The 238,657-nt window shown below is 41.8% G+C and overlaps 2 protein-coding genes across 8 annotated transcripts; one reads left to right on the forward strand and one right to left on the reverse strand.

Annotated features, from left to right (window-relative positions):
* The first annotated feature begins 85,228 nt into the window (after window positions 1-85,228).
* On the forward strand, window positions 85,229-170,724 carry TUB (TUB bipartite transcription factor). 6 transcript variants are annotated; one of them, XM_075094740.1, is made up of 13 exons: window positions 85,229-85,696; window positions 117,327-117,378; window positions 118,771-118,933; window positions 130,898-131,032; window positions 142,297-142,464; window positions 146,102-146,173; window positions 147,047-147,168; window positions 148,052-148,243; window positions 148,804-148,916; window positions 150,004-150,118; window positions 155,310-155,408; window positions 155,814-155,985; window positions 168,240-170,724. In XM_075094740.1, the coding sequence occupies exons 1-13, from the start codon at window positions 85,659-85,661 to the stop codon at window positions 168,272-168,274; spliced, it is 1,476 nt and encodes a 491-aa protein (XP_074950841.1). In that variant the 5' UTR covers window positions 85,229-85,658; the 3' UTR covers window positions 168,275-170,724. The 6 variants fall into 6 exon arrangements, with proteins under 6 accessions (XP_074950841.1, XP_074950840.1, XP_074950839.1 ...); XM_075094738.1 differs by lacking the exon at window positions 168,240-170,724 and adding an exon at window positions 157,295-158,410 and having other exon boundaries at window positions 85,235-85,696; XM_075094742.1 differs by lacking the exons at window positions 85,229-85,696; window positions 168,240-170,724 and adding exons at window positions 86,036-86,594; window positions 157,295-158,410.
* A 5,209-nt stretch (window positions 170,725-175,933) lies between these two features.
* Window positions 175,934-199,291, reverse strand: RIC3 (RIC3 acetylcholine receptor chaperone). Of its 2 annotated transcripts, none has more exons than XM_075094745.1 (6): window positions 199,036-199,291; window positions 191,238-191,461; window positions 189,883-189,961; window positions 187,652-187,745; window positions 180,390-180,535; window positions 175,934-179,277 (listed from the first exon to the last, which is right to left on the reverse strand). In XM_075094745.1, the coding sequence occupies exons 1-6, from the start codon at window positions 199,181-199,183 to the stop codon at window positions 178,787-178,789; spliced, it is 1,182 nt and encodes a 393-aa protein (XP_074950846.1). In that variant the 5' UTR covers window positions 199,184-199,291; the 3' UTR covers window positions 175,934-178,786. The 2 variants fall into 2 exon arrangements, with proteins under 2 accessions (XP_074950846.1, XP_074950845.1); XM_075094744.1 differs by having other exon boundaries at window positions 180,390-180,538; window positions 199,036-199,290.
* Window positions 199,292-238,657: the final 39,366 nt, after the last annotated feature.

The raw sequence follows: 238,657 nt of genomic DNA on the forward strand, positions 1-238,657 counted from the left end.
ATCTGTCTGGTTATGGAAGGAGGATATGCATGCTTTGTTCAAGTCAGCCTGAGTGTCTCTGGAGCTGACACACGCTCTGGGTTGCAATGGTCTCCTGCTAGTATCTCATAAACGTCACCCTGGCGCTTTCCCCCGGCAGCGTGCTGGAGGCAGCCGGTGTCTCAGTGTGCTATGATGATTTTTCTGAGATGGAAAAAAGAAAAAAAAGCCCCTGTTCACAATGGTGCTTAGGAGGCCGGGTCTCTGCCTGTGGCTTAGAGTCCTTTGTCCTCATTCTCTCATCTCTTCATCGTCTCATCACCAGGAGATTGGCTGATCACGGGCAGCCCCTCAGGAGGGAGGAGGAGGAGAGGAGGAAATTTTTTGTCAAAAAAGCAGGGAAGGGGCAGTTAGTGCCCTCCTTCCCCCAGCGCAGCAGCCCCGAGTGCTTGCAGAAATCCTCGCTTGCATAAGCACTAATTAGCAGTGCTGTAGGACTCATAATCTCATTGAGGAACCTCTCATGGCTGTGGCTAGAAGACAACCTGAGCAGTGCTGACAGGTGCAGCTTTGAGCCCTGTCTGATACGAAGGGAGAAACTGGCAATTCATCCACTGAGCGTGCCCGTGCTTATGCTGGGTTTCTGGACCAGGAAAGCAAATGCCGTAGTCGGCTCTGGCCAGTGCCTTTCTGGTGTCCCTTTCCAGAGCTCACCCCTAGACTCGGGCTGGGCTGGAACAAAGGAGTGGCTTCTGCAGCTGGAGGCACCTGATGATGAGACAGACAGTTGATCATGAACGTGATGTTTCACTAGAAAATATTCTGGGGATGCACAAAATGGACACTTAAACCTCATGTTGTTTCAAGAATACCTGATCTGGAGATATTTTCTGTTGTTTTTTTTTGACTTCTTACTGTTAAAGATGTTAGGCACCACCCAGTGACTCAGCAGCTACTTTGTCACTTGTTTGCAGCGTGGTATGTGCCAGCATGGAAATGCAGGAACAGCCTGTTTGCTTCAACACTGCTGCCAGTTCAATTTCCGTGATATTTCAACAGCTCAAGCCGATATTCCAGATCATGCTTATTTGGGTGGTAAGGTCATTTGCCATATACTAAACACCTGAAAAAAGGAAGGTTTTGTGCTTTCTCGGTGCTCAGTTCCAACCTTTCCCCCAGCTGGCACCGGGATAGTTGCTGTGTGGTGGGGCTCTCCAACACTTGTAATGAAGAACTGAAGTTTTATTACTGCTCCAGCATTAACATGCTGTAATCCAGAAGCCTAGGCCCCCTGCTCCCCCTGGATTAAACGCGCCTGCTTTGAGATGCCCCTGTACCTGCAGGGTGCAGGGGGAATCTCTTGAAACAGGGAGCAGATGTGACTTATTTTGGATGTGTCTAGATGTGCCCATGCACAAACACGTGGTGACACACGCCTTGCGGCACTGGTAGCAGACCAGAGCAAATGGCAAGAAAAATATTTCTCTTTCTGACTGAATTCCAGTGTGGATCTATGTCTCTTCACCTTGCACCAGCTTATGAGTGTCCCAGCTTCCCCATCAAAGCTTTTTTTTAAAATTTCAAGTTCAAAGTAATTTTGTCAGCAACGCAAGTTGGAGACTTGCGGAAAAAAGCCACAGCCCAGTAGGAGCTGTAAATACTCACAATTAATCACAGGCAAAGGCTTCACTGTCAGTCGTTAGAGCTGGTTTTGAATTAGTGACACAGGAGTTGAGAAACTCCTGAGTGAAAGAGTTGGGAGGTTTCTGCGTTCAGGAAGCTTGCCATCCCATGCAGGAAGCAGGGAGACACTTGTGTCCTAGGAGGCTGAATCTGCCACCCAGAGTATTTTTCTCAGGCTCAAAGTACTGTTCACATGCAGCAGGGCAGCAGAGGTTGCCCTTGTTTCTACTCTCAAGCACCTCTTGTCCAAGAATATGTGTGGAGGGGTCTCCTGAAGCTGGAACAGGCAATTTCTCAAAGCACTGGTCTGCCAAAATGATACTCTGTTTGTATCTGGAGCTTGGATGTGGGTTTTGGTTTTTTGTCTGTTACCAATGTGGAGAGGCTGTATCTGCCATGAGGTTTGGCAGATACACAACCCACCTGCCTCAGTGTGCCAGGACAGCGTTCATTTCCAGCAGCAGTATAAGGAAACAAGGCTGCTGGGACAACTCTGAGTGTACAGCGGTGTTTCCCCACCTCAGCATGAGTCACCACAGCTGACATTCTGCTCAGTGCTCTGGTCCAGGATGTAAGAAGGAGCCCGAGGTGCCAGCAAGCTGTGCTTTGAGTGAGACACGTGGAGAGGACAGTCCATGCTCCAGCAGCTAACTTGTGTTCCTTGCTCTTATTGAAGCATTTGTTTCTGATGGAGGCTTCCCTGGGAGGCAGGGGTTCATCAGGGTGATTTTCAGCTGCTCCAGTGTGGAAAACATTGGCCTGAGTAGTCCAACAGCCAAGTAAATGGTCAGGTCTCAGTTTGCCTATTTGCAATTTTCTTAGCATGAGCACAGCAGTGAGCAAATTCAGGTATGGAGGAGATATACTATGACTAACTCTGCTTTCCAGACTGTTCTTTTCGTCCAGGTCACTCAACGCAGGTTATAAATAAGATAATTGGGAACGTGCTGTCTGTATGTAACATCAACAACAGCATTTGTAACAGTAGTCGGGATGATAAACTCATGGGATGTGCACAGTTCCAAGGAACAAGGCTGAGGCAACCGTGTAGGGTGAGTGCGGTGCCGTGGGGCCATGAGCAGGATGCAGTGTCCTGAGCACAGCTGGGCATGGTGAGATCTGGGCAGCTCTGAACCAGCTTCTGGACAGACAAATCTCTGCCTGTGTATGCCTGACCCTGCAGATGTCCTCCTCATCCTGGGAGCATCCATCGAGCATCGTCAGTAAGGCTTGCTTTTGAGATCTGCTACCCAAATCAAACTCTCTGGTAGGAGCTATGAAGGGTCTCCCATCCAGAGGGATCTGTTCCAGCTGTCTCTGTGTGCCTGTCATTGCACAGCCACGCATCTCAGCAACCAAACTTCATGGATGTCTGGCATGGGGAAGCTGATAGCAAGCAAGTATTTTAACAGGATATGCAAGAAGCCACTGCACAGTTTGAAGGCAGACCTGTAATAGAGAGGCTTGAAAATGCAGCGACGCTGTGCGAGTTCTGCTGAACTTTTTTTTTTTTCTGAAAGGAAAATCACAAGTGCGTTTGAAGGAAGACTTCTGTGTGTGTGTAAAGTGGTTCAGCTTGGACTGCTGTTGCACAGTCTTCTCGTATTGAGGTTATCAGAATAGTTCAGAAAATATTCGGTGGGCAAGCAAGGTCTGATTCCCACCAGTGGGCAGGCATGGGCACCTGGGAGCAGAGCAGACCCCATGCTGCCTGCAGCTGGCGGTGAGAAATGCCTCTGCAAGAGACCCACAGGTCCTCAGCACAGGCCCCAACACTGAATATTGCTGGTCCCCACCAGGGAAACGGTAGCGGGAGCCATGAAGCAGGGCTTGGCTCTCAGTCCTGTGCCCAAGACCTGTGCTCAGAGTCACACGGAGGCTGAACGGATGTCGTGCTGACACCCCAGCTCTGGGCAAACTGGGGTTGTGCGCTGTGCAAAACCAGCAACCGAATTTTTGCTGTACTCTGAGTGACCCCTGGAGAAATCTGTACGCCGACCTGTGCGATGCAGGGTCTGCAGTGGGCTGTGTCCCTGGTGCCGTGTCCCCAGCAGTGAGGTGATCCTGTGGAGCTGCCTGACTGCAGCCGGCTCCCAGCACTGCCCCTGCACTCAGGGGATGCGATCACCGTCTGCCTGGAAGATCACATTGGCGAGACCCAGGGACCTGCAGCGGGGTAGGAGATGGCTGATGTCAGAGCAATGGACTCGTATCTGTGGCAACCAGAATAAGGAAATAAATAAATAAAGCGTGTGTGCTGGAGCAGGAGGCATGCAAGCCACTGCTCCCGAGCACGGCTTCCCTGAATATCTCTTAAGCAGCTTAGCACCCTTGCTCCAGTTTATTACCTGAGCGCCTTTGTGTCTGTCGGGTGGCTAAGAGCATCCTGCCGCCGGTCCCTCAGCAGCGACCCTGGAAGCCTCCCCCTCTCTTCATCCCTCCCTCCCCAGCGCAGGCAGTGGTTTGCTCCGTACATCCAGAGCTCAATGCGAAGCTGCTGCTCAGCAGTGAATTTTGGCCCTGCCGTGCAAGGCCGTAGGCATCTGCCCACATCCCTGCGGTGGGCCTGTCTTCAGGCAGGTGTTTGATTTCCAAGCCCATCAGCCAGCGCCTGTGGGAGGCAAGTGATGCTGGAAGTGCCGTAGCCGAGCCAGAGATGGATGGTGTTGGCAGCAACAGGACCATGTCTTACAGTAGATGGAGTTACAACAGGTATCGTCTATCTTGTTTTGGTTTGTTGGTTTGGGTATTTTGTTGTGTTTTCTTTTTTTTTCGTCTTTTTTCCTTCCTGATATTGTAAAACTAGCAAGCTGTTTATATGAACTGAGACGGAGAGCCCTCTTCAGGAACACATAAACCTTTACTGATGCTGCTTTTACAGTCTGAAAGATGCTTGAGGCACCCCAATTTCTCAGCGGCTCGAGAAGTGGTGTTTGCTGCTGTTGAGCAGGCATTTATCTGGAAACCAGGGTGGTAGTTTCACCCTGCTGTGTCAGAACTGGGGGTTACTCCCAGCCCCAAGCAGGACAACACAAAGGTTTCCTGGGTGCTCTCCTCTGAGCAGAGCAACTGAGATGCAGTGATTTTCTGAGCCATCGCCTAGACTTCCGAAAGGTGATCTCTGGTAACTACTGTTCAAAGCTGGCACCTAGACATTTTCTACAAATGAAAACTAAAGCTTGGGAAAGGAAGGGTCCAGGGAACCAGGATGTGTCTAAAGAGTGATATTTTCAAGCAAAAGCTGTGAGGAATGCTGTGTACAGCCCAGGTACCACAGAGCTGAGGGGGCTGAATGAGGTATCTCACTAAAAGAGCTGAAATAGTCACATGATGTTTCATATCAAGATGCAAATATGTGTGTTTTTCCTCTTCTGGGGAATAGAAAATTATTGTTGCATTAGTTTTGCCTTTATGTGATTCATGGTTGTGACAGATGGGTTCTCTGAGCGTGGATAAAAAGAAAAGGTACAAACTTCCTACTTTTTCTTTTCTTTTACTTCTTGTCTGTGTAACTGTTACACCTGAAACGGAGCCAGATGCTAAGCAGTATTAGCATCTTACTGAATCACTACCACAAGCCACCACAATACTCTGAAGAAATAACCTTTGGAAGTGGTTTTTAGTGCTTAAACACATATTCAGTGTCGCCCATGCTCCCTGGGTGTGTGGGCTGATATGGTTATACGTGCATCTAGAGAGTTGCACTCATTTTCAGTACATTCATGCTGCCTCAGCAGAAAGTATATAGAGATGCATACAGTGGTGATAATGGGAACGGAGTCTTCTTTAAAAAACAAGTGTATATATTTATGTATATGCAAAGCTGAGTTATACAACAAGCCATGGTTTTATGCATATATTCTCCCACACAGAGGATGCTTTGCATCTGATGCCTTTTCCTCAGAAACAGCAGCACTGAGACACTATAGTGCTCAGGTTTGTCCCATACAGTCCAAATTTCAGCAGTTTTGATATCCTAATCCTACAGTAAACAATCCAGAAATTTCACAAAAACTCCTCTGAGGTGGTTTCTACCAGGGCTATTGTCTTTTGACTTAACCTTAGGTATTGCTTGTGATCTATTTCTCCAGTTTTCAGTCTCCCTTACCATGACAGAGAAGTCACTGGTTACTGTTTATTAGCCTTGCACCCAGTATATGTGATGCACTTGCGTGTCTACCCTGCTTGGTTTTCATACTGCCTTTTGGGGGAGAAATGCAGTATTTCAGTGCCCAGGCTGGTTTTTTGGTGGCCAGTTTCCAGATTTTGAGATTTTTCCTAATAAATGAAAGCTCCGTGAACTGATGCCTGCATACTTATATACTTCTCAGTGCTGGGAGGCTGAGGGGTGAATTGCTGCTTTTACTCAGTCTTCTCTTTCTGAAAAATGGTGCAGAGTTGTTCTCATACACTAAGCCTGTCCTCCCACACCTCTCTTGTGCCCAGGCCCATGACAGGAGTAGGAGCTAACTCTTTTGTATCCAAAACCCTGGTGCCTGTCATTTGCATTTGGAGCATGTTCACTGCCCCATCTTTGGTCTCGCTGAGCAGCGACAGAAAAAAGGTTTGGGGGAACTTTCTGCCAGGGAGAGAAGGAAATGAGAGGTCCTTCTTTTGAGCATCTTTGAGCATCTGTGGTGCATGCCAAAGCCTGGGGACATGGGGTCTCTGCTCCAGTGGGGTGCAGGATGCCTTTCTGACCTGCAGGCTCACGCGAAGCCCCCGTAGGCTGAGATCATCCCATGACTACTTACGTAACTGACAGGAGCGTGAAGTCACTGCGAGATTTCACGACAGTTGCACTCTAGCATAGTGGGTTTTAGGATCTTTGCTAGTGAAGTTAAATAATGTAATTTGCTCCTTCCTCAAGGGACACTTGTAACCTTGGGCAAGAAATGCTGCTGCTTGTAAAGCAGGGTTACTGACGCTTGCTTTATTTACAACAGTCCTGTGAAACCAAGTGATAATGCTTGGGTTATTCCTCCTCACCGGTGGCCACAAAATGTCACAGCCGCTCTCTCGGTAGCCGCTCTGTGGCAGTGTGTTTCAGGCGGGGGCTCCTCCAATGTCATCTGGCAGTAAAAAGAGCATAACTGATAATGTTTTGATGAGTAAGAACATATTATTTACAATTCCTGGCTCTGTTACTTGTTATTGTGTGACCTGCAGAAGTCACTGTGCTATTTTGCTTGTCCCTCTGCATCTATTTCCCTGGACCAGGAAGGGTTTAGGCACATGCCTGTCTGCACGGACGTGTGGGGCAGCACCATGAACAGCCAAGTGCTGACAACTGCTCCTCTGGACACACGCCCAGGTTTCTCCTCTTGGTGTTGGCCTCTATGAATCAGCATTGCAGTTACAGAGGGACAGGGCCAGAGGAGCAGGTGCTTCCCATAAATACAATAGCATCTATCTTTTTAAAAAATGTGCATTACCAGTTAAATCAGATGAAGGGAGTTAAACAGGTTTTGACTTCTGGACTCCATAAGGTGCATGATCATAGAAACCCGTGGAAAAGAAGGGAGTTGCTACATGCCTTTCTGCTAAGTGGTCAAGCATGTGCCTTGCAGATGAAAGCACCTGTGTGCAGCACACATATGTTTTTCTAGTGGGGTTTATCCAGCATTTGTTGTGTGTTTCAGCATTTGCCTCTGTGACTGCAGTCTTTCCTTAGACTTGCTGTGCAGGATTTCCCTACAGGAAAACCACTGCTCCTTCCTGCAGGTAGTTTGTGCAGTGAAGAGCAAGTGCAAACACTGCGAAACTCAAGGTGAGGGAACCTTTCTTTCCCTTCTGAGCAACATGCTACCTGATCACCATGCCTATGGCCCCTGGTTGTGCAGAAATGCCTGTCTTCTAGAGCTGAGCCAAACCTGCTTTTTTCACATTCTCGGTTTTCAGTGCCACTGCAGGTTTTGGCAGCTGGGCCATTGCCCATCAACACCCTTGCTGCCTTCCCCCAGCTTTGTCTGGGAGCCCTGCAGCGCCTCACTCTAGGGGATGCTCCACAGGAACTAGCAAAGCATTTCTCCATCAAGCTCTTCAGGAACTGTTCACCCATCCCAGCTCACTGATTTCAGATGATGTCCATGTGGGTGTAAGAGCCACCATGGAGTACTCTTATTGGGTTTGATGCACTCCTGTAGTTGTTCACGGACTGTATGCAGGGAATCGTACTTTTAAGGGGCTCTGCTCTGTGCCATGGCAGTTGGTGGTGGTACCCAGGACTTGAACGCTGTGTGAAGTTGACTTCCTCTAGGCAACTTGCAGCTGAGCAGTTACTTCAAACATCCAGCGTCAGGAGTGAAATGAGCAGCAGAAGATGGGGTATTCAGAAGCCTCCTCATGCTGGTGCTCCCTGGAAATGGAGCTGGTAAGTGGAGGTTTTACATAAGTGCTTCCCATCATACCCTGGTGGAAATGGAAGCTTAAAGAGAAAAGTCATTAATATGATAAGAAGGTGAAATGGAGAATAGGTTTTGGCTGGTATAAGACTGAAGAGCCATTCTTGTGAGCTGGGCCACCCAAGTCCTTTGTAGCACTTGCAGCAGCTGGAGACCAGATGGACAGAAAATCAGCTCTCAACAATGCCACCCAGACTTGACCAGGGTGCTCATGGAGGCTTGAGGGAGCTCTGATACCATGTATGTAACTGAATCCAGGCTCTGGGAAGGCACAGTTCAGTGAAGTGTGCAGAATTCAGTCAGCCCATGGCCACAGGAGACCAGTTTGAAATCAAATATAAGGGCAAATACTGCAGACTGGGAATCTGTGGTATGCATTTGGAAAAACTGTGCAAGGCAGCAGTGGACTGCATGGTTTTGCAATGTTTTTTAGGTATCAGTGGACTCTGCGTATTTCTTATGAGGAAGGTCACAACTGAGTGGCTGGTCTGGAAGGATTTTCTGCAGAAGCAGTAGAAAGTTTTGCAGCAGAAAGAATGGGTAACTGGGAGATTATACCTATGCATGAACAAAGGTGTTACTGTTGCTTTTTTTTAAAAAAAAAACCAAAACAATACACAACAAACCACAGCAAAATACCAGCTGTGGAGGCAGTAAAAGCCTCCATAGTTGCTCCCTCCGCTCCTCACATTTCTTCCTCAGACCAATACATTCACAGTTTTCCTCCCCTATCCTTTTTGTTTCATTTCTGTATTTATTTTCTTTTTTTTTTTTTTCCTGAAGGGCCTTAGTGCAGCTATGCCAGGCTCACGGATTACCACATTATGATAAATGTAGGTTTAACCCACTAGCATTTGGAAGTATATTTGGGGGAACTTACTCCCAGCATGTCTCAATTGTTGGAGACAGCTGAAAACTTTTCTTCTATTGATCTCTTTGGTCTATTCTGGATATCAGTGTTGGTCGTGGCTGCCTTTTGAAGCTGCTATTTCTGTTTTGCCTTTTTTATCCTATGTTGAAAAGCTGTGATTGTGTATTTGGGTCATGGTGTTGGAGGGTTTCGATCTCAGAGCTCATTTTTGAAGGGTTTTAAACTCCTCTACCTTGATCTTTTCTGGGACATGCTGTCATCAATGAGTAAATAGGGTTATCCTCCAAACTTCCTTCAAAAGGGCTTTCTTAGGGAAACTGTAATTTCTTTTTCCGTCTCTTCTTTGAAGGAGCAGCTGTGAAATCCTGAAGCATGTACACTCCTTACTTTCCTAGGCACACTGCAACGAGTACACTTTGACTACACCGAAGAGCAGCTCCTCTCTCCATTTGCAGCAGAGCCGTCTCAAGCCTTGTGTGTTGATCTGCTGTCAGGAGGTGGATGGCACTTGATGCCCTGAACCTCTGTTGATAGTAATTACTAAGTCTGCTTTTAAGGGGAGGTAGCACACTGAGGAAGCAGTTTGAGGAGGGAGTCCCTTAGCCACTACCACCCTTCTCTCCTCTGTGTCCTTAGTTTTTTTTTCCTGGATTAGATACCTATGTAGCTGTAGTCATTGGACCAAGCACCTGGGGGGACAAGAAGTGGAAATTGTTCTATGGGACAAACGGAGGAGTAGAATCAGACAACCCTCAAGTGAAGCCAGAATATAACATTCACGTAATGGATAAACTTATGAAGATTTATGTATCAATGTTGCACACTTAGTTTGCTGGGAAACTGTTCTTTATTTTTCTTTCATAATAAATTATCATAATATCAATTACGCAGGAGAACCTAGAGTTTGGGAACGATGTTTCATTCCTCGAATCAGGACACTAGAAATGATCTGCAGGTGTGTTCACGTGCATCCTCCCATGCTCAGGATGAACAATTCATTGGTTGGTGGCACATCCTCAGTGTGTGTGAATTCTCCAGAGACTGCGTGGTGGCTGGTGACAGCCTGGCAGAGAGGTGTGGGAGAAGAGGCTTGAGCTCCCACTTCGCTGAAGAAGAAATTTTAATGCTCTTAAACAGAAGAGCCCTAGAAAATATTTTAAACCTACTTGGCTCATGTACAGCATTGCAATCCTAACAAACATAAGAACTGTGTTTGGAGCAATAAATATCATGGCCAGCAGCTCAGCAATGAGAGGAAAGGGTAAGTTTTTAAAGGGAAACCAATATTACAGCTCATCTTCAGTTTAGCCATAGTGTGTAACATGTTAAGAATTTACAGTAAGAAAGAGACAATCACTTAGGAGACTTAACTCAGCTTGGAAGATGCCACTCGTGTGCTGTCAGTCGGTGCATTCTGTACTTTTTATGTAAAGGTGCACAAGCTGGGCCATAGCAACCAATGGACATTACTGGCATGTAAAACTTGACTGCCCAGCTGAAGTTTTTCAGTGGGCCTGCTCACAGGGATGGTAGCGCAAGATTTCGTGCCGTCTATTGAGAATTGGGCTGTGATCCCTGAAATCCACATCAACAAACCTTGAAAAGACAATTCCCCTGTTTAGTGGCTGCCTCCTCATCAACCTTAGATTTCCTTCACATCTCACTGCAATTTAGCTCTGCGTATTTCTGGTTTTGGCTCAGTACCAATGACATTACTTCTCTCAAACACCAGTGAAAGGAAGTAGAGAACTTCAGTGGTTAAAGGTATTATCACACAATATAGACCTGTGTCTGTGCATCGCATCTGCTCTGGGGTGAGTGGCTATTGAAGTGAAATGTGGACTAAATGCTGTTGCTGACTACTGTTACCCGCTACAAGTTTAGCTATAATTCTAGTATCAAGACAGAAATGTATTTTTGTGGGTTTTTTTGGGGGGAGGCAGCCTAGCAGGAATCCTTAAGTTTAAACTAGTTTTAAAAGGCATGCTATTAAAACTGTAAAATTTTCTTTGTGGAGATGAGGGGTGAGCAGTATAGTCTCTAAATATGAAGAGTGAAGGGCAGTATAGCAAATTACCTCAGCATTGTGTTGATAGTCATCTTTCTTCATGATTGGAGAGCTCATTAACAATTTCCCATTAAATTTTGTGACAAGACTTCTTTCAGGATAAGATGGAGAGAAAAATAAAAACAAAATATACGTATCTCTTGTCAGTACATATGTAGACCTCTATAAAAGTTCCAAGGCCTCTGTAAAGCTTTATGCTTAAAACCTGTGTTCCGAGATTCTCTTGAACCATAAAGACAACTCAAGTATTTCTTCGGGGTCGAAGAGGCAATAGGAAATGAGCATAAGTGGCCATAAAGAGAATGGCATGTGATATGCCATACGAAATGCTGCTCTGGTATCTTATTAGCACTTTTCTCTTTCCTTGTTCTTTGATCTCATCTCATGGTCTTTGTGAATGCCTTTTGTTGCCATGTCTAAAAGACACCCTAAGTGCCTCATCTTCAGTGCTGGGGCACAAAATTGACAGTCTCTTCTGTGCCTGAGCATGTACACCATACAAGGAAGATCAAACACTGCAGCTCTGAGCTATCACTCTTTGTGCTTTTGCTGCAGCTTTCAGAATTGGATTGTATCTTAAAGAAAAATTAACCACATATCTCACGATCTGCATTATCATAAAAAGGAAAAATTTTTCTCTCTCCAATACATAATTTGTGTAAATGTCACTACTAATGGAAGTCTGAGAAATAACATTTATGGCTTAAAACCAACACAGATGGTTTTGCCCCTTCAGAAACGAATCGAGACAGAGGAACAATCCTGGCTGTCGACGTGGTGGCACACAGTGGGTGCTGCATGTGCAGCTGCCTGGCAAGTAGCAGCACGCAGGGCTGTGGCAGGTTGATGGGGTCTGGGGAAGCTTGTTCATCATTGATTTTAGAGGGTGTTTCTGTAAGAAGAGGAAAAAATTAATATTCAGTTCAATCTGTTCTTTGCAAAGGCCAAAGCTGATCTTTTGGTTTTTGTTGTTTGGTTGTGTCGTGTGGGTTTTTTTGGTTTTTTTTGCCCTGTACCAAAGTAGTAGGGTCCATCTGTCCACTTCAGTTGTCATACCACTGGGCTAAAGCCATAGCCTCACGTGGTCATGTTCATCAAGTCAACAAGCACCTCTTTGTTTCAGTATATCCATAACTGTCACTTCCTAGAGAGGGTTGAAACAGGGGTGGCAGCTGGTTTATCTCTGCAGCATCCTAAAGCCTGTTGCCTTTGGCTTTGTGCTCATGGCTAGTGGCAAGCGCAATCCGGCCAGCAGGCGTGGGGCACTGCCCGTCTCAGAGACATCCCAGTGAGTGAAGCCTGCAGTCCCTGGGGAGGAGGGCTTGCAGTTCATATGGGAAAGCATCCCTGGTGCCCTGGGTAACCCCAAAGGTCTCAGGTCAGAAAATAATGCTGATTTATACCTGTTGAGTTTTGTTTGTTCTTTGTGCCTGTGAAAAATGAGTATATCATGGGGCTTTGAGAAGACCAGACTGAGTCCTGCCATCAGTCACCTGTCTGTGTAAAAGAGAGGGATGTTAGCCAACCCTTGGATAGATCTGAAATGCTTGAACACCGAGGTCTAGAATAGGAGAAAACTTCAACAGTTGGTATGAAAACAAAGACGCTCTCAAAAGAGTGCAGGTCTTTGAAGTGTAAAATTACAGCAAATTGGCTCAAAATCAATTTCAAAAGTATTTTTTAAATTGCAATTTGTCTCTAGGAGTCTACTACACAGACGATCAGCCAGGTAAGTTACCTTGCTTGGAGAAAAAAACATCTATTTCCCTGTTTTTATAAGCTTGCTGTGATGCGTGGTTGATTCCTTTTATCCTACTGGTGCTATGTCATGTTATGGTCCTTTTACCAACAAACTGCCACGCTGTGTCAAACATTCAATTACTTGCTGTTCAGGTAAATGTGTCAGTTCAAATTCCTACGCCAATTTGTGGGTCCTTAGAGAGACAAGATGTGTGGCAATGGACTTCCAGTTGTGCTTAGATTGGATGGTTGGACTTGATGATCCTAGAAGTCTTTTCCAACCTTAATGAATCTATGATTCTAGATGCTCTTGTTCTGGAGGTAGTGGTCTTCTGTTTTGGGAAGTCTAGTTAATTTGAAATCTCATGTTTTCATGCACCACCAACAGCATCCTCCCTCATGCTGTGCATTTTTACTGTCTGTGAACAGGTACAGCTATGTTTTGCAGTATGGAATAGTTTCTTATAGCCCCCGTGGACGCTGATGACATCGATATTAATGTTAAACTATTGATTTGTTCTTGGTTAATTGTTCAAGCTTACCTAGATTCACTTCTGTCTTCGCAATATTTCCTGGCAATCATTTAAAATCTATTGCTTGAAGTTAAACTTTTCTAATTTTAAAATCCTCCTTGAAAATCCTGTTCAGGCACCTTCTGCTGGGACTCCTGAAGTACCAAAACCTATTCCTTAACACTTAATGTGATTTTTCTATGTATGTTCTTGCAGGTTATTTTGCAGAGCTGTAACCTAAAATCCTAACAAAACACAGGGAAATTGCCTGGCTGGTTAAAGGTGCTCTGAGAGAGCTGGGGGAGCTCTGCTTCCCTGCGAGTCTGGGGAAGCTGTCCAGAGGGACTCAGAAAGGGATGTCATTTCAGGAGAGGCTGGCTCAACACAGACTGTTTTGCCTGTCTGAAGGATGCTCCATTTCCTAATAATAAAACTGCATTTGTACTTCATTCCTCTTTTGAATTTTTTTTCCACATAGTACTGTTAAGGTGCAGCTGTATGGACTTTCCCAAGCTGAAGTTGCTGGTTAAAGTTAATTTCTCACTCCGTCATAGTTTTTAACATCTTTGGTGGAACAAATTAAGTATTCTATTTTGTAACATATCTTGGCTAGCTTTAGGAAGAATTAATGAAACTTGGGCTTCTAATCTAATAGTTTCTAATAGGATCTAATAGTTTTGAACTAGTTTTCAGACTGACATTATCATCTGTATCATGCAACAGTGTATTCAGACCTGAACAGACTTTTTGGTGGGAAGGTGCAGATAAATTTGAAGGATGAAATAGAGGGGGACTGGTAGGGAAACTGGTAGCTGTTCCTTATTAAACAGCTGCTGTGTCTCACCATAGAGCAGGTTAAGTTAATTTTCATGAACATGTGAATCACTGTTGGCTACCAAGAATAACGCATCAGTGGATTTAATTGGTTTTAATTAGATGGGTCTAAATGACTCTCAGAAGAACTAACTTGCAGCTTTCTGAAAATGAGGCCTTCTAAATAATGAATAGTTTATAGGCTTTTCTTACTAGTGGTGAGTGAGTAATAGGTAAATACTGAGAGGGATCTAGGAAGCAATGGGACTGGAGCTGGGCTCCAACATACTCTGTGAACAGAAGCTTTTAAGGTATTCACAGTAACTCTCCTTGCATGACATGCTGTGCTTCAAACAGGACTAAAATCCAGACGCTGATAGATAAGCGTCACCTTCTCTTAGAAGCTGTGATTTTGCCTGGGATGCTGAAGGCAGCAGTGGTTTGCTTACCAGGTGTGTTCTTTGGTGTGCACAGACACACTGCCACGTTTTCCAGTAAGTGCATCACCCATACCACCACCATCCAAAATTTCACTTCTTTTATCCTGAGCACACACAGTAAAAACTTCTTTTTCTCTCTGGCATGCTTTATTTTTCTTATTTCCTTCCTAGCAATCCCTTAAATGTATTTAATTAGTGGGGTATTTTGAAATTCAGTTTGGACCACTCACGCAAGAAGCGTAGGAGCCATTCTGGGCTATGAACCCAAGCTGAAGCCAAAGCCCATTTAAGTCCCTCCTTACAACCCTTCTGTTCTGCTAATCACAGTAAGAGGATTAGCTTGAGGAGCACAGAACGTTGAATACTACAGCCAAAGATGTTCATATCAGACTCTGGGCTATTTTCATGCACCCTTTTGCAAATGCAAAATTATTCTGGAAGCAATGGGTGAACTGAGATCCAAGGCAATTTACTCGTGCTTGGAATATATGTGTATACCTAGCAAGAAAAGGACTTACTGCAAAATAAGAACTGGCCTTAAATCAGAGCTGAGATTTAATGTTGCAGGCTTGTCAAAAGGCAGAGCTTTTGCTGTCACTGTCCACTTGTATTTGGAAGGAGTTGTATCACACAGATGTTATTTGCTTTCTCTTATGAAAAATAATGGACAACCATATAATATTACATTGCTTTTGTGGGTGTCTGAGTTGAACCATCTGTGAAGGTGCGCTCCTCCCATTAGCTCCTGGCACAGGTGGGCTGCTTTTTGCAAGGGAGCCGAGGCTAAGCCACAGCTATTTCTGTTCATGATTTTTGGAGCCCTGAGAGTCGAGCTTTAGTCTGACTACAGGGATTATTAAATATATCATCTTAAATATGGTATCATTAAATGCAAATACACTGCCTTTTGCTTGGGAGGCTGGGAGGGGAGGCAGTGATATTTTCCTGATACTATCTCCTCTGGGCATCAGTTCTTGGCCACCACTAAGACAAAGGGAAACACTGGCCTTGCTGCATGCAGCCATTCTCATGCTCCTGGGCAAGTGAAACCCAAATCTGTCCAACAGGTATCCTCCTAGGCAGGCTGGGACTGCAGGCATCCCGAACGAACGTGTCTGTGCCTGGGCGGGCAACTGAAGCTCAAACGTGGTGACCAAACTCTGATTTGTTCACTGTAGCATCTTTACCATATGTTATGTATATTTGATTAATTCACTGGAAAATCTTTATGGACTAATAGGTTGTTTTAAAATGTAATTAGGGCAAAAAGTCTGCAGAAGCTTTTTTTCCCTCTTATTTATTACAGCAAGGCTTTTCTGTTGTCTTGACTGTGCTTTAGATTTGCTGAGGTAATCCAACGAGATGGTGAATTAAGAGTCAAAGGTAAGGACGCTGTGTGTGGGGGAGACAAGTTGTGTCTGTTCCCATCTCAGTACACAAAAATGCAGTTGCGTAGGTAAGCTCTCATTGTTGGTTAACGAGCATGGGTGCTCTGCTGTGTTTTGTCTGCTGGTGCTGTGTGAAGCGTTCCCACTGAGCCCTGGGGAGCTGTGCTGTGGGTGCAGGGTGATGCTGAGGGCTGTTCCTGCTGTGACAAACGTGCTTGTTAGAGGAAGCTATGCATTTATCTTTGACTCAGCCTGATTTTTTGGCGTTGACAATTCTCTTTGCTTTCACTTTGCCCCCATTAAACTGTGGGCTTGTTTGCATGATTTGAAATACGTGCCTAAATCCCTTTTTTGTGGATCTTATGAATCTTGTTGAAAGCAACGTTGCAAAGAATATTAGTTTGCATCTTATCAGTTACCTTCCTGGCCGGCTGTCTGGTCCAGACTCTGTCACAAAGAGCAGCTGCTAGTATTTCTATGCATTTATTATTTTTATGTACTGAGCAGTACAAAAGGGCTTGTGCTCCAGGAGTGGCATTAGGCTCTGAATGCTTTTGCAGGTCTCTGGCTTCTCTACCTCATGATTGCTCTTTTTCTACAGCTGCCACATCTGCGTTTACTTTTTTGATGGCGTCTCAGTCATGCTGCAGCTGAACACAAATTCTGAATTCTGTGTATGGTAAATGAAATAATGTATGTCAGGGTTGAAAATAGAGAGAATCAATTTTTTTACAAGGTTTCTCTTCACCACTCTTGTGTAGGTAGTTGGAAAATCAGGGTAGGTGACTTCGATAAGAATAGGCAAGGAGAGGGAGTGATAAAACAGATTGTTTAGCAGAGAACAATACTAGAGCCCTTTAATGAGCCTTTTCTGAAGCATCTAAGATTCAGGCTTTTAATATAGTACAGAAATTATGCAAAAAGTTTTCTAATGTTACTTGGATTCTGTCCACAAGTACCATCAAATTTCTCTATGCATAAGTTACAGGAGGTCTACAAATTATAACTTATGCACTATTATATCTTACACACTGTCAAATTTTTCCATGCATAAGTTACAGCAGGTCTATAAGTTATAACTTATTTTTTCGTTCGAGACAATGGAAAAAACCCATCCCTATGCAATGAACTTTTCAAATATGTTCTCAGATACCACTGACTGCGATACAGTCAGGCCGTTCTTAAATGCTTGTTAGAATAACTTAAAATTCACCTGAATGTTATGCACAAGGGTGGCCTCGCTGCCTGGCTCTGCCAGAAGCGAGAAGAGCAAAGGTACCAGGGGGAACATCTCTCAGTAGAGGTACCAATTTGTTTAAATTTGAGTTCAGCTTTGATTTAGTTACAGCCTTGTGGGCTGTGACATTTAACTGCAACTTCGTGCTCTCCATCCTGGCCCCAGATGGGCTTATAAGTGCTCTGATCTATGGTTTAAAAAAGAAAAATAAAAATCTCATAATATAAGACACAGAACATTGCTGAGGAAGCAAGATGTATTATCCAGTATGTTTTAGGGAATTTGGTTGCTGAAGTCAGCCAGCCGCTCTGCATCTTTTGCTAGCTCAGGTGTAGGAGAGATGTTCCTTATCAGACGTCAGAAGACAAGAAGTCTCTCAAATTAGATGTTGGCAGTGAAGTTCACACTTTGGTGCTCCCTGAGAGCTGCCAGTGTGCTCTGTGCTCTCTCTGCCATCTTGCCTGTCCTGTAACTGTGACCTTTACCCTTCCTTTGATGCTTTTCAGACATCCTCTGGGTATCGCAGGAGACTTTCAGGGCCACTAGATGTGCCTTTTTTTTTTTTTAGCCAAAATCATATTGTTATCTCTCATTCTGGAAAGGTGTTGGTGCAGGAAATACCCCTTTAAAAATGCAGGAGTATTAGGAAGATGGTTTGTTTTCTCCCTTCTCTTTCAAGTCCTCTCCTTTGCATTCCCTTTTCTGCTGCTTTACTGTCTTGTCTTTTCTTTACTGCAGTAACATCTCTGGTGGTGGACCATCATAAAAAACATCAGATATTATTTTTGTTGCATCTTAGCAGTGGATGAGGCTACAGAACGTGAGAGTAGATCGTCACAGTTGTTCACTTGGTTTAGCTCTTGCCTGAGCTGTTGCATGCAGGATTCAATTGCCTTCTGAATTAAATGTGCGCTGTCTTACTAGCGTATTATCTGACAGTTGGCCAGAGCAATATGAGCGGTTGTTTTGAGATATTAATCATGTTCTGAAACAGTATTACCTTACAGTGGTTGTGCAGTGAACGCAGCTTTGCAGTGCTGCAAGCCTTGCATGCACAATGGTAGGGGTGCAGCCGGGCATCTCTGTAGTACAGGAGGTTTACATCATGACTGACCTTTTTTTGGTTTGGGTTTTGGTTTGGTTTTTTTTTTAAATTAGAAATGCTTCTTGATTAGTTAGTTACAAAAGGGAATATTTTTATTCTTTTAATTAAAAATATTTTAAAATATCAAGTAAGATTCTTTTCTTTAAAAGGGCAAATAAAATTAATTTCATTTTAGAACTAAGCCCTAGTTCATAAGGATAGAGATGTCATGGTGTTGCAGTTTGTAGAGCGCCACGCTCCCTGACTTGCCTTGGCTTGGGTGAGGAGGAGGAGGAAGAGGAGGAGTGTTCCTTGAGCCAGCAGCCCAGCTCCACAGGCAGCAGTAACTGGAGATGCTCACTGAGGCCCAGGGTGCTCGGGGAGTGCCGGAGCTGCTCCAGGTGAGCACCACGAAGCACCTACCCAGCATAAGACACTGTATGGCAGAGTGCACGGGAGGGAGGATGCCTTGATGTTTCTCCAAGATACCTGGGACTGAGCACTGACAGAAATGGCAGTCTGGCATGCCTTATTTTTTAAATTTAATCTGAAAGAATACGATTTCATAGCGGTGAGTAACAGACAGCATGCTGCTGATGGGGCATGTGATGGTGCTGATGGGTTGCACAGGCTCTTCCAGGAAGGTCTGCTCCTGGTGGAAATGCCTCTTAGGTCTCAGCACCATGCTGGCCCCCCTTTTTGCTCCCTTCTTACGTTGCATGGACTGTCATCCCAGAAGAAGCTTGGTTTTTAAAATGAACTGTTTTGCAGAAAAGGGAGGGAACTATGCATACTGGGACTCTGCAATACCATTCTTTGAACTGTTCCTCTGTTCCCAGGGCACACAGTCTCTGTCAATATAGAAGAAAATGTATCAGCTGTAAGGTGTGCAGAAAATGAGCATTTCTCTTTTCTTTTTTTCTTTTTACTTTTTCCTTTTTTCTTTCCTTTTTCCTTTTTTCCTTTTTCCATCATCTTTTTCCTTTTCCCACCTTTTTTATTTTTCTTTTTTGTTTTGTTTTGTTTCTTTTTGTTTTTGTTTTTTTTTTAACCATGCCGTCTAAAATAGAGCACAAGCAGGAAGAGGCACCATCAAATACTGACTGCCAGGTGTAGCAGTGTAGATGCTGCCAGCAAAGTCATCTCCTGAGGACCAGGCTCCAGAAGCTGGAACAAGCTCAGCTCGTTCCAAATTTTTTCCTGTGCTTATGTGCAGAGCTGCAAACTGCTCTCTGTTCTCAAGCGCTGTCCTTTGCTGTGAAATCTGTCTGCATGGGAGTGCTCACTGCATCCTGAGTGCTTCTTTCAAAGAAAATACAAAGGAAAGACGTTTAGGAAATTGGGTGGGGAGAGGTGCCAATGGCATTCACCCCCTTTTCCTCTCCCCCACTCTCAAAATACCTGTTACCAAAGGGAATGGGGGACCCTCCTCCCAAATGTGCAAACAAATCCTACTTGTGTATTCAGCTGCCGTGAGCTTAGGTGGCTCCCCTGCCTCAAACCCTGCGTGTGCATTCTTTTCTTCCCCTCTATGTGCCAATATATATCATATTCAGCTGCCTTGCTAGTTGCTGCAAGGCATAATTCCTTCACGTTTTTTTATTAAATCAATTTCAAAGTTCTGTTTAACTGAATAGATACACCTAATTCCTCCTTCCTGACTTAAATTACTCATCAGAAAACATTACTCTCATGTGGAAATTAGATCTCGTCCCCTGGAGTTTGCATCATGAAAAATAGGGTCTGTGTCTTCCGCAGCCCCATGGACTAGACGACAGGCAGCCCAGCTCCTCAGCGCACATCACGGCCGTCACTGAAACTGCTCAGCACTCTTTGTAGCAAAGCCTGGAAAGTTAGGAACTACATCTACAGAGAATGGACTATCCTTCACTCTCTGGCTATTGTGAAGCTATGGACAAGCCAGTCCTGGGCAGTTTTCCTGCACATTTCCCCCTGTTTTGGGCCTGTTTTATGAGCAAGCCCCCGAGCGGCTGTTTGGTTGCCAAGAATAAGTGTTACCAAGAAGTGTTACTCCAGAGTGCTCAGTCACACAGCACTGAGCGCCTGTGGTAAAAAATAGCTTTATGTAGATTGCATGAGTTACTGAGAGGAAGTGGAATTCCCTGAGGCTCTTGTAGGAGGGGGGAAAAAAAAAGCTTTTTTGTTCAACTGTGTCATCCTCATGCAGTCATGCCAAAGCACAATAGTGTGCTGCTCCTACTTTTCAGAGGCCTCTGGATTAATTGCTTTTCTTCTGAGAACGAGATATTGAAAGATATAGTAATTGATCACATAGCAGGCTTCCCCCCTCTCTGCAGGTCAAGCCTTCATGAGCAAGAACGAAGCAGCTGCTAGCATGGGGCTGGGATTTCTTCCTGAGACCTGCCAGATACAGAAACCCTTTTTTTTTTTTTTTTTTTTTCCACTCTGTGCATTTTTTTCCCTTAATAGAAACTGTCATCTGTAATTGAGACTATCATATTGAAATGTGAGGATTGTGCAGAAGTATACGTAATTTAACCAATTCTGAGCCTGCTCATACCCCTTGCTAAATTAGATAACATTTTTAGCAGCCCTATCCAATGCTTTCTAGCCAGCAACATTTTGCTATAAAAACAAGGCAAAACTCCATCACTTCGTGTGTTTGCATATCCCTTGGCTGGTGCTAAAGGACATCAGAAACACTTTGTCAAAACTAGAGCCTGATTGTGCTAGATCCTGTGCAAGCACCTTGGCTGGGTTAGTCTAACCAGAGAAAATAAAGAGAAGTAGAGACTAACTTTTATGAGTACTGGGTGAAAGTAAATGTAGGTGGGGAACATGAATAAATTACATGAGACTGCATGTGCCTAGGAGTTGAAACTGCCTCCCAATTTCTGAATACCCAGAGTGAGGTTTCCAGCTGGGTGAATTAAACCACAAGGCAGAGGAAGGATAGTGGAACCTGGGCTTCTTCAGCCTGGGCTATGTCTGTTGTCCTCACGTGGCACACAATAACATCAACACACAATAACAACACAATCACAAACTTTGTGATTTTTAAAATGTTATTGCATAGGGTGGGGTTTGCATCCTGCGAATTGCACATGTGGGATTTGTGTAAGCTCTTCAATAGACCCATTGCTGTAGGTAACTGAATCTGATTTGGCTGACACTGATGTTGGTAAAACACCAGGCATTTCCTACACTATGTACAAAAGACCAGGAAAAAGTAGCTGAACCAACAACTTTTTGTGGACTTACTGCCACTCTGGTATTTATGACCCAGCTGGTTTTTCTTTATAAGGACCCCATAGGGTGCAAATTTTACAAAGTCCTGTTCCCTACGTCAAGGTTTCAGTATAGTTTAAATTTCAGAGAAGTGGTCTTTTAACTCTAGTTCTCCACTGGCTGCATAACTGGGGCTGGGGAAGGATAAGTGAATAGGAAATCTGGCATTTTAGAAGTGTAGGGGATTAGTAACATTTTGGCTGAATTCTGAAAAATGCCCAGTGTGTTTAGACAAGTGATTAAATTCCTTGGCCTCCTTAAAATACTGCACGTGGTGTTTCATACCTGTGTCATTCCAGATCCTCTAATCAAGAAAGTGTAAGCCTGATATTTGCACACACAGGCTAGAAAGGAGAAATATAAAAATAGCCGCAAGTCCTCAGGGAGAATTGAAGGCATAACAGTTCCTCTGACCTGTGGCATGCAGGTGGAGTGATGTGGCTGATGCTGTGCTTGGCTGCCTGTGGCTCCTGAGGCTTGTTGGTAGGACGTCATGCTATACATGAGTCTTGTACTCCACTGGGCAGCACAACACTGACTAGAAAATGATCGTATTAAAAGAAAACCACCACAGTTCCTTGTAAATAGGCATATGTTTTTTTCTGAGACACTCAAGTTACTCGATATTGGGCAGAAATCTTGCTTTTGAGCAAGAATCACTTCTTCCAAAGCAGATCGCCACAATCCCCCAGGGCATCCCCAGGTGCCAGGAGTGCCTGAGGCACACAGGAAGGAGGACAGCCCCACTGCCAGAAGAAAAGCTGCAGCCAAACCAAGCTGGCCTGAGGCTCAGAGGTGTAAAGGGGCTTGGAGAGGTACATTTTTATTATGAAATATTTATTTGTATTACGCAGTCCTTTTGCAATATTGGAAAAGGCTGGCAGAGAAAGGGAAGTCCTGAGTGTCCAGCAGAGTGTGACTCTGCAGCAAAATGTTTCACAAAACAGCCTCTCCTTCATATTAAAAATACAGAGACTTTAATACCAGAAGTTTCAATGAATTTGTGCGGTCCCTGATCAAACGAGAACATTTCAATCCAAATCCTCCATTATAGCAGAATAGGATCTATATGAAAGAACAAAATATCTGTCTTTAAACTTTTCTTTAGGTCACTTGGAAGCAGGGGCATGGGGGAATTTAGCAGAGAGCAGGATTTGTCAGAAGTTTGGGAGATCAAAATAAAACAAAAGCCTTAGCCCCAACCCCCACCCGAACACCACATACTTAAAATAGCAAAAATACACTTTAATATGTCGACCCCTGCTTTCAATTCTATGCAGTTAAGTTAGGAGGTGTCTTCTCTTTTAGTCTTTCCAGTGATCTTGGTGCTGGGGGTTAGATAGCCAAGTGCATCTAGCAGATGGGACACTTTTAGGAAAAGGAGTATAGAGTTGAATGGAATGGATATAGAAATAAGGGAGCCTGGCATAACCTGGGCAGGCGCAGCAGTATAATTCTGAAACAAGTCTGAGTATGACTCTGAAACCAAGACTGCAGGTGCTGACTGGGAGGGGTTTTGGATTGTGGAGCTGGAAAAGTTTTTCTGATCTACATTAATTTGTGGAGGAAAAAATCAAACTCTCAGCTACAATTTTCTTTTTCCTTAATCAACTTATTAGGGAGAGGAGATATGAGAACTTGCAGCATGCAGAGTGCAGGTGAGGGACCCCAAGATATGTACTCCAGCGCTCTGCCAGTATTCTAATTTGTGCTGTGGGGTTTCTTTATTGGTTGAGAGACTTGGTCAAATAGAATAAGTGGGTATTTTATTAAATTATGATTGTACTGTTTGAAATACATTGGGAAAATGAATAATTGATATCTCATAAGACTGGCTAAATTTGGAGGAAAAAAGTTTCAAATATTTTCAAGAACTTATAAAGTAGTTTAAATAATAGATGACTGCATGTTACTGTGATTCCCTCTCCTGCCCCTGGCCCCTGCCAATAATTTTAGGGTATGTATTAATTTTCCTAAAGTGCAAATATTCTAAAAGAAAATACAGTGGAAGAAGTACTTAAAATTGGGAATCAGCATGAGTGTCTTGCTGTAGGCCAACAAGAAATGGAGAGGAAATTCTCCATGAAACAACACAGTGAACTTCTTCCCACATTATTTCAGTGATATCCCCCAAAAAGATGGTGATAGTGTGAACAAACGATGCTGCGTACAAACCATCGAAGGACTGTACATAGTCATGTTATGTGAACACGTAGTTTGCTGGGATAGGATTATTTTCTTTACCATAATATTTTTCTTCCTTCATGTGGAGTAGCTGTACTCAGCTTTTTGATGTGAACAAGTGCAAAGTATCTGTTTTTGGCTTAACAAGCAGACAATCCAGTGGAAGCTTTTACCTTTTTAACTTGCAATGTTTTTGGGGTGGCCTTCCATGTCTGCCAGCTGTTTCTGCTGCACAACAGTGCTGTTCAGCACATCCCAGGTATGGTCAGAGACGGTTGCCCTGACAATTCACTGCTGATGAATCAGGCTTGTTGTCTAGGCAACTGTCTTCAGCTCTAACTGGAAAACAATGAGTTAAGACCATAGTCTTAACTGCAAGGCCTCCAAGGGTCGTCTCATCACGCTTAAGGGTCTTCTAAATATTAATCTTTACAGGCATGTGCTGTAAAGGACATAAGGGGGAATATGGCATCAATGAGAAATGGCAGATGATTTGCTGCAGTGGAGAGCTGCTGCCTCCTCTACAGTGCAGGGATGGGGGTGGGGTGGGTCTGGTGCCTGGGCATGGACTCCGAATCCCCATGAGAGGATGCAGAAGGTGGAGTGGGAATACAGAGTGTCCTCTCATGCCCTGCAGATGTCTGGCATTTCGCTAAACAATGTAAAATGCTGAACTCTTCCCTACTCTCAAAATTTCTGTGCTGGGCAGAGCAACCTCTTATAAGGTCCAGTACAGAGACTACTTGATAACTTAATGGAGGGGAGACTGTTTAGGAACAGCTGTGCCTGACTGATGGTGGTGCAGCCACCTACTCTTGAGGATTGCCAGCATGTTTCTTAAAAAGAAAACAAAAAAAAGGCTGTTTCTGGCTTTTTGATATAGACCCATACAGCACCTTACAGTGCTTTATAGCAGATCCCAGTCTCAGTCTTGGAGCCATCCTGGTATAAGGGAAGATGACAGAGACCACAAACAAATTTCCTTGTTCTTCTTGGATACACACATCTTCAAAAAGGTATCAAATAGACTAGATGCTTCTAACACAGTCGTGGCAAAGTTTCCTCATTCAGAATTACATGAAATCAGCTCTGATATGAGAACCTCACCAAACACACATTTGAGTGTGTAGCTGGGCAGCGCCTAAATAGCATGAACCAGGAGTACTGAACCTGGAAAATGTATAGGGAGTGTGTACATACATTGATTTTCGGTAATTCTGGTTGGCTTTAAGCTATATACTAATGTGCTCAATTGACAAAGTAATAATCTTAGGAATTTGTGTAAATGATGAAAAATATTACTTCCCTCTCCTGAATCTATGGCTGTGGTCAGGGTCATTTTTTGAGAGGCTGAGCTGGCTATTGAGTGGAATTTACAAGCTTTCATTATGCTTTGTCCCAGTAAGTATGAAGTATCTGTCGGTATTTATGAGAGCAGCCAAATGTCTGTCTTCTACATCTGTGTTGAAAATCTGTGCGGTCAGACAGACACTGTAGTATGAGCCTGAAAAAAGAGTAATAAAAAGTTAGAAAAAGGTAGTATTTGGGAATACAAAATAGTGAGATGGTTTTGGTTTTGTTTTGTAGTAGAGCAAAGACCATTGCTTCTGTCTAGTTTTCCTTGGAAGTCTGTATATATGAAGGTTGCAGTTGTTAAGATTACTACAAAAATTATCTGAAGCTTCTTCCCTTACAACGTTAGATTTTATATGTTGATGTATATATGATGTAAAATCTACCCACTGCTAACCACAGTAACAACTTACATGCCACAATACCGACAGATAAAGTACATTTTTTATAAACCGATAAAAACGGTCACCTGAGACCTTTGAGAGAGAACAGCTTTTTGTCGCAGTGCTTCTATGGAGCCATCAACAGTCTTGACAGTTCTAGTTTCCTGCTGAAACGGAAACATTTTGTGGGACTAGATTAATTACCACTAATAATCTTGACAGAATGCTGTCAAAACATCTTGTTTTGATTTATGTGGAATATAGAACGCAAGTCAAAATGAATCACTGGTGCCTGAAACAACTTTGAGTCTTAAATTTAATGTTCTCAATTCTCAATTAAAATGAGTTCTTAGCAAAAAATCTGGAGTTTCAAACATGGAAAAATGTTCCCAATCAATTCCAGGTCATAGTTCTATTTCCTCTTTATCTTATATTTTAATCAAATATATCTAAGACATATAAAATAAAACTTATTCTTAAAATGGTGATTATTGATGTTTTAAAAATCTCTATATGAATGTACTATTTGCTCTAGATCTTTAAATCTAGGCTTTAACCTCAAAATATATTGGGTATTTTAACTGATGCTGAGAATCGATATGTTTATCATGTTTGGGGAAAAATATGTCATCCTTTTCTTGATCACATCTACTGAAACTCTTGAAGGCCCTGCCTAGGAATGTGCTGTGCTTGACATGCTGAGAGAGACTTTCATTCTGCTTACCAGACACATCACATTCTAACCCTATCATTTTTTCTCTAGGAAAAGATGCTATGACAGAACTTCTTAAATGTGTTGCAAACTACTTTATCAGGAAAATATAACCAGTTGTGGCACAGGATCCCAGCACAGCTGTAGCTCCCTGCTCTATTGCAAAAGGAATCATGGGATCTGAAAGCAAAACAAATGCCGTCTCTTTTTTTTTTACAATGCCATGTTTATTTCATACTAAAATAGGTACAGAGAGGAGTGGTGTGACTAATATTGGAAGAGGAGGGGAAGAATGGTAAAATCTAATAATGGATGGGAATGTGTGCATGTGCTATAAAATAGCTCAAGACCTACATCCACAGTCACACTGTGTCTCGGTCTTTTCAGGCAAATACTGACTACTGCCAGATGCACAGGTGTGTCTGGGCAGCACTGGCTCGCAAACCCACCTTTTAGAAGTTTGGCTGAAGTGAAATGCTGATGAATGCTGGTTCAGGCTTACTTTGCTGTTTTAGAATTTTCCTCTCCTGTTGGACTTGTGTAATAAATATTCCCTGGCTTGAGTAGCCCTGCTCAGTGTGAAATTTCAGCACCTGGAAGTGTAATACAGGGGGCTGTTGGAATCACTTATGTTTAACATGAAAGGCTGTTTCACATTTTGCAATAGTGTATGTGCTATACAGACACGAACAAATACTGGATTTTTAGAAAGAGAAAGTGAGAAAGCAAATGCTTTGGCTCATTGAATTGAGTCAAAGTCTGTGGAAGAACATTGCTTATACCCCTGGGCTGAGGATGAGGCATTTGGTGATGACTTGCCTTAGGCTTCTGAACAAAAACTGCAGAACCACCTGGCTGTCACTTCTTTTTAACATCCATGAAAAATAAGAATTATTTATGACAGCATTTAATTGTAACTATAAACAAGATTTATTCAGCAGCTTTGCAGCCATTTGCCTTTTTTAGACTTGCTTTATGATACCTTTGTGTCTGTAAATATCCCAATCTCTTTCTGGTAGCATAGGGCTTGCATAGTGCTTCAAGACTTCCCATAAAGGCAGCTAAAGAAGCGAAGTTAGTAGCTATGCAAATATATTTAAAATCACTGTGGCTCATACAGGAGATCTGCAAGCGTGACAGAGCAGGTATTTTATCAACATGTTGCCTGATATTTCCCATGTAGGCAAATGCATCCAAACTTGCTTTCCTGCTGGCATTAAACAGATGAGGGAGCTATTCTGAACCACTTTTAGAAATGCTCTGAAATGCTACATGCTGTACTAAGGATTACTACAGCTAGTTGTCATAATCATAGAAGCCATTATTATCTACATTCAGTAATTAATTTTCCCAGTTTTGCTTAACTGCTTTACAGCTTTATTTACTTTCTACTTTTCTGTGTTGTTTTCTATAGATGTAATGAGTATTGTGGTATTCTTGGTTAGTGTCGGTTTAAATTGCTCTAGCAGAAAATGTCATATGTAAAGAAAAACATAATTTGTTGGATGTAGTAGTCTATCAACTAAGTCAAGTTACAGGGTGTGATGGAAGCAATTTTTACTGTATATAAAGTGGAAGGAGGAAACATTCTAAAATCCAGTCTACACTTCAAGACAACTATTATTTGTGTTTTCTGCACATATGAAATGCAAGACAGTGTTTCGGTGACTCTTCAGTAACAGGGACTGTAATCTGCGGTCCCTGCAAAATTAAGATGTTAACACTTCTATTAATAGGGCAGAAAATGTGGTGACAATTTTCTGTTTGAGGACTAGGGGTGACATATTGAAATATATCGAATCATTAATATCAATATTTTGAACCTCCTGATGTCTCCAAGTCTTTCCCGTAGTACTCCAGCTGAAAGCAGAAAAACTCATTTCTCTTTGGCATTGAAATAAACAGCACTTCCCAGTAAAGATAGAATGCGCTGCCAGAAAGTTTTTAGCTGGAGCATTTGCCACCCTTTCTAGCAAACTTTGGTTTCACGATGCAGTCAAGAGGTAGCTGAAGGAGCCAGTAAGTAAACAATCAGGCAGCTTAGTGCTTCCAAGTTTATGGCAGACCCATCTGTAAATCCCATTGAACTGAAGCCACACTTCTGGTGGGGAGTGAGACAGAGGGAAAGGAAGGAAGGAAAAGCTTCTGTGGGGTCAAGAAGTGGCACTCTTCTTGTCAGCTGCAGTGAATCCATATTCTGACACTTGGAAGAGTGTAAAGGGTTACTCTTTTTTGGGGGGCGATTTTATTTGGGATTCTGGGCCACTGTTCTGAATATTAAAAAAACCCTCTCTGTGTCCGAGGCAGTTAAAAGCAATATTTTGCCCAAATGTCAGCTCATGTAATTGAAGGGGGGATTTTCCCCCTTATTCTTTTCCCTTGGTATTTTAGGAAAGCCTAATATTTGGATTTAAATACTTGCTCTCAAAAGATTTGGGGGGTTTGCCAAGGTCTCTTTTCCTCTCTTAGCTGGTAAAAAAACCACAAACCCTACATATGATGAGCTTTTCTCTTTCCTTCCATTTTTAGTGTGTCCTTAAGCCTCAAACTATTTTCTAGTATGAGAACTAGGAGTCAGCAAATGAAGCTAGTGGGAGACACGATCAAAACGAGGAAAAGGAAATAGTTTTCTGCACAGCAGGCGACAGAGGTGTAGCTGCTTGCCAAAGAAAGCTGTGGATGCAAAAATGTTGTATATGGATTCAAGGAGATTTGACTCAGGAAATGCCCTGAACTTAAAATAGTTGAAGGCTGGAAGAGGACGTATCCTTTTTTTTTTTAAGGCATGTACTTGCCTTATTCATTCTCTTCTCTGGGGGTCCACATATGGCTTCTGCTGCAGACAGGGTACTGAGCTAGGCAGCACCTTGGTGTGAGCCTGCACAACTCTTCTGCTGTTCTCACTGTATTTCACACTTCACACTGTTAGTGTTTCCATGGATTTTATGGAAACAAAATAACACCCTAGAGGTAGCTGCATGTCAGCATTTGCTGATGTAATCCCTTTGAAATGAAAGGAGCTCTGTAAGTAAATATAAAGTCATGTTCTAACCTAGCACTTTTGATGAGACAGTGAAATGATTTAGAGACCAATAAATGTGAAAAACTCTCAGCAGTTTTCTTGCAGCTGTCCACACAAACAAGTGTTTTTCTCTATAGCTCATAAAATTCCCATTGAAATAATAATTGAAACTGATAAGACTTTTACCTGGAAATTTCTGTGTAGAAAACAAAAGGTGCCCGTTCTCCAGACACAAACAAAGAGCCATTGAACCTGTCAGAGCTGGGGAAGAAACACAAAAAGCATGGGCAGAGGGGGATTCTGCAGTGCTGGGTAATGTGCCTCCTTTCCAGCTCCTTGGGGATTTTTTTAAGCCCCTCCATGAGGTCCTTCACTCCCAGCTGATCCACCCATTGTCAGCAAGTAACGGTCATGAGGCGGAGGCAGAACTTGCTGTCCCAGAAGAGGAAAGCTGCCTTTCCTTCTCTGTCCCTTTGACTTGGAGCCTGGTTTCAGACCAGGAAGGCGCTCACTTTGGTTTTCAGAGTAATTCCAGAGGAATTCAATAGCCCTATATTTGGAAGGAAAGGAATTACAGCACTACTCATAACCCAGCAGGACCAAGTCTGCAAGACCATGTTCCCAGCCGTGGTTACCTCCCACTCACCCTAACAGGTGTCAAAGAAGTATTTTTGTCTTAAATCTTTTTGATTAACTGCATGTGACATATACTGATAAAATTACTTAAGGCCAGGCTACCTGTATTATTGCTTTCCTGTTTCTTGCATACAGCTAGGGATGAATGCAAGCGGACAAAAAATAGGGGTTGTTCCATCATCTTGAGGGTATATTGTGGTCAAAAAGTACCTGGGCTCCCCTTTGACCTCCAGCTGCTCTTGACCTGCGTTCTTAGTGAGATTTGATCAACTCGTGTGTTTGCCTGTCAAAGAACTGTGTAACCCACTTTTCCATTAAGCAGCATATGTGTTATGTTGCTCATTGTTGCTTCCCTGAGGGGAGGGTGGGTTGGTTGGTTGTTTTGGGGTTTTGTTTTTGTGTTTTGTTTTTTTTTTCCCCCCAGATTTATCGCTTAAAGCACTGGTCATCGAGGAGGACCAAATCCTGGTCTCTTCAAAGGAGCAGGTGGCATTTGTCACCTGTCACTATTGCTTCCTTGGCCTGGAAAAATGCACCCTCGGGAGATATTGGGCTTTCCAACATTAAGCATTAACTAAAAGGCTGAATACTGTGTATTAAAATAGAAAGCAGAATAGAGATATGTTTAAAATGGTGAACAGAAAGAGTATGAGTGCTAGGACAGAAGAAGCTTGAAAAGGAAATAATACTCGGCAGCTCTTCTGGAGACTGATGCACGGGGAACATCTCACTTAATCCATCACGGGAGAGATCTAACAACAGGGGGAAGGGTGGGAACCAAGCCCCAAAACAGCAAAAAGGTGAATTGTCTTGCTCTGTGTTTAGAAGCCAAGAGGAAATTAGTATAATGTTTCCCCAACTGTTCTGCTGGGATTGAAGTTCTTAAAAATGCTTCTTTTGCTTAGTTGGCAGGAAAATGCCAGGAAGCATCTAGTAATAACAGGTCTGCTACGGCAAACTGTTCCTAGCCTAGACTTAGATGCACTAGGTTTAACAGTGCTCTTACCTATGCTTTTGTTATTTAACTTTAATTCTTGTAGGGGCAAGAGATCTCAGCTGTGGGATTGGATTTTGTTGCCCTCCACACTGTAAGAACAGCCACACAAAAAGAGTTCTGTAACAAATCCATGCTCTAGAGAGGGGGACAGAAAAGAAGAAGTGCAAAGTTATATGAGAACAGACTGCGTACCAGCATGTTCTGATGGCTTTGTGGGAATACAAGAAAAAAATCTGCATTTACTTCCTTTGTCAGGGTCATGGCACAGCCCTTTTATCAGAGACAAGCAAATTAATGAACTGCTGAATCTTGCCTCATTTCTCCTTCGTCTCTTGTCTCTGATACAAGCAGGCAGAGAGCTAGCGCAAGGACTGTGGCTGAGGCTTGATCCAGCAATGTGAATATACTCTTCAGTGCTTGCTACAGCTACTGCAGGAGAGGTTACTTCCTACAGGTGGGCAGTGGTGTGCGTGTTGTTGCAGCATCTCTGCCAGCAATTAGCCCATATGCCTCTCAGAAATAGCAAGAAACAAAGAGCTGTGGGGCCGGTAGGATTGTGGGTCAAGAAATCCTTCCTTTAGCACACGAGGGCATTTTCCTACTTGCTGCTATGCTGACAAAATGCAAAAGGCTGATTTCTGGAAGGCCACACAGTCATGTAAAGTTGCCTGATTTTGCTTTTATGTTTCAGCACTAATTTTTCGTTGGTAAGGGTTCATTTGCTGTTTTCAAACAGTGCCTATACTTCAACTACAACAGTGTTTTGAGTAACTTGCTTGAAAAATACCATAACATTTATCAAATTAATGATATATCAGTGTTTCAATTTGGTGCATTCATTTATGGCTGGGAAGAAATTTAATACCTCCTGCGTTATTAGTTGTAATAGCCTAGTCCCTTGCCATTAAAAACAAATATCTAATTTTCAAACCGTCCTTACATGTTTCACCAGCCAGTCCTCCTTTAATGCTGTTATTGCTTTTGTTCCTAGAGACTTGATTGTTTTTTTCCTTAAGCTTGGAGGAGGGGGATTTGTTATCCAAATCTGCTTTTGAAATTCAAATGTTGGACAGACCTCATTACATCAGCAGAGAGAGCTGAGAGTTATTTTAAAGGCTACACCAAAAGTTATGCTTTTTATATTTAGTACTATAGATATGATGCATGTTCTCACAGAAGCAATATTGCACTGCCTTGATGCCATCTGATGAATCTTGATGTAAAATCTACGCTCAGTTCTCAGCCACTTCAGGGCAAATCTCTGATTCTCTTGTGTTTTAAATCCTGCCTAGGCCTGGCGGCTGAGAGCACTGCACTCAGCAGGCAGGGGAGTCTGGAAAAGCTCTTCCATCTGATGGGGAACCAGTGAAGTACGTGAATCCTCACAATCAGATGTAATAAAATGTAATGTTTCTCTAATGGCAAAGTGGGGAGATACTCAGGACTAGTGTGTCCCAAGAATACCTGCGGGCATGGACACAGTTGTGAGCAAAGAGGACTGGTTCCTGAACAGCCATCGCTGCTTCTTGTCTGAGGGTGGCATGCCTTCGTGTCTTGCAGTGTTTAGTTCAAGTTAACTACCCATATAAGCATGAGGAGTCGTATGCTTACATTCTCCTGTCAGCTCTGCAAGCTTAAATAAACGCTTAAACATGTTCAGGGTTAGAGCAATACTCTGCTGCGTTCTGTTAGTGACAAAGCAGTGTTTTTGTTACCAGTGGATTGTTGGGTACTGTCTATCACTGGTGAAATTTAACTGATTTTCTCCATACAGCAACTGGTGTGTGCTACTTCATTTGCATTAAGCATTGCAGACAGCCATAGAAATGACCCTTTTTAATTGACAAGGAGCCATTTGTTAGTCAAGTTCAATAAACCTAAGCTGGCAAAACATCTGCTCTGATTTGATAGTAATGAGAATTTTACAAGTTCAACAGTAAAGTTCTTCCAGTGCTTTTTTTCCTTGGTTATAAAACACATGCATTTAGGCATTTGCTAGTAGAGAGAAGTATGACAAGCTGAAGGGTAGCTGTTCATGCTCAAACTAGGGCATTACAACAGAGACGACAATTTCTGAAATAAATACAGCTGGTGTCACCAGGCAGGTGATTGAAATATGCTTCAGTGTAGCAAGTAAAGATGTAGGCCTGGCTCACCACAGCAATTAAGTGTGTTTCTGACCTGGTAGACCTTGAAGCATGTGATTTAGGGTGTTCCTAAATTAGGATCAAAAGACATAAAATTCCCAAATATTATTGATCTTGATTAAGCAAACAACAATTAGATTTCCAGTATGTTGCAGCTCTGATTTCAATGTTTTCTAGACAATTGGCAACATATAGCAGCTGAGTATCTGTCTCCATACCATTCTGCAGTAACACCGATGTTTATTGCAGGGTTATTCTGCAATCAAATGTTTTTAGAATTGACCATGCTTTATCGTGCTCCTTAAATTAATCACAGCTGAACTGGTCAAGGCCCATACCATTTCTTGGGAAGTAGCTGACTGATTCAGTCTTTCTTTAGATGAAAAGGAGGAAGAAAATACATGTCTACTCTGTAAGTAAACATTTATTTGAGCTTGAACTTCTCTGGGATATAACGGGACTCGTCTGTCTGAGTCATGGCATGAACACAGTCACTTTGTATCACTGATTATATAGGCCTGGTACTTAACAAGTAAAAGAGTGTTTCGAGCTAATATTGGAGATTTGATCATTTCTGCTGCATACGTTCCAGTACTTTCTATGCGTTGAAGCTACACAAAGTATAGAAAAATACTCTAGCTGTTGATTGTTGCAATGTTGGTGCTTATGAATCAGCAGTACGTTTTTGTGCTGTGTGCTCACGGGGCAAAAGGAGCACCTGTAACAAGCTCTGCAAGAGCTGAATTTGTACTTAATGGCTCTTGAAACTTGATTGGGAATGTGGATGAAATTACAAAAGGGTGGTAATGCTGCATGCAGATGCTTCAGTCTGGAGATCTGGTGTTAGAAGCCAGCATAACAAACAGCATTTTGTTTTCCAATATTGGCTGGAAGCACTGGAAAAGCAGCCCTTACCAGGAGGGTGGAAGGACGTGAATATGTCTATAGGATGTGTTAAGGAGCATGGTGCTTTGCATTCCTGAGGCAGGAGAGATTTTTCAGAAAAAGCTGGCATGTCTTGATTTTTTTGAAAAATGTACTTTTTTGATTCTTTTGTGACTTGGAAAACTCCAATTCTGAATATATGCAACACTTCAATGTGGTTTTATAATTGCTCATCAGAGAAACATCTGTCTTTTAAGATGTTTTTCTAGCTCGTGTCATTTTCTAGCTGTGGACATTATTAAGTGGCACCTTACAGAGTCTGGTGACTCTGGAAGCTTGCTTGGAGGCCCTCACAGTTAGGACTCCTGCAGGTTTCAGCCTTCTGCTACCTGCCCAACAGTGTGACTGTGGAATGATCAAGAAGAGTTTGTCCCCACTGCACCTGGTGGTGCAGAAAGAAAAACTGGAGGTTGCTGCTGCCTTGTGCAGGTTGCTAGTTGCATTGAGAGGATAGATGCAGGACAAGAGATGAAGGAGAATGTATAGCCAACTGATGAGAAAATGACGATGGGTATTTTGTATCTGTTTGAGTTTTTCTGGCGTTAGAATGACAGTGGACTACACAGAAGGACGGGGCAGGAAGGGGAATAAAGAAAACGGGGAGAAGAGGGTGCTGAAGGCAGGCAAGAAGGCTGACCTGATGGAGACTGAAACAGGTTTGGAGAGGCTAGAGTAAACAAGGACAGGTCCAGCCAAAGCTACTTTCTTACAGGTATTCTCTGATATCTTCCTGGTTATGGTTTTTTTTGTTGGTGGGGTTTTTGGTTGGTGTTTTTTTTTTTTTTTTTTTTTCCCCTGTAGAAGCTGAGTTGTCTTTGACCCTTGTCTGGTTTATGGTGTCTCATGCTCTCATGTATTCCCAGGTGCAGACCCTGTCCTGCCTCTACCCAGGTAACAGCACTTGTTCAAATTCCTATTGTAGCAACATCACTGGTTATACTTTCTGGCTGCAAAATTGTAACTGGGAATTAGGGTGCCATTTTTTTTTTTAAAAAAAAAGGTATATTGCAGTCTGTCATTTGAATACATTTAAATGTTACCTAAAATTCTCATAACAAAGTAATCCATTGCAGGATATATTCAAAACAGCCTTCAGCTCTGTATATCTTCTGTAGGTTGATTTATTATTTTCTCCTTTAATAGTCAGTCTACAGTGAAAACCTGCCCAATCCAGATAGTCATTCTTTGGCTATCTTCTTAGAAACAGACCCTTATAAACATACAATTTTTGCTGAAGTTTTCTAATGTCTTCTTTTTAAAATCCAAATACATTAATGATTTCTTCACCTATCAGAGCCAAATTTCAGCATTAGAGGTTGACTCTGTTGGAGCTTAACCCAATATTACTAGCTCAAGAAAGAAGTTTTTATTTACCTTTGCCATTTCATTTGGGCTATAAATGTAAAATAGGTTGTCATTTTTTTCAGGTTGTAAAATCTTTGCCTCTGATGAATCAAAAATACACTTTTATAATATTGTACTTGTGTCAAAGGACCTGAAATTATACACTGAGGTCAGATTTCAGTACTTAGCAAAACTTCCATTTTATATTCTGTAAACATCAGTGGTGTTTCTCTTTGAATAGAGCTGCAACTTAAATGTACTTGCAATCATTTTCTTTCTAGCCCTTTTATGGCAAATAGGGTTACTGAAATTCTTCCTTCCTTCCTCCTTTAGTCTGAAAATATTTTAATTAAAACAGATGTCTGCTCTGTTGAGATTTTTGTTATCACAAACATGTTCAGAGGTACTGATTTGATCAGGCTAAGCATTGCCAATTCCAAGTTTAATCTTACAGTCTAGTGTCCTTAATAAATATATGTAGTATTTGTGTTGCTGTTTAGGAGACTTCATTTCCGCACTGCAAGAGGAGAAAAATTTTTCAAATTCAGGCGTAGCTGGAGTGAGAATGTGAGCTTGGAGTTGTGTGGGGCACTACAAGCAGTTTTGTTACATAGCACCCTTGTTCCTGACCTATTCCCTTTTATTTTTGGTCTAGTTGCCTTACACTTTGTGTAACTAAATGCCATTTAGTTTCTGACCTGTTTCTAACGGTCTTCACCATGGTCTAAGTCACTGCAGAAGGTAAGAAGTCATACAAATAACATCTTAAGGTTCACACTCATTTTCTGCCTAAAGTATCTGTGTGAACTACTCAGTCAACAGGAAGGGGAATGCCCTACCAAACACACAGAGGGAAGCTAAATTCAGGTGCACACGCACAAAGGAAGCTAAGCATATATGTGGGAGGAAAACAAACTTCATCCCTGGTGGCAACAACAGATGAAATGTTTTTGTAGGCAAACGGGACTTAGGATGGCCGTGTACATTTTAACTACCTCTGAAGGACCTTGGGAGCTTTAATGTCTGGAAAGAAACTGAAAGGTATAATACATAAAATGTTAATGATAAAAGGGAGCAGGTGTTTTTATCTCTTGGTAATTTGTAATTAATGTTTTCAGCACTGGAGACGGTAGGGCTGTTTGTTTGTTTCTCTCTTTATAAGTTGGGGAATTTTAGAGCATGGTAAACAATGAGTTTTCCATTCCAGCAAACAAGCTGTTCTGGGTTCTCAGGCTGTAGCTTTTAGCCCATTAGATTGAATCCTGCTGGAGTGATGGATGCTGCAGTCAACATTCAGTGTTGGCAGTCTGGTGTGTCTCCATGCTTAATTAATCAGTGAAATCAGCTTGAAAGGCAGCAGTTGCCTTGACAGAAGCACTGAGAGAGGTTAGTTGTTGTGTTGGCTTTTTTATGCAATATATGTTTGGTTCCCAGGGGATGACAGTTGGCTGGAGCCTGAAGCAAAGGAGGTGGAAGAGAGTGAGCACTTAGTCAGGAGGTGTGGGAAATGCCTCACAGTAAAGAGCAAACAGGGTTTGGTTCTGTTGGCACAAGCCTACTAACCATAGGGCAATATTTCAACAGCATATAGGAGCTGGGCAAATTGAACTCTGGCCCTGCTTCTGAGCAGCTGAGCGCCTTGCCTGACTTTCCTCAGCATACAAAGTAGCTAAGAGATAGCATTGCAATTGTAAGATGACTGTTTAGAATATTCTTGGTACAGCTCCTGGGCCAGACACCAACCGGTGCTGGTGGTGAGGCTACACAGGGAATGCATTCAAATCATGCATCATTTAGAGCAGGCCACATCCCATGCCCACCTACTCCTTGGCTGTTTTTCAGGAAAGACTGGTCTGTCCCAGTCTCTGTGAGCTGAGTATCAGCTCTTACAACAAGAAGCTATGGTAACAGTTTGCTTTCACAGCAGAGCAAACATGAAACTGTGTTCTGTGCTGCATTAGAAGGAATGTACCCAAGCAGACCAGGGGAGGCATTTATCCCCACCTAATTGGCACTGGTGTGCCAGCACCCAGAATGCTGGATCCAGTAGTAAAGGAGGTGATTTCTCATCTAGCTGCCTCTGGCTGTGACTGCAGGCTCTCCATTTTTACACATTTTGCAGTGGGGATTGTTGCTTGCACTGGGCTGGAGAAGCATGAGATTGTTTTGCAGGTTATTTAAAGGGCTCTGTTTCCTGGCTAGCTGTGGTTTTGGTGTTCATTCCTCACCTGTCTCCATTTCAGGGGTTCCATAGAAACTTTCAGCTAGAACCACAGGGCTCAAGCTCAGCTGGTGCAAACTGTTGCACCTTTGTTTTGTTTAAGAAAAACAAACAAAAAACACCAGAAGAACAAACAAGCAAAAACAAAAAACCAAAACAACCCAAAACAGAACAAAAACTCCCTGAGTCCAGTCCCTGTGTGGAGTCCTTGCTGTTAGATACCACATAGCAGAAGGCACATCTGCAGTATAAACATGGCAACAGATATAACAAACACGTTAATTAAGGCCACTGTTCTAGTGACGTCTCTCCAAACGGCACTCTTGGGTAACTGACTCGTTGTTGTGGTTGTTATACTTTCTCCATAGCATCTTTTCAAATAGAGGACTTCCCTCTGCTGACATTTTTCAAGAATGGCTCTTTTGTGGATTGGCAGACATTAAATTAGAAATAGTTTTTGTCTGTGTTCTAATAGAAAGTCACCTATTACTAATAAAATCAGCTAAGGTGCCTGGAGTTTATAAGCCCACCAGGCAGGGAGAAACATCTGGGAAGCAGCAAATGGGAGGGAAGGCAGTTACAGTTCCCTAAATGAAAGGACTTCAGAGCTGTCCACATGGAGAGTGGGAGAAGCACTGGGTGACACAAATAGATGAGCGTTACTAGTCAGACACCCTCTATCCAGGAGAAATGCCTGCTACCTGTGTCTGAACATTGTTCCTTTTCTGTCACTCCTCATTGTCCTAGATGTGCGTTCTGTTCTGTTGAATATGAGACCACCATATCCAGTGTTTTGTTTGCTGCTGTGTTTTGGTTCTTGTTGTCTTGGTTTGTTTTTTTTAGCTTAATGACATCTCAAGACATTTAAACTGGGTTTCTCTTCATATGAATCTGAACTGATAGCAGTAAGAATCAAGGAGTATAAAGCTAAGGAACCAGGAAACTCAGGACTTATTCTTATTTTGGTAAAGTTCAGGTCCAAGTGAGTGACTCAGGTGATCTAATTACCTCTAGTACCATGACCAGTTTCATAGTGGCACATCTGAGAAATAGTACTGAGTGCCCATAGACTAAATGACTGCTCAGCATTGGGATGTTCTCCTCACATAGACTTTTGTCTCTTACTTTCAGTGAGCTTATGCTGGTGAGGTAAGGAGCATCCTCAGTCTTCAATGACCTCACCAGGAGTCTAGGATGCTTAGCAGCTAGCTGTTGGACTGGTCTCCAGCTATGATACAGTAACTGCATACATCAGACCATTACTACTTTGTACAGTATTCTTGGAGCAGTCAGTAAGTGACACTGCAGTTAGGCTTGAGAAGCTTTGGAGACTAAGAAATACATACATTCAAGCCCAGATCTGCCCTCATCCAAGTGAGAAAAGCAGTTGCCTTCAGCTTCATGTGTAGTTATGAGAGATGACTCAAAGGCCAATTCAGTCCACCTAAGAACTATCCCCTAATTCAGATCCCTTGAACCACTTCAAACATAGGTGGGACAAATCCAGGTTGTAGCTAATAATCCTAAACCAGCCCTTGATCCTTACCTTGCTTAATTTTCTGAATCAACCTGTTGTGTTTATTGACCCACCTTTTGTATCTTCCTGTTGCTATTACAAAAATATCAACCAAGGGCATTACTGCTCTCCCTCTGTTTTGCTCGTAGCCTGATACAATGGCAACATCACCTGAGCAAAGCTTGCCCGTGTGTTGTTGTGCACGGCTCTGAAGAGACAAGTGGGTTATGAATGAACCAACGAAGCATCTGTCTTTTGTGTTCTTTGTCTTGATCCTGCCAAGTATTTTATCAGGTCCTTAAACAAGCTAAGTATTCCTGACATGGTGCTAGTCCCAAGTGCCTTTTTCCAAAGGGTTTTTGCTACATTGCAAGCAAGCTTCAGCTGCTTGCTTTCTTTAAACAGTTCACAGTCATGTTATTAAGAGCAAGGTGCTGAAACCTTAAGCAAAAACCTATTTAGATAAGGCAAGCTCCTAAATCTCTTCAGGACTTGAAGGCAATTTCACAGATTGGTACTAGAAACACTCAAGTGAAGGCAGAGAACCAAACACCTTATATCAGAAAGCATCTGACAACACCAGGTACATGAAAGCACCTGAAAGCCTGTATAGTATAGCACACTTCTAAAACACGAAAGATGGCTTGTGGCAATGCTAGGCTTGAGCGAAGAAAAGCTGTGAAACTGTTGCAGACAACAAAAGATGATCAATAAACTTCCTTGAACGCATGCCTCGTAAGGGCAACTCAGAATGACAGCTATAAAGCCATACTGTTCTGTGTCAGGCTTGAGTAAATTTTGTTTGCTTCTAATACAAAAGGTGGCCTTCTCACACTTATAAAGGGTAACACAGGCAGTTCACAATGAATCCTCAAGACAAATGCTAACAGAAAAATGGCAAAAATATCCAGAGGAGCGGGGGACAATGACAATACCTTTAGAGGGTATTTGATAGGGTGAGACCTTGTACAGGGAACAGGGACAACCTGAAGACAGGTACCAGGTTTACAAACAGACCTTGGAGATTCCAAAATTGTAAGTTTCCAGCACTTGAGTTCTAGCTGAATCATCTCCTGGAGAAAACTAGTCTGTATCTCATATGCCCGAAACTAGCTATGTGATGCTCATTGCTCACAGTAGGTGCTGCCTGAAAGTAAGGCTTTGAACTAAAACTAGCTCCTTCATATCTCTGTTGCACAAATTTGACTTATAATCTTATGGTTCGTACGTGGATGTTACAGACTGCAACCTGTCAGTGTTGTCACCCTTTGTCAGTGCAAAGCTTTTAAGCACAAATGAAAATCTTCAATGTAAAGAAAGAACTTTTCTTCCCTGCAAAACTCTTCAGTTTATGAAAAGAAAACAAACACTTCAGAAAGCTCTCAGTAATTGGAAATAATATTACTTTCTAGTTGAAGTTCACTTTTAATGTAAGGTGCAAGACTTGATAATGGCGGTTAAGAACGTTTAACGGGGGTGAGGGGTGGTGCAGAAATTTCTGGGGGGCAGCTACACCTTAATGTACTCAAAGAAATTCCGCTTTGATGACTACAGAATAAAGGACGATGCTTCAGTAATACCAGCTGTCAGCACAGCCTCTAAAAAGGGAGAAATATCGCCATCTTGAGGTTACTTTTCTGTATGGTGACTAAGAGAAGGTAATGCGAAAAGTATTCAGCTGCAATTCATGAAGAATAAAATACCTAAGTTCTGCTTGAAAGGCTCTGACGGAACACAAAAATAGTTACTGAAATACAGAAAACTTGATTTTTTCTTTAGCTGTACCCTTTTCTTCTAAAGAAAAAAACATTGATGAATAGCATTTGTCAGGCTGTCAGAATACTATTAAAATAGTAAGTGTTCTTTTTGTTAAATGAAAGGAAAAAAGTCCAAGTGATATTTTAAACATATTTCTGAGTTTTAAGACAGCCTAACTACCACTTGTGCCTCCATACAAAAATTGTGCATTTGTTTTTACCGGTATAACTCCACAATAGAGTCAAGTCCTTAGTAATTGTTAACATGCCATTTTGTGTTTTGACTGTACAAGTTGACGCTCTTTTGAGAATTGTAACTGTGCGTAAATTCTACTATGCCAAGAGCCACATAAAAAACCCAACCAAAACAAAAAAAAATCCCCCCAAAACCCCAACAAAACCCTCCACCTTGATACAATTCTACTTTCTATCACCCGATGCTGGTCTATTATATACATATGGATTGCTTTCTGAAGGTCTGAGCAGAAGGGACATAGGAATGGGATCTGAAATGTATGCCTATTCCTAATTTTCACGGTAATTGAATTAAATGATCCAAGATCTAGGTAGACAAATTGGGGGAAAAAAATTGAATTTTAGCCCTTAAAATACTTTTAATTTCAGCGCAGTCTATGCAGGGTTGAAGTCCAACAGAATTTCACAATACTTCAAGGGCAAGCTTTGAGTGCTTGCTTCCAGACAAAACTAAGAGATCAGCTGGGACCAATTTTATAACTCTTTCATACATTCTTGACCTGAGCACTGGCTTTCTGATTAACCTTGACCCTGTCGCTGAGTGCCTGTGTTCTACCTTCTTTGCCCATAAAAGAGATGATTTGCTACCCGAAATGCACAGATGAGATGAGATCCACTGTTGATGCCAAATACTCTCAGAAAATGGCTTCACTGTGTTGATACTAATAACGGTAACTGGCAGGCTGTTCAGAACAGTTGGGGAAGGCAGGGTGTATTAGCATTGCTCTGTGCAGGTCTCTGGCTGTGCGATAAGTGCTGCCTGCACACCTTTGAAAACCACCTCTGCTGTGCTAGTGAGTGCTGCTTATGTCAGTTACGTCATGGTATCATCGTACTTCTGGAGGAATTCTGTATTTTTGCAGTTAGGGTTGTGTGCATACTTTGTACTATGTTTACAGTTTTCTTTTTTATGGGCTAAACTACAAAAATAATATCTTGGCTTCGAGACAGAGTCTGTGGGAAAGAATTTGTGGAAATACAGAAACTGTAGTGGATTTTACAATGGAACAGCTCTTCTTCCCTCTGTTCTGCATCCCTCAGACTTGAACATGTTAACTACAGCAACTTTATTTTTTAAAGGGGAATAGATTTTTCAATATCCCAGTTAGTGCTTCCATTTCTATCTTTTTAAAAAATATAGGGCAAAGATAGTGCTCAAAATAGAATCTTCAGGAGTCCTGACTTCTAAAGGTTTGGGGTTGTTTCTGATCAGAGTAGAGGTCTGACTAGTCCACTAACTTTTCTGGCAGCAGCCAGTAGAAGGTGCAAAGGGAACAGTGTGAGAAGCAGCCAAGAATATTTCACCACTCATTTTTCCACTCAGATTATCAAGTCTAATATTAAAAGAGCAATGCAGACATACTCATGTATTTATCTATATTCACATACACAAGACTGTTGCTGGGTTAAAAAAATAACTCAGCCATGCCAAGAATCAACCTCCTGGCATTTAATTCAAAGAAAAAGTTCATACTGGATGGAGACATTAGCACAAAAAGCTACTATCAGACATGCTGGTGAAGGGAAGAAAATACGCCTCCTCATTAGCGGAACAGTTAAAAGCCAAGGAGAGGAGGTAATAACCCTTTAAAATGGGATCAAGCCTAAGATGAAAAAAAGACAAACCGTCTATCTGATACCTTTCGTCTGCCGTTGTTGGTCATGTGCTAGCCCTGGCCCCTGTAATTTACTGAATGACAGGGGATCGTAAATGTGAATATCCAGATTCCAAAAGAACAGTGCTGGGCTGTGGCACTGAGTGGTTCTGGGGTGCACTGGAAATTGCCCATCATCCATGGTGGAGCTCTTGGTATTTCAAAATATATGGTGTGAGTACCTGGAAGCAGAATGGAGCTACTTCTGAGCGAGACCTATGTATTTGAGCTTGTTGCCCCAGATATGGCGAAGACTCTGTGACTTTGTCTTAGGCGATACATAGCTAAGATTAGAGCCATGCCTGTGCAGATGGGACTCAGTTTTCCCTTCTTGTTCACCCTTTTGCTCCTAGAAATCAGAGTGAAGCAGAACTGGCTCATGGGAATGAACTAACAGAAATCTCTTGTCATTTGTAAGAAAATAAACTAAATGGATCTAGCTCTTTGGTTACTCCCATGTTCTTGCTTTCTTTCCTGTCAGGGGAAATTGTGAGCCTGTAACTGTTCTTGGACTATGCCCTCTAGATGGCAAACATTGTGATAAACCGCCACTTTGGCAGGTCTGAGAATTTACACATCAGCAGTAAGGATTTTTCAAAAAACTGAGTTTAAAAATTAGTTTACTTTATCTTGTTCCAAGTCTTTTGAACGTTTCAGAGGTCACAGTTTTCAAGCTTTCCTCCATAAACCCGGCAGCAGAACGACTTTATAGGAAAGTGGATCTTCTTAACCAGAAGCCCTTCTACAAGTAAAAACATTAAGTATCCTGACAATCTGGATAAATATGTGGTTCCCCATGCTTGTGACTTTCATGAGCTTCCTCTTTAAAGGAAATGATGCACACTCCTTATGTATCAGGCCAACTCTCCTCTAGTTAAAGCTGACTCTGCTCTTAGATGTGTTTCCATGTTCTCAGTTCCCCTGGTCAGCAAGAAGACTGTGGGATCTTAGAGGACTGCACTGAGGGTCAGAGGTTTTCAGACTTCCATGCTGCCTTGGTCAAGTCCTTTAAACACGCTGGATTCAGTGGTGGAAAACGATGATGACATAATTGTGCCCTGAGCTCAACCTCCTTAATGGGTAATGAGGTTTTTCTACGCTATGGTAACAGAAGGCATTTTGGTACCTCAGCTGCTTGTGTCTTGGTCTGAGATTCCTGTCTCTTACTTCTGTTAAACCAGGTAGTTCTAAGCTCTGCCTTTGTATTTGAAAAGCCTTCTAGTGTGGAGGTGTTTTCTTCCTGATGGAAGACAGATGAAAATACAGCTTTCTTACAAAAGTGAGAAACTGGCCTCATGAAAGCATTGGCTGTGCAGACAGGAGGGGACGAAGAGAGCTGAGTGTGCCGTGCTATTGGTACTCTTTCCAAGCTACTGGTTTTGCTTTTTTTCTTTTTCTTGACAAATTATAGATCAAAGGACAGGCCTGAATGTGCGTGTTAGGAAAAAGCACTCAGATAACTTCTACTTAATTATGTTACAGCCCGTTATTGCATTAAGACATAATTGTCGATTTCATTAGAGTTAATTGTTGCAATTTTAATGACAGTATCAAAGTGAAGTATCCTAGCTGTACAGAGCAGAACATCACCTTCTATTATGTAACAGCCCATGCGTTACTACATGCCCGAGATCAAGACTTGCCTGTCTTTCTGAAAGACAGATTTGATTTTAACAACAAATGATTGGGTTTGGTGCAGCAATTATAGGGTGATACTCCAAGTCTCTTTAGGCAGGAGGTCAGAATGGCTCTCCAGGGCAAATGAGTCTGACTGTGGTAAACCTTTAGACACCTGTGGTTCTTTTTTTTTTACTGCATTTTCAAGGGAAGCCGCTTTGCTGCACTAATGTGGTATTAAGCAGTTAGGCAAGCAGCTCCCAACTCTTTTCATGCATATTGAATTGCCTTGGTTTTGTGTTCCCAGAGGATGCATAGGGACCACTTTGTTTTTGGATAGCACCTCATGTGAGCAGGAGGTAGGGTCTCTGAAGTAAGTGTCTTACACCAAAAACTGTCTCTGGCTCGTCGTGTGGAATATGCAGTGATTTGCTTCTTTGGATCAGCATGGGTTTTTGAATGGTTAAAAAACCCCCAACATAGTAGAGATGAATGCATGTGTAATCTAAGGAGGTCAGCTTATTTTCTTATATAATCTTACAATTATTTTTAGCATTGTTGACTCTCCACAAAAAACAGAATAACATAGATGCTATCTTTGTTAGAGTCTAATGTACTACTACTTAAGCTTCTTTACTGGGAGGGGGAAAAGCTGCTAAATATGATTTAGAAGGTACTTAAAACTGTATAGCAGAGCTGTTCTTAGGGAGAGTATTCAGCAGGAAAGCAACATGGTGATAAGACAGTCACTTAAGGCTAAAATTAACTCTTTTATCTCAATAAAGGCCAGGATTTGCTCTTCGAATGGCTTTTAGTGTCCCTTTCCATCTCAGCTAGGCAGAGGGGCAATAGAGAGCAACTGGAAAATCCTTTTTTGAATTGAAAGAATTAGATGTTACTGGGAAGAGGTAACTCATTTTGTGGCTGGTTGTTTGTTTGTTTTATTTCTTTTCCTTGTTGACTGCTTTGGGCACTTATTGCTAAGGTGTTTGCACTTCAGTGAGGTCCCCATAAGACTGCCAGTGGGCAAAGCTTGTGTGAGAGGGAGGGGAGAGCACTGCATGCTTGCATCCCGTAATAGAGGAGCTCATAGGCTTTAACGGGCACCAAGCCAATGAGTTCTCCTGCAACGTCATTTGTTTCTTTGGGAATTTATTCTTTTACTTCCAGGCTTTAATAGAGTACCTCTTCAAAAGGCCTGTGGGTGGCACTGAACCGGTGGGTGCTGCTATGGAGAACACCTGCACTGACACCTCCGTGAGGCAGTGGCTGCTGCTAAGGGTGGGCTCCAGGCTGTCCCAGTTGGAGTCCATAGGAGACCCTGGCTCATAGTCTGTAGCCCTGGCAGGATTCTGATGGGTAGCTGCCTCCTCAGGCAGCTGGCAGCACCCCCTCGCCGCCCAGCAGCTGTTAGCTTGTAACGAAAAGCAGCTGATCGAATATTAAGTGAACTCTGGCTTCTTTTTCTCCACTCAGCTTAGCCAAGAGGAAGAAGAAAGAACAAGCATGGTGTAGCTCATTGGCTTTGAAGGAGGGTGGGCACTAGCTGTGTAATGGTATCACACCCACACCCTAACACTTTAGGTGTGCTGTGGGCATGAGGGGTTCACATTCAAAGAAAGCAGCAACACAGTGAGTCACGCTGAGCCACCGCTGCTGCTGAGGCTGGTTCAAACAACGCAGTGAACAGATCTTGGAGAACCAAGGCTTGGATCATAAGATGCTCCCAGTTCAAAGTGTTTCCAGGCATAATTCAATCAAAGGTTAAACGACTGCCTTTGTTCAGTGCCAGCTCTGCTTGCTCTTTGAGAGTGGCATTTATGCCCATGCGGAGATGCAGTTTCCTACAGCCTTGGCTAACAGGTCTGTGTTGTAAAAGCCACACAGTTCCCAACAGCAGATGCTTAGGGAAGGGTATGAGAGCAAGGCAGCATCACTTAACCTGGGCAGCGAGGGCTTGTGTTTTGCAGTCCAGAAGTCTTAGGTTACCTGGGCTGTTAATGACTGTTCTGTTTTATTATTGCTTACAGGAGTGGATAACTGGGAGTAAAACCTTGTCACACTAGGCACAGTCTTTCCTTGAAATAACTAGTCTAAAGAGAAGAGTTGAATGTAGGGAAAGAAATAAAATATTGCGAACAAAATGCAGCTCCTGTGGGTCAGGATACCACCCGCTAACCAGTGAACCTTGCAGATCCTTCCTGCAGGGCTGGGTGCTTGCTGCATTGCTTGCTTCAAACAAAACCAAGTGCCAGAAGGAGGTTTTGTTATGTCATTCCTTTGTCAAAAGGCTGAATTAAGACAGCACAGTTTGGCAGAGGCAGGGAGGTGGCCTTTCAGATGGAGTTCTGGCTTGCAGCCAGCCAAACTCCTCATGTCTGTGTACAGCCCCAAGCTTCAGCATGGCAGAGCAGAGACGTTATGCCTTAAGCCCTGGCAGGTTATCTTAGAGGGTCAGCACTACTTACAGGGAGGCAAAATTGCCTCCTCTTGGGAAGCTAGGAAGTCTGTAAGGGCCTTCCAGATCAGGAAGCAGCAGTGGAGTAAAAAAATCACCTCTGTAATTGGCAGCAATTGTCATCATCCCAATCAGCCCCGACCTAACCAGGCATACATTTTGCAGCACCTATTTGCATTCTGCAGTTTCCTTCAGCTGAGGTGTCATTTATTGCCGAGACTGCCAGTTCTGCCAGCAGCGTGGCACCCAGGGATGCCAGAGTAAGAAAGAAAATGACATTTTGAGAAGGATGTAATTTCTTTTTCAACACTACAAAACATCCACCCATCTGTCACAAAAGCATGTCTTCTTTCCCGGCACTCCAGCATCTCTGTATCAGTCACACATGGAGAACAGCCCAGCACAAGGGAATTTCTCAAGTTAATGTTGTCAATCATACGCCAGTTTGCATTACTTACAACTGCCAGAACCACCTTCTTTTCACCCCTTACCACCAGGTTTGGGTTTTTATTTTAAGCCTATCCTAGAAAAAAAATGCTGGAGAAAACACAAGTAAGGAGATAGTACTGAAGTGTCTCTGGAAGACCAAGCTGGCTTGCAGAGAAACTTGAATGTCTGTATCTGAAAGGAAATCTGTTTTCTGAGAGCAGAATCAGAGGTGGAACACTTAAAGCCACATATAGCCCATTGTTCCCCAGATCCTCCTGCTGCTCCTTTTTGTTTGAAATTCAACCCAATACCTTTGGTCTGTATTGGAAGATGCTGATCCTTTACAGGAGAAGAGGCCGTGTGACTTGCCTGATGAGCTGTCACGCTAATAGCAAACCAAATAATCTTCATGGTGTTGATTTAAGAAATCATGTTCAGCCTAGTAATACACTAGTTGCAATTAACATCCTGGGGTCTGATCCATGTTTTTTAGTGTTGCTCTGTGCCATTTAGAAATGGAACTTTGAAAAGCATTCAGTTAACTGTTGGTGAAATACGCTCTGCAACTGTAATGAAGTGTCAGTTGTGTGGTAATTAATAGCGTGCTGCAAAGTTCTTGCTGTGTGAAAATACAGTATCAGGTGTGCCTATATTACCTGAAATACTTTCAGTTCAGATTGGCTTGAAATTTTGTTTCATTAACTGTCAGCAACTCTCAACAAATATAATAAGGAGAAAACATTGATTAGTAGCCTCAGAAACTGCAGGCATGTTTACAAGAAACTCTGATTTGGCTCTATGAAGAGCAGCTGGCTGTAAATTTTAGGCTGTTTTTTTTTTTTAATGTTTGTTTACTCATGACTGCCATATTGATCTTTTATAAACCTCAAAAGAAACCGAAGTCACAATATTACATCAAACCATGTTATAAAATTAATATTAGAGCATCATTGAATACATGGGAGTCTGAAACAGAAAAATCCAGAGAAAAGCCAATCTAATTTAATGTATAATTTACACAGTTTGTACATAAATTGGTATCTGTAAAGTTACCTGGAGGAGTTCCATTGTTATGCTATTTAAGAATAACTTTATTTAAAAAGGTATCAAGAATATATGGTGCACACACTCTTACTGTAAAGAAGACCAGGCAACTTGCTGTTTTGTCTGTGAATTATTTAATTTGCTCAGATGTTTCTACCCATGTCTTTCCTCCAACCCCTTATTGCCACCTTCAGAAATATCTCATTCTTTAAGACAAGAATTTTATTTCCTTTATCAGGCATTTATAAATGTGTCTTGGGTACCTGTGTGTCACCAATGAGTTAGAAATCAGCCGTAACAATACTGGGGAAAATTAATTCTCCCTGTGTCTCACTCAGTCACCTTGAATACCAACTTCCAGAAGTGAGATAGCGTTTGTCATTCTGAGTGCACTGCTATTTTGTTGATGAGATAAGATGAAAACTGGGATTAGTAAAGCATGCATGTGGCTTATCAGGCAGTTTGGTGGATGCATTTTAAGTTGGGAGGACTATGAAAGATGGGACAAAATCAGGAACTTTTATGCTTAAGCCTTTGCAAGCTTGAAGGTTTTTTGAAGCATCTGTATTTATCTGTAAAAAAGGCACCTGGACTTTATCTGACCACTCCTTGAAGAGACAAATCTGAAACACCACCCCTCAATGGAAAACTGATTGGCACACAGAGCACTTTTCCAGTCACTGGTGGCAAAAACGCTTTAAATTTAATAATTTTAAATGAAGCAATTTATTTCTTTGACTACAGAAGATGGAGGCCTCTGCTGTAGGCTGCTGGCCAGAAGATGTGTTCCTGGGAAGGAGTGCAGAACAGGAAAGGTAAAGTAGCAAATACTGAACAGAGAAGTCAACCTGCATGTGTTGTTCCATGTACCAGTGATTGTCTGTTGAGGGCGATGTGTTCTTACTAAGCAGGCCTATAAGGTGGCTCCAATGGCCCTACGAAATTACCTTCCCACAAGTACAATAAATTCTGCTGGCTGAAAAAATCATTGCTTTTATCTCTAAAAACCTCTTCCAGCCAGACCAGCAGGGGACACGGAGACTGGCCAGAAAATTTAGACTGGATTGCCTAGAGGTTTATTACTGGGATGATGGTCCAGCTGGACTGAAGAGATGGGCAGGCTGGGTTGGGGCTACCCAATATGCAGGGTCAGTGGGAGCGCTCTGTGGTTCATGCAGTGTTACCTCCAACTGTGTGGTCAGCTCGCAGTGTGATGAGTGTTGAACTATTTCAGCCTATAAGCCTGGTCTCTTCTTAGTTGTAACTGCAGATTTAAAACTAAGGGTGAATTGTCAGACCGAGCTGTAGCCAGATAACAATTATCAGCTGTCTGTTTCAAAGCCTGTCTCTGCCTTAAATTGTCTTCTTTGAGAAAAGAAACAAAACCAACCAAACAAAAAACACCCACCCCAAAACCCCTGATCATTTTATCTTCAGTATTGTAATCAGCACAGTAGAGCTGTGGCCAGAATGAGAAAACGGCGTACTCAGAATTTGCTACTTCTTTTGCAGTAATAGGTCTGTTAGCAAACTCAGTCACAGAATGACAGAATGGCAGGGGGTGGAAGGGACCTCTGGAGATCATCTTGCCCAACCCCGCTCCTTGAGCAGGCACACCCAGAGCAGGGGGCACAGGAACGCGTCCAGGCGGGGTTTGAATGTCTCCAGGGAAGGAGACTCCACAACCTCCCTGGAAAGACATGGAAACCTCACAGGAAAGACATTTTTTCCTCATATTGAGGTGGAACTTCCTGTGTTCCAACTTGAGCCCATTGCCCCTTGTCCTGTTGTTGGGCACTATTGCAAAGAGCCTAGTCCCATCGTCCTGACACCCACCCCTTAGATATTTATAGGTATTTATGAAATCCCCCCGTAGTCTTCTCTTGTCCAGGCTGAACAAACCCAGATCTTTCAGCCTTTCCTCATAAGGGAGATGCTCCAGTCCCCTGATCATCTTGGTAGCTCTCCGCTGGGCTTGCTCAAGCAGTTCCCTGTCCTTCTTAAACTGGGGGCCCAAAAGTGGACACAGTGAACAAACAAATCAGTACTATTTGTTTCAAGGAAAAGTGTGATGACAGCTTTTCTGCAATGGAAACTCCATTACCCATCACCTGAATATGCTACCTAAACAATACAACATCCTCCAAATGTCCTGAATCCTTTTATATGTCTTGTCTGCTTTTAGCGTCTTTGAAAATGTTTTACTTTTGACGAAATCATTAAAAAAAATTCTAGTCATCTCTGCTAGCAAAACATACTTTGTTTTAACTTGGAGAATAGGATGGGGCACTCATACTATCTTTAAAGATACAGCAAATGCTTCATGCCAGGTTACTGAGTGCACCTTTTAATGAACTGTCTGAGTGAAAAACAGAAAGAGTGATTGTTGGGGCTGATACGAGGTAAGTACCTACCTGTTGGGTGGAAAGCTGATGGCTTGGGGGCAGTGGTTAATTGTCTAGAACTGTTACAGGGGTCTAGAGTAGAAAATGCTGGCTGTTATTAAAAATAAGGAGGGAGGAAGCTGGCGCAGGGAAAGGACATGGTGAAAGGATGTAATGTTGGGTGAGTCCCATGCCCTTGTCTCTAAGCCTGCACCCCAAGGAGGAGCAGAGCCGTAGGCAGGGCAGCTGAGACACTGGACCATCTGGCCTGTTTTTGCCATTAACCCACTTTATTTTTGGTACTGGACTGGTGGTAGTGGCTCTCCTATCCAATCTTAGGCTGGATGGAGATGGACTATCGTGGCTGCTGCACTGGCAAGGTTCAGGAATTTGGTTTGGAACTTTTTTATAGCATCCTCAGAAAGGTGCTGTGCTGCATGCTGAAAGAGGGCATGTGCTAGCAGCAGGATCCCTGCAACTGGGTGCGCAAGGGCCATCCTGAAATGTTACACTAGCAAACTTTTAGACCTCAAGCCAGGACCAAAGGACAGTCCACAGAAGAATATACTGGGTTATACAGTGGTGTGTCTTGACTTCTTGGGAAGGCAAGTGGAAAAGTCAGTCTCTCATCTCATTGTCCTGCAGTGTCCAAATGGATCAAGTCATTTTGGTATTCTGAAATAGTGATGTAGGAGGAAATGGCCCTCTATTTGTGACCCAGACATGATTAATGCCTAACTATGGATAAATAGTTGTTGCAAATAAACCTGAATTATGATGTCTGGTCCCATTTATAAATCCAGCTTGCAGTTCTAGGATTTAAATAACCCTGAAGGCTGGTCACATAGACTCCATCTGAGTTCCCCTTCCAGTTGGTCTGGAAGTAAAATGCAAATCAGCTTTCGAACAAGCTGTGTGTTTTAGTTCCCTCATGTTTATCCAAAAGCACTTAAAGAATGTTTTTGAATAGAAATAAGTTTTTAGTTTGGATTTTGGAGGAAGGACGGACTTTGAGAACTTTAATTTACTCCTGCTTGAGCAGCTTGCTGGCTACGCCAAATGCTAAATTCAGAACTTAATTCAAGAATGACATCTCTCAGATAAGTACTGAAGGAATGTTTTAAAAGTCCTAATCTACCTTTCTTATTTAACAGTGAATAATCTATGATAAACAGTTAAAAGAAATTCATCTGAAGCCAGTGAGGGTACATGAGACAGAAAAGCTGTCACAGACAGAGGGTCCTTATCAGTAAAAGAGGAGCGTGTGAGAAGAGATTCAGACAGGCTAGAAAAGGGTAAGGTGTATCATGGGGATAAAGGGCTTTATGTGTTGATTTGGAAAGCAGTTTGTGAGAAGGAAGGCAGAAGCTCTCTACAGACTGTCTGGAACTGGAACAACTGTACCAGAGAGGTAAGCAAGTCACAAGGATCTAGTTGAGTATGGTTATTAAGAAATATCAGTAAAGAAGTTGATTTGGCTAATGTCAGTTCAAATGTGGTGATTAAAGTTAATGGGAAGGAAAATATGACCAGGAAAGAGAAAGGAGAATGAGGTGAAATTTATAGAGCCCTATTTCCGTTCAGGTTCAAACTGTGTTAATGAATCTGTTACCCATTTTGCATAAACTGAAAACAGTGGAATTTAATTATTCTCTCAGTTATTTAGTTCTGTTACCAGTGGCTTGAAAAGACTTTAAAAGTCAGAAAATAGATAAAACTATTTTACTCAATCTTGCCTGGATACAAAACATCTACTCCCATTCAGTTTCTGTGCATCTCTCCCAAGTTGTCTCTATTTTTTTCAAGCATATTAAAAATTGTTTTCTATAAATACTTTTCATTGATGACAGCTCTTAGGATTTTCTCAAACATGACCTCAACTAGGTAATCTCAAAGCAATCTTAAATATAAATACACCAGGTGGGAATGTTTTTATTCAAAGAAATAAGGTAAATATATTAGCTTCCTATGAAATACCATACTGCAGGTTCTTCTTTTAAATCTTCCTTTGGAAATCTCTCATTTAAATTTCTGCTCCTGCTGCCTGTATTTTGGTTTAACCTAATTATTTGATATTTAGCGTAGCAAGCAGTTGTGCTGGCACCAAGAGAATGATGCCAAGAAGGCAGAATTGAGTGGCCGAGAGGTGTGAATGTGTGACTGCTTGTGTTGAACCTCGGCGTCCAGCCTCCACCTCTGCTCCACTCCTGCCGCGTGCTGTGGGAAGCGCTGCCGCTGCACTCCCCCAGCCAGCCCAGCTCTCAGCACAGTCTAGGGCAGCTGGCATGCGTAGTGCTAAGGGAGCCTCTGAGGTCTAGCCATGTCCTGGCTGTTTTGGGCCACATCCTTTGCCCTTGCCCATCAGTCTCAGTGGCCAGAGGTGGTAAAGAAAGCAAAGCTGTCCTCTGATGGGGTCGGGCTGTCTCCACAGCATCTGAGGTTTCAGATGGCACCAAGGCCACCTGAACTTTTAGTGTACAGCTAAGGTATTTTCTCTCTTCTTACTGTATATCTAATGTACAACTTGCAGTTCTGTCAATGCCAGTTAACTAATTGCAAATTAACTTGTTTTACATAGGACAGTGGCAAATTCTGTGTCTGGACGCTCCACAGAGTTTTGCTCCAAGACAAGTTATTACATATGTGAGTAGAGACCAGCTGTAAATGCTAGGCTAGGCATACGTGCTACAGTGATGGATAACGCGATGGATAGATGATGAAAATCTAAACATGTTTAAACACCATAACTTAGGTTTAAACACTGTAGCCAATTTGAATAGGGCAATGTTAAGAGTTCCTTTAGTCCATTCTAACAATGAAGAAAATTCTGAGATTTGATTGGGCTGATTTAGAAATGTAATGTAGTTCAAAGCAGTTAGTGAAATAGGTGAATTTTTGTATGCTAGGTCGCAAACTGCCTAGGCTACCAGCACGGAAATACTGGGAGGGAAAATCCTTATCTGGCACATTCTAATCCCGTGTACTTGAAAAAATCAAGCTGTGTAGTTTCTGTAATTTTCTTCATCTAAGAATATAACAAAATGGTGCTGCATTGCAGATCAGAAAAAATGTAATTTTTGTAGTTCATTTATCCAACTTCAAGCAACATCTGACAATGTAGCCTCTAGATGTTTGGATGGTAGGACAGCAATAGGAATTTAGAGTGGAAGTTATTCTTTCTGATTTGATGGGGTTTTTTCCTATAGATTACAGAAAAAGAAATGTGAGATATGTACTAATTGGCTATTCTTAGCTTTTCTTTTTGAGTTTCATTCTGGCATGTAATGGTTTGAACAGACAAGCTATAATCCTTCTGCAGAAAATTGTAACTGTGCAGAGAATTATAGCACTTAGTTTGTCTCAAAGAATATTGAAAATTACAGATTAGTATCAAATGAATTATAACCAAAGGATGTAGACACTTATTTCCACTGTTGTAAACTGGGAAAATTATAATCCTGAAAAAAATTTAATTACTTAATCTATGGAGAAATTTTTAAAAGAAAATACATGAGGAAAACCCCAGAAGGTTTCTGATGAGACACAAATCAGAAATAGTCATGGTTATAAACCAGTAATAGCCAGTAGCACTATGTAGAAATGAAAGTAAAAATCATTTATGAAAGCCTATGTCTGGTTTTTCAAGATGCCTTATGTTGTTTTTTTTCTTTTAGTATGCTATTTCCAAAAAGATTAGAGCAGTTAAAAGCCATACTTTGGTTGAAATCCAGGTTTTTCAAAATATTGTGTGTTTATGAAAACTTTCATTACCTGTGGCCAGGGGCACTTAACTGTAAGATTGTCTAGATGAGGCTTTTGCCACTTTACCAAAAGCACATAAGAACAGTTTGGCAAAGTGATTCCTGATTTATGTATGCATGTCAGCGTTTCACAAGTACTAAAATATAGCATTTGCTTATTTGCATGATGATGCCTGAGCTGAAAGATATTAATTTAACTACCACTGGTTTATTGGCTCTTGGATCATACTTTTGAATATATTTGATAAATGTAAAATAGTTTTATCAGTCTGGTGCTTTTTTTTATTCACAGACACCAATATATGGAAATTGATATGATTGTTTCCTTTAGTATAGTATATTATTGTGTGCATGAACATTGCCTGAAATACCATGCATCTGAATTTTGCATTTGTCCTTGGCAAATGAAGAACAACATGGCTCATCTTTGTGTCCAGATCTGTGCCCTTAACTAGCAGCCCTGCTGTTCACAGTCATGACTGCAAAGGCCACTAGGGCCAGCTGTATAGATAACCTTGTCACAGACGACTCAGAAATGTAGGGTGAGGTTCTGTTGCTTGTTTGCTTGTTACAGAACCTCTGAATATTCCTGATAAGGATGTGCTTTTGCTAAAGAAAGCAGAGCCCTCTGCAGCAGTTGTGTAGTATGGAGGTCAGGCACGTAATGCAAGGGAGTTCCTGTTTGCTGCTTTTCCATTAGAAGCCTCAAGATTTGAAGTACTGTATTGATTTCATGCAGGCATCAAAAATGCTTTTGCCTATTCGACATTCAGACTGTTTTTTTTCTGCTGTGCCACCTGATGGTACTTCATCAGGCAAATGGCTGAGCTGAAAAGATGTGAAGTATGTGCAATTAAAACATGCCACAGAAGTATTTATTCATTGGGCTTAAAACCAAGATGGAGATTTAAAAAGAAGCATCACCCAAGAGCTGGAGTGTTGCAAGAGCTGGTACGCCCTTCCATCTGAGGGAAAGGACAATATCATGGTCGCCAGAATAGTCTGAATTTCAAACTCCAGAGTTCAGTTGTTCAAAGGCTTTAAAAAATGTATGATAGAACAAACTCTTCTGGGTGTTCCTTATTTAGATCTAATTAGGCTACCTTGACCTGCAAGAAAATTAGACTAAGTGTTGCTGGGAACAGAGAAAGTATTTTTATTTCAGTTTTTGTCTGGAGGGACAGTTTTTGCATGGCACCCTTCTGTAACATTGATCTGGTTGCATATATTATTTTTATCATGCATGTATCATTTTGATTTACTAATTAGATTACTGTAGCTCTAGAAGGTAACAGGGCCGCTTGGTTATTCACTTTTTATAGCTGTGGTAGAGTTTGGGAGGAGGAAACAAAACCCGTAAGCAATCCTTAAATCTGTGCAATACACTTTTTCTTTTGCTCCCCTTCCTCTTTGCAGTCTGGCAGTGATAAGTGGGGAGCACAGAAATAAATAAAACTGGTAATTTTTGAAAGCTTTTTAGCCCCTAAACCACCCATCTGGATTGCTTAATGTGGCAAAAATAGAAAACACTGAGCTTAAACTAAACTGGTTTTAAAACTGGAATCTTTGTACAGGCCAATGAAAAACATTAAAGTGCACCTAAAGGAGAAATGTTTCCTAACACATCTGTAAAAAATGATTCAAACATTAATACACTATCAACAATACTGAAGACTTTGTAAACATACATTTGTAGTGATTCGTTCCCATAATTAGTTGACCCATTTAAAAAATATGAAATCAGTAACTTTTTTTTGCGCTTGGGGTAACAAGTGAAAACATCTGGGGGTTTGTTCTGGGTGGGGTTTGGGTTTTTTCCTGTTTGTTTTTTACAAATGACAGTGAGGTAGGAGAAATGCTCCACTTTGATTCACTGTGTCTTATTCTGAGAAGGTAAGGGCATGAATTTGTCCTTAAATATATTTATTTTTCACAGCTGTCTTTCATTATTTTCAAGGGCAAGTGAAGTCTTCATTATAAATATTAAAGTCTTAAACAGATTTTCAGAGACAGAGATCAGAAACAAATGCTAGCGATTTTAAACTCGAACATTTTTCTTTGGTTGTGAGGGGGAAAACATAAATTGGTGTGGCTCTTGGGAGGGTAGATAAGCGCCTTGGAATGATGGGCCAAAACAATTGCTTCTTACAGCAGAATGAACGTGCTGGTTGCTGAGTGCGTACCTCCCTACTGCTCTTGGGACATGTCCCAGCGGGGAGATTGTCTGTGCATGGGAATGAAATACTGGCTTTGCAAAGCCGGTAAGAGTTTGACTCACGGTCAACAAATTGCTTTGAGGTCCTTTAGGAATTTTGAACTACATTTCTTCACTTGAGTTACTAGTGAGAAATGGTCACAAGGAGGTTGTGCTGGTCTGCCTGGGGATGCACCGAGTCTCCTGCTCTGTCGCCAGCAGTGCCCACAGCCCGTGAGTAGGAACGCATGCCTGCAGAGGGTGCACGCTGTACTGCTCATGTACACTGATCATGTATGCTGTACTGCTCTTCCAGCCTCAAGTGATTTGCCCCTTAGGCACTTTTCAACCACATGCAGCAGCTTTGTGACAAACAGTGGATTTTCCTGCCATTTCTCTTAACCAGTTTTTGAACGTGTGTAAGCTTTTAGCAGCCAGAGTATTGCAAGGCAAGCAATGCCACCAGTTAGCTGCTTCTAATACCAGGGAGAGAAAAAGCATCCTTCCCCACTCATCTTCTCCACAGCAATCACAGTTAGTAAACCTTCGTCCTATTCCAGCCTCAGCTCGCCTTTTTCCATGCTATGGAAGCTAGGCTGTCTGGAATTTTTCCTTATGAAACATTCTATACTTTCATAGAATTGTAGAATGGTTTGGGCTGGAAAGGACCTTTGAAGGTCATCTAGTCCAACCCCCTTCAGTGAGCAGGGATATCTTCAGCTAGAGCAGGTTGTTCAATGCCCCGTCCAACCTGACTTTGAGTATTTCCAGGATGGGGCATCTACCACCTCTGGGCAACCTGGTCCAGTGTTTCACCACACTCACTGTAAAACACTTCTTTCTTACACCTAGACTAAATCTACCCTCTTTCAGTTTAAAACCATTACCCTGATGCTATTGCTACAGGCCCTACTTAAAACGTCTCTCCCCGTCTTCCTTATAAGCACCTTTTAAGTACTGAAAGGCTGCAATAAGGTCTGCCCAGAGCCTTCTCTTCTCCAGGCTGAACAAGCTCAACTTTCTCAGCCTGTCCTCAAAGGAGACAGGCCTCTGATCATTCTTGTGGCCCTCCTCTGGACCTGCTCCAACAGGTCCATGTCTCTTCTGTGCTGAGGGCTCCAGATCTGGATGCAGCACTGCAGGTGGGGTCTCACCAGAGCAGAGGGGCAGAATCACCTCCCTCAACCTGCTGGCCATGCTTCTTTTGATGCAGCCCAGCACACAGTTGGCTTTCTGGGCTGTGAGTGAACATTGACAGCTCATGTCCACCTTTTCATCCATCAGTACCCCCAGGTCCTTCACAGCAAGGCGGCTCCCAATCCCTTCATCCCCCAGACAGTCTTGATACCAGGGGTTGCCCTGACTTAAGTGCAGGACCTTGCACTTGGCCTTGTTGATCTCAGAAGGTTCACCTGGGACCAATCCTTGAGCTTGTCCAGGTCCCTCTGAATGGCATCCTGTCCCTCAGGGGTGTCAGCGTCACCACTCAGCTTGGGGTCATCTGCAAATTTGCTGAGGGTGCACTCAGTTGCATTCTGTGATTGCTGAAGATATTAAACAGTACTGGTCCCAGTACAGACCCCTGAGGGACACCACTCATCACTGATCTCCAACCAGACACTGAACTGTTTACCACTACTCTCTGGATTCGACCATCCAGATAATTCCTCCTCCACTAAACAATCCACCCATCAAATCCATCTCTCTCCAATTTAGAGAGAGGGATGTTGTGGGTGACCATGCCAAAGGCCTTACAGAAGGCCAGACAGATGACATCAGTAGCTCTTCCCTTGTCCCCTGATGCAGTCACTCCTCCACAGAAGGCCACTAGGTTGGTCAGGCAAGACTTGCCCTTGGTGAACCCATGCTGGCTGTCTCGATTCACCTTCCTGCCCTCCATGTGCCACAGCTTGTAGCAGGATTTGCTCCATGGTCTTCCTGGGCACAGAGGTGAGGCTGACAGGTATCTTTCACTAGACCAGGTTGCTCAAAGCCCCAGCCAGCCTGACCTTGAACACTTCCAGGGATGGTGCATGCGCAGCTTTGCTGGGAAACCTGCTCCAGCGTCTCACCACCTCATGGCCAGAGGCAGTTCCCTCAGCCTGCCCTTGTGGGCCAGGTGCCCCAGCCCCTCACCATCTCAAAGGCCCTGGGCTGGGCCCACACCCCACGCATCAGTGTCTTTCCTGGGGTGGGGAGTCCGGGAGGGGACAGAGGAGTCCAGATGCAGTTGCCAACGAACCAAGCAATAGAGGAGGCAAGCATTTTCACTGATTCTTTGTTTTTTGGTGGTGTTTTTCTTTTAAATAGAGGGAGGGAATGGAGGATGGGAAAGAAGGCTCACACCACCCGTGGCAACCGACACAATAGTTCCTGATGCCAGGAGATGGAGCGGGTGAGCCCACAGGGCGGCTGGGTGCGGAGGCTGGGCCTCCCGGCTAACAGCAGGTACGGTGGCTGGGCCGGGCACTTCTGTGACACTGCTGCCATGGTGTCATGGAGGGAGGCCCTGGCATGGCATAGGGGTGCCAGGGCAGCCGTGCTGGAGGTGGATCCGCTGCCATCCGTTCTTCTTCACCTGTGGGTGGATCCATCTCCGTGGGCTCCGAACCATCTGAAGCCACCTCCTCTTCCTCTGTGGTTCCTGCAGCCACACATCTTCTCCCCTGCCATGCAAAGATGGGCATCCACATACTTTGCCCTTGGTTCTTTTGTTTCCAGTCGTCCCTGGAACCTGAGGGCCTCAAAGCTCAGCGAATTGTGGGTGAACTGCTGGGGTCCCTGTGTTTACAGGGCCTGCAAAAAATGGCAGTGAGGTGTCTTGTGACACCTGGAGGCCACTGTGAGGGGGACGCATGTGGCCAGCTATGGCTTTTCTGGGAGTTGGGGGGCCTGTGACCTGAGAGATGGCCTCATGTGAGAGAAGGATGAGAGCTGCAGGGACCGAGGGCCACTCTCCTGGGGATCGCTCCCCTGTGCCCTCCTCCTGCCCCTTGGGTACAGGGACTGCCTTCCCCCTCCCCTTGGGTGCCTGGGCTCCAGCCTCCTCCTCATCGCGTGCTTGGGTTCCTCTAGACCAGATGGCAGCAACAGTGTTCCAGGAGGGTCCAGGGTCCTCAGTGACCCCCTCACTGACCCGGCTCTCTGCAAGTGGTGCCGCATCTCCTGCCCAACAGCAGCTGAGAGGGGGCGAAGCATCCAGACATCCCACCAGCGGGACAGGGAGGTGCAGCCCTCCTGTGCAAGGTCTCCCAGCAATCCATAAAAGAATTACTGTTTGGTTTTATTTCCCTTTCAATAACTTTTCTAGTTTGTTATGTCCTTTTGGAAACGGAGGACTAAGACTGTGCACCATGTTCGAAATATGGGTGCCACGTGTATTGAATCGTGAAGGTTAAGGTGTTTGTATTTTGTGTTGCTCTTCTTTTAATTTCAAACCATCTATTGGCTCCCTCCTCCACAAAGTTTCCTTGAAACTTCGCTAACTTATAAAAGTCTAATTAGTGTAAGTTATGGAGTATTTATCAAAAATAAATTTCCACTAGGGCTGACTCTGTTCTGACGCTGAAGAGGCTGCTACATCTTAGAATCATAGAATTGTTTAGGTTGGAAAAGACCTCTAAGATCATCAACTCCAACCATTAACCCAGCAATGCCACCACTGAACTATGTCCCTAAGTACCACATCTACACATCTTATTTTGTGTTCAATGAGATTTTTATTCTATGTCAAATTGATCTAGAAGCATGGCTATGGACTTATTTATTCCTGAAAATGTTATTTAGTCCATAAAATTTGTGTTTCTATACTTGATTTACATGAAGTGACTGTTTTTAAGCCAAAACAATCAAGTATTTTTCTAATGCTAATGCAAGCAGCAGAAACTCGTAATGAGTTTTTCACAGGAAATTAAGAGACTAGGAATGAAGTTCTTGGCTCTGAGAAATACCCAGTAATATTTCCACGGATTTCAGGGAGGTACTGCCTGTGAGCTGCTGAGTAATTTCAAAATACTGAAGAGGTTTCAGAACATTGTGTGCAACTTTTGGACAAAGAAAACGGTTAATAGTTTGACTAAATACTCGGGTTTATTTTTCTTCTCCATAGGCCTCTAGTGAGCATACTGACAAAACCAAGCAATGGGTGAGTACAACAGATAACTGTTTGTCTAAGCGCAATCAAGAACTTGTCACACTGCTACCTTCCTCTCTGTAAGCTCAGTACCCGGAAGCCTAATAGCTCAGCATCATCAGACTGAGTCAAATTAACTGCAAGTAACGGGGTGATATTTATTTAGGGCAACTCTTGGCATACTGTTAATTCACATGTTCTGCTTCTTAAGGATTTGCTTGTCAGTGGAAAGCAGACTCATTAGAACACTTAGGAAAGATTTTGTATTCTTTCTTGAAACATGTTGAGAGTTTTGAATAAAAGAGTAATTATAGTTGTTATAGTTAGCAGAACAATGTGAAGTAGTTTTACTTAGAAAGATATGCAAGCACTTGTCAGCTTGCCATTCACAGGAACCTTTTAAAATGCCACAGTAGTTACCTTCTAAATGCGTAAATATTAAGTCACTGGAACACAATTAAAACAGTGATATTCAGGGAAAGACATTCTTGCTTTGGGATTTTGACCATGCAATCCATGGCAGAAAATCTACGTGTTTGTAGAAAAGTACTAAAATAATATTCTATGCAAGTAAGATTTCTTGCTTAAATTAAATTAATATTAAAAAAAAAATCCCACACCAATCACCCCCTCCAGTCTTGGCATAACATTGTCCTGTCCATAGTATTTAACAGTAACCTGTTTAAAAATGCCAGTAAAGGAGAAAATTCTAATGGTAATGTATCAATTACAGCTATTACCACAATATGTAAGAAAAGCTGTATTTTGCTCCAGTGATTTGGGGCTTCTCTATTCGCAGGAGCTTACTACCTTGCAAAGGATCTCTGAATACTGAGTCAGCACTGGGAAGCACCAGCATACTGACCCATTTTGAATGCAATGTGCTAAGTAGTTACCTTGGTTCTAAAATACTTAAATACTGGAATCACACACCTGACTTTGCTGAACGTCATTTTAACAAGTCAGATATTTGTATATGACACTATCCATCCAGTTGTTGCTGAAAACATACACTATGGGAGGCCAAATTTTTAATCCCTGTTATCTCTGTGTAAATCTGGCAAAAGTTTATTGATTTCAGTAGGCTTCCTGGTGAGATTTTTTCTTGTATAACAGGGCACAATTTGGGTTATGTTCTCATTTCCAAGACCAGTGCTCCTGCGGACTTTTGTACTGCTCCATGCTGGCTGCAATAAAGGCACCACACAGTTCAGATAACTGCATCCCGAAAGCAGAAGTGCCTCTCGACATTTGAGCTCCAGCTCATGGTTTTTTTGCTGCCTTTCTCATCTCCAACTTCTGCAGCCTGACTATAAACATTCATTAGGCTGCTGTATTATAAAAATAGACTAGTTACTAAGACATCAATAAGTCACTTAATTTAGAAACAACACATAGATTTTTTTTCACTGGTGATTTTGGGGGAGTGGATAAATTGCATACTGAAGACCCTGGTGCTGATTTGGTAGACTATCAGCTGGTGTTTTGGCTCAGTCCCTTGTGAAATTGGGTAAGTAAAAAAAGCTGCTATGCTCCTTTTTCTGTGAAACATGCTCAAGGTCTTTGACTCTTAGAGGAACTTTGCCAAAACCCACTACCTTCAGATGTACCCTTGCCAAAACCACCCTGTTTTCAGCTACGTGACATCTTACATAGTCTTCACCCCACTGAAAAAGGAAAATGTGTAGTTCAGGCACCCAGACACTTTTGAGCAGGCTGTCAAGGCATTGCTGCCAGCAAAGGTTAAATCAGCTCCATATCCAGAAGGAATACACCCCGAAAATAGCTTGCAGCTGAACTTCCTTCAGTGGATAGCACTATTATTGTAGGTAGTACAATGTTGTTTTTATCTTGAATGGTGGTGCAAACTTATCAGTACAAACTTTGTGTACAGATGTGAGAGTACTTTCTGAGGGACAGTATAGTCCATGGATCATTGCGGCTAGCTTGGGTAGGATTGCCTGCAAGCATTAGAAGTTATTTCTTAAATCCTATGAACACCAATAAATGTTGACTGCAGGAATAAGGAGGTTCTTTGTGAAAACATGTTGGAAAACTGAAGACTGTCTTCACATTAGAGAGCCTACAGCAAATTACCTGACACTCAGGCTGTTACTTAAGAGTCTGAAGCAAGGCACTATGTTTAAAAATACTAGTAATGATATTAGGGACCTAATGTTTTACACTGAAATCCAGCTTTAATGATTTAAAGTTAAACTAAAGCTTAGTTTTAGTTTGTGTCTTTTTGGTTTCTGCAGAAATGGTGGGACTGACAGGAAAAGATATGAGAGCTCATTGACCAAAAGAAATGGAAAAGTTGGCTGTGCAAGCAAGAAAAGAATATATTAAAGAACAAAGCAAGGTCAGCTTATTGCAAGGTCAGAAATGTTCTCTTTGAGGGACTTGTTTGACAATGACGTAAAGAGAAATACTTGTAAGTTATACTGAAAACTAAGTTCAGACGGTATGTACAACACAGCAATTTATTACATCAGGACTGAAACCTGTGGTGTTTTTATCTTCGGTGAGGGTTTCCTGGTTCATTGAACTTTTTTCTTTGGTTCATCAGGACAGTATCTTTCCACGTGGCAAAATTTGATTGTGTTACACAACACAGCAGGTGTGGTAGGGCATTGGGAGTAATCAACTGTACAAAAGCAAGGAAGATCTACACTTTTAAACTGCATTTTATAGTATAAGAGACAGCTATACGGGGGCAACAGTACAGCAAATGTTTCTGGCTCTGAAAAGTATGTGAGACTCCACCATTTTAATGTTTTTAAATGGAGAATGAAAGGGACAGTCCCACAGCTATGGCCTATGACTGCATTTAGGGACAAGAAGTGTATCCCCCCACTTACTATTCACTCAGTCCACCCACTGTTCACTTAGTGGTAGATTTATGCAATGACATACTCCTGATCGTAGCAATTTCTTTGGAAAATATATAATTTTTCAATTATAATAATATAATAAAATATAATAAAACTCAAGATTTAAAAAGAATATGCCTTAGTATTTAGCCCACAGGCAACCCCTTGAGGTATACCTTCAGCAGAAGCTTTCAGTAGCTGGAACCTCAGTCAGGGCAGGAATGAACCCAGAACTGAACATAAGTAAATGGGGACTGTCTGAAATATTGAGGGTGGAGTTGGGAAAACAGTATCAATGCTGAAGTCTGTAGCACTGGCATCCCTCTTCCCCCCTCCCTTTTTTTTTTTTTTTAAAAAAAAGAATTTAAAACTCAACCAAGTGTATTAATGCTTCATTTGAATTATTGCTTTAAACAAAATGTTGCACTTGATTTCTTTGTGCTAATATTATGCATGGTAATTCTTTCTTTTCTAGCCTGTGGAAAGTTGTGCTACTCCTACGGACCTGTCTGAAAGCGATGTTAGTTCTTTAGGATTGTGACAAGTAAATCTGTAAGGCCCTGAATAAGGAGGAAGAAGCCTGGTTTTGAACATGACCTTCCATGCTGTATCTTTGCCACCAAGCTCCTCTTCCACTTGGTCTGAAGTGATAATATTGTAATTTGGCCAGAATACAGCTGGTGAATTGATTACCTGTCCTAGCTGTCGATATGAGGCACAGCATCACGGGGGGCTCTCAAGCAGCTGAACTGCAGCAGCAGCAGCTTACGAAAGAGGCACAGATTCTTCCCCCTGAGCTTCTATGGGCATTCCTCTCTGTAATGCGTCTAGTATTGTTGCTGCTGTGTATTTACAAATTGCCTGAATGGGTTACATAAAGGCTGTGTTACATAAAGCACTAGGCACCACATTAATAGTGGCAGAGACCAACCTGGTCCTGAATGAACAAAATGGACAAAATAAGGATTAAAAACTTGCTCAAGGTCAGTGTCAGCCAGTGGCTGAGACAAGAGAAGAATACAGGTATCTTGATGCATGGTATGGTGCCTTTCCACTAGGTTGGGCCATCTTGTTTAGACTCTGCTCTTCCTAGAAAGGTTGGACTAGATGATCCCTGAGGTCCCTTCCAACCTGTGATTCTGTGATTCTGTGATCGCTGTTGTGTAGATAATGCAGTAAGAAAAACGAAAGGAAAAAAAGGATGACATGTCATCTGGACTGTGAGCCACCTCCTTCTCAGCATTAAATGAATAGCAAAATCCTATAACCATGCAGTGAGACAGTTGCCCATGATGTAGGTGTTTCTGTTATGGCTGGTGTTTTTCAAATGCACCATAGAAAAGGCCATGCAGAATCATCTTGAAGCTTATGTTAATTTTTAATGTCAAGTACATTTTTTGATCTGTTACAATTCAGTGTGTATTTATTGATCTTGTCATACTTTCTCAAAGATGTAAGACTTAACAGAATACTTGCTGTTGTTGTACACACAATTTTGCAATGAGGTCATGCTGCCACAACATTTCTGGATGATATTCTAGAATCTGAATATGAACATAGTCTTTCTTCCATCTCTTTAAAGAAAACAAAATTAAACAGAAGAGAATTTATAGCAGTGGTGACCATTAACCTTCACTTTCTAGGGCTATATTCCCACCAGCCTGGCACTCATCAATTTGAGCAGAAATAGGACTTCTGCTTTGCTTTTCATTGGGAGGATTTGTTTGGGATTAAGCAAGCCAGACAAAGGTGTCTAAAAATGATACTGTGGCATCTGAGTCATCTGGGGATGTCTCTCTCTTTGATCATGTGTTTTACAAAAGAGACATGTGAGGGCACATTGTAGGTGTCCCTTATAGTTCTGAGGCTCAAAAACCTGTGTCCTGAAATAGTCTATGGCTCACCTGTATCTGCAGTGCTTGCCCTTGTGACCACAGGATTTTATTATTTTAATGTCCTTCTAACACAGCTGACATCAAATCTTCTTCAGAGCTTCTCATTTGTCAAAATGCAGCTGTCTGCTTCCTCGCTGAAGTCAGCAACTGTGCCTGTTTTCCTCTTACGCTGACAGATTGCCTTTAAGTTTCCCTCTGTTTTTTGCAGACCTTCATGGATATGCTACTTGTCTTTGTTTTTCTGTGAGCCTTGTACTTTGAGATTTACATTCCAGCAATGCCAGAACAGTAAAGATCCTAAAGCTGTATTTTAGCACGGAAAAACTGTATTTTGTCTTCTGTTGCTTTTAGAAAGTTAATTTCCCTTCAACAGTGATCTTGGTGTATTCTCTCTACTCTCTGCCTTACACTGTCTTTTCCATCTTTTGACATTGAGGATTGCTGCATGATGTCCTGCTGAATGCACATAAAGTTTAAATGTAAAACTTGTGTTTGTTCACAACCTAAGCATTTGAAAGAGAGGAGTTTTAAAAATACAGTAATAACATTCCATTACGGCAGTGTAAGATGGAATAATCCTTCAGGACAAGAGCAAGGGGTAACCAGTACTGTTGGTTTAGAAGATGGAGTCATGAGAGTCAGCTTTGACTTGAGTTTCCAAGAGGCGAAGTCCAAATGTGATAACAGATGCAGATGTTAGCCTGGGAACTTGGTGAATTCTGGAAGTGTTTTGTTCTGAGAAAGATTTGAGGTAATTTTATAACATGTAGCTCTTCAGGAGAAACAAAGTACTTCTGTAATATTTTGGTTGATTGATTGATCTGGAAACAAGTCTGAGACCCTGGTTTAAAGAGGAATTTTAGATAGGGCAGGAAAGAATTCAGATCCAATTAATATTATCCTTGAATGTTCAGTAACGAACAGATGACAGGCACAGTCATTGTAGCCTTTTAGTTTTCACACCATGTAAAGTGAATATCAGAAGTGCCCACTGTCTTTCATGCTTCCTTTGTTTCCTGCATTCAGTTCAGTTCCTGCAGGCTTTTACTGAAGCTTGGAAGTGCCTCAGGCTCCTTAATACCTAGACTGTGTTAGCATGAAAAGCATATGAATGCAGTAAAGCATTTGAATAGGCTTGGATTCCAAGTTTAAAACAGGAATGCTGAATGCCAAATTTGGCAACCTTTGGGAATTTGGAGGTAAAGCCCTGAAATGAATTGCCTTTGGGGAGGTTGGCATCATCATATGGGTTTGACTAAAACCCATCAGTCTAGTGGCTGCTGGATGCCCATGTCCCGCAGAGCAGGAGCCTTGTTCACTCCTAATTAAAATTCTGGCTTTAATCTGAGTGAAGATGGGCCAGAACAGTTTACTTAGTTCCTCTCTGCCCTTTCTTAGTGACTGTGCTGTGGTCCTGTTTCATTTACTCTCACAGGGTCTGTTCAGAAGCAGAGCCACGTGGGTGACAGTCTTGGGAGCCCAGGCATGTATTTTGTTTGAAATGTTTCCAAGTGAGCAGAATTGTTTCTGGCTTCATAGTTTTACTGCAGGAGTCCCTCATCCAGTTTTCTTTTTAGGAAGAGGAGGAACAAACTGCTTGACGAACAACTGAAAGACACTTGCTTTGGTGGTGAAACTGTGCTCATCAAGAAGACCAGAGTAGGTTGAGAGACTGACCATACTTTGAACATGTTATCTTAGAGCCATGAGTAATCTCCCAAGAGGCGACATATTTACAAAAGTAGCTCTTCATCTTTTTGCCACAAGCACAGACTTGCTGAAAATAGAATCCTCAGAGAGGAACAGTGAGAGGCAATGACTGCAACTGCTCAGAGCCACCTCATGCCGTACATGAAAAGTATAAAACCAAAGCGTATGCTCAGCTGCTGGTACCAGCTGTTACATTCATTATAGTAATTGCTACCATTAGTGTGCTATTAATATTTCTCTTACAAATTTGTAGGAGAAATCAAATGAAAATGCAAAGTCTGCTCCATCTGCAACCATTTAGGTTCTTTGTGGGTCAAGTCACACAAGCAACAATTTCTAGCAATGCTGTTGTCCTCTAAGGAAACGGTTCTTAGGAAAAGCTTTGTTTCTCTAAGTTACTGGTGAAATTTCCATTTTGTGCTGGAGGAGAAAGACAGCATGTAAATTTGGGAGGGCATAGGTACAGTTGCTACTATAGGATCTGCTTGCCTCTTGCAGCAGAAGTCTAACACCTTGCAAGAAGCAGCAGGAATCTTTGTGGGCCTGTTCAGCCTTTGGCGTAGCTTTGTACAACTTGGAGACCCTGGAGCTGACAGCAAATGCAGCTTTTCACCAAATGGGCCACACATGACCAGGTCTGAATCGGGAGCTTAGCCTCCAGATTGGAGGCAGCATACTAAACCACCCTCAGATGCTGGCATTGGTGTGAACCTGAGGTAATGTCGTTCTGCTAATTGTGAGGTCTTCCTGTATCAGCTCTTCATCACCAACATTTTCGTAGAACAGCTTTATTGTGGGCCAGGATTTGGCCCTATGATGTGGGTTTTTTTCTTCCCTGTCCCCTATTTTTCTCCATTTCTTTGGGGAAGTTCTCACCTATGAAAGTGCTGTTGAGTCAGCATCTTTCAGCTCAACAGTGTTCACAACAGAGCACTGTTCACAACAAGTAGCGTGAAAAAATGTTTTATTTCAATCTTCTTTTTTACATAAAGAATTAGAATGGAGAAGGTTGCAGATCTAAATGATACTTACTCATCTGAATGATGAATACTGTAGCTGAGAAAAGACTAGTTAATTTATCTAGTTCATCTCACAGTAAAATGAAAAGTACTGGAAAAAGTTGCTATATGGATGGTTTGCAGTCTGATCCACTTTCAACTGTTATAGAAAAAATGATTAATCAAAAGTATTATTGGTGGTAAAAGTTAATTATCCAGTGATCAGTAAATGACTCAAGACCATATAGTACTGTTGTCTGCAACAGAATTAATATGGTAATGCTGCATGTACATGGCTATAACGAGTACTATTTCACGGTGCCCTGTTGTCCTGGTTTCAGCTGGGATAGAGTTAATTTTCTGCTTTCTCCCCCATCCCACCAGGGATGGAGTGAGCGAGGGGTTGTGTGGTGTTTGGTTGCTGACTGGGGCTAAATCACGACACCTGTGCACACAGTCACTGCTATATACTGAATGCTTTCACTGAAATCAGCTGGACTTCTTATATGTCTGCTCAACATTACTGCTTGCTTTTGCAGCATTTTGAGACTCTTGTGAGATGCAGCCTAAGGTCTCAGCACCTGTGATTTCTTAAGCCTGTACATTTACAGGGAAATACTTCCACCACTCCCTGTTGTAGAGAAAATGTGAAAACAAGAATCCTAAAGCTAAAATCCGAGAGGCAGCTCAAAACAGTCTCAATTTATTTGGGAACAGTATGACTTTTTTAAAAGCCAGTTCTGCAACACTGGAGAAGTGTGGCATGGTTTCTGGATGCATGGGATCCTCAGTGCATGTGCCATTTTCACAAGGCCTCCCAAGCTACTCTGAAAAAGCTAACCACTTCTGCATGATAGTCCATCCAGCCATCTGTGGGCCCAAAGTCTTGAAAAGGCTGTGGCTAAGCACAGCAGTGAGATGGGATGTGCCTCTGCCTCAAGAAGCTGGAGGGCAGGCTAAATATTCCCTTGCTTCCCGCACATGCCTTCATATAAATGCATGGAAAGGTGCAGGTCTAGCCCAAAGGACAGTTTCACCACATGCCCTCCATGTCTGACTTCACGGAGAGCGGTGGGAGGAGAGAAATTTGCTGTGTCTGAGGGGATATGCTGCAGTTCTACTTCAAAGCATTAAGAAGTAGTCATCGTATTTTTTTTTTACTTTCTAAAATGGTTGGTGCCTACTTAAACTGCAGCTCCTTGCAAAAGCAGGTGCTGCATGTCTTCTTGCACTGATAGGTGTCCATCCTTTATTTAGCAGTACTGCAGGCAGAGCTACTGTCTTGCTGAAGCGTGTGAAAGCACCATTCTTGCACCCTCTGCACACCCTTCTCCTAGCTGCCTGGAGGGCAAAGGATAGGAAAGCTGGTTCTGGGAGTTACCTTCTTCATTATTCTGGATTTTCCCTTCAACCTCATCTAGTTTCAGCTTGTTCATGCTCCAGGCTCAGTGAGAGGGAACTTGTTTGCCCATCAGATTACCTGACTCTCACACAAATTTCATGCATCTCAAGAAGTGGAGGAAGGCTGTACTCTCAAAGTGAACTCTAGCCCAGGACTAGCGAAGAACTGACTATAAAGTTTGTCCCAGCCAAAAAGCCATCACTTCAAGGAGAGGCAAAATATAAACTTTGATGGATTTGGAATGAAAGAGCAGTGTATTCCAGAAGTGTCATGTATAGCACTGATTGAAGCAGCAAGGTTTGAGGGAGACCCTGGTTAAGTTTTAGCAGCTCATCATTAATACTGCATCTGTCATGTTTTATGATGATTTATGTAGTATTACAGAAATAAAGGACCAAGCTCTCAGCTTACATAAATCTTCATTGCTCAATCCAACTCAGTGAAGTTCTGCTTGTTCCTTTGGAAATCTGGAGTTTGATTTGCGGTTTTTATCGTTATATACAGTATTTTCTCTGCTTGCACGGGGTTTGCAGTATATATTTCAAGTAACATAAATCCATCTGAATGCAGAGTTTTCTCTGCAGATTAATCACATGAAGCTGATCTCTCAAAAGGACATGTACCTGACCTTGCGTTGCTAATGCAATTAAAAACACCAAAGGTCTTGCTATCGTATTAGCGCTTAGCATTGCAGCTCTCCCAGCAAAAATGTAATTTGCTGTTTATGCTGCCACAGCAAATTCAATTCTATTAATTCCCAAGTTGCATCCCTTGCATGTGAGAATACCCATCAATTTGTCTTTACGAGTTCTGTTTCCTACAAATATCTATGCGCAGTGCCTTATGGTCTGAAAGACATTGAACCAATCTGCTCATTTGCAAAATGATATTTGATGTGATCTCTGTTTCACATCAGTCATTATCTTTTCATCCAACTTCTTCCTCCAGTTCATTGAGCTAGAATTTGATTTTCAGGGCTCTGCTTCTGAAACATGAGGGGACAGAGACACACCCAGAGAGCCTCCACCTGGTCTCCCTGTGGGGCAGGAGCCTGCCTTGGCAGAGGGCCAGGGCAGCAACCTACCTTCCTGGATGTGTCTGGAGAAAAAAAGGGCTATGGGCTGCTATGCTGGCCAGGCTATGAAAACTGAAATTTAGGATATCGTTTTGACTGGGAGTAAAAGGGGGAAAAATTCAGTAACGCTCACAAATTTGGCCTGAAGGAGAGACCTGGACATGTACTGGTGTGACCTGCCAGCCATTCTTTCAAATAGACCACGCAGGCCTTAAATCCAAAGCCCGTGTGGTGGCAATCTTAGACAAAGCAATTTAAAAGCTTTGGGCTTGAAATCTGATTTAAATTTAAATCATAATTGATTTTTTTCTCATTTTGATTTTTATGACCAGATGGACTATAGCTAGCAGTTGCCCTTGAGGAGTCTTTAAATATGTAGTTCTGTGAACTGTTTCCCTGAAGATTGATACAGCTGCTATTTCTTCAGCTATCTCTGAATCATCCTCAATTACTATATGTCTTTATAAAATAATTATAGGTTTTATCCAGGAACTGAGCCTGGCTCTGTATTTTTCATAAAACACTTAAGCAGGGTTGGTTAGCAAAAGAGATGATTTTACCCAACCAAGTTTTCAATTATTTAGCTTTGAACTTCTACTCTCTTATTGAATGTTTTGCTACCATGCAGCAGCGATATTCCCTTGGAACTAAAATGGAAAAGATTTTGGCTGGTCTATCCATCTCTTTACACTTACTAATTTGTCTGCCAGAGTGAATCACACACAGAACGAACTTATGAGAGTTATTAGTTCAGATGAAGATAGTCAGACTTAAAGCAATAAATAAATTATGATCTTGCCCTGAAACACCTCTGCTTATGCAGAAGTCTTTCCCTGCACATGTATAATGGGGAAATACTTTGTAGAGAAAAAACAGTTCTAAATGCAAGATGAGAATGGACTGAAGGAAAATATGTGGCATTAGCTCCGGATGACAGGCTGATGGAGGTTGGATGGTATTGCCATGCGATGATGCAAATACAATTTACAAGAGTTCATTTAGTCCTTGCTCCTCTGTACCCCCAGATACATCTTTAACGATGTCTTGGCCAACGACATATGTTGCAACAAGAAGGGCAGTAGGTGAAACCACTGAGCCAGCTAACTGTCCAGGCAAGACAGCTCCTCACACATTAAGGCTGGCAGGTCTCTTCCTTCAGGCATCACTTGGGGTAGGAAAAATTTTGTAAAGGAAGGCTTTTGTTCCCCCTGCACTGTCCATTTTTGCTACTGTTAGGGACACCTTTTACACTTGGCAGAGATCAGGCTAAAGTACCAATCTTTCTTCTGGAGAAATGTGAGGAATTGGGGAGCCATATAGCTTCAATGTGCCTTTATATAATGGCATAGAAAGGGATTGTTCTTCTTTTAAGATGAGTTAGCAAAGGTATAGCCTATCAGAAGTGTTGTCAGTGAAACAGATTTTCAGCTCTGTAGAAGTTATATCTCCATCTTAGTTTTCTGTATTATTTTGATGCACGAAACCTGTAGTTTTTATGCACTGCTATGGAGGATTGCATGCATCAATCTTTTACCTGGAGAAATTTCAGCATGTATGTCCATGAAATGAAGTATGGAAGGAGTCTAAACCTTAGCTTGTCTTCAGTCCAGCGTGCTCAGTGGTTGCTGCTGGAATTTTGCAAGGCTTCTTAATAGAAGTTGCTACTTCCAACTGGATGTGTTCCGGAATAACCTCTGAACTCTGGTGTTTCCAGTGCTGGTAAACTACACAACAGTCAGTAGTCTGGCTGTTCTCTGGGGATATGATTAAAACCACTGCATTCCCTTTGATTTAATGAAGTAAGTTTCATTCGTCCACCTCAGAGTGCAGAGTCTGTTGTAAGCTTATGTAACTGACTCTGATTTAGGGCATAAAACTTTGGATTAGACCTCTGTGCTCAGTTTTCTTAAACTTTTCTGCTGAAGATGCTTATTATGAGGCAGTGAGAGAAATTCCTCATGCCCACGAGGATTGGCTGGTTAAGTGAGAAATGTTCCTGTAGTGGGGAACAGTATGTTTAGTACCTCAAGACTGAGTGCTCAGTAGGCACTTCAATGACTTGACCTTCATAAAAATCCTACAGATTTTAACTTACTTAAATGATGACGGCTTACAAATTCAGCTTAGTGTAAAACCAATTTAGACTTTTTTTTCCATGTTTGCTTTTTGTTTTTTTGGCAGAGCTCCTCTTCCAGATAATGGCACTGCTAGGGCAGACAAATACATCTGGGGGCTGTCCTGCATCACACTTTGACTGTCTTGTGTGTTTACACTGTAAACATCGCATAAGGAAAGAAAGACCTAAGGGTGAAGTGACTTGCTCAAAATCAGGTAATCAGGCCCTGGACTGAGAATCTCATTCAGCTGAAATTCAATCTTATGTGCTCTTGCTAAACTGCAGTTTCCTAGTTTGCTGCCTCTTTTGATGCTTTGCTTTGATGCCTGGAGTTCTCTCATTCTTCAGCGCTACAGGTGTTCATAACACTACCTTTGTTCATGAATATTTTCTTTTAAATAAAAGGATGATAGATTGCTTCAGGGATGCAGCTGATCACAAGATAGGAAACATAACCTGAGCATCTCTGGAAATAAATTTGTGATGCTTAAGAACTGACATTTTTCAAGATAAATATGTTTAATCAATTCTGCTCTTGAGATTGCAATTGGGACAGAGGCGCATCTCCCTTTGTACCTGCTTAGAATTCATTTCATGTCAGTGGGGCATGAAAATAATTTATATGCAGTGACATAAATTTGATTTAAGTCTCCATTTTATGTTTGGTCAATGTGTGCCTGTGCCATGTAAGTGGGCAGGACTACTCATACTACTTGATTTTTTTTACAACTGCTATACTGAAGGAGGAAAGTAGACTTATCTCAGGGTAGGGTCAATATGCACAGAGGCACCCTCTGTTTTACTGCCACCCTAAAGTCTCTCCGGTGGACAGCAAAGTTTTGTTAAGCAGGATGTCAATATGAAAACCTAAAAATTTTCCCTTTTTTTTTTCATTTACAGTTAAGTCAAAGGTTTCATTTTAAAGGAAATTATATTCACTGATTCTTCCAAATATTTGAATTAATGAACAATTTTCTCTAAATATCCAGAGTTAGACTTAATTGCAAATTATGAAATATTGTATCAAGGGAAGTTGGCACTTATTGACATTAGGAGACCATGGTACAATACATCTTGAGGCTGGCTAGTATAATTGTGTTTTCCTCCTCTCAGAATCCCTACCTTGATCATATTCCACCAATAGACTTATGGAAATGTCTATTTATTGCCAATGATTTCCTTCCAGAACATAATTTGCATCTGAGCCACAGACTGCCCCACAATATCTCATCTCAATGTAATAATACATTTAGATCTCTTGAAATGTCTGCACACAAAGTGCGTAGTAAAGGGAAAACCAAGAACTCTTCAACCAGTATTTGACAGGGTAAAGCAGCGGGGAAACACATAACCTCCAAGAACAGTGCCCTGTGAGGTTGGGTACTTTCAGAAGAAGTTAGCATCACAATGTATTTTTCTACAGACCGATTTGTTTTTAAAAGACGATGTGAAGTCAAATCTGCCATTCAGAAGAATAGGCAGTATGTTTCAAGTGTTGCTCACTTACTGTATGGCTGGCATGTTTTGTGCAACAGAATTCATTGCCGTCAAGCGGTAAGAAGTTGGCAAATAGAAAAAAAAGTATTGATACCTATCATCTGCTTCTGTACCACTTCAGGTGCTGCATACCTTTGCATATTTCATCTGTGACTCATTTCTAATTGAGAGACTTACTCCAATATCCTATTACAATATGTGGTAATTTTGGAGCCTTTTCACTGTTTTAGGGTGGTTTGGTTTTTTTTTCTTCCCCAGCTTGCTGATATGTGGACCTTTTGTGTGCAGTTTCTCTGACTGTTTTTAGTCTATTAACTCCAATTCTGTCTTCTAGACCTGAGTCTCCTGTTCTCTGGGTTTATTTTTCATATATTTTTCTCCCTCTTGTTCTCTTTTTTTCCACATCAATTTGCCTATTACCCTTTAGTGAACTTTTTCAATGTCTTCTGGACTGGCTGTGTTTTTTCTGTTTCTCCTTGACTTAATTTCCTTCACTGAGTCTTGGTTTTGCTTTGACATTTCTGTATAAAGGAAGGGTCTTATTGTTAACTGGGTCTGCTTGACAGTTAACTTGGAAAACATGCCGAGAGGCACAGAAGGGAATTTCTCTAGGTCTTTGAGTCAGTGTGTCTCAACCCGTCTCTCTCATACTACAGCACAATACAGCACTGGCTGTAAGCGTGCTGCTACGTTACCATCTTCCTAATGTAAGGGAAGGCAGGGTAGACAAGGATCAATACATAGCAAATGTCATAATGAGGAAACTGCTCAGCAGTTCCTGAGGAAAAGTCAGTGCTTTTTGCAGAGTGGATTCTCAAGGGTGTTGCTACGGTTAGGACTTCATGAGAGGGAGCAGAGTCACAGAGCAGATACACCAGCAAAAAGTCTGTGCCAAATATCCAGCATGCACAATTGCTTCATTATGCTGCCAGAGGTACAACATGTAGGTATATTATACTTGTATAGAACATATCTAAACATACTAGTATTCTCTGGGAAAAGGGCCATTGGTGGTTTTGGAACAGACTTTTAGTAAATGTAGAAAATCTGGGTGTTTTTTTTAATCTCCACTCCCATTTTGTAATACCCTCTTTCCCCCAGCCCTTTTTTTCCCTGTCTCAGGTTTCCTTCTTGCTTATCTTCCAGTCAAAGTGTGCTGAGCCTCAGAGATTAACTGTGCTGTCCAGGGGCAGGTGGGGCAATACTGCAGAGACAGTGAAAATCCTTTCCTGAAGACCTGAACCTTGATCTTTCCTGAAGTATCTTAATAGATTCTTTAAATTCAAGAAAAGGAGACAGAGCTGTGAAAGGAAGAAATGTAAACTGAGACACTGCCACATTGTAGGAATGGGAATGATGGATGGGTGGTACCAGCAGCAAGGCAGTAACAGACTCTGACGTCCTGAGTTGTCTCATGCCCGTTACTTTTTTCCCCTCCCCAGACCTCTCACTAAATCCAGGCCTGTGACTAAGCTTCCACAAAAATACTTAGGTTTTGCGTGTTGTGGGTTTTTTGTTGTTGTTGTTGTTGTTTTTTTTTAAGTGAATGCATCATATTGTTTACCAATTCAGATCATCTGCCTGGTTTCACATTCTCCATAGCATGTACTGTATCTGCACATTCACTGAAGGAATGTTGTGTTTATCTCACAGTCTCCTTTTGATTTAGTCTTAAATAATGCATTTTGTGTGAATCTGCAGTTATCCCTGCTCTCAGTTTGTCTTTATAACTTGCTACTCCTGAAGGGGGCAGGTTGAAGTATATGGTTACAATCATGATATTACCAATGTTATGATCCAGACCTGAATAACTGTGTTTGGCACATGAGTGAACCAGGCATGTGAACCCAGCTGACCATGCAACTGGAGGAGAGCGGGGAAAATGTTATATCAATGCAAGTAGGGTGCAGTAAGATCTGGCTTAGGAGCATGGAACTGTCATTGATAAGGAGGTGTGAAGAAATCCCAAGGAGTCAAAGTAGCAATTCCTGAGTTGGATATTAGAGAGAACATCATCCAGATGCATCTATCCACAATAATTTAGGAGAAAGTAGATATTTTCTGAAAAGGGTCTCAGAGGCCAAAAAAAGAAGATTGGTTTATGCAAAAGAAAAGAAAGAAAAAGAAGATAGATTTCATAGAGTCATCTCCCTGTATGAAAATCTGCATAGGCTCAGAGAATTTTGTATCCACGTAATTTTTATACAGTGTTTACTACAGAGATGTAAACTATTTGATTTATTTCCCAATGCTCTTAATTCTTATCCTAAAATTGCATAAGAAATGTTGCTTTACCTTATCTTCTGCCATGCAAGAAAAGTCTCTTTGAAGAATTTAATTTTTTTAAAGTGGTAGTTTTATTTTAATACATCCTTCGTGTTTTCTTTACAGTGCTCTTTGAAGGTATATGTTTTGCTTAGTAATTAACTGGTGCTTAAATACTTATCATTTTACATCTAGAAGGGAAATTTTAAAAGCTTATGTTCCTATCTGGCTACCAGAAAATATGTTTTGCAAACAATAGTTCCTCCAACTTTTTTTACAGAAAAATAACAAAACTGCTTTGATTTGTACTTGCTGAGGGGACTCTGCTCAAACCACTGATGAAGTTAATGAGGAAAATGTGCTCATGGTCGGCCAGATGAAGCTGATTCAGTTCTTACAGAAGAACTGTTAATAATTCAGCACTGGGGTCTCCCCCCATGAATGAAAACTGCTGTGCTGAGGGCTGCAGCGTACCAGGGTCTGGCCTTTTGCAGGTGCCCTCCCCTCTGAAGTGGTGAGACCTTGCCTGCTTTGTGACTGACCCTTCAGGTGTTGCCTTTCAGAGGGGCTGGCAAACAAGCAGTCAGATAGGACCATCTGGAGTGCCTGGGGGGTCCTCTGCAAGTGGGTGCAGGAGGGGCCTGCCAAGGGTGGGTGTGAAGTGCTGATGGGAAGGTGTGCTGGAGCTGGAGCTGGGCTGCACAGGGACCACATGATGAGCCCATGGAGGTCCCCAGGCTGTAGGAAGGGAATGCCGAGGTGCCCACATTGGGAGCTACCTTTTCACCCATCAAAAAGAAACTGCCCTGGCATTCCTCAGTGAAAGAGTGGGAGCTGCCCAGCAAGCATCCCTTAAACACTGACAGCCAAATCACTGAGAACCTGGGAAACAGTGAACTAAAACATTTTATAAGAATAGGCTAAAACAACAAAAAAGTCCCTTTAAGCTGGACCAGGTTATTGAACAGAATGTCTCACATTTAGCTTCTGTTGAATTATTTGGCCACAGCTTCAGCCGTCTATTGAGGTAAAATAAAAAATGGTGTGGTGAAATCGATAACATTAATACCTCTTGCAAACAGAAATTTGCAGCCAGCTGTTTAAGTTAATTTAGTGTATCTGTATATTAGAAATTATTATCAGTCTCATTAGACTGTAATTCAGGGAAACACTGAGCAAGGAATGCACTCTCATCCTGTCCTTGTACTGGCAAATATGGAGGACTCAAAGCACCTGGCACATAATACCCAGAACATAGTTTGTACACACTGTAGATGGATGTTTCAGTGAAGATCAACTGATCATTTCCTAGCTTATCCAGAGACTTTCTGTATAGCTGTAGGCAAACTACACAATCTAGCTCTTGCCTCAGTTTATCACCTCTAATATGAATGCGGCATTTTATTGCATTATAAAGATGATGTAAAGCAGTCATATTATGAATAGTGTTGTATATTGGCCAGAAGTGCAGATGATTGCAGTAAGTCAAGCTAATAAGTTGCATAAATTCTGAAGGAATATTAGGTGTTTCCATTGCAAACTCAAATATATTTAACCCACTGTATTGGAAAGAGAGCAGCAAAACAATAATTTAAATAGTTATTCCTGCTCCTTTTGCAAAGTTTTACTAGCTAGAACATTTTAAAGCAAGCAAATGAAAATAATAACTTGATACTATTTAATCTTAAATATCATCTGAAGACTTTGAAGACGGTAGAGTGTTTTCTAGTTATAAAAATGCTCAGCTCTTCTAAAGGTTGTTTCCTATTTTTCTAGCTGCCTTGACTCCAAACAAAACCATTCAAATCTTTTTTCCTTTTACAGTGAACAAAACCTCATCTTAATTTGATTGCAACTCTCTGCTGAAGTGTAATGCAACATTAATTCCTTCCGAACCTGTGGCTCATTTTTTTTTCTAAATAAACTGACTTCTTTAAGTAATCATGTTTGATGGAAGAAGAAATCTAGAGGGTATAAAATGAAAAGGTTATCATGATGTTCCAAATAAAGACCTATGGCAAAGCATTTCTGGTTCTACTTACAAGTTCTGCTGGGAGTATTTCAATTTTCTGGCTCATTGTCAGGTGAAGTTAATGGCTTTTAAGGGCAAGTAAGTCACGTCTGAGTTTGAAACATCCGTGGGTTGGAAACGTCCCTGATATTAGACAGGACTTTATTTGTTTTTCTGTTTAGCTCCCAACAGCTAAGCATAAACATTTAAAACTATATCCTCAACTGGGGTAGACAGTTTTAGATCTATAATTTCAATGGAACTTTTTTGATTTACATTAACTGGAGGTAATGCCTGTGCATGCTTTACCATGCTGCAAAGGAATGACTATTTAATATGAAGGAACAGTTTGGGGTTTATCCTTTTAGCAGGCTAAGACATGCTACTGTTTGCTAGGGCTTAGGAGAATTTCAGCATGGCTCTCCAAGTTTGAGTTGGAAGAGCCTGGTTTTGTCCTGAAAGGACACCTCAGGGTCCTCTGGACTCGCCATGAGGACAAAGGGAGATGCAATATGTTCTCCTCTTGCTCACCGAGTGCAAAATGATGCATCTCAGCTCAGAGGAACAAAATGAATAACAGGCGCAAACTGAAATACAGGAAATTCAACTTAGACATAAGACAACACCTTTTGACTATAAGGCTAGTCAAACAGCAGCACAGCTGCTCAGAGAAGTTGCAGAGTCTCCATTCTTGGAGATAATCAAAACTTGTCTGAACACAGTTCTGAGGAACCTGCTGTAGTTGTCGTGGGTCTAGGCAGTGGGGTTGGACAAGATGATCTCCAGAGATGCCTTCCATTGCCATCCATCCTGTGATTCTATGAAGAAAAAAAAAGTCAAAACTTGAAACTACCCTTGATTTTTAGAAGGGAAAAACAAACAAAAAATGGCTTATAATTTTCATAGGCAGTAAACCAGCATTTGGTTTGCTATGAATTTAGACCTGTCTTATAGGAGAGACACATGTACTTTGGGCAGGGGAGTCTTTTTGAAAATATGTCTTTTTGATTTGCTATTCTAACTGTCTTGAGTGACATGTAAATAGTGTGAATGGTTCAGAAAAGTTCAAAAAGCATCAGTACAAGAGATGAGAGCAAAATTACTGTGTAAAATTTGGTTTAATAATAATCTTCAAAGGGAAAAGAAACCTTCAAAAGCAAAACCTATGTGAAATAGTATGCTGAAATGGAATAGGATTATCCAATTTTGTATTTAAGCACTATCATAGGAAAATTCATCCCTCATGAACAATCATTTTGGATATCAGGATGTATGAATAATGTTAAAGGGCAGTAAAAAAGGGAGTCTGGAAGGAATATATAGCAGAATCCACTCCTGGCAGTCCCACTGGATTTAGATGAGTGTTCAATGCAACAGCAATTCCAAAGATGACAGGAGCTCTAATTATGATTATACTAGTTTCTTGCTCAAGTTTCAGTGACTTTATATACAGCAGTCATGTAGGTTAGCCTGTCTCTGTGCAAGAGACTGCTTTCACCTTAGTAACAGGGTTTCTTACCTACAGTGGAGAATCAGAGCGCTGGATATATCCAGTGCAAGATTTTGAGAGATGCAGTTACAGGATCTGATATCAGACTGAACTAAAAACTTATTTAGCAGGTGTTGAAAGCAGGCCACCAGTGGCAAACACCAGTGGTGTGCAAGGTTTGATTTCTAGTGCTGGCAAAATGACATTAACAACTTTTTCTCCTCAAAAGTTAACATTTTCTCATACTTACTTATTTTACAGGAATACGTAGATGTAGGTGTCAGCTTGATATTAACTGTAAAAAGCCTGGTATTAGACAGGATATTAGTGGGGCTAGGCAAGTTCAAACTGAAGTGACTAAAGTGAAAAATCACTCTGGGTGGCAAGGGAACTCTATTCTGTTATTGCAGAATAGATTTTATTTCAGTGTGTTACCAATCAGTATTTATGCTTCACAGCCTCACAATAAAGAAAGAGAAATGTACTTACTGGAATGAGAATAGATGAAATACAGTAAGGAAAAGTGAGCTTTCATAGATAGATGGAGAGGATCAGCCATGCAAAGGCTGCAATAAATCTTTCATATACCAATTTGTCTCCTTCACAGTTTCATCTCCAAATTGTTCACCTTTACCACAAAATTTTCTTGTTGTAGTTGAAATTGGGTTATCAAAAATAATGCCTCTTTTTCTTACTAGGGAAACAAGATTTAACCTAGGCTTCTTTCTGTTTAAGGCACAAGGACAGGGAACATGGCATGAGCCTCATCCAAAGCCCACAAAAATGAGCAGAATTATCCCTATCATGTCTTTGGTATTACTGACGTGTTTATGGCTAAAATTACCATCCAGGGCTTTGATTTTATTCACTTTTTGTGAGCATTTTCTTCTTTTTGATTTGTGAAAGTTTTAACACCCTTACTATCATCCCTGGAGTTTATTCTGAATTTGTTTCAACACATTCCAGAACTCACTGCTTGGGAAGAAATCCACTGAACTTGCTGAATTTCAGCTCATTATACAAAACCTCAGCTTTTACATCTGGTACTGGTTAGTTGCACAGTTTGATTTTCAAACAAACAAACAAACAAACAAAATATCCTAGATACACTCACAACTGATCTGAGCTTTATACATAAAAGTTCATGAACTTTGTCAGGAACTCTAGGTTTGTAATGAATAATGAATGCAGATAAGTTTTATTTGGCATGGCTTTACTTCAAATATGAGAGGTTGATTCTACATATATTGGAATGGAAAAATTTAAACATGACCACTGCTGTTAGTTATGCCAGCATAAACACATCCCTATTCCTTGTCATTTGGAGCTTAAACTTAGAAATGTCCAAGCCAATAAAGGAAAGCCCAGTATCCTTGCATGTTTGTGCCAAATCTGTCCTGTTTGTGCTATTATAAGATTTAAAATGCTGGATAGAAGTGTTTTCTGCACTATGCTTGAGCTGATCCAGAGACAAGAAACTGTCATCTTTTGCCCTTTTAAAAGACCTAAAAAGTAAAGATCAAATTAATCTTTTGGATGTCTTATGAATGGGTTAGGAACTGTGAGTTAGGACATGTGTTACACCACAGTGTAATACCAGGATGGGTCCTCAAATAAGAAAATCTGTAGTGTTCATCACTATACTTTTCCTTTTTCTAAAACCAACATTCTTTCACATCAACCAGAAAGGCAAATGAGACAGGAATTTAATTCAATACATATCCTGAGTCTACTACAGCACCTATGAGGTGTAGGAAACCACCTAAGCCACACAACGTACAGACCTTTCTATCTGTGGCACACAAACTCTGAACAGTGCCATGCTCACTAGCGCAGGAGCAACAGTAGCTCTAGAAAGAGGAACAATAGGAATACAGATAGATAAAAATCTCTATAAAAGATACTTTCTGCACTTTTTCAAATCAGTGTATACATTTACTACTTGATACTTTTTTAATGGGCTAAATGTTAAAAACTTAATTCCCCCCATCATGGCAAAAATAAGACTTTTTAAAGTTATTAACCTGTACATTTAGGAAAGATCTTATATCCGTTTCTTATTTTACTGCTTGCTTAGGTTCTCCCAACTCCCTTTCAACAGACGACTCCTGCTTTGATGTCTTGGTTCCTACCCAGATCGCCAGAAGGCTTCCAATTGCAAATGCAGGTGTTTTCAACTGTTAGATATAGTTGTATTGTATTATTCATCCTCTCAATCAAAAAATGTATTAGGAGGACACTTACTTTACATAGAGGACAAAGTAGGAATAATTGGAAAGGTAGCACACTGTACACAGAGGAAGACAGCACTCAGTGAGACACGTTTGGCAGCGGAGGAGCTAGCTTTGCTTCTATGTTGCTGCTTTCCATCTCTTTCAGGTATCAGCCCCTGAACCTTTAAAGCACTGTTTTTCTAACATACTACCTTACCCATCAGGTAGATATCTGAAACTAATTAAGCATGCCTTTTGAGAAGTGCAATTCCCTTTACAGATAGCACCTAGAAATCATCACTGCATGTAAGGGTTATTTGTTACATGCTGGTATTTTTTTCCTAGTTTTTGTTGTAGTAGTACTTGGGGAAACTGGCATCTGCAAAAGCCAGGTCTTCTCTGAGCTGCTGAAAATTATTAGAAATGTCAGTGAACAGATCTGCACCTCAAGGGCAATCTTGAGTCTTGTTACACAGCAAAATGAACACCTTGGTCATCCTCCTGGCAAGAATTTCTCTTTAACTCTTGCCCTGTCATTCAGAATTAGCTCTGTGTGCCATGTAGACAAAGCAGAGTGACAGCCATAGGAGACTGGTGAGTTGGGACCTTGCTCAGAGTTAGACATGTGCAGTAACCCTGCCCTTAACGCTGCCAGCTGTGGAGGGCTGGTATTCACCTTTCTGCTCATCTCACCTGTTTCAGAAATGGGGGCAGAGCATTGCTAGGGAGAAAGAACTGAAGCCAGAAAGTGAGGCATTATACAAGCAAGTGACCTAAGACAGTAAAGGGATGAGGGAGAACACCGGTGCGGGAGGATGAGGACTAGGTTGGGGCATTAGTAAACCCTACAAAAGCAGATAAAACATCAAGGAAATGTTTTTCCCCTCGCCCTATACCATTTTCCTGATCTTTCTTCTCCTCTGTGTCAGCCCTCCCTAGATGGACATTATGCTCTACACACCCCCATCTTCCAGGACACCCTGAGAGTCTCCCATTTTGAACACCTAGTAACCCCCAATGCTTTGTATTTGTTAATGCAAACATCATCTTGGGCTGTTTAAATGTCAGTAAAGCACTTCCATATTTCATACCACTAAAGGTTCAGAGGCATCTTTTTGATGTGTGTGCATTAGCTCACCTATCAGACTTTACACTTACAGCTTTTTGAAAATAGATATTCTGATCATCAGTCTTGAGAGCTTTTGACTCTGAAGACATGAAACTCTTCTAGTTTTCATCTTTCCTTTCTTCTTTTCTATAGAAGCCTCAGTAAATAGGCATGCTTAAAAAGCATGCAGCTTAGTACTGGGAGATGGGATCTCCCTCCTGCAGCTGCCTCCTCACACTAATGACACTGCCAGGTGGTGGTGAAGCCAATTGGTTTACAGTTCCAGTTTGTGCCCAACTGGAATGGAGGTCCGTCAAGTTCAGTGCCTGATGCTGGTCAAGGAAGCAGCAAATTATCTTATCCACATGAATGTGAGATAATTCTTCCTTAAAGATAGATCTCATTTCGACTTCTTGAAAATCTTTTAAGTTCCAGTTTCTGGCTTTAAAGCAAAATAGCGTCTCAAGTGTTCATGACAGTAAACAATATGGTAACATTTCTCTTATCTGTTAAGCTTGCCATCTTCTGTTGACTCTTGCTTTCTTCCTGGCCCCAGCCATATTCTTTGGTAGTGAACTCTGATTTGCCATATTATAATACTGTTTCCTTGTCCTCCATGCTATAAAACCAGGAGAATGAAAGGTCTTTTTCTGCTGTTCTGCCCTACTATATCTAGACACTTACTTTTAAACCCTGTCCATTTTTTCAGGTGAAATTTTTTCACTCTCTGCTCAGGTACACACCTTTCCACAGTCTTAATCATCCACCCTTCCTTCCATTTCTGCAATACTTTGCAATGGGATAATCTGTACCGTACCCTTCTTCCATGAGTTCACACCATCAAGACCACCAACACTGCAACTTGGAGATGGCTTAGCAGCTCAGAGCTTTATGTCTTTGTCACTTAGGTGTCCCTCTCTGTCTCAGCCTTTCCATGGTACAGTGGGTGCCACACTTAACTCTTTGATGGTTTATTCCACAACGCCTGTTCTGTGCAAAAAGGTGACTTCAGCTAACTCCTAAGAGTCTTTTCTTTAAACCTTTATTCCATACCCTGTACAGTTGTTACCTACATCAAAACTTCTGAAATACTGAAGGCCAGATTGCCAGTATTCAAAGCAAATTTTTCATCAACCCCATCTTTCACCGATTCCTTCTTTCAGATCATGTTTTCTCCACTAAGTCAGGAACTGTTTCTGTAAGCATATAGTCTCACACAGACTAAGGGAAGGAGGAGGGATTTACATGGTCAACTGTGTAAACGGGTGTAACTTCTGCTGCGGCTGTACAGCTGGAGCAGAACTGAAACAGAGCTGGTTTTTCTGGGATGAGTGGATGGTGGCATTCTGCTACACTGGTGAAGCTGGGCTCTTCAGGGAGCCGTGACTTTGCTCTGCTCCAAGCCAGCTTTAGCCTTCCGCCATGGTTTCCCTGGGAGAGCTGCTGGTGCTCGCAGCCGCTCCAGGCCTGGCAGAGGGGGCTGCAGCCACCGTGTCCCAGCTGCTCCGTGTCACCACAAGGCGCCAGATCGGTGTCGGTGAATAGAAAACATGAATTTTCCCTTAAAGGCCGCATTAAGGTTTTACCGACAGCCTCTAGGCCGTGGCTCCTCGGCCATTTTGGGTCGAGTTGCTGAAATTTATGTATTTTGCCCGCAGGGCTGGAATGAGACAAGCCTAAGTGCAGGCTGAGCTCTCCTCGCGCCTCTCCCCCGCCTCAGCCGGCTGCCAGGGCTGCCCGGCCGTTACCCACCTCGGGGCCCGATCGCCACCCGCCGTGAGGGCGGCCGTTACGCACCTCAGGGCCCGGCCGTTGCCCTCCGCGGGGGCGGCGCGAGGCACGCCGAACCGTGCCCGGCCCCCGCCGGCCGCGGCGCCGCGCACATGCCCAGTGGCGGCGCGACTGACGGGGCAGGGGCGGGCCCGCCACGGAGGGCGGCTCGGCCCGGCACGCCTCGCCCGGGCGATGCCTCAGCGCGGCAGCAGCGGCGGCAGCGGGGGGGCGGGCGGGTAGCGGCAGCGGGGACGCGGTGCTGCTGCCCTGCCTTTCCCTGCCCGCCGCTGGCCCTTCCTCCGCCCCCTCCCGCGCCCCCCTCCCCCGCGCCGGTGCCCGATTCAGCCGCCGCTCCGGGTAGGGAGGAAGGGCTGGGAGCCGCCTCCCGCTGCCCCCGGCCGCCCCCCTCCCCATGCAGCCCGGCCCGCCACTGGGAGCCCTCCCCGGGGGGATGTTTCTGCGGCCGCTGCCGGGATAACCGGCGCGACGTCCGCCCCCGCCCCGGACGGAGGATGCTGCCCGCGCTGTGGCGGGTTCCGACTCGGGCAGAAGCGGCCGCGTCCCCCTCCTCGGCTCTGGGCAGCGTCGCCGGGGAGAGATGACTTCAAGGCACCAGGCGGACTGGATCCCTTATAGGTAGGGGCGGGGGTGCCCGGCGGCGGTGCGGGCGCGGAGGGCGGCCGGAGGGACGGGGGCTGCACCTGGGCTGGAGCCGCTGTCCCGCGGCGGGCTCGGGGAGTCGCCGCCGCCGGAACCCCTGTCTCGGCGGCGGGGCCGCGGCGGCCGGAGCCTGCCCGGGGCGCGGCAGGGAGGCGGCAGGTCCCGTGCCTGCGGGCTGGTGGGCGCTCTCGGAGCGGGGCCCCGGTCCCGCCTCCCAACTTCGGTCCAGTCCCGCTCCGCGAAGTTCAGGGGCTGGACCCTGGCGACAGCTGTCAGGCCCGCAGCGGGCGGGGAGGGGGCGCGGCTGGGAGAGCCGCGCTCACTCCGGAGCGGGGGAGCTTTCCGCCCTGCCTCCGCCACAGCCCCGCGGCGGGCCGGGCGGCAGCGGGCAGAGCGCTGCGCCGTCGGTGGCGGCCGTCGTCCCTCGGTCGTGGGGACCGCGGCCCCGCCGGGCGCTGGCGGGGCGCTTACTGCCCCTGCCGCGGGGCGGCGGGCGGGCACGGAGCGGAGCGGCCGGTGGTGCCGCCATGGCGAGGAGCGGGATCGCCATGGCAGCGCCCGGCGGGCGGCTGCCATTGGCTCCGCCGTTGCCATAAGCTACGGGAGCCGCCGCGCGGCCGCTGCTGCCCGAGAGCCCCCTGCGCCAGTGGGCGGCGGGACCCGGCCCCGGCCCCGGGAGGCGCGGAGACCCGCGGGGCCCCGCTCAGCCCCGCGGAGCCCGCCCCCCCCCCGGACGGCGCCGCTCCGCCCTCCTCCGCCTTGCTGTGCTGGGGTCGGCGCGGCGGAGCCCTTCCCGTGCCTGCCGCGAGCGCCCGGTTTTGGAGCGGGAGCGTTTGCTGCTGGAATAAGAGAATAGTTTGTTCCTGACTTGCCGGTACGAGGGGAGCGCGAGCCAGAGGGGGCTTAGCTCCGGCGGGATGGGCTGTGCTCGCCACGGCAGGAAAGCCATTGCTGAATCTGCTGTAGGGAGTGACGTTAACGTTACGGGTTATTTTCAGTTTTCATCGAAGTCTCCTGTTCAGTCTGAATTACTGCAGAAGGAAATCACGGGTGTTTTAAAAAGGTGTTCTGGACAAGACAGCAAAGCATGTTTGTTTCATTCATTTGGTTGTAAATAAATCAAGGTAGACAGAGTAATGTAAACTCTTTTTTTAGAGAATAATGAAATTAAAAATGTTTACAGAGTGCATTTTAAAACAAAGACAGCTGTTTAATCAGGTCACTTGTAGTTTGTCCCATTCTAAATAACAATATTTGTAGCAACTGTATGCCACAATGAGTGCAACAAAAATAAGTATTATTCTGTAATACAGATTAAAAACAAAACGATGGTTGCACAAGTGGAAGTCTGCTGGTTTAATCCATGTGTGTAATAGTTCTAATCAATAGAAGAATCAGAAGGAGAGAAAACTGGTTGTGATGAATCTGACAATATCGCTATACTCTCTCCAATAGCTCTTTCAGACCATGTGTTTTTAAAAGACATAGGGAATAAGTCAATAAGTCTTCAAAAATGACTAGCTGATGCATTCTGATGCAATGTGATGCCATATAGAGAAGGCACAAATACTAGAAGAAGAGCTGTTCATGGCTCTTCCCAGCAGCAGAGTAGCTGGTTGTCCGTTCTCTCACTGTCTGCCTCTGCAGAGGCCAGTGCCAGAAGTTTGGTAAGGGGTTTTGTAGTGGTGGCCTTGAAGAAGGAAGTTAAACGTCTCTTTCTGCTCAGTGCAGTTCAGAGAAGCAAAGGGGGACAAAGTGGTAGATCCTCAGAGAAACACAGATCTGATGACACTCATGTCTTTTCTAGTATAACGTTATTCTCCAATGTTAACTATACGTTTATCGTCAGAAACTGTGAGGACTGCCCCAAATGAAAAGGCAAGCAAACCATGCTTATGCTCTGACGTGTCTTTGTTTAGGCTTCTAACATAGAGTTCTCAAGAAGTTGACTTATTTTTCAGCCTGCAGAGCTAACTCCTGAGTTGCAAATCTCATTGAACTTACTCGTTTAATCCATCCTCCAGGATCCCCTAAGCGTACTTACCCCAGAAACAATAGTTTCTGAATACATATGTGACTGAGATTACATATGAAAACACTTTATTAGTAAATTAGGTCAAAGTACCATTTTGTAGGAGTGAAATACACGGAAGAGGAAGAGGCCTGATGTGCACCCTGTGGTAGGGTCATTCATCTTCTCTCTGGGAGCAAAATGCCCCACACTTATCTGCTCTGTTGCTTCAGATTCCTGTTTACTGTAGTGAGTTCAACGGTTGCTGACTCTCAAAGCCTGGAGGCCTGTTCCCCACCTTCTTCATGGCCTGGGTGGCATGTGACAGTCAACAATGCCACCGCTGTGAGTGTGGGGGTCGGAGCACAGGTTGTTGAGCATGCTGAGGTCTGTAAAGATGTATGGGACATAGCCTGAGCAGCACCCATGTACAGTGTGCTCAAAAATGCTGCAAGCCCTTCTCTGAGCTTGGCGAAGCTGTTTCAACTTTGGCACGGACTTCAAAATGGTAGCATGTCTCCTAAACCTGCATTGTTCTCCTAGCAATCAAACGTATTTGCAGCTAGGTACCTGAATTAATTCAAGCAGAAAAGTGGTTTTTTTCTTTAGTAAAATGTCATACTTTCCTTTACAAGTGAAATGAGCCAGAGGGAATCTGTTCTGCGTGTGTCGTGTACAACACATTAAGCAATCCACCTGCATGTCCAAAACTCACAAAACAGATTATGCTTCCACTTTTAAGATGCTGAGAACACTTTAGGTGAGTTAACAAAAAATAGTAGGCAATACTTTCAGTGTCAGTGCTAGCTTGTTCATGCTGAGCTGGATAAAAGATGCGTACTATTTGTGAGTATGCCATTTCGGCATCTTGCCCTTAATGTCTTGTCGTCTTCTCTTGTGTATTATGCCTTTGAAACACTAATAGTCATAGGATTAAGAGATCTGAGTTTGCTAATGTTATAAAATACAATGGAGAGATTATTTTCTAAAGTAAATATTTTCATGAAACTATTTTGTAGATAGAAATTCAAGTATACTGTTAAGCACTTACTCATATGAAGCTACATACCAGGTACAACAAGATAGGAATTATTTTTTAAACTGAATGCATTTTTAACAATGCTTCTGTCCTTTATTATAAAGGATCAAAATAGTTTAGACTCAAGGAATAAAAAATGAGTTGCAGTTCATGTAGCTGCTCCCAGCCCCAAAGGTGGCTCCTGATGGCAGTTAAGAGTAAGATGTAGCTTCTTTAGGAATTATGGTCTCAAGCACAGTAGTGTTTTCCTTTGGTATCCTTTAGCAGTTTCCAGTAGAAAATACAAAGCAGAAGTATCTGGGAATCATTACAGATTCATAGGAGTTCAGGGTTTTTTTGTTCAAAAATATGTTTCAGTTTCATATCTCTTTCCTGAACTCATTTCTTATTTATAGAATTTCTGAAATTAATGTATTCCTTTTTTTTTGTATTGGTGTGTCTTGAATAAGTAAGCACATTCCTTGTACTACGTAACTATAGTTAAATGAAACTGTTGCTAGCTAAGATAAAAGTATCAATGTACTTGTCACAGTAAGGTCTCAGTCCATATTATTATAGTTTGTTCTTAGATTTTTCACTTTTTTAACAATAAATCTTAATACTATAACTTAAGAAGCAGCATTTACAAAGCCATCTAACCTATTTAACGAGAAATATATAAAGATTGTCAGCTGAAGAGTGCAGTCCACATAGGAATAAATTTGCCCCAAGTCCCTAGAGTTCTCTGCAAAGGGTCTGTGCAATTCTACTGAGGCTTGGTGTGTGCGGATAAACCTGCCGCAGCCCAAGGGGAGCCCATGAACTCTGCCACGGGGGTCTGGCGCTCTGTGCGGAGGGCGCTGTCTAAAGCAGAATACACAGTGTGCATTTAGAGTGGCATAATACGTCTTGATATGTACATGATGATGGCAATAATATACATTACTTTATTTGTTGCACTTTTTATTATGCTCAATTTTTTGTAGTTTTTATGAATTTGCTCTGAAGTTTTAAGGTTGTGCTTAGATATTGCAGCTATAAGGAGTCACTAGTTATTTATTTGCAAAGTGAAGGATTACAGTTGGATGAAAATTGTGGAGCACAGCTGTGTTGTAAATTCATGAATCATGGCAATTAGAGCAGCTAAGAAGATTTCTGAAAGTGTGATGTGTAAACAAGTCCTGGAACAAGAAGAGGCTTGAAGACCAAGGGTGTCCCACACATTTGTCTATGCATTTATTTGAGGTATTGGGATAATATATACCTTTAAGCCTCAACATTCTAAAGGCAGCAGCGCAGGTAGAGTACTTGCCGTGCTGCAAGGTGCAGTTTGTGACTGAGAGCATCGCAATGCAGGCAAGCTCGCTCTCAGCTGCCTGCTGTGGGGAATGGCATTGATAATTTATGAGCGCGCCGCTTTTTCTAAAGAAAAGGGTACAAAGAGCATATATCTCCTTTGCTCTAAATTAGGCTGTCTTGTATCAGGTTATTGCAATGTATAAAATTGGTCTAGTCATGTGCTTTTAAAACGTTTAAGTTAGAGGTCTCCCTTAGTTGGGGTCTGTGCTCCTATACAGGATGTTACTGCTGTAGTGCATAGAGACTCCAGCAGAGATCAAAGTCCTGTTCTTCCCAGCATCAGTGTTAGGGAGCTGTACAAGCACATCATCAGAGGCAATTACTACCCTGAAGCTGATAGCCTAAATCAACCAGGCAGAAAAGAGAGGCAAGGAAAATAAAGCATCACTTCAGTTTTACCAGCGAGGGAAATAGAGACCTGTGGAAGTTGCGGGGGAATGGCTTAAATGGAAATGGGACAAGGCTCAAGGGAGATCAGCAGCAGAGCTGAGAGTGAAACCTAGTTGTCCTGTGCTTTGCAGTGTGCCAAAGGTGGATTTAAGTAAGGGACTGAAGGCGCTTTGCCTCTTCTTGCAGTGGAGCGCTTTTGGCCGTATGACAGATAAGCAGCTGCACCACCGCATAGTATTGTGACGCCGACCACCTTTGCAGTATCAACATCCAGACTGACACTAAAACTCATTTCTTGATAGGCCAGTGGTTTTCTGCTAGCGACGATCATTTGCAGGTTTCTGGCAGTGACAGCCATTTACAAGCTAGCTGTGCCAGATTTGGATAACAGCCGGGAAGTGGATATGAAATGTTATGTCTTCTCTTGCAGTTCCCTGAGTCAGATGGTTTTGACTTTTAGACCTGAGGGTTTTTGGACTTAAAGCAGCATCCATTTAGACAGGCAAGCAGCAGTTTTTCTGGAAGGTGGTACTTTTTATTAGTAATTAAAAATTGCCATTCTAGAGAGCTAGATTATTTTCACACTTCCTCCTTGTTCCTCTTCCCCTCATACTAATGACTTATTTTCTAATTCATGCTTTTCTGTTCTTTATGAACAGATTTCTTTTTGCCATTTGTCCCTACTTCTTACTCTTGTTGCCTCTTTTTGCTTTTGTCTCTCTTCCCCACTTTGAGATTATTCATGAAAATAGGATTCTGTCTTGCCAGCTATTAGGTACCCTTCTCTGTAAATATTTGCTCTTTAGTTTGTATTTTATTGTTTGTAACTTTTGAATAAATCCATCCCAACTTCTCATTGTATTACTTAAGTAGTTCGTACCGTTTGCAGTTTTTTTTAAACTGATTTTTTTTTCAGATTATCGAGAACTAATTTCAGAATTTGCACTAGATTATTCAAATATTATTGCTTTAAGCTTGGGTGTTAAAATCAGTTTTTATTTTATATCTCACTTACTGCTGAAGCTTTTGTTACTGCAGTGTATGAAGGCTAGTAACTGGGATTAGGAGGTGCCCTTCTCGGTGGTAGTCTGTGTCATGCAAAGGGGTGCTGGTGGTGAACTGAAGAACTGTTCTTTTGCAGTTTTGCAATCTCTTTTATCATGATTTAGTGGCAGGATGATACCAGCAAGTTCTGAGGACTCTCAGCTGAGAATATAGCACCTCTCTGGGCTCTGTTTTTGTTTGTATAATGTCAATACTATGCAGGTATACAACAAGACAGTCATCAGTCTGAAGAATTGTCAGTTTAGGAGATAGGTACAAAAGGGCACAAAATATAAGCAAAAAGATCAGGGTGATTGGTGTCATACTTCTTGTTACTTTCATTTTTGTTACAGACGTATATGATCATCAGCTTCTTTTGGCTATCTTGTTCTTAAGAAAATAGGAAGGAAGGGGATAGTGACTTAAGTAGATAAGGCAGTGTGCTCCCAGAGAAGGCTGTGTAGAGCATGCGAAGGTAACTATGGGAGAAGGTGGAAAGATTGGAGTAACTATTTTGGAACAGAATGAATACATGTGATAAAAGATGAAACCTTTTTTTTTTTTTTCTGACATGGCTGTCTTATACCAGCTTGTTTTATTTATTACTTGATAGCAACGTAGCTTTTTTTTTGCTTTGGATGTGTTCAGTAACCGTGGATGTATTGCAGATTGGCTACTGTGTAGCTTTGTGACATTTAGGAAGGTCCTCAAATGTTCTGTTTGCTCTGTAATTAAATTATTTACTAGATGTATTTGCATTTGTTTCTTTTACATTAATAAGAAGCTAAAATATAGTTTTACTTTCCCTTTCAGTGATTACAGCAGAAGTAGCTTTCATATTTTTGGGTTGCTAATACATTGGGAGATTACAGATTTATCTATTATTTATCCTTAAAGGGAAAAAGTGACCCAGTTTAAAGTACTTCCTTTGGGGAAATGCAGTAGGGCCTTATACAGCAGAGGATAGTAACTGCTTCTGCCAGTACAAGAGCTTTGCAGATTTTGGATGCCGATTGTGTGCAGTCAGACTACTGTCCTTATACCAGGAGGCAGGGATGCTGCAGTCTTAACACCACCCCCTGCCTTACATGTAGTTGTGTGGTTGCTCGCAGGAAGCGGTCGCAAAGAGGTACCACAAGAACCTTTATACTGACTTAAAAAGGAACTGGATTTCTTGCATGACCTTCTCTGAGCTCAGGTTCTAGCTGAGCAAATAATGGCAAGCGGTCTATAATACATTAATATGAATGTGTGAGCAACATACTTATCTTGCTCTCTGACAATACAAGTAACCAAGTCATTCTTTCATGAAGTTGAGTTTTAGCTTGAGTTCTCAGATGTTTACCAAAATTAAGTCTTGAATTACAGATTTCAGTGGTTCCTGTTGAGATGCATGTTAACACAAGTCTGTGAAAATCATAGTTTGTAATTAATAGAACTCATTTGACACAGGTAATGAAACCACAGCATGACGTTTTTAATGGTAATTTTAATTGTAATCACAGTTCTAACTAGCTGCAGGTGAGAAATTACAAGATGAAGAAATTCCTTGATTAACTTCAAATTATGACTAAGTTGGAAATTGTATCTGCAAGTGAAATACAGATATGTCAGTATTTGATCCATGTTTAGGTAAGGGATCAAAACAGGTCTGTCTTTTGAATTTGGTATCAGTTTGAAAACAAAATGGGTAAAGGCTAGGTATTTCCATTAATGGTACCTGTGCCACAGCAAGAAGCCTAAGGAAAATTGGTTTCTGTTTTTTCCAGAGCAGGTTGTTGCTAACCGATACTTCTACAGCAGTATTTTCCCTTGTCTGCAGTAACAAAACAAAACAACAACAAAAAACCATACAAAAAAAAACCAAACCCAAAACCACCCCACAACCCAAACATTGCATCATGTTGCAATTCTCTCTTCTGAAAATTTCAGGAAATAACTGGGTGTATTGTAGAAATTAAAGAATAGTTAACTTGTCTGGACAGTGACTTAGACTGTTTAGGTCAGGTTGAGTGGCAACTGAAAGACTAAGATAGTTACTGTACCTTGGAAAGCATCCCACTATTTTTGGCAGATATAAATCCCAAAACTCAAGCCAGAAGTGTGAATTTCCATTAAATAATCTTCTGCAGACCTAGGGATTGCACGAAGTCTTATATGCCTACCTAAAACTTTATGTTAGTTATATGGGTAAATAATTCATCTTTTGGGACGCTGCATCTTTAGAGCAATGTTAAATAACATTAAAGGTGTCTCTACACACCAGTTAGTCAGACCTTGATAACTGATTTTTCTAGGTTCCTGAATTTTAAATCAATTCACTGGCTGTTGCTGCAGATTTAAAAAGTAAGTAGAAGGTTTTAGAGGAAGTTTTTGTGCTTGCCCTAGAATAACACTAGCTTTGGTTTACTGCCTGTCCTTAAGGCAGAACTCAGGTACCTCTGCATATTTTTAAATCTATGCAATGATGGAAACACAGAGAACCCTGTAGCTCTGCTTGCTGTTGAATTGGTTAAATTCTTTCCTTCTTTATTTGATCTCTGTGGTACGTCCATGCTGCATACTGCAGTGCAGTAGAGAGACACTTGGGTGAGCTGTATATGAGCTAACATAGATATTGAAAGCTGTACAACATCTAAAATGCAGAAGTGATTTACTCTTTTGAGGAGCAGTGCATTTCAGTCTGTGAGGAGCTAGGGACTACCATAGTTAAATTGTTTCCAGTATATGTGTCAGCTTGTTTACAGATAGCTGGGTATATATCGCAGCATGGTACACAAGGTAGGTGTAACTTTTAATTTAAAATTCATTATCTGATCTAAACTAAGAATGTTAATTTTTGGCTGTTAAGAGCATTAGCCACCTGTAAGCAACTAAATCTAGGCTCTGGCTTTTCAGAATACTAGGATAATTCTTCTTGGATATGCCAGATATATTAATTATAGAATACTATATTGATACCCAGAGAAACTGGGCCATCATACCACTGCAAAAAGATCGTGACATGATCGTGAAAGTTTGAGGCATCCTGGAAGATGCCTTTTAAATGTTAGCTATTTCAAATAGTCAAATAGTGTAGTATTCTGACAGTATTGACACTGCTTGAAAAACTGTTAATAACTTCCTTAGGGCTTGAATATCACTCACAGATTTTAAAGATCAAGAAAAAACAGCACGGGAGAAATTTAAATGAATTGCGAGGTTCCTTCCCTCCTTCCCTCCTTCCCTCCTTCCCTCCTTCCCTCCTTCCCTCCTTCCCTCCTTCCCTCCTTCCCTCCTTCCCTCCTTCCCTCCTTCCCTCCTTCCCTCCTTCCCTCCTTCCCTCCTGATACTCAGGCACTTTCTGTTACTTTTTTATTTAACGCTATATGCTTGAGGCTTTTTGCAAGATAGAGGTTGTTCTGAGTAGTATTAGAAGGAAAAAAAGTCTTCCAATCTTGTGCACCCTGTGTCAGAATGATTTCCAGATTATGCTATTGGAAAAAAAAGTGAAATTATGTTTGCATAGCCTGGAAGGAGGGATATCCATGTTCAAGTATTCCAGCGCTGTTCTGTGTGTTTCATTCCTTAGGAAGGTATTTCTAATACCTCATGCAAATGCCTGGATTTTCAGGTTATTTGATGGTGTGGGCTGGGCCTGTCCCCCTCACCCCCCAAAATTTTCTCCTGAAACTCTGGAGGTCATTGAGTTTACAAGAGTTGGATTTGATAAATTGGCATTTTCTTACAAGGGCTTCTGGCAAAAGAATCCAGTGAGCTCTAGACTTGGAAGGAAAGATTTTAGGGCTTGGAAAATTAATTTTACTTATAAAATCAATTTTACTTACAATAAATTATAATTTCTGAAAGCCATCATTTCATTGAAGTGGTACCAAAGAGTATAAGCCATAACAAAGAATGAAGAAGATAGTAAGGCAACTAGGAGTTCATTAGAAATGACTATCCAGTGGCTGGACTGCCCGTTCATTGATTGTTGCATTCCATTAAAATATAAAGATTTTGAAACAGAAGATTTAAGAATACATGCAGAATATCTGTATTTTAGTACTAGGTTGGTATAGGCCTTTCAAAGGATGGAATGTAATACTACACAGGGAGCCTTGAAGAGTCTATGGCTGGATTTTCAAGAGTGCTCAGGGTCTCTCTGATCCTCTGCTCACGTTATTTCCTAACCGTAAGTCTCTTTGAAAATATGAAGTTTCAATTGAAAGTACTTAAATGTGGTGGAGAGAGAATGGAAGAGAATGGCTATTGTGCTGCCTAGTCAAAATGACAAACAGCATATAACATGTTGCAGTTTTCATGTGTTCTTTGTCAAGAACACCTCATTCCATCTGAAAAAGCTTATTCTGAAGAAAAATGCAAGATACGTCAGAGGCATAGAAGTTTTCACTGCATTGCACAATGAATTGTAAATATACCCAACTGACAGTGTGAGGAGTCCTCAGAGTAAGTCTGTGTGCACTGGGATGAAAATTCAGCCCAAAGGGTTTTAGTTTACAGCCAATTCTGCAATATTGCATTTACTATGGACTTGGATTAACAATGCGAAATACAACTGAATATTGCAATAAATAGTAAATAGAAAGATGGTGTTCTGTATGGTTTTGCTTTTCACTTTGCACTTGATGACTTGCTGCTAAATTTTCATCAAAATGGCTACGATATTGTTTCTATTTTTTATTTTCACTCCATTTGAATAGGTCTATGACTAACAATTATTAAGTCACTATTAATAATTCCCCAAGTTATTTACTCTGTGAAATGAAAGATATTTGTTTTCTTTTTACATCACAAAATGCCTACCTCTGTATTCTAATGATACTCAGTACTCAAGGAAACTCATTCAGCTTGTCTCTCTGGTTCTTTCCCTTTATCGTGTGAGTCCTCTGTATCTGGAAATTTGATCTGAGTGCTCTGTCCAGTGTGCTGTCAAATGGCTGCTATTGGTTTTGGGGAGAATAGCGCGTGTGCTGCTAGGAGAGTGCCTGGACATAACATGGGTTGAGTTAAATTTGTCAGGAAGTCAATGGCAGTATTTGCTTATTTTCTTCCACCTCTTCTTAAATTAAATCTTTTAATAATCATGAAGCAGATAAATATTTGAGCAGGATATCAGGTCCGTACTCCCATCCAGGAACTGCCATAAAAAGTCTTTCTAAAGTAGATTTCGGATTCAAGCAGAGGTCCTTCTGTCAGCAAGTGGGAGCAAGGGAGGGTAGATGTGCTCCCTGGGGAGCAGCATGGTTTGCAAGCACATGTAGTGTCACCGCTCTGCTCACTGCTGTGGTCACCATTGTGAGGCTGGCAGCCCAGAGAAGCATGCTGTGTGCTCCCAGTTCGCTGCATGTAAAGATAAGAGCAGTGCAACACTACCCCAGAACGATCAACAGTTCTGAAGGGTCACATAGAGGAAGCTGTTGATGTCTTGTGTTTCTAGCTTGCTTGTGCCAGCCAGCTTTCTCTCCATAATTCTTGGGTTGAAATCCTCCTCATCCGGTTCCAGTTTTGGCTAGGTCCTGAAAGAGCAAGAAAATGGAGCCCTCTGAATCTGGCAGAGTGAAACTGAATGACATGCAGTGGATGATCCTGCAGGCTGAAATGACTCACCTTGTGATCTTGTATCCTACAATAAACATGAACTCACAGGCTGTGCGTTGCACATTTTTCATAGCTCTAATATTGCAAATAAGTGGTCACATGCTACATCAATTAGACATTTTGTGCGGTGGGCAGTAAGAGTTCCATAAAGAAACCAGAAGATACAGTCCTATGTATTTATCTGAGAGGAGTACAAAAACATCTGCTGGTGTATGAATGTTGATTAGACCCAAAGGGGGATCTTATTTTCACTCTCTTTTTTAATGGTCCAATAGCTAAAATGATACTTTCTGCCAAATGCATTTGGAGATAGCTTCCTGTAGTGCCAGAAGTGGTTTAATTACATCTGATATGGTTAAAAGTGGTCTCCAGCTTTGTCTGATACAGATTACTCTCTCTCAGAGAACACGTGCTTACTTATTATTCCTACTGTTGTCTGCTTTTCCTGGCACGCACCCGGTGATTTTTGGTGTGGCTGTGGCTCGAGAGCCTTAGTGTGGCAGGTCCCTCAGTGGTCTGGATGCACCTTGGTGTGGTGCTGTAGTGCGCTGCTTGTCTAGTGTCACATCCTCACGTGCTGTGCTTTGCGTGGAGCTCTGGGAGCTGCTGTGAAGGCAGAGGCATATTACCCCTGTGTACAGAGTGGGACACTGCACATACAGCAGTGTGGCTTTTCAGAATAAAAACTCAGTAGAGAGATCAGGGAAGGAATTATATTTGCTTTACCTTCCACTCTTCTTGCCTCTAAAACAGATTATCTTTTTCATTTCTTTTGTATTTCTGTTTGGCTCTTTATAAGAAGTCTGAATTAAGATAGTAAGAACTATGCATATGCAGACAAGAAATATGTACCCAGTAAAGTTTCTTCACAGTGTGTTGGGGATGGAAGGGATCTTCTGCATATACCTGTAAGAAGCGGTCCTAGCATCAATTTAGCTTTTGAAGCCAGAATTCCTACAGCTGTCATTCATAATGTTTCCCTATGTGGATTTTCATTACTCAATATTCTCAATATTATTACTCGCAGTATCAATTACTCTCAATATTATTAGCTGAGCCTGAAACCTTCCTTTCCACAGAGAGGTTGTTTAAGCTCTTTACATCTTCCCTGCCACCACCTTCGTCATGAAATCTGTTGGACTTGAAAAGATTTACCCCTCTTTAATTTTAATTGAAATTAATCAACTGAAGAAAAAAAAAAAGACATTATGAATGCATAAATCATTTTTCCTTAAGAAACCAGGCAAAACCCCTTCATTATACACATACTGAATTTCAGTGAAGGAATTTGAAGTTTGAGTGCTCTGGTCAAATTTCATTACAGAATACCTGAGGAAATGAGAACTTGTCCTGAGACTTCCAGAGATACACTTGTTCACTGCTTTCTATCTTGTACTTTTAAGCAAAATGTAGCATTAACATACATGTTTCACGTGAGACAGAGAACTTAAATACTTCTCTGACAGAGCGCTAAATGTTTTGAATTTAATTTTATTTGCATGGTATGAATTGCTTCCTGTTCTAGAAAATCAGCAACCAGTCTGATAATCACATATTTCTATTCATATTTTACTCACATTTTAATTGAAAATATTTCCTAGGAGGGAACTAGCAGGCTTGGAAGCGTGTCCACTGACAAGGGTGTATGTGGCGCTTCAGTCTCCAGTGGAGATTGCTTTTGCTGTAACTGTGGCTAACAGGCATTCTAGCAGGTGAAATGGAATAATTAAAACGGCAACTTCAGCCACATATTAAAAAAATATGAAAAGGATGGTGAAAAGCCCTTTCCTGTAATAGTTTGCGGTTGATGCCACAGCACCTGAACAGCTTTTTGTTCAATAAAAACCCTTTACATCTTATCTTCCAGGCTTTGCTTTACAAGTTAAACACAAGCTTAAGACAGCCTCCTGGCAAATAGGTTTGTATGTTTTATCAGCATTTTTTGTGGGTACAAAAAGCACAGTAAACTTTTCTGTACTGTTTGTCAACATAGTCTTTCTTTAGCAGTTAATATGATCTACTTCAGCTGTCATCTGTTTAGTTACACAAAACCAAAGATGGTTTATCTCTAGACTTTTTAAATGACACACTGGAGCAAGTTAGATTATGCTTATTTTCTTTGCTGAAAAATGGAAAGCCCAAAATCCAAGACCTGTAGTATCTTGAATTACCTCAGGACCTGTTTATGTCATGCTTAAACAAATCTGCTACAAAGAGTGTGGCTCTCATCAGTGATCTCTCTCTAAAGCTGTGCTGGTTTTGAAATTACAAATGGAGGTGGTTTTATACAGACTTTTAAATTTTATTTTATTATTAGAACATTTGTGATGGAGAAATAATTTGCACTTTTTCTGAATACACAGAAAGTGACATTTACAAAAACCTAGGTTCTGGTTATTCTATCTTGAAGCTGTTTTTGTCATGTTGTAAACACATTGGAAGCCGTGCTTCTCACAATATAATTGAGTATTGAAGATTCATTTAAGCTCCACAGGTTGAATCCACAAGTTGAGATTCAGTGTAAGACTATCATCTCTCCTTTAAAAAACAAAGAAGGGAATAAAAATCCCCCCAAAACCCAAACCCAGTCATACCCGATCTTATGTATGTCTGAATTATGTAAGCAGATTTTTCCTGTGTCATTTCCGGCCAAAAAACTTCTCTGTCTTTCTATGGGTTAATAATACGCCTGAATCTTAGAGAAAAGAGAAGAAAAAGACAAGGGAAACAATTTTTGTCTTCATTGGTAGATGAACTGCAGTGTTCTCAGTATCTGTATTTAGCATGAAAATGGCCATTAGAATTGCAGATTTAGAATCCGATTATAATTATACAGGATTGCAAGAGAACTGTAATTTCTACCAATATCTTGAAATATATCATTTGACCGTAAATTTTCAGGACATTCTTTGCAGGGATTAATGGCATAACCTTAACGAGAATTACACTGCTTAATTCCTTGGATATCATGCTGGTATTGTATCCTTTATCTATCTTGAGAGGCCAAATTATACTGAAAATCTGTAGTAGTACATGACTGGCAAAGAATGATTGTGGTTTTTTATGATAGCTCTTCTTTGTTTTATAAAACATGGTACCCTATTTGCTTAGCAATTGTCATGTGGTGAAAGAGAAAAATAATGCTTAACTCAGGTAAGAACAGTTTAAAAAACAGTAGATTGGATAAATGCTGAAATCTTTTTGATCTAGTGCCTTTGGATATGTTGTTACAGTTACAGATGACAGCTGCTTACCAATTTAAGAAAAAAAAAAAACCTAAAGTTGTCACACTTTTAAAAATCTAATTCTCTTATGCATGCTTTATTTTAAAGAAAAGGTTACTCTTGCGTGTAAAATGTTTGTGCAAATCCTAGGCGTTTTCAAAACAATCAGAAAAAGCATCTTGTTCTTTTTGTCTTTTTTTCCCCTCTTTTTCTTGGTTACTGTTTGATAGAACTGGTGAATATTTGACAAGCAGTTTAGGAAACAAAGGTAAAAATTAATGATTTGTTATCAGACTTTTCTTTTGGTGGGCACCATTTCACATGCTATAAGCTTTTATTTTGCAAATACTTAGCCATTTGAGTGGGCTCAGATGGCCATATTTATGTCCAGCAATAACAAGTTTTATTAGCCTGTTCAGGATCAGAACCCTAAAAATCAGGTGCTATGCATGTATCAGACCCTATTTTCAATCTTACTCAAATACAGTGAAAACGGTGTTCTGGAGACTGAAATGCCTTGTGTGTTGGACCAATGGAGGCTCTCAAACAGCACCACACAGGCTGTTCATGTGAAGATGTTTTCAAGCCTAGAACAGTAATTTGGAAAAGATAGTTGCAGTTAGAAATATGAATTAGTTGGGTCATTATATTTAGCTCTTAATTTTCCAGTAGTTTGATAACTGTGTCAACTATAAGCTTTATACAGCAGAGGAGATTTTCAGCTGGAAATCCAAAGCTTTTTAGAGACACAATTCCCAGTTCTCTGAAAGTCCGAGTCTGCATGCTGCCTGACTCCTCTGCCACAGCCTTTCCCTCAACTCTCATTGCTTGCTGGCAGCGCACGTTCTTGCATGTGTCATACGTGTTGTAGAGCAAAATTTTATGTCTTGAGTGGAAGGATTGCTGTATCAATTAACAGCCCAATGCTGAAAGAATCCAATATTTGAGTTATACCAGTAAATTATGACAGTTTTCCAAACTGTATTGAAAAAACCCACAAACTAGTAGTTTTCCAGACCTCCTCTCCCAGTATTTTTTTTATATATACATATATCTATATATATATAGTTAAATATGAGGAAATAATATCTTGTCCGGTGATCTGTTGAGAGGTCAAGCTGGTTAAAGCCGATAATGTATTACTTTTATCAAGTCATCCCACTTCTTAGTAATTAAATGCCTTTTTTTTTGTATTTTTCCATTTATATATCACTGCAGCAAGGCATTTCACATAGGTCTTTGTAGCTCCACACAATATATTATAAAGTGTTGAGAGAGCAATCCAGAGTAATTTTTAGACTAAATGGTAACCTTTTGAGGGAACCAGCTGAAGGCAACCTGATAATCAGTTAGAGGTCACATTGCAGGGGCATTTTGGGTTTCTTATTTGCTGAAATATTAATGGCATATACTATATCTGAAACAACACTGGGGAAAATCCTGAGGTGTATCCCTCTGTATTTCATATGTTCTACCTTGTGTAGTTTCCCATAATTTTCTATCTGTGATGTACATGTGCTTTCTGGTACTGCCCTTGTGAACTAAGTGTTTTTTGAGTGTGCTGCATTTGCCATGAGATTTTGGTTGAAGATTTCATTAAAGACTTCCTGGCTTAACATGTTAGCTTGAGAGTTGATATGAACGTAAAACTACATACCAGGTGGATTCCTGTGTGCTTACAATTCATATCAAGACAGATAATTCTAGCTGCTGGAGTCTTTCTTGCATCAAAACAGACACTGGAACCCTGGAAACTAAAGCCTTGTGTGAGGAAGCATCAGGAATGCAGTCAAAAGATCATAGGGTAGATTTCCATTAACTGTTGAAGTGTTCTGAGTAGACAGGGATTGTTTTGGATTGTATTTTTGTGACAGAATTTTGATGATAGAGGTAGCAGACTTAAATAGCTGAAATCTTCCTGTTGTGTGGCATAAGAAGAGCCATCTTTTTTGTACTTCCCAATATCATTTCCTCTAGTACACTTACTTAGGTGAAAGGTACCTCATGGTTGTCAGATGTAAAAAAAAATGATCACAGAGTAGTCAAGAAGTATAGGTGGGACTCTGATCCTTAATGAAGATGGAAATAAAAATATTCTAATAACAAATATTTGACCTGTTTTAAATTTGACTAGCTTATTTGAAATATATAGAGCTGATATGCTAAACTAGGTATATAAATTCAAATTGGTGAGCATAGTTAATACTTACGAAAATCAAAGATGATTAAAATTTATGCAATGTACATATCTTGGTATGCAACAAAGAGGTATGTTGCATAACAATGTTGAGACTGTTACTTGAAGTAAGACTTTCACGTAATTGTAAATGTAGGGTAAATGTAAAAGGACTTCATTTTTCTCAGTTTGAACCACAAAAATGCATACCAGCATGTTTGCGGTTAAATTAAGTATGGTCAGAATACAGAAATATGGGTTTAATGGGACAAGCTAGTTTCTTTCCTAAATTGTGCCAAAAAGTAATACTTGTTCCTTTTCCTAATGTGTTCTGTGATATGAGATTCTCCAGAGTATTATTCCTTGTTATGCATTTCCCGCCTCCTGTTCATTTTCTATCTACAATAATTTTTACTCTAGGAGGTTGGAAACTGACACAGGCTGAAATTTGCATGTGGTGGTTCAGCTTCCTTGGCTGGGATTACACGCAGCTGTAGAGAAAAATCACTTAATGTACAAAAAGAAAAAAAAGCTGCAGTGCCTTATAATAATGCATACTTTTCTCCTCCGCACACAGAGAAAATTTATAATGGAGAAAATTTTACCATCTGTGTGCTAGAGGCGTTGCACTTTGCCTCGCAGTAGTCTGACTTCTGTTGCCTCCTTTCCAATGCTGCCTTCTTCCAACACAGCACCTGGACGTAATAGTATCTTTGAAAGGGAGTAACTTGCCAGGGAGAAAAGTGAAAGGTGTATCATAGAATCATAGAACAGTATGGGTTGGAAGGGACCTTTAGAGGTCACCTAGTCCAACCCCTCCACAGTGAGCAGGGACATCTTCAACTAGAACAGGTCGCCCAGAGCCCCGTCCAACCTGGCCTTGAATGTTTCCAGGGATGGGGCACCTACCACCTCTCTGGGCAACCTGGTCCAGTGTTTCACCACCCCCCTTGTCAAACATTTCTTCCTTACGTCTAGTCTGAATCCACGCTCTTTCAGTTTAAAAGCATTACCCTCTGTCCTATCGCTACAGGCCCTATTACAAAGTCTGCCCCCTTTTTTCCTCTAGTCCCCCTTTAAGTACTGAAAAGCCGCAATAAGGTGTCCCTGGAGCCTTCTCTTCTCCAGGCCGAACAAGCCCAACTCTCTCAGCCTGTCCTCATAGGAAAGGTGTTCCATCCCTCTGATCATTTTTGTGGCCCTCCTCTGGACCCGATCCAACAGGTCCCATGTCTCTTCTGTGCTGAGGGCTCCAGATCTGGATGCAGCACTGCAGGTGGGGTCTCACCAGAGCAGAGCAGAGGGGCAGAATCACCTCCCTCAACCTGCTGGCCATGCTTCTTTTGATGCAGCCCAGCACACGATTGGCTTTCTGGGCTGCGAGTGGACATTGACAGCTCATGTCCAGCTTTTCTCAGTCCCTTCATCCCCAAGACTGTGTTGATACCAGGAGTTGCCCTGACTTAAGTGCAAGACCTTGCACTTGGCCTTGTTGATCTCAGAAGGTTCACCCGGGACCAATCCTTGAGCTTGTCCAGGTCCCTCTGAATGGCATCCTGTCCCTCAGGGGTGTCAGCGTCACCACTCAGCTTGGGGTCACCTGCAAATTTGCTGAGGGTGCACTCGATCCCACTGTCTATGTCGTTGATGAAGATATTAAACAGTACTGGTCCCAGTACAGACCCCTGAGGGACACCACTCATCACTGGTCTCCATCTGGATGCTGAGACGTTGAGCACTACTCTCTGGATGCGACCATCCAGATAATTCCTCCTCCACTAAACAATCCACCCATCAAATCCATATCCCTCCAATTTAGAGAGAGGGATGTTGTGGGTGACCATGCCAAAGGCCTTACAGAAGGCCAGACAGATGACATCAGTAGCTCTTCCCTTGTCCCCTGATGCAGTCACTCCACCACAGAAGGCCACTAGGTTGGTCAGGCAAGACTTGCCCTTGGTGAACCCATGCTGGCTGTCTCGAATCACCTTCCTGCCCTCCATGTGCCACAGCTTGTAGGAGGATTTGCTCCATGGTCTTCCTGGGCACAGAGGTGAGGCTGACAGGTATCTTTCACTAGACCAGGTTGCTCAAAGCCCCAGCCAGCCTGACCTTGAACACTTCCAGGGATGGTGCATGCGCAGCTTTGCTGGGAAACCTGCTCCAGCGTCTCACCACCTCATGGCCAGAGGCAGTTCCCTCAGCCTGCCCTTGTGGGCCAGGTGCCCCAGCCCCTCACCATCTCAAAGGCCCTGGGCTGGGCCCACACCCCACGCATCAGTGTCTTTCCTGGGGTGGGGAGTCCGGGAGGGGACAGAGGAGTCCAGATGCAGTTGCCAACGAACCAAGCAATAGAGGAGGCAAGCATTTTCACTGATTCTTTGTTTTTTGGTGGTGTTTTTCTTTTAAATAGAGGGAGGGAATGGAGGATGGGAAAGAAGGCTCACACCACCCGTGGCAACCGACACAATAGTTCCTGACGCCAGGAGATGGAGCGGGTGAGCCCACAGGGCGGCTGGGTGCGGAGGCTGGGCCTCCCGGCTAACAGCAGGTACGGTGGCTGGGCCGGGCACTTCTGTGACACTGCTGCCATGGTGTCATGGAGGGAGGCCCTGGCATGGCATAGGGGTGCCAGGGCAGCCGTGCTGGAGGTGGATCCACTGCCATCGGTTCTTCTTCGCCTGTGGGTGGATCCATCTCCGTGTGCTCCACACCATCACCCGCGTGGTACTTGTGGCTGGCAGTGCCCCCATCTGAAGCCACGTCCTCTTCTGTGCTTTCTGCAGCCATGCGTCTTCTCCCCCGCCACACAAAGATGTGCAACCACGTGCTTTGCCCTTGGTTCTTTTGTTTCCAGGCATCCTTGGAACCTGAGGTCCTCAAAGCTCAGCGAATTGTGGGTGAACTGCTGGGGTCCCTGTGTTTACAGGGCCTGCAACAAATGGCAGTGAGGTGTCTTGTGACACCAGGAGGCCACTGTGATGGGGATGCATGTGGCCAGCTATGGCTGTTCTGGGAATTTGGGGAAATTCCATGTGGGCTGGGGAAAGTCTCATCCTGGAAAAGTTTTATTGAGCAAATTTCCTTTGGGAGTTTCTTTGTTCCTTGGCCACCTACCTCCTACCCTGAGCAGGTTCTGCAATATATGACCTTTCTCTTGTGCTTCTCACGCAGTACTCTAGCTATTGGGGCCTTCTATGTATCTTATTTTGGCAATCAGGCAGGTGGACAGGCTTAGGATTAGAGATCCCGGGGCTGCCAGGGGGTCAATTCTGTAGGTGTTTTAGCTGTTCGGTAGAAAATTTGAATCCTTTTGTTTTTTTCTGATTTAGATCAGATGTGAATTTCAGGATGTCAGATTTCAAAATCTGGAGCTGACCAATGTAATTGGATGATTTTTCTCTGACCAGCCCTGCTCTGCCCTCTGCAGGAGCCTGTTGTGGTGGTCCACCGCAGCTTTGTGGGGTAGAGCCCTCTCCAGTTCTCCAAGGAGCAGAATTCTTGAGTGGAGGCCGAGAACATAGGATTGGCTCACAGATTTCATTGCTGAGATGACACGGCTTTTGTGTATGAATATCAGTCCTTAAGTGGTTTCCTACATACTGAATAATGTACCCTAAAGGAATCATTCGCCGTTCAGTGCCATCCAGGTAGCCACCATGTTTGCCTTCACTGTAAACTCCCAGAAGAATGACTGACGTAGGCTATTAGTGGGACCAGCTTTCATAGGACAGCCATTAATAATCTCGTTATGAGTAAAGCTCCCATGTTGGTTATCTGTGACTGCTTCTCAGTAGCTGTTTGCTTGACAGCTGCAGAAAACTCTCTGACCATGTTGTAAAGTTTTCCTGCTGCTTCCTAAGTCCTGAGAGTGGTTTCCACTTCCCCACCTTTGGTGGCACACAGAAGCGAAGGAAAGATATTGGCTTAGTTCTGAAATGGAGAATAATGCTCTTCAGGTTGTTTACTTACAAGATCATCTTTTCAGAGGGAACTGATAAGTTAGAAAAGATGAAATATGTAAGTTCTTTTGAAATTACCTTTGAATGCCGTAGGCATTAGCATGTTTAAGAAAGGAATGAATACCTCTGTCTCATTTAAAAAAAGGGGTGGGGGTGGGGGGAATCACTATCCCAACCTTATTACTATGCTTTTCTAAGATTAGATTGGATTAATACATGGAAGATGCCATCAGAAAAAGTGTCTCTTTTGTGCAGGCACTGTATATGCACATGTGAAAACAATTCTCTGTCTCTAGGAGTTTATAATTAAAAATCCCAACCTGAAAAGGTTTGTACACATTCATCTTTTTATGCCATGTGATATTAGTGGGACCATTTTCATGAGACTGAATTAACATTGTTTGGGGTCGGGGTCCAAGTATGCCGATCAGACTGTATAGAATACATCTGCATAAAGTGCTGTTGAAATAATGACTTAGTTTTCATTATTGGGTACAAAATCTAGGCCAAATGTTGTTTATTGCTTTTGCCAGCCATCAACATCTCACCAGTCTTAAATCCATATCAGGTACTCAGGCACCAGGATCTGACAAACTCATTTTTCCACTGAAAAAGTTGTCCAGGATTGTCAGAATTTGCTACTTCTACAGAATGAAATTACAGAGATTGAACTCAAATCAAAATGAAAAATCTGCTTTCTTCAGTTCCAGCAAAAGAGTACTAGATTGGATTATAAAGATAGTATGTGTGTCTGGGAAAAAGTGACAAAATATTTTGTCTCAGGGTTAGTATTTATCATGAAATGACATGTCTTCTCTTAGAAACTGTATTCCACAGAAACTGTAAAACAACCTGTAAGAAGGAAAGACGAGCGTGGCTGTTTCATTTCACTAACAGCTATCAGAGTTGTAATTCTTGCTGTATTTTTCTTCAGTTTTGATTGTTAAAGCAGCTAAGGAAGACTAGGTAGTCTTGCATTTGCATTTTCAATGAACTGATAGCTTAATTTTACTATTCCTTTAAAATCCAATAAATACAAATGTATCTTTTTCCTGTCCTAAACACATAGGTAGGCAGTGGGGGCTGTTAATAAGTTGCTACTTTAGTGAATTACCTCGGATATCATCTCTTTCAGCAGCAGCGTATTTGATCTACATATTTGTGCCTGTGTTTACACGCCTACTGCAGGGAGAAGCCTCACTGAACACCTGCAGCATTGACCCTATCAGTGGGATTAGTGTTTTTTCTGTCAAATGCTTCATAATTACACTATGATTTTAGAGGCCAGCATTGTTTTTAGGTTAGTTACTGTACCTGTACTGCTTAATTTTTGTGTCACAAAGGTGTTTCCAAGAGGAGTTAAGTCCTGTTTGTTAATCTCATTTTACAGGTGTCTTGGACAGTTATAGTGTTTGATTTAAAACAGGTCCAGTATGCTGCCAACTGGGCAAAACCGTGTTTCATAGAACAGGTATAAGAGAGGGAGGGAAGGGAACCAGCAGTCATCTTATGCAGGTTTTCTCATGATCGCAGTGGTTCACAGTCTTTTCCATATCACAACTGCAGAGACCTGTTATAGGTGACATCTTTTACCAGTGCAGCAGTAGTAGAATGGGACCATTGTCATGGTCCCCTGAGGTCCAGGCAGAGAACTCTTGTTCTGCAGCGTATGTGTAAGTGCAGTCTCCTTATCCAGACAAAACTTTTCCCTAGTTTCTGCTCATATAATTTATTGTTTGTTGTGGTCGGACGCTTTGTACATTAATGGGTTGGTTTTGTTTGTGTGTATATTTTACTGTTTTAATGATTAATGTTTTAATGTTTTAATTAATATTTTACTGTTTTAATGATTTTAATGATTTTAATGATTAAAATGGAATTTTGGTACTGAAAGAGAAATCAGGCCGACTGATAGGGCTGGATCTTTTCTGTGGCTGGCAGTGATGCATTTCCAATAAACGCACTTCCTTAAAGGATCCAGATGACAAATGGCGTGACATCTGCATTGCAGGTAGTGTATCTCCAGGTCAGGGTTTTTTTCCTTCCCAATTTGCTCCTATTCAGGCACTTCTCATAATCTACTTCAAATACAATTTTAGCGTAGCTCACATAATACCCAACGGCTACCGTGTGTTTGTGCTCCATCATTCATGTTTATTAAATTCACCTTTGTCTTTTGGGACATAGATTTTCTTTCTAACGTTGTGTTCAGAGTTTGTGGGTATTGAGGAAGGGCAAGAAAGAGCCCAGCCATCCACTCTTCCCTTAGGTGTTGTTTTCATTATCTGCAATTTACTGCTGTGTGCTATCTTATTCACCTCTGTGTAATTGCAGAGAATGAATCTGTACAAATATTAGTTCAACTGATCTTTCCAGGGCAATAGTGGCAGCCTTGTACTTTGGGTTATTTAAAACATGCAATGTGCTTTAGGGAATAGTTTTGCTTTTCCGCTCATTAGATCTTTTCCTGACTTCTTACCATCCTCATTGAAAGCTGTCAGCCTTAGACATTTCAGATTCTAAACTGTAGTTTCTTTTTCCCAGTGACTTCAGTTTTGTTCTTGGAAGGTGAATAGCAGTTTTCTGATTGAACTTAGAGCTGGATCTCATTAATACAAAGCATAACTACAGTATCTGTAGAGCTCCTGTTGTTCCCTTCGGCACTGAGAGTCTGTTGGGCCATTTGTTTTTGGTCAGTGCTTGGTTGTATATATCCTGTAAAGCACACATCTTCCAAAATATTATTATCTGACTCTGATCTTTTTTTAAAACTTATTCTGAATGAAACATTTAGAAGACTTAACTTCTACAGTTTATGTTAGTTTCATATACCCCTGAGGTCGTAACAATGGAGATCTATTTTGATGAACTGTGCTAATTAAAACAGAGCAAAAATACAATTGTGTGGTCATGCTGAGGATTTGGCTGGAGTTTAGCTTAACACTTATCTATGTGGAATTAAGAAAAAATAAATGAATGTGTGTTCCTGTTGTTACGCTTTCTTTCAGTTAATCTGCTTGTATAATCTGCCATGTAGCTCAGTTGGGACATTGATGTTTTAGTTCTGTGTGACATCCAAAAGGAGGACACTCTTCACAAAATCTGGAAGGGCCTTGTGGAGGCTGGAAGGGACTTCTGTAGTTCTCCAGTCCAATGTCCTGCTCACTGCATGGTCAGCTGTGAGGTCAGACCAGGTTGCTGAGGGCCTTATTCATTTGGGTCTTGAAAATGCCAAAGATGGAGACTACACAACCTTTCTGGACTGCCTGGTATTAGGTCTTTCCAAAGCCGTCCCTTTTCCAGGCTGAACAAGACCACCCACCTCAACCTCTCCTCACAGGGGAAGTGCTCCTGCCCCCAGACCTCCTTGGTTACCCTCCTTTGGGCTTGCTCCAGTTGATCAACATCTTTCTTGTATGAGGGGGGCTCAAAACTGGATGCGGTTTATCTATACAGGGTCTCCCAAGTGCAGAGAAAAGGAAGGATGTTAATCACTTCCCTTGGTCTACCAAGCTCCTGTCAGTACAGCCCAGGGTGCTGTTGGCTGCCTTTGCTGCCAGGGCACATTTCTGGCTCATGTCCAGCTCACTGTCCATCAAGAACCCAGGTCCTGTTTGGCCAAACAGTCCCTGCCTGTGTTGTTGCAGGGGAGTCTTCCTTCCCAGGTACAGGGCTTTGCATTTGTTCTTGTTAAATTCCGTAAGCCTCCTGTTGACCCATTCCTCCAGCCTGTCAGGGTCCCTGAGGAAGGCAGCCCTGCGCTGAGTATATTGACCGGTATCCCAACTTGTCATCCTTGCAAATGTGATAAGGGTGCACTCAGTTGTCTCGTCCAGGTCGCTGATAAAGATCTTATCTCTTGTCCAGGTGCAAATACTTATCATCTAACTGAAGAGGGATGGAAGAGAAAAACATTAACAAATGATGTTTTGCATTGACTTACTGGAAAAATACAGAGTGCTAAAAAGATTTTTGTTGTTCTTTTGAAATCCCCTAAACAGAGCTGTTAGACAGACATAATGAGTGTCATAGAACTTAATGTACAATGGACATTTAGATAAACCTTTCTGAAGAAAATAGGACCAACAGTTCAGGAAGGTCTTGTTCATTTACTTATTTTAAGCTAGTTTCCCAGCCAGGATTTGAAAAGAAAAGCATTTGGTTCTGTAATTGTTTGTGCAACTACAAATTCAGTCTCTGCGTTCAGCCACCTGCACTGCAGGCATTATTTTTAGTGCCATTTGGATCATTAGCACAGTGTATGATCCTCTGTATCTTCTTGTGTTTTGTGGCTGACTTGGTGCTGATAATTCTGATACAAATATCTGTGTTCATATTCCTGCCTTTTTTTCCCCAATCATTTTGCTTTATCTCTTTTAGGCTTTCTGAGGGTCTTTAGAAGAGCTGCACAGGCAGGGGAAGCAATGCTGTATTCTTGGACAGCTTTTATTTACTGTGTGAGATTCACACTGAACAATTTTATTCCTCTGAAGCTTCACATGAAGAAATGCAGTCTTCATTTCTGCAGCAGCTTTGGTGTCTGTATTTTACTGGTCAGTTCAGTGGTAACTGATAAATGTACCAGTAATGGTAGGCTGTTGCCCTCTCTGCTGTATGAGTATGACATGGGAGAAATCCAAGAGCTTCTGCTGTCGCTGCTGTTGGCAGTGGAAGGGCAAACTTAAGATTGAATGTCCTTGGGCTGCTCCTCAATGAAGATCATGGCCAGACTTTTGCTTGGTTAGGTGGCCCAGGAAAGGAGTCGCTCATTTTACTGTAAAGATAGTAGCTGCAGGTTTTACTCTAGATCAGATGACTGAGCAGCTGCTTTGGGGTCAGAAAGCCTTGATGATTCCTAGCTTGAGGGGAGCCCTCACAGTCTTTCACACTGATTTGTTTCATTTAAAAGTCTTTGATTAGTATGTGTGTCTGATACAGTACAATTCTCCCAAGAGGCTTCTGGTGAACTCAGCATATGGCATACATGGGGGAGCTGACCTTATTTTATGTGGGGACTTGCAGGTGTTAGGACTTCATAGAGATTGCTGGCTTCACTGGTTAGGAATTTACTGAATTTCATGTCTTTGAAGAACCTAACCGTGTTCCATTCCCTCTGGAGCATGACTTCAGCCTGCAGGTCCCTGACCCTGTTAATGGGCTTTTACAGTAGCATTTCATCAGTGCTGCTGGAAAGCTTGCTCTTAAAGGCTTATCAGTAACATTGTCCAAAGCAGTTGGGTTTTATGGAGCTACATAGACTTTATGGAAGTATAGAGATTATAAAGAAAGTGTAATTGGGTGAATATGGCAGATGGTATCCAATAAGCCCAGTGCTATCTCTTTGCAGGAATTTTATTTCATATGTTTTTAGAGACTTTGTAATGGTCAAATGGCACATTGTACCCATTCTTGTCCTTTTGAGTCAGCCTTGTTCTAAAAGATCCTGTAACCTGCTTCTCTTAACACAGCAACATACCAGCTTTCTTCACAGCAAGAGTGCATGGAAAAGATCTTGGTGATCTTGAAGATTAGTCTGGTATCGTGCATATTTTTTTCTTTCTGTCTGGTTTGATCATCAATTGTTTTTTGAATTCCAGTTGACAATGTGACAGAAGAAACTCAAGGTGAAAGTGTCTCTGCTAAGTTTCCCTTGCTGCTGGTTTACTGTTGTAAATGGGAGTAATATTTTCTTATCCAATTCCTCATCTTTTTATGATGAGAATTGTTTGTTTCAGGAATTTTCCCTATGTATGTTCATTTTGCTTGTGCAAATGTCCCTGATTTCACGTAGAGTTTTTGGGTGCTGCTGTTAGTAGTATATTAGCACGAGGCAACAGAAAGAGAAAACACAAGGGTGATGCTTTTAAACAGTGTATGATAGTTTAGTGGTGGTATATGTCTTTGCCTGTTTGACCAGGACTTCTCATTGCAGTTAGTGCTGGACTGCAGAGGTGTGATAGATGTGATTTTGGACCTTTGTCCTGGTAAAAAAGGTATTGTCATGGAAAATGTTCCTTTATGAAGCAGTGTCAGGAAGGAAGGAAGAAAAACATTGGCTCATTTGTTAGGCAGAAACAATAAAGCTGCTTTACTGTGTCAGACTTTTTCTTTTAAAAAAATAAATAAAATCAGTGACTACATGCATCTTGCACATTCTAACTGAAAACACTTCTTAGTTATTTTTTCTTGCAAAGGCTTACTGAAATGTGAGCAGTTTGCATGTTCAAAGAGTAAAGATGAAGTATTTGCTGTGAAATGTGCTGTTATTTGAATTAAGGCTTTTCCAGTTTTTCTTAAATTGAAATCAGTCCATGTGGAATTATGGTAAAACATAGCAAGATGTTGATTTACAGAAGCTCCTGCCTTCATCTCAGAAGTAAATTGTGGAGCTTCATGTAATCATGAAGCTTCCTCCTTAAAACCTGATTGGTCTTGGGTTTCTCTTTAAATGAATTTTTAAGGAATACAGATTATGAAGACCTTAGAATACTAAAATTCTTGTATTTTTGTCTTCATAATGACAGGAATATATAGCAGTGTAGAAAGCTGTGTAAATTGAATTTAATGTTGAAACTGCTTCTGTAAATAGATTTTGTGTCTAAAAAGGTGGTATGAAAAGTAATACTTTGACAAAAAGGTTCATTTAATGTAGTTCCCTTTAGAAAATAGAGGTGGGGATATTTGAATCAAATGCCATGTTTAAAATATGAAAATATGCTATCTAAATTTAATACTTAAGTCTCTGTGAGCCTTGGTCCAGGCTGCTAATATGAATCTTTAAGATAGATAGCTATAGGCTTGACTTCTTAAGCACAACACTAGTAAGCTCTAATGGGTGGGTTGCTTGAGTTATGTATAGATGCATGGGTCTTCCCTGGAGGAAATATATACAAGCTCTGATTTGTTAACTGAATTTGGACTAGGCTATTACTGCAAACCTGAAGTGCTGTTTATAATATTATATATAGTGTAAAATTGGTTTTTGTTTTAAATGGGGTCAAAGCCATAGCCAAGATGCCGGGTGGACACGTGATACTTGATCAAACAGGAGTAAAAATGAATCTTGCTGGATCTTCAGCATGGTTCAGCATGCTCAGCAGATTGCTAATATGTATGCATTCTATTCAATAATTCAATTTTCATGAATTATAAAGTTATATTTCTGTAATAAGACTGAAGAGTTTCATGCTGCTGCTGGGATTTTCTACCATCACATCAAACGTGTAGGCAAAGTTGTTCTAACAGCCTTGCTCTCTATGAGGTTATTTTCTGTAGTGGTCCTGCCATGTTACATCCATAGTTCTTCCACTCTACTGGGCCTTTAGTCTCTGACCATCCCAGTTTTTGGACCACTGAGCAACAAAACCATGGCCACTTCTGAAACTGGGCAGGATAGGCTGGGTCCTCACCATGTGCCTAACTCTGCCAGGAAAGAGCAATTGATTTTTATTCTTTTCAAAGACCAGGAAGGCAGAAGGCTGTGCTTCTGCTCCTAGACTTTTGTGTTTTCCAAAGAAAGAATACAGTAGGTTCTCTGGATTTCAGCTCTCAGACCCTGGAGCACCTGTCAAAGTGCATGGACTGCCAGATACTGTGGCAAGATCATCTGCTAAATCTTTCTGCAAGGCTTCACTGAAGTGTGAGACAGGGTCAGTGGTGGTTACACGCTTGCATCTTGGAGTCCGCTGCAGGTATTTTTAAAGGCAGCAAGAGTGAGGGCCTGAAGGAATTGCTATGGAAGCAAAGCTTATTATTTGTATGTATTTGTTTATTAATGTATGAATTTGTTTGTTTATTAAAAACCTGATGTCCCTTAATGGCAGATCTCGGGAGTAACCCAGTCTCAGGAGAATTCTTCCACTGAAAATCAGGGAATGTGAAAAATTTTCCTGCTAATCAGCAAGTCCAAGGTCCACTAGTCCTGTAGAAAATATTAACAAAGCAGTCTTGAACTAGAGTGCTCTGCTATTCTAGCAGAAGAACATATATGCTAAAGTGGATACTGTTTTTATTTGTACTTGTGTAACAATTATTTAGGCATCAAGGACAGAACTGTAGCTTTTCAGTGATACTGGCATTGAGTAACTGTTAAAATAGACAGAGTTGGTGGTAATGAGATTACTTTTAAAGCCTTTTTTACACTGTGGAGGATTCAAGAGTGGTGTGTCTGTCTGGTGGGAGTAAGCCATTCTAGTCCAAGTCCAGTAATCTGGAGGGGATGAGAATTGTTGAAATAACTGTATTCTACTGAACCTTGGTATCATTGAAGAAAGCTGGAGTTCAATTTTGGTTGTTAAATGTTATGGCTTAAATAATGCAAGGCTTGTAGTTAATGTATATTTACAAAAGGATTGTGGAAAACAACCCAGAACTTTATAAAATATGAAGTGAGAGAATGAAGGACCTGGAAGTTCCAGATGAGCTTGTCAGCTGTTTTTCAAGGCATGCTGCTTTTGGTGTCAGCTTTGATTGCCTATATTCAGAGGCTTTAAAAACATCTTGCAGTAGAAAGGGCAATATGGAGAGGTATTTTAGTGTTACAGCATTGACAGTTTTTGGATCAAGGTTAACTTTTTTTTTTTTGGCAGTCCTTTGGTGTGTCTGGTAGTTGCTTTGCATTTGTAGAATGCTGAACCAATGAAAATCACAACCTTCCTCTGACTGGTGTTTGCTACAGTGTTACTTAAACTGCTGTGTTTAAGGTTGGGCATAAAGCAACCCGAGGGAGCTGTGGTTTTTCCACCTGAACCTGAATTTAGCTTCTTGTGGCTTCCCAGGGAGTCACAGGTAAGGTTTAGAACCCAACTGAGGGCATTTCCCTGCTCTCTTGTTCTGTGCAGTGTGTTACGCCAGGATACAGTGTGATGGGAAAGCAGAGGGAGCTAGAGTCATCCAGAACGCTTAGATACCTTGTCTGTGATACGGAATTTAGAATTATAGCCAATCCAGCCTAATCCTGAAAACCATTATATTCACAAAAAGATAATTACTGAACTGGTGGCTTATGAGGATGTCTGAGATGTGTATATATAGCTCATTTAACATATCTGAGGTAGTCAGCCTAGTCTGATTTATAAAGCAGAAGATGAGAAGAGATCACATTTTTCTCCTTAGCTCTGCAAATATCTGGTGGAGTGGAGCAATATCGGCTCTTAACCTCTCTGGGTATTACAGCTGTATAAGCGTTGGTGCCTCTGCAATTCTTATGGTCTGTATTAGCATCATTACACACTTTTGGCTTTTTTCAAGCAATGTCTTAAATGAGGAGGATTTGTTCAGGCCATTAAGCCTGAAACTATACTTGGGCATCTTTTACTCAATTGTTTGGCCAAAGATATCCATTTGGGTGGCTTGACTTTCTAGCAGTGCTGCTAATATGTATTGCAGCACCCTTGGAAAGCACTCTTGGAAAAAAACCCTGATACTGTATACCATGGAGGAATGTGTATCTTCTTTTTATAACTTGTTTCTGTAATTTATCAAACGAAGAATACTTGGTGTAAAGCAGAACGTATTTTGTGACTGTGAAGGGTTTTTTCTTTATTTTTTTTTGTGGACTATGAGTAATGCATTACCTCTAGAAGAGACTCTGTAATTTCATACCTGAGGTACTTGTACAGCATAGTTTCATCCTGTGGAACATCAGCCTTTTGTAATATATAACCTGAGTATAAATTGTAAAAGGCTGATACTACCAATAATGCCTAATTATAGGTCTTTAATAATGCTAGTGTTGGAAAGGTGGCATTCTGCATGCCTTTATTAGCTGTCCTATCTAATTCTACTATGTTACTGTCTCCTAAAGAACATATACTAATACATGGGAAGTCACATTTTTAATGAAATTTCCATTGCTATACAATTTGGTTGTATGTAGGTCAGAATCCAGATTCGTTTGTCCTGGATTTTTTTTTACTTTTTGATTGTTAAGAGTGATTATAAAAAGGGCTAATCTTTTATAAAAATGTGTTGTAAGAGAAAATTAATTCCACTTGTAAGGGGCTATTTTTTTTGTTCCATAGAACTGTTTTCCTTGTAGATTATATATTACAGTTTAAAAGATTTAATTATCTATGTTCAATGTTTAACCATAATGCTCTTAAAATAGAGTCCTTTGTTCTCCAGAAAAATAAAGTGTAGTCAGTAGTTTGATAAAATACTTCACAAAAGTAATTTAGTGATTTCAGTGCCATTAGTTTTTAACATCTAATTAATGAAAATGATTGAATGTACAGGAGCCAATCTCCCAACTAGCAACAATTAGCAGAGGGAAATATGGCAGTGCACAATACCGTTTGTCTTGCCAGTCTCTAGAAGTTGAAGAGCATGGCAATCAATGTGACTTTTCAGATATTCATGAATAAATTCTGGTTTTCAGTGTGCAAAAGATTAGACAGTTAATTTTCCTAACATAATTTTAAATACCGCTGAGTTGCTAAGCACCTCTCTTACACTCCTCACTTTTTGTATGCTTTATATGCAAATTTTCCACCAAACCGCATTGCTGTATACATTGACATTTTGCATTAGAAGGCAGTGGAGAAGAAAAGAAGCTATGGACTGTAGATTTCTTGTTTCTTTGTGAACTGGCTGAATATATGTTCTTATTGAAGTTGATGTTAACAAGAAGTTTTCAGTTTTTCATGGACTGCATTTAAATTCTCCTGAGCCAACTTTTGCAGGTTAGGGCAGGCAAACTTCCATGGAACATAGTGGGAGTTTTACATGGATAACTCCTGCAAGAGTTTGCTCCAGTGATTGCTGTTAGGTGTTGTTTTGAGTGATAAATTTGTTCCAATTACGTACTCTTTGTCTTTGCAGTGTTCTGGATGATGAGGGGAGCAGCCTGCGTCAGCAGAAGCTCGACAGGCAGGTAAGATTTTGCAGGGGGACCTACTTGCTCTCTGAAGTCTAGGTCTAGGAGTAAAAAAATCACTGACACATGTATCTGGTAATTGATGAAAAATTGCATCCTCTAATTAGGAAATGCAAAAGAGAGGTCTGTGGATGTTACAGCATTCTTAGAAGTCTAACCTCCATTAAAATTTTTCTTATGGCTTGACAGCCTTGGACGTATTTTAAGCTGACTTACAGTGTATTTGTTATCCCTTTGATGGACCAGAAAGGACAAGGTTCTGGCAGACAAGCCAGCCAATAGAGATTTACCACAAAGTTTTTACATATTTTCCTTTCACTCCCTGGATTTAGCCCTTGTGGCTGTAAACTAGTGGCACTATGTGCTGTGTTGCCTAATTTGCTACTGTATTCCTACGTGACTGGTGCAAGGAAGTGATTCAGAATCTCTCTCATGAAATCTCAGGGAATTTTGCCATCAAGTTTTAATAGGGTTTGAGGTTTCCACTCTTCATTTGATTTTTCTGTGGTCCACTTTTCATGAAACTTTGTCATGTTTATAGTTAAGCCTTGTGGTTTACTTTTATGTTTTTCTATACATTTCTTTTCCCATTGTTTTATCGGCTTGCATATCTACCAGCATCTCATTTTCAAATTCAAATACTTTATGCCATACTCCTGTACTAGATTCTGATCGTTCTGAAGTCATGTTGAGGTGCTCCACACAACTTATGGAGCTGAAGGAGTCTCCATTCTTGTTCTTCAGTTTTAGTCCATCTGCTTTCTAAAAGCAAAAAAATCACTGTACAGGAGCAGGGAAATGGTAAGGTAATGGATAAGTAAAATTTACAGTTGAGTTCTCTGAGGTTGTGGAAGAGGGCTCAAAGAGAGAGGTGCCTATGGTGCCATTGGATGCTGAAGGTTTTCGTTTTCAGCAGGTCTAGCTGAGAAATTCAAGTGTTTAATTAAAGTTCATCTTGTATAGTTGTTAAATTAGGCTCATGTCCAGCATTATCACTTGATTCTAGTTTGCAGATTACCTGCTTTTAATTTATAGAAACTTAAACTGGCATCTCTGCCTCATGCCCTTGCATACCCTCCCATTGCTTCACAGCCAGTACTCTCACACTGTTGTTTTCCCAAGGGTTATTTCCAAGCAAGCTCTGACAGCTGGTAGACTGCTCAGAAAGATCTATTTTAATTATTTGCTGTTTCCAGCAGAAGGTGTTTTAGCAGTTGGTTGGTTGTGGTTTTTTGGAAAGATTTCCTATAACCCGATATCCCAATATCCCACTTGCCAACTGCTGCCACTGGAAAACTGGAGAAAGTGTAAAGATATCCATTGTTTTTCATCATAGATTGTGACTGTTTGGAGTCCAGTAACAGATACTTTTCTTTGTATTTTCCTCAGCGAGCATTGCTAGAACAGAAGCAGAAAAAAAAGCGCCAGGAGCCATTAATGGTTCAGTCCAATGTGGACAGTCGCACAAGAACACGCAGAATGAAACATTCGGAAGAACAAGCACCATTGGTTGAATCATATCTTAACAGCAACAGCAGCACCATATATCATGGTATATTAATATGATCTATTGCATGTATACTTACTGCAAGTCATATTATGATGCTCTCCATGTTAAATTTATGCTAATAAGAACAGATGACATTGTTTTGGATTTTTTAGTAAATATATCCTTCATTTTACTTTTTAGTAAAAATATCCTTCACTTGTGTTTGGGGATAAAAACATCAGACCTTGCAATGCTAGCCTAACAGGAGGGAGCAAGGTAACTAGCTGCCATTTCAGTGCTGTGGGGAAGAGAGAGAGGCTTGTCCTTTCTGCCAGGAATATTTAAGTGTCATCAGCCTTGGTTCCTACTGATGTAAAGCTTATGCTCTTCCATTCTATGTATTTCTCTGTACATGATTTTGCTTAAGCCTGACAGTATTAATGATAAATTTGAAACCTGTTAACTGATTTCAGCTAAGTTTGGATATAATAATTTCAAAGATACTGTGTTTCTGCCAGGTTCATTAAAATAGGTGAGTAGGTAGAGAAGAACGTTTCAAGCTTGTACGATGTGGTCTATGCTTTCTTATTAAAGGTTACAGAATTCAGAAGGGACAGGGACTCTTCAGGAATCACAGTCATAGGGAAAAAATTATAATGCCATTTCTGTATTGTTAGACTTCAAAGAATTTAATAATCAGAAATAAATCCTAAGGAAACCAGTTGTTGCTTAGTTCTGTGCTCATATGACCCACGCTTGTTTGCCCCCTAATGAGGGTGGGTGCCTACTTTTCCTCAGGAATTCGAAGAGAGAAGCTTGGGTAACCCTTGTTCAATATTGTCTCTCTCGTAGATCTCATTCCAGGATGCTAACACCTCCAAGATTTATCAAGAACAGTAATTTTGAAATGTTCTTGTTGTGCAGATCACTTAAGTAAAATTTGATTCGTAAGGGATTCATAAGCCTCAATAGCAAAAGGCTTCCTTCCCTCAGTATTGATGGGTATGTGGTACACAGAATTAGTACAAGGATAAAAAGAGAGTAGAGGACATGGGCTGAAATCTACTGGTACTGGGAATGCAGTTGGCTTTTTTCAGGTTGGGAATGCTACTAGGTGGCAGAGTACTTAAGGTTTAATGTCTAAAATTCACTAAGATGTCTTTGTGACTCTAACTCTGGGGAAAAAAACCCAAACCAACCAGTATCCTAGTCTTAAACAAACAAACAAAAACGTAATTCATCACTCAACTTAGACCTCTATCAAGTATACTGCATGTGCTATAGTTTTTGTCTGCTGTATCATTTTGTTTTCAGTTGGTGGCCACATCTTTCAATAAGGTGGTGGCAGGTACTTACTGGACTAACTAATCATGCTGTGAGAAGTGCAGGTTTCAGAGTCTCTATACCTGGTTTGCAATTGGTGGATTTTTTTGGTGTGGTTACAGCTACAGAATTTATTGTTAGAAACTGAATATTGCCTTGATTAAATGTTAAGGCTTCATTAATAATGGACCTTTTTTATCTTGCTTCTGTAAGCAGATAGGCTACCATAAGCGATTTTAGATGGAAAACTATTTTTTTCTCATAGTATCATTTTAATTATGTTTTTCTAATAAATATTAAAAGCATTAGTAATATTTCTCTTTCTTGACTGTCTTTTTTCAGGGTCTGGGAAGGAAATTTTTAAGAGGAAACTAAATTTCTTTCCAGTCTGACCTAAGAATTTGATTTAACATGGCATTTGAATTTGGGCTCTTTTTTGTTTTTTGATCAGAGAAAACAGATTTTTTTCTTCCTTTCCTTTTTCACTCAATAGCTTATCAAAGGTACAGAACTGTTCTAAGAAAGAATATCTTATGGTACAGAGGTGCTGTTGTATACTAAACATATATTGTCAGTTGAACAAGGTTTTAATTTTCACAGATCAGAGAAGCAGAAATTATTGTCCCTTAAATGGTAGCAAATGTCACATCTACACTAAATGAGCTACATTTTGCAACAGTTTGTACTAGAGTGGACTTTCTGACTTCAGTGAGATTAACTGTGCTCTTAAGGTAAAAGTGACCCTTCCTGTAATGTTATATCACACCATGTACTGGAATACTTACTCATTTATTCTCCTTAAATCAGTTTGTTCTAAATTTGTCTCTCGAACTCTTCAAGATTTCACAAGGTTTCAGAGAAGCTAAAAAATACAGTGATGTTTCTCATATTCAGCCCAGAGTTTGTTAATCCCTGGGGACAGCTGTCCTTGTAATAAACTGTGCAGTTAACAAAAGCCAACTTCGGAGAATTCAATTACCTAGTAAAGTGTTTTATTGCCTTGTAAAATCCTTTGTTAGGAACGCTGCTTTTGAAAATATTGTAAGAACTGCAGAAGTGTCCTTTTTTGGTGTGGTCTTCTCTGGGAATGTGCGTAGTGTCTTAGGTTACGCTGTTTGCATGGTAGGTAGTTAGGTTTTGATGGCCATTTTTAACTATGGTATTCAGCTTCAGGGTTGGCACTTTTTTCCCCTTCAGTGAAAACATTTGTATGTGGGAGTGTCGGATGCATGAGACAGCTGGGCTGTTTCTAAAGAACTATTCTGCTCTTTTCCGTTCATTTGTTTCTGTTACGGGCATGTGGATTTTAAGTTAAGAATGACTCTTTGATGGGAGTTGACGGTCTACTGAATGAACTACATTGCTTGGATAAGCATGTTTGTGAAATCAATTCCTGTACTGCAAATGCTACAAAAAGACCACTTTTTTTTCCACCTATCGTCCTCCTCTACTCTCTTTTTTTTTTTTTTTTTTTCCTTGTACTAATTCTGTGTAGCACAAAAGTACTTGTTGATTTCAACGGATAATTGGATGCCTGTGTGGAGATATTTCTATGGTACTTTCCTCAAAGTAGGTCAGATATAACATCTCAGCAATTCTGAGATGGTAGGCTTTCTGCACTGGGAAATTTTCTTTGCTACACTGCCATAGCTTATTCTGATGCAGTTATCTGGGCTGCAATGGTTCCCTGATGAGCAACTCTACTCTGGAATAAAAATTCATTTCATTCCAGAATAATTGTCATAGTGTGGAGTAAAAACTCAAACTCACTTCTGTTCTGGAATAGAACATCAGCGTGGTGAGGTACTTGTAGGTAGATATAGTGGAAAAGCATGTTTCAGTCGTTAAGGTGATCATAAATTTTTCCACATAAAAGAGCCCTTGGCTGCTTTTGAACCTCTGCAGGGAGTTGCAGGGTGATTGCTGCTAGTCTTCTGGCTGCACGTGATTTTTGCTTCATCTAGCTTGGAGCCAAAGGGAAGTTCAAAGAAATCTAAGATGCAATAGGATGGAGGGATATTAATTAAGGGCTGTGATTGAGCTCAGCTGAGGCAGCTCACAAAGGGGATTGTACAGATGTGGCTTTCCTACACTTGTGTTGTTCAGGATTGAAGATGCTGGGACCAGTTTAATTCAGCATGAAACTGAGCAGGTACAAGGCTCTTCTGAGTTTCTTTTTTGTTAGTTTAATAAATAACAAAATGACTCTGCAGAAAGCCTGTCTCTACAGAGTAAGGAGGAATATTGCTGGGTTCCCCATGCTTTTTCCTAGGTACCTTCAAAGCAGCAAGGTGACATGTTGGTAGGATGAAAATGGTATCTCTGTTCCCTGCCAAGCATTACTAGCAATTCCTCTGTGTGCCATGAGACTTCTAGGAGATGGACTTTTAGACTTCCACTGAGGACTTTTAGACTTCCACTGAGGAAATGGCTCCACAGAATTCACCATGCACAAGTCTCCAGACAGATCATTTCTTAGTTCCTGCCCATGTTTTACCTACAAGTAAAAGTTTTCAGATCCTGTACCTTGTAAATGATTTGCATGTAGTATACCTTTTAAAAACCTTTTGGTTGTTGGCATAATGCCTAATTAACTAATAACAAAAGTATTTGAGTAATCTGTGGGAACTGAAGTGAATTAGGTTGAATAGACCAACCAGAGACGAAATTAATCCTTGACACTCTGGTCTATGAGTGGTTAGTTTGAGCTCAAGTATTAGCCAGTGGTAATGCAGTGCTTGCCTGTCAGCCTCTGTAGATCAGGTAGGACACCCCACACACACACCCCACCCCACCCCAAAATGGAGGTATTAATATAGTTTTGGGACCACGCTTGTTGGTTAGACCCTAAATTATCTGCCTGCCATTTTAAGCAATAGGTATCCTTCCATTAACTTCCATGATGTTTGGCTCCAGTTGTTACTGTTACAAATAATGCCTCTCTCTCTTGCAGTACCAACTACAACTTCATGGCTATATCATCATTATAAATAGCAAAATAAGAACTAATAACAACGGTTTGTATTGCTATTAAGTTTACTTTGTATGTAAAAGACAAAATAATTTATTCACTGGAAAAAAATTAATCCTGTGTAGGAGAGATCACTTAAAAATTGCTTTGTCTTCTCTTGTGTTCTTGCTTATTTTTGTTTCGGTGTCCTTCATAAGGACATATTTCTACCAGTTTGTTTAAAGTTTTCATTAAATTTTGCTTGCCATTCTGTAATGCCTCACAGTCACATCTGCTGGTTTGTTTTCATGTATCTCTACACCACTTATTTTGTGAATTTTGTTGAAAGCCCGAACAAACATTTTGGCCTGATATGACGTTGCAAAATTCTGCTGAGTACAGTTCTTTTCAAGCTGTATTGCAAATACACACTGAGTGTTCCTGGAGCCAAGTAGCATGCAGAGATACACTAGTTACTGCAACAATTTAATTACATCATTTAATTACATTGAATGCAAATTATGAAAGCCCATTTTTACTGAGAAGAGTAATTCTACTTCTGTAAAAATGGTGAATTTCCATTGGGGAGTGATTTTTCTTTTCACAGCACTGAGGAAGGCAGTGATTTGAATGAGTGCCAGACATGCTTTCATTAATATTACCATACTTCGTTGCAGCTGTGGCTTTTTTTTTTTAAAGACTTGAAATTAAAAATGTTTTCGATTAGATACTCTCAGAGTAATTTTCATGGCAACTTCCAATTTAGAGATTTAGATTAACCATGTGCAAAAAGGCAAAATTACTTTCTTACTTTCCTTCTTTGACATTTGGCAGCGCATCTAGATGTAATGGTTGTGTGGACTGTTGAAAAGACTTCTGATGACAAGTCATAGCTCTGGATTGTTAAATCTGATGTGTCATTCTGCTCCTCTACCATGAATGATGAGAGAGAGTTTTCTGATGACTATCAAGCTGTCAGCTTTATAAGATGACATCAGTTAGCCATTCATTTAAAAAACCGTATATTTGCGTGTTCATCAAAACACTGTCTCGCCATCCCTCTTTTCCACTGACCTTGAAACAGGAAGGTATTAGTTTACTTTTTGAAGACAGCAAGAAATGTTCTGTGCACAAGGCTATTAATACTGAGAGATCAGGCAGCACTCCAAGTATCATGCGGGCAAAATACTTAACTTCCAATAAGCATATATTCTGAACTCTCCCTTTCAGCCACAGTCTCTTCACCTTCATCCTTTAAAGCATCTTTTTGGTTTATCAGCAGACCTTACTGTGCTAGTACATTTCCAAAATAAACAAACTAAACTGGCAGCAATGATTGGAGGGCAGCAGGTAGCAAGTGGTTTAAAGGTCTCTTTGAGGTTCTTGGTGCTGAAAGATTTGAGAAGGAAGTTTACAGGTAATTGCTCACAATTGCTTGAAAAACTCCCTTCTCTTTACTTTAAAGTTCCACTTAAGGTATATTTACTTTCAGTTACCACTTCACAGCTAGCCATTATTTTCTGTCCTCTGACAATTTCGGTGTTGGGGAGCAGCAGGGGTCAGGAGGTGAGGGTGACTCCAGCACAGGCAATGCCCTTGCAGATGGGGCACCATCCCACAGGCTCCAAACATGGTGGGCAGAGCTGGCCACTGCTAACAGGATCCTCAGCAGTCCCAGACATGGCAAGGGATGAACCAGGGCCAGGGCCTTCCAGGGTGCCAGTCAGGGTGAAAGGGAGATCAGGCCAGGAGACAAGGCTGCAGCATGCATGGGGTCTGTCGAGCAGATAAGCTACCTACAGCATAGTGCCAGGGTCCTCCCGGGAGACGCAGCTGGGAAGCAGCACACCTCCAACATAGCTCCTGGCTGAACTGAAAGAGAGCCCATGGGCAGGGTGTGGGTAGAAGCCCCCAGTGAGGCTTGTCAGGGCAATTAAAGCCTACTTGTGCCCTCAGGGCCCTGATACACAAAACAATTATGTAATTTCTTACTGTCCTTAATCTTCCTGGCAGAGGTTTTTCATGGATATTTTTAGCTTATCAGTTATCTGCTTTCCCAAAGAGTCTAATTCACTGCTATTAACTCTCCATTTCACATGCTCCCTTTTCTTCCCCCTCCCTGGGGGCAGACAGCAGATATCTGGCGGTTAAGAAGAATCTTTTCTTTAATTCCTGCCTTTGTTCTTTCTGATGAAATCTTACAGCAACGAACTTCTGATAACGTCTGTAAGCAGCACCAGGTTCTCATGTACACTTGTTCCTTGTTCCATGTACACATGTACACTTTTTTTCTGAGCCCATTCACATTCATTTTCACTTACGAGTATTTTCACCTCTGTAAAATCAGCCTGATGAACACACCAGTGTCAGACACGTAAACTGCAAGCAGCCATAGAGAATTTATAGGCAATTTAATTTGGGGGGAATCTGGACTCTAACTATAACTTACTGGTTGCAGGGGTTATGCATTTGGTTATAAGCATCTTGAAGCAGAAGTCAAATCTTTGTATGTGACTAAATAGTACCTAACAGGCCAGAGTCCTTGCCCTAATTCAGGCCCTTGTGTTTAACTAATTTTATCTATATAAAACTAATAAAAATATTTAATTGCATTGGAAAATAGACTGGTTTGCCAATCTTCAGAATGTTTGTGATAGAATCCAGTGTCTTCTAGATGATTGTAGACCAGTTCAGATCTAAATTGATCAAATAAAGTAATAATGAACGGCAGCCCAAATAAGCAGCAAGGTTTGCTAAGGCTAGAACTTTACAAAGTAAAATGGCAAGCCGTTCTTATTGTGAAACACAAGAGCAACTCAGACAACAGTAAGAAAACGGCAACCAATTTGTATTGTTTTGTTAAGATACACCCTGACTGAATGTAGTTTGTTTATCTTCGCATTATACTCTTTCTGGATTTCACTTTTACTGTTGAGAGGGCATGGGTAAATAGAATAAATATTTGCCTTATACAGTTGAGCTAATCATTTGCGTTACATACCTCATTGTCTCGTCAGCCTCTTTCTTCATAAGGTGTTTTCCAGACAGACTGCATGAATTTTTAATGTATCAATTTAAAAAATCTTTTTGTGATTTTTTACTCACTTCATTCTTCACACAATGTACTGATCCAAACCACTTTTTTTTTTTTTAGCATATGGCATTTTTATGTGATAGGGATTGCTAAATTATGATTCATAGATTCTTTTTTTTGTTTCTTCGTCTAAGATCACAAGAGTGTGCAAGCACTCATATAAGGAAAAATGGTTGTACAAATCGAAAAAAAATTCTGCATTTTCGTTACATGCTACTTTGAAACTAATTTCCTGTGTGAATGTCTCATCATGAAGGCCAGATGGAAAAGCATGCTTTTAATTTTCGTTCACTGAAACATAGGTGGATAACTGTCTTTTAATATTCTTTTTCAGTTCTGTGTTTTCTGCATCACAGATTATTCACTTACAAATTGCATCCTTTTGTTTGATTGTGCGTTGTAGCTTTAACCCTGTAACATGCAGTGTGGCCAACACAGAACTGGTTCATGGGAGAGGCTTCTTTTTTCCACTTTCAGCAGTTAGACCACTGGTGATGCAAGGCAAAGCCAGGACTGCCCTTCTCTGCTTTGATGCAAGTCCTTCTACACTCATATTGTCCTATGTTAATAGACTATTTGTTGTTCCTCTTTTCAGCTCAGATCCTGAATTAACATCACAATCTGTGCTCTTTTCTGTGTCCCCAGAAGTATTTTTTTATAATTCTGTATTGAGGTTAGTAGTCAGTACTTGATTTAATTAACATGGATGAATAACACTAAAATTAAAATCATGTCATTGTTTTATTTGAAATCTTGTTTTTTATCTCGAAACTATTTCTTACGATTTATGAATCCAAATGAGGATGAAACACCAGATCTGAGAGTCCAGCATTATTTGCTGTTTGCAAGTCTGTCTCACCACAACATATGGTCCTCCATTTTTGTCTTGTCTAAATGCAAATTCCAGTACAAACAAATAATTTTTATAGAAAAGGAAAATCTGTGGGTGGTTATGGGGTTTTTTTGTGTTGTTTTTTTTTTTTTTTTTTTAAAGTGAAGACTTTAATAATTTGGGGGGGCCCACATGGAGTATCAGGCTAGATTTTCAAATGTAGTCTCCTATTGGCTAAGATAACTATCCAGAGGGATTTTTAAAGTTGCTTAAATTTCTTTTTGAATTGAAATTAATGCATTTTTGAGTGACAGTCTTTGAAACTCCATCCCTGTATAGCTGCATTTAAGGTTAAAATAAATTAATTAATTTTCCTGTGGTACTGTTAACTTCTTAACATCCAACTAAGGACATAGTCATATTGTCATATCAGTGAATATTATCTAGGCAGGCCAGTTAACATAATTTTCCTTATTCAGGCTTTCTTGCGGGGAACCATAAATTGTTTTATTGGGCTACCTAGAGTCTGCAGAGAAAGCAGGTTAGAGATTGTCTCAAGGTTCCCATCCTGCTGAGAAGGGAAATTCTTGTCAGACTGTTACTTAGTGATCCAAAGATATAGTAGAGTGCAGAGGGAAGGACATTTAATCCCCTGACAACATGTTTGAGGATAACCATTGCCTCTATGAATTGCTCAATTATCCCTTCATCTCCACAAAGACAGACTAGAAGGAGTGCTGGTTCAATAAGTTCAAAGCTCCACACTCTAATGACCAGCTGCAGAGCGAGGACAGAGGGTATTAGAAATGTTGTTCTTAAAACTCTCCAGGGGAGGAGAAAGCACTTTTTTATTTTCCTTTTTTTTTAAAAAAAAAAAAACCACCTTTGCTCCACATCTAAATCTGTTGGACCCACTGAGCAAGGGAGGTCCACAGATCTTTCTCTGTAGGTCAGCAGGCTTCAGAAGATAGCCTGTTGTCCACTCCTCTGCAAGGATCGAAGTCTTGACTGGCCCTGTTGACAGGAACTGCTGTGCTTGCATAAACTTCACTTCCTGCTACACTTCAGTGGGCAGCACTTACGCATGAGGTATTAGGGGGAGGTTAGTGGATATGGGCAGGGGAAGACTCGTGCATACCCTGTGCTTAACTGCAAGTATGTAGCCAAGTGCCCTGGAGCTCAGTGCTGTCCTGAACTGAATTTGTACAATCCGTAGCAAAACTACATAATTTCTTTGATATCTGCAGTCACAAGAGAAAACATTAGTGAGCAGATGAGCCTTAGCTGAGGACTGCTATTTGCTGAATAGTTAATAGCTAAGATTCAGATGGTGGGGTTTTGTGGTGGAGATTGGATTTGATTTGGATTTATTTTAGAGCTAATGCTTTAAATATAATGTTAAGGCTCAGAAAAGTATCCTTTAGAAACAGAAAATTCTGTGCCAGTTCCTTTAGCGAACCTAGCTGCAGTATCTGCACACTGATGGTTTAAATCTTGCTTTGCAGCCTCCACCACCTATGTCTGAAAGTCCTGTTTACCATAGACAGCAGTGACTGTATATGCTCAAAATGGCGACTGGACTGAAACCTTGTTCTCTGCCTTACAGAGCAAAGCAATGGCAGTATTTCCTTCCCTGTCTCTAGGAGCTCCATCACTGTACTTATAAGCAGAGATCTCTTGCTGAAAGTTACGAGACAAAACTAATTCAAAAAGCTTCAAGTTTTTACTTGTTAGATCAAAGGATGCCTGACACAGTAGTGAGGATAAGTCTTCAACTTTTCCATTAACAATATCAGATTGTTTTATCCTTGCTGATTAATCATTGCTTTGGACCAAGTAAATGGTGCTTAATCTGAGTGAATGAATATGGCTATATTTAAAAGGATTTAGAGAACTGTCTGGTCTTAATACAGGTAATTTGTAAAGTACTGAATTTAATTATAGTGTGGATTATCATATTTAAAACAATGCAAAGAGCACACCCTCGTCCTTAAAGAGAGACTGAGCTACAAATATATGACAGATTGCTGGCTTGGCAAATCGCATGTATTTAAAGACTGTGGAGCAGGGACTCTTCAGCTCCCTTCCTGGTCCAAGGCTGCCCTGCGCATGGAAATAGGATCCTGTGTACTGCTTTTTATGTGCCATGTGTCCTGTGCACTCCTTTGATATGTCTTATTCCTCTCCAGTGCTCCTTTATAGTCAGCAAAGGGACTGCGATCTTGTGATTTGTGTATGAGAAAGACAAGGAATGAGGAACTGGGCAGTGACAAGCTGTTTCTTTGGGCTTTTAGTCACACATCTACTATTTTAATGTATATTCTCTATAAAACTTGAACTCCTCCTCTGTGTAATGAGGAAAGGAGCATGTGTTTACTGAGTGCCTCAGATGCTCGTTGTATTGTGAATGTAATGCTATTCATAACAGATTGCTGTGCTGGGGAGGGTAGCTGTGGGTTTGTAAGCTACAGTCTACACAGACATGGCTAAATCTGTTTCATCTTACTCGTCTGAGAACTTGTGTTTCTATTGCTATTCATGCGCATGAAGGATTTGGCGAACGGGAAAGTTGCCTCACAGACCAGAAGCCTAGGGAGAATTTCCCCATTCAAAGAGAGATTACTGGAAGTCCACACGTCTTTGAGCATCATTTGGTCTTTTGGGGGTTTATGAATCTTGTTGGAATATTTTTAAAGTAATGTTATGGGCAACCAGTTCTTTCCAGTAAGCTTCCTTAGTGGACTTTTTTTTGTCCTCTTAAAGACAGCACTTAAGTTTCGGGAAAAAGAAAGGGAAGGTGGGAGGCCGCAAATGCCAGGGCGATACTCCTCCGAGATAAACCACTGTCACCACATGAAGCCAGTGGGGCTCAGCAATTAACAGTGACCAGCAGCTGGCACCAAAATCTCTTAGTGCCCACCTACAGGTTGTTTTGTTTAGGGTGTGAAGTTTGATGATCCTTTATGTATTTCACAAAGGTAATTGCTTTTATGCCATTGTAAATTCAATACTATTTCATTTCAAAGCTTGGCCTGGCCAGAAGAAAAAGTTATTGTGTGTGTTGCTTTCACAGATTCAAATATTGACCTCAAAGTGTATCGTGCTTTTAGAAAATAATAAAGCCTCTTTTTACTTTGAAAACAACTAGCATTGCATGAATTATGCTGACATTAACATAATATGCATAGCATAAACTGTGAGACTTCTAAAGAATTAATTAATTTTTGTATGTTACAAGGTAGGAGTAGTTTTTAATTTCAGCTTGGGTATAATTTCACCATAAAATGCATGGCCCTTCTACTCATGATACTGTGATACAAACAGTTGTGCCAGATGTGTTTTGAAAATAACCTTCTGATGATTCCTCGTTTATGTGGTTAGGATATAGCTTTAAGCATAGGCACTACAAAGTCTAAATAAAAGTTTTCTGTCTTCATGTTGCCACTGTGGATGATCAGTCTGGCAGAGCTTTACTACGAGGAAAAGTGCTTCCTACACTAGCTCAGCAACACATTAATATCCTGATGTCACTTTTGGCCTGAAAGTTAGGAGCTGATATATTTGTGGAAAGAGGAAAAAAGTTAGGAAATACATCCCAGCTAACCTAACCTTCCAGGTTTTTACTGTAGCTTTGCAAATTCTGGTTTATTTGGCTCTCCTCTCTGCATGAATTGTCTGAAATACCAAACAAACTCTGCTATGTCTGCTTACTCTTTTATGCCTTCACAGAGTTCTCAATTCAGTCTCTCTTGTCTCTCTCTCTCTTTGTTTCTCTCTTCTCTCTCTCTGTTTTTCTTTTTGCTGGGGTACCCTGAATCTCTCAAGCAGTGCAGGAGGCCGAACAGGAAGATCTAAAGGTGGTAGTGGATCCCCAGGCTCCGAAACCAACTAAAAAAACCAAGGCAGCAGCTGCAAGCTGTCAGACTGGCAGCACCAGAAAGGAGAAAAAAGGGAAACACAAAGGTTAGCTGCATGCGGCTAAATGTCAGATGTTGAACTGACTGCAAAACACTTATTTTAATTTTTTTTTTAAATTTCTTTGAATTCCTGAAAATTGCTTAAAAGTGATTTCTTGATATTTTTATGAGATTGGTAAATGTGAGTGACTTGGTCTTGTCTCAACATGTACAACCTAGGAATAAAAGAGGGTTAAGATTTGTAAATTGAGTCTTTTCCAAAGGAGTGTTTTCTCAAATTGCAGAGGAGGAAAAAAACACTGATGGAAAGATGCTGGTTTTCCTGCAGTGTTAAAGAATTGAGAACCATCTTACACCAGTGTGGTTTTTTTAGACTGTCTGCATGTAATGCAATTTGGATAAACAGCCTTAAATTGCAGTCATTTCTGTCTAGACTCTTACTGAGGTTTAAACTATACAACTTAGTGGTTAAGTGGGCATTTTGAAAATCAATTCAACAAAACTGAGCTAACATTCATAACAATGAACGTTCTTCAAGTTGTTACTTCAGTGTTACTCTATCCCACCTGGTCAATGTATGAAAGGTGTTTGTATGAAAATTTTTCTGCAATGACTTTGCATTAACATGAGGTAGACAAAAAAAATACACTATTCATAATGACAGAAGGGTAGGTAGAAATAGCATCGCCATTATTAGATTTACTATTTGAGCTACATAGACTTGATGGAAGAAGTAACATGACTACTTTAGAGATACTCAAATTTTATATATCTATATCTATATATGCAAACTCACAAAAAAAGAGAGGTTTTTATACCACATACAGTTTCTTTTTATTTGATGGTGAATGACTAAGGAAATTAATAAATACCTTTCCAATAATTTGCAGTTCTTGGGTAAGGCCACTGTAACACTATCCTGCCTGGACTGTACTGTGTTCCTGTCTTGTGTATGTCCAACAGTCCCTCCATTACTGCTTAAGTAAGAAAATAGTGTATACCCTTGCCAAGTATATTTAAAGATAGCAATGACTAAGAAGGGAAATTATTGAGGTCAGAGTATTGGAGCATATCTATAGGGATTTTGCAGGACTTGAGCCTACCTTATCAAAATCCTTTACTGCATCCTTTACATATTGCAGCTTAATTCTTGAGATCTGAATCTACAGCATCTCTATATCTGTAGTCCCTCTGGCTGCCAAGGAAGCCCTAGGTTAGGCAAGCCTGGCCCTGAGGTAAAGTCTTTATTAATATATTTGAAATAATGATGGTGTGTGTCAATACCTAGGCTTGAAACAATAAGTAAAAGTCAAAGGTAAGATTAACTGAATGTAAAAACTTGGCAAAATAAGTGAACAGAAAGCTAATGTTTCTCAATGCAATGTAAAAAGTAATGCTGCTGCACCATAGTAATACAGATGCCAAATTTTATTTCAAAGTACATCTTGCTGAAGAGTAAAAATTCTTCTACTAGTTTAAAAGAAAACATGACTTAAGCTGTAACTGAGCATTGTGTGGGATAATACTGAAATTATGGTTATTGCATAACCTCGAGGCTGTTTCATCTCATATAATGCCTGTTTTGTCTTTTATGGGGTGTCTATGTCTGTGTTATTTTCAGAACTTAAGATATTGTGATGGTCAGTTACAGTAGGTTTGATTTAACAGGTCTGCATTGTATGACACCATTGTGTGTATACATTCACACCTTTTCTAGGCAGTTTTCTGATGAGCTCTTGGCTAAAATATTCCATGAACAAATCCCTAGACACAGGCCTAGTGAGGCACATAGCAAGAATCATCTGAGTGTGTGATTTCCAGAGCTGTTCTGCAGCCACTGGTCACCTGCACACTGGGGCTGCATTTGCTGGGTAGCTCTCTCTGAAGTCATCTGCTATATGTGGGCAAGTTACCCCATGAGCAGTGTGTGCTTGCTGTGGAGGAGTTGCACGGCTCTTTATTATCTCACAGCAGGTAACACCTAGTGTTTTTCTCACATGCCAATAAAATTCTTATTCATTTTCTGAAAAATTCCCCAGATTGGAATATTTTAATAGAAGCAAGTTGTGTCAGCAAGAGCAACATCGCTTTATGTAGACTGAGAACTTTTGCATGCTGATACTGCTCTATGTGTTGGAAACCAATATTGTTAGCTATAGAAACCTCAGCTTCTGCTGCAATTCTTATTGCTCATCCTGCTTTGCTGTGTGTGGTCTTCCCTGGCCTTCAGTGTTTGCCCATCAATTGCATCTCATGTATGCTTCCATAGAGTTGGAGGTGTTACTTACCAGTTATACTAAAGAAAATTTTGAGCACCACCTCTCCCGAAGTTTATGTCGATGATTAATAACAAATATTCCTGTCAGTTAAAGTATGTTCAGAGTGTACACGTAGCACTGTCTCATCCAGCTCATCTACTTTTTCCGCACACTGGTATTTAACTGTTCATTCATGTATAATTTCAACCCTGGAATCATATCTAGTTTACCTTTGATAGTGTTGTAAACTTGGAGTGTTTGCAGGGGATTGTAACTGGATTTCCAGTCTTGCAAAGCTGCAGAATATTTTGTGTCTGGATGAAAAAGTAAAACTGAATGCAACTTGACAGTTCTGGAGGGATGGATTTTACTGATCACTCCAGTACAGACAGAGCTAATTTGTGTTACTTAGGAATGAGGAAAATGCAAGTGGTAGCAGAATCCTGTAGTGGAACTTGTATCATTTTTTCAGTTACTTTTAAGAGTAAGTGGGAGTCCTAAGAAAAGATTTAATAATGATATTGAATGGATTTGCTAATAACTTCAGATCTAGCTACTGAAAATGGATGAAGGTTAAATGGTTTTATACCATTTTGTGGCACAAGAGATTTTGTTAGTAGTAGTTCGTCAGTGATTAGACCAAATCTTGGAAACTTTAGGTTCTGATTTTAGCTTTACAATTGCTTCAGGTCTTGTCTCCAGTCTGACTGTACCCTTTGTACAGCCTGTAAATGAGCAGGATGAATGCTGAGGGGTGAATGCACTTTACATGCTAAAATAGCATTTTAAAGGTTTCTGTTAGTATTTAGCTATAGTGAGCATTACCTTTCTAAGCATAGCCAAGCTCTTTGTGCTTTAAGGGAAAAAAAATCCTTTAGACCAGATCCTATGAATAATAAGCTAATTCAGAGTAAAAGTCATTGAATTATACATGAATAGCTCTTGAAGCTGTAGTGTAATGACTGTACTCTGGTCTTAGATGTGTAATGCTTTTTTAAGTGCCTCGAAGAATGATGAAACTATGATCAGAACAATGTGCTAAAGACAAACACGAGGGAAATAATAGGTTTAATGAGGTTATACCGACATAAGGCAAGAAAAGGAATTTGGCTAATTGCTCATGTAGAGCTGATTGTGCCTCTGAAGTTAGGGGTCAGTGGATTTTGTAATTCTGTGATGAGTAGTATGGTATTTGGCAGTTTTTTCTATGATTTTTTTTCCTAAATCTGTGATTATTACTTAATGGCAGTATCCAGTATATACAGTATACACTGTGCCTGTTTTTAAAAAGAAACATTTTGTGGGATGGAGCCTGCAAATGCAGTAAATTGATGACATTCTGTAGTAGCTTAAGTCATTAAATTGCTATTTCTGAAAGCTTTGGTCTCCCAGATTATTGTTTGACATAATATTAAATATTAGGAAAAAAACCCCAAAATGTAATATTTTTATATATATATATATATTTTTATATATATATATGTATATATAAAATGTTTGTCTTTCTAGTGGAGATAGTGGATAAAATTCTGGTTTGATTTGTGACGCTAGTTAGGGGCTGATTAAGGATATTAGTGAACATGATGTACAGTATCGCGAAATGGTTCAATAGAAAAACAATGCAAACAAGTTAAAATAGGTGCAGCAGGAACCTATGAAAAGTATGCACCCTGCACAGTATTTCAAATACAAAACCAGAGCATCTTTAGATATCAAATACTTTGATGCTTCTTTAAAATTGATGTTTCTGAAAGTATTACAGGTACATTATAGTGATTTTTCTTTTTCTGTTTGGTTGGGTTTTTTCCCCGGTATAGGTCTGTGAAGAAATTAATAAATATGCCAGATAAAGTGCTTTTTTGGCTATGTGCAATGAATGGGACAAAAAAAATCAGGAAGATAAAATGGACCCTTTAAAAAAAAAAACAAACAGCCAAACACAGAAAACCATGCAGCACCAGGAGTTAATTCAAAGTGAAATCTGATATGAAAATTCAGGAATCATTCTGTGAAAAGTCGTTGTTATTTCGTTGGTTGGTTGGTTTTGGTTTTTTTTTCAGGCACTCTTGCACTTTTAGCACGTAAGTGCATTCTAGGAAAACCCTGCTCCGCATTGCACTGGTTCACTCACTCCCATGGGCAATATGAATGAAGATTTTTGTCACTGAAATCAGGAATCTGGATGTGTTTAAAATGTTCAAATAAGCAACACCTTCCCAGCAATTTTTGTCTTACATTGTCCATGAAATGTATATAGTACGTCGGGTATTCCCTGCTGTCTTTATGAGAGTCAGAAAGCAGATGAGCTGCTCTGACACACAGCACGTTTTCTGCCAGGATGGCTATTTCATGTTTTGATTTGGTTTGCTGCTTCTGTGTTTCTTTTTTCCCTTTCACACCTGTCTGGCTGTTTTGATTTGGACATCCTGTCCCATTTTTATATGTAACAAGCAACTACATTAACGCAGGCTGACTAAGAAAGCATCACCATTTGTTGGATAAGAAGCATAATTTCTCACTATAACACTTCCTTTCTGACAGGGGGAGGGAAGTTCATGCAGAGTAGATTTATCTTAGCTTCCCTATGCATTAAAGGGAAAGGGTAGGAGGAACAATAAGTGAGTTTCCACCAAGAAAAGTCCTGTTATTTCTAGATCTGACAATCCTTTCAGGCTGTGCTTTGGCAACTCATAAACTTGATTGTGAAGAAATCATTTTGGCCTCCTCAGAATAGAGATTTATGAAAGTCCAGTTCCTGCTACAGTTTGCTGGATTTCATCAAAGTGAATGTAGAGCTTGGTGCTCAAGCACTTGCTTTTAGTGACCTGATCTGGTGTTAGCAACAGTCTTTCTTTTGATGGAAGTTTGGACTAAATCAGCTCCAGAGGTCCTTTCTTAAAACAATTTATATTTGCCCTTTTCCCTATAAACAAATCCCTTTGTGATTTTTGCATTTGCTTGAACCCATATCAGTGAATATGCAGCCCCTATGAGAACAGGCATATACTGGGAAATGGCTTAGAAAATATATTGGCACCTATAATATACTTAACATTGTTCAGTCCTAAAAAATGTAGACTAAAAAATGTTTTTCCCCCTTCAGACATTCTGCTTTCTTGGGGGTGTGTGTGTGATTTTTTTTTTTTTCTTTAAGCAATATTGTTCTAAATTTCTAGAAGATACAATTTCATGATATTTTATTCTAGCTATTTTATCAGACCTTCCTAAGCAATCATTCTGAGAAAGAACCTTTTTCATTCATTGATTTGTGTAATACTACTTTCTTGTACCACTGTTCTGGAAGTAAACATTATTATACTCGGTGGTCATGCTTCTTGATAAATGCAGATTTAAAAAAAATATGTTGTTTTGTCCTTTTAATTTAAAATGTAGATCACTTGAGGCAATAAAGGCAAAAGCAGGGTTTGTTTTAAGCCAAGTTCTTTAATGGATGGAAACTCTATTTCTTCTACTGTCAGCCTAATAAGAACAGATTTATCTGAGGACAGACTCCCTGTCTTTGACCTCAGAGTAGGCCAGCTGGCCTTTGAAGGGTTTTGCTGCCGTCCCTAAGTTGAAGGAGGAGCTGCTCTGCAGGGTTCTCAAAGAGCAGTTGCAAATGCAGCTGTTGCTGCTGGCCACAGCCTTGAGTGTTATCTGCGTGGATGTGACTTCTGTGTCAGGCCAGTGGTTTATCTAACCTGGTATCTTGCCTTTGAAGGCATATTTAAAATAAAAAAAATAAAAAAAAAGGAGAAAATTTTCTAGTATGCCTGCATTTGCTGTCAGCCTGTTTGTAGAGGAAGGACATGTTGTAGAACCCTTGTTGTATGTAACTGAGGTCAGAAAATGTGACTTGAGATTTTCTCTTCCAGAGACCTCCTGCCTGACCTCCGTCAACTATTCAGGTCTGATATGCAAAAGGCTTAAGCATATTCTTAAAACTTAGTCTGTGACCAATATGCCTGCCTTCATATGTTGAATTTGTGTCCTAAATGCTTTATAAAATGAGAAAAAGAATTTTTGTGTCCTGCAGTTCCTCATTTGCAAAGCAGGGACAGAAATATTTGTCTTCTATGCTATGTTCCTTTCCTGATATGTAATCTTGTTTGCTATTCAGTCACTGAGCTCGATTAGTTCTGTTTGATGTACAGTACTTTTCTGTTTCTTTCTTAGTTTGCAAATGTCCTATGAAAAAATTCTTAATTTATTATAAAACTTATTTACAAATAATTTAGAAATCTGTCTTTGTGGTGTCCTAGGTGCAGTAAAGACTCTCTCTAAATAATCCGTTAATCATTCTTTCCTGTACTTACAAGTCCATGTAAAAGAACCAAGAGGAAATAACATCTGCTGAAAATCTTTTCACGGCAAAATGTTTGCATGTATAAATACATGCAGAGAGGAACATGATGTGTATAAATACAATTAGGTTCTTTTCCTGAAAGATCCAATTACTGGGGATTCATGTAGCATACAGTCAAATACTTAAATAATGTTTTGGAGACCTGACTCACTATGCTTATGCCTCTAATTTGCTGCTGGGTAGTTTGTCACATATTTAATCTGTAACTAATTTTTTTCAAGGCTACCATTGTGCATCGTGCACTATTGTCAGATAGCAAAATCTTCCCTTACATTTGGTCTCATGCCCATCTATAAGTGGTGGCCACATATATCAGCTGCCTCTGAACTTTCCATGGTCATACATAGCTTGGTAGTATGTAGTCTTTTCCTCCCATTTGACCTGTTCCCCCTACCCACCCACCCCCTAAAGATTTTCAGTACTCTTGATTATCTCTTGAGCAATGAAATAATCGAAGTTGCCATTCTGGCATCTCCTGTTTAATTTTATTATTCTGCTGTAATATTATAGCGTCATTAGACTGTGATGACTGAGAAGCCTTCTGCTGGGGTGTCTAGAAATGCTTAATTTCTGACCAGTCTTGAGAGGAAGTTCCACTCAGACCTATTCTGTTACAGATTCTGGGTTTAGACAGGACTATTCAACAGACTGATCTGAGCCTTGTGTTTAGCATGATTATACCCTTAGTTTCCCACTTGCAAATAGGGTTAGGAAGTGTATTTGTTTTCTGCAAAATCATTTTGAAGATTGTGAAGCTGAAATAAAAATGCATGAGGCTTAAATGGGTGCCCAGAACTGCACTTGTAATGCTCTACTAGTGCTATTGTTGGGGGGGGAAAAAACCGCCCCAAAACAACCTCTAGATCCATAGGGCCAAGGAGGAGGGATACCCTTCAGGATCTATAGCCTCAGTCCCATGTAGTCTGTACTTGCTTAATTTGTCAGAAAGAAATTTGTTAGATACCTCTAGTAGAACTGAGATGGCTCATCTATGTTCATTTTAGCATCTATGTATAGGACATACCAAAATGGTTGGAAACTGTTCAGCAGAAAGTTGCTAGGGATGTAGGATAGAGAAATGTATGGCTGGTGACCCTCCCATGAAGACATTTCCTTTAATGGCTGGGCTGGAACAATAAAACAAGGTCTCGACTTCATATCCTTGAAATGTATTGTCATTACTAAATCCAGTGAGACTGGATGGGCTTTGGGTTGTTGGTCGATCAAAATGCACAAAAGCTTATATTTGTTTCTCATAAGTCATAAACACTAAGCAAGATTTTGCCACTTCATTACTTTCTCAAGGCTTTTGGTAGCAGTTCTCTTTATTTTTCCCATACCTTTTTCTCTCTTCCCTCATTCCAGACCTGGATCTTGTGGGGTTTTGTTGGTTGGTTGGTTGGTTTTTTTCTTCTTTTTAGATAGTTAACACTTTGTGTGTTTAAAGCAAAACAAAAAAAATGCTATCTGAAAATCTCTGAGATCAAAGTTAAGTGCTTGTCCACCTAATATATTTTTAATTTCTTAGAATTCACATGAATTCAGGTTACAAAAGCATTCTACGTGGTAGTTTAGATTACCAGCTTTTAAAAGCATGGTACTCTCTGTTTATAAATATTGTCCAAAAGATTTTAGGTTCTAACAGAATACAGGCATTGATAAATAGTAGCTTATAGGATAGAAATGCCAGTGAATGCCAATTTTCGGTTGCATTTTTTTCATTATCTCTCTGTTTTCATCTCTGATACCTCTGGGTTTCATCTGAAACATGACCCTGTCAAAATTTACCAGAAGGCCTGTACTTGAAGGAACTAGTATTCTGCCGGTTGTTTCACTCTTCCTCTTTTCTCCCTACCCTCCTTCACAGTTGCCTCTCAAAAATTCCTTTTCTTGTTAGCAGCTCCGTCAGGTTTTTTTTTCTACCTGATTTTTGGGAAAAGATGTAGAAAACACTGACGGTAGCAATAAAGACTTTCTTTTTGGCACAGCCCACTCAGCTTCTTTGCCTCTTTTCACCCTGTCCTTAAGCAGGTAAACTTATAACTATAGACAGGAATAGTTTGTTTTATTGCACAGTGAACTGTCCTTCGAGTAAGTGGGTGAAAAGGAATCAGCGAGGCAAAGAAAGTGAGAACATAGGGAGAGATCCACCTTGAGTACCATGATTATGCAAGCTTGGAATTGTTTTCAGACATTAGCTAGGTGATGGTAAAGCTGCCTTTTGAACTATGACTTACAAAGATACACTTCTATCTCATGATACAGAAAAAAATGTGTTGTATACTTGCATTTAATACCATTTTACATGCATATATAGCTACAAAGATGTGTGCACACTCACAAATATTAAATAGTTAATGTTGCATTTGCCACGAACGATCTACAGTATTCTAATGCAGCAGAGGTTCTCTTTTTAACCTGTCTGGCTATATCTTCCATTCCCTTAAATGGGGTCACCAGTGGAACCATTCATAATGCTTAATAACTCTCTACCAGTGATGCACACTTCAGAATACTGAAATCGATTTTTCTTCTTTAAAAGTGTGACCTGCCAGTGTAGCCTTGGTCCTCACACCTAATAATACGTGATGTTCCTGACAGCACGGGATGTGAGCGCAGATGTTCTGCAGGCATCAGAAAAAAGCAACCACAGTGCAATGTCTAATGCTGTCAAAGGCATTTCATTTGCTGCAGATCAATGTCTGCTTTGAAGAAGAATAATTAAGGTGTTTTGTTCTTTTTGAAATTGGTTCTCAAAATTAGGTTTGTATCATCCAAAGCTTAAGAAGGGACTAGATGGATACGCATGAGGTATGAGCAGCTTGTTATAATTCATGGTGCTTAACACTTTTGAAATTCAGAGTATTACGCTAAGAACCTAACTTTAGGCAGCCGCTTCAATGATAATGGTAATGGTTAATATGGCTAAAGCCATGGATCTGAGCGGCTACCTCTCTGTTCTAGAGCACCTTTGCTGTAGTGCTTATCCTGAGATAACTTTTAAGAAAAATGCTATTCTGTTCGCTGCCATATTACACCTGCAGCATAGGAAATTATACTGTTCATTCTGCATCACACAGAGCTTCTGTCTGAATTTGTCATCCTACCAAGATGAGAGAATCGTTTCCATAGACCTTATTTAGTCCATCAAGGTTGAATGGACAGATTGTTTATTTGTTGTTAGTTTTACTGTAAGCAAATCAGAATTTTCAGGGTTGGTGCAGAAATTGCCAGATAAGGGTCTGTGTGATGCAGATGAGTCAATAATTCCTTGTGCTCTTGAACTCTGTGAATTTAATACTTTTGCAGTGCTGGACTGCATCTTGTTAGGCAGTCGCACAGCCAGTGCTGTTCCTGTTCCTGAGGGTGTGGACCACTCTCTTTTGCACTTGTGCTTTGTGCCGCAGTGGCAGTGACAGCAAGTATGGCACAGTACAGTTAAGCATGCTACATGTATAATCCAGTTGTCTTTTAATGCAAGTTGACAGCTGCTGGCAAAGCGGATTGAAACGGTATTCTTGGAGACTTCTGCTATAGATCACAGTCTGAAAAAATCCCAGTCCCTACAGCTCCTTCTTACAGGATTTATTCAGCTCTGTTTGGTGGGAGAAGCACCATATTCTTCTGCTGAACTATCTCTTTGTAATGGTTGCTAATTCTCCACCATGTTGCTTGCTTATTAACAGAAATTTTGGAACCGCAACAGTATACAGGCTTTTGTTATTTACTGTATCTGTACATGATACTACCATTTAACTGGTGCAAAAGTGAATTTTGACATAGCTAATTTAGTAATATATACCAGCACTGAGTCTTAACTAAGAGCTGAAGTACATTTGCAATCTGATGTTTTAACTTGCTTTCCCAAAGAAAAAAATGAAGGTAGATTGTGATATGAACATACCCCACCCACCCCATATTTTCATTTTTCTGTCTTCAGAGGCAATTTACAGCTGTAAGGAGGTAAATAGTTTCTTTCTGGCTGTTGTCAGGAGTCACAGAATCGGGATGGCTGAAGCTGGAAGGTGCCTCTGGGGACTGACTAGTCAGTCAGAGCGGGTTGCCCAGGACCATGCCTAGTTGGGATTTGGACATCTCAGAGGATGGAGGTTCCAGGGAATGTGTGTTTGCTTTATAGTTTTACTCTGATGTTTTAACTGTACAGCAATTTACTAACTCAGGCATATTTAGGCTTGTTAACGTGCTGCTCTTCCTCTTGTATACACAGCTAGATCTACTTGTGAATTTTCCAGGTTTCTGAAACTTTGAAGCATCATTTCATAATAGCACTTGTTTATTAGGGGATAATCTGGGACCCAGGCTTATCTGTTTCTGGACCAGTTGTGTGTCCTTATGAAAGGTGCATCTGTTTTCTTTCAGTCTCTCCAGTGAATTTCTTTTCAGTTTTGTTTTCACTGTTTCTGGTACAAGGATGGTTGTGCTTTGAGGGTGAGGAGGACAGCAGTGAAATCCTGATCACCTCTTGGAGGTTCTCTAGTGCAGTATGTGGGAAGTAAGATGTTTGCCTTGGAGGCTAGTTTAGTCTTGTTTAAGTCTAGAAATGTTATTGAATGTGAACCTCTGATCTGTGATTCTTAGAAAAGATGCTTTTTGTGAGTAACCAATTCTCTTCTCAAGTAACTTCTTGACACAAAGACAACTAAAGCTTTTGCTGTTGTCTGACAGGGATTGATGGTCCAGCTGCTTTTCAAGATGATGTTCAGAAGATAGGAAGTCAAGTGCAGATTCTCACTGTTGGGCAGTCTAGCCATGATGAAGATGATGGAGAGAAAATGGCTAGTGGCCAACAACAGCAAAGCAAACAAGATCTTAGAGCAGCAATGCAGAAAAAAGGTAAGTAGCCAAAACTGCCTTCACATTCTCATTGCTTGCTTTTTATGTACATTGACTCCTTTTACTATTCTCACTCTAAGCCCTAGCCTAAGCAGAGATTGTTACTCTGTGTTTCTTCTCCTCAGAGCCTGTTCGGCTCTATTTTATTATCTAAAAAAAAAAAAAAAAAGGTAGTTCTTTTTTGTCCCAAGGAACAAGAACTCCCCAGGTTCTCAGGGTTGTGGCTTTCCCATCTGCAGTGCAGTGCTGCTATTAAGGTACCAGGCAGATGCTAACGCTCATATCCACCTGTTCACATTTTTATATTGTACAACTCTGGAAATCACTTACTTGAGGGTTAAAAAAAAGAGTATGGAATAGCAACATTCAAACTAGAATATTAATTTTAGTTGTGTTGTCAGTTAAATATTTCTCATGTTTCTATAATGTGTGTTCACGCCTGCAGAGGTGAAACTTACAGCACTGTGTATTCTGCAGCATTTCCCATGCATGGTTCTCAAATGTTCTGGAATATATTTTTTTCTAGAGGCATGCATGATTTGGGAGATAGATTGTGTACGTACACATTCATGCATTCGTCTCTTCCTTCCTGCAGCGTTGTTATCTCTCATTAGACATTAACTGTAGGAAGGAAGAAACCTAAAATCCTCACAAAGCTTGTTCTGAAGCCATTTGCTTCGGAATTGTTCTTCTTCAGTGTACAGCTTTTGAAGCAAAGATGGCTCAAGCCAAGAGTGCTCTGATGCTTTAAGAATAAACTCTTTGTGTGTAAAGAGCAAAATGTAAGTGCAAACTTGACTCATCTAGAATAGACTATTCATATCTAAATGCTCGCCTCTTGTCTGCAGAGCAGTTCTCGCCAAGATTCATTTTTTCCCTGGGATGTTACTCTGCAGATGTGAGCAACTTCAACTGAAATGGGCAGATTTTCTCCAAGTGTGGTATTTCCTGGGCATTTGAGTCAGAGGGATGTTGGCATGACTAATAAGTTCTGATCTGTGTGGTGATTGTGTTGCCTTAGACCATGGCTCAGAATATTTAATCATCAGGCACATTACTTACTAAAGCTGGATTGACTTAAAAACTATCCACAGACTTTTCAAATTAGGTCAGAGCACTCAGATTTTCACTCTGGGGAACATTTCTATTTTTTATGGTTTTTTTCTGGGTTAAGATATGTTTTTATTCTCCCCAGTTTTTTTGTTTTAAATTTTAAAATATTCTTTTAATTTTAAAAGACCCACCTCATTGGGTTGTTTTATTTTTTTAGTTTTGATTTGGTTTGGTTTGGTTTTACTTTGTTGCTTCCTATTCTTAAATAAATTATATGACCTTTTTTACCAGCTCTGAGTATAGTCCAGATCGGAACAGACACTGCTAAGAGTGGACCACTAGCATGCTTCAAGTTGCGGTGGGGGGCAGGGAGGCGCTTTTAAAAAATGGGAATGCTGAGTTTTACTCATTTTTATTAACAACAGAGCTATGTTCTGTGAGACACAAAGAAAACAGCATCTCCATAAAATATTTTTACTGTCTGTATATGGTTTGCCACTTGATACCAGCAGAGGAGGCTTGTTAGAAAGTTTTGAGTATCCCAGTATTCATGAGAAGCTTTATGTAGAGCTAGGGCTCTTCATGTGAATTCCCACTGCCACTTCACACTTGTGGCATGTCCCCATTGGTCTGAAAAGCATTTTGAATTGCTGTCTTCCATTAGACCTTCTCTTGCATGGAATAGGAGCAAAAGAAGACAGAGAGATAGATGCTAACTGGCCTAATGGGGAAGGCTGGGTCCTATCAGATTTGTGTAGCCCTGATTTATGCTCATTCTGCTCTTTGACACTAACTTTGTGGAGAGAAGCCTCTCTCAGCATGTGTCTCTGCTTCCCCAGTAAGTCAAGTTCTGTTATGAGACAAGGTTATAGGCTACCTGGGTATGAAAAGAATATGCCACTTGCAAGAAAATGCCAAATGTTTGGTTTTTTTTTTATTTGGTTCCTCTATCTGTTGGAAATTACCATACTAGAATCATTTTCTCCTGCAGGGAGTATTGGTCCTTTTGATTTCAGAAGTCTTACTGTATAGACTTCTCTCTGGCAAATGAGTCACTAGGACAGAACCAGACTTCCATAAGTTTTAACACTGAATAACTAACATTTAGTCTTCACATTTATCAGTTTCTTACGTGTCTCTGTAAAGACTTGGAATGAACAATTTGGCCTTAGTTCTTCTTTGGCACCTGAAGTTACAACTGTTTTGAGATTTAGGGAAGGAATAGATTTGATTTCTGGGTTGAAAAACAAAACAGGAGCTCTCTGAAGCATTTTTCCCCACAGGTCATAAGTGCATACTTTTCTAAGGCTGGCATGGAATTTTCACCACTAAAATATTGGTGGTGAAATAGTGAGCACAGATGTAGAAAAAAACCTGATTACGTCTGTGCATATGAAGTATGGCTTTATTGCACAGCTGCCAGCTGAAAAGATGGACTATCTCTATTCTCCATGCATAGTTGACTAGAACGTAGTTGCCATTATTAAGAAATAATACTTGTGATTAATGAGGGTGTGATTAATAATGAGTGAGTTCTACAGGCTTTGAAAATATCTGTTGACCTGTGAACTCAGGGCTCTCTTGCATAACCAGATCCTGTTGAAACTTTTTGCTGTCACACTGTGTGGTGTGTGCCCAGACTGGGGGAACTGAAGAAGTGGATAACGAGACCATTCATGGTGCAGCTGAATGGAATACAAGCATTGCACATGCTTCTGTTTTATCCACTTGCTCTTACTACTCTGGTGGTGTTTCATTATCCAGTGTGCATCTGCTGTCAAAAGCTATTTTAAAGGGATATGCATCGAGGTTATTGGAAGCAGCAATAACATAACAAGTATTTAAATGCCCCTTTTGGTGTCTTTCTTTTTTTTCTCACTCTGTTCCAAAATTTGAACTGAAGAAAGCTATTACTGATACTATCTCCAATGGTTATATTTCTGTACATTAATTTAGTTCAGTCTCTGCTTGTTGCAGACCAAGCTTATATTCCGAAAGACTAAGCTACATGAAAGTCTCTATGTGTATCCCCGGAAGTCCTGGAAGAACAGTTTAGAGAGCCTGAGAGAGATGATGAGGATGCACAGGGATTTAGGTAGAATTTAGGCCATCTGAATATGAGTCTGAATACTTTTTTCAATTTTACTGAATGAATATTTGTGTAGAATCTGTGTATATCACTTGTGTTGATCTGTTGTGTTGTTTTTTTTTTTCTTTGTGTGTGTGTGTGTTAGAATTTAAAAGTAGGCCAAAAACCTGCCATGCAGGGCACCTCGTGCACAGAAGGGTTTGTGGCACAACTGTTCTCGTGGATGATGATTTCTGAAGCTTCAGCTCTGTGATTCAGGGCTTTTTTACTTTATTCAAAGTACTCAGAAAACAAGGTGACAGCAGGTATAAGCAGGTAGAAGGTGAATTTGATTGTGCAGAAAGGTAAAATGTCCATAACTGAGGATTCAGGCAGCAGCATTATGGCCCCATCCAGTAAGCCTTTAGCCCTGTACGGAGTCCTGTTGGCAAGTTAGGCTTGTTCACTCAATTAAGGGTTTGCAGAATCAAGCCCATGGATTTTTTCCTTTCCCAGATCCCCATGCAAATACATCCTGGTCCTCTTCCACCTCCCAATCCAGTCTTGTCGCCCTGGATCATGTTCCTGGTAAGTACAGAAGGAAAAAGTTGATTATGCCCATGCTGCTTGACTCTGGAAATCTTTGCATTTCATTTATCCTTCTGCATCGGCCATACCAGTAGTGCAAATTCTGGACCAAATGTTTTCTTTTTTTTTTTTGAACTTAAGAGTTTGAACCTGAATATAGGGTGGCTTCGTTTGCATGATACTCCTTGAAAAACTAGCCTGGAAAATGACACTTTCTGCTGCTAAGTCCTATTTGGTGTTCCAAGTTGTGTTCTCCTGCAAAATGTCTGCGTTTTGAATTCTCATACAGTCAAATTTTTAAGTGCTGTAGGGCATTTCCTTTGGCCTGGGCTGATACCATTTTTTACATAAAAGAAATATGCATGAGAACATTTTCTTGATGTGAATGTTCCTTCTCAGTCTAAGATCTGCTTTTCATCAGATCACATAGGAACAATTAAAAGTGTGCTGTAGAAGGGCTCGTATTTTAATGGTTAAGGTTTCCAAATGGCTGTGATAGGTTGTTCGCTCAGCTCCAAATTCAGGTTTAAGATTTTGTGTTGTGTTTGAAGTATTTGACTGGATGAAGAAGCTCTGAATTTAATTTCTAATTGGATTATTGCTCCTCCTTTATCATTGGATAACTCAATGCTCTCTATGGAATGGAAACAATGATACTTCCTTTCTCATTTGCTGAAATGTTTTGGCTTCTGAGGGCAGGTACTGTCTCACCCACATATTCGTACACTGCCTCGCACAGTATGAACCTCCCTCATGCACACCATCTCACTTGTGAGCCTAAGGGCGCAACAGTATACTAAGTGGTGTTTTACAGCAAGTATGGAGAGCTTTAATGTATTAGTATTTCATATAAGTGCGCTGCTTTCTCCTCAGGCATTTCAAGCAGCATGAATTTTGATGAGGAAGAAGATGAGGAAGATGAAGACAGCTCCAGTTCTTCACAGTTAAACAGTAACACCCGGCCTGGTTCTGCCACGAGCAAGAAATCCAATAAGGTAAGGGGTGATGATGAAGGAGGAGCATGCAGGCTTTATGTACTGCGTGATTTCAGAGTGCAGTCAGGATAGGCCTGGATTTCTTGTTTTGTTTTTAATAGGCACTAGAGTATCTCCTAGTTGATTTACTGTGATAGCTCTCAGGGTTCACAGGACCAAGCAATGAAAATAATGACTTGGAGAAAAGAACAGCAAATATTGTCTGAACTTGAATGAAGAGAAAGGTAAACAGTAAATACTTACCTTTCTACTTCTTGCAGGTGCTCAGAAGGATCTTTTGTTTCTATTGCATTTTTCTGAGCATTTTCCCACCCTGTTCTTGCTGCTACCATCCAAACATAAAATAAGACTTTGGCATGTTCAAATATTCTAAATCACAAGCTCTTGCTTGATGGTGCCCCACCCTTTTATATACTACACTGACTTCTCATCTCTGTTATGTCTCTGTCTAGCTTAATCTGTCTCTCCCTATCTCATTTCTTCCTTTCATCAAAGGCCATCACTGTCCTTGGGTATGGCCTTTCTGAAAAAAGAAGCATGGTGAGGTGAGGAGGTGTGAGCCAGAGTTTGCTTTGTAACATTAAACCACTCTGGCTGTGCAGCCACCCTGTTCTGCTTTGCCAGATGTGTCTATACACTGAGCATCAGCAGCACAGAGAACTGTTCCCTGAGCCCTTGGTAGCTAAGAGCTTGACTGATTGGATGGGGAGGGATCCTTAGCTTGATAACCTGCCTTCAAGGCTGATGAAGAATCAGAATGGGGGAGACAATACATCCATTGGTTTTATTTTTTTAAACTTCAGCCTCTATCAAATGTCATTCTTTTTACTTATAACCTTGTAAATCAAAGTTGAGGAAACCTGAGTTTTGTTTACTGTTTTAGGAAGCAGCCTCAGCCCCCAGTCCTTCCACAAATGAGCCTCTCATAGATGTTGATGACCTGGAGGAATTTGCTGTAAGACCTGCTCCACAGGGTGTCACTGTCAAATGCAGAATCACAAGAGACAAGAAAGGAATGGACCGAGGGATGTACCCTACTTATTACCTCCACTTGGAAAGGGAGCATGGTAAAAAGGTCATAAAATAACTTAAATGGCATACCAGTTGCATCTGACTATAAAAAAAATTATTAAAAGTCTGAAGAAGTCTTACAAAGAGAACATGTTATATTTTAAATATATTTTCACTTTCACTGAGATCTGCCCTACAGTCTTCCAAAAGCAAAACAATAGTATCACTTTGTTCTACTGCGTTTCTTCATATGACTAATCTTTGGTCTTAAATAATCCATGCATGGCACCTTTATGTCAGCAGTTGGGGCTCTCTGCATTCTGTGACCTGAAAAGCATCTATTTTCAATTCAGCTGGAAAAGCCAGAGCAACTTAGAATGAAACATTTCACAAAATAGACCAAATTTCATTATTTAAACCATAAATAATGGACTGAGTGGTTGAGAAGTTGCTTTCCTTTTACAAATTTTTATCTGGTTTTGCTAAGTCCCAGGAGACCTTCTGTTACTTCACTAATGATGCTGGAAGACAGAAAAATTGCCTATGGTTTCCTTACATCAAAGCAAGAAGTGGTGTGTGCTAACCCCTTTGGCATTCTAGAATATGTTTTTTTGCACTGCTTAGGTGTTTCTGTTAGCTGGAAGGAAACGAAAGAAGAGTAAAACCTCTAATTACCTCATCTCCATAGACCCAACTGACCTGTCTCGGGGTGGAGAGAGTTTTATTGGAAAACTGAGGTAAACACTGATACATCTAAGAATTTTCTTTATATAATATAAAGTTCATTTGAAATTAAGAAGCCTGTAAGCCACGATGACTTCTTAATTAAAGGCTTGACTACATCATGTGGTAGTGGTCTTAAAGTTACCAGTATCTAAGGCATGTTTTCAAAACATCTCAAGTACTTAAGAGATCACATTTTATTAAAAGTCAGCAGGACTAAAGCTCTTAATTGCTCAAAGGCCAGGTTCTCAAGGATCTATGAGCACAACTTACCTTAATGGGGTTTTCAGAAGTGCATGAGTAGATTGTGTCTAGTCCCTATTGATAGAAATACCTTGGAATGGAAGTGCGGTTTGTTAGACAATCTGAAAATCTCTTTGGTTTTGCCCATTTTTTAAGATCCTAATTAGAGTCCACAAGTAGTGGGATTCTTTCAGAACCACATGTTTCTTTTCTGTCACCCCAGCATACATCAGTCTGTTATTGATACTTATGTGGAGCCTCTCAATATATGTTTAGATTATCTGTGCCTGAGGAAAGGGACTGTACTGCTAATTGCCACTTGCCCATGTGGATCTCAGAACTTCAGGCACTATTTATTGCAGTGCAAACACAGAATGGGGATAATGTGGTTTTAGTATACTATTTTAAGTAATATTTTGCACTTCTTGGTGTGATTTCCATTTAAATAGGAAAGACTGATCTTATAAATTTATGAAAATCGCTCTCTGTATTCTAATAGAGTTAGTAGTCAGGTGAGAAAGCAGATAGGTTTGTAGAGAGTAAGCATATTTTTAAAACCAAGCAAACAAATAACCCTGCCTGTGTGTTTTCTTATCGCTTTCTTGAATTTACTATTTTGCAAGATGTCATGAGAAATCTCCAGTGTAATGATAAGGGTCCTTTCGTGTACTCTGCTGTACTGTACCTTTATGTTTTTCTTATGACTGTTAATCCAGGAGTTGCCATTTAGTTGGGATTAGAATTAACAACTATTTGTACTCAATATTCTTTCTTTCCTTTGGGGCTACAATGCAGTAAAGGATGTCTCAGGCAGCATTACTGGCAAAAGGTGATTGCATTTTCCTTTCTTTTTGATAGATCGAATCTTATGGGAACTAAGTTTACAGTTTATGACAATGGAGTAAATCCAATGAAAACAACATCCAGCCTGGAGGCGAGTATCCTGCGTCAGGAGCTAGCTGCTATTTGTTATGTAAGTACTGCTCACAGGCAATATATGCAAGAAAGGGTAGGTCAGTTTCTGAAATAACACACTGAACTTCCTTCTCACTTATGATTATGTAAATCAGCATTTGTACTTTGATATAATCAAACGGCTGATGTTCACTGCAGAAACCAGGAAATTCAGTGGAAAGCAGAGGTGAAAAGTGTGCCCAGAACCAGGTTGCCCACTTCTCACTTTTGGTCAGAAGGTGTTGGAGCTTTTAAATAACCCTCTGGAAGAGGTAGGATGCTTCACAGACTGCAGGCATCATCCAAGGGAGCCTCCTGAACTGTAGAGTGTTGTGCTCATGGAATTACTGCACTGAAGTATGATCATTTGTAATGGCGTTGTGGAGGAAGTCTCTCTGATCCAAAACACAGGTAGCTGGACAGCAAGGTCTGCAACAGTGGCTGAGAGAGAAAAAATCTGGGGTAAAAACTCTGAAACTCCTTTTAACCAGGAAAAAAACCCAAACAAACCTCAAACAAAACACAAAATTCAGTTGAATGAGAGAAACCAGCCTCTTATTGGACAGTAGATACCATTTGTCAGGGTCAATGCAGACAACCACGACTTGAAGCACGGTTGCTGTTGTTTCATGATTATGAGATGACTAACTCTTTTGGTGAGACTATTCTTTCTGTCCAGAAATCTCTGGGCCCAAGAAAAATTAGGACATACACTGCTACAGAAAGTTTTCTGTTTTCACAAATCAACAACTTGTGACAAAAATACCCAAGAACTGCTTTTCTGAAAAGTTCCTGCCCAGATTAATCAATTGCCTGGCGCTCTGTCGGACTGAGGTCCAGCCATCCCAGCATATACCCTGCGTATGCACAGAATGTGTCCCTGGAAAGGTCAGCTTTAGATTGCAGGGTGCAATGTGTCTGGAAGCTTTTTGGCACATGAGAAGGAAAACAGAGAGCCATCCTCTCCATGCAAAGTGCTGAGAGCACTGAGGGGTGGCAGTACTAGCTGCTAATGTGTTCTTTTCCTGCTGCTTAGGATCCAGCTTTTCTGTGAATATAGTATAAATACTGGTTTTGTTCGCCTGTTCACATGTGCCATTATTCAGGCACATGGCCTATGGTTGCAGGCAAGGCAGACAGACAGACACATATATCCCACCATTCCTGTTGGATTTGAAACTCTATGAGAATTTCAGAAAATCCAGGTAACAGGATTTAACAAGAGAGTCCAGGATTTTATGTCAGTTTACAGTTTGACTGAAGCGTCAGTAGGAACTTAGAACTACTTACATGTTTAATAGAGGTAATTTTATTGGTTTATATAGGAGGGCATTCTCTGGAGCCTGGCAACTAGTCTTCTGATGCAAGCTCGAAATACAATGAGGAAACAAAAAACAGTTTTAAAAAAGTTATATATTAAAAAATGTAGGCATTGCTTGTATAAGCCAACAGCAATAACATTTGAACCATTAATGTTAGCAACTAAAAAACTCAGCTGAGGTTAGCAGACGTAATTAGAAGTGTGAGTGTTGGAAAGAACAGAACCAGGGCCACTGTTTGGAGAATGTGGCTAAGATAAGCTGCCTTTTTGTATCTGTTTTGAGATCAGCAGTTTAAAACTTGTAAGTTTGTATAAGAAAATTACTCATTCCATTGACATTTTGATACTCATGGAGAAAGGCAGCAGGCTCGCAGGTGCATTATGGCCAGAGGACAAAAGGAAATCAGAATGTTATTTTATTACTAGCCAGGTTTGCTCAAGTGAGGTTATTGTTTCCGGCTGCAGCAGAACCACAGCAAAGGTGGCCCGAAAGAGCGCTCCTGAAACACCCTGGTCCTAAGGTAACCTTTTAATTCCTGCCTTGAGATTTTTCCTGCAGCAAAAACTATAATAAACAATGCTTTGAAAGCATCACTATGCCTCTCACTGTCTCTTAGCTCATCCGATTAAGTACCCCTCTGGAGAGGAAGCTGTACCTGCTCCCACCAACTTATACTGAGCCTGACCTGCTGAATCGTCTCAGCAGGTCTAGTTTATACAGGCAGAAGCTGGTGATGCATCTGTTGTTAACTGTGGGATAAACATTTTGAGAACCCTTATCGTGGAGCTTACCTTAGGGCGCGTTTCAAGCAACAGGAATAAAGTTAGTGCAAGGACCAAGTTTTACCAGGTGCTGTTAACCAATTTTACTCTCCCCATTGATGGCAGACTAGCATATTAATAAACCTGCAGCAGCACCTAATGGCTGATTTCAGAATCACTTGGCAAAATTTATCGAGAAGCAGGGAGGTGTAACTGTACCATTTGTACCAGGATTTTTCTGTGCTGGATTCCTTTACATCCATAGTAGCTCACAATTCAGTTTGTGTCCGGTTCTGCAGGTAGGCAGCTCAGCTGATATTCTAGAGGGGTGACTCAGGTTTCAGTAAAGCAGTAAAACCATGTGTTTCTACTCAGGCCTCAAGCACTTGCATTGTGCTCCAATGTAGTGGGTTCTGTGGTTTGCATTTTCTATGGAATGATAGTTTCTACAGGGTATATTAAGGACAGGGCACAGCTGTGTAAATCGAGTCCAGAAAGGGAAGTGGCTGAAGGAAAATTAGGGCAATTAAATAGTGAATCTCCTGGTTGCTGTTGGGATATACACCTTGCAGCTTTTATCATGGTAGCTATTGCCACCATAGTGAAATACTTACACAAAATTATGGAAGTGTGTAAGATTTTAAAAGCAACCCTGGGGAGAAGCTCTGTGTTCTTTCAGTCCGGTTTATTGTGACATATGCTTGTAGAACAGCTTAATGGTTGGGCTAAGGCAGAGAGTGCAGCTTCTAAGCAGTGCTGGGCCAAATCCTCAGCTGATTTAAAGCACTGCTGTGCTGGTTGAGTCAACAGGGCACTTGCCAGCAAACAACCCTTATTTTGAGTTCATATGTAAACCAAGACTGTCAGTGGTATTAAAATGGTGTGAAATCAGAATTTGGCTAATGTTCCCCTAATAATGCCATTTGTAGTCTTGAATTTACACATACAAAATAGTGGAGGAGAGAAATAAAAGAGAAACATGGAATGAGACAGGAGATGAGGGGAATTAATTTTATTTGGATGCATGTAGATTGGAAAGGTCTGCTTTTAATTAAAGCTCCTCTTTTGTACCAGCTGTTTTCCTCATATATTCCATGTTTGAAGAACTTCAGTTCTGTACCTTGATTTTAGTAAAAGGGTAGCATTTGCCAATAAAACTTTTGATATAATTGGTGACTGAGGTAACGTGCAACTAGAAACCATTCCTTATCATTAGCCAGAAGTATTGATTTTAGTATTTCTGAGTAAATCCAAAGAATATAATCCTGTTTTTTCAGAGTGATAATACTGCTTGTTGGGAGGGAAGTGATTCAGCGCTATTATTTAATTTTACCTTGAACAATGTCTTCAACCAGTCAGCATCTAAGTTAATTGTATGTAGCAGAACTGCAGCTTGATCAGAAGAAGACCTTCTAAGGCATTGCAGAGAAGACCAAAATTGTCAGTAGTTAGTGGAAAATAAGGATAAGCATGAATCTTTTCTTAGAAATTGTCCTCTGCTGTGCTGAGTCTCTCCTGCTACTAAAATTAGTCATTTTAGTTTGAGTCTCACAGTGATACAAAACCAAGTCTACACTTCCAACTGCACTAATAACATTGGTTTACTCTGCCAAAGGCCATGACATAAGTCATTCAGAAAAGAGGTAGAATCTTCCCATTAATGTACATAGTTATGAAGAGATATGAATACACTTGTATTGCTTTAAGAGTATTCAGTAAAATAACTCAGTGGAATTTTTCTTGCATGCATGAAAATCTTTAATCAGTTGTGTAAAATCTCCAGATGGTTTGCTGAAACAACCAAAGTTATTTCAAAGGTCTGATGGATGACAAAACTTCTGGACGAGTAAATTTTAGGTGGATATTTTCAGATGTTTCCAGTGAGTTGAGATGTGTGGATTTTTGCTGGTAGAAGTAGAGATGTTTTAAAAAGTTTAGTTTTCCTTAAAATCAGGGCATTTTAATTAAATAAATAAAACCAGAGACATATAAATAAATAAAACCGGAGACATCTAAATATGTTACTTCTGAATGTCCCAGTGGTAGAGCCATACCTGCTGGAGCCTGGGGGTGGCCAGGTCTCGACATCTTGTGGGAACAGTGCCAAGGGGAATTTCCTTCCTTAGATTAATTAGTGTGTGCCCACAGCCCTTCACCTGGGAAAGGTGGAGGGGAGGGGAAAAAAAAAAAAGTAGCACAAAGCATGAGTAGGTGGACTTTTGGAGTGCCACTGTTCCATTTACCAGAGTTCATGCTAGAACAGGCAATTGGGTTTCACTGAGTGTGCTGGAAAATATCGCCCTTTACCTTTTCTTTTTCAAAAGTACATGATGACTTCCTGAAATGTTTTGCCCCAGTTTCTTCTATGGAAAAAATAAAGCCTCAGATGAAAATAAGACTTTAGGCCTATTTAGATTTTAGTGGTTATGTTTTGAGAGGATGGTGCAATACTTGGAACACTTTTGTGAAAAGCGGGGCAGAAAGGCATCAAATCATGTTTAATGGAAGAACTTTATTTTCAGTGGATTTGGTTTTGTTACCCATGTTATTTCTTTACTTTCCCTGATTTCATAGTTCAAAAATTTGCTTTCATGCTAATGTGTTTGTGTTTTACCATGCTCATCTCTAAGCATAACATAGCTGAAGACTTTGAAAACCACGGCACTGCTAACAGATGCTCTTACTGGCAGCTTCTTCTTGTTTGCTTTTGTGTTGGCTCTAGAATAAATGGAGTAGGTCCCATATATTTAATTTTGTCTCTCATCAAAATGTGTGACTGCATTATATGATTTTTATATTACAACTACTTTATTCTGGATCTAGCAGCAGCCAAGCAATCTGGGTAGGTTTTTTAACAAAGGGATTTTTTTTTTTTTTTAATTTTATTAAGGTTGCTGGCAGCTGATGGTAGGAGTGTTTTTGGAAACCTCTCTATTTGCATTTTTCTTGTTGATGGAGTTTCTAAGACAAAGCTGAATATTTGGCAGTGCCAATGAAGGTTGGAATTTCAAGACATTTTTTGCGTTGACTAACAAATAAGTTCCCTGGGCTGCCACTGTGTCTCTCTGTTGAAGAAATTAACTTTAAGAATACAGAACATGATGAACTCTTTTCTAAACATTTTTAGGAAACAAATGTCCTGGGGTTTAAAGGACCTCGTAAAATGAGTGTGATCATACCAGGAATGAATATGGACCATGAAAGAGTTTCCATCAGACCACGAAATGTAAGTCATACCATCAGTCAATGATAAAAATTAATTGAATTCTTTTTCAGTTAGAGTTGTTGGGTTTTTTTTTTCATTTCTGAAGGTGTAGAGTTTAAGAAACCCAGTATTTGAAAAATTGCAGAACAATGGGATGTGTGACTAGTTCTGTGACTCACAAAAGCACTACAAATAATGTATTTAGATACCAAAAGGTACAACTAACCTTTTCCAAGCTGTGGAAAAGACATGAATGCACATTTGCATTAAGATACTCAGAAATCTCTGTTTCATTTGACAATACTGTTTTGAGGGTTAAGGGTGACAGTTTAGTCTTTGGGCTAGGATTTATGAATGGGTTTTTTGAGTGAATTTCATTTTTGTCTGTGAGTGTGAAACTGAAGTGTGTATCTGTGTTGTGTGCAGGAACATGAGACACTTCTTGCAAGATGGCAGAACAAAAATACAGAGAGTGTCATTGAGCTGCATAACAAAACACCAGTCTGGAATGATGACACCCAGTCCTATGTTTTAAATTTCCATGGTCGAGTCACACAGGCCTCAGTGAAAAACTTCCAAATTATTCATGATAATGATCGTAAGTATAGCTCTCTCTCTGTAATGTGTATAACCAGTACTGCTTACACAGCCTGACAGTGATTCTGCCCTTGCTGTTGTTACCCGAGTGAGTTTAGTTTAGTTCAGTTATGTGTGTCCAGCTTAATGCCGCTCCACCTTGTGGCCACGACATTGCTGCAAGCTGGGTGTTTAAAAGCTCATGCTTGAGACAGGTGATTCTGCTCTGTGTTATCTTAGTTTTCTCCCTTGGCGGCTTATGAACTGAGCCACAGTTTAGAGTTGTTTCTGCTCTCAGAGCTGCGGTACTTCCAGTCAGCAGGACCGTGAGGCACTATCGCTCTGCTCAAGCACTTGTATCACAAAATCCTTCCTTAGTTTTTTTGTTCACTGTGGTCCCCATACACTGCCCAGCTGGAGCTGATGGCAGTCAGACCGGTCCCACTGCACATCCACTTTGACGTTACTACTCTTTGTAGTATTAGCCCTACAGAACACCCTGAAAATGTCAGGACTACCTTTCACACCATCACTAGGACCTTACTGGTGTGCTGCTTTCTGCCAGCAATGTACAGCCCCCTTTTTTCTTGGGCTTAGGTACAGTTGTTGGAGCAGGGATAAAGACAAGTGCTTGAGTGGAGTGATACTGCCCCACTTCACACTCACTCTAGGGAGGCATAGTCACTAGGTACTGGAGAACACTGGGCTTACACCACTGCCACGCTTAGACTGCAGGGGAATACTGGAAACTGGTGAAAGTGTCTCTGAGAGCAGCACTGGATTTCAAACATTGGTGTATGCATTTGCTGCGGTTTATAAGGTGAAACAATTACACCTGCTTCTACAATGGAACATTCAAACTGACAGAGTATAAAAGGGAAAAAAGGTTGAGGAAGAATTTCTGAATATGATATAATGGAGACGCATGATTAGGTCTAGCTCACAATCATGCCTTCTCTTTCCTTGTCCACTTGCTTGAAGTTAAATAGGAAGAGAATTAATTGGTTCTTGGTACATGTGAAACTCGGCACTAGGTCTACATAAAAGGCTTGAGCATTTTATACACAAGCAATTTTCTCTGTGTTTGAAAAAAACACTTATCATCTGTGTAATTTTTTTTTAAGACAGTAACAAGTCTTGCAATCCTTTATCGCTCCACTGTTCCTCACTCAAGCTGTCCTGGCTTCTCTCAGTGATATCAGCACAGTTTGATGAGTGAGCATGTTTTGTTTGGATTTTGTTGAGCTGGGCGAGAGGATGATGTTGAATGCATACTTATTTAGCTGCAAACAAAAATAGTGCTTTGTCACTTTTTATGACCTCTCTTGCAGCTGACTACATAGTGATGCAGTTTGGCCGCGTGGCTGAGGATGTGTTCACCATGGACTACAACTACCCAATGTGTGCGCTACAAGCCTTTGCTATTGCTCTTTCAAGTTTTGACAGCAAGCTGGCTTGTGAGTAAAGGGGCATGGCTGAGCAGCCTCTCAAAGGAAGCAGTTTGCCATATGATTCCCAGTTCCTGCTGGTGTCACTGACGGTCCATACTAAAAAGGTCAGGGAAAATGCAGTTGTGGAGGACCACTCTATTGCTGAAGAGAAAGTAAAAGGAATCTTCTAAAAATTCAGGACATTCAGGAAATTATATTTTCCTTTTTTTCCCTGTCATATTTTTCTGGAAGTGGCATCAAGTTTGTGTAAAAAGAAGTTCTATTTCATGTCCTTGATTACGTTACGGATATGTGCCATGATGTACTGTACCGTGGCTCGAGTAGCACCATTATAACGGTGTCTTTTTTAAATCCAGAAAGGGCGTGCACGCTCAAAAAGTTTCTTTTTACATTTAAGAATTATTCTGAGGCTGCAATCATACCTCAAGGTTGCATTCCTACATCGACTAATCAGAGCTTCACATCATCCAATGTAAAAGAAAGATCACAAAAAAGATGCACTTCTTTGAATTTGCAAGGATCTCGTGTAGTACAAAGCCAAGGCTGAGGGTTGAATACCTGTACTGGACTGAACTTGATGCATTGCTATTGTATATGTAGAAGGGCATGATGAATTTTAATTGCAGTAGGAGGAAATGGAGAAGTAGAAAGCACAAAATAACATTGCACAAGTCACTTGAATTCTAAGCTGTCATTATGTTTTAACATCTACATGCTTTTTAATTTGTTTCAAATGGAAATGTATTTGGAGTACAGAAAAAGAAAATGTCTAGATGCCAAGAAAGCATAACTTATGTTGAATTTGGCATGTCACATGTTGGGAATTTATATCCTTGTATTGCTGTGGTAATTCAAACACATATTTTGTATGAAGTGATATAAACAGTTGGATAAAGGCTCTCTACTGAGAATCATATTTTGAATGGGCTGTGTAAAGTTGAGGAAGGTAAATGGAAATATTTTATTAAATTTGTCTGGCCTTTTGCGATTTTACAATTTGTTGATTGCCTTTTTTGAACTTTCAGCAACAACCACTTTTCATATCTATTTCCCATTGTAAGAACGCTTGAAATCGATTGAAACTGTATGTTGTTCTCTAATGTAAATGTGCCAGCTACTGAGCTAAATCCTTTTAGGCAAATCTAGTGTATGCTGCATACAAATGAGACACTGGCAGGACACAGAATAGCTTAAAATAGTGTGGATTTTTTGTTTGGTTGGGTTTTTTTTCTGATTTATCTGGAATACATAAACAAATACATTTCAAAACACAAGCAGAGAAAAAGCCAAGAGCTGCAACTGAAAGCACACTGTAAAACACCTTTAAAAAGAACATCTTTCTGCCATTGTTCTGTACAGTGTCATCCTAAATGGCACACAATTAATAGAATTTGTATGTAGTTCACCAGATGGGTATTGAAGTGTAAGTGAAGTAGTTACGTTTTATACTGTGTGTATTCAGATCCTCCTTTTTACTCGTTACAGACTCTTGCATTGCACAACCAAAGATTATGTAATGAGAAAATGAGATCAAACCTGCTTGTCTCATAGCTGTCAGTCCCTTTTTGACTACAGGGGACAGGCCGTAAGGAAAGGTTGTGCCATTTGGACTGTATAGTTTCACCTAATGAAAGAAATACGCTCTCTTCCTCACATTTGCCTTCAGGTCTCCTTCCCAGCCTACAGACAAGGAAATTTCAGATGAGAGATGAAAATAAGTAATTGCCAACATTTTTTCTAATCTTTTTTTTAAATCTCTGGAAAAAAGTCTGCTGGCTTTGAACAATGTTTTGTGGAAGGTCTCAGGCTGTCAAATGCCATCTTTAAATAACAGGAGGCTCTGTAATTTTTTCATGTCTTTTTGGGAGAAGCCTTTCCACACAATGGTATAAAATTGAAAAACACCTTTTATTTGAGGGAAATGAGCAGTCAGTTCCCTCAATGAATGATCAAAATGATAAGTCATGAGCTGCAGTGTGATTAGGCTTCGCACATGGATGCTTTGTATTCCCCTATAGTCGTTGGTTTCCCACCACTTCACACCCCCACCTGTGATCTCACTTTGAATTTTAACAGAGGGCCCTTAGGCCTGTGGTTACCTCATGCCAGTCAAAGTAGCTCAAATGATAACCAGGATTCTTTGTTTGGACTACTGCAAAAACAGACAGGAATTCCTACTGCTGTTATGTAGGCGTGATGTGGATTTTAAGGACTCTGCAGCATGGGAATGGTTGAATCTGCATGGCTTTAATTCTGTGGCTCACCAGTCATACATCTTCTTTAAAGCCTGAGGAAGTGGAACCTGACAGTTTTCTGCTCCTCTCTGTGCACAACACTGTGCCAAAGGAACTAAGTGTCTTATGGTGCAAATATACGATCTGTTGGCTTTAGTACTGGAGCTGGTTTAGGAAGGGTTATTTTTAACATGGATCATAACAATGGTCTGACTTGCATCGTGGCCCCACAGGGAATTGGCACAAAAAGGAAGCTCATGTGCCGTGACCTCCTACACAAGGGTGAGAATGAGGGGCTGGGTAAAGGCAGAGAGTTCAGCTTCTCGGGACAGTTTTGCTGCCAGCACATTGTGTAACTTGACTCTTGCTGCATGTTCTTCCCAGGACAGGTATTTTTTTTAACCTGTAAGCATGCCAGGAGGAAAGTGGTGACTCAGATTCCCATCATCTTAACAGAATCATATAGGGACATCAGCCAAAAAGCTGCTGAGGAAAAAATTCCCCACCATAAACTGAAGTCACTAGAGGGGGATGTTGACCTGGGACTTAGAGGAGTGGGGAGCTCTCATTAAATCTGGTTCAGTTACAACAGGATTTGCGCCTAGTGGCTTTTGCCAAAACCCTAATTCCTCACTGTTGTTGAGCAAGGTACTGCGTTCTTTTGATTCACTTGACCATCGCCATCTGCTTCAAGAGCAGTTTCTTTTAATTTAGCATCTATATAATTTCTGATGTATACTTTCCGGTGAAGGGCACTACTGCATATCAGTGCAAGGCGATATCACAAATTTTCTGGCACGTCTCCAAATTTTGGTTTCCTAACTTGCTAAAGTCGCAGCAGGTTCTGTCTTAACATACAGTCATACCTGAGATTACACAGTCCTCACAAAGTTTGATTTTCCTCCATGCCAGCAATAAAATCTTGCCACCAATATATATTTTCAGAGATATATGCATGCTAAAAACATTGAGGAGCAGTTAATGGCGCACTCATATTAGTAGTAGCTTCTGCAGGGCCTGCATGTCCATGTGCAACAGGGCATAACCTTGTTTCCTTAATGTGACAAAGAATATAATGGCACCGAGCAGTGCATTTCCTTCACATAGTCCTACTGAGTGCTTGGATACAGTAGATTTAATATTATTTAAAATCCCAGTATCGATGATATTTTGCATCTGCTGTTGATTTTGGCAGAGTTGTAAACAAATTCCTTGCCTGAATTGCTTATAGGCAAATATTGCATGCTTTAATGAGAGTTCTTAATTTAACTTGTCACTCTGTTTACATCAAACAGTTTCTTCCTGGCCCTTTATCTAATTTTCATCATCTCTGACGTTCTGTTCCTTCTCATTCTCTTCACAATCCCTTTATCTTTTCTTCAAGGATATACAACTCAAAAGTGTTTATTTTGACAATATTACTCAGTGATCTCTCCACAGATGAATAATGCCTCCAGTGCACATCCAGTGATGCTCCTACAATAGAAGCCTTATCAGAGGGGTGAATTTGGCCCTTTGGCTTTTCAGTAGAGTAGATTAACATATTAAAAGGAAGCAGATAAAAAAGCTTGCCTAAAATATAATCACAATTTTTCTCAGTAAACATTCGGTAACCAGAGTTTCTAAACCATTGGTTGCAAATCAATGAGCAGAACTGTCTGCAAGCCTGCAGGCAGACTGTTAGACAGATCCCCTTTGTAGTGCTGCCTTATTTTTCCTTTTCCAAAAGGTTGAAAGTGATTTTGTGAGCTGAAGTGTGTTGGTGCCCTAAAATAGAGTTTACTTTTTAGAAGCTAGACACCACTCCACTCCTTTTGTAGGATAATATATGGCACATAAAATAGTAACGTCATAGGCCATTGTTACAAATTCTGATGCTAAGAAGTCTGTTTGCATTATTTTGTAATAATTACTGGGCAAATCTCTTGCTGTTCAAGTTACTGTAGTGCTGGAGTTCCCAGCTGGCTGTCGTTATGAGGTACTAGAACTGAAGGAGCTTTAGTGAAAAGGGTTGTGTAATAGTATCTGGTAGCTGCACAGTTGAAAAACATTATTGTGGAGTCAAATAACACCACTGAGTTTTACTGTTCATGGTGAACCAATGCCATCAATTCCAACTTTCTGGTTTTTTTGCTCCCTTTTAATGAACAAAAGGAGGGGCTTTCAACATCTGTGAGGTCTCTAGAAGTACTAAGCAATAGACCTACTTTTCTACTTATTAAAATCTTACCACTGCCTGAGTGCTGCCCATTAAAAAAGAAATCACAGAATGGTGGGGGTTGGAAGGGACCTCTGGAGATCATCTTGTCCAACCCCCCTCCTTGAGCAGGCACACCTAGAACAAGGGGCACAGGAACGCGTCCAGGCAGGGTTTGAATGTCTCCAGGGAAGGAGACTCCACAACCTCCCTGGGCAGCCTGTGCCACTGCTCTGGCACCCTCATGGTAAAGAAGTTTTTTCTCATATTGAGGTGGAACTTCCTGTGTTCCAGCTTGAGCCCATTGCCCCTTGTCCTGTCGTTGGGCACTATTGTAAAGAGCCTAGTCCCACCATCCTGACACCCACCCTTCAGATATTTATAGGTATTGATGAAATCCCCCCTCAGCCTTCTCTTCTCCAGGCTGAACAAACCCAGCCTTTCCTCATAAGGGAGATGCTCCAGTCCCCTGATCATCTTGGTAGCTCTCCACTGGGCTTGCTCAAGCAGTTCCCTGTCCTTCTTAAACTGGGGGGGCCCAAAACTGGACACAGTACTGTAGATGTGGCCTCACTAGGGCAGAGTAGAGGGGGATGATAACCTCCCTCGACCACGCACAGATCTCTAGTTCCTCCTATTCCCCATGCTGCATGCATTGGTGTACTGGCATTTTAGAGAGTAATTGAGCATGCCGGTTTCCCTGGAGGGGGGTGCATGAGGATCCACTACAGCTATACACAGGCGGCTGGTCTTCTGACTGTCATCTCGTGAGGCAGCTAAGTCACCTTCGTCACTGCTCTGGATGGCCTGGCTTATTCCCCCATTGGATGTGATGGCATTAGCATTGCCACTTTGGACCCCATCCCCTGAGTCCTTTAGTCCTGTCCTTAGTATGGAATCAATCCAGTCCTTAGTATAGAAAATCACTCCCAGTCCTTGTATCTTAGCTTTTTTACACATTTTATTATACATTTATTAGTGATTTCAGATAAGGACACAACAAGGACTGGATGTCACACAGCAAACCAGAGTTCTTGCCCTGAAGAGATGATGACTTTAGACCAGTATGAGAATATTTTGTCTTTGATTATTTTAGTAGGATAGGACAGGGGTTTTGCCTGGTGTTTTTGGCAGAGAGATTTTTCTTCTGGTGTGTGGCAGATGTCAGAGGGAAGATTTTAGATTCCATCCTGTGGCATGCTAACTAGTCCCCCCATACTGTCTCATTGCTCTCCTACAGCATCATTTGCAGGATTTTTCCTGATTTTAGAGTAGCATGTACTCACCAGTAAAATCTATTTGCTTGGCAAATAAGGACAGCACGTGATGAAACAGCAGTCACCTTTGTTAGAAATATGGGCTGGTGGTTCTCAGATTTCTTAAAAGGCCACATTTTGATTACTGGAAGAAGGTAACTTGATACATCTAAATCTTGCACTAGAATTAATCTAACTCTAGATGCCGGCTTCTCTTGTATGTGCTACTTTATGAAAATGGTTTCTGTTGTTTTTCATGTGTGAAATGTACCTTCCAGGGTTCTGCTCTGTAGGTGTTTGAAATTATTTATGTAAATATTTTTCAGTTCTTTCTGTTGCTCACCAAGGAACTAAGAAAAGGATTTGCCCAACTATCTCAATGTTTTAGTATTTTGCTGTGAACTATAGCTCAGTAGCTGATACTCACAAATGCCTGTATATTGGATGAAAATGCATTAAAGCTTACTTTATATGTTGTATTTTATTTAGCTGCCTAGAAATTTTAGATTCTTCTTTTTCAGTAAGGGTATGTTTATCCATACCTTCACTGAGAAGGCTTGAATTAACTGGCTCTCTTGCAACCGTTTAATGGAACCTGTACACTGATTTGCTAAATTGCTTTAGGAGGGCACAGTTCAGAAAAATTATGCTTATGCTTTTGAGAAAAAAAACCCTTCCTATTCACTTTATAATTGGATTATGCAATAACACTGAAAGCTTATCATGGTTTTATTTAAGTCTACAATGGCAGTTTGAAAGTTACTCTGACAAAAGCTTGCTAGCATGTGAACCGGAACGGAGCCCTACTTGAGAGTCAGAATCTAGCAAGTACTGGTGAAAGTCATGCATCTATTCTGTGCTTTGGTACTGCTTGCATGCAAAAAAAGGGCTGAAGAGCCACAGATTTGTGTTAAAATCAGCCTCATCTTTTAGGCTGTCCAACAGCTGTTAGAACACAGGCCTGGGGATCAGGTCGCCTGGGTTTTAATCCCAACTGACTGTATGACTTTGTGCAAATCTTGTAACCTCTTTGTGCCTCAGTTCCAACAAGTTGAATGGAAATAATAGTTTTTGGACTTGCCTACGTTCCTGTTCTGCTGAGAGGCTTCTCGGGAGTGTGTGAGGCTGGTGGATGGCAGGTGTTTTTGGCGTGCTAAGTACCCTGTTTAAGTCGCACTGAAGGAACTGCAGTAAAATATGAACAGTTTTCTGCCGCCTATGTAGAAACTGAGTAGCTAACCAATCTTGTAGGATAAAATCTTGATGCTGTTGAATTCTGTGGAAATCTTGTCAACAATTTCAGTGACGCTTGAATTTTTCACCTTGTGTCATTTTTGGTCACTAAATGTGCAGAAAAAACAGCAAGGACAAACCGTCTGACACACTTTTCCTTCTCACAGTGATGTGTTGTTGGTTGTGTTTTAATTTGCACCATCAGTTGTTTTAAAACTATTATTCCTGAACACGTTGCAGTGGTTCAGTTAATGCAACCTGCCTATTTATGCTTTTACGTAGCACACTGAGACACTTGGCAATTGTGCTGTAAATTGCCTTTTTGTACTTTTGCGTTGTTTTTTTTTTTTTCTTGGATGTGACTCAGCTGCTCAAAACTGTTGTTACTGCAGACTTTGACTCTGTCACGCACATCTGATTTAAAAACAATGAGTCTCATGATTTATGACTACCTTTATACTCACATGGGATGTTTACAACGCAATCTGTTTCTCACATTTGACCCTGTATCCGTGGCTTCTTACTGAGGTTATCCCAGTTGGCACAGTGCCATTAGAAGTATCAGTAATTTGTAAAGTGAACTCTCTCAAAGTAACAGAATCTTAATTTATAAACATTTTTATAGATCTTAACATTAAAATCCATCTGATTTTAATGCTCACAGATTGGGTGAAATTACAAGGAAATTATTTGTTCAAAATGTTCTTCCCTTAAGCTTCTCTTGAATTTTGAGCTCTCATTTAAGCAGTAAGCTCCTGATCCTGCAACTCCATCTGTGCAAGAAGAATACGGTTTGGCCTATGCAAACTGCCAGACTTGGACTGCAGGAATCTGTCAGTGTGATCAGGACACAGGAAGTGATGGGATTTCTAAAGTCCTGAAAAAAGTGCATTTCTTAATTCTCTTAGGCACTCCTGAACATCATGTGAGAAATCATGTACCTTTCCTATGTTGACTTACCAAATAACAGCATGAATATTTTCACTCCCTTTGAATTAAAAAAAAAAGAAAAAAAGAAAATATATATGCTTACTGTCTAGGCAAGTGTAATTTTATCAGACTTTTAGTCTTGATGTCTTGAAAAATTATGTCATGAGATCACTTATTTCGCCAGTGCAGAAAATCTCACGAGTACACAAAACCGAAGTATGTTTTCTGACAGTGGGCTTTGGGCAATGCTCACGCTATGAAGTTCAGTGTTCAAACAAGTTTGTGAGCTCTGGCACCTCGTAACAGGAGGTTTTGTTCCAGACCGGGGACATCAGAAGATAACCCAATTATTGCCACCCTGTTCTCTTCCCCAGGGAGAATCTCTCGTCCTCACTGGCTAGATGTGGAACAATATTGAGCCTGAGATGTCTTTAAATACGGCTGTTTTTTTAGCTATTTTAAAAATGTTTTCAAAGATGTAGTTTGACCTCAAAGAAAGTAGTCTTTGAAGTAGCTATAGGTGTACCAAGTTGATCTGGTTGAGAGCCAGCTGCCTTTTCCAGCAATTTCGTCAGTTGATGTATGAGCAGTACTCAACAGTCCTGCTGGAAAAACATGACGGAGCTGTTGTTATTCCTTGGGTTTTGCCTTATGATACTGCTTTTTTGTGCACCACTACATTTATTTCTGAAGGTCAGTACTTCCAGTGCTAAACTCAAGTAGAGCAGTGTTTTCTACTAAAGTCTCTGCCTCATTTTCTGCTGTCTTACATGTGGAGATTTGGTATTTGATACTAAGAGCAGAAACTTTTCACCTAAGAAAAAAACCAGGCTTTCTAGGCAAAATTGTTAACTTCTAGTGCTATGTGCCTGGATTGACAGAGGGCTTTTTTTTCCAGCCAGGAATCTTACTACTGGAAGAGTAGTGTGTGCCATGAAACATCCTACGATACCCTATTGCATACTGCATCTGGGACACAGTGCTAGTACCTGGTCCAAAGATACGGCCCTCTCTCACCAAAATGGCACCACTTTCCTGTTTGAAGGTCTTTCTGTTGATACTTTTATGCTTACTGCAGTATCTTCCATTTTGGGTTCAATCTGTGATTAGGTTAGTAAATATCAGCCTTAACAAACATCCACAAACTAAAAACACCACTTCCCAAAGACACTACACATCAGCTAGGGAAGCCTTACAGCAGTCCAGGAGCAACAGGTAAGTGCTATTATGCTTTTAATGGCAGTGAAGCTGTGATTTGCAGTTTATAAACCCAAATAGACAAACAAAGGGTTATTTTTAGAACTGGCACTAGAACTAAGTTCTTAGTCCCTAACCCCATTTTCTAGCTATTGCCATGGGTGACCAGCTGGTAGGCAGAGGGTCTGTTCTGAACTTCATTGTGAAGACTGAAGTGTTTCACTTCAGTTTGGAATTCTGGAAAACCAAACCACATCACTACAGAGAGTTCTCATCGGGCAATTGAAATTACACTGAAATCAAGTTTCATGCGTATTAATTTATGAGGATGGCTCAGAACAAACATGAAGGTGCTGTGCAAGTGTCAGGAACTGAAAAGTTGCTTAACAAATCACTTAAATCAGGCCCACTGAGTTTTCCTAAGTAAAACAACAATGGGGCTATATTTAATTTAATTGTATGTATTTGGAGAGTCAGTGTTTTATAATGTAGGCTGAAAGTATAAAAATGCTGTGTACTGTTATAACTAACTTATAAAGTAGGGCTACAGCAGTGATGCATACTCTTACAAGATTTGTAACAATGTCATCTTAAAAAGCTGATTGTGGAATGTGGCTCTTAAACTGATGAATTCTCAAGTGTTACTGAATTCAATGACACTACGACAAGTTTTTTGTTGTTGTTTTGGGGTTTTTTGGGGGTGGGGTGCGTGTGGTTTTTTTTAACCTGTTCTCAGAAGCAGTGGTTATTCTGTCTTTCGGACTACATAGCACAAGTCCATGAGGATGAATTCCTATTTGGTATCACTTCAAATACATTCTTGCAGGTGGTGAACGCTTTTCAGCTTCTTAGTAATCTGTGTTACTACAATTTCCTTGCTTTGTTTTGAGCTCCCTGATTTTTCTTTTCCTATCTATAACTTTCCCTTGTTTCAAACATGTACAGGTTTTTCCATATGGGGACGCTTCACAAAGCTAAGTCAGTGAAAGTTAATGTCTGAATTAAAGTGTGTTAAATCCCGGTGTATATGTTCTCATTTCAAAGTAGGGTGGCCATCAATTTGCATAATCCTCAGCAGGGGTATTCATCACAGTGCGCAGTTCAAGGTAGTTGGTGAATTTTAAAGTGCAGAATAGGTCTCTGAACAAGATACTGGAGAACATATGTAAAGGAATTCATCCTTTGGTATTCTCAGGGTGGCTGTTACGACTCAGAGTACAGCATTTCTGACAGTTGTGTTGAATTGTAGTTGCAAAGCTCAGCACCTACACACATAGGCCACATTTCTTAAGTCCTCTTTTTCTACTGCAGTGTTTTTCAGCCCTCTCTCAATTATTGCCACCTGTATGATGAATTTAAGCTTCCTGACAGCAGTGTGCTTTCTTCTTTGGATTTTGTGGATGCCAGGGATCTGGGGACTGTATGCTGAAAGCAACTGCTTTACTAGCAGATTGATGCTAGGAGCATGGTGTAAATGATGCCAGTATAACTAGGTTTGGTTTTTCAGTACCCATCAGTCACGTGCTTGTTTCTCAGAAAATAATATTCCGTTCTCTTTTCCTTCTTCGTTTATATCTGCCTGGATGTGGAGGATGAGAGCCCCTCTTAGCATTCATGCAAGCAGCCACCATACAAGAAAACCACACACAACAAGTCTATTACAGACAGGTTTATCACTAAGCAATGCAACTGTTACACACTTACTGCCATCCTGCTATGTAACAGTGCATGTTTTCCCCCGTGTGCTGTTTCCCACTTGTGTGCTTGTCACCTGTCAGAGGACACTGCCGTGAAGACGTGCATGGAAGCTTAGCAAAGAGACTGCAGAACTGAAGCCATTAAGATTCAGCACCACTTAATACTGAAGAAAGAGCTCCTCCTGAAGGCAAAAACTGGGACCTGTGGGTCTTTAACTTATTTGAACTTTCCATGTGTTTGCACTGCAAACAAGAAGATAACGCTTTTTTACTATGCTTGCACTATATTGAGCCCTAAGCCCAGAAAAAGGAATATGCAATCCAAGGAGTGCAGTTACAGCGAAGCAAACAAAAGTGCAAACAGGCTCCATTGACAGGTGGGGAGGAACTCCAGCATGCAGGCGAGGCAGTAGCGTGTGCTGGGGAATGACAGTAGGGTGATTTCTTGCCAGAGAACTGGCGCGCTGCTTGGCACCGCTTAGGGTGAGTAATGGATTTCAGTAGTCATTGACAGACTATGATGGTCACTGCTTATGTTGCATTATATTGGCAAGAGCTCTGTCCGTACTATTTGTTTCTCTCCTAAACAGCTTGATTTATGTGCAGATTTCTTCACGATGGCATTTTTGCCCATTTATTTCTATTTCGGGCCTTATCCAAACCCTGCTGGTGTAACTGAAAGCTCCTTTCCAACTTCTGCTGTCTCCATGATGCCATACTTGCTTGCCTCTGCAAGAGTCCTAACGTCATCTTGTCTGTCTTTGTTTAAAAGTGGGTTTATCTGGATCTCAAAACCTGGGCAGTATTGGCATGAATACTTCGGAAAGTGGATTTAGAAAGGAGGAAAAATTTTCCTCTTATGTACATCCCATGAAGCCTTGGTGAAACTCCAAGGGAGATCTAAACTGTCTACCTGTGAAGAGATTGACTTTTTCTATTAAACGTGCTGTCAGATTCTATGATGTCATTGCTGCAACTTAACAGGGCATATAGAAGAACAAAACATTGCTAGTAGTTGCCCAAGTTTTAAGGGATAATAGTGGATAACTGACCCTGCACAAGAATTAGCAAATCACACAGAGAGTTTACCTTAGAAACAAGGTCTGTAAGAAACAAATCTCTTACAGTGGGTTCCTGTAAAACATGTATGAAAAAAGGCAAATACTGGAGCTTTGTTAATTTTGTTAATATCTTGAAAGTGTAAAATTTTTTTCTTGTGATTGAAACTAACAGTTTATTTCAAATAAAAAAAGTGCTGTACTTGGTGACAGGAAAATAAGGCCATCTGGCGGTTATATAAAAGTGTATAGGGGGCACACATACATGCCCAGTATGGCAGGATTTGCAGTATTAGGAGTGGGTTTAATGATAACTTTCCCAACATTTTCCAATGTTAGATGTGCAAACATATGTGCTGTGCACGCACGCATATACATATGTATATAGTCTTAAAAAATTTCCTTTGGTGATATCTGGAGATTACTCAGTCTTCTTTCCCACTGTTCATTGACAGCATAAACCATGATATTGATTTGTCTTGGTGTTAATTATTACAAGACTGTTGTTTGAAATGCCTTTTAAAATAATTTTGAACAAGTCAAGTCTTTCTTTGGAAAATATTTAAAGAAAAAAAATCTCTGAAATGCTCTCCACGTAAGTGTCTGTATCTATGACAGATAACAGCCATCTGCTTTTCCTTTTTCCTTGGAGCTGACTTTTCAGTGGGATCAACCCATGCAGTGAGTCAACCTGTGCCTCACCATTACAAGACTCGGGCTTTTGTTCCTCCTTTTTGAACAATTTCTTCTACTCAAGGGTAGGGGAACAAGGGAAAAAATATCTGTGGAGGATTTCTGTAATTCGATATACCTTTAGATGTATTTCAGAAAGTAAATACTTTTGAGGTGGTTAATTTTTGAGAGTTCCTAGTAGACACTGAACTGTGTTTGTATTTCCCAACACTATCGTCACCCAACTAATGACAGCCTGAAAGATCCAGTGTTTGGGAGCAGCTGCAGAGATACCCATTTTAGAATGTGCTGGGAATATATCTGCCTGTGAAGAAAAACACACCTTTGTTTCTGACTTGTTTACTTAAACTTTGAGAAGTAGAAAATGTAGGTGCTACATGAACATTTCTGTCCCCATAAAATGAAAAAGCAGTTCAGTTAGGGTTTTGGGTTTGTTTTGTTTTGTTTTTTTTTATTCACACAGTAAACATCATCTAATTAATCTCTTTGCCTTTCTTAAATAAACCAATGATATACAGTAGAATTTGAGTATGTTGCAGTCTCAATTTCCTTTTCATCTTATCGGGTTGAAAGAGTGGAAAACATCAAAATTCACAAAAAATGTCTTAATCTTGAGAACTAATATTTAACCAGTCATGGTTTTTCATAATGCCTGTAATATGTTACACTTGTTTACACACAAGACTGTCTTGAGCTGTTTCAAGTATCTTATTTTTTGTTCAGAGTTTTAGATAAACCTGCAAGAATGTGCTTTTACAAAGTAAAATTTTTAAAGAAACTCTTTGATATTCTGGAGTAAAGGTATTTATTTACCAGGTTGTGCAATGACTGATTTTTGTATTTTCACCTAATTTACCTTGCATATGCCATAGAGGTTCCTGTGTTTGTCAATACAGAACAGTGTGCAGAAATATTAAACTTGATTTGTTTGAAACAACTATGTCTTTCCTTACCCAAGGTCAGAAATACCTTGATAAATTACTTACAGAGTATAGAGGTTATTTAACGTAAGGAGTTTTCAGTGCTGTTTAAACTGTATTTTTACCTTTATCACTGATATGAACTCAAAACAAAACGCATGGCCATAGAAAGTTATACTGCCAGTCCTGACTTTACCACATCTGTAGTCATTTTCAGCCTGTAAGTTTTCTCGAACTGTGAGCTCAAAGACTTGAGATTGGTGCACACTGTAGAAATACTCTTACCCATTTTCATAAAGAGGACAGCTGTTTGCTGCCTGAGCTCCCTACCGCCTGAGTCTTTAAGCCTTAAAGCTATTTAATTTGCTAGGTGGGAAACACTTTAAGTAAAGGAGCACGTGCTTTTAATAAGCCTGACTGCTTCCACTGGGAGTGCACCTGAACATCTACAATTTTTTTCCAAAGTCCCAGGTCTGCTGATGTTTTGACCGACGATTTACTTATTCAACAGAAGTTAAGTCCTTTGAGAATCATGATTTTATTCAGATATGTTCTTCAAATTATGAATGCTCTCTGCTAAAAGTGAATAATAATTAAGAACGCCGGACACACCTGTGAGACAATCTTTTTCTAAATGCTTATCTAAATAGATATTTGTGTTTCAGCGACGGGGAAGCTGAAGCAAAGGGAGAACAGGAAGGGTCAGATAAACAGGAGGAATATGAGTTTGAAGGCTGCTGGTAAGCTGCTGTATGGGGGGCATCACTGGCTACATTCAGAGAGCACTTACTGGTACCGAGGGTGGGGCTGCCAAGGTGGTCTAGATCTCAGGACTGAGGTGTCAAGACCCTTTTGACACCAGACAGTCAACCTGTACTAGTATCATTTTCTCCTGTTTGTGCTGCAAAGAAATACAATTAGCTCTGCCACAGGTATTAAAGGGAGTCCTCACAACCAGTCTCTGTGTTAGCAGGGGAAAGCTCATCAGTTTTTCATTCTGTTTTGGTTTTTCGCTAGTGCTGTGACACAATTATTTCTCTTCTTACACTCCAGTGCAATGGGTGCTTGACGTGTCTGTGGGGAGTGTCTTAGCCCACCAGACTAACTCCCAGGGCACAAGTGAATTCAAGGCCTGAAAAGAAATTCTGGACTTTTAGTTGTCTGCCAACAATGACCTTTCAGTAAGGACTGTGGGAGGTGGGAAGACAGCCAGGTCAAAAGCCAAACCGCATTTAGGAGTTAAACTTTTGTTATTTATTGGGAAGCTCAGTATGTCACATGCAAATAAATTGCTTGATATTTCTCTCATTGATACAAGGAGAATGTAACTCCCAGTGCCAACTGAAACAGTTCCAAAGGGCATGCTGATGGACACCAGTTGATAGCCTGCTGGTTAGGCCACCCTCAGGGGGCAACTGAGGTTGGCAGTCCTTGCTCCACATCACAGTGTGAGGATTTACAAATGCCTCCCACTACTCTAGTGAGGGTCCTCATAAATACAGCAGGCTGCCTTTATTGAACAATAAGAATTGTGGGTGTCTTCATATTCGATGCTGTATCAAGGTCTGGTCAAGTTGCTCGTGCAGTACAGAATGACTGACCATCAAAAGGCCGACAGAAACGTTCACCTGTATCCCATGTTTGTGGCTGTAAGAGTACAGTGTGCACAAAAGCAACTCGATGGGTATCGTCATGAGTTGAGCTGTCCTCAGCAGCAAGATTATTTGGATGCAGTCTGTAGTAGCCTTAAGATGATCACACGCTGGAGCGTGGATTTTGTTATTCACAACCATATACTACATTTTAGCTTCTTCATGTATGAAAACAGCTCTTTAAAGACTCTACCTTGTAGGTCACAAATAACACCATTTTTTCATGCACTTAAAATGTCGTGCACAGAATTAAATGCACAAATTTGCCCAGATGCAAATGAAAAAGGTAAACTTTTTAAATCTCACATACCTTTATAAGCAGCAGGAATCTGACGTACATCATAAGCACATATTTGTATAGACAGGTAAAAGCCCACATTTCTGTTGGTTGCAGCAGACTTGAGATGGCATCCTTGTTTCTCATGGCAATGCGCTGGACTACTGCTTTATCCACAGCAGCAGTGGCATATGGATTTCACACACCACTAGCAAGTAACAAGTAAGGGCCGTATGCTTGGCAAGTCATGCAGCTGTATCAATTCATCCAGCCTGACTTCTTCTGCAGAAGAACCAGAACTGTCCATCGTCCCATCCTTTGTACTCAGTCTTTCCACTCATGTGGCTTTTAGGAGTGTTTAGACAGTGAGAGCGTTGTTCCGGGGACAGAGGGATAGGCAGATGATGCTACTTGCAGTGGGATGAAGGCAGTCCTTTAACAGCTGTCTTTGGTATTAACGTATTCTCTAAATAAAATATGGTACGCAGAAATGCTGCGTATCAGGTCCCAGGTGTTGTAGAGGCGCAGCATGGATTCCGAGTGAAGAAAACACTAGCCCTGCTCATAGAGAGAGATCAGACTACTGACATGGTTAAAAAAGAAAGACTGTGTTGAGAGAGTCCACAATGTGTTGAAACAAAACCAAAATAAATGTTGGCTTAGAAAATGATTCAAAAATAAATACACTCCTAAGAAAAAAGAGTAAGAATTCAGTATGTTTTCTCTATTTTCTCTCTTCCTATACTATGAATTAATTTTTGCAGTATGAATTCTTCGTAAATAACATAAGCATTGTAAACATCAGGCTACAGCTATAGTCTGGAAAAACAATGAGCCAAGACAAAAAGCAGAGAGATCTCTCAACGGCAGACACCTTTTGAGCAACAAACCTGATCTGGGTGTGTAGGGCAAGATGCTCTTTTAGTTTTCAGAAACACTCAAGATACACCCTGGTGATTTAGGAAGACAGCTGGTCCATAGTGGTTATGCATAGATGTTGTCAAACAGAAGATATGCAGGGATTCAAATGAGCAGTTCAATACATTTCTAGTACTTCCCAAGTCTGAGGGCAAATCATAGAATGATAGAATGGTTTGATCTGTTTTAAAATTTGACTAATTTATTTGAAATATATAAAGCTGATATATACCTAGTTTAGCATAAATTCAAATTGGTGAGCATAGTTAATACTTACGAAAATCAAAGATGATTAAAATTTATGCAATGTACATATCTTGGTATGCAACAAAGAGGTATGTTGCATAACAATGTTGAGACTGTTACTTGAAGTAAGACTTTCAAGTACTTGTAAATGTAGGGTAAATGTAAAACGACTTCATTTTTCTCAATTTGAACCACAAAAATGCATACCAGCATGTTTGCAGTTAAATTAAGTATGGTCAGAATACAGAAATATGGGTTTAATGGGACAAGCTAGTTTCTTTCCTAAATTGTGCCAAAAAGTAATACTTGTTCCTTTTCCTAATGTGTTCTGTGATATGAGATTCTCCAGAGTATTATTCCTTGTTATGCATTTCCCGCCTCCTGTTCATTTTCTATCTACAATAATTTTTACTCTAGGGGGTTGGAAACTGACACAGGCTGAAATTTGCATGTGGTGGTTCAGCTTCCTTGGCTGGGATTACACGCAGCTGTAGAGAAAATCACTTAATGTACAAAAAGAAAAAAAAGCTGCAGTGCCTTATAATAATGCATACTTTTCTCCTCCACACACAGAGAAAATTTATAATGGAGAAAATTTTACCATCTGTGTGCTAGAGGCGTTGCACTTTGCCTCGCAGTAGTCTGACTTCTGTTGCCTCCTTTCCAATGCTGCCTTCTTCCAACACAGCACCTGGACGTAATAGTATCTTTGAAAGGGAGTGACTTGCCAGGGAGAAAGGTGAAAGGTGTATCATAGAATCATAGAACAGTATGGGTTGGAAGGGACCTTTAGAGGTCACCTAGTCCAACCCCTCCACAGTGAGCAGGGACATCTTCAACTAGAACAGGTCGCCCAGAGCCCCGTCCAACCTGGCCTTGAATGTTTCCAGGGATGGGGCACCTACCACCTCTCTGGGCAACCTGGTCCAGTGTTTCACCACCCCCCTTGTCAAACATTTCTTCCTTACGTCTAGTCTGAATCCACGCTCTTTCAGTTTAAAAGCATTACCCTCTGTCCTATCGCTACAGGCCCTATTACAAAGTCTGCCCCCTTTTTTCCTCTAGTCCCCCTTTAAGTACTGAAAAGCCGCAATAAGGTGTCCCTGGAGCCTTCTCTTCTTCAGGCCGAACAAGCCCAACTCTCTCAGCCTGTCCTCATAGGAAAGGTGTTCCATCCCTCTGATCATTTTTGTGGCCCTCCTCTGGACCCGATCCAACAGGTCCATGTCTCTTCTGTGCTGAGGGCTCCAGATCTGGATGCAGCACTGCAGGTGGGGTCTCACCAGAGCAGAGCAGAGGGGCAGAATCACCTCCCTCAACCTGCTGGCCATGCTTCTTTTGATGCAGCCCAGCACACGATTGGCTTTCTGGGCTGCGAGTGGACATTGACAGCTCGTGTCCAGCTTTTCTCAGTCCCTTCGTCCCCAAGACTGTGTTGATACCAGGAGTTGCCCTGACTTAAGTGCAAGACCTTGCACTTGGCCTTGTTGATCTCAGAAGGTTCACCCGGGACCAATCCTTGAGCTTGTCCAGGTCCCTCTGAATGGCATCCTGTCCCTCAGGGGTGTCAGCGTCACCACTCAGCTTGGGGTCATCTGCAAATTTGCTGAGGGTGCACTCGATCCCACTGTCTACGTTGTTGATGAAGATATTAAACAGTACTGGTCCCAGTACAGACCCCTGAGGGACACCACTCATCACTGGTCTCCATCTGGATGCTGAGACGTTGAGCACTACTCTCTGGATGCGACCATCCAGATAATTCCTCCTCCACTAAACAATCCACCCATCAAATCCATATCCCTCCAATTTAGAGAGAGGGATGTTGTGGGTGACCATGCCAAAGGCCTTACAGAAGGCCAGACAGATGACATCAGTAGCTCTTCCCTTGTCCCCTGATGCAGTCACTCCACCACAGAAGGCCACTAGGTTGGTCAGGCAAGACTTGCCCTTGGTGAACCCATGCTGGCTGTCTCGATTCACCTTCCTGCCCTCCATGTGCCACAGCTTGTAGGAGGATTTGCTCCATGGTCTTCCTGGGCACAGAGGTGAGGCTGACAGGTATCTTTCACTAGACCAGGTTGCTCAAAGCCCCAGCCAGCCTGACCTTGAACACTTCCAGGGATGGTGCATGCACAGCTTTGCTGGGAAACCTGCTCCAGCGTCTCACCACCTCATGGCCAGAGGCAGTTCCCTCAGCCTGCCCTTGTGGGCCAGGTGCCCCAGCCCCTCACCATCTCAAAGGCCCTGGGCTGGGCCCACACCCCACGCATCAGTGTCTTTCCTGGGGTTGGGAGTCCGGGAGGGGACAGAGGAGTCCAGATGCAGTTGCCGAAGTACCAAACAAGAGAGGCGGACAGAATTTTTACTGTTATTTTCTTGGTTTACTGTTTTGGGTTTGTTTTTTTTTAAGTTTTTATTGCCCAACCTTGAAAAGAACTCCTAATGAAGCAGCTAGAAGGGACCTTAATGCTGAAGACCAGCACTTCTTCCTGGCAGAACTGCATTCTTCTGCTTCTCCAAAGGAACAGCTGTCTAACTTCTTTGCTTGATCTGTTGCTATTCTTTGTGCACTGCCGTGGAGGGACTGGCTTCATCTTCAACCACTCATTGGGCAACCTTCTCATCCTCAGACCGAGGAAACCCCACCTCCAGGGCCCAGGGACCTCGGTGGCCCTCTGAGGGACAACTCCTGTCTCCCCAGCACAGCACCCTGGCAGAAGCCAGGTCGTCTCATTGCCTTTTACTGGGGCACAGAGCAGAGGTGGCACCCCTTCATGAGGGGTAAGGGCTGGGATGGGAAAGAAGGCTCACACCACCCGTGGCAACCGACACAATAGTTCCTGACGCCAGGAGATGGAGCGGGTGAGCCCACAGGGCGGCTGGGTGCGGAGGCTGGGCCTCCCAGCTAACAGCAGGTGCGGAGGCTGGGCCGGGTGCTCTTGCAGTGCCGGGCACTTCTGCGACACTGCTGCCATGGTGTCAGGAAGGAGGCCCTGGCATGGCATAGGGGTGCCAGGGCAGCCGTGCTGGAGGTGGATCCACTGCCATCGGTTCTTCTTCACCTGTGGGTGGATCCATCTCCGTGGGCTCCGAACCATCTGAAGCCACCTCCTCTTCCTCTGTGGTTCCTGCAGCCACACATCTTCACCCCCGCCACGCAAAGATGGACATCCACATGCTTTGCTCTTGGTCCTCTTGTTTCCAGGCATCCTTGGAACCTGAGGGCCTCAAAGCTCAGCGAATTGTGGGTGAACTGCTGGGGTCCCTGTGTTTACAGGGCCTGCAAAAAATGGCAGTGAGGTGTCTTGTGACACCAGGAGGCCACTGTGAGGGGGATGCATGTGGCCAGCTATGGCTGTTCTGGGAGTTGGGGGGCCTGTGGCCTGAGACATGGCCTTACGTGAGAGAAGGATGAGGGTTGGGGGGGCTGAAGGGCCCTTTCCTGGGGATCGCTCCCCTGTGCCCTCCTCCTGCCCCTTGGGTACAGGGACTGCCCTCCCTACCCACTTGGGTGCCTGGGCTCCAGCCTCCTCCTCATCCTGTGCTTGGGTTCCTCTAGACCAGATGGCAGCAACAGTGTTCCAGGAGGGTCCAGGGTCCTCAGTGACCCCCTCACTGACCCGGCTCTCTGCAAGTGGTGCAGCATCCCCTGCCCAACAGCAGCTGAGAGGGGGCGAAGCATCCAGACATCCTACCAGCAGGAGAGGGAGGTGCAGCCAACCTGTGCAAGGTCTCCCAGCAATCCATAAAAAAATTACTGATTGCCAAGTGTTGCACGGGCCCTTCTTCTCTGTCCTTCAGTCCTGCCCCTGGAGCACTGGGAAGTGCCATTTCCTCTGCATGGAGTCCTGAGGCAGAGGGGAGGAGAGAGCCTGGCATCCTTTGGGACACTGTACCATTGCCATGCAAGGAGTCTGTCGGAGGCCACCAAGAGAGGTTCCTGGGGCCTGGAGGTGGTGGGGTTTCTTTTCAGTCTGAGGTTCACCCTCACTCTATTTTCTAGTTTTAAGGACAAACCTCCTCACTGCTTTTTTTTTTTTTTCATAATCACTGAAGATATTGTTAGTGTTCCTCTCTAACACAAAGTATGGTCCGATTCCTGCACTCATCTGGGAGTTTCACCGAGACATTTCACCATGGCTATGGCAAAGACAAAGAACAACTCCTAACGCTTCAGTCCTGCTCATGCTGTTCCTGAAACACAACATAGATTAGGCTACTGGTCCTGCAGCATGGAATAAGCTGGGAAATGGGCTATGGGTTGGGGTAGCATATCAGTTTTGTGGATTGTAGTGACAACAGTTTCTCAGGCTTACAGCAGCAATGACACAGTTGAGAAAGAGTCACGTCTGTGGCTATGGTCTGTTCTGCTGATGAGTTACCATTCAGGTAAGAGAAAGAAGGCATATGTTTTCCTCCAGCTTCCTGGTAGTCTCATAAATATATATGGATTTGATTGGTTTTCATAACTGGTAGCACACAAACAGACGTTTTTGAGATAGTCAGAAGAGACATTTGGGAAACACTGGGATGACAAAGGGCAAAAACGAGGATTCTTTGTTTAGAATCAGAAAGGAATGAATCACAAATACCTGAAACAAATAATCTGCTCCAAGATACCAGTCTCCAAAAAGCAAGAAAAAAGTGCTGTTGCCAATGTCATGGTAAGCCATGACAAGACTTCATGAAAGAGGGCATTGGCTTCTAGTTCAGGCAGATGACGTGATTGATTGTTACCATGCGAATGAAACTGGTACAAGGAGATGAACACAGAGAAGTCTTCACTGGGAACAAAACCCATACGAATGACAGTTTATGACCTTTTCCTTCACCACCTAGATAACATCCACCATCGTCCCTGTTACTCAAGTCCTTTTGTGTTGCGCTTTCTCAGTTTGCCTGTTTCATCTGAATCACTGGCTTTTGGCTTTTTCGGTGCTGCGTTTTCATTTTCTGACTCCACACACAGGTCCTCTTGGGTCGACTCTTCTGCTTCGCTGCAGCTCTCACAATGGAATCCAGCATTCTCTGCTATGACAGCGGGATCATCCTCCTCGTAACAACAGCAGCACTCCTCAATGCTTTGGCTGTGATGAAAGTCCCTCGCCTCTTCACTGATGCCAGTTACCTCACCCTTCTTCTGCATTAAATCATGACCACCCCTTCCCATGGTGAGATCAGTTAGCAGGGTTTCATTGCACAGACGCTCCTCATCTTCCATGCCCTCCATCCTTTCTGCCAGCTCTTCTGCAGAGGGCTGGCTCAGGTCAGGGTAATCTACAAGGATTGTGTCCCGTTTGCGCTTGAAGCAATCGGAGTTATCATAAACAGGATAGGTCTCTTCTGGATAACCTTAGGAATAAAGGGATATGTAGCGGGAAGTGTTACCAGCATTTAAAAGTAGTACTTACTTCAGTGATGGATGCACAAGTTTGTTATAACAGTAGTTTTTAGCACTGCCACTATAAGTGTCATCTATTTAATGCCACATGTATGTCCAGTATTAAATCCATGGAAAGAATGTGCCAAACTTCCCGGGAGATGATGAGAAAAAACCACTTATTTTCAGGGAGCCAGGATATCAACCCTGACATTCAGGAGTGAATATCTGAGCTTTGCTGAAAGCTGTGGGAGCCAACAGGGGAAAATTGTGTGTCTTAGATCTTTAAGTAGATCCTCTATTTTTTGTTTGTTTGTGTCTACAGATTGACTGATTCATGTTTTGAAGACCTCCATAAACAGCATTATTTATAAAGTAGAAAAACCAGATATGCCAATGACTTTGTGCATTTTATTTTAGAAAAATGCATAATGAAATTAAGAAAACAGAGCTCAAGGCCACTGTTTATGCTTTATGTTTTGGATCACTTCTGAAAGCTTCTTAAAGAGCAAGGAATTAAGTCTACATTTAAAATTATGATAGTGAGCAGCTCAACTAGGATATCTTGAAACCACATTTATATAACAAGTAAACACCAAGGAACAGAAATGACATAATGTAAAGAGTTTTTAAACTACAGACTTCCTGGAGTTGACTTTTACAACATTGGAACAAACAAAGAATGACTAATCAAAAGTAAAAACTGCAAATTATCCAAAACATATTGATTCTGATTTCCAAGGGGCTTATGATTTTGCATGAAATCTAGCACAGCAAAGAAAGGTAAAGATATAAACCCACAGCAGCCAAGATCCGGCAGCAGATGGAGCATATGTGAATATTCATATGCCACTTTTGGCAGCCGATAGCGTAGTGTTTACACTAAAGGAAATGCCGGATGCCTCAAAATCTATTTTCTTTCTGTTATAGTTGAGAAAACAAACTACCTCGTGCAAAGTTTTGAACACTGACTTCTGAAAAGGAAGGATAAAGTCAACAAAAAATTTTGAAAGGTTCTGTGAGTGTAAGTAATCCTTATTCAAATTTTCTCATCAGGATAATGGGAAGAAAGGCTCTTGCTTACCTTCCCAGTCCTCCATGTAAGGAGCTTCTTCAGCTTCCTTCTCAGGAGAGATGCCATCTATGAATTTTCCTTCCTTCATAACTCTAGTAATTTCTCGGAGTTGGTGAAGTAACCTTTTCTCCTGGTCTGTTGTAACATTCTGAGTCCTGCTAGAAAATATTAGACACCAGAATTCAGTCCACTACTACTACAAACTATTAACAGAGTTTGAACCCAACTGTTTGGCACATCCCAGCAGCACAGTCTGAAGAAACCTGGCTGCAGTATGATCACTATTCAACATCTGCACGTGGTTTGCTCTTCAGCTCAGTATAAAGGTTTGGCCATTTATCCAAAAAGCCTGCAACTTAAACAGGTAAAGGAAGGCAGGTACAGCCAATGTGAGAGCAAGATGAAAGTGCCGCACGAGCAAGAGTTATGGTTCAAAAGAAACTACAGAAATTTCTGGCCTTTTAAAGAGTGTTAGATGAGAATTAGAGAACCATACCTTGTTTGAAGCATTATAACAAAATGTAATTCAGAACCTATGCTACATTTAAAACAACTGTGGGGCTGATCAAAATGTCTCACACACACACATTTTGCTGTCTACCTGGACTTTACTAAAGCCTTTGATACTGTCTCCCACATTATCCTCCTAGAGAAGCTGGCAGCAAATGGCTTGGACAAGTGCACTCTTCACTGGGTAAAAAACTGGCTGGACGGCTGAGCCCAGAGAGTTGTGGTGAACAGAGTTAAATCCAGTTGGCGGCCAGTCACGAGTGGGGTTCCCCAGGGCTCAGTGTCCAGTCTTGTTTAATATCTTTATCAATGATCTGGATATGGGGATCGAGTGCACCCTCAGTGAGTTTGCAGATGACACCAAGTGTCTGCCTGAGGGTAGGAAGGCTCTACAGAGGGACCTGGACAGGCTGGATCGATGGGCTGAGGCCAGCTGTATGAGGTTTAATAAGGCCAAGTGTTGGGTCCTGCACTTTGGTCACAACCCCATGCAAGGCTACAGGCTTGGGGAAGCGTGGCTGGAGAGCTGCCCAGCAGAGAAGGACCTGGGGGTGTTGGCTGACAGCTGGCTGAACATGAGCCAGCAGTGTGCCCAGGTGGCCAAGAAAGCCAACAGCATCCTGGCTTGTATAAGGAATCGCGTGGCCAGCAGGAGTATGGAGCGATCATGCCCCTGTACTTGGTACTGCTGAGGCCGCACCTTGAATATTGTGTTCAGTTTTGGGCCCCTCAGTACAAGAAGGACATTGAGTTGCTGGAGCATGTCCAGAGAAGGGCAATGACAGTGGTGAAGGGTCTGGAGAGCAGGTCTTATGAGGAGAGGTTGAGGGAACTGGGGTTGTTTAGCCTGGAGAAGAGGAGGCTGAGAGGAGACCTTATCACTCTCTACAAATACCTGAAAGGAGGTTGTAGAGAGGTGGGCGTTGGTCCCTTCTCCCACGTCATTAGCAACAGAATGAGAAAAAACTTCTTCAAGCTGTGTCAGGGGAGGTTTAGATTGGATATTAGGAAGAATTTCTTCACTGAAAGAGTGGTCAGGCATTGGAACAGGCTGCCGAGATGGGTGGTAGAGTCGCCGTCCCTGGAGGTATTTAAAAGACGTGTAGACGCAGCACTTCAGGGCATGGTTTAGGAAGCATGGTAGTGTTGGGCTGATGGTTGGACTTGATGATCCTAGAGGTCTTTTCCAACCTATGATTCTCTGATTCTATGACATTAGTCTCAAGAGTGTAATGATCCCTAACTATGACGATTAAAGGTATTACATTTGCAAGGCCTCATCAAGAAATGTCAGTCGGACAGATCATCGTGTTATTATAGAGTCAACTATGCTACCTGGTGGGGAGGTGGGAGGAGATGCAGAAATAAAGATTTAAAAATGAAAAGAAGGTATTACATTTAACGTTAACTTGCCCTTTAGAATCACAGGGAGAGTGGAAGAGGACTGAGATTTTTATCAGACTGAAAGCAAACTGTAATTCTGACTGGTTCTACACTGCTGATTCTAGTAATTACTACTGCTCAGGTAATACAATTACTTACTGTTGCAACAAAAATGCCTCCAACAGATAAGATATTGTAGTCATTACATGCTATTTTCTCTGGGAAAAAAAAAAAGTCTTCTAAAAATCTTATGGACAAAAAAGAAGTATTTGGAAGGTGGTGATCTGAGCTTTACTAACCAACTCAGTAGGTCAGAGTAAGAAAGACGCTTTACTTAAGGGTGACTGTTGTGCTTGTTTCAAGTTGTTCTTGAGCAGGTGTTTGATCTCTCTGTAAGTGACAGTTCAAGCCTCTCAGGCCACTGAGGCACTACTTTGGTGCTCTTTTGAATCTCACTGTGTTTTAGGCAGGATCTACTGTCCCTAGTTACTCAGAGAGGGTGGCCCTCAGCATGTGCAGAATGGTATATGAGGTCAGGCAGATGATCTCTGGTGATCTCCAGATCATCAGATAGACAGTAAAACTCCAAGATTAGACAGCTGCTCAGTGAATCCTAGGGGTGACATGGGAAGAGGGGAGCTGGAAACAGATTAATGATTTTGGATTTGGGTGATTAATATTTACCTAAACCTTGTTTTGGGCGTCTGAATTCTCATAAACTTAAAAACCTGCAGCATCCCTCTTCAGTTTTTCCTCTGACTAGCTGTTGTGTCTGGATCAGTACTTTAATAGGTACTTTGTGCTATACATACACAGGAATGATGATGACACGATAGTTACTCCACTAAAGGCAGCAGAGTCATACTGACTTAAAGCCAGAGATTAGAATCATACTGCTGGTTTGTGCGATGGTGATCAAAGTGCTGACCCTGGGCTAGATTTTCTGCACAGTTGCAAACACAGTTGTTTGTAACTGAACTTAGCTTAGAAGCAGGCCCACTGGTTTCATTAGCACAGCTACCCAGATTAAACTGTGTGACTGAGATCACAAGGCTAAATATCACCTCTCTGCAGTTCCCCTGAGGGGCACTTTGCCTCACAGTTTGAAAAGCTGATATGGTCCCAACACTATATGGAAGTTGCACCTTGGCCCCTCAAGTCGTGGTGGCAGTTTGTTCCACAGAACAAGCAAAGGTGTGATACAGCATCCTCTCAAAAGCCTGGGTTATGCAGATGTAGAATTTGAGATGTGAATTAAGAGGCACACAAAAAGAAATGGTTTCATCAGCTAGCTGCCTTTGACAGAAGCTGTAATAGAACAGCCAAACTAATCCTCCTTTTATAGACGAAAATATACGTAATTTGAATATATAGCACCTGGATAAAGACAGAGAGGCCTATCTGTTTAGCACAATGGGGAGATATGCTAGCTTAAATAATAGGATCAATCAATGCAGCTCCATCACTGGAGCATTTCATACAGGAAAATTATTAATATGCTGGATACGTTCATTAGAAAGCATTTCTGTCTTACTGCAACACAGGGTCTCTGTATTTCAGAGTATTCCTCCTCCAGATATCTTGCTTAAAAGACACATTTCCCTGTAGAGAGGGACAAACCAAAGCCCATGCACTATTCCTACTTCATTAAAGGCCCTAAGAAGACTTAGTGTATGATGCTGGCAATGTATAAGACATCTGGCTGCCTGCATATAGGAGATTTACCAGGGTATAATGCACTTATGAATACTAAGAGGACAACAGACACAAAAGGTTTACAGTGTAGGAAAAGGCCATTATTTTTGCTCTGTGTTTTGTAGCTCCAGCACAGCTATTACTTTTCATAGTGGCAATGCTTACGTTTTGTAGAGTCCCAAAGTTCTCACTGACAGGTAAAGTAAAGGTTTCTTATTCTTACGCTGAGATCAGAACATTTCCTAAAGAGCTATCATGGCTGCAGTGAAAATCTATAATCTAACATGGTATCTCAGATAAGTCGACTGGTATTTTTTGCTTCATGACCTTAAAATAATAACTATTAAAATGCAGCTATAGCCCAAAAATGGCACCCCACAGAGTACAGCCTCTCCCTCTCTTCCATATCACATTTGCTCAGTTTATGGTAAAAAGGTAAGTTTTTTTTTAATTGACAGCCTGGTAAACAGGACACTAAAAACAGATATTTGAGCTGCATTATTTCTACCTCTTACCTAATTACCAGAAATTGAGGGATTTTTTTTTTTTACATGAGAGTATTGTACAATACCCCTGTTGAGAAAATAATATTTACAAGTACTCTTGAATTTAAAGCGGTTTCAATATACCAAATCTTACAGACAGTTGTTAAAAGCTTATGGGTAAGACATCTGTGACAATGGGTAGGGAAATCCTTCGTACCCACTATATCACTGTCCCAACACTGAAACACTCTGCTAAAAGCCTGGAAAAAAGCAATATATATGGTTTTAATGCAGAGAGTCCCATATAACCATCAATCAAGTCTTTATTTCTGAATCATCAAATTTCCAGCAAGGCTCCTCATCTCTGCTGAGATACTGGACTGTAAAGGTCTACGTTTAGAAACTGGAGATACTGAGGTCCCCTTAGTGATAGGCTGTGATGATAAATTACAAAACTGTGTAATTTAAATTTATAACCTGTTCAAAAAAGAGCTGGGAAGAGTGCTAGATTTTCTAAGAGCTGTGAATCATTATATCCTTAGGTACTATGTACTACCCATTTAAGTGTGTGAATCAGGTAACAAATATTTTTGTCCGTCTCTCAGTTTAGGTTTGGTTTTGTTGCTGCAGACCCAGCCAGGTAGTTCTTTCTTCCTCTCATTTTCTTTACCTTGCTTCTAGTCCTTGCTAATACATGCTAGGCCTTATTAAAAGTATCTGTACTTGTACTCTTCGAAAAGTTTTGCATTTCTGCAAGGGTGTTTCTGTACTGAAGGCTGTAGCAATTCCAACTGGTATGCTGGTTTGGAAGAAGGTCTCCTTGGTTGGTTTGGAGGTTGGTCTTCAAGCCTCATTAAATAAAAAGCAAATCCAAGTTTCTACCTGCCTACCTTCTACAACACAGGGCTGGATAATACTAGCTATCCTATCTGAGAAAATCAGCTAATAGTATTGAGAGGTCTTCCAGCCTCACTTCACTCAAATGCTTTTGAAATAAAAAGAAATGAGCAGGACAAGCCACAGCAAGAAAACGTATACACTTGCTACAGAAGAAAGCAGGATAAAATCACACAGCACAGTATATATTATTTCTTTGAAACAGGATTTCTTTCTATGGTACAGCATTATCTGAGAATAAACTGTCCTTCCAAACTCATCCAGATTTCAGAAGCAATGTTTTTTTGAAGAAAATGTACAAAAGCAGAATGTCTTTGGACTCTTAAGAATCTTCACCAGAAGAACAAAGCTAGGATGAATCCCGGAGCAGTTCAGCTGGGAGAAAAATGCTCCGGAAGTACAGTGAGAGGACACTTGAGGCACGAGCTCAGACCTCAGCACCTTTACAAACATTATGTGCTATGGTGATACATCGTTTTTTGTGACAACGCAAAATACATCCTCTGGTTTGGTTACTAATACTACACTTGGCAGCTGGGAGTAGCTTTGCCATATCTAGTATAATGGGCCATGGTCTCACCTGGGGTTTTTCAGCATTAGTTCAAATTTGATACCACTTATTTCTTTCTCTGATTTTTCTGTTGTAAGGATTTCTGTTTAACTGCATATTAATAAATGGAGCTCAAGTAATTTTTGCTCTCTTCCTCTTTCCTTTTTATTTAAATCTATCAACAGCCAAACTGAATACACCTAGCACTATACTCTGTGCTCTAATTACACTTTCTAAACATACATGTTATTTTAAGACGTTAATCCAGTATTACTGAACTTAATGAGTACCACAGTGTAGATTAAGAAAGCTTCAAAGTCTGGGTGTTTTTGAAAAATAGCTATTTCCTCCATCTAGAGGTGCTTTTCCCCTTTTTAAAGAGGCTACATACAAAATCCTGTACTAGATTCTCAGATTCTGATTTCCCTTGAGGCCTTTAGATCCATCTATATAAATAGTTTGGCTGAACAAAGCAGGGAAGTTCTACTAAATAAAGGCTCTGAGCCAATAACACAGAGTGGAACAAATACTGGATCAGACCCTAAACTTATTTTCTCAGTAAAAAGCATCCCATCCTGAGAGTCAGCACAATATCTGGGCAGCTCATAAGCCTATTTCTGGCAGTTTAAAGATACGCGTGGAGCATTGCGTTAGCTCTCCACAACAGAGATAAGTAATAGTCAAAACAGTATCCTTCTGTTTCACTAACAAAACCAGGGCTGCTTTGGGGTCCTCCCACTAGAACCCGGCCTACCATAGGCAAGTTTGGCACCTCATCTTGCTGAGATGAGCACAGCCGCAATACAGGGCATGGTGCAAAGCGTGTAAAACTACATGCTCAAAGAGAATGCTGTTTGAAGCATAAATGAACGTAACATGCAAGTTCAGCACAGAATAGTTCCTACAGAATGGGTTAATACAGGCATTGACTGATCCAGACAAGGTTAACATGCATTACAGCCTGAACAGCTATCTTTTTGCCTGAAATGTCACCTTAATATTCATGGTATTTAAATTTTCAAACACTGCAGTTACACACTGTCCTACTGATGTGTTGTTACACTCCTTATGAAATACATAAGACTTGTTTCCAGTGTTTCTTTCTAATGTAGAATAGTGATCTCAGATTTATACCAAACATTAATAAACAAAATAAATTTTTAAATCCTGATTTTACAATTCTTTTCTTCCTTTTATATTTCGAAGTAAATGCATGGATTTACAGGGTGGAACTAAGTTATGGAATCAGATTATTATACAATTCTGCCTTTAAAGAAATATTTTATGGATATTCTAATGGGCATTTATATAGATTATAACAGCATTTCCATTTAGAAAAATAATCCCTAGAACTGGAAAATAACATAAAACAAATGGGTCTCTTAGGAACCATTCAGAATATTACTTTGGTCACATAAGACAGGTTGTTTTATATACTTTAAATGTAGACATTTTATTTTCTGTTTACACATACCTGTCATTATCTTCCGAATAACGCAATGTACAAAGGGGGAGTGTAGGGATAGCTGCTTTTCAGTTTAAGGAAAATGAAGTTGGGAAAATGATTTATTTTAAATATAGATGCTGGAGAGAAAAACTGCAGAACAAAAAGTGTGATGTGTAAAATCAAATTTCTACAGTCTGAAGTAGTAATAGTAATAAAAATGCTATTTTAATATAGCCAATGTAAGAAAGTTTAATTTCTAACCAGAGCAGAATCTCTCCTTAAAATGCTGTAATTTGAAACACACCTGTCACAGTTAGGTCCTACTCTGTTGATTAGTTTTTCCATAGCTTCTTCTGTCTCTCTCAGTTTTTCCTGGAGCTGAGTGAGCTCATAGTCAGCTGTAAAAGGAAAAAAAAAATCCCAAGATTGGTCAGTAGGGTCTTTGAAAATGTATCCCTGTCCCATTATCACAGGTAGCATGTACTGTACCAAACCAAACTGGCTGTAAGGAAACTAAAACATGCAGTTTAAAGAGTTCTCCCTACTTTTCCGGGTATAAGAAGGTGAAGACTATTGCCAATGGTAATAGGACACACAGAAAGCACCGTCTTTCAAAGGCTCCCTAGCAACACCCCCATAAGCAGAGTGAGTGGGCCACTGTAAATGCCCTGGAGATTAAAGTTAGGGAAAAGAAAACATTTTTTTTTTTCCTTTTTTTTCCTGGGGAAATCATAGTCTTTTACTGTCTACTGCAGAATTAATAGTTCTCATGTAATTTCCCTGTTAAGTCCTTGGGAACAGAGACAAAAGGACACTTGAGCATTTCCTAACGAGTCTAAGGTTTGAGAAACCACATCTTTATCAAAGAGAATAAAGTTCATGAGCTTGATGGCATCCAACCCTGCACAGGTGTGCCAGGGTAGGCAGTGAGTGCTAACAGTCTGCCAGGCTTACTGGGATGAACAACAGCTAGCCACATGGTGTCTGGCTGGGGAGCAAAGCACAGTATTTCCATGGTTGCACTTTTTTCAAAAAACGTGTCCATAGTGCAAAAGTAGACACACATGTATATGTGCAAGACACCCATACTGGCTTTAATTTAGCCGAAAGTGTTAACAGTAAAGATGCAACAGCATGGACGTCGACAAAAACACTTGAGCTCCTTGTTTGGCTTTGGTAGCTTATGCTCAAAATCCTATAGCTGAGACTTCATTGTTCCCAACTGCAGAACAAAATAAAACCAGCCTGGGTGGGTTAAATATTCAGCTGCTACAGGCACTCCCGTTTAAGCAGCACAAAGGCACAATGGAACTCTGACATAGTAGGAATGGAGAAAGCCATCCACAAACATCCTGCTTTTGGGAAGACGTCTATTTTGCAGAGAATGTCATTACTTAATTTATCACTGATGTCATTATTTTGCATGTCTGAGACTTTAAAAATAGGGGAGGGGAAACTGGCAAAGAGAAAGGAAATAACTCCCTCCAAGTGCCTGTGTAAGTGGTTCCTAGTCCAGTGACTTGTCCCCTGCTTTGCTATAGCTTGCAATGAATGCTTTAGGAATACAAACTAAGAGCTCTAGAAAAAGGCAGAATAATTTTCATCACTAGTTCTTTCAGTTATAATGACGGTAAATATTTAACTTACTGCAAAGTTAGTTCTCTTACCAAGCATTAGAGAAAAAAATACAATTACTGTTGCTAATAAATTGCACAAAATTGCCAGGCACAATGCAGTACAAGTGCACTGAATATACAATCTATAGTGCTGAGTACATTAGGTATTCCTAATATACACATTAATGTCAAGATAATTACAGCTATGTTAAGAGAATTGCCTTACTGCTAGCACTTTCTATAAAGCCGCAAGTACTTTTCCTTCCTATTACAATTTAGCCAGCTAAACACGACACATTTAAATACTGTTACGTAACTACTCATCCAATCTTCAATAGTAAGCTTATTAATTTATCTAATAAATGTCTACAAATAGTTGATCTATTCCACCGATGTTTAGCTAAAATCACAATAGCATTTCAGAATACTGTTTGCTTTCTCATCAAAACTTTGCACATTGCAGAAAGGGAAGGGAAAACGTTGGGAAGTGCCTGGTGATGGCTAAGACTTCATAAAATAAAAAAAATGAAGATAGCTTTTAATAATATCTTTACATACTATTACTAGATTATTATGGATTACAGAATAATTATAGATGGACATCCTATTTTCCATTTTTAATCATTAGCTACATAGCTTTTCAGCAAATCCATACAGTTAATTCAATGAACCTTATGAAAAGCCATTGCTTTCAGGGGGGCTTGGGATCAGGCTACTATCACAGGGTCTCATTAGCCAAATGAGATTAGAAAGTGACAGTGCAGTAATTCATTTAGCTCTTGCTCTTTCCAACACAGAAGCTTCTGGCTGGTTCTTTATGGGGGTACAGCAGCTTTACAGTATGCCCAGAACTTGAAGAACCCGGTTGGACCGTGCCTCTACAGCATCAATACAGATACAACTCAGAAGTCATACTCACTGATTTTCCTCTTCATGTTTCCAGGTGCAGCAGTAGGGCATTTCCGCTCTCCAGCAACAGTTTTTCCCTTGGAAGCCAACTGATGAGTGAAAAAAGACGACCCTTCTGTGAGTTACAGCAACGGTAATATATAAGCCCCAAAGGCAACAGAAAAAAGGATAGAAATCTAAAATATGACAGAAAGTAACCACAGAAAAGTACACCCAGCAGCAAAAACAGACAACTATGAAAGATGCCTGGGAGATCTTGCCAGCTAAAAACTCCTAACAGACACCTGGAGGAAATGGTATTTTTAAGCACAGTGAAACCGTAACTCATCAAAAATAGCTGTTTCATTTTAGAATATTTATCTGTTCTAGCCTGATCCTGTAATTCTTCTGCATATAGGAGGGGGAAAAAAACGTGGATTGGGCAATTATTGTGAGATAAAGGACAGCTTCTGAAGGAATTATATGTGACCACACTTGTCCCTCTTGCAATGTTTTCTGACATTATTCCTTACCAACTTTGAACCTGCAGCAAAGATGCTAGCTGGCTCTATACAGAAGCTGCAGGCTATCTATCTCTTTCGTCTTCTCTGTATTTGGTCAGCTCATGCAATTCACCTCGTTCTTGCCTCTTGTTTGTCCAGAGCAGGCTCAAGTGTTTGGACACTGCTGTGTCTCAGTTAAGCCCCTACTCAAAGGAGAAAACATCTCCACAAATCCACTTCTCCCTCCTCCCACACGGCTGACTGTCATCACCTACATGAAAGTTACGTCTGCATAACAAAAATCCATGACAAGTTCAAATCACATGTGAAACACTTGAGGGGAATTTGGGCTGTGCTTTTTAAAACCAGTTCCTCAGCTGGGGTAGTTAGAGCATGATCAATACAACCTTACAAGCTCCCATTCTCCAACAATGTGGCACTTTTGTCCCAGAAGGTATGCAATAATTTTACTCCCTCTCTCCCACTTTCAATGCATAACACAATCATGACACATACATTATATAGAATATGTAGTCACACACATTAGAAAAGAATACTATGTGTATATTCAAATTTGATCTAACATTTTTCTAGATATACACTTTTTCTGGGGGGGGTGTGGGGGTGGTGGGCAGGAATGTTAAGAGGTCAGAGGCCACTACAGGATTTCAGCAACCAGTCCCTGCATTCTCAGCTACAGTCTTTCCAACAGGAAAGACCACATAATACATCAATCTTTTAATCACCAGTCAAAGGTCCAGCATAAGCATTTTTTCTTGAGCAAGGCTCAAATGGAACCAGGTACAGAAATGGGACCATCGTTTCTGTTCTGAGGGTTTTTTAGTTGTTATTTCCCTAACTTTTCAATTTATGTTGGTCTTACCTTAAATAAAATGTACAGGATATATAAGAAGATGCCAAATCCATATATAGGGATGATTTGCCCCACAAGACCTCTCCCAGTTCCACCAGTGCTTCCACCACCACCTCCACCTCCCTTGGCTTTGGCAACTGCTTCAGCAAGGTGAGACCTTGGAAAATGAGGAGCAGCTCGGCTGTCGGGAGTGGCCTGGTAATTCATCCTCAGTGGGAGGCGACCAAGCTTCCCTGCAAAAAAACACATAACAATTATTTTTCTTCTATTACTTTTCACCCTTTTACATGCAGCTTAAAACTGCAGCAGGTGCAGCTAACCTCTTTTCTCTACTTCTAAATGGACCACCACTGATGAATAAAGTAACTTGTTGGAATGTAAGTAGTAATTCTGTAAACTCAATCCTCAGTCACTTACTATATGCAGTGCTGGGAGTTAGGTATGCACAATTACTCTCTTGATTTTAAGAAGAGATAAAGCTGGCAGGGCAATTAACAAAACACTAATTTAACAGCTATATACTTGCCCAAAGACCCTATGAATCAGCTCCCCTAACAGGATGAACTCTTACTTCTGGTTCTCTGTTCAAGAAAACCCCAACAACGTATTTGTTTTCTGCTGTGAGCTTGATCTGTCAATATTATGCAAAGACATGTAAATATATAAACCACTATGCATCTAGCACCCTGCCATAAGTAAAATTTTACCTGATTTTACCAAATGAGTAATGAAAGCGATGGCACCTCAAATTGTTCTCCTTAAAAAGGTGTTGGGTAAAGCAGTGTAAGACAGGAGACTGAATATGGTCTTTGGCATTTTAGAGGGGAAAAAATGGTTTCTAGCCTTGAGAGAGGCAGAGACAATTTAAAACAAGAAATTGGAGTGAGCATAAATGGATGCATGGATGCTAGGGTAAGGCTGCAGAGAGCCCAAAATGGTGCTGTGGACAACTTCATTCAACTGAAATGCACTAGAATCTCAATAAATCTGATCTCATGCATTATTCTGTTTTCTTGGTGCCATCAATTCAACAATTTTGCCATGAAAGTCACTATTTTACTCCCCTGTGTACTTGACATCCTGCTTTCTATCTCCATACCCAGCCTGGACTTGTCCCTGCATTCCCTTCCACTGTTTGGGACTGAACTGAATTACTCAGCTCCCCCACCACACAGTCTGGCAGCAGGAGGTGTTGGATGGAAGCACCAGAGATGGGGACTGCCAGGCCGGGCTTCAGCTCACCCCCTGATGCCAGCTGCAAAACTTCCCCCTCCCTGGCACATGCAGCAGGAAAGCCAGGTAGCCTGGACATTAGTCACTGGTGCTGGGGCCGGCTGCACGCACTTGCATAAAGAAAACAAAAACCAGGTTTGAAATAGTACCGAAAAAAACTAACTTTACTTCTTTAAGTACCTAGCTGCAAATATTTTTAAGAGGAGCAAGACATGAGAAAATTGTACTAAATTAATATTTGCTCTTGCTAGGAAATACCACCATAGGCAGCTAAATTCCTAAGCACAGAAAATTACAGTAAATACACATTAGTAAATACACAGTAAATACCCAATGTGTATTAGTAAATACACATACAAATAATTCTTGAAGTTCTACTATCAAACCCACATTTTTCTTTTAGGTGATGGGTACTGTAGGCTTTATTGAAACTGCCCAGGTATACCACCACTGACTAAAACATCCCGCAGATTAGCTCAGGCTTAACTTTGAGGAAACTCTTATCATGCACTTATCATTCACTTGGTGAATTATTCAAAGTCTGTGATGGAAAGCATAGCACCTCATTTATAAGAAAGTCCCATTACTCCAGCAGGAATGTCTTGTAGCAGTAAGTCACCGGGGAAACAAGTGTGGTGTTGTATATAGAGCAGTATCATTGAGGTAGGGATGAAACAGCAGGGTGGATAAAGCTTTGCAAAACATCTTATGCTCATTGAAATATTCGTTACTAAGAAAAAGAGACAAAGAAAGCAGAAAGTAATTGACAAAAGTGAAACTGTATTTAAAGGGAATAGTTTTCTAAACTACCCACAAGGCCTCGTTTGTGCTTTAAAAGATTCAATTAAAGATAATCAAGCCAAAGGGACACACACTAGTCATTTCATTAGCAAAATAATTTTAAAGGGGAATTTCATGGCGCCTAGTTCTAAATCTTCCCTGTTGACTTTTAAACTTTCATAATGATTTCCATATTTTTTAAAAAATTATTTTCCATAGATTTTTATGGTGAAGAACCCATGCAAATTATAGAGGTAATTGACAGCACAGGCAACTTAAAAGCACCATATGCAAAAAGCCGTCAAATACACAGTACATAAATGGATGCCACTGTCAATTAAACAGCATACCTTGCGCTATTAAAAACTCAACACGCTAGCACACTGGTAGGTGATGTGACTGGATTCCACATTTCCAGAGATTAAACAAACCACTTCCAAATGGAGACAAGGAGAGTCTCCATCAATAAAATCACATGACACTTCTACGTGAGAGCAGAAGGGAATGTGTTGGGCCCTTGTTTGCTGCACCATCCAGTTGCCGGTGCCCATAGTGAGTACTTCAACAGGGCATTTTTCAGTGCTTTGGGAAGGGCACTAACTTCCATTTAGCTTTGAAGGGTGCCACAGTGCTGATCGCCTTTTGAAATGTTTCTCAACTTCCCTGCAACAGCCAAAGGGTTGCTTTCACACAGACCTGCTTGCTGCACATGGCAACTCCACTGAATACACCCTACCTGGTTTGCAATCTTTTTATCTAAGGTTTACCCAACACAATAATTTGTCAGTTTAATGCTTCAAATCAACTTTGCAAAACAGCTACAGGACAAGCAGAGCATGTTTTGTCTAATCCTGCCCCTTCAATAGCTTTAAGTCCAGAAATGCAATTATGCCCAAGCTAATGTTTGTGGTGTTTAAGAGACTGTAGGTTTCTGAATGTAGATTAAGTCCTTAATAGCAGTATCACATTAGAATTACTGTGGGTTTTTTTAATCTTTTAACAATATTAACACTCAACTGGAAAAAAGCAAATCTTAAAAAATATATTTATAGCACACCTAATACAACAGCCAATGAGCTGATAATATTCAGACCATCCCAGTGGTCTGAAAGCAGTTATGCATTCTACCTAACAGGGTTTAGAAATTGCTACTTAGTCCAACTTGACTATTTATAAAGTTATTTCAACTTAAGTTATTGTATGATTCAGCAACTCTTAATGTAGATAATATGTCTTTCTGCAACATGTGACCAGCTGTAAAATGCTGGGATACCTACATACACATATAATAAAAAAATAAAGTTTGACATGCAGGAAGTACATATGGGCTGTTGCTATGTTAAGCTTGCACTCCATTCATCAGAAGGTTTACATGACTTCATTTATAAAATGTGCATCTTCTTCAGACCCCAGGAAGCGTAGAAGGAGGTTTAGAGATGGGAAATGGGAGTCTGGGAAGCGCCTGTGACTTGTCCAAGCTGACAGCAAAGGAAAGGATGCTGTTCTCATTGCTCCTCAAATCTTAACCAAGCTGCTTCTCAGGAGGCCAGCACCCACAGTTCTGCTCATGCTCTGCAGTAGACGCTCTGCCTTTTTCCTTCGTTTCCATCCCAAAACCATGGTTACACTATTTTGGTTTAGAAAGGCTAAGATTAAGTGTGTTTTTTCCAAGTAAGACATTTACTATTCCTTCTTGTGCATGCAAAACAAATCAAACAAAAAAAATACATCCTAAGAACAAAACAGGTAGATGCTTTGCAAAAGCTTTATCTGAAAAAACATGTGACAGTGGGAAGCAGAACCATCCTCCTGCCTCAGCAATGCAAATGCCAGTCCTCAAACCTATCTTCAAAGTGCACTCTGACTCCCACGTTTAGGGATGCTTAGGTGCCATTTACATTTTCTGGGTAAAATGTTCATCGTCGTAAGTGAAAAAGAAAACCACTGCTTTTTCAGTCACAGGGATCAGAAATGAAATATGCTCTGTGAGAGTTTTGTACATATTTCTCCCCTGATCTGTTGCACTTGATATTTAAAGAAGACGTGTGCTCTAAGCAAAGCTTTTGCTTAGTAGGCTATGCTAGACCTCCCTCTCTGGAAGATGCCAATAGAGTCATTCATACTGAAGCCTTCTTCTCAGGACACATAAATCAATCTTTAGCCCGTCTCAGCAGCATGTTTTAATAAAACATTTATTTTTCTCTGTGTCCAGGGAGGTGAATTGGCCAGAGGGTTCTAAAGCTGCAAGTGGGAACACACAGAAAGACACATGGACTCTGTGATAAAGGAACTTGATCTTCTCTAGACTGAAAGTGTCCCCCTAGCCACCATGTTTAGTATAATAACTTAGAATAATCTATAAAGAAACTGTTTTATTGGCATTTAATCTAAATTCTCTTTCAAGCCACTACATCATTTCTGCTGTTCTTTAACACCCTTGAATTTCCCCAACACCTCTGCCCACAGAAAACCCAAGTAATTATTCCTTTTTATAACACTACAAGTTCATGTCTGGTTCATTGTTGAGGCCACTCTCTATTTCAGTATTGTACACTATCACAAGACCCATGTTTTAGACTTTTTACACGTGCAGTCATTTATATTTTTTCTTCTAAATCTTTTTATAAATACTTCTGATTCTGGCAGACAGTGTAACATCAAGATGAACTGGACAAACAGTATACATTCATTTAGTTCTTGCTGTTTTACTGTCATTTACAAAATAGTTCTAGCTGTGTTCCCAACAACACAACTTTAGAAACCTACCCAAAAAAGGTCAGAAGGAATGACAATTTTTAAATCCTTACTTTAAACCACTGCACAGGTGTTTTTAATGGAAACAGTCAAGTGCCTGAACATTTTTTATTCAATGTTGCAGGTGGGGGTTAAAAAGGAAAACACAAAAACTACCCAAAATGAAAACATCTTCATTTTCTTAAGTAAGGACACCTGCAGGCAATTGATGTGTGCATTGCACAAATCCAAGTTGGGCAGAGGTATTGTCTGAACAGTCATGTATTTTTCTTGTAAAGCTGATGCCACTTTATTGTTCATAAGAATGCAGACAGACTGTACACCTATTGCCATGGAGCTGTAAGGTTTTCCTTAAACTACCAACTTAGCAGTTTTACAAAATGCATGGCAGAAATTTATGAACATTAGACTGAAAAGTACTTTTTAAACTGGTAGCTTTTTCCCTCTTTTCCAAAAGATTAAAAAAAAAAAATTCTAACACCTGTCCATGAAATAAACTAGAAATGTGATACATTCACCATAAGTTCTTTAGGTTCTTTCATATACCTGAAACTATTACTGTGAAAAAGAACAACCTTCCTATCTGAAAGATAAGTTCTATAGCATATATAGTATATAGTATAAGTTCTATAGTACTATGCTCACCATTTTCCCAAGAGAGATGTCTGAAAACGGCTTTATCAGGGAAAGCGCCATTCCCATTCTTAAATCCTATTTCAATAAAAAGCCTCTGGTAACACTGAGATCTAACCAAAGGTAGCAAACTTTAAGAATGTTTTATTCAGAGGCATTTTGCTCCCAAGACTACAATAAGCACTTCATTAACTTCAAGAATGACATGATTACTTCCAAGTCCCTGAAACTTTCATCAGGTATCTGCAGTTATCAGTTCACTGAAGAGGACAACTAATGACAGAGATATGAATTGAACTATTCAATCAAGATTTATTCTTTCAATAAAAAAATAAATTCAGGTGAAATAAAGTTTGGTCTGCAGAGCAGGTGTAATGAAATTCTTGCTATCAAATTGAAAATATGGACTATAAATTCTCATCTGAAACAGATCAGCTGAGGCAAGGTATTACATCCTTGGCCAAAGACAGGTGCTAGGGTGCTGTGGAGGAGCATGCCTAGCGCTTGCGCTGCACCAGGCATACACTACCCTGTGCTGTACTGTGATCTCTTGCAGGACGAAGAAGACAGTATTTATGCTAACTATTCATGACAAAAAGAGTATTTATGTTACCTATTTTAAACATTTAACTGCAGCAGTGATTAGTCAGCTTGTGACAGCATTGCTTAAAGCAGGCTGTGCTGAAACAGGTATGAGCATAATTCATCAGATGTCACTGCAAGGAATTTGGGGGCGAGTTTTTTGTTGTTTTTAATTAAAGCTAATTTTTCTGTCAGATCAATTCAATCCAGTCCATCCTGCAGCCATAAAAAGAAGCACTAGAACATAAACTGACAACTGCCTAAGACTGCATTGCTGTGGGAAAGTGGTTTGTCAAGCCCCATCATCTGGCATCATTGTGGGATCAGAGCTTGGAGCTGCACATGGGCAGAAGTTGACAGAGAGACCGGTACTACCTCCAAGAGCATCTGCTCCCATCTCTGCTTCATGCAGGGGACTCCAGTCCTCACCAAGCCCCTGTGCCATGTGCTGGGGGGTCCAGCATCATACCCTTTCAGTACTGCTCTTGACGTGCTATCAAAAACATCACCTACCATTCAGGCTTTCAGTGTTGCAGATTATGGAATGAAACTATAAACCTGTAGATCTACAGTGCTGATGAACCTATATTCACTTTCTTCAAGACCAAGAATACACAACGACCATGGAAGGGTAGCCGTAGTGTAGAAGTCATATTATTTGAAACATTTAACATTGTTTCAGCAGTAACTTCAGCCTGTACGTCCTTAAAAAAGCCTGGTCATATGAAATCGATGTCACTGAAGGGTACAGTCACATAAGAACCAGGCTGCTGGAAGGATGTAGAAGATAAAGTCACTGAGCATGAGGCCCCATGGGGCAGCATCCAGCACAACCCAGAAGTTCTCTGTACTCCCATCAGCCTGACCTCTGCGCCTTGTGGGCAGCCCCAGGCAAAACTTCTCTACCAAGAACTAGGGCTATGATACTAGCTACTTTTGTGATGTGCCTTGGGGAGAAAAACCTACAGTAAAAGGCAATGGGCATAAAAAAAATGGGAGATGCTTGTATGAACCTGTTCCTCCACAACATAAGAGGGGACACGCAGAGTAGAGGGCAGGCAAGAAGGACATAGCTTGAGGAATTGCAAGGACAAGACCTGAGTCTAAATGAGTCATTGTGTGGCACATCTGCTATGAGAATCTGGTGCATGAAAGCCTAGTTTAAAATACTGGAGTAGGAAACTAAACAATGAAGATGATTCAGATGAACTTTTATTTCATATGCAACGACAAAAGCACTCCGTACAGAAAATAAGAAAATAATGAAGCTTTCAAATAAAAAGTGATTTATCGCAATGGTAAAACAAACGATGGTTGGACTGTGTATGACTATGTGCTATGACTATTTTCAGTAGTTTTGGTACACCACTCATAAAACAAATAAAATGAAATTTGGAACATTTTAAACTTTTTTGAGGGTAAAAGAAAAAAAGGTAAATTACAGCAGAGATGAGAACAATAAATTCAGTCTCTGACCCTCCACACGTCTTTAAGGAGAGAGCACGAGAGCGGTACCATTAAGACCTACGGAAGGATTAACGACACGACGTGTTCGTTCGTACCAGCAGGGCCCGCTCTCACGCAGCCGCCCCGCGCCGCGGCACCCCGGGGCTCAGAGCTCCCGGGCCGGGGCCGGGCCCCCGCCCCGCGCCCCCCGCCCCCCGCCCCGGGCTCACCGCTGAGCCGCCGCCCGCTCCCCGCTCGCTCGCCCCCAGCGCGGTCCCCCAGCGCGGACGAAGGCGGGGCGGGTGCTGGCGGCGGGAAGCGACCCACCCTCGCCTCAGCGGAGCCGGCGCCGCCGGCGGGGCCCGCAGCGGCCTCTTACCCTCGGGCGGCGCGGGCGCTGCGAGCGGCGCAGCCCCGGGCTCCTGCCTGCCGCCGCCCCGAGACAAGAAGGTCCGCGGCAGGAGGAGGGAAAGGCAGAGCACCAGGCAGGAGGCCACGGCCACCCTGCAGCACGCCGAAAACGCCATGGCGGCCCGCGCGGACCCCGCACCCCGCCGTTAGTTACCGCACCCTCTGCCTCTGCGCAGGCGCAGGCGGCGCGCGCGTGCGCCATGCAGCGGCGCGGGCGGCCGGGGTCCCGAGCGAGGCGCGGGGCGGCCCCGGCGCCGGAGGGGCGGCTTGGGGCTGGGGCCGGGAGCGGGAGTCCCAGCTGCCGGTCTGGGAGGGGAGGCGGTGGAAACGGCCCTGGACCTCAGAAACGCAATGTGGGGCAGGAGTGGGCAATGGACCCCCTCTTCCCAGTCCCGTCAGAAGTGTTCTCCAGACGCTATGTCCCCCATTGACCGTAGGACTACAGACTTACTGGGGTGGGGGAAGACCTACGCTGCACCTTTTTTTTCCCCGGTGAAGGGTTTCAGTGGTGTCACAACTGGTCTCTGCTGGCGGCAGTGGTGCTAGGGTGGGGCAGGTGGGCCCTGGGTGCTGCAAGCTCTGCGGCGTCCCGCCATGCTGAGAGCCGATTTTGGTAGTGCCATGTGGTTACCAGTGCTCTCCCCAGACTGGGAAGGGGCCAGGGCTTTACCTGGCGGAGAGACTGCGGTAGGGGTAGGGACGAGTCGGCTCAAAAAGCTGGTTGAGGTTATGGGCCACCTGGGTTCTCCGTGTGGAATTGTTTCCCTGCTTTGCGCACACAGGATGGATGTAGAAGAGTACAGAGCATGTTTTAAATTAATTCAATTTACTGCAACTATCTAAGAAGTTTAAAAATTATAAATGTGCATATATTTTCAAGAGAGAGTTTGAGATTTGCATATTGTCAATGCATTTGTTTAAGTTGCTACTGTGCAAAGTCATCCTGAAACCACCTTCCCACTACACTAACAATGAAAGATTGAAGTAAAGAGGGAAGTTCATTGTTTGTACTCATTCATTTTCACTGACTTCAGCAAAAAACCTGCCAGTCATGTCAAATTAAATTATATGGTTTTGTATTTCCGTTATATTTATATTACACTGTATTACTGTACTTGAATTAGACTATTTTCCACGGGGTCTGGGCTGTGACTACTGAATTTAACTCACTTTACGCAAGAGCTACCCTTAATTAGACTTGAGCTGAGACCAGAATTGCTTTGACTAACGCTGCAGACCACTGTAGCAGCAGAATACCACAGACCCTTAAATTTCTACAAAAGAGATATCTGCTGTCTGGACAGCTGGAACTCAGAGGATGATTCCAGAAATTGTTCTTGCTGAGCATCTCTGCCCTAGGGATGCGTCAGCCTTTGGCCAGGTCCCCCCAGCTGTTATGAGACTAACTGGCTGGACTGTGCTTCCACAGCTCCTTCACCCACCGCCCATTCACCAGTTCTCAGGCACCTCACAATAGGACTTCTGGGACTCCCTGCTCTGCTGCTGGAAGCAGGAATAGTGGAAACTATCAGTTCAGTGCCTATGACTCTCCTAAAGTTGCCAGCAGTTCTTGATGCCTGCAGTGGCAAAGTTAGCAGGTAGGGGCACCAAAAGGAGCATCTCCCTGATCAGAAAGGTGTCATCAGTCCACTAACACCAAATAATTCACTCAGTCTGTTGTGAAAAATACATTGTTGTTCTCTGGCAATGGTGTACTACCGTGAGCAGCTACTCTGGTCTCTTCATTGTAGAGAAAAAGCTTTTTAGCATAGTATAGTGGTGAGATTTTGCACTTAGGACAGTCATCTTCAGTGTCTAATGATGCTGAGGTTACCCAAAGCAAAAGAACTTTCCGTGACCACAGGTCGACCACTGCTGGCCTGGCACAGCACTCTTGGGGATCATGTCTCTTTCCATTGTAACTCTTGGGATGTACAGGAAGGACAAACAGCAACTGGGAGAGCAGCACCACCAACTGAGCCTTTCAGGCATTAGCTGCAACTGTCAAAGGGTGGTTTCACCATTAAAAATGCTCTAGGTGTTGTCAAGGCAGTCAATTCAAAATGCTGATATTTGGGGGCTTCCTTGGTGATTAGGCTTGGATGAAGCAGGCTGCCTTTCCACTCTTATCTGTTCCCAAGGTCACTGGAAGAAATAAATAAATGCTTGTGGTGGTTTTCTCAGTACTTTTCTCCACACCGTCCAAAGCCAAGGAGGAATGGGGAGAGCACTGTTCTATAACTAGCATTTCACATGGAATCACCAGCTTTCTGATCCCAGTGAGACACTTGGTCCATGGCCACTCAAGAAGCCTACAGCAGCTCAAAGCCAAAGCAAGACATTTAATACTGGGATTATATGTAGAGACTGCACAGATGTAATGACTCTTTGTGAAGTCTTCAGTCATCCAGAGTTATGTTTAAAAAAACAGGAGGACTTGCTAAACGCCATTTTCCTTTTACAGCCAAACACAGAACTCCTGCAGGGAAAGCCTAGGGTAAGAGTCTTGGGCCTCACAAAAAGAGCAGGTCCAGTCCTTTTGTCTGTGGAAGTCACAGGTGAAATTCTTCTGGTTCAGCTTGCTGTAGACCCATTTCTAATCGTACAAAACAACTGTGAAAATAGCATCCTAACAAAGATGATTAAAGGATGCTTTAGATGATTTTACCTTCTGGAAAGGGGAAATACCATTAATATATTCTGATCTGAATATGTGTTTTTCAGACCACAGCCTGAGTACCGCAAATGCACAGGTCAGCCTCGTGAAGTGGACTTTGCTGTATTTAGATTGCTTTGAATTGTGTTTGCCATCATGTAGGAAGAGGTGTTTTCACAGAATTATGTCCTCAAAAGTGGTAGTATTAATAAATATCTTGTTTGATCTGTTTCCAAACTGATAAAAGTAGAGCCTTTATAGTGTTCAGAAACAACACTTACATAGCAAAATACCTTCCAGGCAGTGTAATAGATACTCAGCAGGTATCACCAGCAATCTCAAACAAATTATTTATTTTCAACTCTGGAAAGGAACATTAGAAAGTAATTTCATTCACTTCTTATTTATTTAACCCTGATATTCTCCCACTTGCCTGCCTCTCTGCTGTCTCGTGCTTACCTCTCCCAGTTTCTCCTTATGATGGGACAAATTTTGAAGTTTTTAAAGACAATTTATCCAGTATGAATCAGACTTTTTATTTTTCTTGGTTTTATGTTCTTTTTTTCCTAAGGACGTTCTTGGGCTACTTTATCTTGCAAGTAAGCTCAAAAATCAGGAAATGAGAGTGTGAGTTGTGGAAATTGTACACCTTCATGCTACTATCCATGCTGGCAATATCAGCATTGAAGCAACCATCCGTTTGCACAAATATTTGCAACTTATTGTAACTTCTCCCTTTCATAAGGGAAGGGTCATCTTCAGAAGCTAGAACCTTCTTCACATGTGTAAAGAAAAGCCACAGTCTTAATGAAACACTTAATGAAAGTCTTAATGACTTAATGAACACCAAGCTATAGATTGTGTAAGCCAATATTCAACAGTTCTGAAAAACAGGAAAGGCGTGAATGCTCAAGTAGGATTGCTGATAATTTAGTGAAGATAAAATTAATGTGACAGAAGTTGAATGTATCATTTTAAACCTGTCCTTTTGTCTGCTTGTTCTTGACTGGCCACATACATATTGCTCTAAAAATGAACCATCTTTGATATAAATGTAAATTAGGATCAAATTTCTTAACTTAATCGAACTAACAAATGATGCAAGAGCCTCCTCATATATCTAGGTCTTGCCAAAAGCTGTGCCATCACAGCTTGTCTCACCTAACTTAGAAAGGTGTCTATGTGCATGCTGCAAGCGTGCTTCTCATTGCCGAGTATCTTAGTAGTAAAGGGCCAAATGCTGCAGTATTCGGTAAATGCAAACACCAAAGCATGAAAGTTTTTTTTCTGGGGGAGAATGTAATGCCCTGGCAATTTCCAAATCTGTTGATTTGCTGCAAAGCAGAGTAAAATCAATGGTGAGGCTGCACTGGCAGTATTTGCTGGGAAGACCTCTGTGGTGTGTTGCTTGCTAGTCTGCAGCAAGGATTTTGTGCACAGCACAAGAGCTTGCACAGCTACTGTCCTTGCAGTATGTTAAGCCAGCGCTGTACCTAAGCAGTAATAATGGGTCACATCCTCTGCCTTCTCTGGGTAGCCTGGAACAAGGATGTAGTTTCTTGTCTTCTGTGTGTCATCAGACCTATTTGGCATATCTTCAAGTCTTCCCCATACTGAGAATTGGAGGATTTGCCCCTAAATGAGCAGTGTTGACTAGAGGCTGCCTCCGTGTTCCCCAGCTCCGTGGTGAGTTGGTAAGGTAGCTTCAGGTGACAGATGGGATTGCTTATGCAAGTTATCAAAAACATGTTAAAGGGGATGGTTTAACCTATGGACCAGGTGATGCCTTGCAGAGGGGAGACCCTTTCCCCGCGTCTTTCTTGCTCTCATTGATCAACAGAAGGAAAGCTCAGACTTGAATTCTGTGGGCCTTCTGTCACAAATAAAATAAGGGAAGTAGTATTCTGCTCCAATTAATTAAACAAACTGATATAAATTCCCCGCTTAAATCGTACTTTGCATATCCATAATCTCTGTACTACATTTTATGTATACTTTACCCTTGGGTAAAAATTTGTGAGCATATAAATGCTTTCTCATATAATCTTGCTAAAGCACACTCTTGCCTATAAATATTCATACCACTGCCAAAACATTTGCAAGCTTTCCCCAAAGGTGAAATATGTGTAATGTACTTTGGCTTCTGGGTATAAATATTATCCAATACATTTTGGTTAATATGAATACACTAATTATTCTTGTAACCCTTTTAAAAAAGGGTCATCCTCATGATGTGAATTTTTAAAAAATGTAATTACAGTAATTGGATACTTAATCTAATTAAAATTGGCTTTATCTTTAATGGGAATTTTTCTAAAGAGGCAGAATGACAATTGACTTTCTGATAATCACTGTTTTCTTTCAGCTAGAGGATGCATTTAGTACAGTAGGAACCAGAGAACATGGCCTCTTTACTACATGCCAGCCACCTTCAGGGCCAGTTAAACTATAATTTTATCCATTACCAGGCAAAACTTTCACTTTACTAAGAAATAAATAAGTTCTTCATCCTGAGTCGATTTCATTGTGGCTCAGGTACAGGTAATTTAGGGAGTGTTTATAGTGCTGACTATGCTGCAAAGCCTCCCTTAGACAAGATGCTGTACGGGAGAAGGTCCCAACCTCACAAAGGCTGCCTCTTTTGGTGGCCGTAGGCACAGTCACTTGTGCCTAAGGAGCGATGAGCTCTGCTGTCTTGAGGAGGTGCACCTGGATGGGTGGTTGGGGTACATGTACATTCTCACTGAAGTCAACAGAACTTCAGAAGAGATAATTGGAATTATCTGCTGGGTTTATAAGTGGGATCAGCATTTCTAGTGTGCTGTCTAAAGGCATGTTCCTTGCACACAGTGGCTGGCAGGACTGTGTCCGTTCAAAAGGTGAAAATTATTTTGAGTCCTCATTGCCAGTTATAGGGAGCATCCCTCACTGTGGAAAGCCAAGGAGAACAAGGCAATGGAAGCCTGGGGGGTGTGCAGGAATGAGACTGGAGAAGTGGATTCATGTTGCTAACTTCAGATACCTGTGACATACACCTTTATGTCTGAGACATGTTTGTGTTGATCAGTAGGAAATAGGTACTTTTAAGATATAATTCACCAGATCATAGGTGGAGGTCTACTTTCAGATGTGATACATCACACTCTATTTTCCTTCCTTGACAATAAAGGGTGTATGGGGTGCCTTGCCCAGGGATTGATGGGCACCCTGTAGATGTGAATACTGAGTCAGATGAATGCCACCATCTGAGAAGCAACACAAACCCCTGTCGGTGGAGCGCATCGCTTCACTCAGGAAGTGCAAAAGACACTACCATCATTAGAAGCCAGGTGAGTTTCATAAAGTTTTGCTTTCTGGATTTCTGAAGATTCAGAAACCCAGCTGAAAGGTGGGTTGAAAGAAGTAAAAAAAAATTACCTTGAGAAAGAAATGAAAATGGAAATTCCCCGGTAATGTGGGTGATCTTAAACTGTCATAGTGAAAGAGAGCTTCCCTGATGAGGTCAACAAATGAAAATCTGGAAAAACACACAGAAAAGTCAGTTCCTGTTAGCAAATAATACTGACCCACCTCTGGTGGTGTTATGGAAGTGGCACTTACTCATTGGATTGGTGTGACCCCTTGACGTATGGTTTGACCCAGCCATCAGGCTGAACTGACTCGACCACAACTAATACCATGATCTGGAGAACACAGCTTCCAGTTGAAGTACCTGGAAGCAGATCTGTTATAAAGCTGCTGCACCTTTCAGGGTCTTCTAGCAAGAGACATTCCTCGAAGCCAGGCAAGAAAGAACTTCTAAGAAAATTAATCAACTGTTTTGTAGGCTCAGCTTGCCAACAAGTCTGTCCCTCATAGGCTGGTATGTTTTCACATGAGTAAAGACAAAGAGAGATATTTCACTGAGGAACTAATCATTGTTTACTAGAAAGGATAATCACCTGCAACACATCTACCTCTACACAGTGTTTTCTGGGATAAAAAAAAAGATTGTGTAGAGTGAGCCAAATCATTACCTACTGCAAAGAGGCCCCACTGCTTTTTGAGGTACCTGTACTCAACTGATACCAGTGTGTCAGCTGGGGAATGATGCGATTGCTGGAAGAATCTTTTGGGTCTCAGCCCCGCAGCTTGGTGTCTGCTACAGCGAGGCACCATGGATGCAGGATACAGGATGGCCGTGGCAGTGTTCAGTGGAAAATCGGTGACCGTTTCTCTGTAAATGCTTTCCGTGCCTCTCACATCTGCCCAGCTGCTGCGCCTGGGAGTCAGTCTGGGCTGACAGACCAGAAGCACCAGCCTTGTAGTTTCCATAGGAAGTGATCTTTTGTGCCCCGAGAGTTTCTGCTGAGCTCAGCCCTCATGTAGTCTCCTCCAGCAGGCAATTGGCTGATGAACAAAGAGAGCAGGTTGTATTACTGTATTACTTTTTGGGTCAATAAATATTTTTGGGTGAATACATTTGTATCTAGTTCTGTTGAGTGTGGTGTGAAGTAACAGTGACTACAGAGGAGCTGAAGAAGAGGAGGATGGCAGTGATGCTGTGATTGAAACACTATGTTTCAGCACCAACCTGTACATAATATTCATGACAGAAAAGAGGCTTCTAAGAGATCTCATGGCATTTATGTACCGAGAAAGATAATGAATTTGGGAGTGACGTTAGCACTGATGAAAAGAAGCATTTCAATTGAAAACAGGTACTGGGAAAAGTTGATCATAAAATGAGTGCATAAGTTCAAAACAGCATCAAAAATACCAAGGAAAGGCTCCAGCTTCATTTGAGAACTGCTGGAGGTCGGGAACGGTAGCTTTCAGTTTATTAAAAACATTTGCCATAAGAAAAAGTTGGTTCTGAGGATACTTAAAAAAAGCTTTTACCAAAGCTTTGTGTAAGTTAACCCATTGGATTAAGAAATGACGATATCCTGTAGCCTTCCTAAGTTTTAAGCTTCCATATTGAAATTAAACATGGCGGTACCACTGACCCATTCAATGGGAGGGACTTTTAGTGTCAAAAACAAGTGCAATAATAGGTAAGTAGCACTGTACCTGAGACGCACAGAAATGTGAATGTGGTGGGGTTCTGCTGCTGTTACAGAAAGTGTGTCTGTAGATTTGGCAGTACTTCAGAAGTGGTGTGGGAGGTGAGGAAAGGGAGTGTTGTAATGGTCAGCAGCATGAACTGTCATACTGTCAGAGCTGAAGATCCTTCTAGTTACCGTTTTTGCTTTGGGGTCACTATTGGCAACTCAGTACAGAGGCCCTGGGAGGATAATGGCTTGCTAGAAAAAGCTGAGCTCTTCAGAAATAAATATCTGGATTGTCATAGGAATTCCTATCCCTATTTACAAGGCCAGTTCAAACCATGCTTCTTGCAGTAGCTTGTGACTGAGGAATGTTGGCAGATGCCCGTCTGAATGCTTAGAAAAACAGAAGCAATTTGGTTTTGCAATCTGTATTGAGTAAAAACTCTTCATTGCTGCTGTTGTCTCCAGATAGGCTTATTGGGAAACTGGTATCAAACACTGCCCTAAGCATGAGAGAAAAGTATTGGAGGCTGAAGGGAATAAATCTATTTGGAGGGGGGAAAAAAGTCTGTTACCTCTCTTCTTTTTGCAGGCATATGAATGTTCTTCATCCTTCAGTGGTTCAGTTTCAGGAAGAAACTGCCAAGTAACCAACCTATGCATGTACAAGAGAAAACTTGAAAATTTAGAGAGTTCTTCTAGGTTGGGAAAAAAGTCCTTATAGATATTGGTACCAGTATCAACTGGTTATACTGAATTTATTCAAAAGACAATAAAATCCTGCTATTTCATGATTTTAAAAAGGAAGGGCAGCCTGAAGTTACAAAAATTTTAGCAAATCTGTGACAAGGTATGGTATAAAAATCTTGCAGAGGAGCTTAGGTGTTTCTAATAAAAGGAAAATCCTCAACAGACCAGACATGACTTTTGTTTTGACCACAGTCAGAAAAGTGGGTGCTGCTTTCCATGATCCTACTATCCACAGGATTATTTCAGAGAGCAGTTTGACACTATGCACAGTCAGAAATGAACAGGCTGGGCGACTGAGTCCTAGCAACTTCCTTTGCACCAGCTTTGGTATCACACGTGCATCACAGGCAAAAAAAAACAATAATCCAAAGAATTAGTGAAAGGCTGTGTAATTTCTAGAGGTCTGTGAGGCCGGCATCCCTGCAGCATACAGAGCGTGATGTAAGGGGGGACCGTTCAGCTGGAGCGGTGTGTGGCTGGCTGACCAAACAGCCAACATACCCGTATTCCAGCACTGCAGAGACGGGAATGGGACCAGCTGGGGCCGGTGTGGGAGTAATGGGTCGCCATTACAGCAGAGTGCGGATAATAAAGCATGGATAGTTCAGACACAGCTTCTCCCCAGCAAAGAGACAGTAATTGTAGGAGGAATCTGGATAAAAGAAAAACTTGGTTTTGATTGGAAACAGAGAAAATATCCTGATACCTAATTGGCGCAGGGTGGGGAGGGGGTTGTGCAGTGGAAAATGCACGGTCTCACAGGTTACCTGGTAAGTGCAAGTGAGAAAGGATTTCATATTTTGTAGTTGAACACAATTCCATTATTTGAGGAAGCAGTAGGTGTTTCACCGAAGCAAAAGCAGCATTCCCCCAGCCCTATCGTTATGCAAACAAAAAAAGGCATGCTTGAAGTAGCTGGGCCTGGAGGGGGATTTCAGCCCTGCGTGAGAGAGAACGCTGCTGAGCAGCTACGTGCTTCACCTGTCTGTCTCCCAAGAAAGGGCAACCCCATGTGAGACATGGGTGCCTATCTACCACTCCTTTCTAGAAAAGGGAGCTAAGGCAGGGAGAAGAGTCCTCCTCCGCTGTGGGCAGAGCCATGGCTTCATCCTCTGGCTGCTCCTGGACCCAGACTGAGAAGCTGAGCCTGGGAAGAGTGTGAGGGGCTCTTGCTACAATTCCTCTTCAGGCTGAAGGTCATACATAGCAGCCAGAGGTCCAAGCGAATTGGTAGAAAAGCTGGCATTGGGGCAGAGGACAACTGGGGATATGGACAAATGTAAAATCTGAGTAACAAAACTGACGCAGCACCTAGAGACACAGGCGGTGTGTTTGGAGTTGGGGAGATCATTCGGCAGCAGCCAGAATTTAGGAAGTTGGTAGGATGTTCATCACTAATTATCACAGGGCGGCTCAGGAAAGGCCAAGGAAGCAGACAAAAAACAAAAAACAAACAAACAAACAAACAAAAAACCCAAAAAACCCACAAACAAACAAAAAACCCCCCCCCCACATCTCCTTTCAGATGAAAACTGCAATACAAACCTCTTGACTGCTAAAATCCCGTAATCTGAAAGTATCTGTTACTGGGTTACTGCTGCGGGCATTAAGTAAAGTAATACTTCACCATTTCTTGGTGGGCAATTCATGATGTGTTAGGTAACTTACAATTTGTAAAGAAACACCAAACCACAGGAGCACCTAGCTGTTATCACCATCTGCTTTGAACAGGAGCAGCCCACAACACTCCAAACATGACATCCATTCATATTCCTCAGCAAAATCCTTTGATAACAAAGAACCATGCGGCCATTTCTAACATTGAAACCAGCTATCTCAGCAACTCCTAACCCCTTAAATTTAAGAGTTTGTTGGCTTTTATACTTGACCTCTTGCTATTGAAAAGTTTGTTTCATCTCAAGGTGAAAAATTTAGAAGCACAACTTCTGTTTTTCCAGGAGATGGCAGTGCCACTACAGAAAATAGCTGAGCGGTTGCTCTCCTAAGGTGACTGTAATTTGCCAGCTCAGAACTCATATATAACAAGTTTTGATTCTTTTTTTTTAAATAGGTGATCAGATAATTATACTTCAGTGACTGTCAAAAGCAATAATGATAGCACTCATTACAACTTTAAAGTGTGTCTGGTTTCCCAAGGGCTCACAATAAACGTTAATTCATCTGAATGGAAACAGGAGACATAATTAGGCAGTAACTCATTTCTATCACATACAGTATATGCTACAATTAATTTTTGCTATGCGTGTTCACACTGGATGTTGAACGGCCCTCCTAACACCCATCTTACCTGGGGTAAGCGCAGATGTTGCAAGAGTTGCAGTAGCAGGCAAGTAGGTGGTAAACCCTGGATTCAACCCAAGGAAATGGCATAGCACATCTGGCAGTACCCAGCAGATCTGAAGCATAAAGCAGGCAAATAAACGTATTGAAAATTAATAAGGAACACAGCACTGCACCAGATGCAGCGGTATGCTAACTACGTTGCTAAATAGATTGCAATATGCCAACTAGACCATCTAAAATATATTCTTGCTTTCCTGAGCTGTGTGAGCTGATGTCTTTAATTTTCAGGTTGAGCTTGATTTCTGATTATTTTTGTCACATCATATTTCAAGGATTTTGTGTTATGATTACATGTGATTTACTAAAAATAACAGATCAATGAAAAGATGCAGAACTTACTGTGCTTCTCTTTCCATTCATTTGTTATATTTTCGTAAGACTTTCATTACAAAAAAAGGGCTCTATTCATACTAGAAAGGCTACCTACCAGTTCAGTGAGAAGAAGGCAAGCAAAGAGTTATTCTACACCCTGCTAACATATTCATATAAAATTCATCCAATTTTGTTAAGACCTTTTGTGGAGAATCAAAAGTTAGCGAAGATTGTATTGTAATTCCTCTTCCTGACCTGAAAGTCACACAGCTGGATTCAAGTAGGCCAGAAATGTGTGCTTTATAGAAACATCTTGTGGTTAGGTGGTTTTTTTGAAGCTCTGAAAGTTTGTACCACTGACCCTGCCCTCCGGACCAACAACTGAGTCTCTAGTAGGAACTCATGGCAGAAGACAATTTGTCGCAACTGTCAGATAGTCGGCGGAAGGAAAAATCCACCTTGTTTTATCAATGTCAGCCTCTACGTTTTCCTTGTAATGGGGCAAAAGTTATGTCCTGCTCATTAGACCTGAAATATTCTAGTTTTGTGGGACACAATCAAAATTTAAATACCCTGGAGGAAAATAATTTGCTGCTTGATCCAACAGCACCTTTTGAAGTCAGTGTAAAAATGTTCATTAGCATCAATGAGATTCAGATTAGATCCATGTTTCATAGTCAGTGGTAATATAACATAATTGGCTGGTCAACATCATCTTTTGCAAGTCATAGGAATTCATAGAAAACCATGTCAACAGCAATCTCATTTATTGTAACAGCAGCAGCAGCATCCCAATGCTCTTTACAGCCTTATGAGCATGCATGTTATATCATTTGCATCCCTCCTAGATGGTGCTAAACTCTGTCCCATACTCCACAGGAACATGTCACAAACCACCTACCACAAATTTCACTGATGGGTGCTGGTAGAAGGGATTGTAGCATTTGTGATAATGAAGATAACTAAGAGAAGGAAATGCAGGTATTGCATAATAACATTTTATCTATCAGTTACTTTTAATTCTCAGTGTTAACAACAATGATGAAGTAACTGGTAATGGTATTTTGCATTACCTACGTGGTAAAAGCATCAGGAAGTTGATGTGCGGGTTGTGGAGAATCTCCCCATTATGCCTTTCAATTTATTGCATAGACTTTATGACAAAACACATAAATAAGGTGTTTAAATAATAACTTTTCAAATACAACGTTCCACATATTAAACTGTGCACTGGATGAGTCGGACAGGTCAACACTAAGAGATCATCAAAGAGGAGCTCAGGTCCTATGACTGATACCCGTCATGTTAGGAAAAAGAAAAATCATACTGGTTTCTGACTAAGCAGTGCTCCAACCAGCCTCGTGAAGTCCATCATATGACTCTGCACTGGTGGGTAAGAAAACAGCCAAGCAGGGCTTGAAAACTGCAAGTCAGTAGAGCCACCATGTTTTATATACACTCAGGATTTAATTCAGCACTTTTATGAAATGCTGCCATTTAATGCAAGCAATGCCACCACAGGTGTCACATGTTAACTCCGTACATGTGAACAACAATGAGCTAATACTGCAGCGTGTTTCAGTGCCATAGCTAAACAGGCCAGGTACATGTGGAGTGTGAGGCATCAGGACTAGCAAAAAGAGCACAGCAGGTTTCTGTCACACATGAGAAACAGCTGAGTATTGGGTAAAACATTTCTCATGCACATACTTGACAGCATGCAAGGCACAGACCATAAAACTCCAACCAGATCCTGTAGGAGCCCTTCCCCCAAAAATGATGGCACTGGAAGCAAACTAGAAGAATATGACTGATAGGGTGTTGGTAGTCATCCGTTATCACCAGGGTAATTTTCAGAAGTGAAGCCCTATACTTTTGAAGGCACGTGCACCTCCCACACAAGCTCAAGTGCAGCTTACTCTGGCGTGAGATTCAAATGCCAGTCTTCTCATGCAAGAACTGCATGGACAGCCCAATTCCATGCAGCACATATATCCCTCTGCAGCGCCAGGTAGGACTAGTCACCAGAAGACAGGCAAATCAAAGAGCAAAATATTAATCAAGGTCACAGGTGACTTGGTATTTCTGGGGCAGTTACTTCCTTTGCATGTGTCTTTACTTAAGACATTCAACTTCCCTGTACCTTTTTTTTTTGTCTGGTTGGGCTCCTCCAGTTGCTACCAGTACTTCAGCCATTCTATATGGTTAGAGCTTGGTTGAGGTCTCTGGGCACAACTGCTGATAGATGATTCCCACAAATGAGAAAAGGAAGAATGACATGAGTATGTCTTTCTGTAGAAAGTGCCACTCTCAGACACTGCAAGAGGAGGAGACAGCCTTAAAGAGAGGCACTGCAGCTGCAACAGCATAGGGATGAAGGAAGAATCAAGGGCTTGACAAAAAGGGTAGAAACGATAGCTTATTATTTTCAATGGGCTGATAAGACATTCAAGTTTAAATAATCTTTGGATGTGCAGCTGTAGGGAGAGTTAATATGGAGTTCCCATTAAAAATCTCTCAGGAGATCTTGTAAGATTAAGTAAAATTAGCCCAAAGGCCCGAATTCTACCTGCAGATCAGGCATCATCCTCTGAAATTAAAAAGCCCCTGAAGAGCGCAAGATCAGACCAGCCGCGTGGTCTGGCAGTCACGCCGTGCTTGTCTTCCCCATGGAGCCTCCCCCCTCAACACCTCCTGCCTGTCCTATCCACTCTGTTCAGCTCTGGTCCCAGCCACCGTGACAGCTGACGCTCAAGCTTGTGGTTCTGCTCACGTACGCAGTAATGCTTTGAAAAATGCACAGAGAAAAGGCAGTTAGCTGATCCCACGAAGACCAAGGCTTGCATTAGCATGGCATGAATGTGCCTTGTATGACTGCTCTTGAAAACCTGAAAAGGCTGGGCACCTACCTTTCAGCTAGGTATGGCTGTGAGGGCTGGGATTGTAGGCTCACACATCAGTGGCAAATAACTGCAGTACATACATCTTGTGTTTCCTAACTTCTTACGACTAAAAATTGATGTAGCTAGAGAAATCAGTGCTCTCAATTTTACAGTAAGTGATTAAAAAAAAAAAAAAAGAAAGAAAGCAGAGAAAAACAACAAAAAAAGAAGAAAATAGAAAGAAAAAGAAAAGGGAAAAACCCCCAAAGGGTTATTAATGAGTATGAGCTGATGTTGCAGGTTTTCCTTACTTTCCCCAGTCACCCCCGTTACGTCCTTAGGCTGTGCAGCAGACCATTGCGTTGTGCAGCAGCCTGCTTCTCAGGGTGTTACAACTACAGCGATGAGCGCTTCTCCTGATTGCAGACAGATAACTGATGGAACCGCTGCCGAACTGGGGGCAGGAGATCTGCGAGCCATGCCTCTGCGGCATGCCCAGTTTGTCTAACACACTGGCCAAACTCTTTATGCCAGTCATTACCGCCTGCATTTGGCAAGCCCCGGGCACTGCCAAGTACCTGCACCTGCGAGTAATTCCCTGGTATTTGCTGGCGTTGCTGGTGCGGCTTGGAGCTCAGCAGCCTCGCTGCTGGTCCATTAACTCCAAGGGATGTTTATTATGAAGCTAAAATTTATTCAACCAAATCTCACAACAAATAGAAAGTGTAAGATAAATATTAGGGCTACACTTGGTGGAAACAGTACAGGATATGCTGTTTACCAGGGTAGGTATGAATGCTGTTTAATTTGTGACAGAAGTAGTTGCAGGGGGAGACCTCACTGCATTGCTGCAAAGCACAGCTTTAAGCTGACTTTTCCTCTTTGATTATTGAGCATATTTCAATGCAGAATTTACATTTTTTTCTTTTTTTTTTTTGCTTAGAAGGACTAAAATTTAGTACCTTTTCCTTTTAGTAACAGATTAGTCCCCTGATTATCTATAGGGCAGATGAGCAGTTGAAAATACTCATGTACTTTCAGACAGTAACTTGAGCCAGTCCTTAAGCGCAGATCCTTAAAGTTAGATAATGTCCAACTCACAATAAAGAATTACACCAGTGGGAGTTGCTCACCTGTGCTCCAGTCATTGGAAATGCTATAACTAGTTAAAGGCGGGTGCCACAACGCCTTGAGGACCAAAGTCTTAAGGTCAAATTTGAAACGCCATTGATGTGCCTAGCTAATTTACAGAACACCCCAGGGCAGTCCCATGATGGCTTTTTAAGACCAGCTCGGTGGGGCCGTACCACTCGGGACATCAGCAGGACATGGACATTGCTCCACGTCTCCCTGTTTCGGGAGTGTGTCCCCATGTTTTTGGCCACAGGCACTGGCAGTGACCGGATGTGCCAGCACTCACAAAGCTGCGGTGATCTAAGGATGAAGCTGGGGCTCTTAAATCTTATTAAAAATCAATGGGATTTAGGGTAAGGAAAGTTGTGTATTTGAAGACATTCAGGTGCCTCTGTCTGGCTGACCAGCTGGTTGGGGCTCGGGACAGAGTGCTTGTGCATGGATCCATCCTTCTGCACTGGCAGATAGTCTAGGACATGGTGTAGCTTCTCCAGGGGTGAATCTATACATATCCATCATCAGTAAGGGACAGTTTATAGATTGAAATAGAGGATAATGGGAGGGCAGTAATTTAAATCAGAGTACTTAATTGGACATAAGGATTTCTAACATCCTCTTACTTTCCTAATTGCTAATATACTTAACACTGATTTTATCAATAGTCTATAATACATAAAATTACTTCATATCAGCTCATTAGTTAATTAATTAGGAGGGGGAAGGGGGGAAAAACAACAAAGCCAAGAGTAGATTTAGGACCCAAACGTCTCCTTGACTGAAAGGAGCAGCTCTCCCTCCACTGCAGTGGTGCTAATTCCCCCTGGGCTGCATGTTTTTCAAGTTATGCATTTACAGCAATGCAGCTTTGCAAAGTACAGGTAAGGAGAAGATGAGGCCACCATGTCAGGACAAGCCCTTCCTTTCAGCTTTTTGAGACTTTAGGGGCAAAGAAGTTCCCAGGTGAACTGCAGCTCAGAACTGCAGCCAGCAGAACTGTGGCTGAATTAGAGAAACTACAGACTTAAAAATAATATATATACTTGGTTTTTAAAAACCCTCTAAATAGCTGAATGAGTATACTAAGAAATGAGATGTAAAGTTAGTTTTTCTATGGGAATTGATGTTTTGGCTAAACCAGAGGAGACAAATACTAGTTATAACCACCCAGACAAGCACTCTAAGCTGTGTTTAGTGAATGCCTTCTGTATGACTGTTGTTGGTGAGAATGAAATACTATCTATTTTTCCTACATTATGCAAGAATTGGATGAAGTGAATGTTTCTGATTACTGAACCCAACAACATAAAGGCATTTCAAGCCACCACATTTTGCTTCTAAAATAAGCTTAGAAAGGGACACAAGGCTGTTAAATGCAACTCAACTGATGTGCAGTGACCATCTAAAGTGATGGTCACTTTACAACTTCACATACCTAGAGGTCATCTCATTTATTTACAAGTAAGGTTAGGTAGGATTGGTCCCTAGTTTGGTCTTTTTTTGTTTGGGTTTTTTATTGTTTGGGAGTTGTTTTGTTTTCCTTTTTTTCCCCCTTTTTTTGCTGGTCAAATTGGAGAAGGAAATGGAAGAAAGCTCCTGCTCCAATCAGGTGTTTTCATCCCACACTGATCTTCCCTTTTACTGTTCACTGAGCCAAAATTTGATCTATTCTCTGTTACTAACATAATCTACGGAGTGAAACGATCGCACTTTCTTCCCAACACTGGCAAATGGATGGTTTCATTTTCCTCAGCTAGGATGTCCCCATACGTGCCTTTTACTGGGATGGAGACCTCTCTTCCAGCCCATTCTTGGTCTTTTGTCCTTCAGCTTCTGTGTGTGACATATAGAAAAGGATCTCTACCACGAAAAAGAATTTAGATTTGCAGCCTTTCGATTTATTATCTGCAGAGAAACCCAGACTCCATTTTTTGCTGATTATCATTCTGGGGATATAAAAAAAGCATCAATTTTGCTTTTACCCTCATTTCCCCATTGCATCTGTGCAGGCAGTCTATAGTCACTGTAGCACTGTAGATACAGGACTCCTGTAGAAGACAGAAGTGAGTATTTTTTGCAGCCACAAACTGTTATGACTGCCACTGTTTGTCCCATTTCTCCCCCCAGCCTACACTTACCCCTCTGGTTTCATGTGACGATTTATTGCTAAGGAGCGTATTTTCCATTAGAGATGAAGAAGGGGGGGAGTACCAAACAAACTCCAGTGGCTGTATTCAAAGTGTAATGCTTCTTATCACAAATAATTTAAAAAATGCAAGAACCCCAATTTGCAGCTAGGAGGCCCACTTGAGGGATCAGTTAAAATTTACTCCTTTATACGCATGCCAACTTTGACTTCAAAAAGACTTTATTCCCAAGGATAAACAACCCAATATTTGTGTAATATAATTAAGTGAAGGCATCTTTAAATGTCATACCAGCTTGTGCCATGCTTTAAATTGTTATGCATCAACAGAATTTAACGAGATGGCCAAGGATCCTGCTTCCTGCGTGAATGCGATAAGCCACAAATACTGTATAGCTCTTTAATAGATTGCCAAAATAAAGCATTTTGTATGCAAATTATTCATGGAGTGGCAAAGCTAATATAGTGCCAAAATTACGCCCACTGGTCCTCTGCAATTAGTAGTTAAGTTGAAGTATCTTCAAACTGCAGAATTTCTTTCAGTGTCTCCCAATACTTGAAACATCTTTTCATTTATGAAAATAGGAAATAGCAGCTTTTATTTTCCTTTTAAGGTTTAGGGTATGTGCGCACTATAGCAGAGAGGTGGTGAACGGGATCTAATCAGAGTAATTGCACATAAGCTACCCTGGAAATAAATATAAAAGTCCAGTGACTTGCAAGAAAGTTGGAGGAGAAAGAAAAAAAATTTATTTCCCCCTCCCCAACCCATGCCCCTAAAATAAAGTATGTAAGCCCTGTGAAGTTGGGCTGAAAAAGCTAACTGGAAAAACCACCGTGAAGACTGAAGGGAAAATACAGGCATCTGGCCTGGAAGGGCTGACAATGTCCCACACGTACAGCACCTTCTCGTCTCCTCCAGAAATCTCCCTGTCCAAGAAACACCCATGTCCTCCTAACAGCTTCTGGAGAACACTTCCTCAGGGTGCACCAGGCAGAGGAGCCACCACCACAAAAGGCCAGCACCTGCAAATCATTTAACCTATAGCTTCACTGGCAAGAAATCACCTGAAATATTCTTTTCCAGCAGATTCAGGGATAAACCATCCAGAATCAGAAGTCTCTAATTTCAGGTTAAGTCCACAACTAACCGACACCTGGGAAATACTTGCAAAATTCTGAAGTTTTTTTTTAAGTAGTTATATTTTCCCCTGAATATCAGCAACAGAGACCCTTTGTAAGAAAAGGAAATGGAGAAGGAAGGAAAGAAAGAAAGAAAGAAAGAAAGAAAAAGGATTTCCCAGTTTCCAAATTTCCAGTGAAAAACCCCTTTTCCTCTTCAGCCCTCCAAGATCATCTCCCAGACAAACCTAGGGCTGGCGAAGGAGCTGTGCAAAGGCGGGGAAATAATTGCTCCTTGATGGAGAAGTTTTTGGAGGAACTTTTAACAGCTGAATTAGGCAACTGCAAAGTATTCAGGCAACTTTTACCCTCTCTGGTGTCACTTGCAGTAGCTCATGGAGATGAAGCTCAGTGAAGAAGTGGCGGGGCAGGTAGGTCCTGTAGATCATGTCCCCATTCTGTAGAGTTAACGCCAACTGTATTTCTCATTTACAACATAGTCATCAGAAGAGTATGGTAGACATCAGAGACCTGGGACACTGATTTAAGGAGTCTGTGTCAAACCGCTTGGACCTAGATGGCCTCCCTAAGCTAACCTGGAGGATTTACTGCTAGCTAAACACCAAATTTAATTTTGGGCACAAGCTGTTTTATGAAATGCTGTGGAATACCATAAACAATGGTATTCAGTCCAGTGAACTCCAAAAGCTGCAATCTGCAGCTTTCTCTTAACGTGGAGGGCAGTGGGGGAACACAAACCCAACAACCCCCTCTCCATACTTTGATATCAAGGGAAGAAACAGGTAGCAGGTCTTGGAGCACAAAACAGCAGTCCCTTGGATAGACAAATAAAAGCAGCTACCACCATTGATAACATAGATCTTGCATTTTGCCCTTTCTATGGCGATGCCAGTTTAAATGTGTCCTTTTTATAGTGACGCGGGTTTAAATGTCTGCCCCACAGAGGCGAGCATTGCTGCAGCGCCTCTGCCGGACAAGATCCAGCAGAAGGCACGGGGAGCACGGTGCCCCGGCACCTCCGCCTCTGCCCAGCCATGGCCAACGGCAGCCCTTGCACCATGGGGAGGACTTGCCGGATGCTATTGGTCCGGGTCCCGCACTGACAACTTGTCATCAATTTTGTTAAAAAAAATAAAAAATGGCAGCCAATGAAAATCAATCTTCTGATGCTCTGCTGCTTTAAATACCAGTAGAGCAAACAAACAGCCCTAAACAATACAGCAGAACCCATATATCAATTACCCTAAATGCTCAAGCATTTTTACTTCACAGCCTGCAACATCCGACTGTGGTACCCGCACGCGCTGCGCCGAGATGATAATGGTGCGGCATTGTTCCTGGGCGCCTGGCGGCCAGATAAGGGCTGCCTGCGCTTAGATGATAATGAAAGTGGGCAGACTTAACATTGTGATTGGAAAATTTCTTGGGTCTCAGAAAAAGGTTCTATTAAGCCCACTGACCCCAATTGAATATTAATTAGCTAATTAACAGATTTATTGTTCCACGCAATTTCTGGAGAGGCAATTTTTTTCAAGTGCCATTATTTTTTTAAATTATTTTTTGCATTGTGTATAATTGAATCTTTGCAGCTGCCAGCATCTTCTGCATGATTTGGCAAAAAAAAGAAAGAAAAAGCACTTATAGTTTTCCCTTTATTTTTTCAGACCCAAATGTTTCCAATCGCTTTAGCGAGTGCTTGAGGGTGGGGGGGGTAGGGAGGGGGAAAGAGGCAGCTGATTTATGTCACAATGTACAGTTTTATTTATTCTTAAAAGCTTAACTTAAAAATGTCCACACTTCTTTTTTTTTTCCCATTATGACTCACTGGTCTATCTTTTCGCCTGAGGTTACTATATAGTGCACAATTATTCCCAGGAAAGACACTGAGGTCTGTGCCCTGCCTCTCTTTACACCCTTTTAAGCATTGCACATCTTTCCTCTCATCTTACCTGTTTGCTCCTGCTCTTTTCTGCCATGCAACTACTTTCTGCCCAGCTGGGGAGGGCAGGGGACTTGGGCGAGCCAGTTTCTGCCCTTCCTTCGGGAGGGTCCCATGCATGGAACAACAGAGCTCACATTTTTTTGCCAAGTATTTTTGGTCGAGAGAGGCAAGATGATATTTTACCATAGGGATGATTTCTGACCATTTCAAAGAAATTTATTTGGCACAGAGTGCTCTGTGAGCTTCACACTTAAATGAGCAAGGGCCTGCGGTGGTCTGTCGCATGATGCTATTCTCAGGGCAGGGGGTTCATTGCAGATTTCTTGCAAATCATTTACTGCATCATATCTTTTCCTAAAGAAGCAGATTGCCTCTTAAATAAACCGTGGTATTTTTGCGAGTGCTGTCCAAAGACACTAATGTAAGCACTTTTTAAAGTTCCAGAATTAAAAATCAAGATAATCTTATAATGTTACAAGCTGTAGTGGAGAATGTCAACAGAGCACATCATTATCCCATTAAAACTAGAAAAGACAGAAATAATCTTGCATTAGAGAACAGAAAGCATGCAATTTATATGGTGCAAGAGAGTGCGCAGATCTCTTAAGTCCATACACCTGGGCTTAGGGATACTTCTTGTGTCCAGATCCAGGATTTGCATAATCTGCTGTAGCAAATGTGCCTCAAAACAGACCTGAATCTTTTAACAATGTCTTCTTTTAGGGCATATATCTTCCTTCTCTGACCATGGTGTAAATGCACCAAGACAACTATATATGAAAAGTATGGTTAAAAATTACAAAAAGAGACCCCCTGCAGAGGCCTGTGAAAAATTCTTTGGCACCTACAGAAGTGAAACGGCATTTGCCTCATCCGCCATGGACAGAAGAGACTACAAGAGGGACAGAAGCCCCTGTACCTGCCACAGCTACATGTCAGTTCAAGGTCAGTAAATGCTCACAGATAGTGCCTCCTCCTCGGTTTTCTCCTCAGACTGATGATTTTTTTTTGTTATTTTTCTTTTTTTTTTTTTAGTAAAACTGCCAGTGTTGAATGAAATAATTAATTTGTAGCTTCTAAACAATTCCTATTTCTACAGCTTGCAGTTGTGTTTGGAAATCTGTGAAACAGGTCCTCAATGACTCAAGACACTTTGTGGATCCACAGAAAGCCTGTGCTGCCAACTTAAATGAGTCAAATGCATCCATCAAGTATCTCTTCCAACTGTGACAGGAGACACTGGTTCAGATTATGGACTATACTGCATAGTGACTTAAAAAAAACAGCTTGTAACTCCGAGGAGTAGACAGACACTTTCACTCAACGTTCAGAAGTAAGTTGTATGACCCAGAAGAAGACAAGCCACCAGAGGCAGCTCTGGACCGTGGCTGAATTTAGATCCAGCCAACAGTTTTACCAGTCATGGGGAGCAGAAGTGTTGGTATCTGGATGCTTTTAGCCATTACAGAGATATCACTGAACTGAAATATTAAAATCTGGATACAGGGCCCATGTTCACAATGTTTTGCCCAGGACCTACCTGAGGCCCCGTGTAATGTTATTCAGAGATTGGCCTAGGTGAATCAAGACATTTTAATGAACTGCTGTTGTCATAAACTTGCTTTTATTTTAGATTTCTGTATCTTTTCTACAGCTATATCCTACCCTGAAATACACCAGTCAGGGAGATAGTATTTAAACCACATGATCTTTTGCTTAAAAATATTAGATGAAATACTACTGGGGCTCCAAATGAGAACTAATAAAACCAGCAAGAAATGTGATTTCTATTTAAGTATAAAAACATAAGGAATAGGGAAGGAGAAATACAAAGCTTGCACTAGGATTATAGAGATATGTGAATTGTGTCAGTAAAGAGCCCGGACAAGTCTCATCAAAAGGTTGGTGGATATTATTTCATATTGACTTTGACCTTCTACTCTAATGTAATTACTAGGAACAATTTAAATAACTTCTTTTTTTTTTTCAGAAAAAAAGAAAGCATTTTCCATTGCTTAAAACTGGAAAACAAAATGTTTGATTGAGGTCATCTTGACATCCATTAGTGTGATAAATGAAGTGGAATTCAAGGCTGCTCCATTATCAAGGTTCATTTTCGTTGTTCAGATCTGGTTCCCCCCTCTCTCCCTCTCCCTTCTTTTTTTTTTTAAAACAACATGGCCTCAGACTCAAGGCTGATTACAATAATTACATTTTCTACCCATAATAGTACAAATGATTCAAAGAGTTATTCAGAATGTTTCAATGTCAGCACTTAGATAAATGCTCCTTCTTTCCTAGGGATTGCATTTTTTATGCAGAAGGTTAGTTAGCAGCGGCAATAACGGTATAACTGTCAGAAAGCCGTGAATTTACATGCCCAGTAACTACATTCACAATTGTTTGGTACTCGGCGTGGCAACAAGACTGAATGGGATACCAGATAATTTATAACTGCTCCCCAATACAAGAAGAACAGTTATATTGTGTGCAGTATAAAATGGCTATTATTTAGCTCAATTTTTTAAAATTATTTGAAGAAAATGCCTATCCTTTGCAGGGCTATTTTCTTCTTGGGTCTAATTAGATACCCGAGGAATACAGGATGTATAAATTTTAGCCAGCAAATATATTTATGGAATTTTAATTTGCTTCATGTATACCTCTGCCATAAAACTTGTAAGCCTTCTTTGGGAGGTTTTTAATCTTAAAGAAAAAAAAAAAGTGAAAGAAAGCAATAGTCATACAAAAGGTAGCTGCCATTTTTCTGATCAGCAGCAAGACCCTGGCTGTACGTCTCTCCTCTTGTACCATAAAATTACTGCTGCGTGCTTTATGAGAACAAGTTTGTTTCTGCAGACTTGACAGATTGCATCGCCTTGTAGGGAAGGGCAGGGCCGACACTGGGCAGAGCTTCAGAGGGGTCTCGAGCAGGCCAGGGTCCATGGGACCCTCCAGTGCTTGGGCTGAAGACTCAATCCCCAGCCTCCATCCCCTGCCCCAAGCCTCCCCTTCTGAAATGAGCAGGTCACATTGCTGTGGAGGAAATCTTTCTATCAAAATCCTCCACGTAGGAACTGTAGCATCTTACAGAAAACAAACCTCAAGACAGTTCATGACCTTATGACTGACTGACTGCCTGTAGGGGTGACGGAGGCAGAGAGGCTTCGCAGCGCACACCACACCTGGCTGCAGCTTTGGTAGTGTGCAGTTCTGTGTGAAACAGGGAAATTTTAGTCTAGAATGCAAAATTTATTTCATTCCTCATTTTCTTCCAAAGTATTTCAGGGATCAACAGAGTGTATAACCAAGTATGAATCAGAGGAGAGTCAGCTTTCACCAGTTTCTGTATAATTGGCACCTAAACAGGAGTTCAGCTAGAGAAGGGACAGAGAGACAGACAGATGCAAACTTGTTAGTAGCTGGGCCCAGTTTAAGACATTGTCAAAACTTAAATTTTGCCAATTCTGAAAGGAAATTAGCCATGCTATTACCAGGACAGGCTTTCAATCAAAGTCTAAAATTAGGCTCTCTTCTCTTGAATGAGACCTTAAAATAGCTAACATATATTAATCTAATCCAGCTGTCTAGGAGTTGGTATCTCCCATCACCGTATAGCCAAGTCACAAAACATCGCATTAACCCTTGCCTTGGGAAAGAGGTCTTTTATGGGATTGCATCTGCATCCATCTAACTAAAGCAACTCCAGTCACGTCTCTTCTAATGGAAAAAAAATTATCTAGGGTAGACAGGGGAGGCAGCAGGCAGGGGAACGGCTGTGGTGGTGTCCTGCCAGCATTTCAGCAAGGCTGTGCCGCAGCAGCTCCCACCTGCCCTTTCCTTCAGAGAGTCCAAGGGTACGGATGCAGGAGAGAGCTGGGATGAGAGGCTGTGCTGAGTGCAATTAATTTATATCTCCATTTAAATAAAATCCTCTCATAGTCATAGCTTGGGAGGAGACAGCGCCACTTGGCAAACAAAATTGTATTAAGTGCACTCCACTAGAAATGTTTATACTTTGTCCCTGAGAAATGTTTATGCTGGAGTACAGTATTTAACTTATCAATTTGAAAATGAATGACGAGGAGAGGAGTACAGAGGTTTTCTTATTTCAGAAACATTTGTTAAGTGCCTTTCATTTGCGACAGCTCCAAAGTCAGGGTAAGTCGTCTTCATCTAGAGGAGTCTGCAGTGACCACAGCAATCCTGAGTGTGGTGGTAGGGACCCTCCAGCAAATGAATACCCCAAAAATGAATGAAAGTTTGAGGAAGTTTCTTCATTTCTGATTGAATTCCTTTCTTTTCACCCTCTCCTGGTGTTGACTTGGCCTCAGGAGCCTAAAATTACATTAGAGCAGCTGGACCAGGGCTTTGAAACGTATGAGACTGTATCTGTGAGCATGAATTTCCAAAAGAGTGTCTCAATTAATATCTCCAGGTTAAACTCCAAATTCCCAAAGGCCGATTCACCCCCTCGCATCCTTCCCCTGCATTTCTAGTACAGGGTGCAATCACACTCGGTCATCCATCTGCAGGTATGCAGGAACAACATATGCCTGTGTCCAGCACGTGCATTGCAGACATTTTTCTTGCCAAGGGTGGCTGGACTTCAGACCTGAAAAGCTGATGTATGTGGACCCCAGCTGCGCCTCTCCCTGTACTGGCATGTGGGCGCTGGGGCAGCCCTGCAGCCGGGCTTCCAGAACAACCCATGGATGGCCATAACCACCAACAGCTTTACCAGCACTTTAATTCCCCCATCACACCACAACAAAGACATGAAGGACCCTGCTACCAGTGTCCCAGTTGCTTTTGCTTGGTAAAATGAGGATGGGGAAAAGATCCACTGGAGGGGGGAAAACAAAATTAAAACTGAAGAAGGAACAAGAGCAGGAAGGGAAGGAGCATTGCTCATTCTAACCATCATCTGTAACATCATATTTGATCTTTACATGAGGCTCCCAGAGAGACAAAGAGAGATGGTGTAGGTATGAATCCAGGAATAACAATGTGCACTTAAGAGTTCTCATTGTGTGATGAAGTATGACACTGACATTTTACCAATGTATCTTCAAAGGGTGTTAACGAGGGAAAACCTGCCTGAAGCCTACAGCTCAGAACATACCAAATGAGAAATTATTGTTTTCATGAGGAGAAGAGACCCGAAGGAGGGAAAGAAGAGGCACAGAACAAAACCCCTTGTACAACTGTGTGATGTTTCAGCACCCAATGATGAAGAGCGAAGGAAGGGTAACCCAGTGCCAGAGGGCAGGCAACGGGAGGCATTCAGCAGCTCATAGGGGAGGGGCAGGAGGAGGAGAAAGAGAAGAACTACACCTCCTCATGGCAGCCTCAGCACTGGGCATAGCATCAAGCAGGCTCTTCATTGTGTGTCTACTGTATCCATCCCCGATGATTTTTCTCTCCTCAAAAGCTTTGCTTTAAAATATACATGACCTGAGTGCATGAATCAGCTCAGGAGCAGCAACATTGTGAGTGAAATAATAATAAAAAAAGCATGCATGCAGAGTGTGAGAAGTGTGCCCAACCTCTGAGAAATCCGGAAAACTCTGCACTCTTGTGTATGAGCATTAAATGAGGTTTAAAAGCTTGTCACCCTCTCCAGCATACGTGTCAAGAGCAGAGGTGGTGTAAGATTGAAGGAGAATAATTTGCGAAGGAGGGGTGTAATTTATCAAATTCTGGGAAACTCATCGCTTCGTGTTGGACAGGAACTTGCAGCAAAAATAGCCAGTGGTGATGTGCGCACTTTAAAAGAGGCAGCTACTCAACCAGTGCCCTGTATTATGCAGAAATAGAAAATATTTTTAATTTAAAATAATTTTGCTTTCCCCATCATTCATTTGGTCTCAACCCGCTAAATGAACTACACAAAAAAAAAAAAGCTCTTTGAGAAAAGCAACATGCCTTGGCCCACTATTTACATACAGAATCATATAAATTCATGTAATTGTAATACCAGGAGCTTCAGCCTTCAGTCTTATCCTCCACCTGTAGTTTTCATCACATCAAATCGTAATGCTGCAAACACCAAGTAACTGGGGAGAGAGAGGGACAGCGAACCACGCTCCTGCACAGACACGAGTCTTTCCATAGTTAGCACTAACCTGAAGGGAAAGGCCGCATGCTTCATTGAGAAAAGAAGGATATTTAAAAAAATAATTTTTTAAAAGTTGTGCCAGATTTGAGATGGCTCACTTGAAGTAGTTTAGAAATGTTAAATAATTAGTTATTTCATAATGAAAACAGGACAGAAAAAAGGATTCATTAAGTAAAATGTGGGAAACTGCTGTTTTGACATCAGACAGCAACAAAATAGGAAGTATTGATGCCAGGCAGCATTAACCCTGTCTGAGCTGCCCCAGTTCATAGCAGTGTAAGCCAGCCTGTCCTTACGAAGTTTATAGCCAAGTGATAAATGCGTGAGCTCTCATTTGCGGGACAGGTGCACACCCATGTCACCCTACTGAGGCCAACACAGCTGCCACCTTTGGGAGAGCTTGATCCAAAGGTTGCATTTTTTTCCTGATTTATTTTAGGAAAATTATACATCATTGTTAAGAGTAACATTCCTCACTGATGCTTAAAAGCACAGTTGTTAGCCTTGAACTACAGGAAAAGTTGTGTCCTGCTAATCGCACAAGCTGCCAGGGATGAGACCTCATGATCATGGCCAATCTCAAAAGATCATGTGCCTCCTCTGGCAATTATTTCTGACTCTGACACACGGTGAACTATGGACCTGGCATAAAACCTATTTTTGACGTATCAGGGCGGGGGTTAACTGGCTGTCCTCACGGTTCTCCAAAGCAGTGAATCCCCCATGCACCTTAGGGGGCATCCGAGGGAGACCCCTGTTTCTAGCTGTGGCTGTTTGCTGCTGCTTGTGACATGATCTCACCTGGCCTAGTCCAGCCTAGTTATTTATTTCAGGCCATCTCTATCGAAAGAGCAAGACAGCGAGTGCCCAAAGCAGGCATCGTGCTGCCAAGGCCAGGGTGTGTGGGGCTTACCCTGACTGGTTCCCAGCCACTTGGAAACTAGCCGTGCATCAGCAACCACAGGGCTGAACAAAACCACCACCACCCATGCAAAAAGCCCCAATCCCCAAAGACAGACCATCCTCAAAGGGACCACCACATCTCCCAACACACAAGGGCAAGATGCAGCTCGGCAGCAAGGACAGCTTCATGCCCGTGGGGTCCCCAGGGAGCACCAGCACCGCTGCCTCCCCACACCGGCTGCTTTGCTGCAGGTGCAGAGAAGCATGGTCAAGAGAAATATAGAGCGCTCCCTGGCCTGCCCCCAAGCAGAAGAAACTCATCCTTTATAAACACCGCCTGCTCCCAAGCTTGGAAACCACACAGTCCCTCCCATTACCCAGAGCTGAGATTTATACAGCCGGAGGCAGGGGAGCATGAGCACATGGGCTTGAGCAACTGGATACCCTTGGATTTATACTCCATTTGGGATGATAATGAGGTGGTTAATATAGAAATACAAGACAGTAATAAACTACTGACTTTTATAGATCTCGGTGTGAATCTGAATCCTCATTTGGCGACCAGTAGATGGGTGATATACAGCAGCCTGTCCCGCTCCTGCTCCTCTTGCAGCTTCGTGGGAGAGCAGCAGCACAAGGGACCCTGTGAGCACCAATGCCGATAAATCCTGCCCGGCTGCGTGGGGATGGTGTCCACAGGACAGGATTTGTTAACGGAATTTGGATCAAGTAATCTCAATTAAAAGCATGTTCTTTTTACATAGAGATCCCTTTTCCTTCACGCAAGCTGTGCTCATTTTTAAACCCCTTAATTATATTGGAAATGCACCCTGGTAGCTGAAGGCAGATTTTGCTGCTAGATTTAATAAAAGAACTAGAAAGGACATGCTTTCTGATGGGTGAGAAGGAACATTAACTACCATTACATGATCTACTTTCAGGTCACATAAAGTCAGCTAAACTTGCATTAATGTGCTTATAACTAAAAAAAATCACAAAACCATGGAGTAAGTGTTGCGGATGCCTGAAAGTTCATATAAGTTAAAAAAGACAGGCAACCGGACAAATTCATGGCAGAAAAGGTCTCTCAAGGGCTACAATAAAGCTCTCCCTTACAGCTGCTCCTGAAGCACAGACACTGGAGCCTGGAAAAACATTGTGGGGAGCTGCACAGCCCTGGGTGCTTGTCTGGCATTGCTGCAGGGCTGCCACAGACCCGCTCCACCTCTCAAGTCCCACAGTCCTGCTTTGAGTGAGCCAAGAGTCTGTCGTGGTCAGGGACAACCAGCAAACTTCATGTAAATATCTTCCAAAGTGAAATAGCGACTTTAGGGTGTCCTGCTTTAACAGAAAGCCTGACTGCTGAGAGCAGGCACCGTCAGCAGCTGCCAGCAGCAGAGGTGCCTGCGAGCTGCTGCCAGCTGGGCTGCACCAGCAGCAAGGCAATAAAATCACAAGCAGCTTCCAGAAGTATTTCTCTTTGTGCCTGTGTGTATTTTTCTGTGCGAGAGACTTAGGAGCTGAAGTGATATTTCATTAAGGTAGCTGGAGCTAATCCTTCCCATCCCTATTCTTCTCGGAGACAGTGCGGGCTGGGGCGGCAGGCTCCTGCTGCCTCCAGATCCCAAACCTGCCGGTTCCTCCGGGAGCGGAATATATGAGGATTTATATGATGGAAGGAAAAAGATAAAATGTTAGAGGAAGTGGTCCAGAAATGCTGAAATAGAAATGAAGGACTGAAATAATCTACCCATACTTTATGCAGTGGCATAGATCTTAAAAATACTCTTTTTTTTTTTTTTTTATTGAGAACCCTTTTTCTTCCCAAGAACAGTGTTTATGCAGAATCTCCTGAGAAGCTTCATTTTTTATTTATATATCCATATATATGAGTGGTGGCAATTTGAAGTCCTCCAAACAATCACCTGTAAATTACAGTCTTTCTAAGCAGCAATATATATCCACAAATCAGTCCCAGGACACTGAAGCTATGTGTGAAAAGGTCTATTTATGTCACTCGAGGCAGAGAAAAAAAATTTGCTAGGTTTTATATAAAAGAAAATTTCTTATTAACATGTATAGTTAATTGGATAATAAAAAAAAAAGAAGAGCCCTTGAAAAGACCTGGGATGACTAGAAAGTTAATCTGCTGAACTCCTGGGCAGCAATACCCATGCTGCTCGCTGCTCTGCAGGTACAGATTTATCTGCTGCGCAGAGCTGAGCACAACCCCCGGGCACTGCTCCTGCGCCGCACACACGCGTTGGGAGAGCTGCCGTGGCTCTGGGGAGTGAGCAGCTGCGCTGCTGAGTGTCGGGCTACAACAGAGAAGTCACCAGCAGCGACTCTGCAAAAAAGCCCTGCAAAACTCAGGGCAGAGGTGACATGAGGGGAGGCAGGCTTGGAGCAGGACGCTGAGGGGACGAGACCCCTAATCACAAATCCCCTGCTCTCAGCAGCTGCAGCAGGCGGGCAGCCCTGGGCACGTTGCTGTGCCAGCCCACCACCAGCCACGGCAAAGATGGGTTGGTTTAAGCAATTGCTGATGAGGATAAAATCTCAGCTTATTTTACTTGCCTGGTGTAGCCAGCCATCACAGAAGTAGGTGTTGCCCATCACACCTTCCTCCTGAATAAGCCTCTGCCCAAGTTACCTCCTTGGGACCCTATGTGGGATGGGGTGGGTGTTGATGGGCAGAACTAACTTTGGCCAGATGAGCACTGTCAGTGATGTGTATGCGAGCAAAGGCAACAACAGTTCAAAGCACAGCAGTTTTGTACCTGCAGCTTTCTCATAGCATTCATCTTACCCATAGCCCATATCTCCTGCTGTAAATGCAACATTTTGGGGGTGTGACAGAGGCAGGTTTCAGGAGGACTGCTAGATCACGTTACCAGCAACAAGGCAGGTGAGTTTCCAGGACCCGGAGACTCATCACTTGTCATACATACGCATTTTTTAAAATATGCTTTTCCTTGGAGCAAGCTCTTGGAAGAAGCCGCTCCCAAAACCAGCAGATGACATCAACCAAAAGTGCCATTTAACAAGTGGGTGCTTAAGTGGCAAGAGTACTTTATAGAGGACAAAACGTCTGATTGCTGCAGCTTCTTCTCCCATAGATTATATTCTTGGCTTCCCTCTTCTCCTCCTCCCACCTGGTTGAGTGCCACTGAAGTTGTTAAAGAAAACTACCAGTTTTAGTGGGTCAAATGCATGGAGTTAAAAATTTCTGGGCAAATTTATCCAGGGAATTCTCTCAAGCGCTCAGGTGAGTTTAAACATGAGCTTGCAGCAGCCCTGCTCCTATGGCTTTTGTCTTTGTCTTCCATCAACGATCAAGGTTTGCCTGCACTGTCTTTTGTGTGACTTCAGGTGAATATTAAGCCTCTCCACGCAAGTCCTTGCATTTGCCACATTTTTGGGGAAATCGAATGTTTCTAGGGCCTTTGCTATAGCTGGGCAGAGGGAGAGTGCCAGGGTACTCTGACGATATACCAGAGTGAACAACTGGTGTAAGCCATCACAGTTCTCCAGAGCAACCTGAGCACGGCCAGCATGCTCTCTGCCATCCCAAAGCAAAAGGAAAAAAAGCAAAATCCATTAATTCTGGGCACCAACAGATTCAGGAGAAGCACAGCCCCTTCACAGACATTCAGAAATAGGAGCTGTGTTTGTTGAAGAAATTATTCACTGTGAATTATTTGCTCTACTAATAAGCTCTTTGCCCTCCACGTCTTGCGCTCACCTTTTCTCCCATATATGTGGGTATCAAGGAGGCCTCGCTCCACTGAAATTACCAGAGTCACCCAAAATTTACAGCAGTGCTGGAGTAAGGAGGTATTACTGGCACACAGGGGCTGAGGGAAAGAGCCCCCAGACTTTAATGCAAGTGGAGAACCTCCGCTGCAGCCCCAGGCTTGGTGTCAGGGGGCTGTCACGGCTCAGGGATGCTCTCCTGGAGCAACGCCGGAGCCACCTGGTGCTGCAGTCTGTCTGCGGCGTTTAATAGCGGGAAAGCAAAGGGAGCATATGCCGGGGGACGTGAGGGGATGGGGAAGCGGGGCGCTGGTGCTCAGAGCAGATGGTGGTGCCCAGAAATAACCATAAAGCTGACTTTACAGCCAGTGCGCTTCTTCCCATGGAGTTCCCAAGCTAGGGGTTCCGATCAGATCGTGAATCATTCCCTGTGGCACCCCCACTGCCAGGCTGGGACTGCAGGGCAGCCCCTGCAAGGCGGAGCTGCCCCAGGACCCCTGTTGTGCATTGCGAGTCAGTGCAGAGGTGGGTCGTGCAGTCGCTATGCTATCTTCCCCAAAACTGCCCAGTGAAAGTCTGCTTGAGCTTCAGCCTTGATTCTGCAATCCTTCTCCCACACTGCTGGCCAAAATCAGCATGGGGCCAACATGTTCCAATCTTGGGGAAATTATGCCCAAACCAGGGCTCTCCCTGCCATAATGCAGGGAACAGTAAACTCCATTGGTGTTGAAAGGCTTCAATAATTCAAAGGGTTTTGATCTTGCAATAATCCCTTTGCACTGTGCAACTTAAAGCAGACTTTGATTAAGGGATATCTTGTTAACTGATATTTAGAAGACGGTTTTTTGTTGGTGGTTTTTCTGTTTGTTTTTTGTTGTTGTGGTGGTGGTGGTGGTTTGGGTTTTTTTTAGTTTTTGCTTTTTTTAAGAAGGATTTGATGCTTGTGCTGTCCCCATACCCTCCTGAGCGCTGTGACACAACCGGGCATCGCAGCAGCCTGGCAATGTCAATGTCCTCCGGCTCTTCCCCCCCTTCCAGCTCCAGACATTGATGAATTTTAAGCTAAAAGGCCAGCCGAATTTATTGTCTTCCATTAGTCTAATACAACACAATTTATTTTTAAACAGCTACTTTCATGCAAAAGCCTCCCAAAATGATTCACAGCAGATGACAGACTCTGCATGCAAATCCGGGCAGTTTATACCCTCCTGTGCGATGCGGTGTGGATTGTCCCGCTGGCTGGACTGCACCCAGGCAAATTTAATTATCCACAAAAATGGCATCATTGTGCTTTGTCCTGGAGAATGTGCAATCAAAATGATGAAAATACAGGCAACAACAGATATAGGCAGAGTCAGGGAAGAGACCAACGTGGATTAAAACAAAATGAAGGTTGAGCAAATCACACTGCAAATAAAGATGCTGAAGAACTTGGGAGGAGAGGGAGAAATACAAGGAGCGAGCAAGGTGGTGGGTGGAGATCGGCGGCACAGAAAGCAGGAGCTCCTGTGGAGGAGCAGAGAGCCAACCCAGGACTCAGATGGTGAGAGTGATACGGCGACTTGACACGAGATGAGTCAATTTGTATCAGTTCAGGATCTATCCTGGTGTTTTTCCACAAGCAATTTCCCCAAAATCACTCATAAAAGTTTGTCAGCCGAGCCTATCAACTGAGTTGTGGTGAGGAGAGGCTTATTTAAGTAATGGGGAACATCCCCCACTCCCCCACCAGCAAAAAAGCACAGCTGAGTGTGCACCTCTCTCCTGCAGCCCATGCCCCTGTCGGGGGGCGGGGGGGGAACGACACACATAACATTTTTGTGTGAGTCCTGGGACCAGATAGGGGTGTTGCTCTTTCCTGCAGGGCTGCACAGCGCAGGGCAGGTGAGGAGGGCTCACCCCAGCTCGCAGGAGCCACGGGGAGCGGGGAGGCTTGGCACGGCAGCGAGCACGGCCGAGAGGGTCCGGCACCAGTGTCTTCCGCTGACCACAATATAAAGTGATAAAAATGATAGACTGGCTAGCAATTCAGGGAAGGAGAGCTATAATATATCAAAGAACAAATCTTTGTTGAGGGGATTTGACTTAACCAGTGATTTGGCACTTCTTTCCTCACACACCATTGCAGCCTTTAGCAAGAAGTTGGAATTACATGGCACCTCCACATGCCCATCGCCTCCCTCCCCATGAGGCTCACCCTACTCCCTGGACGCACTGCAGACACCTCTTACGCTTTCTTCAGCCCGGATAAAAGCCCAAAACATCCCCCTGCCATACCTGTTCCCAGCAGGTCCTCCCAGCATCACTCCCTAGGCCAGGTCTCCTGCTGCCTGCAGAAGCTGTAGCCCAGAGCATCTTGCTGCAAACAACCCGCAGCTGTTCCAGCACAACCCCTTGGGACAATTAAAGAGTCAGGATAACAACCTGTGGGAAACAGCATGTCAGAAACCTGCCTTACCCCTCTACAGTGAGGAAGATTTCTGTTTAATTTCCTTGGACTGCCTGCCCCTCTATAGATAAGTGAATAAATACAGTTTAGGGATCATTGGGGTGAGCTGTGCCACTGATAACTTGTGTTTATAAAACCTCATCAACAAGACCCACCAGGGACCAGGAGCACATGGGCTGTCACACCAGTAGGGCTGGTCACCTGCTGGAAGTAAAACCAAAGTGATGGTTGGGCCATGTGGCAAGTTGCACCACAGAGCACTGCCCATGGCTGCACTGGCCAGGAGACCATCCCTGCAGCATCTTGTCTTTGTGCTGTGGCATGTGGTCCCTGAGCGCACCCCAGCGAGGGTCAAGCACACACCCGCACGTGCTGGGAAGCTTTCCACCCTCACCAGTGTTTTGGTGAGGCATGTGGAGGGGTAGCCAGGGTTTTGGTCAAGCTTGAGGTAGATGCGAGCTGGAGGTACGTGGGGTCAAGGAGCAACAAGGTTCCCCCAGAGCATCATTGCCTCTAGCCCTGTGCCTGGGACTCAGTGACTTGTTGGAGCCTTATTTACTGTGGAGGTTATAAAACATGCACCTGCACCAAACCTGAGCCCAGAGAGCAGCTGTGGTAGACGCATTGGTTTGGACCAGTGTTGCTGCTCAGCTGCACATGATGGCCTGAGTTCACCTTCTGGGTTCATCATGTGAAAACTTCCACAAAACCCACTGCCTCCATGTTTTCCCTTCCATTTCGAGAAGTATAAGAACACCCAGACACAGCAAATACCCACCTCCCTGACCCCTGGGAATGAAAGTGCCTGTGGAGTGGGGCAAGGTTGTTCCCCCTATTCCCACTCACAAGTCCTAGAAGTTTTTCAGGATTTCATACTTCATAATTTTATCCAGCGATTTAATAATTGTGGTGCTTCCGCTGTTTCTGAAAAGGACAGTAGCTCTGCAAGAAGAGGACTTACTAGAAAGCTCATTCTTCATTGACAAGCCAGAATAAAGTTCTTCGTGGAGAAATCAATTCATGGAAGTAAAGAGCTATGAAAGGACAAAAGTGTGGGGTTAAGCAGTATGTGGCTTGGAGCTTGGCTTTCCCGGCTCCTGGCTAAACTCACCAAAGCAGAGCCTCCAGAAAGCAAGGGCAGCGACGCAGGCAAGCGGCATCACCCAATACCAGTGTAAAGCATCTGTAAAAGCAAAAGAAATCATCGTTTGTGCATGAACACATACTATAGTAACAATACAGCAACTGGGGAGCCTGTATGACCCAGCAGGTTATGGTAAAGCAGCATTATACCACTACAAGCCAAAATAACACCCTACCCATGGTGGGTCTGCTTCCCTGTTGTGCCTTGCCTGGCCGCCAGCCCCGGCTGAGCGGGGGCAGAGCCTTCTGCCTGCCCGGCACACCAGTGCCACCAGCTCCACACCTGAGCCCTTTGCAAAACCGGGGCTGTTCTCAAGCCTGGCTGTAGGTTTGGAGGCACCACTTGGCACACGCTCATGGGTTTCACATGTTTTATCTGGAAAACGACCCCCTAGGAGTTATTTCAAGTCAGACGCCCCAAAAATCAAAGCATCCCACGTGATTTATTGCATCCCACATGATTAATCATGTCCAACATGATTAATAGCATGAAAGCTGTCTTGAATGCCTTGATTATTTCTTTCTTTCTCCAAAAAGAAACAGACAGCTCATGCCATGTGAGAAATAAATTTTTCTTTCTGAGTTTCTCCTTGTCTGTAGAACATTTAAAAAGTGGAAAAGCCAGCGGCAAAGTATGTCAGAATTGTCTTTTAAGGGGTTAACATTTGTAAGATGAATGCTGCAAGAACTCTTCTTTTTTTTAATTAAAAAATATATTTCTGGAGCAAAAACACAAGCAATAAAGACTGTTTGTCTGTTGGGAGGCTTGTTTTGTAATGCGGTATGAATAACCAGCTGACAATCCGGTTTTTTGTTTTCTCGTCGTATGGGCAATGGCCACGAGCCAGCCAACTTTATTGTCCTTGAAATGTCATGATTTTGAGTATGCACAGAATTCTTAACTGCCCAAATTACTGCATAACATCCCTTTTTATTATATGGCAACAATGTGATCCTGGGCTCAAAGACTTACTAGTTAAGAAGATTATGTGTTTTCCTTTTTCTGTTTTGTTAAAGTGCCAAGTCTTGCATTTTTGGCATCTTCTAAAGAATAAAATGTCTTCTGAAATATTCTCTCTGAGCACAGAAGTTACCTCAGAGGAGCTTGGCGATGCAGGGCTTTTCAGTACTTTCTCGTGTGCTCAGAAGTTCAGACGCATTTCTTTTCCTCAAAAGCTTCCAATTTTTGCCTCTTTGTGTGTATTGACAGCAAAAAAAATTGTCCTTCATAAGTTTGTGTTGCTTTACTTTACTGATAATTTCTTTCTCTTTTTTTTCCCCCCCTTCCCAAGTGTTGAACATTTGAGCTAGTGAGCATGAGCCAGCAGACGGCGGGCAGGCAGCAGGCAGGGAGCGGGCAAGCGGTCCCGCTTCGCCCTGCCTGCACCCTTGGCTGCATCCCTGCAACCACGCTGCAGCAACTCTGTCCTGCAAAGTGCTGCCGCCCCGTAGCCCGTGCTGGGGGTGCAAACCACCCCCAGCCCACTCCACTGGCATCCCCACACTCGGCCGCGTGGATAACACAAGCGTGCCAGGAGAACCGGCACAGTTCTGGCCAAATTTAGCCCTAGCACAAGTGCAAAGCCCTCCATCGGTGCGAGATGGTCCTGTTGACAGCAGGATGGTGCTGGCTCCCACAGGCCTGGTCCCCGGCAAGTGGGGGTGTGTGGGGTCTGTCACCCCAGCCCTGGGCTTCAGCGTGGCAAGAAACAGTGTGACTTTTCAGAGCTGCCTTTTCAGCCTGTCTCCTCTGGTGGCTTGTGCTTCCCCAGGAAGGCAGCCTTTTAAATGTGTTTTCACCAGCTGACATTTAAGTATGAATAAACAACTATTATGTATACACTAAATACTCATGTTTTACAACATTGCCATTACACTGAGGAATTATTTATGAGGCTGCTGCTCCCCACTGGGGTGAGGGGACGCAGCGTGGCGTGGCCGGCAGCAGCCCCTCAGCTGCCGATGCGGCCACGGCTGAGCAGTAATGTTGATGTTCCTTTCTTGCCAAAGGCTGGGGCTTCCCAGACCCTCTTCTGGGATGCAGAGGCAAGATGCCCTGCCCTGGAGGGTGTTGTGCCCTGACTGTTTGTGTTCCTGGTGGGACCTGACTTTTGGGACACCTTTCCCCTTCCTCTGTGGCAGGCAGAAGAGACGGCATCACCTTAGCCCCCCAGGGTCCCTGTTACTGCACCGTGTGTGCTACTGAGGCAAGATGCTTCATTGCATCTCTGGGATCTGTTTGGCAAGAGTTTAAGAAATAATAATTTTTAAAATTATGACAATATATGCTCTTTTCAGGAAACCAAACTGCAAACATAAATCCCCCCTTCTGAACCTAAGCATTGAACATTAGAGGGGTTACTTAGGTTAAAAAATAGACTTACTGAAAAGCCATTCTTAAAGACTGGTGGTAAAGGCGGCATGGTGTCTGTGACTGGCACTGTTTGCACGTGCGCCCAAATGCACCGCGGTGCTGCAGCATGGCCATACGCCTGTCCTTGGCCCCAGCAGCCTGCTGCGGGCAGGGTCAGTCCTCCCCTTCCTACAGCTGCTGCCAGAGGCTGGTGACAGGGGTGCCCCTGTCGGGTGTTTTGGTCACTCATTGCCCTTGAGCCACCCACTGGAGGCCACAGCTGGAGGAGTCACAGCAGCGATGGGACCCCAAAGCCAGGGGGAGGAGAGTGTTGGGGTTGTGCTTCCCTGGGTCAGCTGTCACGGTGGATGCCCCCCACAGACTGTCCCTGGGAGGGTGGCAGAACCTGTCTGAGCACCATTGATGACTGCCCTGTTACCACCAACACTACGTATCACTCCACTAGGATAGACATGGATGGCAAAGTGCATAGGGAAGCATTTTGAGGGTGAAAAAAAGCCAGGTGAGCTGCAGAGGGAGCGGCAGACTGGAGGGGATCGGCACTTTCCCTGCTTCAGTGCTCCTGCCGCATGCGGGCATCCGCTGCTGGGATGCATACTGGGCTGCAGAATAATCCCCAGAGTTCAAAAAACACTGTTTTTGAACAACAAGATTTTCATTAAATAAAACCACTATTTTCTGTAGTTTCTACAGGGATGTCAAGACCTTGAAGTAAATACCTCATAATATTTAATAATAAAGCTATTCCCAAGGTCATTTTCTTAGTAAAATCGCCCATAAAAGCTCGAGTTGCATTAGCAACATCTCTTTCCATGAGTATTACCAGTGAGGGCTAAAACAGCAGCAAGTCCCACCTGCCCGCCCGTAGGCAGCCGGTGGGCAGCGCCTGCCCCCCCCAGCACTGGTCTGGCTAGCCTGCATGGGGAGAATTGATTTGCCTGGCTGGTCTTGATTCAGCACAGCTTAGCAATAGGAAAAGGTGCAAAATACACGTATTTTGCAGTGGAAAGAAACAAAAGGAGAGACCCAACAACTTCTTGCTCTTCTCAGAATAAATTTCTTTTAGTTAGTGAAATGTCCATGCCAGGAAGCTCCTGGACTTTGGCTTCACGCGGCCAGTCAGTGGTGGAGCCTAAATGTGTATTTCTGCATTGTCACTGGGCGAGGTGACCACGGCCCTGCTGCAGCCCACGGGCGTGCTGCTGCACGGCGCCCGCCGGCTGGCATCCGGCACGGGCCGCACTGGGGGCCTGCCCGCGCGCCGCACCACGGCTCCGGCTGCCGGCCGCCGGCCGCCGACCGGGGTGAAAGGCAACGTTTTTGGTGGGTCTCACACCTGGTGTCTCCAGGCAGGCTCTCCAGGGCCTGAGGGATGGTCAGTGCTGTCCTGGGCAGCAGGGACATCACCTAGCAGACGGCAGCAGAAGAGATGGGGTGATGGCAACAGGTGCCCCAGTCTCGCTGCAGATGTGCAGGCAGCTCGCTGCCTGTGCACAAGGTGGTTGTTCAGGGCCGGCATGCTGCACTTCTGAGATGTTTCAGAGCGCTTTTGTGGTAAAATTGATCTCCGTTTTTGGCATTTGCCCTCCAATTGCTCACAATAATCCACCAATACTGGGTACTTTCATTCACGGCTGATCTCCCACTTCGATCCACCTCTCTGGCTCCTGCTGCTTCTCCAGGACCAAAGCTTGCTCCCAGTGGCTGCTCCTCCTCCAGCCCTGCTTTCTCCCAGACCTTCACTAAAAACCTTCTTCAGCATCATGAAGCAGCCACCCCGCCAGGTGTCTCAGCCTGGCCAGAGCCGTCCTTGGCATCCTTCAGCCTTTTGCTATTAAAATCAGAGCAAGACGGAAAGACGGCGTAATTTTGTTCCTGTAAGCAGTGGTACCTAAATCGAGCTGTGCAAACTGAGGCTCCCCACGGAGCAGGTGCCTCCGGCAGGAGCTCAGCCCTACCTCAGAAGGCATCGCAGGGGATACCTCACCCTGGGGGCTGGTTCTCACTGCCTACGGAGAGCACAGAGGGGGTGTGCCCCGACTTCCCCTCGCTGGGTCAATTCAAATGCAGCTCGACCAGTGAGATGAGTGCCAGCAGAGGAGAAGCTGGAACAACCTAACAACCTGAAGGGCTGGGGCACAGTGGGTCTGGCGGCTGGGGACCAGCCCCACATCTGAATGGCCTCCCTTAACAAAATGTTTGCAACCTCCCTCTCTGCTAAAAAGGCCATTTTTTGTGAGAAGCTGATGCCTGGAATGTGGGGACACAGTGGGGTTGGGGGGACAGGGTGAGTAGCATCACCCCACTGCTGTCCCTTCCCTTTTGGAAATAGTATTACAAACTCAGTGCAGGCAACACCACTGCTCGCTGGCGGGACAGCAGAAGGTGGCAATAGCTAGAGCAGGTAGAAAGCCAGCACCCCATAACTCAGGACAGGGTTTAGCAATGTGGCACATGGTGACCTAATTAAGAATTAAGCCAGAAACTA

Source organism: Phalacrocorax aristotelis, chromosome 5, assembly GCF_949628215.1.
Source record: "Phalacrocorax aristotelis chromosome 5, bGulAri2.1, whole genome shotgun sequence".
In the NCBI taxonomy this organism is placed as follows: Eukaryota; Metazoa; Chordata; class Aves; order Suliformes; family Phalacrocoracidae; genus Phalacrocorax; species Phalacrocorax aristotelis.

Bases quoted from the DNA above. Each gene is read 5' to 3' on its own strand.
- TUB (XM_075094738.1), top strand. From the start codon at position 85,659: ATGACTTCAAGGCACCAGGCGGACTGGATCCCTTATAG. The intron at 117,379-118,770 runs GTAAGATTTTGC...TATTTTCCTCAG, and splicing joins AGCAGAAGCTCGACAGGCAG to CGAGCATTGCTAGAACAGAA. The intron at 118,934-130,897 runs GTATATTAATAT...TCTCTCAAGCAG, and splicing joins CAGCAGCACCATATATCATG to TGCAGGAGGCCGAACAGGAA.
- RIC3 (XM_075094744.1), bottom strand. From the start codon at position 199,183: ATGGCGTTTTCGGCGTGCTGCAGGGTGGCCGTGGCCTCCTGCCTGGTG. The intron at 189,962-191,237 runs GTAAGACCAACA...TTCACTCATCAG, and splicing joins TCCTGTACATTTTATTTAAG to TTGGCTTCCAAGGGAAAAAC. The intron at 187,746-189,882 runs GTGAGTATGACT...TTCCTTTTACAG, and splicing joins AAACATGAAGAGGAAAATCA to CTGACTATGAGCTCACTCAG.